This window comes from Equus quagga, chromosome 6 (assembly GCF_021613505.1).
Source record: "Equus quagga isolate Etosha38 chromosome 6, UCLA_HA_Equagga_1.0, whole genome shotgun sequence".
NCBI lineage: Eukaryota > Metazoa > Chordata > Mammalia > Perissodactyla > Equidae > Equus > Equus quagga.
In genome coordinates this window covers 79,614,903-79,877,661 of record NC_060272.1, presented here as the reverse complement: position 1 = coordinate 79,877,661, position 262,759 = coordinate 79,614,903, and the positions used below count along the sequence as shown (strand labels likewise).

Here is a 262,759-nt window from a genome sequence, read left to right as displayed (position 1 = left end):
CCCGGCGCAGGAGGCGGGGCCCGGGCGCAGGGCGGGGCCGGCGGGGGGCGCGCGCGCGGGCCGCGGGCTGAGGACCCGGGGAGGGACGGCGGGCCGCGTGGCCGCGGGGGCCTCAGCCGAAAGCGCTCCCGGCTGGTTGAGGGGACAGGGATGCCCTTCGCGGCTCGAGGCTCAAGGCGGGAGGCTAGTGGCAGGGGTTCCTCGGCTGCTTCGCGGGCCCCCGCGTTCTGAACTTGCTCCCCGGGGCTCCGTCGGCCCCTGACTAGTTGAGGCTCATTCTCAAGTAGGACGACACCCTGCCCCACTCAGGGTGCGGGCGAGGAGCGCGTATTGCTATAAGGCTCCTCCAGTGATCCCGATGTGCTTGTCTAATTAAGGACCCCTGTGTTTTGGAATAATTTGCTCTGTGTTTCAGGTGGAACCGCTCCGTTTCTCGAAGATGGAACCAGTAGATGCCTGTGATTAGGATGGAAGCCATGTCGAGGCCGTCAGTTTGATTTGAAACCCAAATTTAAGATTGAGTTGTGAGAAGGGCAGCAACAGCCCTCTCTCTCCCTGCCCCTCAAATGACTCCTGAGATTTCGAGAATTTACTTACAACTGAAGAATCTTGCTAAACAGTGCCCGTAGTCATAGTAGAATCTAGAAGCACCACTGTGAAGACGTCATAGCTCACAAGACATCACAAGGTCAAGAGCATGAAGTAGAAGTAATTCCAAACCACATTTCCTGTTGCTGCCGGGTCTGTTCTGGTTAGACTAAGATTTTCACAAGCTCCTGCTCACTACCGTCTGCATAAAGCAGACTTCCCCCTTTTCTAGTGTGATATAAAGGGAGTAGAAGTAGCTAATATTTAACCACTGCACACTAGTGCTAGAATAATAAAGGATGTGTGAAATACTTTGTTCTCCCAGATTTTATACCTTGAAAGTCATGTTAGTGGCAAAGTTGACAGTAGGTTCAAGGCATTAAAGTGGATCAAACCGTTTTTCAGAGAGGCTGCTTAGGAGGGTTAGGCTTCAAGATGCAATTTGGATTGACATGGAAGATCATAGCTTAAAGCCTTTTCCCCTCGTGCCATCTGTATATCAGAATATCCAGCTAAAGCTCAACGCAAATGCCATTGCCTCCAGAAGTCGCACTGATCCTGTCAGTTGGAAATGATTTCTTTGGTATGCCATTTTGTTTATGACACATGTGTTCATTTCCTACAGCTGCTGTAATGAAGTACCACAAAGAGAATGGCTCAACACAACAGAAATGTATTGTCTCACAGTTTTGGAAGCGGCAAGTCCTAAGTTGACAGGAGGGCCACTCCCTCTTAAGCCTGACGGGGAGAATCCTTGCCTCTTCCCAGCTCCTGGTGGTAGCCGGCAGTCCTCCGTGATCTGAGCTTGCAGCTGTGTCTCTCCAATCTCTGCCTCTATTGTCACGTGGCATTTTCCTTCCCTGTGTCTGTGTCTCTATGTCTGTTCTCATATTGGATTAAGGGCCCACCCTATTCCGGCGTGACCTCATCTTAACTAATTACATCTGTGACAATCGTATTGCCAAATAAGGTCACAGCCTGAAGTACTGGGGTTAGGGCTTCAATATATCTTTGGGGTAACACAATCCAACCCTTAACAACACACACAAATATTTTTGATAGTAATTGTAAATGTCACCTTACTTACTACCTTGTGAGATCCGTGAAGGTAGAAGGCATTTCTTACACATCCTGCTTGCTCCACAGTGCCTTGCTGGTAGGAAACATTCAGTAAGTTGAGTGGGCATTTGAAGGCTTCTATTGTGGTCTAACTATTCTTCCCAATTTTTGGAGTCACATGAGCTTTTGATTTCTAAGTGATTGTCACATGTTCTAAGAAGGTGTTGATTCTATATGGGATCTAGAAAGTATTTCTGATCTATTGCCTTGTCCAGAGATCATTCCAGAGAGGACACACATTTTCAGGGAGGTAGTAAGATTTGAGAATGTTTCTATCTTAAATGACGAGTCGTGAGTTACTGTTCCTTTGCCTGTAAGCAGCAGGAGCCAGCATCTTCGACTCCTTCCTTTCTTTTCCATGTTGACCTGGTGAATTCACTGCATCTCTGCTACCAATTGTGACAACAGAGAACCATTTAAAGACTTTAGGCAGGGTAGCGATGTGAGTGCAATTACGTTTTATAACCACCACTCTGGCTCTGGCCGGAAGAATGGGTTTGGAGGGAGGAAAGACTAGAGGCAGAGAGACCAATGGGGAGGCTGTCAGTCTACAGGCCAGTGGGCTGCCTGAACTAGAGTGCAGCGGTAGAGAAGGGGATAAAGAAGCTATTTAGGACTTCAGATCAACTTTGATCACTCACGCTGCTCCAAGAGCAATAGTAGATATAAATCAAAAAGTAGAAAACCAACAAGACAAACTCAGGCTCAAACCTCCCTCCCCAGCCTCTATCCTCCCCAGCCCCCAACAGAGGAAGCAGGATAAAATTGTGCTGATCAACCCCTAGTTTCCTGGCTTTTAACAGACTCTGGAGGACACACTGAAGCTCCCTGACCTAGAAGTGAACCAAGCTGCCACCTGGCCTGGTGACCGGATCTGTGGTGTCCCCATTGTTACCACCAGCCAGGAACTTCAAAATGCCTTTCAAATTCTAGTTCTTAACTGAGGGCTGGGGAAGAATAAGGGCCAGAGGCAGCCACAAAACCATTAGACAGAATTCATGGAAACCGTGTCCATATAGATAGGGAAAGAGTGAAGAAGAAAACACCTCAAAGTCACAAATTCAGAATTAAACCACAATTCCAAAACACACAAAGAAATATTATACTAAGAAAGAATTGCAAAAGAAGATCAACAATAAGAACTTGAATTCACTCAAAATTAATTTTATGAAGCAGTCTTACAAAGATTTTTAAAAACAGTATGTGGCATACCCAAAGAGGTAAATGAAGAGATAGCTTCCATCTAAATAGAACAGGAAATTTTGAAACAAACAAAATAATAAATAAAAATGGAAAAAGATCAGGTAGATTTGAAAAATAACCGTTTAAAAATCTTCAAAATAATAAAATTGTCGAATTAAAAATTCAATAGAAAAATACATTCTAATCTGGACACCAGAGAAGAGGGGCTTGGTAAGTTGAAAGATAGTGCTCAGTAATTCATGCAGAACACAGCACTAACAAAGAACTTTTTTTAAATATGAAAAACATGCGGAAGATATACTGGCAGGCTTCAATGACCATCTATTATTAGATTTCTAGAAGAAAATAATGAGAGGAATGTCAAAGAAAGTTTTGATGAGATGATATATGAGAATATTTCAGAATTGAAGACATAAGTACTTATGTTGAAAAGGCACTTGAGTATCAGCTAGGATAAATAAGACAAATCTATACCTAGACACAGAGTAGTGAAACTGTTGAACATTTAGGGTAAAGAGAAAGATTTTACAGGACTACAGAGATGAAAGTCAGATCACCAAAGAAACACAGACTGAGAGCTGACTTCTTGTCAGTGGTAACAGATGCCAGAACACAATGAAGTAATATTTTCAGTGCTGAGGGAAAATAATTAATATCCTTAAATTTTATAGCTGGAGAAATTATCACTTAAGAGTAGGAGGCAAAGTGAAAAGGCAACCAATGGGATGAGAGAACATATTTGCAAATCATATATCTGATAAGGGATTGATATTCAGCATATGTAAAGAACTACAACTCAACTACAACAAAAAGCCCCAAACAACTTCATTTAAAAGTGGGCAAAGGATTTGAATAGACATTTCCCCAAAAAGATATGCAATTGACCAATAAGCACATGAAAAGATGCTCAACATAACTAGTCATTAGGGACATGCAGATCAAAACCACAATGAGACGCCACATCACACCTATCAGGATAGCTATTATAAAACAACAGCAACAAAAGCAGAAAATAACAAGCGTTCAGCACGTGGAGAAATGTGGAATCCTTGTGTATTGCTGGTGGGAATATAAAATTGTATAGCTGTTACCGAAAAAGTATGGCAGTTCCTAAAGAAATATATAATTATATTGTTATAATTATCATACGATATGATCATATCATATCGTACCATATAATTATCATATGGTCCAGCAGTTCTACTTCCAGTCTACGCCCAAAAGAAATGAAAGCAGGGACTCATACAGATCTTTGTACACCCACATTGATAGCACTAGTATTCACAATTGTTGAAAGGTGGAAGCAACCCAAGTCTCTATCGTCAGACGAATGGATAAATAAAATGTGGTATATAGATACAACGGAATATTATTCAGCTTTAAGAAGGAAGGAAATTCTGACATACGTACAACATGGATGCATCTTAAAGATATTGTGCTAAGTGAAATAACCCAGTCGCTGTATGGGGTACCTAGAGTAGTCAAATTCATAGAAACAGAAAGTAGAATAGAATTTCCAGGGGCTGGAAAGAGGGGAAATGGGGAGTTAGTGTTTAATGGGTGCAGAGTTTCACTTGGAGACGATGAAAAAGTTCTGGAGAGGACGGTGGTGATGATGGCAGAACAATGTGAATGTAGAAATGATGAATTTTATGTTATGTATATTTTGCCACAATAAAAAAACTGATGGCAAAGCGAAGACGTTTTCAGACATGAAGACTACGGAAGTTTACCACCTACACTCTCCATGAAAGAACTATTGGGTGTCTGAGCACGTAGAATAGTGACCGAAACAAGGAAGGTGTTCAAAACAGAAAACAGTGGTGAACACAGATATTGGTAAAATGTATTTGTAAATTTAATTACAATTAATGTAAAAACTTTAACAACTTTCTTGTGTGTTTAAAAAAGAGTAAAAGGAAAGATCTGGTCAGCAATAACCGGGTGAAGGCATGGAGGGTGCACATAGTAAGCAGGTGTTAAGGTCCTTTTATTCGTGAGCTGGAGAGAAACATTGAATAACTTTAGACTTTGTTAGAAAAACTGATATTTAAGTATGTACATGAAAACAAGGGTGTTCACTGAAAGAATAGAAATGCAATCTCCAACTTTTAAGCTATCAGAGTAGCAGTTGAGAAAATAGAGAAAACTTCTTGAGTCCAACTGTAGATAGGAAAGGAGAAGAAAAAAGCAACAAAAAAGGGCTGGAAACAGAAAACACACAGGAGATGAGAAAGTTAAAACCAAATCATCAGTAATTACAGTAAATATAAACAGAATAAACACCACATTTTATTTTTCATATAAACGTACATGGGGAAAAATTGGAAGCAAAATGTTAGCAGCCATGATGGCTTTTGTATTTTCCAAAGTTCTACAAGAACATGTGATATTTTCATAATCATTTTTAAGAAGAGAACAATGCCTGGCATACAGGAACAGGTGGTAACAAACATCGTCATTGAAAACGCCAGTTCAGGCCTTCGTCTTGCTGCTGCTGCAGTGGGGAGGAATCTGACTGCAGTCTTTTGAATGTCACCCCATCAAAGGTTGGGGGTTAGACTGAAACACATGAAAAAACATAAACCTGTGTTTCTTACCTCTGCTGACAATAAAAATAGTCCTTAAGAACTTAAGAAGGGTGTGTCTTGCTTTAGGAACAAATGAGTTAGGGAAAGTTGCAAGTCTGTTCTTTCAGTGACCCACTCAGAGAAGAGAGAAGGGGCAGGAGTGGGTTGGGGCAGGTGAGGGAAACGAGAGTGGAGGGAGCCGCCTGGGGACGCAGAGGCCTCCCTGTGGCTGGAGGCCTGCTTCCCTCACTTCCTCATGCCGTCTCCGGGCGAGCCCTGCGCTTGCGTTAGCTCACCAGCCTCCTCCCTGCCCTCCCCACAGGACACTGGCAGGCCTCCAGGCCTTGCTACACATTCCTTCTTCCTTTATTCACTCGTTCAGTAGACACTTTCTGAAGACCTGCTTTGTGCCCCACACTGTTCTAAGTGTGGGGAGCAGAGACAAAACCCTGGCTCCTGTGCAGCTTTTGTTCTTTCTGGGTTCTGTTCGCCTCCATACCACGGTTAGAGCGGGCCTTTAGGAAACCAGATCTGCCTAACACACTTGAATGATTGGGCTTCAAAGGTCCTGCAGCCCTGCCGCCTTCCTACGCCCACCTCATCTCATCTCCTCAGCCCTTTCTTCCTGCCTTGCTCTGGGCCTGCCCCCCTCGCTCACCCATCCCCTCACCCCGCATGGCTTCCTTTCCTCTCCTTCAACCTCACCTCAGGCTTCCTGTGCTCCTAGCAATGTGCTCCATCTGTGCGCTCTGCCCTCTAAGGGTCCACCCCTTCCTCTCACCCTGGTATTCCCACCCCCCTTCACACTTGGCTCATTTCTGCCTTCCTAAATCCCCAGGTGTCCCGCCTGGCTGCTAAGGGATGGGGTCCAGATCTTGTAGGACCGACCTCTCCTCTCAGACCGTAACTTCGCTGAATGTAAAAGTAACATTCCCATTACTCATCACTGAAACCGCAGAAATGCCACATGCATTAGTAGAGAGAGCTTCCAGTTTATGGTGGCCTTTCCCCCCTTTTCTTCTTTAATCTTTTAAATGTGAAATAATTTTAAGTTTGCTGAAGAGACATTAAGATAGTACAGAGAGTTCCTATATAGCCTTCACCCAGCTTCCCCTAATGTTAACATCTCATAGAACCACTGTATATTTATCAAAACTAAGAAATTAACATTGCGCAACACTTTTAACTAGACTACAGGCTGATTTCCACCAGCTGTTCCACTAATGTCCTCCTGTTCCAGGATCTCACATTGCATTCAGTCGTTACATCTTCTTAGTCTGCTCCGATCTCTGACCATTTCTGTCTTTCCATGCTTTGCCTGGAAAAATACTTTAAAAAAAGCACCAGTCAGGTATTTTGTAGAATGTCCCTCAGTTTGGGTGAGTCTGATATTTTCCCATGACTAGACTGGGTTATGGATTTAGGGGATGAAGACCACAGAGGAGATGTGCGTCTCTCCTAACATTGTGTCGGGGTGGCTGTGATATCCACTTGCCTTTTTAGTGGTTATATTAGCCTTGATCACTTGATTAAGGCACTGTCTCCACTGTAAAGTCAGAATTTCCTCCTTTCCCTACACGATTCATTAGAAAACAGTCATTAAGTCCAGCCACGCTTAAAGGGAGAGGAATTAAATTCTGTCTTCTGGAGGGAGGAATGTCAAGGAATTCGTGGACATCAATTCAAACCATTACACTAATTAGTAAGTATCTGGGAGAGGTACTTTGAGGCTATGCAAATGTCCTGTTTTTCCCACTAATCTTAATATCCGTCAGTGTACCTTGGCTGCAGCAAGGTCTTTTGCTTTGCTGCCCAGTTGACTAATGATCTGTTTTGTGACTAATGAAATGCAGCTGAAAAGGGAGACCAGCGATCTAGCTGTCATGGTAGGCTGACGAATCCGTTCCTGACTTGATTCCTGCAGGAGTTTCTGGCTTGGTTAGATTTGTGTTTGCACATCTGGGAGTCTGTCCCCCAGAGAGCGTCCTGGCCACTTGTTCATTGATCAGTCCAGGCAAGTGTTACTGATGCATTCTGGCCGCAGGAAAAGGCTGAGCTTGGCTCCTGCCATTGGAAACATTGATTGACTCCTTACCAGAGAAGAACAGGTTTTTAGAAAACGTTACGTAGCTCCACTGTCGCCCTCGTTGTGATCTCTCTCTCTGGTTGCTTTGGACTTGGACTGGCAAGTTCTTGACCAACAAAGGCAGAGTGGACATGCCATTCCAGATGGGGGAGGGGCTGATGCCAAGATCTTTAGCGTGTGTGTATTGATGTGTTTGTGTGTGTGTGTTGGAGGGATTCAGCATGTGGAACTGCCCTGTGGCCATGCAGCCTGTGTGTGAAGTCCCTGTACAAGCACTCAGGGACCTCGTCTGTGTGTGATCATTTCATTAAAGACAGCCACTTTCCCTTGACTGGAAGCTTTTTGGAGGAGGGACCGGGTCTCTTTTGCTTAGCATTGTGAGCCCAGCACACTGCCAGGCACATAAAAGGCACTAGATCATACTAGTTGAATAAATGCATGACAAGTAACCTGGCATTAGGGATGTCCATGCTTTCCCTAGTTTTCTTGAATTCTCCACAACTTCGATCACAGAAGCAGTCTAGTCTACGGTGGCTATATTCTCTGGTATTATTAGAATAGTGTTATAGTTTATTTATGTTATGAGGTAAAAAACATTTGTGGACTAGCCTAGGGATTGAACTTTGATGCAGAACACTATTAAGGATAAATGGACTTTGGGCATAGATCAAAAAAGAGAGATTGTGGTGTCAGTGATATTTGGATTCAAAGCCTAGCTTCATCATTTATTAGCTTGTAATATTGTGGAATTTATCTAAGCTCCTTGAGACTCAGTTTCTTCTTCTGTATAACAGAGATAATAGCATCTCTCTCATGGCCTTTGTTGTGAGCATTAGATGAACTGGTGTATACAATGTGTGTGTATGTCAGTATATAGATAGCGTATGTATGTATGTGCTTGCATGTAGATGTGAACCTATATCTACATTTGTGTATATGTATGTATTCTAATAGTATATATGTGAGTGTGTCTCTCTCTCTCATCTGTCTTGTGTATCTGCAGTTTCTGGCATATGGCAGGCAGGGGCCACATTAAGTATTTCAACAGAGAACAGAATATGAGGAACTGGTTAGTCGGGTGTTAGACAACCACAAAAGCAAAGGGGACACTGAGGCAACGCAGAGGAATTAGCTGCAGGAAGAGCCACCGCTCCTAAGGCCAGGGGCACAAAGAGACGAGGTTGGGTGTGTTAGAATCTAGAAGCCTGAAGCAAAGGCGCTGTCCCGCTGAGGGCGAGGCGCCTGCCAGTTGGCGCTGGTTCTCCAGGAGGACACAATGGGCTGGTTCTGGGAGTGCCAAAACAACAGCAGCAACAAAAGCGGGAGACTGGTACCGACGGCTGCTGGGAGTGGGGGCGGCTGCGACTGTGGGCCGCTGCTCGGTCGGCAGGCAGACAGGAGCATGCCTTTCCGCTCCTCCGTGCCTGCAGAGGCAAACAGCAAAGGGCAAACGGGCATCGCAGGGCCCGTCCCAGCCTCGTAAAGCAGAGTATGTGAGGCAGGGAGGGCTGGAATGGAGAGACGACAGCTTAGTGACCAGCAACATCATGACTTAATTTGATTCGTACATCATTTTCACAGCTGCCTAGAATTCCATTGCACAATTTATTTATCCATTTGCATGGTGTTGGACATTCAACTTGGTTCCAAATTTGTATTATTTGAAATAATGCTGCAATGAACATTTCTTTAATTCTCTTTGGAGTGTAAAATTTTGTAGTTTGGGAGAGCTAAGATGACATTCTGTAAACCATAAAGGAGTTATTAATACTTTTTTCTGCCAATGTTGAATGTCTAAATATTATGTAAATCCAGGTGTTATAAATGTCATAAGCAAAATAGTTTCTCCTGTTTCATCCTCTTGGAAAGAAAACTCTCACAGAAGGAAGAATAACCCCTAGCAGAAGGCAATGAATGGAGCGGGTTTCAATAAAAGATGTGATACTGATGCTGCTGAAGAAATAACCTGTCTCATTTACAACGTGTTACATAGAGAGTCCAGAGATTAATTTCCTTCCTCACTGAATGTAACCCAACACAAATTGCGCATTAATGGTAAGTGTGGTAATGCACCATGTTCACTTCTCTAAGAGCTGGTACACATTTAGCTAGGGCATGTCAGCCCAAAGTCTCCCACGGTGCTTCTCGTTCAATAAGGAAGTCATTTTGGAAATATTCTGTAATTTTCTGTCTATTTACTTTTAAAGATCATATGTTTGGTGCTCAAGAAGATAAAACATTTTCAGGGCTGGCCCTGTGGCCAAGTGGTTCAGATCGTGCGCTCCGCTTCAGTGGCCCAGGGTTTCACTGGTTCGGATCCTGGGCATGGACATGGCACCATTCTTCCTGCCATGCTGAGGCGGTGTTCCACATAGCACAGCCAGAGGCGCTCACAGCTAGAATCCACAACTATGTACTGGATGGGGAGGTTTGGGGAGAAGAAGAAGAAAAAAAGCTAAAACATTTTGGAAAAGCAAGAGTGCCATCTTGTGGAACATTTGTATTTAGTTATTTTAAATGGACTGTAGTGCTTTTGCAGAATGATTTGCAGGATTCTTTCAATTTTTCTCAGTACGATTTTTCTCCCTGAATCTCATCTTTTTGTCTCATTTATTCTATGGCATTGGGGTGGTATTGGTGTCGATAATTGCCCAGCTTTTGAGGGCATGGAATGTCCATGAAATAAAACCTAACCCCTCATCAGTCCTACGTTGCCTTTGTCTATTTGTTTTCTCATTTGCATCAAACTGATCTTGCAGTTTGTATTGCACTTAGCCAGGGAGCATTGGGAAACTTTCTTTAAAAATCCACTTAACAGTAACAATTTAGAGGTAAATGTCTGCTGCTTAAGAGGGAAGGGGAGAGAATGTGTTGATAACTCTTCAAAAGTCAGGAATGACTCCTTTTCAGCACAGAAACTCCCTAATCGACTTGAGTTCGGGTCAGCTGTTTAACATGTGCATTTGTTGCTCTTGGTTCTGCTTTTCTTTGGTACAATGCTGGCGGACAGGCTGGCTGGAATCTGGAGAAATTTGCACGTATCATTCAGAGAAGGCTTCAGGGCACTACTACTTCAGGGTGGGCACTGCCTTTTCTTCTCTCTTCTTGTCTCCCTGCTTAATCACATGGGCAGAGGTGAGGGACGCTGGGAATACAGGACACCTAGGGGCTTAGAAAAGGAAAACCCAGGACTCAAATGGCTGGCAGTGAGGGCCTGGCTGGCTCCTCTCTACATACTCACATCTCCCTACTATTTCACCCCCTGGCTCAAGATAAAAGTCTAAAACATGTCCTAGTAAAAGGAGGAAAAATAAAATATACAAATCAAATTAAAATCTTTTACATATCTATTAATTTTTGTGCACTTTCAAACATATTGGTGAAAACAGGTTAAGTACATAAAATTTTTGGAGCAACTTGCTCAGTGGTATCCTTTTTTGATCAGGCAGCCAACTTCTTGAAAGCTCTCCTTTGTACCAAACCAGGTTCATTTTGCCCACTGCATGATATGCCGATCACCAAGATGACGAGTTTGCCACAGAGAGAGGGTTTATTCACGAGGCAGCCAAGCAAGGAGACAGGAGAACAAATCTCAAATCCGCCTCCCTGAATGGGGGTATGGAATATCTATGGGATAAGGGGGTGGGGAGGGAATAGATGATTGGAGGTGAGGAGAAGAGAGGTAACCAATGATCTGTGCAAGCAGAGTCAAGCTTCATGGCTCTTCATAGGACACATATTCACAAAATGGTGACGTTAGCCTGATCTGAGGGTGGAGTTTTTGGCCCCCTGACTTCAAGGGGTCAGCTGTTGGTCATCCATGCAGGCCAAGTTGATGAGTTGGTCTTAACCGGCCTGAACTAGACAAGGAGTCAACTCTCAGTTCCTGAAAAACTCAAGCACCCATTACCATGGTGACCAAGCGTCAGAAGTTATCTATAGGGTGGGCTTCAGTAATGTGTTATCTAACTACTTTTGCAAACAGACAACTGAGTACAGTTAAAGCAAGTTGGACCCTGGTTTGATCCTGAAACTTATTTTCTCTTTCATCCTGATTGTCTGGCCTTGAGTTATAGCTTGCTTTCATAACTAACCTGTTAACTCTTTCTGATTTATTTTTTCAGTGATTCAAAAATATTGTTTGAGCATCTACTATGTGCCGGGTGTTGTTTCAAGTACTAAGAACACAGTGGTGAATAAGAAAATTTGCCTGTTCTTATGGAACTGAAATTCTAATAAGATAGACAGCTAATAGCCAAATTAAAAAATATATACATCTATACTTTTAGGGATGATAAAGTTCAATGAAGACAAACAAACTAGAGTAAGAGGCTGGAGAGTGTTTGGCGATCACAAGGATGGGGCTTGATCTGTGGTGGTTTCTTTGATAAGGGTCACTTTGAGCAGCAAGCTGACTTACGTGGAAGAGTGAGTCCTATGGAAGACCCAGATTCAGAGCGTCATAGGCCAAGGGAATAGCAAAGGCAAATACCTGGAGGCACGAGTGAGCTTGGGGTTCCAGGAAAAATGAGATCGCATGGTGGCTGAGCAAGAAGCAGAAGGACAGGAGGTGAGGCTGGGAGAGTGTGGGACAGGGGCAGGAAGAGCCTTGAGACCATGCTAAGTGTTCGTATTTTAGTATTATGGGAAGCCTGTGAAAGTAACCCAGCTAGGTCGTTCACCATTTTAGTGGTTGCTCTAGAGTTTGCATTATACATTTACAACTAATCCACGTCCTTTTTCAAATAACACTATACACTACAGGGATAGTGTAGGTATGTTTTAACAGTGTATTCCCAATCCCTCCCTCCCATCCCTTATAGCTCAGCTGTCATTCATTGCATTTATCCATAAGCTATAATCACCCAATACATTGTTGCTGTTATTATTTTGAACAAACTGTTATCAGTTAGATCAATTAAGAATAAGAAAAAAGATTTTATCTTCATTTATTCCTTCTTTAACGCTCTCCCTTTGTTTATGTAGAGCTGAGTTTCTGACCTACACAATTTTCCTTCTTTCTGAAGAATTTCTTTTAACATTCTTGCAAAGCAGGTATACCAGCAACAAATTTTCTCAATTTCTGTTTGTCTGAGAAAGTCTGAGAATTTTTGTTTGCGTCACTTTTGAAGGATAATTTTGCTGGATACGGAATTCTAAGTTGGTGGGTTTTTTCCTTCATTTCTTTGAAATATTTCACTCCATTCTTTTGTTTGCATGGTTTCTGGAGAGTTCAAAGTAGGATCCTGAGACAAACTTTGGATATATTAATATATTCTATTAAATTATAAGATGAAATCATTTGTTTTAGGTGACGTTACATACCTCAGATGCCTTCTGTGGTTAGTGTTTTATGTTGGACCTCAGGTGCATAGAGTTGAGTTAATCACACACCTTATTTTGAGGAATACCATCATCACTGGTCTAAGCAATGTTTCTCTCACTTTATTTCATTATTGTTTGTTTCCCCCTTCATTCCTGTTCCCCATTGCCATTTCCTTCCCTCCTTCCCTCTGCCAATAGTGTTGTTTTGTATGTACGTATTTTTACTTTACATAAATTCTATTTGCTATTGATTTTACTTGCTTTTTGTTTTAAACTCAATATTATACTTCAAAGATCTAGCATGTTGTTCTAGTTTACAGTTCTAATTCCCACCTGGCCTTCTACAGCATGCATCCAGTACATCTTACTCATGCATTTCTTAGCGATGGGCACCTAGGATTCCTCTGTCTTCCTACTACTACAATCAATACTGGGATGAACATCTGTACATGGTCTCATGAGATTTGTGCTTATTTCTCTGGAGGGATCTATCCAAGAGTGAGATTTCTGAGTCATAGGGTGAACACGTACTTAATTTCTCTAAAGACTGCCAGAGTATTCTCTAACCCACAGCACATGACGCATCCCATTTCTCCATGTCCACATGAACATCTGGTATTATCAGATTTCTATTTTTTGCCAATCTGATAAGTCTAAGTTTGTATCTTGCTGTTTTAATTTGCATTTCTCTGGTTACTAGTGAGCAAATTTCTTTCTTAGCCACTCAGATCCATCTCCTGCTCAATACGTCATCTTCTCTTGGTGAATTACCAAAATCAGTATTAACTGCTTATTTTTCTATTGAGATCATTTGCTTTTTGTTGTTAGACACATTCTAGATGATACTGACTCTAGGAGATATTTTAGAAATATATAGGATTTTTTTTTTCTTTTGGATTTTCTAATATAGTAGTGCCTGAACATACACATATTGGTTAAATGTTATTTTATCATAAATTCTTTATTTATAAATAAGTTAGTGCTTCATGTTATTTTTAAAAGTATGTCTGTAGGAAGGTTATGTTACCTATGAATTTCATTTCAGGGTAGTAAAAAGGGCATTACAAAATGTTTTTTTCATTTTTTTTCTCCCCAAAGCCCCAGCACATAGTTGTATATCCTAGTTGCAGGTCATTCTAGTTCCTCTATGTGGGATGCTGCCACAGCATGGCTTGATGATCGGTGTGTAGGCCCGCACCTGGGATCCGAACCCATGAACGCTGGGTTGCTGAAGCAGAGTGCATGAACTTAACCACTTGGCCCCGGGGCCAGCCCCTACAAAATATTTTTTAAAAATGGAGGTGGTGGTAGGGAGGATATTGGCTCTCATTTGGTTGAGAAACACTGATCTAGATATTAATCCCATGTTGGCTTTTGACATTTCCAAATACTTTTTCACAACCTGTCACCCATTGGTTAACCTTGTGTATATGACACATTACATTTAAAAGAAAAAGCTTTATTGAGATATAATTCACATAACATACAGTTCACCTATGTAAAAGATACAATTCAGCATTTATTGGCATACTACTAATTTTTAAAAATTGTGTAAAATATATATAACATAAAAATTTCCATTTTAACCATTTTAAGTGTACAATTCAGTGGCATTAATTACATTCACGTTGTGCAACCACCACCATTATGTATTTCCCTAAGTTTTCATCACCCCAAATCAAAATTCTGTAACCATTAGCACTAACTCCCCATTATCCCTCCTCCCCAGCCCCTGATAACACCTAGTCTACTCTGTGTCTCTATGAAGTTGCCTATTCTAGGTACCTGCATAAGTGGAATCATACAATATTAGTCCTTTTGTGTCTGGCTTATTTTACTTAGCATAATATTTTCAATGTTCATCCATGTTGTAGCATGTGTCAGAGCATTTCTTTTTATGGCTGAATTATATTTCAGTGTGTGTGTGTGTATACATACACATTGTATATATATACACACACACATATACAGAAAGACACACACACCCCACATTTTGTTTTTCCATTCATCTGTTTATGGGCACTTGAGTGTCCTTCTGACTAAGTGAATAATGATGTGATGAAAACTGGAATGCAAGCATCTGTTTGAATTCCCAGGAGTGGAATTGCTGGATCATATGGTAATTCTATGTTTAGATTTTTGAAGAACCACTCAACTGTTTTCCATGAGTAGTTGCACCACTTTGAATTCCCACCAACAATGTGTGAGGGTTCTAGTTTCTCCACATCCTCACTCAAACTTGATATTTTCCTTTTTCTTTTTTTTGATAATAGCCTCTTAATAATGGGTGTGAACTGGTTTTGATTTGTGTTTCCCTAATGGCTACTCATGTTGAGCATGTATTCATGTGCTTAGTTGCCATTTGTTCATCTTTTTGGAGAAATACCCATTCAAGTCCTTTGCCTATTTTTTAATCTTTCTGTTGTTGTTGTTGAGTTGTAGGAGGTCTTCATATATTCTGGCTATTAACCCCTTATCAGATATATGATTTGTGAATATTTTCTCACATTCTGTGAGTTCTTTTCATTCTCTTGATAGTTTTCTTTGATACACAAACCTTTTTAATTTTGAAGACCGATTTATTTTTTCATTTGTTGCCTGTGCTTTTGGTGTCATGTCTAAGAAATTATGGCCAAATCCAATGTTATGAGCTTATTGCCTATGTTTTCTTCTTAGAGTTTTATAGTTTTAGCTCCTGCTTGGAGTTCATTGAGCTTCTTGGATGTGTATATTCAAGTCTTTCATCAGACTTGAGACGTTTTCAGTAATTATTTCTTCAAATATTTTTTCTTTCCCCTTTTTTTCTCTTTCTTCTTTTGTGATTTCTATAATGCATACCTTGGTACATTTGATAGTGTCCCACAGATCCTTCAGATGGTTCATTTTTCTTCATTCTTTTTTCTGTTCCTCAGACTGCACAATTTCAAGTGTATTCTCTTTAATTTACCAATTCTTTTTTCTGCCTGTTCAAGTCTGCTGCTGAATCCTTCTAGTGAGTTTTTCTGTTTGGTTACTTTTTGGAATTCCTATCTCTTTATTGATACTCTCATTTTGTTCAGACACCATTTTCCTGATTTCCATTAGTCTTTGTCCATGGTTGCTGTTAGCTCACTGAACACATTTAAGACAGCAATTTCAGTGTCTGGGCTTCTTCAGAGATGGTTTCTGTAAAATTCTTTGTTTCTTGTGAATGGATCATGCTTGCTTATTGCTTTGTAATTTTTTGTTGAGAACTGGACATTCTAAGTGTATGTTGTAGGAACTCTAGAAATCGAATTCTCTCACTCCTCAGTGATTGCTTTTGGCTCTCTGTGGGCTGGATCTACCCTTGTTTGGCTTTCCAAAATGATTTTTGCCAAGTGTGGATTTCTTGCTGTATGGTCACTGAAGCTTCTTTTCCATTTTCTCTGTGGTCAGACAGTGACATGACAAAGATTTCCTTAAATGTCTGGCTCCCAAGAAGATGGGAAAAAGGTCCTGTCTCTCTAAATCCCCTGTAGCTCGGAAGCTGTTTCAGCCTGTGGGCGTGGGTGTTGAAAAATGGCTGACTTCCCTACTGGCCCTTCAGTGATCAAAAGCAGTAATCAGCTATCAAAGCACATCACCTTGACCCCCTGGGAGGACAAGACTCTTTTTGCTAACCCTTGCTCCAGTAAGACACAGCAGGAACACAGGCTACTACCTCCCCAGCTGCCTGCCACTGGGCTGGGGGCTGGTAACTGCAACCTTGCAAAAGGCTCAAATTCATAAAATTTACCAGCCTTTTCATCGTGCTCTCACAGATACTAGACCTGTTCTACTAGACTCCAGAATTCCAAAATAGGTTCTTCAGACAGTTTCTGCCAGTTCCGTAGTTGTTTTGGTGGAGAGACAGGATTCCCGGAGCTTTGTACTCTGCCATCTTCCTTGAAATCACTCTACACTGTTTTGATTTTACAATTCAATCCTATGAGGGTAACCTTATTTCTAAGTTTTGGGAAGGCACTTCAATGTTCTTTCTATCTCCAGCACCTGTTCTGCTTTCCATCCATGTTAGAACCTCTGGCCAGACTCTCGACATTTGCCCTCTTATGTCCAAGGCAGAGGGCAAATCGGAGCTGTCTTGTAGCTCTCCTACAACAGCTCCTAAGGGAGTTCTCTCTTTCCTGCCCAGTCCTATTACAGAAAAGCTGAAACATCAGGAAAGGTCATGCACATATGGGGATATTACTCGTCTCATTTTCCTTTTCTTTCAGTCATTCATATGTCACACTTTTTGAGCAACCACTTGTGCCAGCTCTTTGATGAATGCTGGGGAGATATTGTTAAAAGAATTAAGAGTCCTTGTTCTTAATGAGCTCAGAGTTGAGTGTGAGAGGCAAATAAAAAAATTCCAGTACATTTTGATAAGTTTTGAAAGAGGGGTGGACAAAGAGATGCTGAAGGAGCTAAGAGAGGGAATGCCTAAATGAAGTTAGCCAGGGAACATCTATGGAAGCAGTAGTAAGTGCAAATACTTGAAGAGTGAGAACATGGCCAACTAGAGTGAAGGCAAGTAATTTTAGTATAAGCTGTGTGAGGGTAAGTATTAGATGAGGCTGGAGAGGTAGGTGGGAGGAAGATAATGGAGGAGTTGAATTTTACTTTGTAGGTGATTCGTGTCATAGGATTGTCAGTAGTGGAGTGATATGATTTATGTTTTACAAAAATTAATCTGCTGTGAAGAAGGATTTGAAATAAGAAGATAACAGTAATCTTTAATAGTTACTGGGGGTTTCCCTCCATGTGTTTTACATATTGTTTCATTTAATCCTCACAAAAATGCTATTACATTGGAACTATAATCCTCCACTTTTCAGATGAGGAATGGGCACAGAGAGGTCAAGTACTTTCCCCAACGTTAGAAAGCTAATGAGTGATGGAGCTGAGATTTGAATCCAGGTAGTCTACCACCAGTCTTGATGCTTCACCACGGTGCTTTTCCTGGGGCCCAGACCTAGAGTCTAACAGTTAGAATTCTGTTGAAGTTACCTATGTAATAACTCATCAAGGCCTGAACTATGGCAGAGGCAAGGGGGCTGGAAGGCGGACAACAAATCTGGGAGATTTTGAGGAAGCAGAATTGAGAAGACTTGATTCACTGTGGAGAAATATGGGAGAGACCCTGGGACAACTGCCTGGTTCCTGGTTTGTCTCTCTGTGGAGAGAGACTCACTGAAACAGATGAAGACGTGAAGAAAGGAGACTTGGAAGGGCAGGGGAGATGATTAGGTCAGTTTTGGGCATGCTGAGTTTGGCCAACCAAATGGAGACATCCAGAAAGTAACTAGGCTTGGGTTAAGGGGAGAGAACAGAAGCCAGAGGTGTGAATGAGATCCCTGAGGGAGTGGACAAGGAAGAAGAAAGGCGAAGCCAGGGCTCAGGATAACCCCCACTTCCCCTCACCCTTTATGGGATAGGCAGAGAAATACAAGTTAACCACCAAAATATTAGGAGACTGAATGATCGATTATTCAACAAAATGACATTAAAGAAACAAATAGTGGAAGATTAAGTTTAGAGAATTAGGATGTCCAGCTGCTTTCAAAGTGACCATCACTATACTCCTAAGAGGAGACACTGGCAAGTCTAGTGTGCTTATTGAAACAAATGTTTATCCACAGTCTTTTCAAATGGGATCAAGTCTTTTCCCAGCAATTATATAATAATGTCAAAAATGAATTATTCACTTTCAGGCATTTTTTTTTCAGTTGTAAAACATTTCCTTTTGGTTTTGAAAAAATGAAAATTGTATCCACATCCCCTGAACATCTTGTTTTAAGAAAGTCTACTCTTCTGTTCTCTAACATTGCTCCATTTAAAAAAAAATCTTAATTGTAATTATATACTTAAAATGTTTCCTGGTTAGTTTTCAGTCTTCACATTCAGACTGTGTCTCTCATGACAGTAGGGACCATTTGTTTTAATTCACCATTGTATGCTCAGCAACCTAGCAGGCTCTCGGCATACTTCTGACTGACTTTAAAAGCCTGCCTTCCTCGCCGTTCTTCCTGCTTCATCCTTTGTCTTTCTCCTTCTCTTTGTCTCTTTCTCCTCCCACTCTCCTACCTTCCCTTCTTTCCTTTTATTCAACAAATAGTTGTTGTATGCCTTCTATAAGCCAGGTACTCAGCTAGACCAGTATATACGAACATGACTAAGACAGTGGCACTGTTCCTGCTCTTGATTTAACAGTTTAGGAGACAAAATTGATGTGGACAGCAATTTGATATCTAAAATTTCACTAGGAGGACAAGAAAGGGAAAAGCATCCTGGTCAGGAGGAGCTGGTGTGTGTAAAGGCTTGGGGCGTAGGGAAATGTGAAAAGCACATGGTGTATGTGGGGAAAGAAGTGTTATGGGGCTGGAGTGCCATATTAATGGGATGCTTTGGAAAGTGAGGAGGGAAGAGTCAGTGCCAGGTGAGGGGCCTGGAATAGTTAAGGTGAGACTGTGAAGACACCAGAAACAATCCTAATTTTTGGATTTTTATACCTCTACTCTTTACCCATTAGGGCATCTGGGCAGACAGGTGAAGAGAGAGTCAGTATTTTTATGGCTAACAGAGGAAATGGTAGAGGGTGCACACCTATACTTTTCTGCATTGTCCATCTTTTCTCTTGGTTTTGTTTTACAATAAAGAGATAAAAAAAAGTTATTTCTAAAATAATGAATTAGAACAAATTTATGTTTTTAATCAGCAGCAAAATAAATGTTTTTTTATAATTGGACAAAAGCTTTTACCACTTGTTAACTCAAGCATTAAATTATAAGAGAGAGTCTTCCAATTTAGCAGATTAACCTATTTTGAGGCCTTATCCGTTAACAAATGTAAGAGAGAGGTTTCTCTTGCCCCATTAATCAATCAATCAATTAACTTTCAATATAACCTTATGGATTCTTTTATTCAATAGGTTATACATATACTCAGAGACATTGTGGGTTCGGATCCAGACCACTGCAATAAAGCAAGTCGGACAATTTTTTGTTTTTTTCCCAGTGCATATAAAAGTTATGTTTACACTATAGTCTATTAAGTGTGCAATAAAATTATGCCTAAGAAAAATGTACATACCTTAATTAAAAGAGACTTTATTGCTAAAAAATGCTAACCATCACCTGAGCCTTCAGCAGTCATAATCTTTTTGCCGGTAGAGGACCTTGTAAATAATGCACTATCTGGGAACGCAATACAGCAGAGTGTAATAAGACGGGGTATGCCTGTAAAACATGACTGCCATGAATTACTTCGATGCTCAAAGTGTACCAGATTCAGCCGGGGGAAGCCGCTTCAAGTACGTGCCTGTCCTTCTGACGTGTCCCCATTATTTTTTGAGTACTTCCTTACCTCTAGGCACAAGATGTTCCAGGCTCATCTCGTACTTTCCCTGCACAAGTCTTAGAATCAGCCATTTATCCAGGGAGCGCAACATGTTTTAAATATTCTAAATATTCTTCAGAGGCATGTTTTAAAAATAATTTTTATTTACCATGTTTAAAAAACTCCATTTCATAATACCATTTTATATCTAATGCCAATTAATTTCTAGTGCCATTTTAAACACTTACCCACAATCCAATATATGGGAATGAGACCCTGATCTTGTGACCAAGATTCTCCCAATTACACTAGTTTTAAGAATATAAACTAATGAGGCTGGCAAGAGATGAGAGTATTTACATTTAAAAAAATGTAGCTTTAAAAAACGTGTGTAAATAAAACACATCTCAGCAATTTTTGAACCTTTATAAATACTTTATTCTATTTCCAGATAGGATATTGAAATTTACATGTTATTTTTAAGATAATATATAGGTAGGTAACTGAAATAAAATATACAAGAAATTTATCAGATATAAGATAATGAGAAAACCAGAAATGTTTTAAACTTAATTTGTCCTATTAGGAACATCAGGACTCGTAGAATCAACCCAGGCCTTGTGTATCAATAATTTCTTTCTGTAAGTACTTGTTGACCCTTCCAGAGAGCATGCTGTGCTACTGTGTCTAAGAAATCAGTGAATAACTAGGTTTTCCATCTTAGCAAAGTACAAAGCATTACTTCAATCCTAGGTCTTCTGACAGAATCCAAAAGCAAATACAAGGCATCTTCATTATTACAAAGGAAATCAATGAAGACTCAAAAGGATAAACATCCAGTACTTAAAAAAATCCCAAATTCTCAATTTGGAGCAATATAATCCCCATATTATCTTTTTCTAAAAAAGACCTTTTCCAGCTTGTTTCCAGACTTCTTTTACTCCTTTAATGCTTTCTTTTTTCACACATTTCCAGTATTCTTGTATACTTAGTTGTTGTGGTACCTGTTAACCAAAAGTAAAAATTAACGGGTCATTCTCTTTGAGGTTAAACATGACTTCATGTGTACTTTGCTACTATTTACTTCCCACATTCCTCCCAGAAGTATCTGAGGTGGATTATGTCATAAAAGATGACTGCAACTGAACCGTAAAATAAGGGTAAAAGGTAAAAAGTGAGAGTGACGTCAGAATCTCCTCAGGGTAACCAAGGGATGGAGGCAGACTGTACATGAATGGATGTTCCTCCCTCAGAAGACACTGAAGACTTCGTGGAATCTGCTTTCATATGCTGCTCTCAAAATGTAATTATTTCATAATGTTTTTATTTTATAATATTTTCCTTTTTCTAGTGTACTTTATTTAGCTATGTGGAATAAAAATTATAAACCTAAAGCTTTGATTTAATCTTGGCTAAAATTAAAAAGAAAGAGACTATAGGTTACAATTTCTTTTTAAGAAAGAAAAGAAATAATTCACATAGTGCTTTGTGAATTAAGAGCGCTGTGTGGTAATTATTCCTCTCAACTAAATGAGAAAGTAAAGGGGAGAAAATATTTGGATCCTGGTGACCACAGGAGCACAGTATTGCTGGAAATCCACCTAATGGAAGCTAAAGTCTATTTTAGATTATACATACGTTCTTTGTCCTATCTTTGCTTTACAGCACTTCTCTTTAATGTTTTTTGAGAAATGACAAAGAGGCTCCTGGGTATATTAAATTGTTAACTGCAAAAGTTGGTTTAATATCCAGGAATATGATTATTAACTATGAGGTGTTAGATGGCTATAAAGCTTGTAAAACATGTTTACTAATGGAAATCATATTTGTTTATTTTTCATAAAATACGTTTGTAGCAGGAAAATGAATTTGCTTTTCTAAGTTGCAAATAAACAGCTTTGTTTTTCTGAGCCCACCATATCCTCTCGTCCTTCTCCCTTCTTCTGGCCTAACCACCTACTGATGTAGTTCTCTTTGGAGCCTTGTTTTCAACCTGAAGACTGTTTTCATGAGAGTGCTTCTAGCAGGTTCTAAACAAAATGTTGAGTTTGGTTTGTCCCACAGTTATAGACCAACATGTTAATTTGAGTGAATAATGATGATAGCTAATATTTAGTTCAAATGTCTCAGCCACTATGTTAAGTATTTTACACCTAATTCTCCTACTAATTCTTTCTGGTAGATTCTATTGGTTTCTTCATTGTGCAGATGAGGAATCTGAGGCTCAGAAAAATTAAGCGGCTTTGCAAGATTCGGCAGTTAATAAGTGATAGGGTGGAATTTGAATCTAGGTGTGTCTAACTACAGAGCCCAAAGTAAAATTCTAGGCTATGATATCTGAATAGTGGTTTCTGATTAGATTCAGATTTAAAAAGAAAAATGTTACATCTCATCTGTAGGAGATAGTTCAGTGTTAAATTAAGGCTTGCAATCTCTTTATAAAAAGATAACTTTTTTTCATGAGTTTTTGATGAAAACTACATTTAGGACTACACATTTGTTCAAATTCTAGGTTTAATGTCATTCATTTAATTACAATGTAAACATGCAGTTATTTAAAAACTCAAAATCTGTTACCCATAAGCCTCGATGCATCCTGTTTTTTAACACCCCAAGAAACTCTCCATGACTAAGACATTCATCACCATCCAAATCAAAGATCTTGAAGACAGTGTCCAAAATGTTGTTCGAGAGCTCCTGTCCTGTTGCTACTTTTACAGCTCTCTTAAACTCCGCTGAAAAGAAAGAAAACAAAACAACTGGACAACCATGCGAGAGAGTCTAAGTGGAATTAATCTAAATTTTCACTATTTGAGAAAAACAAATCTAAATACTCATTATCTGGGAAGCAAAAACATAATACTCACCAAGAATGTATTCAAATAATAAATTTGGCTGAGAAATGTAATGAAAGTAATCACAATATAAGTAGCCTATTTTAATCTAATCAGTGTTTTAACACAAATATTTAAATATTTTCTTCTTTTCTAGGGAAAAATAAGAAAGTAAAAGCAAATAAAGTAATTGTTAAACATAACAGTTGGTGTTGCACATCTAGAATAACAATTGAATTAATTAAAAGGCCAATGAATTGTTTTACTGATAATGGGCTCCTTGATTGGTATTATCTAGTTGAGGAATAGAGTGATATTGTTTACAGATGATAAATAATTCATATAACTTACCTAGTCTGACAGGGCGATGCGCTAAACTAAACATTTGCATGGCAATAGCAAAGTCTTCCAAATGGGTCGTAAAATGACAAAATGACTTGAACTCATCCAAAGTAATGCTCTAATAAAAGAACAAAAGTGAGTTTTTTTACAATCTTGTAAATACATTAAAATAATCTTATGAATCTAAGTGTGAGCCCTCTTTTCCATCATAAAGCTTATGAACATATATCTTTCTAAGTAAGTCTATTAAAAAGTTTGAGATGCAGAATAGAATTAGAGATTTTCAAGATTAGGAGAACTCTAAGAATTACCTGGCAGGGCCACTGGGTAGGACTGTGCAGACGGCACCCTGTGTGAATGGGGTCTCCCGGAGTTGTGCAGCGCAAGACTTGAGGTGGCCCTGTGTTAGAGACTGAATTGTGTCCTTAAAATTCCCATGTTGAGGCCCTAATCCTCAATGCAACTGTGTTTGGAGATAAGGCCTTGGGGAGGTAATTAAGGCTAAATGAGGCCATAAGGGCGGGGCCCTAATCCGACAGGACTGGTGTCTGGATAAGAAGAGGAAGACCCACCCAAGAGCTCTCTCATTCTGCTGTGAGCACAGAGAAAAGGCCACAAGGGTACACAGCAAGAAGACGGTGGTCTGCGAGCTGGGAGGAGACATCTCACCAGAAATCAGCCCTGTTGGCACCTTGATCTTGGACTTCTAACCTTCAGAATTGTGAGAAAATAAATTAAAAAAAAAATTTGTTGTCTATGCCACCCAGGCTGTTCTATTTTGTTACGGCATCTTGAGAAGACTAATACCTCCTGTCGAGTCCTTAGTTTTCTACTTTGTTTGGTCAGTGGACACAGCACAGAGGAAGAGTACTGGCTTGTGGAGTTGGTTGGACCTATGCTAAAACCCCAGTTCTGCCATTTACTGTGGGTGTGGTCTTGGCCCCTCTGAGCCTTAGGGATTGAGTAATGTGGTGAAGCTCTACTAAACGGAACAATCAGGATTTGATCCTTGGTCCATCTGACTTCAAAACCTATGCACTTAAAAACAAAACAAGCAGATCAAGAGTGGAGGTGACATCAGTGTCATGGTGGAGTGAGCTCGCCGGGGACTCTCTCCCCTCCAAAATACAACCAAAAGGAGCAACACATTCCAACAAAAAATGCTAATAGCACAGAAATCATCCGAGACCCACATCAGCCAAACGAGGGTGGAGAAGCTGGAGTCTGCCTCGGAGGAGCTGGAACAGGGTAAGAGAGAACTTCGTTCCCTCCCCTAGAGACTGGGATCACTGCCACGCGTGAGGGAAGGAGCAGGGGAGGGGCCGTGCATCCGCATGATCATCCAGGATTCCCACAGACTTGTGCAGTGGAAACTCTCTAACGGGGGAAAGCTTTCACATGGGGGAAGCCCAGCAAGCCAGGGCCCCAAAAAACCAGAGAGCCAGAGCTGATTGGAATCCAGGTCTGCGTGGGAGAGAAAGTGCCCCTCCTCCCACAAACTGCGGTGTGCGCCAGCATGGCAGCTGAAGGCGAAGGGCTCAGAAAGTGCTGTGCTCGACTCCCATCTAGTGGTGACAGGCTGTAACTGCAACCGAATAATATCACTGCATAAAAACCATTCCTTTACCATCCAGCAATTCATAAAAGCTCCAGACCAGAAGGAAAACAATAAAAACACAGAATTATGTCCTGAGGACTTGGAAATAGATAAACTAAGTGAGAATGAATTCAGAATAGCTATCATCAAAAAACTCAATGAGGTAAAGGGAAATATGGAGAAACAAGTCAACGAGTTCTGGAGTTACTTCACAAAAGAGATTGAAACTATAAAGAAGAATCAATCACAAATACTAGAGATGAAAAATACAATGGATCAGATAAAACAGAATACAGATCCCATGAATGCCCGTGTAGATACCATAGAGGAGCAAATTAGCATAACTGAAGATAGACAGGTTGAATGGCTCCAGACAGAGGAAGAAAGAGCACTAAGATTAAAAAAACTGAAGAAAATCTCCGAGAAATAGCTGACTCAATGATAAAAATGCAACTTAAGAATCATCGGTATTCCCAAGGGTGTGGAAAAGGAAAATGGAGCTGAAAGTGTGCTCAATGAACTCACAGCAGAGAACCTCCCAAATCTAGGGATTGAGAGAGAAATGTGTGTAGAAGAAGCTTTCAGATCTCTGAGATTTGTCAATGTAAAAAGACCTACTGCAAGGTGTATAGTAGTAAAAATGGCAAAAATGAAGGACAAAGAAAGAATACTCAGGGCAGCAAGGCACAAGAAAATAACCTATAAAGGAACACTTAGACTTTCAGCGGATTTCTCTACAGAAACCTCACAAGCTAGAAGAGATTGGAATGACATATTCAAAACTTTAAAGGATAAAAATCTTGAGCCAAGAATACGCTACCTGGCAAAAATATCCTTCTAAATCTTTTCCAGACAAACAAAAGCTAGGGGACGTTGAAGCCACAAGACCCCCCCCTACAAGAAATCCTCAAGAAGGCCCTCATACATGAAAAAAGAAAAAACGGGAGAAAGGGGTCACAAAACACAGAGTAGGGAGACAAATAGAATCATAATAGGATAGCAAATATTCAACTATGGTATTAGGATAAAGGGAAGGAAATCACCAAAAACAAAGACAATCTTATCACTCTAACCACAAACTCACAACACAAGTTGGAATAAGAGATGAAAATAAATAACTTAGGAGGGGAGGAGGAAAGGGACTGAATCAGTTTAGGCTAAGGACATAAGAGGCTACCAGAAAATGCACTATGTTATCCACGAGATTCTGAATACAAACTTCAGGGTAGCCACTAAACTAAAAAACAGAACAGAGACACAAAACATAAATAAGGAAAAAGCTAAGAAACCCAGCATAAGAAATTGCAGAAGTCAATGGGTAGGCTAAAACACACAGAACGAGAAACAAAGGAAATGCAGGAAAACCGGAAAACGAGCAACAGAATGAAAGCATTAAGCCCTCATGCATCAATACTCACCCTCAATGTAAACGGATTGAACTCTCCAATAAAAAGACACAGAGTGGCAGGAAGGATTAAAGAACAAGGTCCAACAATTTGTTGCTTCCAGGAAACACACCTCAGCTCCAAGGACAAACACAGGCTCAGAGTGAAGGGGTGGAAGACAACACTCCAAGCTAATAGCAAACAAAAGAAAGCAGGTGTCGCAATACTTAGACAAAATAGATTTCAAGATAAGGCAGGTAAAGAGAGACAAAGAGGGGCAATATATAACGATCAAAGGGACACTTCATCCAGAAGAAATAATGCTTATAAATATCTATGCACCCAACACAGGAGCACAAAGTTCATAAAGCAACTATTAACAAACCTAAAAGAAGATATCAAAAATAACACAATAACAGTAGGGGACCTCAACACCCCACTCACATCAACGGACAGATCATCCAGAAAGAAAATCAACAAAGAAACAGTGGAGCTAAACAAAAAGCTAAAACAATTGGACTTAATAGACATATATAGAACACTCCATCCAAAAACAGCAGAATACACATTCTTCTAAGGTGTGCATGGAACATTCTCAAGGATAGACCATATGTTGGGAAACAAGGCAAGTCTCCACAAATTTGAAAAAATTGAAATAATAACAAGCATCTTCTCTGATCATAATGCTATAAAGCTAGAAATTAATTACAAGAAAAAAGCTGAGAAAGGCACAAAGATGTGGAGACTAAACAATATGCTATTCAACAAGCAATGGATCATTGAAGAAATTAAGGAAGAAATCAAAAAATACGTGGAGACAAATGAAAAGGATAACATGCCATACCAACTCATATGGGATGCAGCAAAAGCTGTATTAAGAGGGAAATTCATCGCAATTCAGGCACATCTTAACAAAGAAGAAAAACCCCAAGTAAGCAATCTTAAACTACACCTAACTGAATTAGAGAAAGAAGAACAAACAAAGCCCAAAGTCAGCAGGAGAGAAATAATAAAAATCAGAGCAGAAATAGATGCTATTGAAACAAAAAAGGCAGTAGAAAGGATCAATGAAACAAAGAGCTGGTTCTTTGAGAAAATAAATAAAATTGACAAACCCCAAGCCAGACTTACAAAGAAAAAAGAGAGAAAGCTCAAATAAAGAAAAACAGAAATGAAAGAGGAGAAATAACAACAGACTCCACAGAAATACAACAGATTATAAGAGAATACTACGAAAAACTACATGCCAGCAAAATGGATAACCTAGAGGAAATGGATAAATGCTTGGACTCCTACGATCTCCCAAAGCTCACTCAAGAAGAAGCACACAATTTGAACAGACCAATCACAAGGAAAGAGATTGAAACAGCAATCAAAAGTATCCCAAAGTATAAAACCCCAGGACCAGATAGCTTTCCTGGGGAATTCTATCAAACTTTCAGAGAGGATTTAATACCTATCCTTTTCAAGCTATTCCAAAAAATTAGGGAGATGGAACACTTTGTAACACATTCTACAAAGCCAACATCATGCTTATACCAAACCTGACAAGGACAGCATGAAAAAAGAGAACTACAGGCCAACATAGCTGATGAACATAGATGCAAAAATTCTCAATAAAATTTTGGCAACCCAAATTCAGCAATTCATCAAAAGGATCATACATCATGACCAAGTGGGATTCAAACCAGGGACACATGGATGGCTCAATATCTGCAAATCAATCAACGTGATACACCACATCAACAAATTGAGGAATAAAAACCACATGATCATCTCAATAGATGCAGAGAAAGCATGTGACAAGATCCAACAGCCATTTATGATAAAAACTCTTAACAAAATGGGGATGGAAGGGAACTACCTCAACATAATAAAGGCCATATATGACAAACTCACAGCCAACATCATACTCAAAGGGCAAAAACTGAACGCCATCCCTTTGAGAACAGGAACAAGACAAGGATGCCCACTATCACCACTCTTATTCAACATAGTACTGGAGGTTTTGGCCAGAGCAATTAGGTAAGAGAAAGGAATAAAAGGAATCCAAATAGGGAGTGAAGAAGTGAAACTCTTGCTGTTTGCAGACGACATAATGTTATATATAGAAAAACCCAAAGAATCCATTGGAAAACTAATAGAAATAATTAACAACAACAGTAAAGTTGCAGGGTACAAAATCAACTTATAAAAATCAGTTGCTTTTCTATAATCTAATAATGAACTTACAGAAAGAGAACTCAAGAATACAATTCCATTTACAATTGCAACTAAAAGAATAAAGTACCAAGGAATAAATTTAACCAAGGAGGTGAAGGACTTACACAATGAAAACTATAAGACATTACTGAAAGAAATTGATAACGACATAAAGGGATGGAAAGAGATTCCATGCACATGATTAGAAGAATAACCATAGTTAAAATGTCCATACTACCCAAAGCAATCTACAGATTCAATGCAATCCCAATCAGAATCCTGATGACATTTGTCATGGAAATAGAACAAAGAATCCTAAAATTCATATGGGGCAACCAAAGACCCCGAATTGCTAAGGCAATCCCGAGAAAAAAGAACAAAGCTGGAGGTATCACAATCCCTGACTTCAAAATGTACTACAAAGCCATAGTGATCAAAACAGCATGGTACTGGTACAAAAACAGGCACACAGGTCAAGGGAACTGAACTGAAAGCCCAGAAATAAAACCACACATCTACGGACAGCCAATCTTCAACAAAGGAGCCAAGAACATACAATGCAGAAAAGACAGTTTCTTCAATAAATGGTGTTGGGAAAACGAGGCAGCCACAGGCAAAAGAATGAAGGTAGACCAGTATCTACCTTCATACACAAAAATAAACTCAAATGGATCAAAGACTTGAAGATAAGTCCTGAAACCATAAAAGTCTTGGAAGATAATATAGGTAGTACACCCTTTGACACTGAACTAAAAAGGATCTTTTAGAATACCATGTCTTCTCAGACAAGAGAAACAAAAGAAAAACTAAACAAGTGGGAGTTCATCAGACTAAAGAGCTTCTGCAAGGTAATAGAAACTAGGTTCAAAACAAAGAGACAACTCACCAATTGGCAGAAAATATTTGCAAATCATATATCTGACAAGGCGTTAATCTTCATAATATATAAGGAACTCACACAACTGAACAATAAAAAAACAAACAGCCTGATCAAAAAATGGGCAGAGGATATGAACAGACATTTTTCCAAAGAAGATATACAGATGGCCAACAGGCACATGAGAAGATGTTCAACATCACTAGTCATCAGGGAAATGAAAATCAAAACTACACTAAGATATCACCTTACGCCTGTTAAAATGGCTATAATCACTAAGACTAAAAATAACAAATGTTGGAGAGGATGTGGAGAAAAGGGAACATTCATCCACTGCTGGTGGGAATGCAAACTGGTGCAGCCACTATGGAAAACAATATGGAGATTTCTCAAAAAGCTAAAAATAGAATTACCTTATGACCCAGCTATACCACTAGTGGGTATCTACCCAAACAACTTGAAATCGACAATCCAAAGTAAGATATGCACCCCTATGTTCATTGCAGCACTATTCACAATAGCCAAGACTTGGACACAATCCAAGTGCCCGTCAACTGATGACTGAATAAAGAAGATGTGGTATATATATATATATATATATATATATATATAACGGAATACTACTCAGCCATAAAAAAGGACAAATTTATCCTATTTGCAACAACATGGAAGGACCTTAAGGAATCATGTTAAGCAAAATATGCCAGACTGAGAAAGACAAACACCAGATGATTTCACTCATTTGTGGAATATGAACAAACACACGGACAAAGAAAACAGCTCAGTGGTTACCAGGGGAAGGGGGTGGGGGTAGGCACAGGGGGTGAAGGAGAGCACTTATGTGGTGACAGTCAAGAAATAATGTATAACTGAAATCTCACATTGATGTAAACTATTATGAACTCAACAAGAAAAAAAAAACAGCAAAAAGTAAAAAAAAAAACCCTAGTTTTTCCACTGAAAAAGTAAACAAAGTGTGAAAATTCTTAATTTTAAAGTAAATTCTTCCCTGCCTGAAGTAGTTTCTCTTTGTAGGAACCTTCAGGATCATACCTCTTGAATGTGTGGTCTTATTCAAATTTCACTGCTTTCAGCTTTTGTGAATTTATGGAACTTTTATTTTTAAAATTTTAAGTTTTTGAAGAAGTAATACATACACATGGTAAAAAAAATTCTAACAGTACAATGAATAAAAAATGGAAAGTCTTTTCTCTTTTGACCTCCAGCTCCCTTACCCAGAGGTAAAGCACTGTTATCAATTCCTTGTGTACCCTTCCACAAATGTTCTACTGATATAAAAGCACACACACACATCTACTCACCCTTGTTTTACACAGAGGGAGTATCTTCTTCATACATTTTTACATCTTGCTTTTTTCTCTTAATGACAGATCTTATCAATACAAATAAGAGAATGGCCATTTCTCTAAATCATGATCTCAAAGCAGCTACCGGGTGGACCTTTTTTTCTTTTTGCTGAGGAAGATTTGCCCCGAGCTAACATCTGTTGCCAATCCTCTTTTTTTTTCTAATTTATTTTACTGAGGTTATAGAAATTTATAACATTGTGAAATTTCAGTTGTACATTATTATTTGTCAGTCACTATATAAATGAGCCCCTTTACCCCTTATGCTCACCCCCCAGCCCCCTTTCTCTCTGGTTTTACATATGAGTGAAATCACGTGGTGTTTGTCTTTCTCTGTCTGGCTTACTTCGCTTAACATAAAACCCTCAAGGTACATCCATGTTGTTGCAAATGGGACGATTTTATCTTTTTTTATTGCTGAGTAGTATTCCATTGTATATAGGTACACTACATCTTCCTTATCCAATCATCAGTTGATGGGCACTTGGATTACTTCCATGTCCTGGCTATTGTGAATATAATGCTGCAGTGAGCATAGGGGTGCATAAGTCTCTTTGAATTGTTGATTTCAAGTTCCTTGGATAAATACCCAGTAGTAGGATTGCTGGGTTATCTGGTATTCCTATTTTTAATTTTTTGAGAAATCTCTACACTGTTTTCCATAGTGGCTGCACCAGTTTGCATTCCCACCAGCAGTGGATGAGGGTTCCCTTTTCTCCACATCCTCTCCAACATTTGCTATTTTTTGTCTTGGTGATTACAGCCATTCTAACAGGTGTAAGGTGATATCTTAGTGTAGTTTTGATCTGCATTTCCCTGATGATTAGTGATGTTGAGAATCTTTTCATGTGCCTGTGGGGCATCTGTATACCTTCTTTGGAAAAATGTCTGTTCATATCCCCTGCCCATTTTTTGATTGGGTTGTTTCATTTTTTGTTGTTGAGTTGTTTGAGTTCTTTATATATTTTGGAGATTAATCCCTTGTCAGATACATGATTTGCAAATATTTTCTCCCAGTTGGTGGGTTGTCTTTTTGTTTTGCTCGTGGTTTACTTTGCCTTGCAGAAGCTCTTTAGTTTGATGAAGTCCCACTTGCTTATTTTTTCTTTTGTTTCCCTTGTCTGAGTAGACAGACATGGTATTTGAAAAGATTCTCTAACACCAATGTCAAAGAGTGTACTGCCTATATTTTCTTCTAGGAGTTTTATGGTTTCATATCTTACCTTCAAGTCTTTAATCCATTTTAAGTTAATTTTTGTGTATGGAGAAGGATAATGCTCTACCTTCATTCTTTTGCATATGGCTGTCCAGTTTTCCCAACACAATTTACTGAAGAGACTTTCTTTTCTGTCTTGTGTGTTCTTGGTGCCTTTGTCAAAGATCAGCTGTCCACAGATGTGTGGTTTTATTTCTGGGCTTTCAATTCTATTCTATTGATCTGTGTGTCTGTTTTTGTACCAATACTATGCTGTTTTGATTACTATACCTTGGTAGCATATTTTGAAGTCAGGGATTGTGACACCTCTAGTTTTGTTCTTTTTTCCCAGGATTGCTTTAGCTCTTTGGGGTCTTTTGTTGCCCCATATAAATTTCAGGATTTTTTGTTCTATTTCTGTGAAGAATGTCACTGGGATTCTGATTGGGATTCCACTGAATCTGTAGATTGCTTTAGGTAATATGACATTTTAACTATGTTTATTCTTCCCATCCATGTACATGGAATATCATTCCAATTCTTTATGTCATCATCGATTTTTTTTTCAATGTCTTACAGTTTTCATTGTATAGGTCTTTTACCTCCTTGTTTAAATTTATTTCTAGATATTTTATTCTTTTTGTTGTGACTGTAAATGGGACTGCATTCTTGAGTTCTCTGTTAGTTCATTATCGGAGTATTGAAATGCAACTGATTTTTGAAAGTTGCTTTTGTACCCTGAAAATTTGCTGTAGTTGTTGATTATTTCTAATAGTTTTCTGATGGGTCCTTTAGGGTTTTCTATATATAGAATCATGTTGTCTGCAAACAGTGCAAGTTTCACTGCTCCTTTGCCAATCTGGATAGCTTTTTTTTCTTTTTCTTGCCTAATTGCTCTGGCCCAAACCTCTAGTACTATGTTGAATAAGAGTGGTGAGAGTGGGCACCCTTGTCTTGTTCCTGTTCTCAGAGGGATGGCTTTCAGTTTTTCCCTGTTGAGTATGAAGTTGGCTGTGGGTCTGTCATATACCGCCTTTTTCATGTTGAGGTAATTTCCTTCTATACCCCTGTTATTGAGAGTTCTTATCATAAACGGATGCTGGATCTTGTCAAATGCTTTCTCTGTATTTAGGGAGATGATCATGTGATTTTTACTTTTCATTTTCTTTATGTGGTGTATCACTTTGATTGATTTGTGGATATTGAACCATCCCTGAGTCCCTGGTATAAAGCCCCCTTGATCATGGTGTACAATCCTTTTAATGTATTGCTGTATTTGGTATGCCAATACTTTGTTGAGGATTTTTGCATTTATGCTCATCAGCGATACTGGCTTGTAATTTTCCTTCTTTGTGTTGCCCTTTTCTGGCTTTGGGATCAGGGTGAGGTTGGTCTTGTAGAATGTGTTAGGAAGTGTTCCATGTTCTTCAATTTTTTGGAACAGTTTGAGAAGGATAGGTATTCAATCTTCTTTGAATGTTTGGTAGAATTCTCCAGGGAAACCATCTTGTCCTGGACTTTTATTTTTTGGGAGGTTTATGATTACCATTTCAATCTCTTTACTTGTGATTGGTCTATTCAGATTCTCTATTTCTTCTTGATTCAGTTTTGGGGGTTGTATGAGTTTAAGAATTTATCCCTTTCTTCTAGATTGTCCAATTTGTTGGTATGTAGTTTTTCATAGTATTCTCTTATAAGAGAATACTATGGTATTCTGTGGTATCCATTATAATTTCTCCTCTTTGATTTCTGACTATTTATTTGAGCCTTCTCTCGTTTTCTTAGTGAGTCTGGCTAAGGGTTTGTCAATTTTGCATATCTTCTCAAAGAACCAGCTCTTAGTTTCATTGATCATTTCTATTGTTTTCTTGGTTTCAATTTCATTTATTTCTGCTCTGATTTTTATTATTTCTCTCCTGCTGACTTTGGGCTTTGTTCGTTCTTCTTTTTCTAGTTCTGTTAGGTGTAGTTGCAGATTGCTTATTTGAAATTTTTCTTGTTTGTTAAGGTAGGCCTGCATTGCTATGAATACCTCTCTCAGTATTGCTTTTGCTGCATTCCATATGGGTTGGTATGGTCTATTTTCATTTGTCTCCAGATTTTTTTGATTTCTCCTTTAATTTTTTCATTGGTCCATTGCTTGTTCAATAGCATGTTGTTTAGTCTTCACATCTTTGTCATTTTCCCTGCTTTTTTCTTGTAGTTATTTTCTAACTTCATAGCATTATGGTCAGAAAAGATGCTTGATATGATTTAAATCTTCTTAAATTTATTGGGGCTTGCCTTGTTTCCCAATATACGGTATATTTTTGAGAACGTTTCATGTGCACTTTAGAAGAATGCGTATTCTGTTGTTTTTGGATGGAGTGTCCTACAGATAACTATTAAGTCCATCTGGTCTAGTTTTCCCCTTAAATCCACTATTTTCTTGTTGACTTTCTGTCTGGATGATCTATCCATTAATGGAAGTGGGGTGCTGAGGTCTCCTACTATTATTGTGTTGCTGTTAATTCCTCCTTTTAGATCTGTTAATAGTTGCTTTATGTACTTTGGTCCTCCTGTATTAGGTGCATATATAAATATGAGTGTTATGTCCTCTTGGGGGAATGCTTCTTTTGTCATTATACAATGCCCCTGTTTGTCCCTCTTTGCCTTGATTACCTTGAAGTCTACTTTGTCTGATATAAGGATGGCAACACCTGCTTTCTTTTTTTTGCCATTAGCTTTGAGTATTGTCTTCCATCCCTGCACTAAGCCTGTTTTTTGTTTTTTGAGGAAGATTAACCCTGAGCTAACTACTGCCAGTCCTCCTCTTTTTGCTGAGGAAGCCTGGCCCTGAGCTAACATCCATGCCCATCTTTCTCTACTTTATATGTGGGACGCCTACCACAGCATGGCATGCCAAGCGGTGCCATGTCTGCACCGGCGAACCCTGGGCTGCCAAGAAGCGGAACGTGCGAACTTAACCACTGAGCCTCTGGGCCGGCCCCTCAAGCCTGTGTCTGTATTCAGTGCTAAGATGTTCCCAGAGGCAGTATATTGTTGGGTCTTGTTTTTGAATCCATCCAGCCACTGCATGTCTTTTGATTGGAGAATTCAATCTATTTACATTTAGAGTGATTATTGATATATGAGGTCTAATATTGCCATTTTATCACATTTTCCAGTTGTTTTGTATTTCCCTTCTCGTCCTGTGTATTTCCGACTGCCAATTCAGTTTGGTGGTTCTCTATGATGCTTTTCTCAGTATTTATCATTTGTGTCTCTGTTTGGATTTTTTTTAGTGGTCACCGTGAGGTTTGTATAAAAGATGTCATAGATGAGATAGTCCATTTCCTGATAGCCTCTCATTTCCTTAGTCTTAGGAAGCTCCATTTTTGCCTTTTCCTGGGATAAGTTATGCTGGCACAACTTATTCCGTTTTCTGTTGTAAATCTGTGATTACAATAAAGTGACTATAGTTAGTTTTGATGTTTTCCTCCCCTTTATCCTTAATGTTATAATTAACTGCTTCCTGGCCTGTTCTGATAGAGAGCTGCAATTTTCTAATTTTGCCTGTTTATCTCCTTGTTTAAGGCTCTGTAAACCCTTTTTTTCAGGTATTAGGGCCTTGTTGATCACTTCTTGTAGGCAGAGTCCTGTGGAAATGAACTCCCTCAGCTTTTGTTTACCTGGGGAAGTTTTTATTTCTCCATCATAACTGAGCGATATTTTTGCTGGATAGAGTATTCTTGGCTGAAAGCTTTATCTTTCAGAATTTTGAATATATCATTCCATTCTCTCCTAGTTTGTAAGGTTTCTGCTGATAAATCTGCTGAAAGCCTGATAGGGATTCCTTTGTGGGTTATTTTCTTCTGCCTTGCTGGCCTTAATATTTTTTGTCATTGACTTTTTTCTTTTCTTTTCTTTTTTTTTTGAGGAAGATTGGTGCTGAGCTAACATCTGTGCCAATTTTCTTCTTTTTTTGTATGGGATGCCTACCACAGCATGGCTTGAGGAGCAGTGCTAGGTCCGTGCCCAGGATCCAAACCTGTGAACTCCAGGCCGCTGATGCAGGGCGTGTGAACTTAACCACTATGCTGCTGGACTGGCCCCATCATTGGCTTTTGATAGTTTTAATATTATACACCTTAGAGAAGATGTTTTTACACTGATGTAATTAGGAGTTCTATTCACTTCATGTACATTCAGTTCCTTCCCCAGGTTTGGGAAGTTCCCAGGTTTTCTTTCTTTGAATAAGCTCTCTGCTCCTTTCTCCCCCTCTTCTCCCTCTGGAATACCTAAAATCCTTACGTTGCATTTCCTAATGGCATTGGATATTCTCGGAGAATTTCTCCATTTCTTTTTAGTCTTAGTTCTCTCTCCTCCTCCACCGGAAGCATAAATTACCAATTTTGTCCTCCATAATATTGGCTGTGTTATTAAAGATTGCAGATTTTTCTTTATCTTGTTCATTGTGCTTTTTGTTTTTAAAAAAGAATCACACCTTTATTTTTTTTGGTGAGGAAGATAGTCGCAGAGTTAACATCCATGCCAATCCTCCTCCACTTCGTATGCGGGACACTGCAACAGCGTGGCCCAATGAGTGGTGCACAATTCCATGCCTGGGATGCAAACTCATGAACCCTAGCCAACACCAAAACGGATCAGGTGAACCCAGCCACCAGGCTAGCCCCTGATCTGTTGTGTTTTTCATCTCCAACATTTCTGATTTTTTAAAATATTTTCAAACTCTTTTGTGAAGAATTCTCTGTTCATTAATTTTATTCCTGATTTCACTGAATTGAGTTTTCCTGTCACTCGTCGAGTTTCTTTATGATAACTATTTTGAATTCTCTTTCATTTAGATTGTAAATTTCTGTGACTTCAGGATTGATTTATGGGTAGTTGTCTTCCTTCCGGTCTGGAGTGTTAATATACCTCTTCATGATATTTGATAGGATTGACTTGTGCTGTTGCAGTGGTAGTATCTGGTCACAGATTCTATTACTGCCACGGTGTGTGGGGGCTGGCCAGAAGCTGTGTATTCTGAGCCTGCTGTGATCTCTGGCAGCTGTGCCTGTCCTTTGGAAGCTGTACTGACTGGGGCCCATCTGCATTTGCCCACTGTCCGCTGCTGCTTTACACACGTAGGCGCAGGTGCTCTGGTGGGAAGGGGCAATTTCTTTCACATGCAATACCAAGGGCACTCTCACTCGGCACTCACTGTCTGCCCTCCTGGGCTTCTTGGCTTTCTGAGCAGACTGCTTAGCCTCCTCAGTGTGGAGTATTCCCACAGACTGGGAGGCAGCTCTGAGAGTGAAGGCATTCCTGTGGAGGGCTGCCCTTTCCCCGTCTCCTCTCAGAGTCACATGCTGGCTGCCATACATGGTCCTGTGGCCTAGATCGCTGCCATTTGGTAGGGAGAAGAGCTCTCCTTACCTTCTTCCACTGCCTTCTGTGTGGTCCAGCACCTCCACCTTAAGATGTATGGCTGCATGGATCTCCCAGATGTCTATTGTGTTGTGTGAAGTTCCTGTTGGTTTATGAATGTCCTTTTCCATTCTATCTTAGGGAGGAGAGACTAAGGGAAATGCTCATGCCACCATGATGCTGACATCACTCTATGTCAATCTTCTTTTGGCTTAAGCCAAAAAGAGCAAACTGAGCTAAGAGCTGTGGCAATCTTCCTTTATTTTGTATGTGGGTTGCTGACACAGCATGGCTGCCACCGAGTGATGCAGGTTTGCATCCAGGAACTGAACCCAGAGTGGAGCACGCCGAACTTAACCACAAGGCCCCAGGGCCAGCCCTTGGTGCAACCTTTTTTATTTTTGCTTTACTGATAGGTGAAAAATGCTATGTCATCAATGTTTGAATCTGTATATCTTTGATTGTGAATGCAATTTCACTTTTATGTTTATTAGTCATTTATGGATTTCTCTTGTATCCTTTTTATGTCCTTTGCCGATTTTTTTTTTTGAGGAAGACTGGACCTGAGCTAACATCTGTGTCAGTCTTTCACTATTTTTTTTAATGTGTGATGCCACCACAGTGTGGCTTGACAAGCGGTGCTAGGTCCGTGCCTGGGATCCAAACCCATGAACCCTGGCCGCTAAAGCAGAGCATGCAAACTAAACCACTACGCCACCGGGCCAGCCCCGTGCCCTGATTTTTAATGGGTTGTTAGCTGACTTACTGCTGGAAGACAGTTTCATGTTTCTGTACATCCTGCAAACAGAAGCACAAACTACCTTTTTGTTCCAGACTATCTTTCCAAGGATATTTGTAAACAGCCTTGAATATACACAATGTCTCTCTCGGGAGCACAGGACAGCTTTGCTTACTGCTTGTTATAAAAAATTCAGGTTCCCTAAGATGAGGCTCCTCAGCTGTGATTCCTCAGTTGTGGTCCAAATCCACTGTGTTGGCAGCATCCACCAGGACCCCTCAGCATTGTCCCCATGGGACTTGGGAGGCAAGGGGGAACTGACACAAACATGATGCTCATGCTGTTGCTATGGTATGCATAATAAAGTTCTTTATCTCTGACCCAGCATCCATGAAATGGTATAGGCTGACTTGCAAATAGACAAAATTTAAGACACTTTACAGTTATTAACACATTGATTTTTAAGATTCTATTAAATACTAAATAGGGTAAAATGTCAGATCCTTCACAGTTCTTAATTTTTTTAAGATCCCATCATAAATTGAAGAAATTGGTCTATTACATGTGATGCCAATATTTCCCATTTTGTTAATATTTTCTTTTGACTTTGATTATAATTTTGGGGGGATGAGGGGCAGGCAACAGAATTTATTTTTTAGGTGGTAATTTCATCAATTTTCCTTGAAAGCTTCTGGGTTTTGCTTAGAAAGATATGTATACCCACTTCTAAGATGATCGTTTCCAAGTTTTCTTCTATACTTATTCAGTTTAATTTTTCTTTCTAATTCTTTGATCCATCTGGAATTTATTTTACAGTAATGAGTGAGGTAGAGATTTACCTTCATTTTCTCCCTCAGGTGGCCAGTGAATTATCCTTATGCCATTTATTAATAATTCTTCTTTTACCCAACTAATCTGCAATATGAGTTTACATATACTAAATTTCCACCTGTATTTGGGTTTATTTTTGGACTTTATATTCTGTTCAACTGATATTTCTGTCAAACTCACTATCAGTAACAAACTGTTTTAATTACCAATGTTTGATGACACATTTTAATATCTTGGCATCTTTCTTTTTAAAGACTTTTTTTTACAGCAGTCTTAGGTTCACAGCAAAATTGAGGGGAAGGTATAGAGATTTCCCATATACCGTTTACCCTTTCAGCATTCTTTTTCTATAAACTTTTATGGCTTGTCTAGTTTCCTCTTGAGAATCCAATGACGTTTTTATTGAAACCCATTAATGTTCACCAATATCTGGTTCTCTTCTGATTCCTGCACATATGAAAGATTATACTTCTTTGCCTCCTTGCATGTAGATGGAGTCATGTGGTTAGTCTGGCCAGTAGCATTCCAGGCCAAAACATTTAATTGTTGGAATGTAACTCCTTTCTTTTCCTGCCACATCCTCTGAGGGTGGTGTTTTCTCCAGAAGGTGGAGCTCCAAGGTGACAGAACCGTGGAGAGACTGGATCCCTGAGCAACTATGTGGGCAGAGCCTCTCGCCAGCCCACAATGGAAATGTAGCATGATTGAGGAAAAAACTTTTCTTGGGTTTGCTATGGGATTTCAGGGTTAATTTGTAACTGCAGCAAACCCAGGCTGTTCTGACTAACATAACCATTACATTTATAGACTAATTTAAGGGAGAACTGCCATATTTATAACACTAAGCCTTCCTATTCAGTAATAGAGAATGTTGCTATAATTAGATAAATTTTCTTCAATATCCATCAAAACTTTAAAGTTTTTTAAATACATTTCCTGTTAAGCTTATTTCTAATTGTTATACGTATTTCTATTGCAATTATAAATGGAATCTTCATTATCTTTTATTATCTTTTTCCTCACTATAGAAATAGCTTTTAAAAAATTATATTAAAATACATGCCCATTCCAAAAAAATGTTTTGGAACAAAAAAGTAAAAACAATACATAAAGTAAAAATCATTTGAAATCTCACCAGAGTACATTAATCATTATTAATAGTTTGGCAATCATCATTTCATGCATCTCATGTGTATATATACACACACACACACACACACACGCCATTACATTTTCTAACTTGAAATTTGTACATAGGATAGCTACTTCTAATACATTAGCATTATAACAGGCACTTTATTGAATTTTTATTGTTTCTAATCGTTTTCCAATTTGATTTTCTTGAGTTCTCTAGGCTTATAATCACATCTATGCAAATGAAGAGAACTGTTGTCTCCTTTCAAATTTTTATATTCTTTTATCTTGTTAATTTGCACTGGCTAAGATATCGAGAACAACAGTAAATATAGTGGTGATAATGGACATTCTTGTCTTATTCCTGACTTTACAGGAAATGCAAAACTCATGTTTGCTATGCAGATTCTATCTTAGGCAAAGGTTCACTCATAAGAAAATAGTATGTGGATAAAATCAAATCTCAACTTGATTTTATACTTAAATAATAGAGAGTAGCATAGTCTTGGTTAATTTGAAAGTTACTTTGACTATATAAATATGTCTAATTATTTCATCTTTATCACAAGCATAATAAAAAGGCATACAAACCTCTCCTGCTGACAACTTCTCTCTCACATTTTTCCAATAAATATCTTTATTTTCAGTGTTAGTGAAAAAAAGTAGCCACTCTGCAAAGTCTTCTTTTCTCATGAAACTCAAACCTTTAGAGAATTGAAGGAATTCCATTTCTTGGATCTCCGCTTGTAAATTTTCCATAAATCTAAATGTTAAAATACAAAATTGATATGAGTAACTAGTGGCCTTCAGCCTTAATCCTGTAAATGGGATTGCAAAGCCCTTCCGCACTACCTACTGAGTGGCTGGCCTCTTGATGCAATGACTCAAACGAAGCATTAGTGCTGTGCAAAGGGCTGCGGGCAGCGGGAGGAGGTGGAGAAGCTGATTCAGTGCAGCACTTGCTTCAGGCTGTGACTCTCCATACTCAGTTTGTTTGTGCAAATTATACCTGGCAACCTACGTTCTGATAAACTTAAAGACTTAAACAATTATGTTAAATGTTGCTTTGATACATCCACAGCAATTTTTTCCCAATATAGTAAAATTATCAATAATCAGGGAAACTTAAAATTCAGTTGGGATACTGCTTTTAGAATGTTAATCATGATTAATGTTTCCTAATGTTTTTCAGATAGCAAAGTTGATCAATGTAATCAATGGCTTTGCATCAAAAGCTCAGATTTACTCAAAAATGCTTACGATATTTTGGACAATAACATGTCTATACGACACAACGTTCTTTTTTAATAAAAACAACATGACACTTTGATCAAACTCATTAACAGCTTCCTGAGAAAGGTACAAACAGGAGGGATATCAGATTAAAAAATGTTTTCTTTGAACAAGAATTTAGAAATGTTGCACTTGATTTATTTATAACCTAAATCATGTGAAAAGTACTACTGTCTCCATGAATTTTAATATGTTGTAGATCCCTTTATGGAGATCGGCACCTTTCCACATGTTAAAACATCTGTATTCTCTCTCATATCACAATTTAATGGAAATATACAAAGGGTGAAAAAGAGGTATATTCCAGCTCAATGGGAGAAAAACTATCACTGTTAAAAAACTACTTGCTTTAGATTAGATTATACATCCACCCCATAAACCTTAACAGCGTCAAGAAAGAGTCTGATTTTAGGCATCTATGTGGTAGCTAAGGGTCTTTTACCTACAAAATTTTTTGAATGCATTGTATACAAAGATTTACCAGTAATACGTGTCTTTCTACGTCAAAGTAGAATTTTATCTAAAATTTGAAGCATTCCAAGTTGGACTGATAGATCAACAAGATCTTCTACTAATATGCTTTATCTTTTGTTTTACTGCGTACTGTGATGACAATCAATTTATTCTTACTAGGATTGTTAAACGAATGCTTTACTTGTAAATAAGTGTACAGTGAATTAGGGAAGTACAAAATATGGTATAAAAACATTACTAACTTCTTCCTTTTTCTTTTTCTTCAGACTCTGAGGCTGAAATATTATGAACTTAATTGCTGTTAAACTAGACAGATGTTCCTCAACTTAGGATGGGGTTATGTCTTGATAAACCCATCGTAAATAGAAAATATCCTAAGTTCAAACTGCATTTAATACACCTAACCTACTGATCATCATCGCTTAGCCCCGCCTACCTAAATGTACTCAGAACACTTACATTAGACTACAGTTGGGCAAAATCATCTAACACAAAGCTGATTTTATAAGAAAGTGTTGAATATCTCATGTAATTTATTGAATACTGTACTGAAAGTGACAGAGTGGCTGTCTGGGTACAGAAGATTGTCAGCATTTTGGCAGTTTACCCTTGTGATCGCGGGGCTGACCGGGAGCTGCAGCTCGCTGCTGCTGCCCAGCATCAGGAGAGAGGATTGCACAGCACATCACCAGGCCAGGAAAAGACCAAAGTTCAAAATTCAAAGCACAGTTTCTACTCAACGTGTTATCACTTTAGCACCACTGTAAGTCGAAAAATTCTAAGTTGAACCATCGTAATTCAGGGAACCATCTGTACATTGTCTAGTTTAAGCTACTTTCGTCTTAACTAATTATACTAGCTTTGAAGAACATAAGTATATTTTATGACGACAATCTTCTCTAAGTCTAAAATTACAGATCGTGCTATGACATGAAAATTTGGAACAGGATATTGGACATAAATACATGAATTAAAGAATGTATAGTATATGTAAGGCCACCAAATGCATTCTGAACACATTATATAGTTTAAAAATTAGTGGATTAATTGGAAACAATGGGAAAAATCTGCTTTTCCTTATCTGGGGTTTTTAGGCCAAGGCATACTGAAGCTGCTCAGACCAGCTGTGCGAGTCCATTGTGCGTGTCTTCTCACCTCTACTTCATGCCCGGCAGCTTGAAGCTGGCTTAGGAGACTATTTACACTACTAATTGGCAAATGCTACAAATCAGGGGTGTTCTTCTTCAGAGTTGACTGTTAAATATATTTACCAGGACACCACTGCTTACAGACATCTTTGAATTTATAGAAACTCTTTGTGAATTTAGAACATTTTCAACAAGTAATTGGTATTTCACACTTTAAAAAAATTCCAGTCCTAAAAAGTACATCAGTAGCAATATCATTCTAACTTTTCCTGATGAGAAACTTGAGACTAATTTTATTCCCTTTCTAACCATTTCCCTAATATATCTTAAATTGCAGAATTATTTTCAGTTTTAAACATTTATTGGAATAAAAAATGAGCTCAAGGGGCCAGCCCAGTGGTGTGGTGGTTGGGTCCATGTGTTCCGCTTCAGCAGCCTGGGGTTTGCAGGTTCAGATCCTGGGTGTGGACCTGTGCACTCCTCACTGGGCCACACTGCAGCAGCGTCCCACATACAAACAGTAGAGGAAGATTGGCACAGATGTTAGTCCAGGACCAATCTTCCTCACCAAAAAAAAAGAAAGAAAGAAAAAAAGAGGTCAAATGTACCACATGGAAATAAACTCAGGGATTATTTCTGGTCACTGTTTTTAAGGGTAACCATTAGAGTTTAAAAGAAATGCAAAAGAAAAGGCCCCAAATAAAGTAGGAGAGAAGAGGAAAAAAAACCCAGGAAAGACATAATAAAACAAAGAGGTACTGATGCAGAGTGGGTAAATGCCATTAACAGCTGCCTCATGATCAACATTTTTTTTCCCTGAACTATATATATGCTGACAAAGAACTGAATTTTCACAATTAAATTACCTGTTGATTTCATATCAATGAATAAACACCAAAATTCCAGGAGACAGAACTTAAATTATAATTTACTTTTTATTTAGATGGTTAAGTGGTACTTCAGTTGGAAATCTTTAACTAGTTGTAAAAGTAAAAACAACCCCAAACAAACCACACATTTATCCACATGCTCCCCTATTAAGTGATGTTTCTCTTGACACGTGGCAGTATCTACCTACATGTCTGTCCCTCTGGTCACCTGATCCAGCACCACTTCCTTGAAAGCTCACTCAGGGCACCAAACCACCTGTCAGGGAACTGCGAGATTAACTCGCTCAGAAACATTGTGACTACTTAAACCTCGCAACACAAACCTGGGTCTGAATAACACCTCTTCAGTTTCCAAGGTATATGACCCTGGACCAGTGTCATAAAATCCCAGTTACAAAAAGGGAAGCCTATCTCATTCTGTAAGGACAGGTGAAGTAATACATGTAAAATACTGAGACAAATGCCAGGCACACAGTAAGCACTCAACACAGTAGCTTGATGGCACTGAGGATGGACATAACTATCTTTTCCTATTCATCCTTACTCAAGCCCAGACTCCATTCTCAGCTGCTTTGGCTGTTCTCTTGACCCCATCTTCAGCTCCCTTAGGCTGCTGAAGGCCTTCTTTAGGTGTAACTTGAAGAAAACCATACAATAACTGCACATAGAGGTACTAGCATAAATTCATGGTCTATGCCTTCAATCGTGTTCTCAACCGTTCCAGACACCCTTCTGCTGGCCTAGAAAACTCTCTTTTTATTTCACACAGTGGCTATTTCAACTCCTTCGCACTCTACAAATTTATCTCACTGGTTTTTTATTTGTCCTCAGAAGATGACCTTGCCCCAACTTCTCAGGGAAACTAGAAATCATTATTTAGGAAATTCTCTCATTTTCTTGCTATCACTCCAGAAATGTAACAGCATCCAGGAAAACGAAGTCCCTTTTCCTGTTGATGGCTAACTTATCTAGCTATACTCTGCATTCCATCTACATCCCCGTATTTCCTCCTTTGCAGGGACCCTGCTCCTGTGGTTATTCCCACTGACTTCTGTATTCAGTCTTTTCCTCTTTACATCATCGTTTAAACATGTGGGGAAAACTTTCTCACACTCCTCTCCTGCTATTGCCCCCTCTCTTCCTTTTGTAGTCAATCTTCTTGAAAGAGTTATCTGTATTTCTTTTTCTACTCATACCTCACTCACTCCTCAGCCCGCTGCACTCTGGCTTCTGCCTCCACTGACAGTGTGTAAGCTCTGTTCATCATTTTCTTGCCTCAGTTCGCTCTTACTTGTGTTCTCCAGCTCAGTGAATAGGTATCACAGCACTCAGTGGCTCCAGTCAAAAACCAGACGTTATCTTTGATTTCTCCCTCTCTCTTCATCCAATCAGTTACCAAATAATAATTTCCTTCTCCTAAACAATCCCGTGGACTCTGCCCCTCCTCTTTATTTTCGTGGCCACCACCTTGCTCTAATCACCATCATCTCTCCTTTATTAATACAACAGCCTCTAACAGATCTCCTTGCCTTTTGTTTGACTTCCTCAGCTAATCTGCTGAATCTGACAATCACCTTACTCTCCTGTTTAAAAAGCTCCGATGGCTCTCCACTGTTCTCATCAAGGTATCAAAAACCTTCATAATTCTGCCTATGTTTACCTTTCCACCTTTCTCTCTTGCCAGTCTCCCCTTTAAATTTCTGCTTAAGTCACAACGAACTTCTAGTTTTTGAATTTGCCACGTCTTCTCTTACCTTCATATATATTATTTTACCTATTTAGTAATTGTGGGTTCAGACAACGCTGGGTTGATAAGTCTTACCAATTTTGCAAATATGGATTCTTTTCCTAATTGGGAAATTAAGAAAATTAACTACCTGGACAGAGCAGGTAGTTAACGTATTGTCTATCTACATTACATCAATTAAACTATTCTAAGGAACGACAGTAAACTTAAAATAATTTTCAGAATTTTTTTCTAACTTAGACTAAATTCATTGTGTATTGGCAGCACCACAGGATGAAGCTATTTAGCACTGAATATTCATATTATCAGTCAGTCTGTAATCAAAATTTAGGGCAGAAAACAGATGGCAAGATGGTGTTTCTTCTCATGTCCTCTGATGGGGGAAATTTTTTGCTAGGGTTAAAGGTTAAATAAAAACATCAATATTTTGTAAAGTAAAATTCAACTTGGAGATTTGAACAAAATTATTGTTTTACTGGAGTGCAAAACAGATTTTTTAAATAATTATTTCTTAGTGCAAAGTCTATACTTACTAAGAAACATTTCTGTTCCAGATATGTCTTAGTTTTTTTGTGTAAATGAAGAATTTAAATTTACTTAAATTTCTATAATTAATAATGCATGAAAAATGGAATATTGACTGGTTAAATTTGATAGCAATATCTTTTGCTATATATATAGTTTTTGCTTTATAACTGTGGATTTCTTGATAAGTTTAATTACATTACTAGCATATTTCCAGAAGACTTATAAGGACTAGGGATCCTTCATTAAATTCATGTGAATTCTCAATATTTTGTCTTAAGTGACTACGAACTACTACTGAATTTTCAAATTAAAAAATTGGTAACAAAATTGAAAAGAGCTTGCCATCTCTGATGAAAAATAAAAGTGGGGTCTAGTTTTCTGTTCTAACTTAAAAAATTCTCCTATCTGAATTTTAAAGCAGTCCGTCCTTGGGGGAAAAAAGACAATGAGAATGCCACACTTTTATTTTGGTTTTGAAGTTTTTTTAGATGTTGAATTGAGGAGCCTTCTGGGAAAGAGATTGAGGATATTTCAAGCTATCTTAAGCGAGAGAGCTGGGGAAATGCAAACAGAGAAAAAAACCAGAGAAAGGTAACTCCCTAAGGAGAGAGATCTGGTAGCTGGAAAACAAGCTGCTCGAGCCTCTGAAAATAAGTTACTATGAGTTTGGCGCATATTCTGCATGTATACCACGCATGTGTTACGTTCTGTGTACTCTGATATAGAGTGTCTCATTTAATTCTCAAATCAAGCTCAGACTTTTCGGATGGGGGACCGAATATAATGTAAACGAAAGCAGAAAGAATAGAATAAAGATTGGGAAGAAAGATACTTGCATGAATTAGAGATTTCCTGTTTTCTTTTACTAGATTACTATAACTTATGATTTTATAGCTTACTTTTAGATTTACTCACAACACTGTAAAACAGGCAGGACAAACGTAAATTTTTAAAGACTAAAAGAAGGCACGCGATTTGCCTAAGACCATACTGCTAAAGGCATACACGTTGGAGATACTGCGAGTTTGGTTCCAGACCACCGCAATAAAGCAATTATCACAATAAAGTGAGTCTCACAAATATTTTGGTTTCCCAGTGCATATAGTTGACACTATACTGTTGTCTATTAAGTGTGTAACAGTATTATGTATAAAAAAACAATGCACATACCTTAATTAAAAAAATATTTTATTGCTAAAAGAAATGCTAACCATCATCTGAGCCTTCAGTGAGTCATAAACTTTTTGCTGTTGGAGAGTCTTGTCTCAATGCTGATGGCTGTTGACAAATTAGAGTGGTGGCCGCTGCAGGATGGGGTGGCTGTGGCAATTTCTTAAACTAAGACAACAAGAAAGTTCGTCACACTGACTGACTCTTCCTTTCACAGACGATTTCTTTGTAGCATGAGATGCTGTTTGATAGAATTTTACTCACAGTAGAACTTCTTTCAAAATTGGAGTCAACTCTCTCAAACTCTGCCACTGCTTTATCAACTAAGTTTATGTAATATTCTAAAAGCTTTGTTGTCATTTAAACAATCTTCACAGCACCTTCACAAGGAGTTGATTCCATTTCAAGAAACCACTTTCTTTGCTCCTTCCCAAGAAGCAACTCCTCATCTGTTAGAGTTTTATTATGAGATTGCAGCAATTCAGTCACATCTTCCAGCTCCCCTTCTAATTCTAGTTCTTTTGCTATTTCCATCACATCTGCAGTTACTTCCTCCACTGAAATCTTGAACCTCTCAAAGTCATCCACGAGGGCTGGAATCAACCTCTTCCAAACTCCTGTTAAGGTTGATATTTTGACCTCGTCCCATGAATCATAAATGTTCTTAATGGCACCTAGAATGGTGAATTCTTTCCAAAAGGTTTTCAATTTACTTTGCCCAGATCCACTGGAGGAATCACTATCTATGGCAGCTATAGCCTTATGAAACGTATTTCTTAAATAATAAGACTTAAAATCAAAATCATTCCTTGATCCATGGGCTATATAGAATGGATATTGTTTTCGCAGGCATGAAAACAACATTAATCTCGTTGTACATCTCCATCAGAGCTCTTGGGTGACCAGGTGCATTGTCAACGAACAGTAACATTTCGAAAGGAATCTTCTTTTTTACAAGCAGTAGGTGTAAACAGTGGGCTTAAGATATTCAGTAAACCATGTTGGAAACAGATGTGCTATCATTCAGGCTTTGCTGTTCCATTTATAGAGCACAGGCAGAGTAGATTTAGCATAATTCTTAAGGGCTCTGGGATTTGGGGAATGGTAAATGAGCACTGCCTTCAACTTAAAGTCACCAGCTGCATTAGCCCCTAACAAGAGAATCAGCCTGTCCTTTGAAGCCAGGCATTGACTTCTCCTCTCTAGCTATGAAAGTCCTACATGGCATCTTCTTCCGATACGAGGCTGTTTCGTCTACACTAAAACTCTGCTGTTTAGTGTAGCCGCCTTCATTAATGATCTTAGCTAGATCTTCTGGATAACTTGCTGCAGCTTCTATATCAGAACCTGCTGCTTCACCTTGCAGTGCTATGTTCTGGAGACCCTTCTTTCCTTAAACTTCATGAACCAAACTCTGCTAGCTTCAAACTTTTCTTCTGCAGCTTCCTTACCTCCCTCAGCCTTCAGAGAACAGAAGAGAGTTAGGGCCTTGCTCTGGATTAGGCTTTGGCTGAAGGGAATGTTGTGGCTGGTTTGCTCTATCCAGACCCCTTTCTCTGTATCAGCCATAAGGCTGTTTCACTTTCTTATTATTTATGTGTTCACTGGAGTAGCACTTTTCCCTTGCATTTACAACTTGGCTAGTTGGCGCAAGAAGCCTAGCTTTTGACCTATGTCAGCTTTTGACACGCCTTCCTCACTAAGCTTAATCATTTCTAGCTGTTGATTTAACGTGAGATGTGTGACTCTTCTTTTCTCTTGAACACTTAGAGGCCACTGTAGGGTTATTAATTGGCCTAATTTCAATATTGTCATGTCTCAGGGAATAGGGATGCCTGAAGAGAGGTCGAGAGATGGGGAAATGGCTAGTTGGTGGAGCGGTCAGAATGCATACAACATTTATCGATTTAAGTTTGTCATCATACATGGGTGTGGTTTGTGGTGTTTCCAAACAATTACAACAGTAACATCAAAGATTACTGATCACAGGTCACCATAACAAATACAATAAAGAAAAAGTTTGAAATATTGCGAGAATTACCAAAATGTGACACAGAGACACAAAGTGAGCAAATGCTGTTGAAAAAATGGCACCGATAGACTTGCTCGACACAAGACTGCCACAAATCTTTAATTTGTACAAAGAACAACGCAGTCATGTGTCGTTTAATGGCAGATACGTTCTGAGAGATGTGTCCTTAGGAAATTTTGTCATTCCAAGAACATCATAGAGTATACTTACACAAACCTAGATGGCATAGCCTACTACACACCTAGGCATGATGGTACTAATCTTATACCACCATTGTATATGTGGTTCGTCACTGACTGAAATGTCGTTACATGGCGTATGACTGTATCTGTGAAGCACAATAAAGCAAAGAGCAATAAAAGAAGGTATGCCTGTATTAAATAGCAGAACTAGGATTTAAACTTATTTGTACCCCAAGTCCAGTGCTCTTTCCCTTGTATATGGCTATCTCACTTCTAAACTTTTGGTACTTGTTAGTACTTCTAATTGCTTATTAAAGTGTAAAGTGGTTTTTTTTTTTTTTTTGGAGGATTAGCTCTGAGCTAACATCTACTGCCAATCCTCCTCTTTTTGCTGAGGAAGACTGGCCCTGAGCTAACATCCATGCCCATCTTCCTCTACTTTATATGTGGGACACCTACCACAGCATGGCTTGCCAAGTGGTGCCATGTCCGCACCTGGGATCCGAACCGGTGAACCCCAGGCTGCTAAAGCAGAACATGTGCACTTAACTGCTATGCCACTAGGCTGGTCCCAAGTGTAAAGCGGTTTTAAAGAAAAACAAGCTGAATTTTAGAAGCCGAAGTGAAGTATGTCCCCGTGCTTAAAATTGTGATTTTAGTTATTCTCTGCTGAAGGATGTTTTAGAGAACAATCTGTGAAATTTGACACTGGTCTTACTATGATTATTAAGGATATAATTCTCTGCATTACATAGTGTTCTTTCTATGAAGACTCATGGGAAAATTTCCTTCTGGCTGTACGATGGGGAATAAATGTCCTCCTCTTACGCAGAATCAGTGAGCTTTAACTTAGGGACACAGTGAATTGTGTACCTGGTCATGTATCCCTCTTCATACTGTCTGTCAGAAAGCTCAGAGTCAAATTTGTGGTTTATTCTTAGCAAATGTATAGAAATCTCATGGTTTGCATTTTGTGTGCTAGCTAATTCCTGGCTCCATTTTATGATTCTACTGTTGTTTTTCTTTTGTTCATCTTTGTTATCTACTTCTGATATTAGTGTTTATATTATAATTATGATGCCTATTCACAACTAGACACCTATTTGGAATAAGAAATTAGATATAAATCAACATAATTACTAACATTTATATAATCCCTAACTACATATAATTATAAATACATTGATATATCTTATATAAACTCATTTACAACCTTATTAAGTGGCTATCATCAAACTATTTCACAGATGAAGAAACAGAGACCTGAGATTCAGGTTAAAGTATTTGTTCATCAAATTACACTTAGTAAACTGTGTAGTTCAGCCTTTGAACCCAGGTCTGTCTAAATTATAAATATGTTTTTGTCAAAATATAATATTGTTTCTCTAAATGAGAATAACATTTACAAGCAAATGCCGTCATTAGCTAGCACAAAAGCTGTACCTTTGTGTTACCTTCCTTGCCTTTCCTTGAGGCTAATAAGCTGCATCTTATAAGAACACCTCTTTATCAGTGAAGCTGTAAGCAGGCAGCTGAGCTGAAGGACAGCAAAGGTGAACATCTCTTTTTATAAGCAAGGGTTACACATTACACGCCCATAAAAACAAACTAAAAGCTCCAGAGAACACACACTGAAACAGTTTTTGTGGCACTTCAATGGTTAATTTGGCCAGTATGTTGGTGAAAAGTTTTTAAAAACATTATATGCATAGAAGCTCTTTTCTCTTACTTTATGACATCCAAAATTTTATGACCATCAAATTCTAGCCCAGTATAACTGTAATTTTAACTTTAGGGGGACTCTGCTCTATCCAAGAGACAAGTTCTTGAAAAATTGCATGTAAAGCAGTTTTTGTTAATTGGATCTTTTTAATTGCACGATGGCATGACACATTTCTCAGGGTCTATTATTTACAGAAACTTAAAAAAAGTTTAAAATAAGAAGTCTAAGTGAAATTATTCCCTTTTAGGAAAATTAAAGTTAAAAGCAACTTCTAAAAATTAACTAATTTAGGGACTCTTAAAAGTGAAGGGGGTGGTGTATTAGTATCTGTATGGTTGCAGTTTGCACAAACACAATCAATATGATAACTGCTTGTCTTGTTTTAAACTATGATACTTTATTTTGAAACTTTAAGAAATGTTGAGAATGTATTTTTCAAGTATACAAGAAGAGGCATGTTTTAAATTTTGTCAGGAAAAGCTCTCGAGAGGTTAAATGACTCACTGGAGTTTAGCTACTGGGAAAATTGGGACTGGGATATAACTCAGAAACCTAGGGCTTCAGCTATTCTTCCTTCCTCAAATGCAATCAATCACTAAGCCCTACAATTTATATTATCTCCTCTGTCTGGAAAACTCTCCCACTTCAAAATCCTTATTGTCACTACACTAGTTCAGGGCTCTTACCATTTTTATCTGGAATATTACAATGGTCTCCTCTCTTATAAAATCTATCCTTTACTCTGCTGCCAGAACGACGGGCACATGTGATGAGGTACCCTTCAGGTATTGTTCTTCGGGGCCTCTTTCATTGCGTTAATTCAAGCTTGATCTTACGGCATACAGAATCATCTACAGTGAGTAAACTCTTCTCCAGCCTCTGTTCTCACCTCTTACCACACCACCTAATGCTTACTACTCTACCTAGACCCAACTGCAACCATATGTTTCCACGCCTCTATGTCTTTTCTCATGTTGTTCTCTTTCCCTCAAATGCCTCCCTGCTCAAACCATTTTTGCCTGGTGAATTCCTGCTCAGCTGTCAAGATTCGCCTTAGGTGCCATTTCCTCCAGAAAGCCTTCTCTGATCACTTACTTCCAACCTCCCAACCAGATACACTAAGCGATCTTCTGTGTTACCAAAACCCCTAAACATCTGTGATAGCACTGACTACAGTGCATTTAAATGTTTTCTCTGCATGTTTACTAGACAGTCCCCAGAAGAGACTAGCCCTAGTACCTGATGCAGGGTGTGGCACAGAGCAGGACACAAGATGGGCTCAACGAATCTTTATTTAATTGCATTGAGTTGAACAAGATGCATTCTCCTGCCTCCCAAATTAGTGTTTTTTTCCCCACCCTTCTGCACTGCTTTTGACATTTGTTTTAAGACTTTGGTTAGTGGAGAGGCACACTGTCTCATTTTGCGTGGAGGTATTCTTATTGGGGAGAAGGTAAACAGGACAATACATTTTAATGTTTACAATATTATGTAATGTAAGTATTATTCTCATTTTACAGGTAAATAAATGAGCTTAGGGAGGGCAAACAAGTTGCTTAAAATGAGCATTAGTGTCAAGTTTTATTGGAACATGGACATGCTTATTATGTGTTAACATATCAACATGCACTGTTCATGGCTGTCACCCTCTAACAGCAGAGTTGAGCAGCTGTGACAGAGATCATATTTACTATCTGGCCTTTTACAGAAAAAATTTGCCAAGCCTTGTGCTGGAGAATCAGAGGCCACATGGAGCATAGTTGAGTTGTCCCAGCTGAGGCCATCTTAGAAGAGCCAGCTGCTGGCAATCCACGAGCTGACCACAACTGCATGAGGGTGCCCAGTCAAGAAGAGCTGACCTGGGCCCTGATCTGGAGAACCACCCAACTGACCCAAAGACTCATGGAAATAATAAATAGTCATTGTTCTAAGTTAAGTTGGGTGGGTTTGTTTTACATCAAGAACTAACTGATACAAGGGGCATATTAGCTGCAAACATTAAGTTACTAAAAAGAATTCTTGTGTTCTAGAAAACAGATATTGTTTTTCATAATACATTAGATACATTTTTGAGAAGACTAACTTAGGTTTATATTTCATAGGTTTTGTTCTTAAAAAAACCCAAAACACTATATAGATCCATATATAGTATTTAGTTTTATGGTCTGTAGTTCTGAGAAACAAATATCCAGTTTTCTTCACTTCTTACCTTTAAAATTTCCCTAAATGAATAAAAATATTTGCATTTACCTTCGAAATTCTCTATAATGAAGTTTTCTTTCTCCTCTTTTTCCAAAGAAACGTATCTGAAGGGTTGTGTTAATTTCAGATTCTTTCACTCTTGGTTCCTATAAAAAAATGATACAATAATTTCAAGTAATTATAACCAAGAACAAACATGGATCCTGTAGCCTGGATCTCTCAGGACAATATCCACAAAAGATTCCTGTAACAACAACAACAAAAGTGGAAATAAGAGAGGTGGCCATTCTGTTATTTCGAATAACCATTCTATAATCATTTTTTGCTCACGCAGGAGAAAAACAATGAGGGCTAAGATACTCAAAATACTTAAGATAGGTTTAAGCAGTAAACAAAATCTTAAATCAGGCCAAAAAGAGAGCTTAGAAGAGAGAAATAAGTGTTATTTCAAAATGTGATCTCTAGGCATTTTCTAATGAAGGAGGACTGAAAGAATTAAAGCAGGAAAGTCTTCGAGCTTTTGCTGAATGTTAGAAATACTTGAAAAAAACTTGCTTTTCCTTATTATAAAATTAATTGGTGAGAATTCTATTAAAGGTAATGAGTGAAGCAGATTCTTCCTCCTTCAAATCCCCAATAAAATAAACAACAAAAATAACAAAAGAGAACTGTTAAAAAGATGATCAGCAGCAACTAAACAACATAAGGAGGTACAAAATTAAACCAAATATTTTGAAAAAGAGCAGTTGGAGAAAGAAACACTAGATTCATGTATTGGATGGTCCGGCACGTCTCCTAACCCTGCCTCTCAGAAACAGCAGCAGCAGGTGAGATTACAGTCTTGTGTCACTTAATGATGGGGATACATCCCGAGAAACGCATCATTAGGTGATTTTGTTGTTGTGCAAAGGTCAAAGAGTGCACTTCAACAAACCTAGACGGTTTAGCCTACTACACACCTAGACTATACAGTACGAATCTTACGGGACCACAGTTGTATATGCGGTCTGCCCTTGACTGAAATGTCATTATGTGGTGCATAACTGTATTACATTATTAGAACTTCATCAAACCTTCAATTTAGTTGTAAGTAGATTAGTGGGGTGAGAAGACAGCCCTGGGATAAACCAGGGAAAAACCTCAAGAGAAGCTGCTATATAGCTTGGTGGGATGGAAGCAGAGGGAGGGCTTCCAGGGCTTAGAATCTTTCAGGGTACTAGGTTAAATTGAGGGAATAATCTGAAGTCCATAGAGTCGGGTATACCTTAGAGAGGTGGAGAGGGCTGTGATCCAGGACATTTAATGGGATCACAGAAGAGTGAACAGAACTTAGCAAGGGCTACATTTAGGGGACTCTCTTTCCCCTTGCTCTGACTCCTTTAGTCTACAGAACAGGGGATCAAAATGCAATATGTGCAGCTCAGAAGGAAAAAGATAAATTGTTCCAGATAAGCTGGGAAGAGAATGAAGGAGAATTTCATTTATGCTCTATCAGAGCAAAGAGGAGGTCTGGACAAAGCATGAGCACGAGCAAAAGAAACGGCATGATAACTAAGCAAAGGCACTGTAGCAAGAAATAGAAAGAGAACAAATCAGGCAAAAGACCCAAAAAACCCAGTCTAGAAGAACACACAAACTCAAGGAACAAATACATATCCCCATGAGTCCTTTATTTATATTAACTTTTTTTCCTATTTTGAGATAATGCTAGATTTACATGCAACTATAAGAAATAATACAGAGGGGCTGGCCCCGTGGCCGAGTGGTTAAGTTCGCGTACTCCGCTGCAGGCGGCCCAGTGTTTCGTTGGTTCGAATCCTGGGCGCGGACATGGCACTGCTCATCAGACCACGCTGAGGCAGCGTCCCACATGCCACAACTAGAAGGACCCACAACGAAGAATATACAACTATGTACTGGGGGGCTTTGGGGAGAAAAAGGAAAAAAATAAAATCTTAAAAAAAAAAAAAGAATGAATACAGAAAGATCTCTTGTACCCTTTGTTTAGTTTCCTCCAAAGGTGAGATCTTGCAACACAAAAAACACTATTACAACTTAATACAGTCAACATGCAGAAGATTTCCTTCATCGCAAGTATCCTTCATGTTGCTCTCTTACAGCCACATGGATTTCCCTCCTGTCCCCACCCTCTCTTTACCCTCTGGCAACCATTAATCAACTCTCCTTTTCTATAGTTTGGTTTTAAAAAATGTGATAAAAATGAAATCATACAGTATGTAACCTTTTGGTAGTGTCATTTTTCATTCAGAATAATTCTCTGGATATTCAGTTGTTGCTGTATTAACAGTTGGCTCCTTTTAATTGCAGAGGAGTATTCCATGTATGGATTAACACCGTTTAACCATTCACCTGTTGAAGGATGTGTTGTCTGTTTCCAGTTCCTGGCTATTACAAATAAAGCTGCCAAAAACATTCGTGTACAGGTAATGTGTGTGAACAGAGTTTTTCATTTCTCTGGGATGGCTGTCCAAGACTGCAATGACTGTTTTATTATGGTATACAAGTGGCACTATCATTTTACATTCACACCAGCAATGGATGAGCGATCCAGTTTCTCTACATCCTTGCAATTTGGTTGTCGGCATTTTATTTTAATCATTTGAACAGGTGTGTTTTGACATCTCACTCTGGATTTAATTTGCATTGCCCTAATGATTAATGATGCTGAGTATCTTTTCATGTGCTTGTTGGCTACTTATATATCTTCTTTGGGAAAATGTTTATTCAAGTCCTTTGCCCAGTTTCCAATTCAGCTGTTTGTCTTTTTGCTGTTGAGTTGTAGTTCTTTATATGTCCTGCTACTAGACTCTTATAAGATGTATGATTTGTGAATCTTTTCCCATTCTGTAGTTTGTCTTTTCACTGTCTTGATAGTGTCCTTTGATGAGCAAAAGTTTTTAATTTTGAAGTCCAAAATATCCATGTTTTTCTCCATTGCTTCAGTTTTGGTGTCATATCTAAGAAATCACTGCCAAATTCAATGTCATGAAGCTTCTCCCCTTTGATGAAGCACTTCAAAGAGTTTTATAGGTTTAGCTCTTATATTTAAAGTCTTTGATTCATTTAATTTTGGTATATGGTGTGAGGCAGGAATCCAACTTCATTCTTTTGCATGTGGGTATCCAGTTGTCCCAGCACCACTTATTGAAGAGATTTAGGCAAATGCAATTATTATATATGTGTTTTGAAACAGTTTTTTTCTTTATAAAGTAGAGCACTTTTCATAACATATAGATCTGCCATAATTTTTAATGGCTATTGTACTGTATAGGCCATTTTGCGTGTGTGTATACAGACAAACATACAAACACATTTTTCCAGTGTAACAAGCAATATTACTTTCTTTCTTTTTTATTAACATGTATTTCTTTTTTCCCCCATTCTTGTATTTGTCACAGAAAAGAGTGAAAAGGCCTGAATATGCCCATGTCCCCTCAGAATAGGGAAATCCCACATAGGACATGTGAGCTGGCCAAGGCTGCCTGTTATACTAGAATGTACTTATTTCCTACTGTTAGATATTTAGGTTGATTCCAAATTCTTTTTACTATAAACACTGCTGTGAGAAACACTGTTACGCATTTATCTTTATGCACTTGTAATTAATAAATTCCAAGAAATGAAATTGTTGGGAAAAATGGCGTTTGCACTTAAATTTTGTTAGATATCTTTGCAATTTACATTAGCCCAATGGTGTAAAAATGCCTACTCCCTCATACCTTAGATAACACAAAGGATTATCAATTTTTTTATCTTTCCAAATCTAGTAGGAAAAACAACAATAAAAAAAATCACTATTATTTCAACTTGCATTTCTTTGATTATTCATTTATCAGTCATTTGTATGTCTTCTGATAACTGCCCCTTCATGTCCTTTGTCTATTTTTTCTATTGAGATGTTAGTTGTTAAAAAAAATAACTCTGGTCAAATTTACCACAATTTTTCCTTTATGGCTTTTGGAATAGAACTACCTTCTCAATAACGTAAAAACATTTATCCGTATTTATCCTTATACTACTTCCATGGTTTTATTTTTGACATTGAAATCTTTGATTCTTCTGGAATTTACTTTGACCTAAGAATTGAGACACACACCCAGCACTATTTAGTCAGTCAGTCCATCAGTCATCAACATGGATGTAGTGAATGCCCATTAGGTGCCAGATACTATATTAGGCTTTGGGGATTCATGGTTTTCTGCTCCTGTGGCATAATTGGGCATTATACAAGTTATTAAAAAGAGTAATCACAAGCATGAAAATCCTGGGAAGAAGTATGAGGAACTATGGGAGCATTTAACAGAGTGCCTGACTCACTTACCAGCTCTGCCAAGGCTTCCCTGAGAAAATGCCATTTGAACTGAGACTTGAAGTCTGAACAGAAAATAAGAAGTGTTCAGACTTCTTATTTTCCTCTGTTCAGAAGACACATGGAACATGTATAAAGGCCTGAAGGTGCAAGAGAGCACGGTGTGATACGGCTGGGGTATAGAAAGCAATAATAATAAGTGTAATAGCAAATATATACTGCTTATGTGTCAAGCATAGTTCTAAAAGATCAAAATGTATTAACTAATTTAATCCTCAAAATAACCTGAGGCCGATTACAATTATCCTCGTTTTGCAAATGAGGAAGCAGATGCAAAGAGACGTAAATTAATTTGCCCAGGGCCACACAGTTATTTAGTGATGACACAGCATTTGAACTTAGGTGGTCTTCTGAGTCTGAGTTCTTAACCACTATGCTATGGGGCAGAGAAAAGCGGTACAGCCGGAGCTTGGAAGACAGCCAGGACTGGATTCCTCAGGCCGAGGGGAGTCAGAGCATACCTGTGCTTTTGGGTCTCCTGGATCTCATGTGAAAAATGAATTAGAGCAAGACAAGAGTGGAGGCAGGGAGATCGATCAGTCAGGAGGCTACTGCAGTAACTCACGCAAGAAATGACGATGGCCTCATCAGGTAACGGGAGTGGAAATGGAGGGAAAAGGACAGATTTGAGAGACATTTAAGAGGTAGACCAGACAGGACTTACTAACTGGATGTGAAGTGTAAGGAGATGTCAGGAATGACTTCTAGGTTTCTGGATTACTGAAAAGTAATTTGATGAGCAGTTTTTTCCTACTGATTTAAAATGATACCTATATTATATACTGATGCCAGTATATATTTGGGTTTATATTTTGACTGTTCTATTTCTCATTATACCACTTGACCGTCCCTCTCATTACTTGCACTTTCCAGAATGTTCTTGGTTATTCTCTGATGTTTACTTTTCCAGATGAACTTCAGAATCATCTTGCCAAGTTTCTGTATACCTCCTGGCTACAATCACTTCCTCCCTGACCACTATCACCAAACAAAGACAAAACCAAGTACTCAGTTGTTGAGTTTTAACCGATATTGCACTGAATTCATAGATTAATTTAGTGGAAATTGGCCATTTTACAATGCCCACTATTCCTATCTAAGAATAAAGCCTGACTTTACATTTATTTCAAACTTCTCTTATGTTCTCTCTTATGTTCCTCATGTTTCTTCATGTAGAGGCTTCAAAATATTAATCTTTATTTTTGATGTCTTAAAAACTAGTTAATTATTAAATGCTCAGTGTCATTAATATAAGCCTCATCAAAATACACTCTAGTTCATGCTTTTGGTATATAGTATGGTATTTATTTTAAAAGGTAAAATTTTACACTATATGAAATATATTAAATATGTTGGTTTACCTAAAATATTTGCTTTTGGAACTTACTACCATGTTTATTAAAAGCCAGTGTAGACCTACTGACCAATTAAAATATGGTAACTGCCTTCTGACTTGCACATGATATAGTGAGGCTGACAAACTCTCTCCCCAAAAAGCAAACAGCTGGACAAAATGGTCAAAAAACAACCATTTCAGTGCTGTGGAATTTGACCAACGGTATACGACAAACCAAGCAGCGTTTTTCATGCTAACTACTAAACACTGAGCAGTGCTCTGTCTGTGGTCTTGCCTGTCCAGCTTCGTACAAGTTCTACAGAGAGAGACAGGCTGTCCAAAACCAGAGTCTCCCTGCTGCTGATGAACGGAGCTTACTTGATCTGGAGCATTAAATTGGCAATCTTGGTGGCTCCATTAACTGAGGGTGCAAGCCTGTTTGGAGCAAGCAAAGGACTGGTGGACGGTCAGGTATTTAAAAGGTGGTTTCAGGAGGTGAGGCAGCCATAAAGGACTTGCTGAGCTCTCCTCATATCCCAAGTTGTGGCTGCACACACAAGAGGGTTCACACCAGCTCCGGCTGCACACATATTGTTGGGCTCAAAGAACTGGCACAGGTGTGCGCAGTGGCAGAGTTGAAAAGAGCTGGCAGTGTGAACGTGCCTCCAGCCTCACACAGACCCATCAGAAGAGGGGGAAGCCTCATTAGCTCTTGGTGTGTTAGCATAATCTCTGGCCAAACACTAAACCATGCAGACACAGGGATGACCCCTAGGAAGCCAGGCTAAAAATAAAAATCTAGAAAAACAATTGAAGAGAAACAACTGCAGCCTCACACTGTGGGGGAGACAGGTTTCGGACATTTAGTCCAGGCAAGTTACTAAACAGACAAATGAACAAGAACCCCGGCCAGGGGAGAAAGACAGATCTCAGCACATTAGGTTAGATACATCCTTCTGGTGGTTGCTGGATGGCGTCGCCAGTATTTTACTCTATCATTTTGATTTTAGCTAATAGGGAGGAAAAGATGGTTTTAATGGAGCTAATGAATTCTACATTATTGATTCTTAAAAGACTTTACTTCGTAAATTTATAAATTAGTTGCTGTAAATGTGGATTTTAAATGTTTTATTAGGACTTCCATACAAGTACGGGCAGGTAGTTATGTCTGATTTTTTTTCTCGATTCCCATATAAATGCCCATGAAATATACTAAAACACAAAACTAAATGCATATTCATTACTAGATAGTATCTCATTACTAGATATATTCTCAATACTAGATGTAGTCTCATTACGGGCAGAATATGATTAGGATGCCTACCATTAACACTATTATTTAACATTTTTGGGGTAATTTTGTGCAATATATAAAGGAATAAACTAAGATTAATATTAGAGATACTATAAATTTACACTTAGGACAACCAAGAAAATCAACAGAAAAAAAATCAAAATAATAAGAAAATTAAGTAAGACAGACTGGTACAAAAACATTAAAAATAAAATAGACTTCCTGTCAAGAGCAATAATTTTTCCCTTGAGGGAAAAAGAGTCCATTTATAATAGTAAAAAAGTAAAGTACTGTAATGTTCCTAGGGAGGCACTTAAGAAACAAATTTCAGATGAATGAAAAAACAAAACGTAAAGAATGAAACCACAATTAAATCAGAGGATAACACAGGTTACTATTTATAACTGGTTTAGATGTGGGGAAAGCATTTTTAAAAATGAAACTAATTAGATAAATAAAATTAAAAGACATAAATATGACATTAAAAATAAAATATAACCAAAACATCATAAACAAATCTGAGAAATATTTCAACATTTTTAACAGACACTAGGTTAACTGTCTTACTCTTAAAAGCAAACATGAAAAAAAACCTAAAGAAATTCCCAAAGAACAGAAAAGGAAAATTTATAAAATAAAACACACAAATGGTTTATATAACTATCTTAAAAAAAGACTAACAGATATTCTTTCCCCTATCAAAGTGGCACAGATTAAAAAACAAAACAAAAAGAGATACCAAACCTGGAGAGACTGCCAAGAGATGGGCATGCTTACTCAATGCTGGTGGGACTGTAAATGGTTATAACCTTTCCAGAAGGCAGTTTGGCAATATGAATCAAAAGCCTTGAAAGTACTCATGCCTTTTGACCCAACAATGTCACTTTTAGAACTCTATCCTAAATGTACATGTTTAGCTATTTACTGCAGCATGACTTCTAATAGCAACTATATGGAAACAATCTTAATGACCAATTCAGGTCAACAGTTGAAAATGTTATATCCATGATTAGATATTTGTTCATTCATTAAAAAATAATTACCGAGCATGCAGAGTAAGCCTGGTGCTTTACCAGGCTTTGGAGATACAACCTGGATATTCAGAACTAACCTTACCAAATGGAGATCTGGCTTTTGCCTTAGGCTGCCAACAGGGGCTCTCTAACAGAAGAGTGTCTTTTTTCACCTGGGGGCCTTTGGCCATACCAGATAGTCAAACAATGAGATTTAGGGTGGGGGCTTTGGGTCACAGGCATCAGGTTGACCTCCAGAAGGGCTGGAGCCTGAAGTCAACCACATGGCCAGCCAACCTGGTTTACATGGCTGACCCCAATAAAATCTCTGGACACTCAGGCCCCCGTTGGCAGTACTCTGTGTGTATTGTCACACATCATTGCTGGGAAAGTTAGCACTGATCACAACTCCACTGGGAGAAGACAACTAGAACCTCTGTGGAACTTTCTGGAACTCTGTCTCGTGTCTCTTCCCTCGGCTGATTTTAATCTGTATCCTCTCACTGTAATAAATCATAACCATGAACCTAGCAACTTTCAGTAAGTTCTATGAGTCCTTCCAGCGAATCATCGAACCTGAGGGTGATCTTGAGGGACCCTTGAACTCGCAATTGGCATCAGAAGTAAGGATGGCCTTGTGGACTGTTCCCCAACTTCATATAACCCTGGAGAAGTATGATGCTTATATTCCAGAGGAAGACAGACAAACAATTATACTAATGTGTGAGAGATATTATGAAACTGGACATAGAGGGTTCTTATAAGAACACAAAGGATATGTATGAATAGGATATCCTATTCATCTAGGATAAGGGAATACCATTCAAGGACTTGGATATGGGAAAAAGAAGTCCAGTATAGGAATGCTCAAAGGAAATGAAATATACAAAGAATTGTGATTTTAATAATTTGCAAAATATGAAGCAGACACTCTAAAAAATGAAACGGTTTGGAAATTTAAGAAAATCTAATTGAAAGCATATTGTGGCATTACAATTGACTGAAAGATTATCAGTAGAAAATTTGTTGATATACATTACTGGCAGAAATGAAAACTGGTTCATTTTCTATAGAAGATATTTGCCAATATTTATCAACAACCTTGGAAATATTCATACCTTTTGACCCAGTAACTGAATTTCTGGGAAGTTATCCCTCAGATATATTCACATATATACAAAATGAGATAATTATAGAATTATTAATTGCAGCATTATTTGTACTATCAAAAGACTGGATATACGTTATCTATCTTTCAAAAGGGGAATGGTTACATAAACTGGTACATCCAGACAACAAACTACTATGAAGCCATTAAAAAGAATGAGATATTCAGATATATTAAGCAAAAGTGGGAGTGTGTGGAACAATGTATAGTGTGCTACTGCTTGTATAAAAATGCAAAGAAGAATATATAGATATATTTACTTATTTACACATACATACAGCCTTACATATGCATGACATCTCTCAAAGAATACACAGGAAACTGACAGCACTCATTGCTCAGGGAGCAGAACTGGGTGACTGGGAGGAAAATTCCGTCCTATATATATACTCTTGTGAACCATTTGAAGTCTGGACTATGTGAATGTAGCACATCTATTTAAAATATTTAGAAAAATTGTTACTTATAATTTCCCCAACTATTTAAGAATACTTATTTGAACAAACCAGAGAGAGAAGCTATTATAAATATCATGGATTTAGAAATATTTAGTTTGTTTGCACATACCTGGCATTCTGTTTCATTAGCTACTGTCATCTTTAAGTCATCTTGTTTACTTATGATCTTCTGCAGCTAAAAAGATTGCAAACATGAATTTAGATGTGTGTCTACTGAATTTTTCAAAACAACCTAAAAAACAGATGGTAAGTTTTTATTATAAAACATATACTAGTTATTTGTTAAATATTAACTTAAATCCTTTCTGCATTATAACTCCTAATGTTATTTTTTTCTTAGACCATGTAAGAATCAAAGTAGAAATAGATAAGTATTAACATTATTATTATTTCAATGTGCATCACTTTTTCTCCTAAGAAGGCTAGCTTACTTCACATATACACATTCTAAAAGCATCACTCTATAAAAACTTCATGATTGCCCTTATTCTTCAAGAGAATTTTTATTCATAATTTTTTGTATCACAGATAGTTTATGGCCACATTTTCAAGTATACAGCTCCTAAAAAGCTACTTATATATACGAATGTTTTCCCTTCATGCATTAAAATAATTTAAAGATCTACATTTCTATCAATTATAAAATTGTCAATAGCACCTTGAGACTGAGTTCATTAAAAAACCTACCTACCTTTCAGTCATGTGTACCAGTCCTCACATGGAAAGCAAATTTAAAAAGAAAGGTTTTTAAAAAAATTAAATGTAGACAAAATCTCAAACTATGGATTCAAATCAATTACAAGACAAACTTCCACTCATTTTTTTTTCTAGGCTATTTCTTTGTTAATAGTTTGAAAATTGCTGCAACTAAAGTCCAAATTAATTATCTCAAATTTAGCTGTTTCTATATGTTTGTTTTAGGCAAATGGTTTATCTCTAGTTCTCTAAATTCCTCAAACTTTTCAATACCCCCCTCATACTCATTTTAAGGAAAAAGGCTGAAAAGCTTTATATTTGTTTTATCCTTTATTTTTTAAGCTCACAAGCAAATAGTATAATGCCAAGTTCAACACTCAAACATTTCTCCCTTTGTTTACTGCACCTCCTTTTAAAATTTTTATTACGGAAAATTTCAAACATAGCAAAGTAAAGATGATTCTATAATAAAACATCATATACACATTATTCAGCTTCAACAATTATCAGTATTCTGCCATTCTTTGTTCACCTGTACTTTACCCACTCCTTGTTTCCTTCTCAATTATTATTTATGGCTCTTCAAGAAAAATTTACATACACTGAAGTGTACAAATCTTAGCCATACAATTTTGACATATGGATACACCTGAGTAACCCATAATCCTATCACAGAATAGAACATTTCCCTTTCTTAGAGTTTCTTTGTCTCTTCCTAGTCAATCCTTTCTCTCTGCATCCCCACAGAGGCAGAATCAGAATTCCGACTTTTTCCCACCTAAATGAGTTTCACTTAACTTGAAAATTCAAATAAATGATATCAAATCAAATATTCTTCTGTGTCTGCCTTCTTTCACTCAGCATCAAGATGGTTTTGAGGTTTATCCATGTTATTTACATATCAGTAAATTGTTCCTATTTATTGTTGAGTTGTAACCCAGTGTATGAAAATACCACCATTTATCCATTCACCTGTTGATAGAATGTTTGCACTGTCTCCAGTTTTTGGCTACTGTGAATCAAGCTGCCATAAACTTTCTCTTTTCCAGCTTTATTGAGGTATACTTAATATACAAAAAATCGCACAAAATAATGTATACATTTTGATGAGTTTGGACATATGCATACACCTGTGATACAGCACCACAATCAAGGTAAGAAACATAACCATCACCTCCAAAAGATTTATGTCTCCTCTCTCTGTTTTTCGTGGTAAGAATCCTTAGCATGAGACACACCCTCTGAACAAGTATTTAGGTGCACACCACCGTAGTTAATTACACACGCTATGTTGTACAGCACGTCTCTGCCATAAACTTCTTTGTACAGCTCTTTTTTTTGGTGGACATATGCTTTAGCATTTCTTCCAGATAAACACCTAGGAGGGAACAGTTAGGTCTCATAAACTATTTCACCATGGTGTTAACTTGCATTTCCCTGGTGGACATGTGGAGTACTTTTTCAAGTGCTAATTATCCATTTGTGCATTTTCTTTTGTGAAGTGTTTGTTGTAGTCTTTTGCCTAGTTTTAATTATTTACTTTTCTTTAAACTATTAAGTTGTAAGAGTTCTTTATATATTCTGGATACAAGTCCTCTGTCAGATATCTGTTTGGAAAATACTTTCTCCCATCCTAAAGTCTGCCTATTCATTTTTGTAACGGGTCTTTGAACGAACAAAAGTTTTTAATTTTGATAAAGATTACTAACTTGTCAGGTTTTTTTTTCCCCCTTTCATGGCTATTGCTTTTAGCGCCTTGAGAAACTCTGCCTATCCTAGATTCTGAAGATATTCTCTTATGTTTTTTCCTAGAAGATTAATGGTTTTAGTTTATATGTTTAGATCTATAATCCATCTCAAATACTTTTTTGTATATGGGGTGAGGCAGGGGTTATGGCTAATTTTCTCCCATAAATATATCCTATCCAGTTGTTCTATCATCATTTGTTGAAAACACTTTTCTTTTCCCATTAACTGATTTGGTGCGCCTTTACGGAAAATTAAGTGACCATGTAAGTGTGGATTCTTTATTATCTTCCACTGATCTACCTGTCCACCCTTAGGTCAATTAGCACAATGTTACCATTGCTGGAGCTGGGCAGTAAGTCTTGAAGTCAGGTAGTGTGAGTTATCCAGATTTGTTCTTGTTTCTCAAGATTGATTTGGGTTGTTTCAGGTTCTCTGCTTTTATATACACACTTTAAAACCAGCTTTTCAATTTCTATTGGAAAAAAAAAAACCCCTAGGGTCCGGCTCCGTGGCCGAGTGGTTAAGTTCACGCGCTCCGCTGCAGGCGGCCCAGTGTTTCGTTGGTTCGAATCCTGGGCGCGGACATGGCACTGCTCATCAAACCACGCTGAGGCAGCGTCCCATATGCCACAACTAGAAGGACCCATGATGAAGAATATACAACTATGTACTGGAGGGCTTTGGGGAGAAAAATGAAAAAAATAAAATCTTTAAAAAAAAAAAATAAAAAAAATAAAAACGTAGTGCCAAATTGACTATTTAAATTTATACTGATCTATATTTTCAACTTTAGGCTGAAAACGAAGAAAAGTATGTAGGGTCAATTTAACTTATTTTTGCTTTCAGGATCATGATAGTTTAAATTCCGGAACAAGAACACTATTCCCAAATCAAGAAGAATAAATTCTACTGAAGGCCTTTGTATTTATTTAATAATAACTCTAGCAGGCATATTTAGCATGACAAAATTATAACACTACTATATTAAGAGTACAGTCCTTCCTACCAGTACAAAAGCAATGTAAAACAAAAGGACCACCTAAGGAGAAATTTATACCAGTAAACAGACTTGTCATTCATCTATTGTTTGAAGAAACTGCACTAAAACCCTGGCACTTACCTCAAATAAGCAGATGTGCCATCTGTCAAGATAAAGATTAAGTGGATTAACTACTACTGGCTTTGATCATTGCTGGTATTGTTTATTACTATCTGACAGAAAACAGCTTCTACAGATAGTTGCTATTTTACTTGTTCCTGGGATGAAGACGTAAGCAAATACCCTTACCATCGCAGTTTCTAGATCTAGATATTAAAAAAAACACGAATATACTACCGAACACAAAAGTAACAACTGAGGCAATTTACGTTTTAGGACAATTTGACAAGCCTTATATTAATATATTTTATCATTACTTTTGCATTTGCTGTTCAAATCACTTTGTTATATTTATGTTTTGGATATTAAAATAATTCTTATTACTTTTCTAGCACTTATGGTAGGAAGAGCAATAAATAAAACACACTGGGGAAACGTTCAGATAAGCTAACAAAGAAACCCAACCAAAAAACTCCCTGCCCTTTAAATATGCTTTTCTGATCTGAAAAGGACTGTTTCGTTCTTTCAACAAAACCTCAAATGTAAGATGTTACACACTTAGGTTTCCTAATACAATGACCATAGAAGAGAAATAATGGCTCAAATAACTAATGTAAACATAGTTTTTTCTCCTCTCTGGTGTTATTTTAAATTGACGTACTGTATCATGCTCCATGCGTTATCAAGTTTAGTGTTTTATTTCTAAGATCTGCACAAAGAAGTTTTAATAGGCTTAGAAGGTTGACCTTTACAACCTTAAAGTTAAAAAAAAATTAGTGACATATCTTAACATATTGTTTTTCTTGTTTTCTTAATTTATGGGTTGATTATCCAAGGATTTTCCAAACATTTAAGGAAAGAACTGCAGTATTTAGAAAGTGTTCCGTAAATTCAGCATGTTAAACTATCATGTTTAAAAAAAAAGTATTTGAAAACCTTTTAAAGTAGGGATGGCAGCAGTTTCAGGAGTAGAGTCCATATAGATAGTAGGAGAGACTAGGCAGCAGGAGGCTCTAGGTTTCACTGTGAGAAAAGACCCAAAGAGGGAAGACGGAAAACAACATGCCCTCTACTGCCTTTTTTCATCTCACGTTCAGCGTCTCTTTTCTCTATAGGCTTTGTCATCTAGCCTTGAGTTACCATCAAACACTAATATAGTGCATCAAAACTTTGATCCTGCTAAGTATGTATGACAGTGATATTACCAGGGGCTCTATTATGACTACTTTATCAAATTACCTCCCACTTTACTATCTAGGGATGTATGTAGAGTGAGTAGAGTACTTCTAAGATTTGGCTCCCTATGCCTCGTGACTCCCAGTAATAAAAGCAGAAAGTTCATCCAGGTCTGAGGGAAGTATGGTATGTGCAAACTCTAACAGATTAATTAACCTAACAGAATTTCACCTTTAAATATCATAGCCTTTTCATAATTATTAACCTCTACTTGAATAATAATAACAATCTTAAATATATCCTTTTTTTATACCTGAAGTAGGTGGAGTGTAATGGTACCTTGTGACTCATGACACTGGTATTTCAGGTTGTGTGCAGACAAATGTATTTTCTTCCTTAAACTAATAACAAATTAATTTCCTTCTTAAATCATCAAACATCTCAGAAGAATATATATGTATATATATTTTTGAAATTTTTTATTGAGTTAATGATAGGTTACAATCTTGTGAAATTTCAGTTGTACATTATTGTCTGTCAGTCGTGTTGTAAGTGCAACCCTTCACCCTTGTGCCCACCTCCAGCCCTCCTTTCCCCTGGTACCCACTAATCTGTTCTCTTTGTCCACATGTTTAAATTCCTCATATGTCATTCTCTATTGGGCTTATTTCACTTACGAGAATTCTCTCAAGGTCCATTCATGTTGTTGCAAATGGGACGGTTTTGTTCTCTTTTACGGCTTAGTATTCCATTGTATATATATACCACATCCTTTTTATCCAATCATGTGTTGCTGGGCACTTAGGTTGCTTCCATGTCTTGGCTATTGTAAATAATGCTGCAATGAACATTGGGGTGCATGGGACTTCTGGAATTGCTGACCTCAAGCTCTGTGGATAGATACCCAGTAGTGGGATGGCTGGATCGTATGGTAGTTCTATTTTTAATTTTTTGAGGAATTTCCATACTGTTTTCCATAGTGGCTGCAAGTTTGCATTCCCACCAGCAGTGTATGAGGGTTCCTTTTTCTCTACAACCTCTCCAACATTTGTTACTATTGTTTTAGTTATTTTTATCATTCTAATGGGCGTAAGATGATATCTTAGTGTAGTTTTGATTTCCCTGATGATCAGTGATGATGAACATCTTTTCATGTGCCTATTGGCCATCCATATATCTTCTTTGGAGAAATGTCTGCTCATGTCTCCTGCCCATTTTTTGATCGGGTTGTTTAATTTTTTGTTGTTGAGTTGTGTGAGTTCTTTATATATTATGGATATTAAGCCATTGTTGGATGTATGACTTGCAAATATTTTTTCCCAGTTAGTGGGTTGTTTTTTTGTTTCAATCCTGTTTTCCCTTGCCTTGAAGAAGCACTTTAGTATGATGAAGTCCCATTTGTTTCTTCTTTCTATTGTTTCCCTTGTCTGAGAAGACATGGTGTCTGAAAAGATCCTTTTAATACTGAGGTCAAAGAGTGTACTGCCTACATTTTCTTCTAGAAGCCTTATGGTTTCAGGTCTCAGCTTTAGGTCTTTGATCCATTTTGAGTTTATTTTGGTGAATGGTGAAAAAGAATGGTCAATTTTCATTCTTTTACATGTGGCTGTCCAGTTTTCCCAGCACCATTTGTTGAAAAGGCTTTCTTTTCTCCATTGTATGCCCTCAGCTCCTTTGTCAAAGATTAGCTGTCTGTAGAGGTGTGGTTTTATTTCTGGGCTTTCAATTCTGTTCCATTGATCTGTGCACCTGTTTTTGTACCAGTACCATGCTGTTTTGATTACTGTAGCTTTGTAGTATGCTTTGAAGTCAGGGATTGTGATGCCTCCAGCTGTGTTCTTTTTTCTCAGGATTGCTTTAGCAATTTGGGGTCTTTTGTTGCACCATATGAATTTTAGGATTCCTTGTTCTATTTCTGTAAAGAATGTCATTGGGATTCTGATTGGGATGGCCTTGAATCTGTAGATTGCTTTAGGCAGAATAGACATTTTAACTATGGTTATTCTTTCAATCCATGTACATGGAATGTCTTTCCATCTCTTTATGTCGTCATCCATTTCTTTCAGAAAAGCCTTGTAATTTTCATTGTATAGGTCTTTCACTTCCTTAGTTAAATTCACCCCGAGGTATTTTATTCTTTTTGTTGTGATTGTGAATGATATTGTGTTCTTGAGTTCTTTTTCTGTTAGTTCGTTATTAGAGTACAGAAAAGCTACTGATTTATGTAAATTGATTTTATACCCTGCAACTTTGCTGTAGTTGTTGATTACTTCTAAAAGTTTTCCAATGGAGGCTTTGGAGTTTTCTATATATAAGATTACGTCATCTGCAAACAGCGAGAGTTACACTTCTTCCCTCCCTATTTGGATTCCTTTTATTCCTTTTTCTTGGATTGCTCTAGCCAGGACCTCCAGTAATATGTTAAATAAGAGTGGTGATACAGGGCATCCTTGTCTTGTTCCTGTTCTCAGGGTGATGGCGCTCAGTTTTTGCCCATTGAGTATGATGTTGGCTGTGGGTTTGTCATATATGGCCTTTATTATGTTGAGGTAGTTCCCTTCTATCCCCATTTTGTTAAGAGTTTTTATTATAAATAAATACTCTCTGAAAGCTTGGCAGAATTCCCCAGGAAAGCCATCTGGTCCTTGGGTTTTATTCTTTGGGATGCTTTTGATGGCTGTTTCAATCTCTTTCCTTGTGATTGGTCTGTTCAAATTGTCTGCTTCTTCTTGAGTGAGCTTTGGGAGATTGTAGGAGTCTAAGAATTTATCCATTTCCTCTAGGTTATCCATTTTATTGCCATATATGCCATATAGTTTTTCGTAGTATTCTCTTATAATCTGTTGTATTTCTGCGAAGTCTGTTGTTATTACTCCTCTTTCATTTCTGATTTTGTTTATTTGAGCCTTCTCTCTTTTTTTCTTTCTAAGTCTGGCTAGGGGATTGTCAAGTTTATTTATCTTCTCAAAGAACCAGCTCTTTGTTTTATTGATCCTTTCTACTGCCTTTTTCGTTTCAATAGCATTTATTTCTGCTCTGATTTTTATTATTTCTCTCCTTCTGCTGACTTTGGGCTTTGTTTGTTCTTCTTTCTCTAATTCAGTTAGGTGTAGTTTAAGATTGCTTATTTGGGATTTTTCTTGTTTGTTAAGATGTGCCTGAATTGCGATGAATTTTCCTCTTAATACAGCTTTTGCTGCATCTCATATGAGTTGGTATGGCATGTTATTCTTTTCATTTGTCTCCAGGTATTTTTTGATTTCTTCTTTAATTTCTTCAATGATCCACTGCTTGTTGAATAGCATATTGTTTAGTCTCCACATCCTTGTGCCCTTCTCAGGTTTTTTCTTGCAATTAATTTCTAGTTTTATAGCGTTACGATCGAAGAAGACGCTTGTTATTATTTCAATTTTTTTAACTTTGTAGAGGCTTGCTTTGTTTCCCAACATATGGTCTATCCTTGAGAATGTTCCATGTGCCCTTGAGAAGAATGCGTATTCTGTTTTTGGATGGAGTGTTCTATTTATGTCTATTAAGTCCAACTGTTTTAGCTTTTCATTTAGCTCCACTGTTTCTTTGTTGATTTTCTGTCTGGATGATCTGTCCATTGATGTGAGTGGGGTGTTGAGGTCCCCTACTACTATTGTGTTATTTTTGATATCTTCTTTTAGGTTTGTTAATAGTTGCTTCATGAACTTTGGTGCTCCTGTGTTGGGTGCATAGATATTTATAAGCGTTATTTCTTCTGGATGAAGTGTCCCTTCGATCATTATATATTGGCCCTCTATGTCTCTCTTTACCTGCCTTATCTTGAAGTCTGTTTTGTCTGATATAAGTATTGCGACACCTGCTTTCTTTTGTTTGCTATTAGCTTGGAGGATTGTCTTCCACCCCCCTTCACTCTGAGCCTGTGTTTGTCCTTGGAGCTGAGGTGTGTTTCCTGGAGGCAACAAATTGCTGGACCTTGTTCTTTAATCCATTTTGTCACTCTGTGTCTTTTTATTGGAGAGTTCAATCCGTTTACATTCAGGGTGAGTATTGATGCATGAGGGCTTAATGCTGTCATTCTGTTGCTCGTTTTCCGGTTTTCCTGTTTTTCCCTTGTTTCTCGTCCTGTGTATTTTAGCCTACCCATTGACTTCTGCAATTTCTTATGCTGGGTTTCTTAGGTTTTTCCTTATTTATGTTTTGTGTCTCTGTTCTGTGTTTTAGTTTAGTGGCTACCCTGAAGTTTGTATTTAGAATCTCGTGTATAACATAGTCCATTTTCTGGTGGTCTCTTACTTCCTTAGCCTAGAGTGTTTCAGTCCCTTTCCTCCTCCCCTCCTAAATTATTATTTTCATCTCTTATTGCAACTTGTGTTGTGAGTTTGTGGTCAGAGTGATAAGATTGTCTTTGCTTTGGTGATTTCCTCCCTTTATCCTAATGCTATGGTTGAATATTTGCTATCCTATTCAGATTCTATCTATTTGTCTCTCTACTCTGTGTTTTGTGACCCCTTACTCCCTTTTTTTTTTTTGCAGGCATGACAGCCTTCTTGAGGATTTCTTGTAGTGCAGGTCCTGTGGCTACAACGTCCCTTAGCTTTTGTTTGTCTGGAAAAGACTGAATTTCTCCCTCATATCTGAGGAAATTTTGGCTGGATAGAATATTCTTGGCTGAAGATTTTTATCCTTTAAAGTTTTGAATATGTCACTCCAATCTCTCCTAGCTTGTAAGGTTTCTGTAGAGAAATCTGCTGAAAGTCTGATGGGGGTTCCTTTGTAGGTTATTTTCTTCTGCCTTGCTGCCCTGAGTATTCTTTCTTTGTCATTCATTTTTGCCATTTTCACTACTATATGCCTCGCAATAGTTCTTTTTACATTGACAAATCTAGGAGATCTCAAAGCTTCCTCCACACACATTTCTCTCTCAATCCCTAGATTTGGGAAGTTCTCTGCTATTATTTCATTGAGCACACTGTCTGCTCCATTTTCCTTGTCCACACCCTCAGGAATTCCAATCATTCTTAAGTTGCATTTTCTCATTAAGTCAGCTATTTATCGGAGACTTTCTTCAGTTTTTTTAAATTCTTAGTTCTCTTTCGTCCTCTGTCTGGAGCCATTCAACCTGTCTATCTTTGATTATGCTAATTTTCTCCTCTATGCTGTCTACAAGGTCATTCAGAGAATCCATATTCTGTTTTATCTGATCCATTGTATTTTTCTGGTATTTCTAATTGATTCTTCTTTATAATTTCAATCTCTTTTGTGAAGTAACTCTAGAACTCATTGACTTGTTTCTCTATATTTCCCTTTACCTCATTGAATATTTTGATGATAGCTATTTAGAACTCATCTTCACTTAGTTTACCCATTTCCAAGCCCTCAGGACCTACTTCTGTATTTTTATTGTTTTCCTTTTGGATTGGAGCTTTTATAAATTGCTGGATGGTAGAGGAGCGGTTTTTGCTCCTGATGCTATTACTCAGCTGCAATTACAGCCTGTCGCCACTAGATGGGGGTTGAGAGCCTTGCGTTCTGAGCCCTCTGCCTTCAGGCGTGATGGCCCCGGGCAGCGTGGGTTGAAGGAGGAGGGGCACTTTCACTCACGCTGACCTGGATTGGATCAGCTCTGGCTTTCTGGTCTCCGGGGCCCTGGCTTGCTGGGGTTCCCCCATGAGAAAGCTTTCCCCCGTTAGAGGGTTTCCACTGCACTGTTGGTAGGAGTCTTGGGTGATACCCGGCTGCACGGCCCCTCCCCCGCTCCTTCCTTCACCTGCGGCAGCGATCCCAGTCTCTAGGAGAGGGAGCGAATTCTCTCATACCCTGTTCCAGCTCCTCTGAGGGCGGCTCCAGCCTCTCCGCCTTCCATCGTTTGGCTACTGTGGGTCTCTGATCATTTCTGTTATTAGGTTTTTTTTTTTGGTTGAAAAGCAGTTGCTCTTTTTGGTTGAAATTGGGAGGGGAGAAGAGTCCCGGGTGAACTGACGCTGCCATGTTGCTGACGTCACTTCTCAAGAATATAGTTTTTTAAGCTGCTGTGACAGGTTCTTCTTTTTAAAAATTTTATTGAGGTCGTAACAGTTTATAACACCATGAAATTTCAGTTGTACATTATTTGTCAGTCACCATATAAATGTGCCCCTTCAACTCTTGTGCCCACCCCCAACCCACTTCTCTGGTAACCACTAAACTGTTCTCTTTGTCCATGTGTTTGTTTATCTTCCACATATGAGTGAAACCATACAGTGTTTGTCTTTCTCTGTCTGGCTAATTTCACCTAACATAATACCCTCAAGGTCCATCCATGTTGTTGCAAATGGGACAATTTTGTCTTTTTTATGGCTGAGTAGTACTCCATTGTATATACCATATCTTCTTTATCCAATCATCAGTTGATGGGCACTTGGGTTGCTCCCACGGTTTGGCTATTGTGAATAATGCTGCTGTGAACATAGCAGTGCAAAAGTCTCACTGAATTGTTGATTTCAAGTTCTTTGGATAAATACCCAGTAGTGGGATAGCTGGGTAGTATGGTATTTCTATTTTTAATTTTTTGAGAAATCTCCATACTGTTTTCCATAGCGGCTGCATCAGATTGCATTCCCACCAGCAATGTACGAGGGTTGCCTTTTCTCTGCATCCTCTCCGACACTTGTTGATTTTGTCTTGGTGATTATAGCCATGCTAACATGTGTAAGGTGATATCTTAGTGTAGGTTTTCTTTTTTTTAATAAATTTTTATTTTATTTTATTTTGAGGAAGATTAGCCCTGAGCTAACATCTGCTGCCAATCCTCCTCTTTTTGCTGAGGAAGACTGGCCCTGAGCTAACATCCGTGCCTATGTTCCTCTACTTTATATGTGGGACACCTATCACAGCATAGCTTGACAAGCGGTCCCATGTCCACACCCTGGATCTGAACCGTCGAACCCTGGGCCGCCAAAGTGGAACGTGAGCACTTAACTCTTGTGCCACTGGGCCGGCCCCCCTCTCTCTTTTTTTTTTTGGTGAGGAAGATTGGCCCTGATCTAACGTCTGTTACCAATCTTTTCCTTTTTGCTTGAGGAGGACTGTCCCTGAGCTAACATCTGTGCCAATCTTCCTTCATTTTGTATGCAGGATGCTGCCACAGCATGGCTCGATGAGCAGTGTGTATGTAGGTCTGTATCTAGGATCTGAGCCTCTGAACCCTGGGCCACTGAAGCAGAGTGCGCAAACTTAACCACTGTGCCATCAAGCTGGCCCCTTTAGTGTAGTTTTGATTTGCATTTCCCTGATGATTAGTGATGTTGAATATCTTTTCATGTGCCTGTTGGCCATCTGTATACCTTCTTTGGAAAAATGTCTGTTCATATCCTCTGTCCATTTTTCAATTAGGTTGTTTGTTTTTCTGTTACTGAGTTATGTGAGTTCTTTATATATTTTGGAGAGTCACCCCTTGTCGGATATATGATTTGCAAATATTTCCTCCCAGTTGGTGGGTTGTCCTTTGTTTTGTTCCTGGTTTCCTTTGCCTTGCAGAAGCTTTTTAGCTGGATGAATTCCCATTTGTTTATTTTTTCTTTTGTTTGCCTTAGCTGAGTAGACATGGTATTCAAAAACATCCTTCTAAGACTGATGTCAAGGAGCGTATTGCCTATATTTTCTCTAGGAGTTTCATGGTTTCAGGTCTTATCTTCAAGTCTTTGATCCATTTTGAGTTAATTTTTGTGTATGGTGAAAGATAATGGTCTACTTTCATCCTTTTGCATGCGGCTGTCCAGTTTTCCCAACACCACTTATTGAAAAGACTTTCTTCTCTCCATTGTATGTTCTTGGCTCCTGTGTTGAAGATTAGCTGTCTGTAGACATGTGGTTTTATTTCTGGGCTTTCAGTTCTGTTCCATTGACCTGTGTGCCTGTTTTTGTGCCATACCATGCTGTTTTGATTACTCTAGCTTGGTAGCATATTTTGAAATCAGGGAGTGTGATACCTCCAGCTTTGTTCTCTTTTCTCAGGATTGCTTTGGCTATTTGGGGTCTTTTGTTGTTCCATATGAATTTTAGGATTCTTTGTTGCAATTCCGTGAAGAATGTCATTGGGATTCTGATGGGGATTGGGTTGAATCTGTAGTTTGCTTTATGTAATTTGGACATTTTAGCTGTTTCTTCTCCAGAATAATAATTTCTATCTACTGCCATCAATTGTGCATTTCCTATTCCCTCCTCTTCAGCCTTCTGCTTTGTTGCATCGGTCCCTATTGCCCTCTTGAAACTGCTTCTGTAATGGTTCCCAATGTCTAGATAATTTCAGGGGCTCTCTACTCAGTCACCATCCTATTTGACCACTTTTTAAAGAGTATGATATTAAATACTCCCTCATTGTTACCCTTCTTCACAAGATTCCATTACCCGACACTCTCTGGGCTTTCTTCTTACTTCTCCAGTACTCTGCTTACTCCTCTGCTCCTTCTCAATTTTCTTCTTTGGCTTCTCAACCTCAGCTTGATCTCTTAAATGAAACTGTTTACCAAGACTCTGGTCCTATTCCTTTTCACTCTCCATCCTCTCCCCTTGAGGTCATATACTCTCATGACTAATGATCACTTCTATCAGGATGCTTCCTAATCCAGACTACACTCTTCATCTCCAGACAGTTGCCTGCTACACTTGTTTATCCCTACAGGGATATTCTACCAATTTATCAAGCTCAACATTTCTAAACTGAGAGTTAAGATCTTTTTCAACTCAATCTTCCCTTGAATTCTCCTTCAAATGAGGCAGGTTAACACTGAGGAAAGAAGAGGCTCTAGAATTGGATGGACTTGGAATCAAATCATGGCTGCAATACTGTCTGCATATCAATATTCTCATCTTTAAAATGGGAACACTACTACTAGTTTTGTAGGGTGCTGTAAAGATTCAATAATATATGTTGGACATAAACAACCCTCAATAAGAAATAGTCACAGTCTTCTTTTCTTTTTGACCAATTAGTACTATCATCATTCCTAGTCAGGCTAGCTGGAAAAACGAATGACCACTGATTATTTCTTTCCATTCATTTCTCTATCGAATTGGAAGCCAGGTTCTAAAGAGCCTACTCCATAATATCTTGTGATTGTTTTCCTACTTTTCATTCACAGTTGTAAAACTGGACTATTGCAACAGACTAGGGAGCCTCCTCACCTCCAATCTCTCCTCTTTTAATTCATCTTTCATGCTGTGGCCAGAGATGAATTTTGGAACACTGAAGTGCAATTATCTCCATTAACCACTGCCTGCTGGTTTCTCCTGACAGCAGCGTACAGTTCATATCAGGGAATCCACTTCTTAGGTGTCTCTGTTCACATTTTGGGTATGACACACAACAGCAACAATGTTTTTACAGTGGTCTCGATTTTATAGTTTATTTTCTCAAGGGACCTCTGATAATGGCTATTTAATCACTGTTCATGGCAAACAGAACAATATTGTTACTTCTTCTTTCTTTAGATTGAATGGAATTAAATTCAAAGATAAATTTATGATGACTGTCTAGGATTTCCTTTCCTCCTTGCTTTTTGAGTATTTTTTACCCTGAGGTCCTGAGTAAGAGCTGCGATACCTAAAAATCCTTGGTTCTTTCCAGTTTGTCTATTCACAAGCACCTTCAACCTGGTGGAATTCTAGGCTGCCTTCAGAAACTAGCTGTTCTACAATGGTAATACTTTACCCTCACTGCTTCTTTGGGAATAAGCAGATTTGCTAATGTTGTTCACAGTGACTTTCTAATGAAAAATTTTTTTTTACAAACCTGTTTTTCTTATAAATAATGTATTTTGAATAGATCAAATATCCCTGAAGTAGTATAGTTTTCTCTATAGCTTTCTATTATATTTTAACTTCTACCACTTTAAGAAAATGAATTCTATAAGATTGCTACCTGTTTTTCTGAATAGTACAGTGAAATCTCATATACCTAGAGGTATACTTCAGGCAACTTCAATCCCTGGAATCTTCCAGCTTTCTTACTTAAACTGCAAACCCAGGAGTAACAAAAATCTTTTGCAGCATTTGAAACAATTGTCATAAGAGGCATGCAATAAAATATACATGAAATTTTCTTAGAATCTATAGTCTTGTATATTCTAAAGCAGTGTTGTTGAATGGAAATATAATAGAGCCACATAAGTAATTTTAAATTTTTTAATAGCCATATTAAAAATGTAAAAAATATATAGAACAATGCTTAACACATACTAACTCCTATCGTGCATCACTTAAAGATGGGGATACATTCTGAGAAATATGTCGTTAGGTGATTTAGTCATCATGTGAACATCATAGAGTGTACTTACACAAGCCTGGATGATACAGCCTACTACATACCTAGCCTATACGGTACTAATCTTATGGGACCCCATCATATATGCAGTCTGTCATTGACTGAAACATTGTTACATGGTACATGACTACATAGAAAAATTCTTGATGAATTAATGAGTACATTTAAATAACTACAGGAGGCCCTCTTATCCTCGGGGGATATGTTCCAAGACCCCTATTGGATGTCTGAAACCATGGATAGTACTGAACCCTATATATACTATGTTTTTTAATACATACATACCTATGATAAAGTTTAATTTATAAACTAGGCAGAGTGAGAGATTAACAATAACCATTAATAAAACAGAACTATAACAATATACTGTAATAAAAGTTACTGTAGACCTTAGCAATCTCAGCATATAATTTTTTTTCTTTCCTTATTAACTTGAAAACTTTCACCATTTCACTGTAAGGAAGCACTTTATGGCTTCTCTTTGGCATATCTGAATTGCCAACATCACTACTCTTACGCTTTGAGGTCATTATTAAGTAAAATAAGGGTTACTTGAACACAAGCACTGGAATACTGTGACAGTAGATCTGATCAATGAGACGGCTACTAAGTGATTGCTGGGCAGGGACTGTAAACAGTGTGGAACTCTGGAAAAGGGGTGATCCACGTTCTGGGTGGGATGGACTAGGAAGGCTCGAGATTTCATGTGGTGTATATTTGTCCAAACTCATCAAACTGTATACTTTAAACAAGTGCATTTTATTGTATATAAATCATAACTCAGTGAATCCCTTTGACAAGGTTCCATACCACAAGCTTTGCAAATTTAATTACTAAATATTTGGTTTTATATATAAGAAACTCTCTCAAAGACTAGAAGCAAAGGACATAGCAAAAAAGGTTCGAAATAGAGAATAAATTTATAAAACAGCAGGATCCCACAAAATTTAGATTTATACATATCTTTAGATATTTTTAACATCTTTAGAAATTATCTGGAAGAGAGTGTAGAATGTATAAATCTAAGCATATGGGAGAAACTAGGGTAAATGACACGAATATCTATGTGAGTGGGCAGTAAAGCAGCAGATGGAAATCTCAGCGTTTTAGCTTAAAGTATACAGATGGTCCCTGACTTATCATCTTTTGACTTTACAAATGTGGGAAAGTGATACACATTCAGTAGAACCTGTACTTTGAATTTTTATCTTTTCCCAGGCTAGTGATAGGCAGTATGATACTTTCTCGGGATGGTGAGCAGTGGCAGCTGCAGCTCCCAGTCAGCACCGTGATGATGAGAGTAAACAACTGCTACACTTAAAATCTTTTTTACTGGGCCCAGCCTCATGGCCGAGTGGTTAAAGTTCTGCACACTCCACTTAGGTGGCACAGGTTAAGCACAGGTTCACAGGTTTGGATCCTATGCGTGGACCTATTCTGCTCACCAGCCATTCTGTGGAGGTGTGCCACATACAAAAAACAGAGGAAGATTGGCACAGATGTTAGCTTAGGGCAATATTCCTCAGCAAAAAAAGAGAAAAAAACCTTTTTTACCCAGACAACTATTCTGTTTTTCACTTTTTGTACAGTATTGAATAAATTACATGAGATATTTAACACTTTCTTATAAATAAAGCTTGGCGTTAGTGATTTTGGCCAACTGTAGACCAATGTAAGTGTTCAGAGTACATTTACGTAAGCTAGGTTACGCCACGATGCTTGGTAGTTTAGGTGCATTACACACATTTTCAACTTATGATATTTTCAATTTACGATGGGTTTACTGGGATGTAATCTCATCCTAAGTCTAGGAAGATCTGTGGTAGAAAACATTTTAATCTGATGTGGCCAGTATCAGTAGTTGTTGAGTTAATTTAAAAAGTCTGTTAAAGTGGGGAATCATTTGAAAAAATAAAGATCCCTACATAAACATTTTAATTAACTTAAATAAACATCCATTTTAGAACCAAGCCCTTTTCTACGGAGTGGAGCCACTGATTGGAATTACTTGTTATTTTTCTTGCTTAAGTATAACTATAACTAACATCATTTTCAGTTTCCAGCTTCATTTTCTTTAAAATGCAGCAAAAATGTAGGGCCGGCCCCAAGGCTGAGTGGTTAACTTTGTGTGCACTGCTTTGGCAGCCCAGGATTTCCCTGGTTTGGATCCTGGGCGCAGACCTAGCACCACTCATCAAGCCATGCTGAGGTGGCGTCCCTCATAGCAGAACTAGAGGGACCTATGACTAGAATATACAGCTATGTACTGGGGGACTATGGGGAGAAGAAAAAGAAAAATAAGATTGGGAAGAGATGTTAGCTCAGGACCAATCTTTAAAAAAAAATAAAACAAAATTCAGCAAAAATGTAAAGAAACAGGTAAAGTTAATATCCCCAAATTATTTCTTCATTGTGTAGTCAATATAAAAACTGAGATATTTTACCTTGCTTTCTTTTTTCTTCAAAATTTAGTGTGTATTTTACACTTACAGGACATCTCAATTCAGATGTCACATTTCATTGGAAATACTTGATCCGTACTTAGATTTCATAAAATTTACAATTGAAAAAGTAGATTCATATAACCAAGTTGTTTCAAACATACTTAAAAATTTTCCAATAGCGAACATCAGTTTTAAAATGCAAACTTTAAATTAATTAAAAGTAAAAAACTCACGTTTCAGTCACAAGCCACATTTCAAGGGCTCAATAGCCACATATGGCTACTAGCTACTTTACTAGACAGTGCAAGTACAGACTATATTTTATATATAATTTTAATAAGCTTTGTTGTCTATTTCCCAGTACACTGGAGATTGGAAGAAAAAAAAAATAGATGACTAGAACTGACAAATATTTCTTCACTAAAGTACTCTAATAAGTTAAAAACATTTAACTCTAACTGGCACATATCCAACAGTTTACATGTACTGAAGTTATTTTTTAATATTATCATCAATTTTCTTGGAATGGAGTGAAATTTACTGGTTGGATGTCCTAGAGTTATCTCTTAGGAAATACCATTTAAACATATCTTTATAGCTTTTCAAATATTAGCCTTAGCAAATTTCTGGAAAATTTGCACCAATTTCTACCTACTGTGGTTTTTCATTTTTCCCCCCATTCTTTATGAAGGCTTAAGTTTTTATTTTTCTTATTCTTTTCTTTGGGCAGAGGGCTGTAAGAACAATTTTTAATATGAAGACCTATCATTTGCTGAAATCATACAAATAAAACCCTAAAAAATGCAGATGCTTAAGCTCGTTTCCCTTTTTGGAATCTTATGCTTTGTTCCTTAATGGTTTCCTCAAGGTTGTATTATAGAAAATTTAATTCTTTTGAATGTATAAATGATTGCATGACACTCCATACCTAAACAGTGGATATAATTGTGATTTTTATGGAAATGGAAAATTATCACACATTCAGGTGTTTTATGATAAACCAAGAACAACTACAATCTACTCACCTTAAAAAATTCCTTTTTCTCAACCATCTCATCCCCATCTGCATCCAGCATTTTAAAAGCAACATGAAACCCAGTATGGGGTTCTGCAATCAGGTGAAAAATGAATAATTTAAATATTGGTGAAATGCAAATTATCTGCAGATCTACAGATCTTGAAATGTGAAAAAGCCACCAGAAACTATGTTAAGTGTCTAAACAGAGAAAAATAAGATCTCATAATAACAATTTTCAAAGGTGTGCTCTTCTGCAATTAAGCATTCTGCCTTCAAAGCAAAATTAATTTGAGAACTTAATTTATTTCTTTAGCTCTACTAGGGGCTTTCCTATATTCTTATAGTACCTTGGCTATTTTCACATTGATTATTACTCTTTATTTCCTTTTCTCAGAGTAGGGTTTTTTTAAAAAAACTTTTTATTTTGAAATAATTTTAGACTTCCAGAAATGTTGTAAAGATACTATAGTGAGTTCTCATATACCCTTCACCCAGCTTCCTCTAACATCAATTTCTTCTATAACCACAGTATCTTTATCAAAATTAAGAAATTAACACTGGCATACCATTTTAAACTAAACTACAGACTTTATTTGGATTTCATATTTTTCCACTAATGCTGTTTTCTCTATTCTAGCATCAAACACAAGAAACTAGGTTGCAGTTAGTTGTTATGTCTCCTTAGTTTCCTCTAAGCTGTAAAGGCTTTTCAATCTTTCCTTGATTTTCATGACCTTGACAGTTTGAAGAGTAGTCGTCAGAAATTTTGTAGAATGTCAAAGGATTTTTCAATATTCCTAAGTGAAGGCTAAGTCTGACTCTTCTGTTCCACAAGCCTTCTACTAAGAAGACAAAGTTTGGGGAGCCATAGTGAGAAGGAGGTAAAAGAGACCTAGAGGGGTAATCTAATCCAACAGTATCATTTTGTAGATTTAGAAACTAAAGTACCAAGAATATTTTTAATGGTAAAGACACAAATACCAAAATTCCAAAACCCTGTTCGTTAAGAATAGGAAATTCCACATGACGGTTGCGAGAAATTGTGGGATACTTACTAGTGAGGATGGTAAGCAAGAAAAGATACTCAGTATATGAAATTAACCCTGAAACGATAAAATAAAAACATGAGAAAATAAGTTTTAGATGGTTTAGAAGTAATCACATATATACATATATATATACACATACACACATATACACACACACACATACACACACACACACACAGTATATGGAAACTTCACCTAATTAAAAACAGACACACTTTTACTTTAAATTACCTCTCCTTGGGATAGTCGAAAACTTTTATAGTAGAGAGTTCAGTACTAATACTTGAAAAAAAAGAAAGAAGATACTATTTTTCATCATGTTACTATTACTAGTAAGGAGGAGGAATGGATGGATGCTGGCTAGCAAATAAAAAGTATCCACTAAAGATTTTATTTGCATGACACTTTACGTAATTTCTACTCAAATTTTACTATTCATAAAATCTCAAGTAAATTTATAAATTCAGTAGAATAACACAGATTTGGATATACCAAAGGTCAAACTATATTATTTAAAATGAAATAATTAAATCTTTGTAGCAGTGATTTGATTTCCTTTCGGAAAACCATTCCCTTCTCATTCTCAAACATGCCGTTTGGGTATGACAACACATGTTCATCTTTGGAGGCAGACGCTGACTGGCCTAAGCCAATCATTGTACTCCTGCAGAATTGGTGCAGGGATGGGCAAGTAGCTGACCCAAGCTAATGAGCAGGTTGCATTAGTCTGGCTGCAGGGACTGCTTCAGGGGTGGGCCATGCCCTAAGCTGGGCCCCTCAGAGTGGCCTGTCTGCTGAGTGGTACTGCAGAATTTCTAAGAATGCTGGGTCATCCACTTTATCCGCCCTCCCCAACCCCCACGCCCTCCCTCCCCCCTGGCTTTGATGTGTGAATGTTTCACTTAGGAGTGTGAGGCCACAGAAACAGTGCCTGAACTTTCAGAGATCCAGTGTTTAGAGCCTGAGAATCGAGCCAATCTTTAATTGGCAGACCTGAAAGATAAACAGTGGTGATGTTTTAAGCCCTGGATTAAGCTAGGCTTGAAGCTAGTTCTAAGTCTGGTTGCTAAATAAACTTCCTTTCTGGCTCAAGTAGATAGCATCAGGCTTTATGTGCTTGCAACAAAAAGAATCATAAGAAATACAGAAACAATATCTTATAAATTATACCTTCCTGATAAGCTAAAGAAATTTTCCCTCTGGATCATAAGCTTGGTATAATAGCAAAACACACATTAAAAAAAACTTTGTCATGGAGAACTCCAATTACATACAAAAGTAGAGAGAATAATATGATAACTACATAGGTCAGCTTCAGTAATTGTCAACTCATGGTAGGTCTTGCTTTATCTGTACCTTTTCTCATCCCTTCCCCCCACCTCCACTGGATTATTTTGAAACAAATCCCACATATCATTTCATAGAAAAAACTCAGGCTGTATCTTTAAAAGGACTGTTCCCTCCCCCAAACATATTTACCACACCTAAAAAATTATCAGTAATTCCTTAATATCATCAAATTTAAATCAGTGTTACAAACATCCCCATTTCAGAAAAAATTTTAAGTGTGCTCAAATTCATAGAAGGTCCTTGCATTACACTTGGTTAATAGGTCTCAAGTCATTTTTTTATTGTGATAAAAGACATATAACATAAAATTTACCATTTTAGCCATTTTTAAATGTACAGTTCAGTGGCATTAAGAACATTCATATTGTTTTGCAACAATTATCAGAACATTTTCATCATCATAAACTGAAATCCCATACTCATTAAAACTAACTCCCCCTTCTCTTCTGCCCCATCCCCTTGTAACTCTATTCTACTTTCTGTCTCTACGACTTAGTCTACTCTAGGTTTCTCATATACGTGGAATCATACAATATTTGTCCTTTTGTGACTGTCTTACTTCACTTACCATAATGTCTTCAAGGTTCATCCATGTTGTAGAATGTATCAGAATTCCATTCCTTTTTAAGGATGAATAATATCCCTTTATATGTACATACCACATTTTCTTTATCCATTTCTCTGTTGATGGACATCTGGGTTGTTTCAACCTTTCGGCTATTGTGATTAATGCTGCAACACTGGTGTACAAATATCTGTTTGAGTCCCTGCTTTTAATTCCTTTGGGTACATAGCCAGCAATGGGATTGCTGGAGCATATGGTCATTCTATGTGTAATTTTTTGAGGAACCACCATACTGTTTTCCACAGTGGATGCACCATTTTATAGTCCCACCAAAAACACACAAGGGTTATATTTTCTCCATATGCTTGCCAATACTTATTTTTTTTTCCCTTGATAATAAGGGATGTGAAGCGGTATCTCATTGTGGTTTTGATTTGCATTTCCCTAATGATTTGTGATGCTGAGGATCTTTTCATGTTTGAATTAGCCATTTGTATATTTTCTTTGGAGAATGTCTATTCCAGTCCTTTGCCCATTTTTAAATTGGGCTGTTTGGTTTTTCTTGTTGTTGAGTTGTAGGATATATCCTGGATAGTAACTCCTAATAAATGATTTGCAAATATTTTCTCCCATCCTGTGTGTAGCCTTTTTACTCTCTTGATAGTGTACTTTGATTCACAAAAGTTTTCAATTTTCTCTTTTGTTTCTTGTATCTTAAATCTCTTTTAATTTATAGGTTCCCCCTTGTCTTTTTTTCCTTCCTTTTCAACTTAATTGTTGAAGAAGCATGATCATTTGTCCTGGGGAGTTTCTCATAGTCTAGGCAATTTTGCTGATTGCATCTTCTTCGTGTCATTTCACATGTTCCTCTAATTTCTCTATTTTCCACAAACTGGTACTTAGATCCAGAGCTCTGCTCAGATTCAAATTTGACTTTTGGCTAGAATTCTTAATAGATGGTGCTGTATACTTCCACCAGGAAGCCAAAATGTAAATGTTTACAGAAAACGCTAAATACCACTGATAATAGGAGTTACAGAACTTTAGAAAAATGTGAAATCATTTCCAGAGTTCAGATGATCAGAGATGTCATACAAGAAGTAATTCTAAAAATGGTCTTTGAATGATGGGTGAAAATTTTAATTAAGCTGGTGTGATATAAGTGAGAAAGCCATATAAGATAGATGAAGCCGAATAAGAAAATCAAAAAGTGATGGTCTGTCTGAACCAATGTTCATGTGGAAGAAGCAATGGGAAATAAAGCTACCAAGGTAGTGCAGAAATGAGGAAGAAAGGCTTGAAGCAGGTGATGGCAGTGGATACGTATTTACTGTTGAAGGAAGGAAGAGCACAACCTAACAGCTCCCAATCAAATAAAGCAGAGACTCAGGGACAAAAATAGTTCAGAGCAAGGCAAGTAAAGATCTTGCGTCTACGTAATTCATTGTTTTAGCTAACAGTAACTTTAGGTATATATTTTAAATGTTTTTAGTGACTTACATTTTTTTGCATAACCAACTTTCTTGTTGTCGTTTTTATTTTGGAGCAGGCGTACTTCTCTTTAATAAAAAAGCCTATAGTAAGTCTTCAGATATTTTTTCTTAAAAATATTCAGTGTTTATATAAAAGGAGAATAAATTAAATGTGTTTTGTCATATCTCGTACCTGAGAGAAGTGCTCTAACGTTAGTTGAAAGATCAAAGTATTTCATCTCTTGGCAGCCTCAAAAAGTGAATAGCTTTTTTCTAATTTTCAAAGGAATATGACAATGTGAAAAAATGGCCAAATTGCTAGACTGAACTGGGCTTGGTGCCAAAAGGAGACCTCACTTTTCTTTTCTCTAGACATAGGTACATATCCTTTACACAAGGGGAACTTTTTGAAAAAGAAATTCCAGAGTCTTTCTTTGAAATATTGACTTAAAAAGCTTGAATAAAAACAGAGTTGAGAGACAGTATAAAAACAGTACCCTACACTCTCAAGACAGACTATAAATAATATAGTTCTACAACAGCATTCTAGGTATCTGCCTTTTGAAAACGCTTTTAAAGAAAACTGACACCTCAGCACTTTATAGGAGAAAAGTTTAATACATATTTGTTACATTTAATTGTAAAATAAATGCTGTTAAATGGCAATGTTTCAAAATTGCATGTTAAACAGGGAAGTATTTTAAATAATTTATATTTAAAAATTTGTTAAAGAATTCTTAAAGACTACTAGAAGAGATGATTAAATTCTGTTAGTTACTCTGTTTCTCTAGAAATATTTAAAATTTGGAACCATTCTAAAATATGACTTGATAGTGAATGCAATTTTAAGAACCCTGTTCCCCAAAGACAAATTACCACATCATAAGAATATACTGGGTTGGCCCAGTGGCGCAGTGGTTAAGTTCATATGTTCTGCTTCGGCAGCCCAGGGTTCGCTGGTTTGGATCCCGGGTGAGGACATGGCACTGCTTGGCAAGCCATGCTGTGGCAGGCGTCCCATATATAAAAAGTAGAGGAAGATGGGCATGGATGTTAGCTCAGGGCCAGTCTTCCTCAGCAAAAAGAGGAGGATTGGCAGCAGATGTTAGCTCAGGGCTAATCTTCCTCAAAAAAAAAAAAAACAAGAAAAAATATACTTATATCCTACATCACATCTTATAATTTATATTCAGTACATCCTTGAGGATGGTATTATATTGAGAATTCTGCTCAGTTTTTAAAAAATGAATAATAATTATAATTTGTTTTTCTTTATAATAATGTACGGTGGGTGAATTATTTTATTTCAAGAATATAGTACCTTTTGCTAGTTGATACATTATAAATTTTGATAGTTCTTACTTCATTAATATAAACAAAGGAATATTTCTGAAAAAAGTTTTTGTTGAATTTTTCCTATAAAATATTCATATTAGTGTTTTTTAAGTTGAAAACTACACTTCAACTCATGTATTTCAGAGAAAAACTAAAAAATAACTGTTAAGTCCTTCCTCAAGATTTTTTCTTGTTCTGTTTCCCGCAAGTTCTCTAGAGATAGGGAGAAGAGAGGATGAATTCAATAAATATTTAGGAGGCAAAATTAGAAAGACTTTGTGTTTGACCGCATGTTAAGGATGGGTGGGGCAAAAGAAGAAAGGGTTCAAAGATATTTCCCAGGTTTCGATGAGCTGGGTGAGCGGTATTACTACCAAATGAGACCAAGAATAAAGGAGGAGTTGGTTTAGGGGTAAGATGGTGAGTTCAGTTTAGGATATGATGAATTCAAGGTAATTGAGAGATTCACAAGCAGATGTCAGGCAGCTGGTTTGTGTAGAGAAGCCTGAAGCTCAGGAGAGTAGCCTGGGCTGGAGACACTGGAAGAGAGTTGAGAGTGATTAGTATACACGGATGCTAAAACCAAAGAGGCTGAGGCAGAAGAGCAGGAAGTGAAGGACAGAATCCCAGGAAGCACCAACTTTTAATGGGCAGAGGGAGGAAGAGAAGCCAATGATGGAAAGAGAAGCACAGAGAATTGGGATGATGTGGTTTCAGAGACTCCAGGAGAACCTGTGGCACGTGGATTTGCTTAATAAAATAAGATCTTTTATTGACAGTTGATCTCAGGGCACTGTGCCAGATGTTTACATGTTTTCCCACTCTAAGCCTGGAAATAGATAGAAATATCTTTATTTTTATTTTTTTTATTATTTTTTTTTTATTAATGTTATGATGGATTACAAGCTTGTGAAATTTCAGTTGTACATTTTTGTTAGTCATGTTGTGGGTACACCACTTCCCCCTCCGTACCCTCCCCCCACCCCCCCTTTTCCCTGGTAACCACCGATCAGATCTCCTTCTCAATAAACTAATTTCCACCTATGAGTGGAGTCATATAGAGTTCGTCTTTCTCTGACTGACTTATTTCGCTTAACATAATGCCCTCGAGGTCCATCCACATTGTTGTGAATGGGCCAATTTCGTCTTTTTTTATGGCTGAGTAGTATTCCATTGTGTATATATACCACATCTTCTTTATCCAATCATCAGTTTCTGGGCATGTAGGCTGGTTCCACGTCTTGGCTATTGTAAATAATGCTGCGATGAACATAGGGGTGCAACGGACTCTTGAGATATCTGATATCAGGTTCTTAGGATAGATACCCAGTAATGGGATGGCTGGGTCATAGGGTATTTCTATTTTTAACTTTTTGAGAAATCTCCATACTGTTTTCCATAGTGGCTGTACCAGTTTGCATTCCCACCAACAGTGTATGAGGGTTCCTCTTTCTCCACAACCTCTCCAACATTTGTCGTTCTTGGTTTTGGATGTTTTTGCCAATCTAACGGGGGTAAGGTGATATCTTAGTGTAGTTTTGATTTGCATTTCCCTGATTAGAAATATCTTTATTAAAGCAGCTTATAAACTCCAAGATACACAGAAGTTGTGAGGTTCCATGTATTCAACCTGTGAAGCCTTTCCAACTTTAAGGACACTTTTCACCCAGCCTGCGGTAAAGTAGATATGTTGGAGGGACGGACAATGTGAAGAGTCAGGGCTGAGACCCAAATCAGAGTTGAATAAAAGCAAGCACAGGAAAGCCAGCATCTGGAGAAACGGTGAGACAGTCGGAGTTCCCACTCTGCCCTTGCATGGTTCTTCTAACTCTTCAGAATTACGCAACTCTGCTGTTCTGCCTCATTTCCCTGTCAGTTGCTTAATTTTCTTGTCACCAATAAGTCCTATCTTTAAGACCTGATTTCCCTACCAGTCCTTTATTAATGAAGGCTGCTCTTTTATACACTCCTGTGTGAAAGGTGGGAAGTTAATTCTCCTCCTGCAGCTGCCCAGTGTACATTTCTTATTCTTTTCTCTCCGACTGAAGTGCGTGCTCTATTATCTATCCTTGCAGTCATTTATTCTTTCTAGTTCCTCTTAAAGCCGCTCTGGCTAATCATCTTTCCTCTATTTCTCCTACTCATAGCCTCACGGACTTCACTTAAAGCAAAAAAAATCAAACTTTCTGCTGTTTCCATTTTCTATTTATTTTTTGAATAGTGAATCACACTAAGGGCCTTTCCCCCAATCATCCAGAAATACTGGCTTTTCATTCTCCAAGAAATCTTGGAAATGTATGATGCCCTTGTTCATTCTGAGATATAAATAGTCCTCCAGCTATGTAAAGAACAGGGAAAGAGAACTATCCAATGAGGAAAACACTTTAGTAGGTTGATAAATGTATCTCCTTGATAGTTAGAAAGGTGTATATATATAGATATAGAGACAGATATAGCAATAGAGATATATATGTATCAGTAGTCTCAATTTAAAGCAAAGAATAAAGAAAATCTACAGGCATCCCCCTCCTCCCCCTGCCCTGCTTCGTATGAAGAATTTAGACTGTAACTAAACACAGTTTGGGAAACTAGAATAACTTTCTAGCTTCTCTTCAAATCTCACAGTTGCTTTCAAGGCTTCCATTAATCTGTTTTATATAAGCTCAACCACTACTCACTATCTTCTTCATATCAAGAAAATGAATGTTTGCTTTCTGCTCTTTGACATCTCAACTCCCACATCATATGCTAGGCCTCAAAAACATCACCCTGGGCTGCCCTGTGGCCAAGTGGTTGGGTTCACCCACTCCGCTTTGGTGGCCCAGGGTTTTGCTGGTTCGGATCCTGGGCGCGGACATGGCACTGCTCATCAGGCCATGCTGAGGTGGCATCCCACATGCCACAACCAGAAGGACCCACAACTAAAACAATTACACAACTATGTACCAGGGGCTTTGGGTAGAAAAAAGAAAAATAAAATCTTTCAAAAAGAAAAAAAAAAAAAACCAGAATCAACCAAAAAAACCCATCAACCTTCACTTGGCAGGTAGTCTCCTACTTTCTTCAAAGTTTGTTAAATCTTGCTGTTAAACCTTATTATTTCGTATGAGATACAGAATTTCTTACGCTGTTTTAGGATTGACTAGTCAATCCCTTCCTTCAAACTCACCCCCATTAGAATAACCTCATGTTTGATTTTGCCAGTTTAGGTGATTCTGGTTGAATTTCATCAAAAGAGATAGAAAAGAAATAACTAGGATGGTAAGAAAATATAAGAAAGGATGGGGTCATAAAAGCCAAAAGAGGGGACTGTTTTGAGGTGAGAGTAGATAACAGTATCAAATACCGAGATCACACAAGCAGAGAATATAAAATATCGTCATTCGATCTGGTAACAAGGAGGCTTAAAACATCTATTAAATAACACAGTAAAGATGCACAGGTTCACAATCCTTCTTCCTTCATGGTAAATAAGCTGTGTAGATTCTCTACTGTATATTGTCTAATATACAGTTGCAAACCTCACAATTTAATTCCTTAATACTATTTTAGTTAAATAAAATACATAAATGGAAATTTAACAACAAATCAACATTACCTTTATCACCAAGGTCTCTAAAAAACGTAGATCCACAACCAGCTTTTTGGATTCCTGCCAGTACATCCTCGATGTCCTTTGAATAAACATATTAAAATATTTCAATTTAACTTATAAAAGCTGTTTTCTATCTTACAAAAAAAAAAGAAAGAAACCGCCTCACTCCGCCACATTGCTTACCTTTTTTGTCAGCTTCCTGACTGAAGTTTTACCTATAGAAAAGAAGAAACATTATTTAGTAGCCATATTGCTTGGTAAAATTCAATTTCCATTAAGAAAGAAAATCATTTAAAAGACAAAATAAACAACTAATTATTTATAAAAGAATAAATGTTTGGCAATTTTAGCTCACATCATTGAACCAAAGTTATGAGCCAGAGAATTCTAAGTCTAAACACAAAGACATTGTATTGTAGGTCTTTGTAAGACCTAGTTTCAACTTCACTCACCCCATTTCAGACATATGAAATCGTATAACCACCTTCCTTACTTTAGTTGTCTGCACCATAAATAAATTCTTGCCAAATGATTTCTTTCTTCATGATTATTAAAATCTGTCTCTTCTTGCATTCACTGATTAAAAACGTACACATTCATGTTTTAGAAAGTTACACTTTTAAACCCTGAAAAGTTCTCTTAAGCTTACAGCTCTCCAGTCAAATTTAAAAGGTTAGCTAACATGACTGCTTGTTCTAAGGTGATGTTACTTTTAATGATTTCCTATTGGATAACAGATTTAAAATTCTTTCCGGTTTTCAGCTATCTTCTTTACTTCTTACATAATTTCCCTCTGATCTATTCTAATTCTAAAGTAATCACATTGCTTATTTTGTTGAGACTTATTCTGAAGATAGCCTCAAGCCATTTTACACATCTAGAATAGTAAAAATGTTTTGTTTCTGACATAAGATATGCGCATCACGAGTTTCCCTTCTTGCTCTCAAAATTATCTTATCCATGAAGTTCCCTCAGTACCATTAAATGGTCTATGAAAATTTAGGTGACAGGTTAAAAAAAATGAATACTTTCAGAGGTGTCTTTTCCTTAGCTTGGGATACTTAATTTGGACTATAAATCTACTGGGGACAAATACTGTTATTTGGTAATAAACTGTTAAGATTTTATTTTTGCATTATTCATCAAATTTTAGTTGTGAATACGACTATATAATTTTTACAAACATCTATGACAATGTAAGCTTAGGTGTTACTATTTTGGGATGATTTTTATTCATTAATAAACTATTATGTGTCACCCAATGATAAAGAACTCTAGATTCTAATATTAGGTGCTATTATACCATGAGATCATCAAATAGACAAAAATTATCAATTTACAAATCTAAATGTCTGTGTGAATGTGTATAAAGAAATATGTAGTAATGTAATGCTGATAACCCCCAGAAAAGCATGTAATACATGTATTTTAGCTATCTGCATATTCTTATTAAAAAAATAAACTGATTATGATTCACATGCCTTATATTGCTTTTCTTAAAGTTACGTCACAAATTATTCATTACCATATGCACTTTTATTTTTAGAAAATTAAGGTTAGTCCCATTAGTTTTTTAAAGAGAGATTAATCCTTGCACACAACTGATAAAGTACTCTAGGAAGCAATAACTGACATTTTGAGGCGGCAATATGGATGGTTTCTAACACAAAAGATTATTTCTAAGGGGTCTTATATCTTTTTTATAGCTAGATTCTTCTTTGGTCTTTTAGAAATCTTTCTTAGGGAAAAAAAAAAAAAATCCTTTGGGGCCAGCCCAGTGGTGCAGTGGTTAAGTTCACATGTTCTGCTTCGGCAGCCCAGGGTTCGCTGGTTCAGATCCTGGGTGTGGACCTACAGATCGCTTATCAAGCCATGCTGTGGCAGGTCCCATATATAAAGTAGAGGAAGATGGGCATGGATATTATCTCAGGGCTAGTCCTCCTCAGCAAAAAGAGGAGGATTGGCGGCAGATGTTAGCTCAGGGCTAATCTTCCTCAAATAAATAAATAAATAAATAAAAATCCTTCTACTTGAAACCCAGTGAGGACAGAAGAGATGCCAAACAGCTAAGCCAATAAAATTCAGTACTATATGAATGAAATACAACAATAAAGTCAGAAACTAATTGAATAGTATTAACACCAGAGTACCAGGTAAGAACTAAATTGTAAACACTATTGAGGCAGATCCCATATCAGTCTTACTTTTATGTAGTTCAGTGCTTAGCACTTAAATATGTACAGAACAAATAACTGAATAAAAAATTAGAAAAGATTCCAGAATGCTTTCTTATTCAGATCCCTGCCTGTTAATCAATTATTATCCCCATTTTACAAATAAAACAAATAATGCCCAGCGATGGACAAGAGGAATCAGGTCACGATATGGCAGTGGAGAATTTCTTTTCTCATACAGATTTTTCAAAAACAGGTGTTAGACTCTTTGAGCCCCATTAAAGTAGTAATGGGGACCTGTGGACTACTTTCAACACTTGAGAAGACTTCATGGAACTGAACAGTTAAGGATGGTATGTTAGAGCAGCAGTTTTGTTACTTTCGATTATAACTCAAAATGATGACACTGGTTATTTCATGTTGATTACAAGTTTCGTTTGGTATTTGCATGTGTATTTGATCATTAAAAATGGAGAAAGCATGTACTTAATGAGCTTCTTTTGTAAAAATCATTTTCTTTTTTTTTTTTTAAAGATTGGCACCTGAGCTAACAACTGTTGCCAATCTTTTTTTTTTTTTTTTTTTTTTATTGCTTTTTCTCCCCAAATCCCCCCAGTACACAGTTGTATATTTTAGTTGTGGGTCCTTCTAGTTGTGGCATGTGGGACGCCGCCTCAGCATGGCCCGATGAACGGTGCCATGTCCGCACTCAGGATCCAAACCTGCAAAACCCTGGGCCGCGCAAACTTAACCACCTGGCTACAGGGCGGGCCCCAAGTAAAAATCATTTTCAAAACAGAATCAATCATTAGAAAATGATAAAGAAATTATCTTTGCTGATTAAAAACTTTGGGTGTCACTATCTTACATAAAATTCAATTTTTAGATTAAAAAGAAAAACATAAGGCAGAGCTACCTAGAACACCTATTCACTCTTCTTTCTCCTAAGTTGTTAAACTTTTCCCTAGTAAGAGAAGGGGTCGTGGTGTTTCAAACCCAGAACACTCTGGTAGGGTTTTTCCATAGGTGCTTGTCTCACCCAGGCGGGCCCACTTTTATACCACTGTTCAAGGGCTGTACCAGGAAAGGGACCAGAGTATCAAAATAAGAGTTCCATGGTCTGATCTGCTTGCTACATGAGGAGCTATGACCTTTGTCCTGACAGCAATAACAACACAAGGACATATTAAATATATCTAAGTATTTCTGGCCATGTTTTTCTATTTAAGAGTAAAACTCATCTGTTAAATAATCTAATTTCTCCTTCAGGTTTTCCCCTTTTTTTTGGGTCTATCTAGCTGTCTGTTTTGGGGGGGGGGTATGGGGAGGGTGGAGACGGGACGGGACTCCTGCTTTTCTTTCTTTGGTTATTTTTACTCTCACACACATAACTTCAGTCATTATTTTCATAGCTATTTCATATATTCACATACTCATATATGAAAATAACAGAATGGGGAAAAAAACTTCAACAGCAAAAAACATAGATCTAGAGTTGAGGCTGTAATGTTTTATTGTAGGAGTATGAAAGAAGGGAAAATACACTGTGGCTTTTCTTGGCAGAGGAAGGTACAGATCTTCAAGCACTATGATGGAATTTTGGCTCAGAAAGTAGAATGTTTTTAAAGGTCTCCACCTATTCTAGAGATTCCACTATGTGGTTTTCACAGTTTACAGAGGATTTCTGAAGTAAAAACCAGGAATAAGCACATCTTGTTACAGGCAAACAGCCATTTTATTACTTACAATAAGTAAAACTGCACTAATACAATATCAAGTGTTGTTACAGGTCAAATAAATCTTTGCCTCTAGCCAAAATAAAGTTAGCTGATATTCATAACTATAAAAACATTACTAATGATATCTAATTGTTTCATTTTGCTGGAGGTAAGTGGACTTTTGACACATAAAAATTAGACAACAGAGACATGTCCATCATATCTTCTGCATAAATATATCAAACAACTTGGTGTCAATATTAGAGTTAGTATAAAACAGAGCTGATTACTCCAATAGCTGCTTGAATTCAGTCACAGCTATTATGGAAACCATGGCAGAAGATGACACATTAGCAAAACAAATAAACTCCCTAATATCACTAATAAGAGAGTTATTCAGCAAAGCATATGGCTTGTTTATTTTTGCTGGAATATTTAAATAGTGAGAGCAAGAGATATCTCTGACTGGTATTTCTCCTGGAGGGAGACAAATGGCGATCCCCTGAAACGCCTAAAACTGGCATCCCTGTCAACATTGCTAAGTCAAGTCCTGAAATATATTTAAATAGTTTCTGAAGGGAAAAAAGAGAAATGTGACTCTTTTTTGTAACCTCAAGCTCCATGAAATAATAAGAACAATACTATACACAACAAATTATTTAATTACAGTTTAAAACTGATATAAAGGGGGAAATACAGCAGCTAAGAAACTAAATAATGGGGAGAGGAGAAGATAAGGGAAAGCTTCACCTAATAAGAGATACTTAAGTTAAGACCTGAAGGATTAGCATGAATTAGCTCAGAAAAGTGGGGTTAAAAGCATTCCAGGAATAGCATGTGAATCAGTTCTGAGATGGGAAGGGTTGGAACGCTCAAGGAACAGAGTAGGCTCTGTTAGTCTTTTCCATTGTGATGAGAAGGAAGGAAGGGCTGAGTGCCATGCAAGTAGTTTTGGTGGCAGGAAGCTGAGGTTATTACTATCTAATGATTTCCATTTTCTCTCTGAGTAGGTGATCAGGTAATTTGCTAGCGTGTGTAGGAGAAAGTGTAAGGCTAGGGGCTTGTACAAACTTAGCATGATGATCAGAGACTGCTGGTGTAAAGAAACAGGATTGGTTTTCCTATAGAGAAGCTGCATTCTGTGACCCTGATAACTCGTTAATTCCAGTAGTTTTATTATTTGTAGATGATTTGGAGTTTTCCACATAGATAATCACGCTTCTGAACAAAGACAGCTTTATCTCTTCCTTTTAAATTTGTAGGTCTCGTTTCTTTTTCTTGCCTTTTTGCACTGGCAAGGATTTCCAGTGCAATGTTGAATACAAGTGGTGAGAGTGAACATGCTTGCCTAGTTCTTGATCTTAGGGGCAAAGCATTCAATTTTTCACCATTAAGAACAATATTAGCAATTGGCTTTATGTCCATATGGCCTTTTAGGACCTAGCCTCAAAAGTGCCATACTGTCACTTTCACGCATACTTTATGAGTTGAGGCAGCCACAAAGGTTCAAAGGAAGAGGACACATCAGCCTCCATCTCTTGACGGAGAGTGGTAAAGTTCTGAAAGAGCTTTTTTTTATGGGACCAGAAATATTGCTGCAGTCATTTTTGGAAATACAATCTGCTATAGCATCGTGGGGGATCAGAACTGGTCACCCCAAAATGTGTCTCTTTGACTTGATTATTTTTAAGAACAAAAGACTCTGAAAGAAACTTTGAGCTTCCCTTTTAACTGCCTAAAAGAATTTAAGATAGAAGGCCTGTCCCAGGAATGAGCTATCACTGTGGATGATTCCTAGGTGTGGTAAACAGGAAGGCATCTAGCCAGGGTCATTTTATCAAAAGATCTCTTTTGAGGCTCCCATTGTCTAAGATGGCCCAGCAAACACTCGTTTATCAAACAATCGCTTTCCCATCTCCATGCAAACTGCCTTCCTCCCCTTTGAAGTCCCAAACCACTAACCCCAACATCCTCCTTTGTCTTTAGCTGAAGATGATATTTAAGCTGGCAGCTTTGGCCATTCTGGTGAGTGACTGAGTTTTTCTGGGCTTCTCCCATGTATACATGTTATTAAACTTTGTTTGATTTTCTCCTGTTATTCTGTCTCATGTCAATTTAATTCTTAGACTAGACAGAAAGACCTAGAGGGTAGGGGAATAGTTCTTCCTCCCGTACAGCATCTTAACTGATTTTTTGCCTCATATGGAATAGTCTCCCTTTTTTCTTCACTTAAGGAAATTCTATCCATTCTTCTCATACCCTTTGTAAAGTTCTGAGTACCCCAGCCCTCACTGATCTCTCTGCTAAAACTTTACCACACTTAAGATAGTCTATTACCCAGACCCTTAGACTGCGAATTCTATTAAATACAACATCTGTTTTATTCACCACTATAATCTGCAGGCGTAACATAGTGCTTGTTACATGAAATGTATCCAATAAAAATTTTAATAAACGTATGGATTATAACTTATCATTTCATTTAATAATTTGTATTGATTGATGTATTTATCTATTCAATAAATATTTGTGCCAAGCACTGTGCTTGGCAGGGACTACAGTGTCAAACAAGAGACCCTGATGCTGTTATTCATTAGCAGTGACTAGCTTATGAAGTAGGCTTGGGGTATATGTGTGTGGTGGGGGGAGGAGCAGAGCATCTACAACACATTTAGAGTTGTCGACCTGAAATGCCTCTGGTATTTTTGAGATATCCAAAAGGCAGGCAGACATATGGGTGTGGAGGTCAGCTGAGAGGTTGGTCCTGGAGATATGTACATGGAAATCAGTGTTCAGCAAACAGCTAAATCACTGAGGTAAATAAGATCACTGAGTAAGAAGGCAAAAAGGAGGAGAGAAGACTGCTTGAAGATGGAACCTTAAGAAATAACTTCTAAAGCAGGCATTAGTTTTGTCTCTACAACTGCCCTGAAGACTCTTTGAAAGCCTGTATCGTTTATTGCCTAAATCCTCCAAAATATTTATTAATATAGTCTGAAACACTTATTTAGCATTAAATATCAGACTGAGTTGCTTTATGTATCAGGGTTACACATGTCCACAACCCCCTATCAAAAACCAGATATTACCCCTTCCCCCATGGAAAACCAGATATTATAACAAAAAATTAGAGTTTGTTATCTTGCCACAGCCTCCATTTTATAAACACGCTATGGAACAAATCTGGGAACAGAATTCAAGGCTTCAGCTGTGAAAGGGGTAGGGCTGGAGGGATTATGCTTTTTGGTGCTGATGAATAAATCTTTTAGGCTAATGCTTCTTGATGTCACATTCCAAAACAGTACCAACTGGTGCTGATAAATGACCTTTTAAAAATGAACAGGAAACAGTTTTTCCAGTTTCTTGCTATAACAATCACAAAAATAAACCAGAAGTCATATGTATATGAATGCTATTAGAAAAAAGAATCTAAGTCTTTTTTTTCCTCATGATACTGGCAAGTTGAATCATTTTAGAATTAAGGGCTTTAATTTATCTTGTTTTACTTTTTATTTGTTGTATAGATCCCATAAAGTAGGCTTAAACTGGATGGGATTCCAAAGAATCTCAAATTTAAAATTATTTTATAGAGGCTATCAGAAAAGTAATAACTCACTTCGAGCTTTGTTTATGAGAAGAATGATATCTTAAAACTTTCATTCTATTATAGCTTTGTCTGTAACTCATTACTTCTTTTTAATGATTCCTTTTTATATCATTCAGAGAGGAAAGAGTACTCCAGTAAGGCAACAATGAGTAAGCTGATTGTAAGCAGAAGAATGTCTGAAGAACAGGAGAAAGAGAAAACACTTCCTGAATCCAAACCCCTGCAGGAGGAGCAGTCTATCTTAAGAATGAAACGCAGGGCCTGTGGACTTTCAACCTGCTCTTCTCACACAGCAAAATGCACTCCCCAGTTGGGGGAGGCTGGTGATGAGCCAGGTGACATATAAGTCAAGTTATTTGCCTCTTGCAGCCTGACAACTAAGGAAATCCTTATTGGGCTCCCTCTTAGGTGTGTGTTTTTATGTGTGTGTTTACAAGAAAGCCCAGAGAGTAGACAGTGTTTGTGTGTGTAGAGCAATTGGAACATCCGATGCTTCTGTGCAGCATCCAAATGCTGTGAGAACAGACTGTGCTCACGGTCCTGGTCGACCTAGGTGCAGATTTTCTGTTCCACGGGAGGAGTGGGAAGGAGACTTCCTGGCGAGGGCTTGGAGGCCTATGCAGCTAATTATCACCAACTTGTGATTTTAAAAGTTTTATTACATAAAAATGAGTTAGTCCCTACAAATCAGTTCACTTTTGTCTTAGAAATGCACTAAAGGAATATTTCGGTTCACATACCTACTTGGAGATACAACAAATTCTCTGATATTGGAAAAGCACAGAGTGTCATATTTTTATTATTTTAGTGTCATTCTCCATTTATTTATTTATTTAAACATTTTGTTTTTGTTTTCTGGAAGACTGGATATGAGCTAACATCTGTTGCCAATCTTCCTCTTTTTTTTCCCCTCCCCAAAGCCCCAGCACATAGTTGTATATCCTAGTTGTAGGTCATTCTAGTTCCTCTACATGGGACACTGCCACAGCATGGCTTGAGGAGTCGTGTGTAGGTCTGTGCCCAGGATCTGAACCGGCAAATCTCAGGCTGCCAAAGCAAAGCATGCAAACTTAACCACTTGGCCATGGGGCTGGCCCCATCATTTATTTTTTCTAAAGTATAATAATTTAAAAATTAATGTCTTCAATTGGGAACAAGAATGGTATTTTTCACATATGTATCTTTTACAGCTTTAATGTTATAAACTTCATATATCATAAAATCTATCCATTTAAACCATATAATTCAATGGGTTTTAGTATATTCATAGAGTTGTATAACCATCACCACAATTTAATTTCAGAACATTTTCATCACCCCTAAAAAGAATGAAAAATCCATTAGCAGTCTTACTCCCCCTCCTCAACTCCTGGGCAACTACTAACGTGCTTTCTGTCTCTATAGATCTGCCTATTCTGGACATTTCAGATAAATGAATCATACAATATGTGGCCTTTTGTGACTGGCTTCTTTCACTTAGCATAATGTTCTCAAGGTTCATAATGTTGCAGCATGCAACAGTACTTCATTTTTAAAAACAGATGAATAATATTCCATTGCATGGTTATACCACATTTGTTGGCCCATTCATCCACTGATAGACATGGTTGTTTTGGCTATTATGAATAATGTTGCTATGAACATTCAGGTGCAAGTTTTTGTGTGGACGTATGTTTTTACTTCTCTTGGTTGTATAGCTACAAGCGGAATTGCTGGGTTATATGGCAACTCTATGTTTAACATTTTGAGGAACTGCTGTACCATTTTCCAAAGCGGCTGTACCATTTTGCATTCCTATCAGCAATGTCTGAGGATTCCAATTTCACCATATCCTCATCAACACTGTTTACTGCTTGTCAAGAGTAGGTATTTAAACACGAGAAATTTCAAGCATAAACTTGAAACTAAAGAAATTCAGGACAACCTGAAATCACAACAGACTATGCCAGACAAGGCATTGCCTCTGTGCCCCAATAATGAACATGATAGCAAAGAACCTACTTCAAACACAACTAATAAACTGGTACTAAGCATAAGATAAAGAACCTTATTTAAAATGTAGGTTTTATTAGTGTGAAGATGTAATTAAGCCTGAACTTTATCACCTCTTTTGGAAGAAATCCAGAGCAACAATTATATAAAACTCTTAGTCACACAATGGCATTTAAAAAGCAATGATGCACGGGGCCGGCCTGGAGGCATAGCCGTTGGGTTCATGCGCTCAGCTTCAGCAGCCTGGGGTTCACTGGTTTGGATCCCAGGTGCAAACCTACATACTGCTCATCAAGCCATGCTATGGTGGCATCCCACATACAAAATAGAGGAAGACTGGCAACATATGTTAGCTCAGGGCCAATCTTCCTCACCAAAAAAAAAAAAAAAAAAAAAAGAGCAATGATGTAAATATTTCAGGAAAATCACCCCAAATTTTTCCACTGAAAAAGAAAGAAGCTGGTACAAAGACTTCGTTAGGGAAACAATCTTTTCAACAAATGGTTCTGGGAGGACTAGATATCCAAATGCAACAGAATGAATTTGAACCCTTACCTTCTATATATAAAAATTAACACAAAGTGGATCAAAGATCTAAATGTAAGAACTAAAACTATAAAGCTGTCAGAAGAAAGCAGGTGTAAATCTTCATGACGCTGGATTAGCCAATAGTTTCTTAGATATGACACCTATGGCACAAGTAACCATAGGAAAAAATAGATAAATTGGACTTCATCAATATTAAAAACTTTTGTGCATCAAAGGACACTATCAAAAAGGTGAAAAGACAACACATAGAATGGGAGAAAATATCTGATAACGGTCTAGTATTTAGAATTTATAAAGAACTCTTACAACTCAACAGTAAAAAGATAAGCCAATTAAAAAAGGGGCAAAGGATATGAAGAGACATTTTTTCAAAGATGACATTCAAGTGGACAACAAGCACACAAAGAGACGTTCAATATCATCATTAGGAAAATGCAAATCAAAACCACAAGATAACACTTTATACCCACTGCATGGCTATTAATAATAAAAAACAAAAAATGTTATGTTCACAAATTTGTACATGAATGTTCAGAGAAGTGGTATCGGGATAGTTGAAAGACAGAAACAACCATCAACTGATGAATGAGCAAACAAAATATGGTATATCCATACAATAGAATATATTCTACCATCCAAAAAAGTGAAGTACTAATACATGCTATAACATGATAAACCTTGAGAACATTACACTAAGTGAAAGAAGGCAGGCACAAAAGGACAAATATTGTATGATTCCACTTATATGAGGTGTCTAAAACGGGCAAATTCATAGAGACAGAAAGTACATTAGTGGTTGCCAGGACGTAGGAGGAGGGGAGACGGAAAATGATGCTAATGGTTACAGAATTTCTTCTAGGCATAATGAAAATGTTCTGAAATTAGATAGTGGTGATGACTGAAGAACCTTGTAAATATACTAAAAGCCACTGAATTGTACACTTTAAAATGATAAATTTTGTGGTGTGTGAATTATCTCTCAATTTTATACAAGTTTTCATTAGGAGCAATTTTGGTGAATTAAAACTAATACAATTAATAACACAGCTAAGACTTACTGAGCATGTGCTATGTGTTTAGCCACTGTTCTAAGCACTTTACATAAATCATCTCATCTAATCCTCAAAATAACCCTATGAGGCTGATACTATTTTTATCCCCACCTTATGGATGAAATAGATTTACAGAAGAGATTAACTGTTTTGAAACAGATTTACAGAAGAGATTACTTGTTCTGGATTATTCAGCTAGTAAAAGGAGGTAGTCTAAAGCCAAAGTTTATGCCTTTGTACAGAATCTAAATTTAAAAATTTCAGAGATGTTACAGGAGGAGAAATTCAAACAGAAGAAGGAAATTTATCCCATAGTTTTGAGTTAATAAGAGAGAGGTGTTCAAAAGAAATGTATGAAAGTGAATTAAAGCCTTAATTGACCCTGAACGTTGCGTGGCCCCTCTCTCATTCTAAAAAGCCAATGCAAAGTACACTTTCTTTTAATTAACAGTAGTAAGAAAGGAACTGAAAAAGATTTCTCCTTGAATGTAATGAAAAAAAAAAACCCCAGGACTTCTTTAAAAAAATCAAAGCTAAAATTTCCAGTTAAGGAGAAGCAGAAATTAGTACACCCTAAGAGGCAATCTGCTAGTACATCTATCAGGCAATTTAGCAATATACTTCAAAAGTCTTAAAATGTTTATATTTTATGATAACACTTCTAGAAAATTATCCTATAAAATAACCAGTTAATCAAAGATTCATGGAAAATATCATCATTATAGCATTATTCATAATAATTAAAGTTATAGAAAATGATCTAACAATTAAGTCATGGTATATTAATAAGAGTACTGTGTAGTCATAAAATAATATTTTAGAAAAATATTTATTGACAAGGAATAATCCTCATATACATTAAAGTTAAGTTACAAAACAGTATATATTATATAAAGCATGATGTCAAATTTGTAAAATAATGTGTGTTAATACTAGTTACTTCTGGATGACAGTGACAGAATTACGGTTGACTTTATTTTCTGCTCCATACTTTGTAATATTTCAGGTTCCAAAATGAACAAAGATTTTTGTAATAAAAAGTATTATTTCTGGGTCTGCCCTGTGGTGTAGTGGTTAAGTTCAGCGTGCTCCATTTCAGCAGCCCAGGTTCATGGGTTCAGACCCTGGGCACAGACCTACACCACTCATCAAGCCATGCGGAGGTGGTGACCCACATACAAAATAGAGGAAGACTGGCACAGATGTTAGCTCAGGGCCACCTTGCTCGCCAAAAAAAGGTATTATTTCTTAATTTAAAATTTGTAGCTGCTAATGTTTACCTGATGAGATCTTAATATGGATTTTGCAGATTAATGGCTTTAGACTTCTAATTTTAGTCTTTTAATTGGGAATGTTAATTATAACTAAAGCTGCAGGTTTCCGCACATTCACTAATTTAATCATCATGACAACATTATGAGGTAGACACTATTATTTTACAGATCTGCAAACAGACAGGAGAGGTTAGGTAGCTTCCCCAAGGTCACACAATAGGGCTAAAGTGGGGAAGACAGAATTGATTCCAGGTCTGTTTGACTCCAACATACCACTCTGCCTTGATCACAATGGTACAACACATTCCAAGGTACCTTACATATATTGTTTATTTATTATTTTTTAATTTTTTTTCCATTTGGCAGACATATGAAGCTTTATTATAGCACCAAACTGGAAACAAGCTGTTGTCCATTAACAGAGAAATGGATAAACAAAACATATTACATCCGTACAGGAAAACAGTACCCAGCGATAACAAATTACTCACATAAGCAACATTTATGAATCTCAAAATAATTACGCAACAGGAAGGAAATAAAAATTTTTTTAAAAAAAGCATTTAATGATTCCAATCATATAAAACTCTACAAAATACAAATTTTCCGTGAAAGAAAGTAAACCAATAGTTGCCATGAAGGCAGAGGGAGAGATTAAGGGCACAGGCGACTCTGAGAGGTACAGATATGTCCATTATCATGATTTGGATGGCCTCATGAGTGTACACTTACATCAAAGCAATCACATTGTATGGTTTAAATATGTGCAGCTTATAGCACATCAATTACACCTCAGTAAAGCTTTGTAAAAAACGGTTCAAATGTAAGTCTAGATCTCCTACTTTTTCTCATAACCAGAGGTTTAGAAACCCTGCATCAACTCAATCTCTCTCTTCATGCCTCGAGAAGGGCAGCCCTGCAACAGTGGCAGAAAAAAGTGGCAAGGATGATTTCTATCTGGGTCAGTAGGAAGAGCTGCTGGGTCACAAAAACCACATCCCTGGGCTACAGGATCTCCCTTCTGTCTACTCCCATTTTCTTGTCTATGCAGCAATATCCTTGAGATGACCAGTCCTGAGTGAGGCCAGAAGAAACAAAGCTTTGTTGCTCTGACAACAGCCTCAACAACAGAGAGGGCGTAGGCATATAGAGTGTACTACACATTCATCCTGCGTAGCCACAATCACGGGAACATCTTGTGGATGAACCTTTAGAAGAGGTGCATCCTCTCTCTCCTGTCTCCTTCAGTGCATATTAATCAATCACATCCAGTGTTTCTGGACAACTGGTTTCAGCCTGGCCCCTGTAGCCTTATAACCAGAGACATCAAAAAAACCAAACTTGAGACATGAAGACACACAATTCCTTTGCAGTACCTGGGGTACTGCTTCCCCAATAGTGCTTACATTATGTGACATCCCTGGGAACAGGGAACCAAGATCTACTTCTCATGGAAACACTAGAGGTTGTCATAATAACTATACCCTTCTCCACGTGACCTCTGGGCCCACAAAAATCCTGGCATCCATGACATAAATTAGGACCACAAAGACCTGCAGTCTTTCCTAGGCAGCCTTTGGCAGCAATGCAAGTTAGACCACAACTGGACTTTTTAAGCCATAAGCCGCTGGCATTACCCAGGCTGATCTTGGCCAAAACTGGGTCAGGATCATGCCCTAATTAGTCAATAGAGGAGAGAATCAGACCCCACAGAACATTAATAATGTTCTCCAGGGAATGGGAGAGAAAACAGACATTTGCCTTCCCTGAGCACACTGGGGTGAGTGATACACACTGTGTGGAACTTCAGGTGGTAGAGGGAAAATGGTTTCTACCACAGAAACTGGCAGGGAAGAACATGCAACAAGGCTCCTAAAAGCTTCCCACAAACCTGGAACTATGGGGAATCTCCCCACTGTGGATGCTCAGATGTATGAGGTTTCACTTCAGGCAGATGACTCCTCACAAAGACTCTCTAGTTCTGTTACACTGAACAAAGAAATACCACGTTCCCTGCAGGTCAAAGGCCTTTCTCCTGTGTGGACTTCCTGTGGCAAAACAAGGTTTAGACCTTTAGATGAAGGCTTTCCCAAGTTTGCAGCACAAAAGGAAGTGTCGCTGGGTTGTGAAGTTTCACACTGAATCACAACAGGCCATTGGCTAAAGATTTTCCCACAGCTGCTGCATTCATGAGGTTATCTGGTGTGAAGTTTTCTGTGTTGAATGATGTGGGAGCTTTGACTAGTTGATTTCCTACATTCCCCACACTCATAAAGCCTTTCTCCTGTGTGAACTCTCCAGTGCTGGATGAGGTTGGACTTTTGGCTAAAGGATTCTCACACTCATCACACTTATATGGTCTGGCTCCAGTGTGAATTCTCTGGTGTTGATTGAGAGTGGACCTGTGGCTAAAGGATTTCCCACAGCCACCACGCTCATAAGGCCTCTCTCCAGTGTGAATTCGCAGGTGCTGAACAAGTTTGCATTCGTAGCTGAAGGCTTATCCACATTCACTGCATTTATAAGGCCTTGCTCCACTGCGAATTTTCTGGTGTTGAATGAGGTTGGAGCTTTGGCTAAATGAATTCCCACACTTGCCACACTTATAAGGCCTGGCTCCAGTGTGCACTCTGGTGTTTAACGAGAGACAGCTGTAACTAAAGGATTTCCTACATTCACCACATTCATAGAGCTTCACACTAGTGTGAATTTGTAGGTGCTGAACAAGTCTGAAGTTGAGCTGAAGGCTTTTCCATATTCACTGCATTTATAAGGCCTTGCTCCAGCATGAATTCTGTAGTGTTGAATGAGGCTGCAGCTTTGGCTAAAGGATTTCCCACATTCACTGCACTGGTGAGACTTTGTTCCTATAACTCTCTGGCAATTACTAAAGATGGAGCTTTGCTTAAAGGGGTTGTCACAGTCGTAACTTTCTCCAGTGTGAACTTGCTGATGCTGAAAAAGTTTATATTTGGAGCTGGCTGATTTCCCATCTTCACTATACTTGTAATGACTTTTTTCACTATGAAAGGCCTTCCCACACTTGAAACTGCCATGTGGCTTTGCCTCTTTGAGAGTGGCCTGATGCTGGAGAAGACTCAACAGGGCCAGGAAGTCCTTCCCAACTTCCCCACAAGTACAGCGCTTCCCTGACACATGGATTTTACAGGTTGTCACAAATGAGGCCTTGTCCATGTCCCTTCCGAATGGCTTCTCATCAGTTTGCTTTTGGCGCTAGTGGAGGTTTGGACTGAACCACTGTTTTCCACCTGCCTCACAGGTGTATGATTTCTGCCCAAGACGTGATCCTTGGTACTCAGCCAGGTACAAAATCTCTCCCCCAACCAGGACACATTTCTCAAAGGGGTGAGTCTTCTGAATGGGTCGACCTTGCTTTGGAGTCTTGCCCAATGACGTTTGTTCCACAGAAACACACTGCACAGAAAAGGCCTCCTCATCCTCCATTCCTACCAACAACCAAGCGAGGTCACAAGGGCAAAGTTCTCCAGCATCACATCGTGGCAGAGGCATCTAGGAGTCTCATCAAGCAGACCCTACTCCTCCCAGAGGTAGACAACCATGTCTTCAAAGGACACACTGAGCCGGTTCCCTCTGCGCGGCCGCCACCACTGGCCTCGGGGCAGAGTGGGTGGAGGACCCGGGCGCCGCCTCGCAGGGACCTGGAGGCAGAGTCGCTGCAGCCGGAGCTTCAGGCCCACCTCTGCGCCGCCGGGATGACGACCCCCATAACCTCCTTGGGGCAGATCCAAAGCCCCAGACCCTCTGGGAGGGAAACAGACCTGAGAAGAACCAAAACAACTGACAAGAGGGGGACGCCGGAAGTCCCGCCCCGTTGTAATGGCACATACGGAAGCACCCCTCTCCTGAGCCTTCATTGGCTCAACGCTGACATGGCTCGGCGCAGGATCCTCTGGGCAATGTAGTCCTCACAGGTCCAAAGACCTCGAAGAAAAGCGCCACATTAGAACCTCCTGGAACAAGGGCAGAGCAGCACCGCAGGGGGCGCTGGGAAATGGTATCCTGGCTCCGGGGGCAGCGGAGGGGCGACGTTCCTTCTTAAAGGGGCCGTGTCCAGATTCCTGCGTGGTTGCCTGCAACAGGATCAGGATGGTGCATGTGACTCCGGAACAAAGTCTATTGCTGAGAATGTATTGGACTCACTGCTTGTATCTGAACTTTTCCTTCAGTAACTTTCTTCTTTGTAAGGAAAGTGTTCCACGTCAGCCGGCTCCATCAGCATGGCCGCCACCATCCGGGCCTGCGCACAGAGGGAGGCCGGGAGCGGGCCTGCGGTTCTCATACTGACCCTGGAACGGATCATCTCCGGCGGCGGCACCGCGGCCGAGCCTCAGACTCACCTTTGTACAACGGGGACAACGACTCCTCTGAGTCCTTCTCGGTCTTGTCACCCAGGCCCCGACCCAGTGGTTAGAACTTCTCTCCGGATGATGAACACAGCCAAGCAGCCAAAATGACCGTCCAGAAGAACCATATATTGTTTAAACATTTCTCAAACTTGTTTGATCAAGACAATCACCTGGGCGGTGCTTGTTACAAAAACAGAAATACAGCCATGCGTCGCTTAATGATGGGAATACGTTCTGAGAAATGCGTTGTGAGATTTCGTTGTGCGAACATCATATCGTGTACTTACACAAGCCTAGACAGTAGTGCCTACCACACACCCAGGCTGCATAGTACTAATCTTATGGGACCACCATTGTCTGTGGTCTGTCGTTGACTAAAACGTCCTTATGTGGCACATGGCTGTATGAGAGAGAGAGGGGGTGGTGGTGATTGTTTCCATGGCCCTATCCCAGACTTTCTGAATCAAAACGATCAAGGAGAGGCAGGGCCAAGACCTGAGATTTTTAACAAGCGCCCTAGGTGAATTTACTATCAAGCAAGTTTGGGAAATTCTGTGTTAGCTCATTTGATTAGAAAGAATGAAATGATACCCAATTTTACACAGCAGGAAACAATCTCAGAGAGATTAGGAGACTAGCCCCAAATCAAATAGCTATAATAGTGGCAAAGATGAGAACTATATATTTTAACTGCAACAATTTTAGAATTTAAAATTCATTTGTGGAATAAAAGACCAAGATAAATCCACAAAGACAGGCTCACCAAGCAACCCTGGCACATGCACCGTAACAAATTCTATGGTCATCCTAATTATAAGCCTTGTCAGAGTTTTCAGAGTAAACCGTTAATGCCAATGGGCTAATTCGAATTTGGCTTATTTATTTACTTGCAGCAAAATCTGTGCTGTAAGTATAAGCAAGGGCATGTGCTATACAGAGCTAAGGAACAGTCAAGACCAGCATGCGGCAAAATTGCTGCAGTATCTTTCTATTGGCCTATTCCTCTCTTCCCAGACGCTCCCGACATCTAGTCTATGACCCATTATTGCTTACACTTGGCTATTATTAACAGAGAGTTAAGCTGTGACCTCATTCTTGAGGGGATTTATATTATAAAAGGGCTCCTGAATGTGAGGAAAAAAGACTTTCAAGGAATTAAGCTAAAATCAGAGTCCAACAAGAAGTGGAACAGATATTTTTAGAGAGTAGGGGTAGCAATGTCTTAGTTTTCCCTCAAATAATACTGCCAATAATGATTATGAAGTGTAGCTGCACAAACGGGAGCTACAAATATCTGTTTTCTCTATTTTAGGAAAGAGTTCTTAAGGTAAAAATTCACTATCATCTCAGCCCAGACACTTTTGACTTTCCAAAACTACATAAATCATTAACTTTTGGTTTTCAGTTTTAAACCACTGAAACTTAAAGCTGAGATACAACTAAAAATACTTATTGTGAGGGTCCCCCAATTATGAGAATAATGATATTTATTGTAAAATCTATAAATATAGAAAAGTAAAAAAATTAAAATCACTCATAACTGGAGAATTCAGATATGACAACTGCCAATATTTTTGCATTTTCCCTAATAAGAGTAACAATAATATAAAGTAGCTAAAATTTCAGAGCTTCCCATGAGGCAGGTACCTCCGTGCTTGACTTGTATTATATTACTGAATCTTTACAACACTTTGAGGTAGGTACTATTAGCATTTCCATTTTACTATGAGGAAATCTAGGCTCGAAGAGCTTAAATAACTGTCTGTCCCCGCTCCCCCCCCCCCCCCCCCCCCCCCCAATTGGTGGGGCCAGTATTCAAACACAGTTTATGTCGTACTCTAGGACCTGTACTATATAATAATACCCATTGTTCCTTTCCCCCCTCTTTCATATATGCCAACTCCAACCATCCTTTGATGCCACTGGGCCCCACAATCTATTTAATACCACCATCTTTTCATTATTCCTTGCCTGCTTATGTTGTAACTTCCCACCTGGCTCAGCTTTCATGGACAATGATTATAATCATTTCCTTGCACACACACCAATTCCCTTTCCTCTATTTCACTTTGCCATATGCTCTTGGCTAACTCCAGCCCTGGTTAGATCCAACTCTGCCTACTCCATGCCAGCACTTGTGCAGCTGAACATGGTGGTGAAAAATAACCACAATCATGTTGATCACTCATTCTAAATTCATAAGTAATAACCTCAAGTGGGATTTTAATAAGGCTACTGGCAATCATATCATACTTCTCCATCCTCAACCCTCTTACTGTTTTAGAAGACTATTTCTGCAGACCTCAAATACCTTCCCCCTTTTCACTCTCAGCTGATTACCTGGCTTCTTAATTCACTGAGGAAAATAGATAACTTCTACAAGCTCCCACCAGGTAGTGTGCCTTTTCTTGTGCTACTGTGGAGGAACTCTCTGTGCTCCTATGTAAAGCTAAGCTTCCTGTGTTCTTAGACTCTTGTACTTTGTCCTAGAAATTTTTCCCTCTCCTTGCTGCACTGTCAAGTTTTCCTCTCTCATCTGCCAACACATGTACTAGTGTTTCTCCCATCTTAATAAAAATCCTCTCTTGATCTCACTTCCACTTCCATCTACTGCTTCATCTCTCTCCTTCCCTTTATGGCAAACTCCTCAGTGTATATTTTTGTTTCTTCCATTTTCTCTTTTCCCATTTTCAGTGAAACCTATTCTAGCTAGGCTTTCACTTTCACACCACTCCACCAAAACTGTTCTTATAAAGGTCACCGATAACCCTCAGGTTGCCAAATCCAACAGTCAATTCCTAGTCCTCATCTTACTTGATGCCTCATCAGCATTCTTCATGGTCAATTCTTCCCTCCTCTTAAAACACTTCTTCTACTTGTATTTCACAACATGCTACTTTCCTTCTATCCTTTTTAGCTGCTCCTACTCACTTTCTTTTACTGGTTTCCTTCATCTCTCCAACTTCGAAATGCTGGAATACCTCAGGCTCATCCCTTTGACTTCTTATCCAAACTCACTTTCGCAATCTCATAAAATCTCTTAGCTTTAAACAGCACTAATCTACTTAAGACACTTAAATTTACATTTCCAGTTCAATTCTCTTCCCTACTTGTTTGTGTATCTAACTGCTCACTCAGTATCTCCTTTGGGAATCTAAGAGAAACTCTTATTCATAAATACCTACTATGTGCCAAGTACTTCTTATTCTGGGCATTTGGTTTATGTCACTGAGCACAAGAGACAAAAATCCCTGTTGTCACAGAACAAGTATTCTAGGGGGAGAGGACAAAAAATAAACAATAAACTTCAAAAATAAGTAAATTACATATAGGATATTGGAGTGTGACAAGTGCTATAGAAAAAAACTGAACAAGGTAAGAGGAATTGAAAAGGCAGCTAAATGGAATGAGACGGGGGCATGTGTGGTGTGAAGATTGCATTTCTTCATTGAGAAGGTGACATTTAAGCAAAAACGGAAGGGATTAGCCAAGGATACGTCTGGACATTGTTTTTCAGACAAAGTGAACATCCAGGGCAAAGGCTCTAGAGTGGGAGAATGTCTGTTGTATCTGAGGGAAAGCAAGGAGGCCAGTGTGGCTGGAATGGAGTGAGCTAAGAAGAGAGTAACACGTGTTTAGGTTAGAGAGGTGATAGTGGTGGGCAGATAATTTTATACTTTATAAAACACTTGAATGTTAAATTTCTTTAAATCAGCTTCAAGTATCTATCTAATTTGGATTTATGAAAAACAGAGTGGCAGTAGATAGCATCTTTATGAAAAGAGCCTTTGGAGAGAGGGTTAGAAATTTATGTTGTGGCTCTTGAGGAGTTGGACAGTCCCCTCCCTGCAATTTGTGCTGACTTTGTAGCAGTCTTTCCTATATTTTCTTGGCAATGTCTACAAATGAGATGGAAAAAAAACCCCACAATCTTGGTGTATCTTTCACCCACTTCGGTGCATCTTGCCTTGGTTTGGTCAGCTAAATAAAAATGTAGCTCTGTATGACTAAATGAATTGAAATAGAGTGTCCTTAACAAAATTTACTAAGCTAGAAAGACACCGTATATCCCTCTATATATGCTATTATAATAGCATTTGTTCTAAGGTAAAGTTGCACACATTATATAACAATAAAGCAATACATTTAAGCATGTTGGCCATTAAGGCAAAAAGGAAAATTATGCTTGACCAAAAAATTTTTGTTTTCTAATGTAATACAGTTTTCTAAAAATATAAAGACATATTATGGTACTTCTAAACACATGTTCAGCAAACTTTTAATTCTGAAGATGCCAAAATTAACTGACTAAAATTACAACGTAGAAGGAACACAACAAACATCATATTCTACTAAAACAAGCAGCATGCTAAAATTATGATAGGAAAAATTCATAAGAAATTTAACTTCTTTTAATAATGTTTCTCCAAGTAAAATTTAAGTGTTTTTCTCATGACAATGATATAGTGTTGTTTTCTTATATATATAGTTTTATCATGGAAGAGCTCATTTTTAAGTTGTGATGTGTGACTGAAGCAAAGTACTATCCATAGGCTAGAAGGAGGCACAAGTCAGAGCAAGAAGGGCTCTGAATATTAAACTAAAAGTTAGGGGACCCACCAAATAATTTTAAGGAGAGTAAAAGGATCAAACTGTTGGTATGAAAAAAAAAAAAGAGGTCTAGACTGAAAAGAGAGGAGGCTACTGCAATAATCCAGGGGAGAAATGCTGAGAGCCCAAACTAAGGCAAAGGAAATAAGACCAGAGAATGGTAAATGGAAGAGAAATTAAGGAGGCAGAATAAGCAGTCTTGGTGATGGATTGGATAAAAAGATGAGAGAGCTGGAGATGTCTGAAAACTCCCAACAGACTGAGTGACTTAGGAAAGTGAGGAGGGTTGTGTCATCATAGAGAAAGAGAACACAGGAAAAGAAAAGATTGGATGGGAAAGATGATGAATGCAGTTTAGACATGCTGAGTTTCAGATGCCTGTGGGGATAATACAAAAGTGTTAAGTGTCGAGTAGATAGCAAGATATGTACTTCTAGTGGCCAGCAGAGAATTTGAGGCTAAAGAGAAAAATATCTAAAGTAACACAACCACTTAAGCAGTTGAAATCATAAGTGCCAATACAATCATTCAGGGATTATGTATAAGGCAAGAAGAGCTGAAAAGGGCACTGACATCTAAGGGTCAATAGGAAGAAGAGAAACCACAAAAGAAACTGAGAAGGAATGAATACAGTAGTTAGAACAATACCAGGAAATTTGTGTCACAGAAACCCAGGGAGAAAAGTGTTTCATGGAGGGAGTAGTTCACAGTGGTAAATGCTCCTAAAAGGTGAATTAAGTAGGCAGAAAAAGCAGCCATTGGTCTTGGCAATTTGGAAGTCACTGATAATAATAAAAAGAGAATATTCAGTAGAGAGGTGAGAGAGGAAGCAAGACTGATGCACCAAAGAATAAGTGGGATGTAAAGGAAGGAGTATGAATGGCTGAAATCCGGCTGGTAAGAGAACAGCTAGAGAGAAGTGAGATTATGCTAGGGACTTTTCAAGATGGTAAAGACAGGAGACTATTTCGAAGTTTCAAAGAATGAGACAGTAAAGATAAAAAGAATGATGGAACTAGAGGAGGTGGTAGGGAGATTAGTCTTAGTAGGGTGAGGAGCACCACTGGGAGAAAGTTAATTAGGGATTTGTAAAATGCTTTGGAGAATCTAGGTGAAGTTGAAGAACATAAATTAAGCGGCTCCAATCATGTGATTTTCTCCAACAGTTCATAGCAGGCTGGGTTTAATAAGAAGGACAAAGGAGAAAGATAATCGAAAGCAAAATGATAAACCACACAGGACGAGGAAGGAAGAAGATCCAGAAGGAGCTAAGAGTTTCAGAATAATGGAATAATGGGAATTAGAAGCTTTTATGAGGTCAAGAACAGGTGTGTAGGGTATTAGAAAGTCGGGGGATAATTAATAAGTTGTTGCCAGAGAGTGAGATTCTGTAATTTGAGATTTCAGAACTGGTGCAATTCCAGGTAATGGACGTGGGATGTAAACAGGTAAGAATGGTCGCTGGAACTGAGGAGAACTAAAGAACGGTAAGGCTAAAGAAATTTAGTAGAGAATACCACCATAACTTGGAATTCAGTAGAAAACAACATAAACAAGGGAAAATGGTGTTTTAGCTAGATAACCTAATTCTCAATGGAGCATGTTTTTATTGTTTTTAGAGTATGCAATGGGTTAAGAATGACACTGATCTTCCCCAAACCTAGCATAGAATGAAGAACGAGCAGCCAGCATCCAGTTGAAAGAGGCATGGGGAGATGGTTTAAATAAGCTCCATCAATTACTATTAATAAAGTGCAATATTTGCAAAAAATCCAGAAAAATTAATACCAGGTAATAATGAATTTAGGATCTAATAAATCTCCAATTGTTTTCTTTCTTTCTGTTTATACATGAAGATCATGGGTCATTGGGTTGGCTCTGTTTTTCCTTGTTTTGCTGTTCACCGTGATCCGTAGGAATGCAATCAAGATTCTTCTTCTTCTTATCCATGATGAAAAATGAAGATGAAGTATATCATGTGCATAAAGGATGCATTATTTGGTCTGCAATATTAGTGAATTCTTGATTTAGCTAAATGCTTTCTGATACAGTTTAATTGCATTCCAATGAATAATAAAAGTGGAAGCATTATAAGAACCTAAATTGGTTAAATCAAGGGTCGCATAAGAACAACAATAATGAAACAAAGAAAAAAAGCCACATAAACTCTTAACTTGATTAGAAAAATAGCACAGACCTATGGCTAAAATAAGGTAAGGCAAAAGTTAGATTCAACTGAAAGAACACAAAAGGGAAATTCTTTAATGACATTAAGCATAAGAGTAAATAGTTGATCTTATAGGAGGAAGAGAATACAAATGTTTAATGAAAGAAAGTCAAAGGAGAGAACCACTGAGATAGGTGAAGAGAAACCGACATTAATACACATTATTTACAAGTATATGACATGGTAATACTTTGAAGATGCTGATCAAGTTTTTACAACCCCTACTTGAAATCCTAATCTGAAAAAAATGAGCATAAATTATAGGACACAGCATAGACATTTCTGATAACCAAGAGGTGTTTGGCTAAAAAGTACTTCTAAAGAATTATTTCATTATCCTTTGTTTTTTTTCATACTATCATCATCTGTTTTGTACCTTTTAGAACAAAAACCTTTAGAAAAAACAATCTATACCTGCCATTTTCATTTCCTCTTACTTTTCTCTTTAACTGCGACTGCTCTCTCAAACCTGATTTACCAAAGTTCCTAATGACTCATGTTCTCCAACAGCCTCTTCCCAGTTGTCTCCTACTAGACCATTCTAGAACACCCACACTACTGACCAAACATTTCCTGACTTCCATGATACTGCATTCTCATCCTTGGTCAATGGTCTTATTTAAAAAAATCTCTGTAACTAGCTATTCTTGCTTCACTTATCTTTTAAATGTACATTTAAGAAGTGTTTTTAACTTTTTCTTGTTTATACAAATACTGCAGATGAATTAGAAAATTAAAAGAACAAAAAGAAACTATAAAAACTGCTAATTCCAAAAGCCAAGCGTAAATTATTAGTAATTTGGCAAAGATCCGTGCAGACTGTATTTTATTATAGTTATATGTAAATAAGAAAAAAATGGGCTGTATTCTTTATATACTTTTTAAAAACCTGCCTAAATGACAGAATTGAAGGGAAAAAAGTTCTACAATAATAGTTAGAGTTCAATACTCCTCTTTCAACAATGGATAGAACAACTACAGAGAAGGTCAATAAGAAACTGGAACACCTGAACAACACTATAAACTAATTAGACCTAACAGACACACAGAACTCTTCACCTAAGAATATCAGCATATACATTCTTCTCAAGTGCACATGGAATGTTCTAGGACAACCACAGAATAATTCAAAAAACAAGTCAATAAATTTAAAGATTGAAATCGCACAAAGTGTTTTTTTCTAACAGTGGAATGAAACTAGAAATAGAAAAAACTGGAAAATTCACAAATATGTGGAAATTAAACATACTCTTAAATAGGTCAAAGAAGCAATCACAAGGGAAATTAGAAAACACTTCGAGAAGAATGGAAATGAAATCACAACATACTAAAACTTATGGGACACAGGAAAAGCACTGCTAACAGGGAAATTTATTGCTGTAAAAATGTACATTAAAAAAGAGGAAACATCTCAAATCAAGAGTCTAATTGTACACATTAAGGTGCCAGAAAAAGAAAAGTAAACTAAACTGAAAGCTGGCATACGAGAGGAAATAATACAGATTAGAGTGGAGACAAAATGGAGAATAGAATAACAACAGAGGGGCTGGCTCCGTGGCCGAGTGGTTAAGTTTGTGCACTCCGCTGCGGGGGCCCAGGGTTCGGATCCTGGGCACGGACATGGCACCACTCGTCAGGCCACGTTGAGGCGGCATCCCACATCCCACAACTAGAAGGACCTGCAACTAGGATATACAACTGTGTGCAGGGGGGGTTTGGGGAGATAAAGCAGAAAAAAAAAAAAAAAGAAAAAAAAAGATTGGCATCAGTTGTTAGCTCAGGTGCCAATCCTTAAAAAAAAAAAAAAGATTGGCAACAGTTGTTAGCCCAGGTGCCAATCTTAAAAAAAAAAAAGAATAACAATAGAGAAAATCAATGAAACCAGAAGTTGGTTCTTTGGAAAGATCAACAAAATTGATAAAACTTCAGCTAGTTTGACTGTAAAAAAAAAAAAAAAAAAAAAGAGAAGCCTTAAGTTAAATTACTAAAATCAGAAATGAAACGGTGACATTACCACTGATTTTACAGAAATAAAAAGGATTCTAAGAGAATACAATGGACAACTGTATGCCAACAAATTGGATAACCTAGATTAAATGGACAACTAGAAACAAACAAATTAACAAAATGAACTCAAGAAGAAGTAGAAAACTTGAATAAGCCCAAACAAGTATGGAGATTGAATCAGTAGTCAAAAAGCTGTCCAACAAAGAAAAGTCCAGGACCAGATGGCCTCATTGGTGAATTCTACCAAACATTTAAAGAAGAATTAACACTGGTCCTCCTCAAACTCTTCCAAAAATTGAAGAGAAGGGAATATGTCTGAACTTATCCTAAGAGATCAGCATTACCCTGATAACAAAGCCAGAAAAAGACATTACAAGAAAACCATAGGCCAAAATTCCTTACCAATAACAGTGTAAAAATTCTCAACAAAATACTAGCAATCAGAATTCACCAGCACACTAAAAGGATTACACACCATGACAAAATGGGATTTATCTTTGGAATGCAAGAGTGGTTCAAGATGTGAAAATAAATCAATGCAATATACCACATTAAGAGAAAGAGAAAAAACCCCTACATGATCATCTCAATGGATAAGAAGCATCTGATAAAATCCAACACCCTTTCATGACAAAAAATTCAATAAACTAGGAATAGAAGGGACCTTCCTTAATATTATAAAGGGTAAAAATGTAAAATGAGAGCTAACATTATACTCAATGATGAAGACTGAAAACTTTAACAGTAAGATGAGGAACATGAAAAAGATGCCTACTTTTGCCATTTCAATTCAACATGTGATGAAAAGTTCTAGCCAGAGCAATTAGGCAAGAAAAAGAAATAAAAAGCACCCAGATAGAAAAGAAATAAGTACAATTATTTCTATTTGTAGAAGATATGATTTTATGTGTAGAAAGTCTTAAGAAATTCACAAAAAACTGTTAAAGCTAATAAATGAATTTATCAAAGTTTCAGAATACAAAATCAACACACAAAAATCAGTTGTATTTCTATACAACAGCAATGAATCATCCCAAAAGGAAATTAAGAAAACCATTCCACTTGCAATAGCATCAATAAGAAAAAAATACTTAGGAATAAATTTAACCAAGAAGGTGTAAAATTTGTACACTGAAAACTACAAAACATTGCTGAAAGAAATTAAAGAAGATTTAAATAAATGGAAAGACATCTTGTATTAATGGATTGGAACACAGTATCATTAAGATGACAATACTACCAAAAGCAATCTATGAATTCAATGCAATCCCTATTACAATTCTGATGGTGATTTCTGTAGAAATAGAAAAACCTATTCCAAAATTCATATGGAATTCAAGAGTCCCCAAATAGCCAAAAGAATCTTGAAAAAGAAGAACTAAGTAGGAGGACGCATACTTTCTGATTTCAAAACTAAATAGCAAGCTACAGTAATCAAGACTATGTGGCACTGGCAAAGGACATGCATACAGATCAAGAGAATAGAAGAGAGAGTCCTATAAACCTACACATTTATACTCAAATGAATTTCGAAAAGGATGCCAAGACAATTCAATGGGGAAAGAATAGTCTTTTCAACAATGGCAATGGGACAATTGGAGAGCCACATGCAAAAGGATGAAGTTGCAACCTTTTACCTTACACCATTTACAACAATTAACTCAAAATGGATCAAAGACCTAAACTTAATAGCTAAAGCCATAAAACTCTTAGAAGAAAACAGGGGCAAATTTTCCTGACTTTGGATTTGAAAATGGTTTCTCATCTATGACACCAAAAACACAGGCAACAACAAAAAAACCCCAGATAAATTTGACTTCATCAAAATCAAAAACTTTTGTGCAAAGGACACTATGAAGAGAGTGAAAAGACAATACCCTAGAATGAGAGAAAACTGTAATTTGCCCATTTCAGCTAAGTTATCTAATTTATTGGCATACAATTGTTCATTGTATTCCTTTATAATCCTTTTGAGTTCTTTAAGGTTGGTAGTAATGCTTCCTTTCACTTCTTTTTCTAATAATTTGAGTTTTCTCTCATTTTTTTTCTTGGTCAATTTAACTAAAGCTTTTTCAATTTTTGACATCTCTTTTCTTTCTTTCTTTATTGAGGTAATATTGGTTTATAAGAGTATATAAATTTCAGATGTACATCATTGTATTCCAATTTTTGTGTAGACAACATCTTGTTCACCAAGCAAAGACTAATTACCATCTATCACCATAAACATATGCCCTATAACCCCTTTTGTCCTCCTCCCTACCCTCTTCCCGTCTGGTAATCACCAATCTAATCTCAGTATCCATGTGTGTGTTTGTTGTAGTTGTTTTTTTTATCTTTTACTTATGAGTGAAACCATATGGTACCTGACTTTCTCCATCTGACTTATTTTGCTTAGCATAATACCCTCAAGGTCTACCAATGTTGTTGTAGTAGCAACATTTCCTCTTTTTTTCTGGCGGAGTAGTATTCCATTGTATATATATACACTGTCGTCTTTATCCATTAATCCACTGATGGACACTTAGGTTGTTTCCAAGTCTTGGCCATTGTGAAAAATGCTGCAATGAACATGGGGTCCACACACCTTTACACATTTTTTTTGTGTGTTCTTTAGATAAATACCCAGAAGTGGAATAGGTGGATCATATGGTAGCTCTATTCTTAAATTTTTGAGGAGTCTCCATACTGTTTCCATAGTGGCTGCATCAGTTTACATTTCCACAAGCACTGTATGAGAGTTCCCTTTTCCCCACATCCTCTCCAACATCTACTATTTCTTGTCTTGTTAACAGAAGCCATTCTGACAGGTGTGAGGTGATATATCATTGTAGTTTTCATTTGCATTTCCCTAATAATTAGTGATGTTGCACATCTTTTCATGTGCCTATTTGCCATCTGTATATCTTCTTTGAAAAAATGTCTCTTCAGATGTCATGCCCACTTTTTAATTGGGTTGTTTGCTTCTTTGTTGTTGAGACGTATGAGTTCTTTATATATTTTGGGTATTAACCCCTTATCACATATGTAGTTTACAAATATCTTCTCCCAATTGTTAGGCTGTCTTTTCATTTTGTTGATGGTTTCCTTTGCTGTGTGGAAGCTTTTTAGCTCAGTGTAGTCCCATTTGTTTATTTTTTCTTTTGTTTCCCTTGCCTGGTGAGACATGATATTTGAAAAGATGTTGCCAAGACCGATGTTGAAGAGCATACCCTCTATGCTTTTTTCTAGAAGTTTTATAGTTTCAGGCCTTACATTCAAGTCTTTAATCCATTTTGCATTAATTTTTGTGTACAGTGTAAGATAACAGTCTACTTTCATCCTTTTGCACATGGCTGTCCAGCTTTCCCAACACCATTTATTGAACAGACTTTCCTTTCTCCATTGTATGTTCTTGGCTCCCTTGTCGAACATTAGCTGTCCATAGGTGTGTGAGTTTATTTCTGGTCTCTTGATTCTGTGCCATTGATCTGTGTGTCTATTTTTGTGCCAGTACCATGCTGTTTTGACTACTATAGCTTTGTAGTATATTTTGAAATCAGGGAGTGTGATACCTCCAGCTTTGTTCTTTTTGATTAGGATTGCTTTCGCTACTCGGAGTCTTTGGTTGTTCCATATAAATGTTAGGATTCAATGTTCTATTTTTGTGAAAAATGTAGTTGGGACTTTGATAGGGACTGCACTGAATCTGTAGATTGCTTTAGGAAGTATGGACATTTTAACTATGCTAATTCTTCCAATCCAGGAGCATAGAATATCATTCCATTTCTTTGTGTCTTCTTCAATTTCTTTCAACAACATTTTAATAGTTTTCGGTATCCAGGTTTTACACCACTTCGGTTAAATTTATTCCTAGGTATTTTATTCTTTTTGTTCCAATTGTAAATGGGACTGTATTCTTAATTTCTCTTTCTGCTATTTCGTTGTTAGTGTACAGAAACACAACTGATTTTTGTATGTTGATTTTGTATCCTGTATCTTTATTCATTTATTAGTTCTAATTATTTTTTGGTGGAGTTTTTAGGGTTTTCTAAATATAAAATTGTGTCATCTGCAAATGATGACAGTTTTACTTCTTCCTTTCCAATTTGAATAGCTTTTATTTCTTTTTCTTGCCTAACTGCTCTGGCTAGGACTTCCAGTACTATGCTGAATAAGACTGGTGAAGTGGGCATCCTTGTCCTAATCCTGTTATCAGAGGGATAGCTTTTAGTTTTCCACCATTGAATATGATGCTAGTTGGTGGTGTGTCACAAATGGCCTTTATTATGTTGAGGTACTTTCCTTCTATACCCATTTTCTTCAGAATTTTTACCATAAATGGATGCTGCATCTTGTCAATGGTTTCACTGCATCTATTGAGATGATCACGTGATTTGTATTCTTCATTTTGTTAATGTGGAGTATCACATTGATTGATTTGTGGATGTTGAACCATCCCTGCATCCCTGGAATAAATCCCACTTGATCATGGTGTATGATCTCTTTAATGTTTTGTTCGATTTGCCAGTATTTTGTTGAAGATTTCTGCATCTATGCTCATCAGTGATATCGGCCTATGATTTTCTTTTTTTGTGTTGCCCTTGTCTGGTTTCGGTATGAGGGTAATATTGGCCTCATGGAATGAGTTAGGAAGCTTCCCTGCCTCCCAAATTTTTTGGAAGACCTTGAGAAGGACAGGTATTAAGTCTTCTTTAATTTTCGGTAGAATTCACCAGGGAAGCCATCTGGTCTGGGACTTCCATTTTTTGGAAGGTTTCTGATTACTGTTTTGATCTCCATACTGGAGATTGTTGATTTGGTTTTGGAAAGTTCATGATTCTAAGAATTTATCCATTTCTTCTAGATTATCCAATTTGTTGCCATACAGCTTTTTGTAGTATTCTCTTATAATCCTTTGTATTTTTGAGGTGTCCATTGTAATTTCTCTTTCATTTCTGATTTTATTTGAGCTTTCTCCCTTTTTTCTTAGTAAGTGTAGCTAAAGGTTTGTCAATTTTGTCTGTCTTTTCAAAGAACCAGCTCTTAGTTTGACTTTTTCTCGTTTTTTTAGTCTCTATTTCTTTTGTTTCTGCTCTGATTTTTATTATTTCCTTCCTTCTACTGATTTTGGGCTTGGTCTGTTCTTCTTCTTTTTTTAGTGGTTTCCGTAAAGTTTGCAATATACATTTACAAGTAATCTAAGTTCACTTTCAAATGACACCATCCCGCTTCATGGGCAGTGCAAGTAACTTAAGAGTATTCCCAATTCCTCCAACCTGTTCCTTTTAACATTGCTATCATGCATTATTTCACTTATCTATAAGCTATGATCATCCAGTATGTTATTGCTATTATTATTTTTATTATTTTGAATAAACTGTTATGTTAGATCTGTTAAGAATTAAGAAAAATAAGTGATTTTATCTTCATTTATTCCATTTCCAACTTTTACTTTCTTCATGTAGATGTGAGTTTTTGATCTGTATCATTTTCCTTCTCTCAGAAGAACTTAACATTTTTTGGAAAGCAGGTGTACTGATGGCAAATTCCCTTAGTTTTTGTTTGTCTGAGAAATTCTTTATTCCTCCTTCACTTTTAAAGGATAATTTCACTGGATACAGAATTATAGGTTGGTGAATTTTTTCTCAAAATTTTAAATATTTTACCCTTCTCTCCTCAAGATTGCATGGTTTCTAAAGAGAAGTATAATGTAATTCTTATCCTTGTTTCTCTATAGGTAAGGTTTTTTTAATGTTGTTTTGTTAAATTGAGATATAATTGACATACAACGTTATTATAGGTAAGATTTTTTTTCCTCCTCTGGCTTCGTTCAAGATTGTCTTTGATTTTCTGCAGTTTAAATATGATATATCTAGGTGTAGATTTTTTGGTATTTATTCTGCTTGGAATTCTCTGAGCTTTCTGAATCAGTGGTTTGGTGTTGCTAATTTTGGGAAATTCTGAGCCATTGGTACTGTAAATACTTCTTCTGTTCTTTCTTCTCCTTCTCATAGTGGCATTATGTCCCTGGTACTCTTTTTGAATTGCCCCACAGTTTTGGAGATTGTGGTTTTTTCCAGTCTCTTTTCTTTTTAGTTTGGGAAGTTTCTATTAACATATCTTCAATCTCACTGCTATTTCCTTGGCCCAGGACATTACTCTGATGAGTCTATCAAAGGCATTCTTCATTTCTGTTATACTGTTTTTTATTTATAGCATTTCCTTTTGACTCTAAGAGTCTCCCTATCTCTGCCTACATTACTCATCTGTTATTATACGTTGTGCACAATTTCTGTTAGAGCCCTTAGTATATAAATCAGTTACTTTAAATTTTCGGTCTGATAAGTGCAAAATCTTTGCTGTATTTGAACTGGTTCTGATGCTTGCTTTGTCTCTTAACTGTGCTTTTTGCCTTTTAGTATGCCATTTGATTTTTTTTGCTGAGAGCCAGATATGATGTACTGAGTAAATGCTACTGAGGTAGACAGGTCTTTAGTGTGAGGTCCTATGTTCATCTGGCTAGCATCAAGCTACATTTACTGCATGCTGTAGTTGTAGGTGTCAGAGGCTAAAATTCCTCTGGCGTCCTTGTTTTTGTCTTCCGTTTTGTTTTCATTTCCCTAGAAACTTCTTACATAAGGTCTGAAAGCTGCAGTTCTTTCAGCTATATTCCCCTGTTATACAGGAGCCCTACTGATGTGTGGTGAGCTGTGGGTAGAGGGGAAGTATTCTATAATCTTATGATTAGGTCTCAGCCTGTTAGTGAGCCTGTCTCCCTGGGTTGTGATCTTCACAAGTACTTTTAGTTTTTTGGGTTTTCTTGTTTTTCCCTCTTAAGTGAGACCGAAAGGCTAGAGGTGGCTGAAGTTGGGTATTTCCATTCCTCCAGGTTGGTTAGACTGTGGTAAAACACCAATGGGTTAGACTTTGGTAAAACAGTTTCCTTTCTCAGCAAGCCTTTGTTAAGGAGAACAGAATGCTCTAGAAGTATTTCAAAATGGTTGCTTTTCTCCTGCCCCTGAGGGAAGGAGAGAATTTTTCTGATCTTCACTGTGAGAACTTGGTGGGGCTCCTCCAGGTAAAATTCATAAAAGTATATGGGCCCCTCACGGCTGGGTCTTCACAAGTTTTTCTCTCTCAAGTCAGTTTGTGTTCAGATTCTAAGAATTAGCCAATTATTCTTTAAATATTTCTACCAGATGTTGGCTCCAGTGGTGGTATCTGGGCACCAGTGGCGATTTCTGGACAGTTTCCGCTCCAAGGAGGCTCTACTTCTCCGCATCTGCCTGTCTCCAGTACAGCCTGTGTGCCCTGTGGTCTCAATTCACTGATGGAGCTAAGAAAAGCTGCTGACTTTTAGTTCTTCAGCTTTTTTCTTGCCACGAGGATGGGAGTAACAATGTCCAAGTTCTTTACATGTTGAAGAGGCTAAACCACTTTAAAAAAAAATCTTTTAGTATTTCCCCATGATCTACTTAGACAAATTTTCGAGGAGTGAACTTATTGCATTCAAAGTGAGTAAATATTTTTAAGGTTTTTGATGCATTCTGCCAAGCTTTCCTCCAAAGAAGCTGTACCAAAACAATTTAAATATATTTTACCACCTTATTTTCTTGCTTGTAAACCTTCATTGCTTCCTCATCATTCAAGATGAAGTCCACCCATTGCCACCAAATGTCTCTAGTGGTTGCATAGGGTCACTGAAATCCTCTGTACAATCTGGCCCTTATTTGTTTTTCAATTTGATCTCTCACTATTCCCCAATGCAATCCTTTGGTTCTAGTGATTGGTGAACTTACTGTCCCTAGAACACGCCATTATCATTCATTTTGTTCTTGTTCAAGTCGTCCCTTAATATTAATAATGCCTTCCCAAGACTTCTCAGTCTTTTTCAACTCAATCTACACTTCTTACTGCTCATCTTGCCCTAGCCCATTTCACCCATTTCATATACATTCATGCACTGCATAATGACGTTTCCATAAACAACAGCCTGTGTATATGATGGTGGTCCCATAAGATTAGTACCATAAAGAGTAGGTGTGTAGTACACTATACTATGTAGGTTTAAGTACAATCTATGATGTTCACACACTGATGAAATTGCCTAACACATTTCTCAGAATACATCCCTGTCGTTAAGCAATGCATGACAATACAGCTATTGATAAGACAGTACTTCCAGCACACTTTGAAAGGTATCAGGAAGCCAAGAAGTTTTCATAGAACACTTCTGCAAAATAGGGCACAGAGGATAGGACTGTATCTAGTTTATTCAAAGTAAAAAGGGACTAGTTTGGGTAATAAAACTAAGAATTTCTGATATCACTTGGAATAACTAAGAGTTGACAGTTTACGAAATAAAATTATGTAAGCACAGCTTTTGGATTTTTGCTTCTCATTCTATTTTTTCAGGGCTTTTTAATCAATGGCATCATGACTACATTATATGGCCCTCCTAACTGATCCAATTTAGTTTCTTTTTTTTGACCCAATTTAAAACATCATAACACTGAAAACTAACACCCTGGATAAATTATTCTATTAATAACATATTTAGTGACATTTAAAAATTTACCTGTTTTTCTTTAGAAAACCCCATATACATAACAACTATTTCTCAGATAAATACATATAAAAGTTTTAACTACACTCATGTCACAAGGACTGAAAAGTCTAAATAATAAGTAAATGCAAGGTACAAAGAATGATGATAATTAAAATGAAGAAAAGTTGTTACCAATTCTCAAAAATAGGTTTTTCAGCCCTAATGTTTGATTTTTTTTAAACTTAGAAAACAAAAAACTCACGTTCCATTTGCTCAAACATTACTGAAAAGAGGAAGTCCCGTGGTGTCATATAATATTCTCCTTCATATTCCAGTGAAGAAAACTGCATGAAGCGCTGTTTACGAAGAGACAATTTCCCCATCATCTCACCATAGTCAACATTTTTCTAAAAGGAAAAGAAATTGCAATTTAAGATTTTTTCAGTACGATTTCCCAAGTTAGCTACTTCAAGAATAATGTTTAAAGAGTAATTTTAGCATTTAGGTCTAACAATCTTCAAACTTTTAAATCATTCATTTAACAAATATTTACTGAGTGCCTAATATGCACTGTTTTAGGCACTGAATAAGACTAACTTGAGGGAACTTACATTCCAGAATGGGAGAAGGACAATTAAGGAATAAAAGTATAAAAGTAAGACAGTGAGAAGTGCCACAAAGAAATATAAAGTAGGAGAAGAAAGTGATAAAGAGTAATATTTTAGACAGGATAATCGAGGAAAGCCTTTCTAAGGAGGTGACATTTAAAGAGATTAAATGAAGTGCAGCTAGTGAGCCATGGGGCTCTCTGGAGGAAGAACACTCTAAGCAAGAGGTAAAGTGAGAACAAAGACTACGAGATGGGAATAAGCTTGGTGTGTTCAAGGAACAGCATGGCAGAAGATCAGATCAGAGAGAGAGGTAGGCAACAAACAGAGCACGTAAAGTTGTGTTTTCATAAAGACAGCATACATCATATCTGCAAAATAGTTCTGCTTTCAGAAATACATTCACACTGTGAGTGAAGAACACGAACAAGAATAGGTAAAATACTGTTAGTGTAAGAGTTCGTATCTCAGACAGTGGGACCTAGATCTTGATTCAAATGCTGATAGAGATAATATCGAAATCTTTATTGTTAGACTTCCGTTGAGCACTTACTATGTGCTAGGCACTGTATTAATTAAATACTTTACATGGATTACTTAGTTAATCCTCACAATAACTGAAAAATAGACACCACCGTAGATATGGAAACTGTAAAGTAAATGGCAGAGCCAGGATAAAAAACCAGGGGTGTCTGACTCAAAGTATTTCAATATTTAACTACCACACTATTCTCCTACCCATGGCTGGGCACTGTGTCCTAGGTAGAGTGGAAGATGACATGCCACTTGACACAGATACCAAGGTCAATATAGTAATCTTGACACAGAATGTGAGTATTATCTGTGAAATTCAACAGCACACTCTCACCCTGGTTTGCTTTCCTTAAGGCACTGCTCTAACTTGGACCACAACATCGTTCCTGGACACACCACCCCCTTTTCACACTTACTACTGACCCTATTATTTACCCTGACACACAAATGATGTTCACTGACTAGAACTGAAATGGGGAAAAGTACAAATTCCAGTTGTTTAAACCTCTCCAAAGTCATCAGCAGCTCCTTTTTGGCTGATCTCAGTTCTCTGACTAGTGTTAATTCTCCCTCCTTAATTGGACAGTTGGTTTCCCTGAGCAGTTAGTTTTCGACCACTTTTGTGTTCTGCACAGAGCCTATTAGAATACTGGACACACATACACAGAATGCTCAGTAATACTGCAGTGATCTGTACTCCTATCTTCTCTAGAACTTGTCTATTCACGTCTTTCTTTTTCTTCTTCCTTAAATTATCACTATAAAAACAACTCAAGGGGCATGTTTTAATTACATGAGTCCATACGCTTATCCTAGTAATCAGAAAAATAAATTTTATTAATATTTTCTGAAAATTTTATACATGAGGCAGACATATATGTGTGTGTGTGAATGTATCAATATCTATAGGCAGTAACAGATATATTATCAGTTTATTTAACATACTATCTGTAGAAAAATAGTGGTAAACAAGACAAACATTAATTCCTACCAGAATGTGCTGAGGGCTTTGGCAGGGAATTTATAGAAAGTAACTGGATGGGATAGGGAAGGGAGGATAAGAGTCTTCTCAGTAAACGTCACAGCATGAGTCCCAGATATAAGACAGAATACAGTTTATTAGAAGAAATGAAAGAAGCAGAACATGGCCATATTCATTATTAGCTTAGAGAATAGTTATATTTATCATACTAATGTAAATATATAGTCTATTAAGAGATTAACGGGGACCAGCACTGTGGCTTAGTGGTTAAGTTCAGCACACTTCTCCTCAGCCATGCTGTGATGGCAACCCACACACAAAATAGAGGAAGACTGGCACAGAACACAGGGTTAATTTTCCTCAAGCCAAAAAAAAAAAAAAAGAGGAAGATTGGCAAGGGATTTTAACTCAGGGCAAATCTTCCTCAGCAAAAAAAAAAAAAAAAAAAGATTAACGAAGTAAATAATCTATAAAGAAATACAGTATATTTCCAAATCCTTGGCTCTTTTACACTTCCTAAGATCTAAGTTGCTCATGATTGGTTAAAAACGCCTTTTACCGGGTGCAGCCTGGTGCCACAGCAGTTACGTTTGCATGTCCTGCTTTGGTGGCCCAGGGTTCACCAGTTCAGATCCTGGGTGTGGACCCATGCACCGCTTGTGAAGCCATGCTGTGGCAGGCATCACATATATAAAGTAGAGGAAGATGGGCATGGATGTTAGCTCAGGGCCAGTCTCCCTTAGCAAAAAGAGAAGGACTGGCAGCAGATGTTAGCTCAGGGCTAATCTTCCTCAAAAAAAAAAAAAAAAGAAAGAAAGAAAGAAAAAAATGTTTCTACCAACAACTTAATCCTTTTTGTATAAATAAATACATTCTTCTTTCCAAACTTGGTCCTAACTTACATGGAAAACGACCAAGAAGTAAAAACACAAACCTCCCACTCTCTTACAGCAAGAAATGAAACTATTTTCAAAGAATTCTATTTTTTCTTCTAGGAGATTTAGACCTTAAAAATTTCCCTCTCTCATGGTTACTGTTTTCTATATGCCTGTATGTGCACTTGCATAAGCATACATTTCTGAAGAGTCTTGAGAAGAATCAATTATTCTGGGATGTGCCATTTTAAATAATGATTGATTGGGTTGCCATCCCTTCCAGTTTTACAATTTTGTTTAAATAGTCTCCTCAGTAAAGGAGAAACGGTAGAAGTGGTGAAACTAAAGCTCCCTTTTATGGGTTGATTTCTTCTGAGCTTGAAGCTGGCACATAAATTGTAGACCATAAATTTAGAAAGTCATTCACAAACAAATGACCTCCAAACGTGTCATACCATCATGACTCTCTTTACCAGTAGATGGTGTGGTATAAGACCGTTTTAACAATCCTTCTACCAGCATCCTCACAATTCAACCTGGTATTGTGGCCTTTCATTCCTATTCCACTATCCTCAAATCTTTCAACTCCCATCATCAGCACTAATAATGTCTTTCCTTTTTCTACTCCTTTCTACTACCTCTCACACTGCTTGCCGAGTACACAGCTATCATTTGGAAGTCATCACCACTGTAGACTCTAATCCTACCATTTCCCCTATGGAAGACACAGTGGAAGCCCCCAAGTCACAATCTCTTAGTACTAGAGTCTCTCCCTTCATCCTAACCATACACACCCCCATCCCCAACAAGTAAATATTTAACTGAGCACCTACTAATTTGAGGACACTCTAGGAAGAGACAGAAGACATGAATCAAGGGGCAATAGTACAGTCATAAATAACAAAAATAGTAACGTTACTTACACATGTAGTATATGCAAGGCAAGGTGCTAACATCTTTACATACACGGTCTCACTCAATGTTCACAATACCTCTAATAGTGGACATCATTTTTATCATCCTTATTTTACAAAAGAAGAAACCAAGGCTTGTCAAGTTTAACCAGATTGCCTAGATTAACACAGCAAGTAAATTATTAGCAGAGGTAGGATGACAACAATCCCAGTCTCAACCACTATCCTATACTAGCTCCACTAAGAATTATATAAATTAGGAACATAGAGAAAAGAGTGAGGGTAATGACAGTTGATGAAGTTTTCATAAAAAGAGTGGGATTTAAGCTAGGCTCTAGAGAATAACAAAGAGAACTGGAATTAGGGCTAAGTGTTGCCTATTTCCTAAGTCATATGCATTATTTCCCTTATTCAATCAAATTTAAAGTAAGTAGGATATTCTGAATATGTTTCTTTGCTACAACAAAATATACACTGAAGAAAAAAAAGTATTGTTCTGAAATTGCCAGAATCTTTCTTTTTTAAGATTGGCACCTGCGCTAACATCTGTTGCGAATCTTTTTTTTCCTCTTCTTCTTCTCCCCAAAGCCCTCTGGTACATAGCTGTCTGTTCTAGTTGTGAGTGCCTCTGGTTATGCCATATTGGACACCACCTCAACATAACCTGATGAGCAGCGCCATGTCCACACCCAGGATCCAAACCAGCAAAAACCTGGGCCAGCCAAGTGGAGCGCGCGAACTTAACTACTTCGCCAGGGGGCCGGCCCCCCAGAACCTTTCTAATTCCAAGTTGACGAGCCAACAAATCAGTTTTATTCAGATCACCTTTATCATACAATAGTTGAAGTTTTAAAAGTACATTTTAAAGGACCACTTGTATAATCAATGTGAACTATATATTTATGCTTGCTTCATAAAATTTGGAAGATTAATTTGCTGTTTTTAATCTTTTATTTATCTGTACGGTTTATTCTTGCCTTACTTCATTTGTACAACCATTATGATCAAATCTCAGACTTACTAGATGCATTTAATTGTCAAGAATTAACAATTCTCCCTCCCCCACTCTTTCTTTCATCTGTGTGCTTTTCCTGCTCACGTGTGCATGCCCTCTTCTTTTCACGTGTTCCTTTCCCTTCCTTCCTTCCCTCACATGCCAGGTGGCTTTTTCTGTTGTTACTTCTGTTTTTATACTCCTTGAACTAACCATATTGTTGTGAGTACTCCTTTCTCTTATCTCTACTGTCTCTTTCTCACTTTGGCATATATGTGGCACATCTGTGGTAGGCTGGGCTTGGTAAACTGAGCTAAGGCAAAGACAATGGCTTGTAGACTTCGGTAAGTGCAGTTAGAATATCAGTTTGGATGGAGAGGAGGAGGAGGAACAACAAAGGTCAAAATATTAAAGTTTTGTCTGAGAGTAACCACACAAGGGCAAACGCCTAGCTTAGTCCTGTCACATATCAGGCAGTGAAAAATTTCACTAATTCATTCTCAAACATTTAAGAACTTGCTATGTGTCATTGTTCTGCGGGTAAATAAATGGATACTATGAGGTCTCCATCTTCAAGGAGCTTACAAAAGGGAGTGCTGAATAGCAAAGAAATAATTAAGAGCACTGGCTCTGAGGTCAGCCTGGGATTCAGATTCCAGTTCTGTCATTTACTACATATGCGATCTTGGACCAGTTACCTCTCTGCACCTCAGCTGACTCACAAAAAATAACAAAACTGGAATCAAATTACCTCGATTTAAATCCCAGCTCTGTCACTTAACCAGGTTACATTATCTTTCTCCTTCAGTTAACTAATCTGTAACTACTTCAAAGGGTCTTTAAAAAAAAGAGCATTCAATGAAATGATACACATAAAGCCCTTACTATAATGCCCAGCACAGACTAAGTGCTATAGAAGGTTAGTTATTACGAACATCATAATTTCAGCAAATGCTCTAACAGAAACATACAAAAAAATTCTATGAGAAGGCAGTGAGGATCAGTTAACTGCCTTGTTAATTGGAAGATTTAAGAAAGACATTACAGGGCAGGAGATATTTGAACTGAATCCCAAAGGCTGAGCAGGAGTTTGCCAAAACAAGGAACAACAGTAGAGCAAGCTGTACAACAGTCAGTTCTGAGATTTGGACAGCTAGATCCACGATATAGAGGGTCTTTGGAGTATACAACAAAAATGGACAGAAGAGGAGAAAAGCAGACATACTACACTAGAAAGACAATTGTGGATACAGACATTTTCTTTTGTTAATTTATACAAGAGCCACCATATATGTAAGACATTGGAACCTAATAAGGCCAATTCTATAGGATACCTTGTACCATGATTCAGCACTTACTCTTAATCTACTACCAATCCAATAAATTTGGTTATTTAGTTTCAAAATCCCAGCATATAAAAAACATTAAATTATAAATGCTGGAGTCAAGTACTAACAGCAGAAGGAAGATCTAATAGCCTGACAGTGAGATAGGAGAGAAAAATAATACACAACAGACCTGGCTGCAATAGTCTAGACCAATCAATGCTATCCCGACCAATTACTAGCCTCTAGGTCTATTTATAATGATGATCTTCAGTCACTAAGGAGATGCTAACTATGTAGGGAATATTCTGTTAAAAATCTAGGAAATCATATAACGTCGTTTAACTGTTTTAAATGTAAATCTTGCATAAAAAAAGATGTTTCATTGCTTACAAGGATAATTTCAGTTGTCTGGAAGATTCACTTACATGGCACAACTCACACTCCAATGATGCTGTATAAATTCAGCATTACTGTCTGATTTACTATATATCCAAAGCACTTTGCAGAATGTATGTTATAAAAAAATACCAGGGCTATGTTTATATAAACTGAAAATGATTAGAACTGTGAATAAAAACAGAATGTCTTTCAGAAAAATACTAGTAGACATAGTTTGGGTTTGTCATAAATACTATTACATGTAAAATAAAATTAGACCACAGGATACAAATCTTTTTGTCTTTTCAATATTGTTAACATACACTTTTAAAAGAACTCACCACTAGTGTACTCTTAGTCATAATGAGGTATCCATTATAAGAAAAGCATCTATACAAATAACAATTCAGTACACTGACACACAGGTTTGCACATTTCAGGACGTCAAGAGAAACGTGACTGTTATCTCCTAAATCAATTCCTTTCAAAGATAAAAAGTATCATAAGGCAAATCATAATTTTAAGTCATTTGTTTAGGATATCAATTCCAGTATAAATGTTGCTATCCATGTCTGAAATCCTTCTAAGTATCAAGGGCTGTTTCAAGGCTATGGGGAGGATATCCGCACTGGAGGAAGTTGGAATCTCCAGATATTAGAGAATCTGTTGCATAAACCAAGTTTTCTTTTTTCCTTTGGATTTTTGGTTTTTACTCTCAATCTATATACAATAATCCATTTGAAAATAAAATCTTGGAAGGTCTTTTCTCCACGCTAGTTTCTGTCAAAAAAAAAAAAAGGTATAATATACCATCCTGAGAGTTAACTCAATAAAATCAAAGGGTCATTAAAAAAAAAAAACCCTAGCAATTGATGAGGAAGGAGTAAGTAAAAGTTCTTAAAACCTCCCTCCCACAACATGCGAAAAAAACAAAACTAAAACCAGAAAGAAGTAAGCACAACCATCTGATGCCAGCTTCCAACCTCCCACTTTACACTTGTTCCTGGAAGGATCTGCTGCATACTGATAATTTGGACCAAACTATAAGACAACACTACGATTGAAATCTAGTTTCTTCTTCCAGACAGAGGAGTGCTGTGTAATGGAACGAGAGGATAAAATTCTGAAATACCTCCTTGATTAGGGCCACCATGTACAGGTGTGTATACTGCACAACTCTAAGGAACACCATCGACATTGTAATCATCATACAATTGTCCAGCAGATGGCTATAAACTGCACTGAGGAAGGGGTATCTTTTTCTAATCTGCATGAAGGTACCATATGTGTGCAAGGGTAATGCTGTCACTGATACCTTCCAATTCATGGGGATTGTGCAGGCCAGAGAAAAATACAGAATGTCACACTGGAAACTCCTATTGCTCACTGCATTCACTAAAGGCTCAACACTTGCCATATTCTCCTCCCGTGTCCTGTCCAAGTTGGGACTAGCACCAGCAAGTTATGGCTTGGTTGGGCAGAGGAATACTGCACTGATGAGCACACTAACTTAAAACCTATGAACTAGGTATGAGGGCATTTCTCTAAAGAGGCAGGCACCACAAAATGGGGGAACAAAGTGAAAATCAAAGGCCAGCCCATGGGATGGGATAAACCCCAACTTCGCAGAACAGGGAAACTTTCAGAGTAGATCTAGGACACAGACCTGTTCCCAACTACAGTAGTCCACAGCCCAGCTCTTTCTCAAATCCCTCAGGCAGCTGAATGATTGAACAGTTGATATAAACTACTAACACCTTGTTCTTTAGCTAATATTCTAATGCAAAGATAAAAAGAATGCTTAGATCAAGATAGAAATAAGTCAAGGATATATATTCACATTATTTTTGGCAAATAACATGTTTGGCTAGAATGTCTGTTTAACACCTAACGTTGTGCCCAGGCAAATTCTGTGGGAAAAATGAAGGCAAGAGCAATAGGAAACAATTAACAATGAAAATCACGTTCTCAAAGAAAATAGAAAAAAATGATAGAAAACAAAAGAGGCAACAGATATATCATCAGAGAGCATAGATAAGATGTAAGATGACAGAAATATTCGAAAAGAAAGCTGGTTTAGCTAAATAAAAGAAACAGAGGAGAAAAACACCATTATAAAACAAACTTTAAGAAGCAGCAAAGATGAGAATCAACATTGCAGAAAATATATGGACTATCTGAGAGGGCAAAAAGTCTCATAGAAGGCAGAAGAAAAGCACAAAGAAAAGCAATTAAGGAAAAGAATATCCACATGCAGGACAGACACCAAAGATTCAACATGTGTATAACTACTGTGCTTCAGGAAGAGAAAGAGCAAATCAAACATCCATTTCAAAAATACGGTGGAAAAAAAACTTTACTGAAATGAACCAAGACTTGAACGTGCTACTCTATTTGCCACTGCCCTATGCGTATGTACTCTAGGTCTGAATAATCCTAGAAAACCTCAGGGGAGACTGGTCAATTTTAGTCTCTTTCAGAAAATCTAAATAAGGTGGACATTAGAAAATCTAAATGAGGTTAGAACCGTGATGCCCTTATTGCTGGATTTAACCTCTTAAAGGCTGTTCTCTAAGGAGTTAATACAAAAAAAATGACACAGTAAATGAGTAGATGTGATTTATTTCTAAGATTATTCTTAAAAGACACGCATCACCCTTATATACTATTTGGGGAAATGAAAGCAGTATAAGGGAGATAACACATTCAAGGTATTCAGCTTGAAATGCTGGAGAGGATTTTTCTGCCCCTCCTCACCCCAAATAGTTGATTGCAGTTCAAGAGAACTATTCCAGTAGGAATGGACTAAACAATATTATTCTTAACCCTGACCTGAATAATGAGATTTCATAAGATACTTTTACAAAATCTACTCTGTTGGCCAATGTATACAATTACACATAAATAACCAATGCACTGGCATGAGGCAAGCAGCTGCCTGAGGAACTGACTCCTCTGGAGGAAAAGAGTATGGAATGCAGTGGTAGAGATCAAAGAGCTGCTTAGGGCCTGTTGGTTATGTTACTCTAAACCTACTCGGAGACTGAATTGAGACTCTTGGTAGGCGGAAAGTGATGGGAGTGGGGATAAATTCCTCCTATTACCACAACAATTTGCTTCTTAAACCTGCATCTAAAGCTAAATATATGGAAAGGAAGGGCAGAAGAAATACTGGGATTTGGGGCGATACTGAACATGTGAGAGTCATCCACATGGTTCTGGTTATATATAAAATGCTCCATGGATTTCAAGGATTACTTGTAATGCAGTAAAAAATGTGACAAAGGAATTAAGAGCAATGAGTGATGTGAACTGGATAAAAGAGATCTTTGAAAGCTGATGACTTCTGTTAAAACATTTCACTAGTTTATTGCCTTTAAAGCAACAGGTGCTTCACCATTCTGTCTCTACTTTTTATCCATGAAGTGACAAACTGTAAAAAGTTCTGTGTTCTTTGTTGAACATTCTTTGGTCTCTACGTTTCTCAGGAAGAAAGTGGGAAAAGAAAGGACCTTCCTTACAATGCTTTCAATATGTCCAATATATACACATTGCATTAGACAAAATTTACTAAAACCTTATTCATTTGGGGCCTTTATTTTGGAATTTGTAATAGTCTGGATAAAATGTAATTGCTTTGATGTCTTTGAACTTTCTGTGGTATAACTGAAAGACATCTTTTCTCCTTAAACAAAACTTTACAATTGGAAATTTTCAGTCATTAGAACTTTTCTACTTTGTTGTTAATCAGGGAGATTTTATTGTACGTTGAAACAGACTACTGCCAGACCAAATGAACAATATTCACTGCATAAGCCATGCTTCATGATAAATTCTACAAAATAACAGAATATTAGCCAAGGAGACAAAAGTCATTTCTGGGAAACCTGGAAGCTCTGGAAACTACTCTCTCTGGCTTCTGATTACTGTTTCATCTAGTGATGGCCTAGTCTAGACTTGTTTCCAGGGACTGGAAGGAGGCTAGTGTGGCTTTTCTAACATGAGCATGGTAAAAAGAAATGGCATATGCTTATACATGTTAATTTTTAAAAAATCATAGAATTCTGTCTGGGGAAGAGTAGCTACTGTCAAGAGATGCTGATGAGTAAAGAAATACACATCCTCTCTTCCAGTAACTGCTTTTTCTTTCCTGATCAGATCACTGAGCAGAATACTCATTTTCCCTTCCATCATAATTACCTTTCAGGAAGGACATGATAACTACATAAATTTTTGTTTATGCTCTAAACAAAAAATTTAAATTAGGTTTCAAGTGACTGAGGAAAAAACAAAAAGACTAGAGCCTTAACTTAAAAATCTCAATACCCTCCTAAAGTTTCATCAATGTCATTCATTGCAACCATATTTAAGTAATGTTTTTCTTAACAAATGATTAAGTTACTTTAGCTTATTTCCCTACACAGGAGAAGGTAAATACTACTTTGTGAACTCTTTCTACAATTATTCAACATCAACTTTTTTAATAAACATTATGTGCCTCCTACCACCAAGCACTGCACAGAGATAAAATGACAAATGAAGAGGCACTCCCCTCTCTAGTGGGGAGGCATAACAGAAGGTGGCTAAGCACTAGAAAGAAGTATGAAAAGAGCAACTAGCAAACATGTACGTCTCACAATGATAAATTTCAAACTGATAATTATTTTTCCAATGTTATCTATCAACCATAACATTTTGACTTCTTACTTTGCAAAATGAGATACACATCAGACTAACAATGTTTCAAGATTATGTAACTAAATTTAAATAGAAAACTAGTAACTGGTCTGTTATCAGTAAATTTATCTGGATTATGACCTCTCTTCTTCGGGCAGCTGAGAAACACAGCAAAGCAGTAATAAGGAACCTTCTGTGATGGAAGCTGTGAGCTAATTTCTGGAACCTTACACACTCTTGCAGAAAGGTCTCCTAGCAACTGAGAACTTCAAGTAAGCCTGGGGAAAGGGCTGCTATCAGAGGGCTGAGTCATAAACAGAGGCCACCACTGGGGATAACACATTTAGGATATTGTATCCCACAACATATGACACAGAGTGGAGCAAAGAAGGGATGGATTAAAGGATTCCTCTCTCCTTCCTCCCATCCCTTCTTGGGGAACAGCTGCAGTCTGTAGCTGCACAAGTATTTTGCAGTTCCGGACTGCAGAAGGCAAGTGATTTATTCATAAATATTTTGCACTGCTTTCCTCCCATGCTCCCACATTCTGTGTGATCTACTCGGACTTCCATATCCCCAATCCCCAGCAAGATTTTCCCTCTATATGCTTCCTCAGTTTACAGGAAACTCGTGGTGAGGATGGCTCTTTAAAGCTTGTGGCTGAATACTGATGGTAGTTTGCCTTTCTACCACCAAGTCCCTTAAGCCCCACACCCTAATCCAACACAACATTTGGTCTAGGACTGGAATTATTATTAAAAAATGGCAACATATTGCTTGCATACAAACAAATTTTATCCAAAACAAAAATAAAAGAATTTTTTAAAAAACCTTCAGAAAGTCTAATGAAGGGGCAGATTTGCAATTTCTCATTAAAAATGAAAATTATATTACTATTTAAAAATTCTACTGATACTATTATTTTTTATGAATTAGTCTTTGTACAAAACAGATATTATACTAACTTAAAGTATCAACCTTAGTTCTGTTCATTGCTAAAGTGATTTTCCTAAACCTGACCTGGTCTGCTGGTGTATCCTTAGCCTTCCTCTGAGGAGCTTCAAAAAACCTTTACTAGATACCTTTCCAGAGACGGATTACATACTCACGATGCTTCAGAAAGCAAAGTATGTCATATAGTTAGTTGGGTTTTGCCCCTTTGTTCATTTGGCTAACTTACTTGTTAAGAATTAATTCCAGCAGTTACCTCCTCCAGGGGTCCTTCCCAGAGTACCCATTTGGGGTTAAGTATCCTCTTGGTATGAGCTACAGAACCCTGAGTAAACTTTTATGAAAGCCCCAACGACTCTGTACTGGAACTGTCTGTGCCCCACTACAATGAATTCCTCAAGAACAGAAAGTATCTTTTTTCTCTGTAACCCCAGAGCCTATTACATGGTTATTATGGTTAAATGGTTAAAAAAAAGTGTGCCAGGAATAAATGGATCTTTATGAATGGGAATCAAGTCCAAATTTAAAGTGTGATCTTAAAAAACTAATTTATAAATAGATTTCAGTTGGGGCTGGCCCGGTGATGCAGCCGTTAAGTTTGCACGTTCCACTCTGGCGGCCTGGGTTCACAGGTTCAGATTACGGTGCAGACCTATGCATCACTTATCAAGCCATGTGTGGCAGGCGTCCCACATGAAAAATGGAGGAAGATGGGCATGGCTGTTAGCTCAGGGCCAATCTTCCTCAGCAAAAAGAGGAGGATTGGCGGCAGTTGTTAGCTCAGGGCTAATCTTCCTCAAAAAAAAGAAGAAAATTCTGTCCTTGAATCAATATGCAAAAGTTTGTTTTTTGGTGCTTATATATTTTAAATGCTAGTAATAGTTTATTAAAATATTTTTAGATAGCTAGGTATGTACTCCGCCATGTGCAACTGCACTAAAGAAGTATGTACACAAATAGAAATAAAGGCCTTCTGTTTCCTTTTGTTATAACCACAAACTACTGCACACTGTTAATTACTTTAGATTTAAAAAATGCCTTCATAACAAAAGAGGTAAAGCCATTAATAGGTGGTGGCAGTGTTAACTGTACCAAAGGATACTGTCTTATTTTTTTGCTTATTGTAGAGATCATGGAATCTCAGAGGCAGAATGCTCTGAAACTGGACTACACCAGCTGCTTCACACTCTCTTTCTACAAATCTGAATAAACAATCTAAGGGGTTTCATGCTTAACCCATGTTTGGCTTAGGGTTTAAGGGATTTCTTCAGCGTTAGCTTGGAGTTCACTGACATAACTTAATACAATGTCTAAGATAAAATTTTGCTATTAAAATGTATTTGTAGAACATGAGCAGGGATGAGCCAGACATTTTACCAAGCATTGGCAAAATAGGTAAAGTTTACCAGCAAAGGTACTAAGATGCATGCCATTTGTGTTTCTCGATTTTATATATTAAATCACCAGTAAATAAATACATAGATTAGGCAATACAAAGACACAATACAAAAAGAAAAGTAATACACACATATGACTATATATTTTGGCAAATTATTTTTCAGGCAAAGTTCTGCTCTGTATTTGTGAAGTACAAACGTGGAACAAATCACTTAAGATCTGGCAAAGATTTGCCAAAATCTCCCTTTCTGTTTTTACCTTATTCTTTGGACATATTTCATGATAAGACAGCCATGCCCTCATCTAGTAATTTCTGAGGATACTTTAACAGTGAAGATTTTAAAAGATTCCATAATAGAATTTGCTATACAATGACTGAAAAAATCAAACATTGTTTTTTGTTTGGGTTTTTTTTTCACTTTAAGGTAGCCCCAAGCATAACTAAAGTAAACAAGTGCTAAATAAATAAGTGAAGAAGAATTTGCCACTCTACTACTTCGACGGCCCCTTCTACTAGTACTCACAGTCACTTCTCTCCCTCAACTCCTCCACCAACCTTCTGTGTCTTTTACAAGAGTTGGTGCCAAATGAGGAAACATGAGTTGCTACATCTTAACCTTTGAGCACAGGAAAGTAGTAGTATAAAACACCAGTGAATCATATACTAAGTTAGTAGAACTGTTAGCATTTGTTCAGGCAACAGTGAGGTCTGCACCAAATATGAAGTTCTTCGGGGTATATGTTAAAGAGAAATCTTTATCTTGACCCCTGAGAAGCTTAGTATCTTATGAGAAACAAAACCAGTGAAAACTTGCAGTTTATGACAAGTTGTTACAAACATACCTTAAGGGTGGGCATGGACAGATCTAGCACCTGGGTAAACCTGCCCTTTTAAAATTTATTTGGTGATTAACTCCTGTACTCTTTATAATCAAGAGAATAACCTTAGTTAAATCTTAGGAAGAGATCGGGGGAAAAAAAGAGGAACAGCTATTTGTAGGCTAGAATAGACAGAGTCCGAAGTTCTGAAACAATTCAGGCAACCCAACCTTCGAACTTGAATTGCTAGTGAAGTCCCAACGAGTAATGATGAATATTCAAAGACTTGGACGGACTGTGTCACTTTGTTTAGTGTAAAATTAGTTTCTAAATATTTATGGCTATTGTTTGGATACTCTTTTAACTTACAAATTTTTTAAACTTTATGTATGTAATATATATTATTACCAGTATTAATAATATTCCTGTGAATTTATAGCTAGACTCCTTATAGGTCGACTCCTGAGAACGTGAATAGCCCAACTCACTTTCAGGATATAGAGTAAAGAGAACAACCTTGAAGAAGCTCCCTTGGACAATGGATGTTTATGATTTACGGAGAGGGATATGATACTAGACAAAGGCTTCTGTTCCGTTTATAACGCTGTAAACAGGATAAGCCAGTGCCAGAGGGCTAACAGAATGTACATTGGGCTAGAAAAGAGAATGTGGAGAGTCACAACAGAAGTGAAGAATGGGTGAAAGGGAAGATTAAATACCATAAAGTAAAGGTAAATATCACAAATTATCTGATCGGAGGGGAATATCATCCAAAGGCTAGGAGTAATGCAGTGACATGATCAAAGCAGGGAACTGGAAGATAGTTTTAGATATAACATTTGAAACATTTCATAATGTGAAGAAAGATGATTATTAAGAAGCTCGAAGGGACAAGGGATGTAACCTAAAAATTTAAAGCAGAGGCCCTTAACCTCACACTACGTGGTCATACTTCCTGGTGTACGTAACTCCCTGAAATTATATGTGAAAAGGTGTGTATGCACTTTTTGAGAGAGAGTATATAACTTTTATCACATTCTCAAACAGATTCACAACCTATTCAAAGATTAAGAAAATGACAAAGATGAATCAGTAAACATGAGTGATAACAGGGTAAAATACGAGTAAAATAAAATGCTCCAATTTTAAATATTGCTCATATTAGAACAGTGTATATAGTTAATTAACTTTAAATAACTGAGATGAATATCTGACTTAATCCATTTTCAACATATGGCTGTAGAGGTCTCTTAAAAAAAAAGGCTTCCCCGACAGGACTAAGTATAAAATGAGAAATCTATTAATTCCAGGTCCTTTAAAAATGTCTTACATTTTCCGCTAGCTAAAGCAGATTAATTAAAATAAAGAATATACAGGGGCCAGCCTGGTGGCGCAGTGGTTAAGTGCACATGTACCACTTGGGGGGCCTGGGGTTCACCGGTTCAGATCCTGGGTGTGGACATGGCACTGCTTGGCATGCCATGCTGTGGTAGGTGTCCCACATATAAAGTGGAGGAAGATGGGCATGGATGTTAGCTCAGGGCCAGTCTTCCTCAGTGAAAAGAGGAGGATTGGCAGCAGTTAGCTCAAGGCTAACCTTCCTTAAATAAAATAAAATAAAAAAATAAAGAATATACAATTGCTGGCAGCCAGAATAAAGCAAAGTACTAAATGACATCACCGCTGTACAAAATTTTCAAATAAAAGCTTGGTCCTAATAAAATCTTATATGTATATCTGCACAATTCTTTCTTTAAAAATTGAGGTATAATTGACATGAAATATGATAATACACAATTCTGATTTTTGTATCACTGTATCTTTTCACTGATGTGGTGCCAAAGCCACTAGGCTTGCCTTCTCCAAACCAGGCACTATTCCATAGAAGGAAGCAGTCACCACACTACGCATAATAAATACTTACAGCTTTTAGCAGAGAAATAAAGAGAAATATGGATGAGAAGAGATTGGAGAGCAAGGATATAGGGGGAAGAGAAAGTCTCCAAAAGGGCTCACTTTCACTATAAAGACCCTATTTGGAACCACCATAATTATTTAACTTCAGAACTATTAACTTTATTTCTATAATATCAAAGAACAGTGCTTTAATACATTAATGTTGTCTTGTAAGGTTTTAAGTTAAATGAAAACCTTCCCACTCAAGATATAACACCCAAAACTTTAACAGTGACTAGTCTTTTCAAGCCATGGTAGAGGGAAGATGGTTTTTACATGCTTTTTTTCCTAAATTTTCTAAAATATACAAATATTTCAGGAAGAAAAAACACTAACATAAATAATTTTTAAGAATCAAGAAACAGCCAACAGCTCCAACTCCCTTTCTAATATATTTCAAGGATTTCAATATCCATAATAAAACAGTATTTCTTTAGTGTTTCAAGAAGCAATCTTTTCATGACTGTAATTTAAGGTGAATATGATGATTGCCTAATGGCCAAGTATACTAGTGGAACACAAAGTCCTAATTTAAAAACAAAACAGTAGCAGTGTTAACTAAATAAGTCAATCACAAATAAAATAAGATAAAAGTTTTTAAAAGAGAAAAGTGTGTCTCTGGCTCAAACTACTGATTGTCCTCTTTCTATTGCAATGGTTTTCTGGTTAAATCCCAGTGTTTCCTTATAAGCCATCTTTTCTGGCTTGCCATTAAAGTATCTTAAACATGGTATGTCTGACACTAAGAACTACTAGGAGAGAAGTCTTTCATATTATACTTCCACGTGTGCAGGACTGATAATTAGATGGGCTTTTAGGAGGCTCAGCTGTTCATTGTTTGTCCTTTGCAGTATGCAGTCACAGCGATGGGGAATGCACTGAAGCAACCCATTCAAAGCAGTACTCTACCATAAGAGTAAGCTGCTGACCTGGACTTTGGTCCTGGAGCAATTCCAAGCATTCCAGAACTCCCCAGGACTGTGGGTTTGAAAACCCACATATTAGGGATCTGCTTCTGATTTGAGCTGGTTCTTAACTGGGCAATTATGACCAAATTAAACTGAAAAAAACTTTGTCTTTAAAACACTTGATAGTGTGATTTAATCTCTTGGTATTTACACTGCACACACACACAAACATAGAAATCAACCCATCTATAATTTCTTACTATGTATAATCTTCTAATTGTGTATACTAGCAAATGAGAAGAATGATTTGAGATTCCCAAACAGCAGATTACTAAGTCAATCATATTTTGCTCTGGAATATCTAGAACAATTTGTGGAAAAACACTGTGCTTTCCTATTTGAGGTTCATTTTGCCTAATTTTAAAAATGGTTTGCAGGGCACATAACAGCTAAACGATGAGAGACTGAGGAAGGAGATGCCTGGAACTGTAATATGTAACAGGAAACACTTAAGGTATAAAGTTTCTAGTACATAACAGATAAATTATACAATATACATGTGGATAAACAAGACTTCATAAGGCCATATTTCTTAATTAACAGTAATCACAACTTTTATTCTACATACCACACATTCAGGGAACTTTCATACATGTCAATGAAAATTTTCTACACAGACCAGGCTGTACTTAAATATATGATTCACTTAAATATATGAGTCATTAAATATTATTTCTATAATAAATATTGAAATTATTTATACTTTAACAATCTTATTTATGGTTAGGTTATTAAGAGAATATATTCTCCACTGGTTTACTTTATCAAATTTTTACCACTTTTTAAACTATAACTTTTAAATTCATATACTACTACTATTGATGGCTTAGGATATTTTTGTGCACTGCTGTAATTCATAAAACTCCAAAATTCAAAGTAACAAAAGCATTAATTTGTATACATTATCTACTAGAACACATGTTTTATAGAATAAGAGCAAACAGTAATTTTTTACTCAGGTTCAGCTAAACAAATATAGTTGCAAAAGGAAAGATTAAAAATACACTTCTGCTTTTATATTACAATTTGTTTTTCTTTCTTTCTTGGCCCCCCCAGAAAAGCACCTCCACAGATTTACAGTAGGATATATAAGTACTGTCCTTCTATTATACAAGGAAGGAAAGTAGACAACCTCTCATTCACACAGGACAAATAGCTATGCCAAAAGCAAAAATTACATCTAATTACAGGGTATAACTCTGTCATCTTTCTTTTCATAATCTAGCCATTTATACACTTTGATTTTTGACTTCCATTTGAGTTTATTAACATCAAAGCTTTGTCATCACTTATCTGTTTCTAGAGACATTTTCACCTGAGGCAATGAAGTATAAAAACGTCTTTACATTCTTGCTTTACTGTTGCAAGAAAGCTTTAGCTTTCATTGGGGTTACAATGTTTCATGGTTATTAAACTTCTGTATGTTGCTGTAAAGTTTACCACCGTTGGCATAACAATTTTACAAGCACTATCATTAAATGCAACGCACTGAAAATACACTCCAATCCAAGTACATTCCAGTAAGTTCTAGCTTTACCCATTGCCAATGTCTTATCAATGTCTTCCCCAGCCGTTCACAAAAATAATCACCACAATACTATGAACGACTTGAAATAAAAGCAAGCAACGTTAATTTAATTTTATAAATTGTTTAGGGCTCTCATAACAAATGAAAATAGCTTCATTGTATTAATTACATTATTGGGGTTTTAAAAATATTTATTGACATGCAATAAAAAAAGAGAGTCCTACATCTAATGAAACTTGCAAATTCACTTCCCAGGTTAATATATTTGTTTGACTGTTTAAACATGATGATACACATTCCTTGCTTTTATTTATTTAAAATCTGCGACCATTTGTTTCAGTCAGGTTGTACTCACAAAATATAAGTTCAAACTTGAATTTAAATATCAAAGAAAATCTTTAACGTTCTCTTAGATTTTTAATAATTTTTAAATTCAATGCCATGATGCAATATATTACTCATGTTAAACTCACAATACTGTCAAAAATCGTAATACTGTTAAAAAAGAGACAATAGATCCAAAATGCAGTCACTTGTACTAAACCTTACACAGCAAACTAAGACTTCATACCTAACTTAACAGCAGTTTCAGCCTCTCCCAGGAGTGAAATTTTAAACCAATATCAGTCTGGAATTTCCGATCAATACTAGCGAAGTCATCTGCATGACAGACACCTATTCTTCCCCCAAAGAAATGGAACCTTGTCTGAAATAATCCGTCTTTTGTTCCCTTGTCCCACTCTCTTCTGCCTATAAAAGCCGTCCATTTTGTGTGGCTTCTTGGAGCTCCTTTCTACTTGCTAGATGGGATGTTGCCCAGATTCATGAATTGTCAAAGTCAATTAGATCTTCAAATTTACTCAGTTGAATTTTTTTTTAACAATACCAAGGTTTCTTAAAAATAATCTGTTAGATAATACTTTGAGCAACACTGGAAAAATCCACCAAAAGAAAGTCATTAGAAGTTTGTGGCAATGAGTCCTATATTCATCATAAGCTCTCATTCTTCATGATCTCTAACATGGCCTACGTTTCTCTGATTTTACCTCCTAATTTTCCAGAGCCGTTCAAATCAGATTCTTTTGGCTTTTTCTTTTTTTTTTTTAATAGGAGGAAAGTGTGGAATTGCATCTATAGCCAGAAATAACCATACCCTCTACTTTCATGCCTGTTACAATGGAAGAAGAATCTTTGTTACTATCAAAGACAGTGCATGGAATACAATATTCTGCCATGTTTTCCTTGACAAAAGCCTCAAAATCCAAATTCCAGGTAGGTTATAAAAATAAATAAAACATAAGATTCAAGACTTTTAAGTCAGCCTGGATATTTATTTAGAGAGACCTCTAAAACTTACTTATTAACCCTCAAACGAAGTAGTTTATCTACCATGATTTGAGAACAATGACAAAATAGCATCTTCTTCTGACCACTCTTAGCCTGTTCTACCTTTCTTGATCCTGCCCTGAGCACTGGGAAATAAGTTTCTGATCTGAGCGAAACCTTCTCTTTTCATGTTTCTTTGAGAGGTACTTCCACGCCCATGATTTCTCTTTTTCTAAAGACTAAGGTTTTGTCAAGCAATATATGTATCTCAATTTAAGTGATGAAAATGTAGCCAAACTCTCACATTCTCAGGCAATGACAACTAGGTCATGAATGTCACCTGGCCAAAAGGGGTTTTAAGACACCACTGACTCTAAGATGTATCCTGATTTCAGATATGCTAAAATGTTAGAAAAAGAAAAAGTCTCCTAGAATGAATGAAATGTAAGTACAAGAGTGCTGTGATACTCTAATTCCACTTTAATGTTAAGAATTTCTTAAGTTATTTGATATTTTAACAAATTATCTTTAAATATTTGGCAAATGCTATGAATCAGAACATAAAATATAGTTTCTGAGCTTAAAGGCTAATAATGCTGTTAATGAGGCTATATATTAGATACACTCATAAGAAAATGCAAATGCTAATTAATGGCACAAACCAAAATTGAAAAGTTAAACAAAGGAGATATTAAAGTAGGCTTCATGGAGATCATCTCCACGGATATAATTAGGATGGTCAGAGGAGGGAATTCCTACTTACTAGCAGGAATTGATAAAACAGAAACTGAAAATTACATGGATGTCAAAAATTTAAAATTATAGGCATGAAAAACTAGCTCTGAGAAGAAAGCATCAGAAAGTTTGTAAGACCTAGTGCTGTTTTGTAATCCAAGTTTTTAATAGATTAATATTGCTGCAGTCTGCCTTAAACAACACTCAATCATAATCTAAGGCAGGGTACGATTAAAAGGCAAAATATTAGTTTAGAAATACGAATCAAGAAGGTCACTATATGGGATCTAAATACAAAATCACACCTACACACACGTTATCTCTAAGAGATGTTCTCATATAAGGCATTTTATCATGCCAAGATATTTACATGGATCTATCTTAAAAGTGCTTTTTCTCTAAGTTCTTTTTACTTAAATAAAAGCAAATAAAAACATCAAGAGACATGAAAACATATTTATAAAACGCTAATAATGATTAGATGAGAAATGATTAAAATTAGACCTGATGACGAAATCACAACCACAATTACACAAGAAAGTAACTTTACTCAGAAAATAATACATTATCTTAATTTACATAATAACTTTCCTCTCAGAAGATCAAGGTGATTCTCCCACACATTGAGTTACATTTTCATAAACCATGAAAGCCTAAGTTTCCTAAAGTATAGTTTTAAAATATGTGCTTTCTGGGGCCAGCCTGGTAGCGTAGCAGTTAAGTTCGCATGTTCTGCTTTGGCAGCCCAAGGTTCACCGGTTCGGATCCTGGGCACAGACATATGCACCACTTATCAAGCCATGCTGTGGCAGGTGTCCCACATATAAAAGTAGAGGAGGACGGGCATGGATGTTAGCTCAGGGCCAGTCTTCCTCAGCAAAAAGAGGAGGACTGGTGGCAGGTGTTAGCTCAGGGGCAATCTTCCTCACTAATAAAAAAAAAATAAAACTACCAAGTGATCCAGCAATCCTACTCCTGGGTATACATCTAAAGGAAATGAGATCAGTATCTTGAAAAGTTACCCCATGTTCATAGCAGTATTATTTAGCCAAGATGTAGAAACAACCTGTGTCCATCGATGGATGAATGGACAAAAAAGATGTGATACATATGCCCACACTCATGTGATGGAACATTATTCACCCCTGGAAAAGGAAATCTTGACATTTCCAATAACACGGATGATCCTGGAGAACATTATGCTAAGTGAAATAAGTCAGATACAGAAAGACAAATACTACATGATCTCAATTATATGTGACATTTAAAATAGTCAAACTCATGGAAGAACAGAGTAGAATGATGGTTGCCAGGGGTTGGGGGAAATGGGGAGATGTTGGTCAAAGGATATAAAGTTTCAGTTATGCAGGAAGAATAAGTCCTGGAGATCTAATGTAGAGCATGGTGACTATAATAATACTGTATGTACTGTATAATTGAAATTTGTTAAGAGGGTAGATCTTAAGTATCCACCCCACACACGCACACACACACATTTGGTAACTATGCGAGGTGACGGATATGTTAATTAGCTTGATTATGGTGATCATTTCACAATGTATACATATAACATCAAGTTGTACACTTTAAATATACACAATTTTTATTTGTCAATTATATTTCAATAAAGCTGGAGGATAAATAAAGTAAAAAATCCTTCCAGGAATGCTGCTAAAAATCTGGGAATGGGAGAAACTTACATTCTCCTTTCTTCCTCCCCTGGCATCACTTTCATCAAGTGCTACCTCTACTTAAACCACAGGAACCTTGTGTAACTCTGTCCAAGCATCTGTGAATATCCTAGACTTTACTAAAGCCTGGATAGGAGATGGGGGAGATCAAAAGGTAAAACAGAATTCAGCCTTTCCAATCCTGTCCATCCCTCTCCCTTCCGTTTCTATGCCCAGAGGTCCCTAGATGCTCCAATTCTTCTGCTTCTATTATGCAAAGCAGCCTTCCCTCATCTTTAAAGCATGAGCCAGTCACATTCAGGTTCTTAGGGGGCTTACTCTCTACCAGAAACACTTACGTAAACCAAAACCATTCTCTCCCTAGGAGGAATTTTGGCCAGTTTTTTTTTTTTTTTTTTAAAGATTGCATCTGAGCTAACATCTGTTGCCAATCTTTTTTTTTCTTCTTCTTCTTCTCCCCAAAGTCCCCCCAGTACATAGCTGGATATTCTAGTTGCAGGTCCTTCTAACTGTCCTTGGCCAGTTTTAAGATGCAGATTGTTATATTTGTATCTTCGGTGAGTGCAATCAATATTATACAAAGTGTTTATCAAGCATTTAGTTACATTACCAAAATATAGTGTTTATTAATATAGTCGATTTTTGCCATATGTCAGGATTATTTTCCAAATTTAAAAATAATTGGCTTGCAGTTTACAAGTTGAAGCATCTAAATAATTGGGAAAAAAATGCAACTTATTTTATTTAAATTCTAAAATTAATTTGGGTATTTTAATGTGATTGCTTCAGGACAAAAGCTTGCTGTATAAAGACAAATATAAATCTTAATAGCCACAACTAGAAGGACCCACAAGGAAGAATATACAACTATGTACCAGGGGGCTTTGGGGAGAAAAAGGAAAAAAAATAAAATCTAAAAAATATATATATATAAATGTTAATAATACGAATTAAAAACTAAATCTCATACACAGTAACAGGTGACATGGACCCATCATTAAACTTTTGAGATAAAGGTATACCTATTATTATTACATTATAGGTTTCATCAATATTCACCCATTCAATAAGTATTTACCACACCTCCTATGCATGAGACTCTTGTCTAGGCTCTTGGGACACAGCAGAAAAGAGTAAGGTTTCTTAATTACTTATGTTTTCTACTGGGAATATGCTATGACATGTCTCTGTGACTCTAAGTGTGTAACTGAGTATACACTGGACGTTTAGTAACTTAGCTGATTCTCAACATTTCTAGATATTGCTTGTCGATTATTTCTATAAATGCCAAACCAAAGTTAGACAAGGTCACTTTGTTATAAAGTGCAGTTCATTCACTCGCTCTTTGGATACTAAACATTTATTGTGTGACTGTGATTGTTTTAGGCACTTAAGAATACAGAGATGAAAAAGACAAGTGGCCATTCTGGCAGGGAAAGACAAAAAAAAACAAGCAGACAAAAAATAATTTCAGAGAGTGATAAGGTCTAGGAAAGAAAAAAAATTATTAAATGTTAACAGAGGAAAGAATTCCAAAGATTTATGAATACAAACATAAACAAACATCAAAGTGAATCTAAAGTCTATGAATCTACATAATAAAGAATTCAGATTTATTCAGAATAAAGAACATTTATACATCATTATGGACTAGGTTATGCAAAATAATTTTACTTAAAAATTTTTTTTAAATGTAGTGGACAAATTTTTCATTAAAAAACAAATGAAAAAAATCTTATTATGAAGTCAGGGAAACATACAACATCCAATGTCATATATAATTTGGAAATTGATATATAAGGCCAAAAAGTACAAAAATTTAGAGAATTAAATATTCATACAATTAGCAAATGAGTAAGAACAAATAAAATATTATCAATGTTGCCAATTGTGAACTATATTGTTTTTGATGTTTATGTTTCTTTTTTTTTCTTTCCAGTTTTAGGTCTTATTACAATCATTTGTAACACCAATGGTTCAGAAAAGCTTTTAGTTTGATCTTACATGCTGTTGAGTTACTTAGTGATATGAAGATTTGTTTGTTTTCATCAGTTTTGGTTTACTAATATATTATTTCTAGCTTATAATAACAAAACACAATAATAGCTATAAAACTTTTATTAGTGAAATTCCTGCAGGAAGAAAATAATTTTGCTATTGCAACTCTAAAACTCTCTCACTCCTAACTGCTTTCCCCAATGAAATAATTTTTTAAATTTGTAAGATATCAAGGCTGATTAAGAACGCAGCTATCCCTATAAAGCAGAATGAATGAAATAATAGAATAATTTTGTTTATCTTCTCCTTTCTATCACTTCTTATCTGATTTTACTATGCCTCAACCAAATATAATAATGTTGTAAAGGGAATAACAGTAAAATCTTAGAATAGTTTTCAAACATTCTAAAGTGTTTCAGAAGAAGCCGTTTACATAAAACTAACTGATATGCTGACATGCTCTAAAGCAAGTTCCCTAAGGCTGTCTGTAGGAGGCAATACTGTGATCCAGTTGTAATCACTAAACAGCTTTTGAAACAATACAATTACATTTTACATAAGACTTCTGCAACTCAATCTTTGCAAATTTATCTTCTAAATGTCTTTCCAATTCACCCACTAATTAGCCATCATCAACTCTCTCCTGAATACTGCAACAGCTCCCTAACTCCAAGTTTCCATCATTCCCTTCACTAAAGTCTCAATACTCTTTCCAAGGGTCAAAGCCAAATTTGTGATATAGTAATATACGTAATCCTTTATGCATTAAATAACATGATATGGTGGCGGTTTAGTAAATACTCTACTTTCAAAGAAGTGATACTTTGAGACATCTGTAACAACTGTAATATAATAGGGAAAAACGAGATTTCTTTTCTATTGATGACAAAGTCAGTTGCTGTTACTACTACTACTGTAGCTTGTTGCCTACATTCATAATTGAAAAAATGTTAAATTGTAGGTCAGTGAAAACAAAAATATAACCTTTTACCTAAGTTCATAGACTCCCCGAATTCTATGTCTGGGTTTTTTGGGGTCTATGAGGGTTAAGAACCCCTACAATGGGGGCCAGCCCAGTGGCATAGTGGTTAAGTTCACGTGCTCTTCAGGCCAGGAGTTTGCAGGTTTGGATCCTAGGTTGTAGGAGCTCACCTACACACCACTCAGCAAGCCATGCTGTGGCAGCATCCCACATACAAAATAGAGGAAGACTGGCACAGATGTTAGCTCATCTAACATAAAAAGACAAAAAGAAAGAACCCCTACAATGGCTCCCTGCAGTCCTCAAGATAAAAATTTGTTCATGCGCTTAAGGGGTGCTTCATGATCTGATTCCCTGACACCACTCAGCCCTGGTTTGAGCCTTATCTTTTGTAGCTCACATTCTACTGAGTCAAACTCTTAGCTTCACACCTTTGCAATGCTATTGCCTTTGCCTGCAATATTCTTCCCATTCTGTTTGCTCAGCAAACTCCTAAGCATCCTACAGGTATCAGTTTACCTATCATTGCTTCAGGAAACCAAGGTTGTGTTAGGTGCTCTTTCAGCCTGCTCCTGTAGCACCCAGCACTTACTACCCCATCACAGCATTTACTTCACTGTATTAAAATTGCCCTCCTTAATTAAACTGTAACCACTTGAACTGTGTCTCAAATCCCTACTCCTTGCATACTGCCTTGCACAGAGCAGGCACTTTGATAACTGTGGAAGGCGGAAAGGAAAGAAACAAGGGAAAGTCCAATTTATTTGCTGTTTCATGATCATGAACTCTACCCTTAATCCTGATTGACCCTCACAAATGCAAGCGTTGATCACAATGGGAACCAGAAAGTGTAGGGTTCAAGTGATATAAATTCACAATTTTTACTGGGAAAATCACTTAGTGTGATGAAATGACAAAACCTAAAAATGTGGATTTTATTCTAGGCAGAATGAGGCGCTAACGGTTTCTGAAGAAGGGTACATTATGTGGTTCAAGTGATACTCTTGGGAAGATCAACCTAAGGATCCTAAATGGGAATTAAGAGGTTGAGAAGAGAGGCAGAGAAACCAACGATGAATAATAAATTGAATTGCTTGACACAAGATTAACGAACAAAAATGCTACGAAACATTAGAAGATACATCCTTCCACTTGTGACTATAAATGGTATGAGGATGGGGGAGAGTGACTGCACGTATTATCTATGCAGCATCTTAATTTAACACAACAAAAAACACCATTTGTCAATACTGAATTTTAATCCACAAGGCCTGCCTTCCTCCCTTTTGTTGTATCTTGACTGCTCCTTACGTTTTTCATTAGAAAGGTATAATGTAAATCTAACCGAAAAAGAATAAGATACTCCTTTTAATTTTCAAAAAAACTTCACACAAAAAACTTAAATGTCCATAAAGTATTTTAAAAGTAGTACTCTTTTCTCAAATTTGCAAATATTTTATGTGGCAATTTTCTACTGAACTAGGGAACTTGACCTTCACTTTTAAACACATGTAGGTTTTGGAAGAAACATCTTGTGCTTAGTACTTACAGCCCCCTGAAGCATTAAAGTTTATGATCACGTACTAACGTTCCTTACAATTGATTATAGTATCTAGAAATTATCAACCGGTTAATTTTTATGACTGACATTTTTATGATTAAAAAACAAGCCACCTGTTCGGACACCTTCCCCAGGCTCGGGAAACGCCCTAGCTGCGGGGCCCACCCCGCGCGTGGCGGGGAACTGCACGCACAGCGGGCGCAGCTCGGGGCGCCGCGCGCGGCGGGGAGCGAGGGAGCAGGTCAGCGCCGGAGAAACGAGCCGGGAGCGAGCGCGGCGCGCAGACACGCCCCCGCCCGACGCCCCCGCCGCGTCGCCGGCGGTCCCAGGGGAGGCTGACTGGCGCTGGCCTCCAGCGTCCCCGCGGGTGCGGGGGCGCGGCGAGCGAGGGGCAGCTGTCGGGGGTCTTGAGCGCGCGCCCTCCCCTGGCTCTGAAGGACCGCCGGCTCCCGACCCCTCCCCACACCGGGCGTCTGCGAGGGAAGGAGACTCGCTGGGGCTAGCGGAAAGGGCCGTCCCCTACCTGTGCGAAGACGGTGAGGCTGCCCTCGGGGGCCGCGACAGTAGCGCGGCCGTGGTACCATGCCACTCCTGCTCCTGCCAGGGCCACGCCGGCCACTGCCGCCGCCACGGGCCCGGGACTGGGCAAGGCCCGCCGGCCGGCGGCGACTCCGCGCCGCAGTCTTCCGCCCCAGGCCGCCAGCCGAGAGCCTCTAGCCGCAGCTGCCGCCATCTTTGCGGAAGCGCCCCATCGCCGCGCCCCGCACCGCCGCCGCTTCCCACGACCCGAGCGCTCCCGCGCGGCCGCGGATCTCGCGAGCCCAGGGCGGCTTTCGCCCCGCCTCCCGAGCCTGCGTCCTGTATCCGAAAGCCGGGCGAAGTTCGCAGCGGCGGGAGGGGGCTCGGTTTAGGGCATGGGTTCTGCTGCAGGACGAACGGGCTAACTGGGAAACGGTGCGAACGCTACCGGAACAGGGCCCCCGGTTGAAGACAGCGTGGACCCCCTATTGTGTAGGAAGGCTCCACCTTTTCCGTAGGGGCCGTGTGTCACCCAGTGGGTCACCGGTGGGCGACCTAAGCACCTCTGATAATTGTGGTAACGTGTGTAGTTTGCCTGTCCGATGGGCAGGATCTTAAGAGTGGAATCTCATCCCTAAAGTGGTTGAGGTGTGGAACTGAAAAAGTCTGCATATTCCTGAAAATTAGATTTGCTCTAAATTCCACAAGCGTACCTATATTAAAAATTTCTTAAAGCTGTTTGTATCATGTTAGTCGGAAATCTACATAAGCTGCAGATACTTTCTCACAGGCCCTTTAAAAGGATAGCAGTTAATTCGCCCAGCCTCTGGTAAAAAACCCTTGTTAAAAAATGTGTTCCCCTATTTGTCTCACTTTAACAGCTAGGCAAACTTTTTTTAAATTTATTTTTTAATTGTGTTAAAATATACATAATTACCATTTTTAACCATTTTTAAGTGTACGTTTCACTGGCATTAAGTCTGTTAACATAGTGCAACCATCACCACTGTCCATCTCTAGAATTTTATCTTGCAAAACTGGCAACAGCAAAAAAATAATGTCTTCCTCATCTATCTTGTTCATGCTTCGTAGTCTCATATTCTTGACTGCTCTCTCACTTTTGTTGAATTATATTCTATCCCAGCCTTCTAATTTTGATGAAGTATTTTCTTGTGAACACCCAGATAGAGCCGCTCTATTTCAGGTGTCGACGAAAATAATCCATAACCAATCTATAAATGAAAATTTGGGAGAGTTTATTCTGAGCTAAAATCTGAGGACCATGGCCCGGGGCCTTTCTTCCCCGAAGAGAGAAGAAAGGGCACCAAAGAAGTGAGGTGTACAGAGTGGTTATATACCTCAAAACAGGATGTTTCACATATGATTGAAATGTCCCTCCCACAATAGCCACAAGATTGCCCTGTCAGCACAGTGCTTGATGGACACAGTAGGTAGTGGGTCTGCTATCTCAGCGGGCAGGTGTAGCAGGAGGCAAGTCTATTGTCTCGAGCTGGGTGGTCACAGGTGAGCCCAGCAATCAGTTCCTAGCCTAAGGAAAATGCTTAATCCTTAAGGAAATGCCAACGTTGGGGGGGGGGGGGGAAGGGAAGTTGCACCTTTATCTCAAGTGCCTTTGTTCTTGCCATAGGGAATATCTAAAGCAGATATACAATGCATGCTCAACGGCCATGGTCAGGCCCTTTTGGAAAGACCAGGTCAGGGCGAATTAGGTTTACACCAAATGGCTTCCTCATATACTCCAGCATATCCTATTACTTGCCATTTTTATTTGTCACAGGCAATCGCTATTTGCTGAATGTTGAATTTAAACTCTGTTCTGATAACGTGTTTGATAGTGTCTATTATCCCATCTCATCCCATTGGAACCAAGTCCAATGCAGCAGCCGCCTACCCCGTGTCCCTATCATCAGGGACCCAGGTGTTTTCCCTAGTGTGGGCTTGGAACAGTACCTCAGTCCTGGTTGTTCCATTGGTCGTAAGAAATTATTTAGCTAAGGCAGATGACTTGGCTTTATTTTGTAGCTTCTGATCCTCCATTTTTTGATCTTTCCTTTTCAGAGTAAATTTACTTAGCAAACTTTGTTTGGTCTGCAATGTCCCTAGTCATTAGAAGCTTTACTTGGGCCTGCAGTAACTTAGAGCCAAAGTCAAAGGTGCCAAGAGGCCTGATCGTATAATCACTGCCATCTTCAAGTTTGTAAAACAAACAAAAAAAACAAAAACAAAAACAAGTGCTACACTAAATCCAATTTGACCACTTAATTCCTTGGATCGTTTTGTCATGATCCGCCCTTAGTTGTTGCTCTCTTTTTCGTAGCCAGCTTGTCTAAATTAATCCTCAGTCAGAGCTTCCTCACTTTTCCCCCAGCTGCTGGAACCACTTTCCTGTGCCTTCCCAGGCAGGAGGTAAGTGGATGAGACTCACTGTGCCCGGATTTGTGAGCCAGACCACAGAGTTTGAATCCTGCTCTACCAGGATCATCACTGTGATTTGGGGCAAATTACTTAATCTCTCTGAGTCTGAATTTTCTCAGCTGTAAACAACTCTGTGGTTTGGGGTTGGTGGACTAAACGAGACATTCTGTAGGAAGTGACTAGCCAAATGCCTGGCATGTGGCAGACTCACGGCAGATGTCAGTTTACCTTCTTTAAGATTTTGCTTACTCCTGCCTTCTGATCACAAATGAGCTTGACTGAATGTCCATGATTCCAGATCACTAGCCTGTCTAACCTGAGATTTTCCTGCTCTTGTGTATCTAGCTTGAAGTCATAGACCTCTGGTCTGTTTTTCACATCTGTTAACTCTGGTAGCTCTTGGCGTATGTCCTGCTTTTCTGGATTATTGACATCTAACTTGTTTCTGTCCCCTGGTGATTGCAGGATTTCTAGGATATGTTCCGTCATCTTGGATGTCTTGCCTTGTGGCTTATTCTTTTTCTTTTCTTTCTTTTTTTTTTTTTTTTTGGTGAAGAAGATTTGCCCTGAGCTAACATCTGTTGCCAATCCTTCTCTTTTTTTGTTTTCTCTTTTTTTCTTCTCTCTTTTGCTAACATCTGTGCCGATCTCCCTCTATTTTGTATGTGGAATGGCTCCATAGCACGCCTGATGAGTGGAGTAGGTCTGTGCCCAGGATCCGAACCCACGAACCCTGGGCCAAGCAGAGTGCTTGGAACTTTAACCACTGGGCCATGGGGCCAGCCCCCATTGTAGCTTATTCCTGATTTCCAGAAACCGTGGTTAAAATGGTAGTGTTATATATATTCATACTGCATAATTCACACAGTTTCTCTACCCATTTAGTGAAACCTCACATCTATTACTTATTCATGGCCCCAAGACCCAAATAAGTGCATGTTACTATTAGAGCATTTGGCATATTTAAAAATGTATTTTTCCCTCACTTTGATACCCTCATGGCTGAGCATATCTTATTTTTCTATTTCTTCATCACCTAGCACAGTGCTCAGCACGTACTAGACATTCAATGAATGAAGAAATGAATAAATAGATGGCACAAATAAAACTCTGGAGTATCAATTTCCATTCTTCGGTCACCAAACATACAGAAATATATTATTACTTCAGTGTAATTTATTTTCCAAGGCAAAAACCTCATTGTAAATTATTTTCTTTTGCTGAAAATCTTTGAAACTACTTGGAAAACTGTGCTTTGTAATCAGTTTTATTGTGTTATGTGCCCGGGTCTCTAAACTCATTAAGATTTAATGTATTCAAACTTTTCTTTTCCAGAGGAAACAAATTCTTTTAATAGAACCAATCTCTAGCCGACTAACCGTTCTAAGAATGAACTCTTCCCTAGCGGCTGCTGACATTTGTCTAAGCACCCTGACTATATTGGTCTTTTTAGGCTCCAGCTTTGTTCATTTCTTCATCACCAGCTGTAGAGAAAGTCCTTGGCTGGGCTTTATTTATAAGCCAATCTCCAAATAAGGAACTGCTTCTCAAGCTATAAGATCTATGCTGTTTGAAATGGTAACTGGAGAAAAACAGAAACAGTGATCGTTTCATTCTTAATTCTTACTTCACTTAATCATTCTTAGTCCACTTACTAATCATTCTTAGTTCACTTACTCTGTGCTCTTTTTCTCTAGGAAGGTCAAAAGTTATATGGAAGAAAAACTGTTCTGAAGGGGCTTTACTTTCACTGCAGGGACCAAGCCTGCATTTCAAAACAATGCAAGATGGCATTTAACAGTCGTCCCTTACAGAGGAGGAAGAGGGTGGTGGGCTAGAGAGATCAGAAAGGCAGCTAGGGAAGAGCGGAGACTTGATCTGGAACTTAGAAAGTGAGAGCGGTTTGGACAGGTAGAATCCGCCAAGACTGGAGGAACAACAGGGTTGAGAGGACAGGAGAGAACTAGACACGGTGTGTGTTTACATGGCTTGGAGCGGAAGGCCTGGTTTAGGGCTGACCTTGAGTGGCTTGAGGGCCATAAGGGGGTCATGCAATAATTTCCACCGCTAATGGAACACTTATCAGCTCTCTTGACCCTCTACACGTTTGTCTTTGGAATATTCATGCCTCCTTTCTGGCATCCCCACCCATCTTGTGCCTGATCTCCTCCTCTGCATCTCAGACACTCTACCCAGTGGTTGTCTTCTGCCTGTCAAGATTTTATCCTGGCCATCCTTGCCCACTATCCCATGGGCTTCTCCAAATTATCTTCCTTCCTACTTACAACTAAAACTTTGTTTTTCTCTGGGTTGCTGGTCTTGAAAAAGGAGATTGACTACCTTTTCTTATTGAAGACATTCTATTGTATGTCCGTTTTAAAAGACTAAGTTTTAACTCAAATGCATCTTTACTCTTAGTATATGTGGGGAAGATAAAAATTGCTATCCTGATTCTGAAAGATTATTTACTGTTATATTACAGAATAATATATATTAAGATTGATTATCTTAGGTGGAGGAGAAAAAAATATGGAGGCTCTCAAAAGATAAATTAAAGAGGTTGGACTCAATCCTATAGTAATGGAGTAAACAACATATGAATGGACGTTATTAAAGAACCATTGCTTGGAATAGACAGAGATTAAACTATATTTATGGTGGATAATTGTGTAGCGGAGGGTATGAATCACTCTCAGAGGCCCTCGATGAGTCAAAAGAATTGCTAATTATGTCTTTTCCGTGCAGTTTGGGGCCTTGGGTAAAAATATCTGGGTATCTTGATTGATACCAGCATGTGTAGAAATAGGTCAAGATTCAATCTTACTGACAGTGAAAAAGCAGTGCCAAGAGTTGCATTTTTAATGTCTTTCAGATCCTTCTCTGCTTCTCATTCTCTTCCCGTCATTCCCGTTTGCACTCTCATTACTGCGTGCTTTGATGATTGCAGTCGTCTCTTAACACATACTGTTGATTCTAGTCTTTTTCTCCTCTGAAGCATCCCATAGATCTATGTCAGATCAATCTTCCTAAAACATTTCTTTCACCATACTTCCATTAGCAGTGTGATTTAACCTTCCTAAACCTCTGTCTCCTTGTCAGAGAATGAGGAGATTGGTTTCAGTTTATTTTTCCAGTTCTAAAATTCTTATTCTATGCCACTCCAAAGCGGGTTTTTTTCATTCAGCAAACTGTATTGAGTGTGAAATACGTGCCAACCATAGTGCTACACCTTTGAGATGGAAGGGCACATAAGACATGGCTCCCCTCATGGTGCCCTGTTACGGGCAGGGGTCTCCACACCTTGGACTGTGGCCCCTATGCTTAAAGTTTTTATGTATGTTTATTTATTTATTTCTTAAATATATGTATTTACAACTAAACATTAAAAAACATGTAATAAAAATTTTGATGATGAGATAAACATGAAATAGTATTTACAAAATAAAATTTTAATTTTATTATTAAAGGTGCAATGAATGTTTTGCTCTCAAAGTGTTAATATTTTAGTGAGATCAATGTGATTAAATTGCCTTTGTTAATTTGGGCAGTCTTGGTTTAAGTTTTATGAGATAGAAATACAAAAGTTTGGCATGGTGTTCAGTTAACTTAGACATTAGTTTTTAATGACTGTCAAAGCTCAAAAAGATATCTCACAAAAATATATTAATTCAAATGGAAGGAGTGAGTGTATTATTAACTGAAGTAATGAAATCATCATATTTGTGTCTTTTTAAGCTTTTTGTTATGAAAAACTTAAAGTATATACAAAATTAGAGAGAATAAAATGATGAAACTTGTGTACATCTAACCTGACTTCAACAGTTACCAACTCATGAGCAATCTTGTTTCATCTGTAGCCCCCCCCAGCCCCCAACTAGATTATGTCGAAGTAATTCTCAAGCTCATATAATTTTATTCTACGTGTTTCATTATTTTTAAAAAGATGAGGACTCATAAGAAAACCCACACCAATTTTTTGGATTTGTATTTCTTAATAATGTTTGTAATCCAACGAACACACAAAACTTCACTGAGGGAAAAAAGTTGCAAAGATTGCATAAAATGCTAGGAAGTTAGGGAGACACCAAGGTAATGGGAAGAAGAAGAGTAACAAGTCTTACTGTCCAAGTGTTGTGGAGCATTTCTATGTCACGGGGAGAGCTGTCTGTGTTGCAAAGAAGTGCACTTACAAATGGGTGATAGCACAATGTTTGAAGTTGCAAACAAGATTTTCTCTGAAAACACATTTATGGAAGAGATTGTATATGTCCAGGAAATTTGATTATTTTCACGTCAGTCATAATGCCTCCACAATTATGTATATCCAACCAAGAAATAAAATTAACACTTTTCTTTCCTTTGTCCTTTTTCAACTGTAAACCATACATCTCAAGCAAATCAAAGATGATGGCCAGAGAAGAGTTAAGAAAGATGGTACATCCAGATGAGCAAGGGGAAGAAGGGGACAAGAACTAAAAAAATCTGATGAAATGCTCCTTGATCCCAAGATTTCAGCAGAAATGTTGAAGTCTGTGATACGTCCTCATGTGCATCAAGACATCCAGAGTATCATAGCCTATCTTTGTGCAAAAGACTAAGGCACTAAGTTAGTGCAAAAGCTTCACTATTTTTACTATTAAAAAAAACAAAATAAAAAATTTTAATTTCATTATGCTTTCCTTTCCCCCAGGAGTAGATCTGTTGGCTATCCGTCTTTAGGCTGCCACGCCATGTGAACGTGTGGCAGCAGCATTACTGGCCTGAGGTGATTCGTCCAGTGGAGGCCAGCGGGGCTGGAGGCTGGTCACCTAGCAGCAGAATCTCAGTGCCCTTCAGAGGCGTCTTTCTCCAACTGACTGGATTGCCCTGAGGTTGTTTTGTGCTTCAAGGACTCAGAAAAATACGCCAAGATGGTCACCATTCAAAGGCTGTCCCAGAGACAATGATGATCATAAGGTGTCGAGAGATGTTGGAGATCTGGCAAGGAGGGTGGGAGCTGAGTGTGACAGACCACTCTCTGATAACTCACACAGGGGACAGATCTGCACCTTGAACACAAGCAGACTGGTGGCTGGGGATGTCGGCGATGTGCTGCCTGCCTGGCTTGCAGGTAGGTGATGCAGCTGCCTTGAGGGCTTCAGTCCGGCTCACTGTGCCTTCCTGACCGTGATGACAGTGACTTCTTCCAGTTGTGAGACCTTCAGCTGCAACTTCTGGGTGTTGGGGGTTGGGAGTGAGGCTTCAGGAAGTGGCAAAGACCAAAGGCCAGGACATTGTTGTTAGAGCTGTGCAGAAGCTGTGTGGCTTTAAGAGCTGGCAGTTCCTGCCATACCATGGGGGACTTCTTCAGAAGTTGAGCCAATACTCTCAAATCTATGAATCCAGGTGCAGAGCAACATCTTGTTTGGGAGTGGACTTTGGTATGGGGTGTTGGTATGTGGAAGAGCCAGTCCAGGTGGAGTGATGGGGCTGTTTCTGGGCTGCCTAGGGGGAAGGGGTGACCATGGAAGGTCTGTCTTCAAGGAGACAGCCACAGGGCAGGGTGGCAGGTCTGCCTGTACCACATAGGCCCGCTGAACTTGGACACCAGGGGCAAGTGCCCTATTTGTCGTTACACTTTGGAGGTCCCTTTGGCCTCCTGGGGAGCTTGAGACATTTTGTAGGGCTGGGCCTGCTGAGTGGGCTGGGAAGGCTGCTCCTCTTCAGTAGGAGGGCCTGAGCAGGAGCCCTGTCCAGAACCAGGAGGGCAAGTGAACTGAAGCACCAGGAAACTGAGAGGGTGAGCGCTGAGCCTGAGCATGGAAGCTTCAGAGGCCACCACGCCTGTTGCCAGTTGTCGGGGTAATAGTGAGGACAGGAGCTTCCTACCAGGGGCAGGTGCTGCTGCAGCAACTTCTTCCCTGAGCATGGCAGGCCTGCTGGCCAGTGGCGTTTTCGGGCCATTGGCTGCTCTCTGCTGCTCACACTCAGCTGTCCCGCGTAGATGAGCTGTGATTCCACGTCCCGGGCATGGGGTGTGGTGAAGACAGTAGGCAGCTTGCATGACTGCACTTCTGACTGCACAGCCTGAAATGCCACCGTGATATTTGTATTACAGTTTCATCTAGCAGCTGGGCGAATTCTTTGTTGGAGCTTGGCTCCTGAAATCTCCAACTTCCTTGATGTCGTTCACCTGTTCTTTCAAACTAATTGGGTTTGAAACTCATCAAAAATGTTCATTTCAAAGATTTTCAGATGAGTTAGAATATTTGGTGCTCAGGTTTTGTAAGTGTGCAGATATAAGAGTTTTTCTAGGTCACACTTACATCATTTTGGGCTAACAAACCACACAGTCATGCAAATATTGGTTTTCGAAATGTACTCTCCAAGCACAAGTTTCTTTCAAAAAGCAATTACTTTCTTAGTCGTTGTTAAAAACATCACTTTTGCCTTTAAGAGATAGATTAATATGTTTTTTATATTTATATTTAAATAATATATATTTTTTATATTACTAATACGACTTGTCGTAGAAGTGGGCAACAAATATATAGAACATGTTGTTTTGTAAAAGAAAGATGTGCAACCCAGCCTTCCATGGGACAGTTGCTTCAGTGACTTTGCTACGAGGTGACTAGCAAACTATTGTGCGGTCCAAAGAGTTTTGTGGCCACATTCTATCTCATTTTAGAGTATTGGAAAGATTCTACAATATATTAAACATCTTATTCTTGTGAGATTAAGCATTGGTGTTTTCTCAATCTCAGCACTATTGACACGTTGGGCCAGACAATTCTTTGTTGTGGGGCTGTCCTGCACAGTGAAGAATGTTTAGCAGCGTCCCTGGCTGCTCCCCGCCAGCACGCCCTCCCCACCCCAATCACTTGTGAAAAGCAAGAATGTCTCCAGACATTGCCAAGTACCCTCCAGGGGGCAAAATCTCCCGCAGTTGAGAACCACTGCTCTAGGATGCCAGCTCCAGGAGGTGGGGAATTTTGCCTGTTTTGTGCACCCTTATGTCCGTGGTGCCTAGAACAATGCCCAGCACGTAGCAGGCTTTCAATAACTACTTATTAAATAAATGATTGAATGAATAGAAACTTAGTTGTTTTTATTATGATAGGAAAAACAGAGATTTTCTCAAAGGGTTTTTGGGCTTTTGTCTTTGTGGTTAAGTAAGAAATCTCCAAAGGACCTCATGAACACTTATCTTTAAGTTTAGTAAAATATTGTCAAGTACTGAATGGAATATTGCTGAAAACATTTATTTGTAGAGGCTTATCTTCATGTTCTGGACGCTTAGTTTTGAATTCTTATCATGGCTCCATACCATTAATAACTAATATCTCAAGGCACAATATACATTGAGGTTTAGGTTCATCATTAAGGACAGTGGATATAAATCCATTTTTCAGATAACCTTCTTGATAATTTTGGTTTTTTTACTGAGTTTGTCCGATTAGATAGTTGTTCTCCTCTCATAAGAAAGTTGGAGAGAAGAGCCTTACTATTTTTTCTTGTCACTGGTATTTCAGTATTATCTTCTATTTGCAGTGCTTTTGCAGGAGTCTTTTAAAGCCAGTTATCCATTATCATCAGGCTTATTTTCATTAGTGCTAGATACTAGTACCGGTAAATCCACCTTCTTGGATGCATGGAAACTGCAGCACTTGACAGTGTACTGAAAGATGATGATAAACTGACGACGTCTAGCACAGCTCCTTCAGGTCGTCGAACTCTTACGCTTTTGTTAAGATACTTCACATATTGTGATATGAGGCCATCTTACATAGGAAATAGGTATTTTTGCTTTTGTTGGATTAAAATAAAACAACACATAGAAGTTTTAATATTTTGTTCCTATGTCGTCTGTGGTTTGTACTCTCACCTTGAGAAGCACAGATCTGGTGCATTTTGGATCAAATCCAATCTCCCAGCTGAGCATTCTCAGTTGTGGCAAAAATAATGTTATAAATCCACCAAATCCCATTTTATTTTCTTCTTCTGGGGCACACAGGAAGTTGCATTTCCCTGCTTCCCTTGCAGTGAGGTACAGTCATGTCATCACATCTGGCCAACAGTATGTAAGGAGCATTGAGAGTTGACTTGCATCCATGCTGAGCCAAGGTAGTTAAGAGCCAGTGTACCTTCCTGCATGCTTGGCACGGGTCATCTTCTGCAGTGATCTTGGAAGGCATGAATTCCAGAGGGGATAGCTAAGAGAGAATTCCCTGCTGAAGCAGACCTACAGAAGAGAAACACACAATCAACGTTTGACTTTGACTTTTTTGTGTTAAGCAACCTAGACATTGTGTTGAGTATTACAGTAGCTAACATGAATTACCCTGCCTGATACACAAGTTATCTGCTAATATTCCCTATCTAAGTTCTCCAGTCTAGCTCTCAGATACTTACTGTCTTTCATCGACATCATTCTGAAGAATGTTGTACAGCAAGATGAAACTCACTGTTATATTAAAAGACTGTTGTTGAAGTTGTAGCCTACTGAGTCATTTTGTATCCTCTGATGAGGCCCCAGAGGGGAAATGTCTCTTAGTTCTAGTAATAATAAAAAACCCCTCACCTGTGTACCTGGTCTGCTCTTTTCTCAAGGACACTCAGCGTCTGGTAACTGATAATTTTTTTTTTGGTGCCAACTTTGCAGCTTGTGTCTAGTAACTGTATAATATACATTATTCTGATATACATTATTCATGTTTGTTGATATACATTATTCTGATTTCCTACCTTTATTTTTCTGTGTCTTTGTACTTTCTTGCTAAAAAATAAAAATAAATCCATTTTAATGTTTCTTTAAATGCCTCAAATAAAGAAGTTGATATGCATTAAAAACATGTAGACTTTTACTGTTACCTGTTTTCTCATATTTTTAAGTTAGAATATAAACTCCTTGAGAGTTTGTAACATGGCTTCCAGATTTTTGGTATCTCTCCCAATAACATTTAATAAATATTTATTAGTTGATTGATTAATAAAGAAGTTAGTATATGCGTTGATTTAAAAGTGTTAAATTTAAAATGAAATTAGATGAGACAAATGGAACAGAAGTTAGGAAGACATTATAACAGTAAACAATTAGAGACCAGACACAAACTGTAGGTGTATTTATGTGGTGTACATGTCTTTTGTTATATATATGCTTTTATATATTTCAGTTCAAATGATCTCAGTGTGTATTGCAACCTTTTTGTAGGCAATATTTCATTTCACATTCAACTGTAGATATGAAATAACTCATTATTTAGGCGTAAATATAGCGTAAATATAGTGTTTACAAATTTCATTAAAAATCTTTTAATGAAGTACAAGGAGAAAAGTAGGGATACAGCACACAGGGCATTTTGGATTAATATAAGAATTGTTTAAAGATATTTTTCCCTAGTGCAAATATCAAAATTATCTTGGCTGCAGAGAAATAGATACTGAAACACTGCATTGTGAGTTTTTCAAAGATGATGGAAGTGATGAATTACACATCACTGTGAGCGAAGATAGGGCGCTGGTAGTAGCGGTATCTGCCAACATCAGATGGGAAGGCTGCTGCGCCGGACTAAAGTAGAGGCCCATAGCACAGACAGAAGGTGCTGTGGACTATTTCCATACTTCCCCAGATGTCTGTGATGTTCCCCTGGGACAGGCTTTGAAAAACCACTATGGCTCTGGGTCCTTATTGACTGGTAACTCCTCAAAGAGCTGTCTGCAGCTTTGGAAAGATATGCTATGTTTGAAAGCATGGTTTTTATGGGTGAACTGCCAGAAAACAAATATATAGGACTGTGATTATGGCTGTGTATGTGTGTGTGTGTGTGTGTGTGTGTGTGTGTGTGTGTAACATTTGCTTATTTGTGACCAAATGTTTGACTTTGTATAAAGTATCTTTTTGTATATGATAATATGAGGTGTCCAGAGGGTACAAAATTCAGACATAAGTAAAGTATTACTTACCCATATATAATATGGTATATAAAGTATTAAATGGTATAGTATAGATCTGAAGCATTCTTGGAAAAACAGAGGTGTCCCTTTGTGAAAATTCCGCAGTCTTCTCTCTCTGTGAGACCTCCTCAAATCCTAAATCCTTCCTCTGCCATGTGTGAGGCTCTTCAAAATACTCTCCTCAGAGATCAAAATTCTAAATTTCAGATTGGGTTAAATACATTTTATAATTCATCCTGCAGCTGTTGGAGCTCTAATGGAGTAAAATGAGAATTGCTTTTTAGGGCATATTTCTTAACAGAGCAGTTTTGAAAATGAAACCAAATCTTCATGCTCCACTTGACATTGGAATTTGAAGTTATTTTTACAGGCTCCACTGCAGTTTCACTATGTGAAACATTAAAAACATATTAGAATATAATAAGTTAATAATTAAAACAATTTTCTCCCAACATCTTGTTCAGTAAATAAAAAACAGGAATACAAATTATATCTTGCTATCACCTTCATGCTTTTTCATATTTATGCTTGGACCCAATAACACATTTTCTTGTGTAAAATGTTTCCTCCCTTTTAATTATAGCCAGATTTGCTGCCTCGGCAGGTAGAGCTTTTATTAACTTGAAAGTATGTTTGGTTTAAGTAGAGAATGTGGGAGCAAACCCTTGAAGGAAAATCACGTTTTCTCTGAAATGCAGTGTGGTATCTAAATATAGCCTCGACGAAGTCCCTAGAACATTGAGGTACTGGAAAATTTTCAGGTCTCCCTACCCTCCTGGGGCCAGTTCTGCTTTGTATTTTACAAAGTAATGACTGTATGAAACCACTGAAGCTTAACAGAAAAAAAAGCTTCAAATTCATAGTAAAGCCCACCAAAGAAACAAGCCGAACAAAAGCAAGAGCAAAGGATGGGACTGCGTCCATCTTCTTTTTTGTCTCTGACTTGAAAGGCCTTTGACCCTGGCACTAGTGTGAAGTGGATCACTTTTGTTTGGTCCTGCTCTCCTTCCTTCTTCCATTACACTCCCTGCAAGCAGCCCGTGCCCCATTCCCGGACGGCCCTGCCCAGCTAACTGCCAGCCAATGCCTGGTAAAGCACATGAGAAAGGCTCCTTTCAGAAAAGGGGGAATTGCCGTCCCTCATCTCAGCCCACTATGAGGAATCGGGCTCAAACTACAGCTTAAGGATGGAAGGATTTGGGTTCCTTTACAGTGAAGACTGTTAAATATCAGTTCCATAGTAATTCCGGAAGTCTTTTAAAATGAGAGAATTTCTCATATGTCTGAGACACTTAAATCTTAAGGCTAATCTGGGAGGCGAAAGAGCAAATTCTGGGTAATCTTATCATGGTTACATGTTAGGGTTTTTTATATACAACAAATTATTTGAGGGCTGATCATTACTCTTTTGTGAAATTCTGAAGAGCTGGTGAATCCCAGATTTGGAGCAACTAGTAGAAAACTCTCATTTTATATACTTAAACAAATAGTAATGAAAAATAAAAACAAAAACCCTGACAAAATTAATGGCTTGCCCAAAGTTATATCTCAAGATAACGGTGGAGTCAAGAATAGAAACTCCATGTTTTCTAGTCTCAGTTGAGCACCCTTTCCACAATATACTACTTCTCAAATTTAAAGTACAATTAATGAGTTAACTGATGAGCTTTTTACAAACAATTTAAATATCCCATAAATTGTAATATCAGCTGAAGACCAGCCTATTATCATCTTTCTAACCAGCACGAATATTTACTGGAATCAGTGTGGACAATTCCGAATAGTTTAGATCAGTGCTTTTCCATACAGTAATGTGCAAAGGACCCGGACGTCTTGTGAAAATGCAAGTCAAGTTCTACAGGAATGAGATGAAGCTTGCGTTTCTAAAGAGCTCCCAAGAAACCCTGATGCTGCTTGAGTACAGGGCTGAGACTGGGAATGGCAGACCCTTAGTGCCCTAGGAAAGGCATGATTTCTGTTTTTAGAGAGTTTACATTTGAAGCAGTAGATGAAACAAAGAAGCAAAAGTAAGACAACAGATAAATATATCTTGAATTCATCTGATTTTTTTTCTTTAAGATTGCCACCTGAGCTAACAACTGTTGCCAATCTTTTTTTTCCTGCTTTTCTCTCCCCAAATCCCCCCAGTACATAGTTGTATATTTTAGCCGTGGGTCCTTCTAGGTGTGGCATGTGGGACGCCTGCCTCATCGCGGCCTGATGAGCGGTGCCATGTCCACGCCCAGGATCCGCACCAGCAAAACCCTGGGCCACCAAAGTGGAGCATGTGAACTTAACCACTCGGCCACGGGGCCAGCCCCTCGTCTGATTTTTTTAATATGTATATTATTTTTCTCTGGATGTTAGATTTTTCCCAATTAGATGAAAGCCCCTCCTGCTCAGTTCCTTTTTTACCTTTTTATAGAGTGTCTAGGAAACCTCTCTGTATATAGTGGCTGTTAAGAAATGCCAACTGACTGTCATTATCATAGGCCACTGGAAATATCAGATGAAAATTCCAGGTGGAACCGGATCAGTCAGTCTTGTGATAAAATTCCTTTCAGTAATGGATTATCTGAATGGTTGGATGGTGGGCTTCTTTGCAACTTCACTAATTCCCCAAATACTCGCCACTTCACCGGCAGAGTAGGGGCAGACAGTCTCTTCAGTGCTTGGGAAGATTCTGCAGATTTCAAGGCCAATGGACAGAGTGTATGTAGATGGATGGCTATTGACTGTTTCCTGGTTAGACCAGAGTTTGAAGGTGAGGAAGCAGGAGGTGGAAGCAATGAAAAAGACTGGGGTTTCCTCAAAAATAGTCTAGAGCTGTGCTGTCCCATACACTAGGCACTAGCCACTTGTGGCTATTTAAATTAAATAAATGAGAAATTTAAATTCAGTTCTGTAGTTGCACTGGTTACATTTCAACTGCCTGGTAACTACACGTGGTCAGGGCTTACTGCCTTGGATAGCAGTGCAGATATGGAACATTTTCGTCATGACAGAAAGTTCTTTTGCTCACAGGGGCAAAAAAGGAATGAGAACTTGATTTGAGTGGTGGCTGGGAGTTACTGAAGAAATGTTTAACTAGATAGTGAATGCCCGAAAGCATTTCAACTGAAGGAGATGGGTGATGGAGTGGGCAGGTTTAGCTTGGGGGTTGCAGGGAGGTATAAAATTAATTGCTCACATCATAACCGATTCTTTGGATTCATTAGATTTTTTACGAACTGTGGGCACTTACTACATTACCTCACAGAGCCATCCCAGAGCCCATCCACTTAGGAAAACATTTCACTGACCTGAGCATTTAGTGCCTTCTGCAGTGCTGTAGTATATTGCTTTACATGTATTTTATGTTATGCAAGCTACTCTCGATTTTGTGGCTACCTGGGTGGTAGACACATGTTCTTGAGTTACTCAACTCAACTTGTGAAAGCTATTTACTCTGATGCGCGGACATCAGGATCAGAGGTTCTGCTTGGGTGTCTTATGACATTTTCTGATAATTTGTTTTCATTCACACACTCATTCAACAAGTATTTATTAAACACCTACTAGGTGCCAGGCATTTGTTGACTCTTCTACTTTCTTCTCTTCTTCAGTGACAGCTTCTTTCTTCTGGTTAAGATTTTAAACACTAATAAAATGAAATTGCCCAGCCAGGACTAATATTACGAAATATTTTCTAAGTAGAGAAAACCACACTGTTTAGCAATCTGGGCCAAATGAACTAACTTCTGTTTCAGGAAAAGAGAACTTTCATAGTTTTCTTTTCTGGTCTAAGATCCCCTCTGATTACTCAACATCCTTAGTCCCTGTATCCGTTTCCTAGGGCTGCTGTTACAAACAAACACAAATTGAGTGGCTTAAAACAACAGTAATGTATTCTCTCGCATTTCTGGAGGTGGAAATCTGAAATCAAGGTGGCAGCAGGGCCATGCTCCCTCTGAAGGCTCTAGGGAGGAATTCTTCCTTGCCTCGTCCCACCTTCTGATGGTGGCTGTCAATCCTTGGCATTCCTTGGCTTGCAGCTGCACCATTCTGATCTCTGCCTCCATCATCACATGGCTGTCCTCTGTCTGTGTGTCAGTGACTCTGTGTTCAACTCTCCTTCTCCTTTCCCTTATAAAGATACCAGTCAGTGGATTAGGGTGGACTTTAGTCCACTATGACCTTATCTTAACTTGATTATATTTGCAAAGAATCTATTTACAAATAAGGTCACATTCACGTATGGGGGTTGTGACTTGAACATCTTTTTGGAGGACACAGTCAACCCATGACAGTCCCTCTAAATATGCACATACCTACATATACATACAGGTCATTGATTTTAGCCCCAGTAAAAGTAGCAGGGAAGCAGGACTATAGGGAGAGGCTGAGGTTCAGCAAGAGAAGAAATAGCATTACTCTGACCTTATTCCTTACGGCTTCTCCAAGGAACAGATGGGATGAGCCGTGAGTAAGATCAAAGACAACTCAGGACCAGAGGGCAGAGTGATGAGCACACTGGACACCAAACGGATTATAAATCACTTCAAGTCCTTTTAAGTTGCTTCTTATGCCTTTTATTCTCTCCTACCACTCTTCCCTCTACTTGCCTCTGTTCTCTCTACCCCCACCCTTCCATTTTCCATTCAGTCTCTCTGTCATCCCCTTTCTTTGAGCCCAAAAGCAAAAGGAAATATATTATGTGATCAAAGAACTTTCAAAGGATGCTTGCGTATTTCCCATTTGGTTATAAGTGCTTTATGAAATTTTACTGTTTACAAACAAAACAACCAAAATCCTAGGGTAGGGTTTGTAAATTTCTTTATGCTTGATGTCAACCAAGTTTTGGTTGAAACAGTTTTCTCAAATCCTCCGTTCTGTCATTAATTTCCATAGCACATGGTAGCAATATACAACATCTTATTAATCAGTATATAGACATAAAAACAAACTAAGAAAACAGGAGAGAAACCTTCTCTTAACATTTCCTAGAGAGCTGACTCATGTTATAGGTTAATCTACTCTGATTTTCATGAGACTTTTGTTCATTCATTTCTATTACAAATATTCATAAAATACCCACTATGAACAAAGGATTTTGCTAGAATTTGTGGACCATACAGAAATAAATAGAACATAGTCCCTGTTTTCAAAAAGTTTCTAGTTTGGCAGGAGAAAGACTAATATATAAACATGTCTGGAAGAAGGTAAAATGGGATAAATGCTGCAATACAGGGTCAAAGTGTTTGGGGAAAGAGGTATTGATTATGACTGGGAGTGTTCTTGGAAGAGGTAACGGCGTTTACACTGGGAATTCCAGAATGGAGAGTATGTCAGCTAGTAGATATTCCTTGAAGAACATTATTATCAGAATACTTGAACAAAGGTGTTGAGGAAGGACAGAGTAGAGGATGATCTGGGAGAATACCAACAACTGTAGAGTGTGGTTAAAGGGAAGTGAAGTGAAAAATAAGGCTGAAAGAAGTTTAAAGATCTGGGTGAACATGATGTGGTCTACACACAAATCAAAATATAATGATGTACACCAGAAACTTATGTAATGTTATAAACCATTGTTACCTCAATAAAATAAATAAATATCCAAAAGTTAAGGATTTGCCTTTGAATTCTAGATTAAAGTGTTTGAACTTCATTTATCCTTAATGGACGATCATCAACATTTCTCATTGGATGACTAAGATCAGTTAGGAAGCTGTTGGAATGGTCCAGGAGTCAAGGAGCAAAGATCTGAGCTAGGAAAGGAGTAGAGCATATGGAGAATAGGAGAATTTGAGGCACAAAAGAGAAGTAGAATCAAAAGAACCCGGCAGCTGATAGGATGTTGAAAATGAGGGAAAACACGGAGCAAGTGGAATCTTGGCAATGCCATCAAGAAGGCCGTAGCAGCTGAGGAGAAGGTTTCTGCAGGGAGAAGGAGTGTGGTGAAGAGGGGAGTAAAAATTCTACTTTGGTCCCATGATATTTTGCAATGCTGTCATAGGGAAGTCCAGCAGGTAGTGAATTGCATGTTTGGAGTTTTGAAGTGTAGTCAGAGCCAGTGTTCATGAGGTCAGGGGTGAATATTGTTAACTAGAGAATGGATTTTAGAGAAAAAGGGGTTGACTAGCCTTTTCTATGCTATAGAAATACTCTCTTATCCACTCAAAGTAGATTTATCATACTGCAGAAACAGAAACAAAAGCATTAGCATTTATTAAACATAACTGTATCTAAAGAGAAAAACATATACAAAAGAGAAAAACACTAATGAGATAAGAAAAGACTTAAGGATTTTAGGGAAAGAAGTGTCTGTCCCACTCAGGGCCTAATTTAAAGAATTATTTGTTGATTGAAGGAAGTCTTGTTATTAAGGGATTTTATATTTTATAATGGGTATTTATCCTCTTAATATTTGGATAGGACAGTCAGAATAGAGAGCCAATGAACTGGAAAATAATTTTGCCTGCTATGCTTGAGTCCTTCTAATCAATCAGGAGGCATTTCTAGTTTTATTTAATTTGAAGATGAATTTTCCTACAGTAGTTAAGTGCCCAAGAAAGGAACAGTCTTCCTCAGCAGGTCTTAAACTTCCCACTCAGAAAGTGTTCAGAAAAAATGTGATTGGCCATGTGTTGAGGATATTTCAAAAGGCATTTTTACTTTAGGAGGGAAATTGGCCTCAGCCACGTCCTAAGACTGTAAGAGCTCTTGATGCTCCTTGCAGGATTAGGAGTTAAAGACTGTGTTAGGCACTGCTCTGTTAGAGGCCGGTTATTGCCCCCTGGTGCCAAGGACATTCCTGTTGTTGATTCTCTTAGAACCTAAACTTGAAAGGATCACAGGAGATTGTAAATAACCTTAGTGCCTTTCATCTTTCCCCGCAATTCTTACTTTCTTTTACTGCATGTTCCATTTCTGGGTATGGAGAATAAGAATGGGAGCATGTTTTAATGGATGTTTTGTTTTGTTTGAATTTCAAAGGCAGCCACAAAGAGAAGCTTTATTTTTAAATTACATCTTTCAAATTTTATTTCAAGCCAACCCTTGGAGTTTAAATGGAAAAATTATCAAATTATGTTTATATTATTATAGCTGAAGACTTGGTGTCAATACAAAATACCTTAAATTTTTTAATTGACTGTAACACTGACAATTTTCTCTCTATATATTAGTATACTTCATTATTTAACTTATTTGTTTTCTCATTTGAATTTTAATCTCTTTTCTGTGCTTGGACTATGTGCTTATACTTACTATTATTATGAAATTAGTCCAATAAGTATGGCAAAAACGAAGATAATCTTTGTAAGTCTTAAATAAAAACAAAGAGAAAATATAAAGACAATATCGTCCACTTCAGTAGTGATTTTGTAATAGAGTAAAAATAGGATTGTGGTTCTATCATTTGGTAGTCTTAAAGCCAATATTAATCCGATTTCTAGTCTCATTAGCAAGGGTCATATTCACCTACATTTTTTCAACAACAGGTGGCACTAACACACAAGCATCTCAGCTGTACTCAACCCAACAGAAATGTAAACAGGTGGGAGGGAAATATCAGATATTCAAAATGCCTGAAGAACAGGAATTCCATTCTGATAAAAACAGATATATTGAGGAGACACGTGAGATAAGAGTAGCTCTTGAGCAGGAAGATGCTTCAAAACATGACCATAAATGCCTCAAAATATGAGATAGTCTGATCTCTTCTTGAGGAGAACAACAATAAAAACCACTCTCTTGGAGAGTGTCTAACCTGAAAATCTATCTAATTTCTCAAATTAAATTCTAAAGAATGGAGGAAACCAAAGATTGCATTTGCGTATCCCGCTACAACACGGGCAGAGGTAGGAGACATAGAAGAGCGTAGGGAAGAGAAAGAGAGAAGTTCAGACATAGGATGACAGGGATTCGAAACTTCCAACAAAAGGTGCTGTGTACTTTCTGCCTATTTCTTTCTAAAAGGTATAAAAATTGTGATGATCTCATAGATGTTTAAGAAACTGTCCTCTCGGGAGAAAAACAACCCCATGAAGATGAAGAATTGACTATAAATATCATGAGATGTTTGTAGTCATTTCATAGTTCTCCATTTGCAAAGCTAGCACACATGCAACTTTACTTACATTAAATTCCACTGAAGAAGCATTGCAATGTGGGTGTTTACGCCAACCACAGTCAAACAAAGGCTTCTCTCTAAATAAGCGAAATTTAATTTTAGACAGCTACATAAAAATCTAATTGCTGTTAAGGTTTTTCTTTAAACAAAAATCTTTATTAAAACAAGAGCACAACAATTAATGGATTCATTTAACACCTCTGGGTTTCCTTTTCCTTAGTGGTAAAATGTAAGGGCTAGATTATTTTCAGTATTCCTCTATTGTTCTATGACATTACATGTAAGAATGATATACAGTTTAGAGCAAGATTTAAAGAAATATAAACACCCAAAGTACAACTAAGTATTTATTATTAATGCTTTAAAGTTAATCCTTTAAATTTTTTCCTTCCAGTTATAAGTTGACAAATTTATACTGAATCTTTCCTAACGTCAAACATCTAAAGGCATATAGCATAGTTCAGGTGTTCCTGGATTTTTATAGTCTTTGGAGTAAAAATATATTTCTTTGAATATATTCACATTATTTGAATATCTTCGGCTAATAAAATATTTCTTTCTATTATCTACTTTTCTTGCTTGACTACTGAAGCTTTGAGTATGTTTAAAATTCTAATTTGTATCAGGTATTTAAGATTAGCAACTCTTTAATAATTTAATAACTTTTGTAACCTACCTTTGACACTCATCAATGACACAAACTACTTTGGAAGATGAAACATTAAAAAGAACTTAAAAATAACTCTTGCCACTCATATAACCCATGGTGGTTTTAAGGACTAGGTCAAGTTCTACTTCTTTTGTAAATCTTTCCTTATAATACTATTTACCCAGCTTGACTATGTGTGATAATTTTCATCTTCATTCCTGTATATATCTCTCCAAGTAGGTACTTGAAGTCAAATTATTTTCGTGTATGTTTTTCTCTTTTCTCTCTCTTTTTTCCCCTTTGAATTTCTATTAGTCTGATATCATGCATCCTAGATTGATTCTGATCCTGTCTAGAATTCTGTTGGGAGTAATTTAGTACCCTTTTGGTCTTCAAGAAAGTTGTGGCTTTCTTCCTTGCAGACTTTGCTACCATTACTCCAATTCTTTTCTTCCAGAACTTTGTTGTAATTTCTTACCTGCTGAGGGACCTCTCCTGATCTTTTCATTATTACTTGGGTTACATTTTAGCAGTGTCTTAGAAGGGAGAGAAGATAAATGTGTAGGTGTAATCTGTTTTCTATAACTAGAATAAAAGTTATGGTTATTTTGGTTAAAATTTAAAGACATTAAGTTAGATCAATGGTTCTTAAAGTTTGGTCCTTGGACCAGCAGCATCAGTACCCCCTGGGAATTTGTTAGAAGTGCAAAACCCTGGGCCCATCTTGGACCTACTGAATTAGAAACTTTAGGGATGATTCTGAACAACTCATGTTTTAACAAGCCCTCCACGTGATTGTGTTGCAAAGGCAAAATTTGAGAGCCACTCACTGATTTAGATAATTGGACACTTCTTAGGGCATCATTTCTTTCTTCTTTGCTTTTATATTGAGTTAATTTCAGTTCTCTTTTTGTTTATCTTCTTGTTGTTGCCTTGTCTTGTATTTAGAGAACGTGACTTGTGTGATATTTCTGTAAAAGGTAGAGACTCACTTTACATTGCTTTTTGGAAACATTCTGTTTGTGCTTGAGAAGACTGTACCTTTCCCTTACTGGATCCATTCTAGACATGTGCAATAAGTCACACTTGTTTGCTGGGTTGTCCAAATTCTTCCATATCTATAGTTGCTACTGTTTTTTGTTTCCCTGACTTGTCTTGTTTCCTGTTGGAGAAAGATATGTTGAACTCTCTTCCCTCCGCATACACATCTTATGATGGCAATTTATCACTTTCTTCCTGCAGCTCTAGCAATATTTGCCTTTTTCTTTTGAGGCGTATAAGTTTTGGAATTGCAGTAATTTGTTGGTGCCCTGAACCTTTTTATCATTGTGTAGTGATATGTCCTTAACAATGCGTGCGGTTGCAGAATCTTTTGTCTATAATTACTGGAGCTACTCCAGCTATCTTTTGCTTACTAGTTTCCTGCAATTCTTTTTCCATATGTAAAAGTAAATTAAAATTTATTTAAAAAATTTCCTTGTCCATATATTTTGTTTTTTTGTGAGCAGTGTATGGTTGGGGTTTGCCTGTCTTTTATCCAAGTTTAGGCCACTAACTCTTTTTTTGGTAGGGAAGATTCGCCCTGAGCTAACATCTGTGTCAATGTTCCTCTATTTTGTATGCAGGATGGCTCCACAGCATGGCTCATGAGTGGAGTAGGTCCGCATCCTGGATCCAAAAGCACGAACTGAGGCCAGCAAAGCGGGGTGTGCAGAACCTTAACCACTTGGCCACGGGGCTAGCCCCCACTAACTTCTATTGTGACTATAGATGTATTTCAATTTGTTTCAATAATCTCACTTAGTGCTTTCAATTGGTCTAGATTTTCCTGTTTTTTTTCCTTCTCTTTTGCCTTATAAATACTGATTTTTTTAAAAGATTGTATTTTTTTTCCTTTTTCTCCCCAAAGCCCCCCAGTACATAGTTGTATATTCTTCCTTCTGGGTCCTTCTAGTTGTGGCATGTGGGACGCCGCCTCAGCGTGGCCCCATGAGCAGTGCCATGTCCGCACCCAGGACTCGAACCAATGAAACACTGAGACGCCTGCAGTGGAGCGCACGAACTTAACCACTCGGCCACAGGGCCAGCCCCAAAATACTGATTTTTTAAAACAGAATTGTTCATTTAATTCACTTTCTCTCTGTCTACTGGTCAGAAATTATATGTTCTATTTTCGTATTTGAAATCTTACTCTGCATAGTTACTTTATCAACATTTAAAGTTAATATCTTAGTCCCTTTTTGAATAATCCAGGCCCTTAGAACACTTTAGCTCTGATCACTTTTTCTCAGTTTGCATGTTATTTCCATCCAACATTTTATCCTAGCCTTATCTTTACAAATCAGATATTATAATTGATTCAAAGAACAAATATTTACTTACATTTTTATGCATTTTAAACAAGTTATTTGCCCACCATTCCTTCCTGAAACTCAGTCCCTCCTTCTGAGATCATTTTCCTGTTTCCTGAATACGTTTTAGAAATTCCTCTAGTGTAGTCCGTTACTGGCAAACTTTCAGTTTTTAATTTATCAGAACATTTCAGTTTGTACTTTTCCTTGAAGTATAATTTTTCTTGGTACACAATTCTAGATTGGTATTTATTTATTCCTAGCATTTTGAAAATATTCTATTGCCTTCCTGCTTCCATTATTGCTTCTGAGATGTCTGCTTGGAATCCAGTTGTGGGTTCTTGGTGATTTATTTTTTTGCTCCCTAAGATATTCTCTTTATCTGTGGTGAACAATAGTTTACAGAATGTGTCTAGCTGTGGGTTTTTTTTTTCATTTATTTGTTTATTTTCGGATGTACATCATAATATATTTCGAATTCTGTGAAGATTACATCATGTTCACCACCTGAAAACTAATTATAGTCCATCCCCTCACATGTGAGCCTAATCACCCCTTTTGCCCTCCCCCCTCCCCCCTTCCCCTATGGTGGCCACCAATCCAATCTCCAATGCTATGTTTGTTTGTCGTTGTTTTTATCTTCTACTTATGAGTGAGATCATATGGTATTTGACTTTCTCCCTCTGACTTATTTCACTCAGCATAATACCCTCAAGGTCCATCCATGTTGTCACAAATGGCCAGATGTCATCATTTCTTATGCCTGAGTAGTAGTCCATCGTGTATAAATACCACATCTTCTTTATCCCTTCGTCCCTTGATGGACTCCTAGGTTGCTTCCATGTCTTGGCTACTGTGTGTAATGCTGCAATGAACATAGGGGTGCAAGTATCTTTATGCCTTTGTGTTTTCAAGTTCTTTGGATAAATACCCAGTGGGATAGCTGGATCATATGGTAGATCTATCCTTAATTTTCTGAGGATACTCCATACTGCTTTCCATATTGGCTGCACCAGTTTGCACTGCCACCAGCAGTGAACAAGGGTTCCCTTCTCTCCACACCCTCTCCAACATTTGTTGTTTCCTGTCTTGTTAATGATAGCCATTCTGACTGCAGTGAGGTGATACCTCATTGTAGTTTTGATGTGCATTTCCCTGATAGCTAATGATGTTGAGCATCTTTTCATATGCCTGTTGGCCATCCATATATCTTCTTTGGAGAAATCTCTGTTCAGATCTTTTGCCCATTTTCTAATTGGGTTGTTGGTTTTTTTGTTGTTGAGCTGTATTAGCTCTTTGTATATTTTGGATATTAATCCCTTATCTGTTATATGGTTTGCAAATATCTTCTCCCAATTGTTAGGTTGTCTTTTCGTTTTGTTGATGGTTTCCTTTGCTGTGCAGAAGATTTTTAGTTTGATGCAGTCCCATTTGTTCATTTTTTCTTTTGTTTCCCTTGCCTGGTCATACATGGGACTTGAAAATATGCTCCTCAGACCAATGTCATAGAGCATACTGCCTATGTTTTCTTCTAGAAGTCTCATAGTTTTGGGTCTTACATTCAAGTCTTTAATCCATTTTGAGTTGATTTTTGTGCACGGTGTAAGGGAATGGTTTACTTTCATTCTGTTGCATGTGGCTGTCCAGTTTTACCAACACCATTTATTAAAGAGACTCTCCTTTCTCCATCATATGCTCTTGGCTCCCTTGTTGAATATTAGCTGTCCATAAATGTGTGGGTTTATTTCTGGGCTCTCGATTCTGTTCCATTGATCTGTGTGTCTGTTTTTGTGCCAGTACCATGCTGTTTTGGTTACTACGGCTTTGTAGTATATTTTGAAATCAGGGAGTGTGATACCTCCAGCTTTGTTCTTTTTTTCTCAAGAATCCTTTGGCTATTTGGGGTCTTTTGTTGTTCCATATAAATTTTAGGATTCTTTGTTCTATTTCGGTGAAAAATGTTGTTGGAACTTTGATAGGGATTGCATTGAATCTATAGATTGCTTTAGGAAGTATGGACATTTTAATGATGTTAATTCTTCCAATCCAAGAGCACGGAATATCTTTCCATTTCTTTGTGTCTTCTTCTATCTCTTTCAACAACATTTTATAGTTTTTGGTGTACAGATCTTTCACCTCTTTGGTTAAGTTTATTCCTAGGCATTTTATTCTTTTTGTTGCAACTGTAAGTGGGATTGTATTCTTAATTTCTCTTTCTGCTGCTTCGTTCTTAGTATATAGAAATGCAACCTATTTTTGTACGTTGATTTTGTACCCTGCGACTTGACTGTATCCCTTTATTGTTTCTAAAAGTTTTTTAGTGGATTCTTTAGGGTTTTCTAGATATAAAATCATGTCATCTGCAAAGAGTGACAGTTTCACTTCTTCTTTTCCAGTGTGGATCCCTTTAATTTCTTTTTCTTGCCTGATTGCTCTGGCTAGGACTTCCAATACTATGTTAAATAAGAGTGGTGACAGTGGGCATCCTTGTCTGGTTCCTGTTCTTACAGGGACAGCTTTCAGTTTTTCTCCATTGAGAATGATATTTGCTGTGGGTTTGTCATATATGGCCTTTATCATGTTGAGGTATTTTCCTTCTATACCCATTTTATTTAGAGTTTTTATCATAAATGGATGCTGTATCTCGTCAAACACTTTCTCTGCATCTATTGAGATGATCATGTGATTCTTTTTCTTCATTTTGTTAATGTGGTGTATCACGTTGATAGATATGTGGATGTTGAACCATCCCTGCATCCCTGGAATGAAACCCACTTGATCATGGTGTATGATCTTTTTAATGTATTGCTGTATTCGATTTGCTAGTATTTTGTTGAGGATTTTTGCATCGATGTTCATCAGTGATATTGGCCTGTAATTTTCTTTTTTTGTGTTGTCCTTGTTTGGTTTCAGTATCAGGACAATGTTGGCTTTGTAGAGTGAGTTAGGAAGTCTCCCCTCATCTTCAATTTTTTGGAAGAGTTTGAGAAGGATAGGTATTAAGTCTTCTTTGTATGTTTGATAGAATTTACCAGGGAAGCCATCTGGTCCTGGAGTTTTATTTTTTGAGAGGTCTTTGATTGCTGTTTCGATCTCCTTACTGGTGATTGGTCTATTCAAATTTTCTACTTCTTCTTGGTCCAGTTTTGGAAGGTTGTATGTTTCTAAGAATTTATCCATTTCCTCTAGATTATCCAATTTGTTGGCGTATAGCTTTTCATAGTATTCTCTTATCTTTTGTATTTCTGAGGTGTCTGTTGCAATCTCTCCTCTTTCATTTCTGATTTTATTTATTTGAGCCTTCTCTCTTTTTTCTTGGTGAGTCTAGCTAAGGGTTTGTCAACTTTGTTTATTTTCTCAAAGAACCAGCTCTTGGTTTCATTAATTTTCTCTATTGTTTTTTTAGTCTTTATTTCATTTATTTCTGCTCTGATTTTTATTATTTCCTTCCTCCTGCTGATTTTGGGCTTTGTTGTTCTTTTTCCAGTACCTTTAGATGCACCTTTAGATTTTTCTTCTTTGTTGGGGTAGGCCTGAATTGCTATGAACTTCCCTCTTAGAACCACTTTTGCTGTATCCCACAGACTTTGGCATGTAGTATTCTCATTTTCATTTGTCTCCAGGAAATTTTGATTTCTCCTTTGATTTCTTCATTGACCCAATTGTTGTTCAGTAGCATTTTGTTTAATCTCCACATTTTTGTGGCTTTTCTGGTTTTCTTCCTGTAGTTGATTTCTATTTTCATACCTTTGTGGTCAGAAAAGATGCATGGTATTATTTTGATCTTCTTAAATTTATTGAGACTTGTTTTGTGGCCTAATATGTGATCCATCCTAGAGAATGTTCCATGGGCATTTGAAAAGAATGTGTATTCTGTGGTTTTTGGATGGAATGTTCTGTATATATCTACTAAGTCCATCTGGTCTAATGTGTCATTTAAGGCCAGTGTTTCCTTATTGATCTTCTGTTTGGAGGATCTATCCATTGGTGTAAGTGGAGTGTTAAAGTCCCCTACTATTATTGTGTTACTGTCTATTTCTCTTTTATGACTGTTAATAGTTGCTTTACATATTTAGGTGCTCTTATGTTGGGTGCATAGATATTTACAAGTATTATAGTCTCTTGTTGGATTGTTCCCTTTATCATTATGTAGTGCCCGTCTTTGTCTCTTGTTACAGTTTTTGTTTTTTAAAGTCTATTTTGTCTGATATAAATATTGCTACCCCTGCTTTCTTTTCTTTGCCATTTGCATGGAATATCTTCTTCCATCCTTTCACTTTCAGTTTGTGAGTGCCTTTAGGTCTGAAGTGTGTCTCTTGCATGCAGCATATACATGGGTCTTGTTTTTTTTTTATCCAATCAGCCACCCTATGCCTTTTGATTGGAGCATTTAGTCTATTGACATTTAAAGTAGCTATTGATAAATACGTAATAATTGCCATTTTGTCACTTTTTTTTCTGGGTGTTTTAGTAGTTCTTCTCTGTTCCTTTCTTTTTCTCTTGCTCTCTTCCCTTGTGGTTTGATGGCTATCTTTAGTAATACGTTTGATTTCTTTTGTCTTACTTTTTTTCTTGCTTGTTATAGGTTTCTGATTTGTGATTACCATGAGGATCCTATTTAATATACTATGCATATAACAGTCTATATTGAGTTAATAGACTCTTTAGCTTGACCTCTTTCTAAAAGCTCTACTTTTTCACTCCCCTCCTCCCACATTATAAGTTTTTCAAATCATATATAGTCTCTTGTTTAGTGTGTGTCTATCCGTTACCCTCTTATCATTGAAATAGGTGATTTTAGTACATTTGTCTTATAACCTTCATGTTAACTTCACAGGTAGTTGATCTGCAGCCTTTACTATATTTTTACCTTACAAGTGATTTTATGGCCTGGTTTTTTGTTGCTGTTGTTTTGTTTTTTTGATAATTTTTTTTATCTCTATTTTTGGTCATTGCTTTCCTACTTAAATAAGTCCCTTCAGCATTTCTTGCAGAACTGGTTTCTTGGTGATAAACTCCTTTAATTTTTGCTTCCTGGGAAGCACTTTATCTCTCCTTCCATTCTGAATGACAATCTTGATGGATAGAATGTTCTTGGCTGTAGGTTTTTTCCTTTGAGCACTTTAAATATGTCATGCCATTCTCTTCTCACCTGTAGGGTCTTGGCTGAGAAGTCTGCTGACAGCCTGATGGGCTTCCCTTTATACGTCACTTGTGGCCTTTCTGTTGCTGCTTTTAGGATTCTCTCTTTGTCTTTAATTTTGGACATTTTAATTATAATATGTCTTGGTGTGGGCCTCTTTGGGCTTATCTTGTTTGGAGCTCTCTGTGCTTCCTGAACTTGGATGTCTGTTTCCCTCCTCAGGTTAGGAAAGGTTTCGTCTATTATTTCTTCAAAAAATTTTTCTACCTCTTTGTCTCTCTCTTCTCCTTCTGGGACACCTATAATCTGAATGTTAACACACTTGATATTGTCCCAGAGTTCCCTTAGACTGTTCTCATTCTGTCTAATTCTTTTTTCTCTTTTCTATTCTGCTTGGGTGGTTTCCTCTAGTCTTTCATCTAGCTCGCTGATCCGTTCTTCTGCTTCCTCTACTCTGCTATTGAGTCCCTCTAGTGAATTTCTCATTTCGAGTATTGTATTCTTCATTTCTGATTACTTTTTTTTAATATATATCTTACAGTTCTTTGCTGATGCGCTCACTGTGTTCATCCAGCCTTCTCCCCATATCTGTCAGCATCCTCATGATATTTTGTTTGAACTCTTTGTCTAGTAGGTCACTAGTTTCTGTTTCATTTAGTCCTTTTTCTGGGGTTTTGTCCTGTTCCCTTGCTTGGAAAGTATGCCTTTGTCTCCTCATTATGCCTCTTTCTCTGTGCTTATTTCTATGTATTAGGTGAGTCAGCTATGTCTCCTGATCTTGGAGAAGTGGCCTTATGTGTGAGATGCTTTATGAGGCCCAGCAGTGTGCTTCCCTCTCATCACCAGTCCAGAGGAACCAGGAGTGACCCCTTTGTGAGCTACTTGTGTCCTTCTGCTGTGGCAGGGTTGCTCCCACTGCAGGTACCCAGGGAGTCTAGTCTTCCCTTCCCTGGCCAGCTGTTTGTAAATCTGGTTTGGGGGGGGCCTCAGCACTATTGGCTACAAAGACTATCAGCACACTCCTGTTGCAATTTTCCTCTTAATTGGGTTGGTAGCCAGTGTAGCTGGTTGCTAGGCTCAGGTGCATACAGTTGTGATAGGCCTCAGGCCTACAAGGCTGTTGTCAGTTCTCTTAGGAGTGCAGCTGAGTGGGGCTGGTCCTAGGCACAGGGGCACTCAGTTGTTTCAGGCTTTGGAAGGTGGGGCTGATCCTTTTAATGGCTATTTGTGAAGCACAGGTCTTCTGCCACTGATAAGCCTCACCCCCCACAGGACCACATACACCGTCAACACAGTCGTGGTCTGTGCACACTTCTCAACCCCCTGGAGCATACCCCAATGCTGCACTGCAGGGGTCCCCACTTCTCCACCAATGCCCCCCACAGTTCACCTGGTCCTCACACAGGCCCTGCCCCATAGAGGCAGACACCCTTGCCTGCCTGTAGAGGATCAAGGCACCCAGTCAATGCAGGCTGAAAAGTAGTCTGAGGGCTTGCTGTTAGGTGGGGCTGGTCCCTAGGGCGGTTGCCTGCCCTGGCTGAACTGGATTAAATCTGTGCTCCAGTGGACATGGCAGACCCCTGGGCTAACAGGCCAAGGGATGGACCTCAATGGCACCCACCGGGGTCTGTGTCAGCCTGCCTGGACCAGTCTCAGTCTCCAGAGAGGTCCCTCCCCTCACCAAGATGCCCCTAGAGCCCACCAGGTGAGTCTCGTTTCACCAAAGGACTGTCAGCCTTCTCTCTGGTGATTTTAGGTTGCTTCAATGAGTGAGTTTGTGCGTGGGCCATTTAAGACCTGGGTCTTTTCGGCTTTTGGCCGATAGCTTTTCTGGGGGTGTCCTGCTGCAGTTAATAGCCAGCAAAGCCAGACAGTAGGACCCTCGTCTCAGTTGGGCTGAGTCTGAAGGATGCTTATAGCAGTATAGGCCCCACTCCGGACCTCACTCCTCCAGCGAGGGCTGCGTAACTTAGGGTGTCTCCCACCTGGCCAGCTGAGAAGCTCTGCTGCTCCCAAAGGTGGCTTTTTTCCTCTCTAGCAGGAATTACCGCCTTTTCTGCCTTTGTCAGGACTGTCCCTCATTGTGGGGGTTCTTTTCATCCAGTTTTCAGTTTTCAATCCAGGGTAATTTTTCCAAAAATTGTTGTAACTTGGTTGTGTTTGTGGAAGGAGGTGAGTTCAATGTCTGCTCACAGCGCCATCTTGACGAGATCCTAGCTGTGGATTTAAAAAAAATTTTCCTGTTCAATACATGTATTGCTTCCAATATCTGTGAATTCATGTCTTCCTTTAGTTCTGGAAAATTCTCAGTCATTATCTTTTCAGCTACTGTCTCTTCTCCATTCTGACACCTTTCTCTTTCTATTAGACTTTTATTTTCCACTCTCTCATATCTATTAATGCTTCTTTCAAATTTTTCACTTTCCTGTCCTTCTATGCTGCATTCTGAATAATTTTTTTTCAGATTAATCTTCCAGTTCATTGATTTTCTCTTCAGCTGTATTTTCTTCTGTTTAATCCATTGAGTTTTAAAATTTTCAGGAATTATTATTTATTTATTAAAAATGTTTTATTCTGGCAAATACACAACATAAAATTTACCATCCTAACCATTTTTAAGTACACTGTTCAATAGTATTAAACACATTCATAGTGTTGTGCCACCATCACTACCATACATCCCCATAACTCTTTTAACTTTGCAAATTGAAACTATTTCCATTAAGCAATAACTCCTAATTTCCTCTCCCCCTAACCACTGTCAATCACCATTTTACTGTCTGTCTTCATGATTTTGACCACTCTAAGTACCTCATGTAAGTGTATTCATACAGTGTTTTTCTTTTTGTGACTGGCTTATTTCACTTGGTGTAATGTCCTCAAGGTTTATCCATGTTATAGCATATTGCAGAATTTTTTTCCTCTTAAGGCTGAATAATATTCCATTGTATGTACATACTACATTTTGTTTATCCATTTATCCATCAATGGACATGTGGGTTGCCTCCACATTTTGGCTATTGTGAGTAATGTTGCTATGAACGTGGGCATACAAATATCTCTTTGAGACCCTGCTTTCAATTATTTTGGGTACACACCCAGAATTGGAATTGCTGGATCACATGGGAATTCTATTTTTAATTTTTGAGCAACTGCCATACTATTTTCCACAGCAACTGTACCATTTTACATTCCCAGCAACAATGCACAAGGGTTCCAATTTCTCCACATCCTCACCGACACTTACTGTTTTCTGGGTTTTTTTTTTTTTTAATAGTAACTATCCTAATGGATGTGAGGTGGTATCTCATCATAGTTTTGATTTGCATTTCACTAATGGTTAGTGACGTTGAGCATCTTTTCATGTGCTTATTGGCCTTTCGTATATCTTCTTTGGATAAATGTCTATTTAAGTCCTTTGCCCATTTTTGAATTGAATTGTTTGGTTTTTGTTGTTGTTGAGTTTTGGGAGTTCTGTATATATTCTAGATATTAATTCCTTATCAGATATGTGATTGGCAAATATTTTCTCCCATTCTGTAGGTTGTGTTTTTACTCTGTTCAGAGCGTCTTTGATGCACAAAAAGTTCAAAATTTTCATCAAGTCCAATTTGTCTATTTTTAATTTTATTATCTGTGTCTTTGGTGTCACATTCAAGAAATCATTGCCAAATCCAATGTCACAAAGCTTTTGTCCTATGCTTTTTTCTAAGAGTTTTATTATTTTGGGTCTGTCATATAGATATTTAACCCATGTTGAATTAATTTTTGTATATGATGTTAGGTAGGGTCCAACTTCATCTTTTGCAGTGGATACCAGCTTTCTCCAGTACCATTTGTTGAAGAGACAGCCCTTTCCCCCATGAACAGTCTTAGCACCCTTGTAAAAATCATTTGATGCTATATGCGATGGTTTATTTCTGGGCTCTCTACTCTGTACCATTGGCTTATATGTCTGTCTTTATGTCAGTACCACATTGTTTTGATTACTGTAGCTTTGTAGTAAGTTTTGAAATAGTGTGAATCTTCCAGTTCTTTCTCTTTTCTTTCAAGATTGTTTTGAAACAATTTTGGGGTCCTTTGAGATTCCACATGAATTTCAGCTTGGGCTTTTCTATTTCTGCAAAAAAGTCACTGAGATTCTGGTAGGGATGGCGTTGAATCTACAGATCTTTTTGGGTAGTATTGACCTTCTAATAACTTTAAGTCTTCCAATCCTTGAACGAGGAATGTGTTTCCATTTATCTATGTCTTCTTTACTTTCTTTCAGCAATGTTTTGTAGTTTTCCTTGCATAAGTCTTTTACGTCCTTGGTTAAGTCAGTTCCTAAATGTTTTCTTCTTTTTGATGCTATTGTAAATGGACTTGGTTTTTGTAATTTCCCTTTCAGATGGTTCATTGCTCATGTATAGAATGCAACTGATTTTTGTGTGTTGACTTTGTATCCTGTTACTTTGCTGAATTAATTCATTAGTTCTAGCAGGGCTTTTTTTTTGGTGGAATCTTTAGGGATCTCTACATATAAGATGATATCATCTGCAAACAGACGCAATTTTACTTTTTCCTTTCCAATTTGGATGCCTTTTATTTCTTTTCCTTGACTAATTGCTGTGGCTAGAACTTTCAGCATTTTGTTGAATAGGAGCAGTGAAAATGGGCATCCTTGCCTTGTTCTTAATCTTAGAGAAAAAACTTTCCAACTTTTGCTATTGAGTATGATGTTTACCATGGGTTTTTCCAACATGGCTTTAATTATATTGAGGTAGTTTCCTTCTATTCCTAGTTTGTCCAATTTTTTTTTTTTTATCATGAAAGGGTGTTGAATTTTGTCAAATGCTTTTCCTGCATCAATTGAGATGATGATGTGGATTTTTCTCCCTTCATTCTGTTGATGTGGTATATTACATTGACCAGTTTTTGTATGTTGGACCATCCTTGCAATCCTTGATTAAATCCCACTTGGTCATGATGTATACTTCCTTTAATATGCTGTTGAATTTGGTTTGTTAGTATTTTGTGAAGGATTTTTGCATCAATGTTTGTAGAAGACATTGGTCTATAGTTTTCTTTTCTTGCTGTGTCTTTATCTGGCTTTGGTAACAGGGTAGTGCTGGCCTCTTAGAATGAGTTAGGAAGTGTTCTCTCCTCTTCAGTATCTTGGAAGAGTTTGAGAAGGATTGGTGTTAGTTCTTTAAATGGTTGGTAGAATTTACTAGTGAAGCTCTCAGGTCTAGGGCTTTCTTTGTTGGGAGATTTCTGATTACTAATTCAATGTCCTTATAGTTACAAGTATATCCAGATTTTCTATTTCTTTGTGATTTAGTCTTGGTAGGTTTTGTGATCTAGGAATTTGCCCATTTCATCTAGGTTATCCAATTTGTTGGTGTACGACTGCTCATAATGCTCTTTTAGAATCCTTTATATTTCTGTAGAATTGATAGTAATGTTCCCACATTCATTTCTGATTTTAGTAACTTGAGTCTTCTCTTTTTTCTTTCTAAGTCCATCTAGCTAAAAGGTTGACAATTTTGTTGATTCTTTTTTTAAGAACCAACTTTAGTTTCCTTGATTTTCTCTACTGTTTTTTTATTCTCTATTTCATTTATCACTGCTATAATCTTTATTTCCTTCCTTCTGCTAACTTCAGGTTGTTTGTTCTTCTTTTTCTTGTTTCGTAAGTCATAAAGTTAGGTTGTTGATTGAGATCTTTCTTTTTTTTAGCTAAGTGTTTATAGCCATAAATTTCCCCCTTAGCACTGCTTTCATTGTGCCCCATAAGTTTTGGTATGTAGTGTTTTCATTTTCATTCATTTCTAAGTATTTCTAATTTCCCTTGTAATTTCTTCTTTGATTCATTCATTGTTTAAAAGTGTGTTGCTAAATTTCCATGATTTTGTGACTTTTCCAGTTTTCCTTTTGTTATTGATTTCTAACTTCATCCTGTTGTTGTCAGAGAAGATACTTTGTATGATATCTATCTTTTTAAATCTATTGAGATTTAATTTGTGGCCTAACATATGGTTTAACCTGGAAAATATCCTATGTGCACTTGAGAAGAATGTGTAAGTTGTTATTGTAGGGTAGAGTGTTCTGTATATGTCCGTTAGATCTAGTTGGTTTTTTACATTGTTTAAGTCCTCTGTTTCAGTATTTATCTTCTGTCTGGTTATTCTATTTATTATTGTGAGTTGGGTATTGAAGTCTTGAACTACTATTGTAGAAGTGTCTATTTTGACCTTCAGTTCTATCAGCTTTTGCTTCATATAATTTGATGATCTGTCATTAGGTGTGTAAGTGTTTATAATTAATGTATTTTCTTTCTGCATTGAATCTTTTATTAACATATAATGTCCTTATTGCTTGTAACCTTTTTTGATTTTAAGTGTATTTTGTCTGGTATTAGTATAGCAACCTCTGCTCTCTTTTGGTTACTGTTTCCATGCAATATCTTTTTCCGTTCTTTCACTTTTAACCTGTTTGTGTCTTTGGATCTCAAGTGAGTCTCTTGTAGCCAGTGTACAGTTGGATCATGTGTTTTTTATCCATTCTGCCAATCTCTGTCTTTTGATTGGAGAGTTTAATCCATTTACATTTAAAGTAATTACTGATAAGGAAGGACTTACATCTGTCATTGTGCTATTTGTTTTCTATATGCCTTATAGCTTTCTTGTCCCTCATTCCCTGCATTGCTGTCTTCTTCTGTGTTTAGTTGATACTTTGTAGTGAAATGTTTAAATTCCTTTCATGTATAATCTGTAGCTATTTTCTTTGTGGTTACCATGGGGATTACATTTAATATCCTAAAGTTATAACATTCTAATTTGAATTTATACCAGCTTAATTTCAATAACGTACAAAAACTCTGCTCCTTTATAGCTCTGTCCCTATCCCTTTTGGTTGTTGATGTCCCAAAATTACATCTTGATACATTGTGTGCCCCAGAACATAAACTAATAATTCTTTTAAATATATTAGTGTCTTAAATGATCAACTGTTAGTTATTATTCATAAATACTTTATTTTTGATAATTTCTTATCACTTGCTAATTTTTGTGATTCCATTTAAACATTATATACATAAGTATTTTATAGTCTACGGGTGGTAATTTAAATATCTGAAGTCCCTGAGTGTCCAATTTTGTCATTTGTTGTTTCTGTTGACTCATTCATGGTGATCTATCTTTTTTTTTTTTTTTTGCTTTTGGTTTTGTGATTTGTGATTGGGAGCTCACATTTGGATGATATTAATATGTAGAAAACCGGGGAACCTAAATTGAGTAGGTTTATTTCTTCTGGAAGCCAGGGGTTTTGTTGGGCCCTTTCTAGAGTCTCTGGCTAAATTCTCATGTCTTTATTTCAACTCCTCTCCTTTAATGATGGCTAGGTTGATATTAATATTTACCACCAGGACAGTGCAGCCCTTAGTCTATGTTTATAGCTCACCATTTATTTTTCCTCCTTGGAAGTTAACATTATGAATTGGTTAGAATACGCTAGGCTCTATTGTATTAACAAATAATTCCAAAAATCTCAGTGGTTTAAAACAGCACAAGTTGATTGGTCACTCATATAGGCCTGCTGCAGGTCAGAGCACCGACATCTCCAGGGCATCTGTCCTCCATGCTGAGACTAAGCAGCCTGGGCTGCTTTGTTCTTACGGTTCCACTGTCTTAATGTGAGGCCTCTGCTTTCATGATGTAACAAGAAGAGGGAGAACAGAGAATTATATGTGAAATCTTTACTCTATCTGGATACGCTTGTCATCCAGCTTCCATTTATTTGGGGAGTTACATGACTCCCTCAGCTGCAGGAGACCTGGGAAATGCAGTCTTCTATATGCCCGAGAAGGAAGAGAGAACTAGTTATTAGTGAGCCCTAGTAATGGCTAATGTATCTTAACTACTGAAAGCCCAGCTATGCAGCAAAAATGGTATTTTATGCTGAATTTATTTGTTGCCCAGTGAGAGGAGTTTTCAGACTATCTGGACTGTGCTTCTGCTGGATTGGAAGGTCCCAGGTCATTCTTATGTGCACTAAGATTTGAGAGCCTCTAGATGTCACAAATCCTACTTTGAGTTTTTGAAAACTCAGTTGACTAATTTTGATGAGATGTATAGAATAATGTGATATTGTTTACTTTTACTTACTTAAGAGCAGTTACTTGTATTCTTTAAATGTAATGAAATAGAATATAGTGGATATGAGTTTGGATAGAAGCAGCACAGATATGAAGGAAGATGTTTGAAAAAATATAGATCAGACAGGATTGAAAAAGGTAAATAATTTTTGGAAAAATTTATAATGCATACATGCTGATCCTTCGAAGCAATTGAGCATTTTCAGATTCCTCTCTGATAAGTATTGATAATGGTACTCACATGACATGATCAATTCTATAAAATTTAGGATGTGTAACATTAGAGGAATTAGTTCTTTCTAATTCTTATCAGAATTACTAATTTTGTTAACCTCTTTTATTGATTTTCTTTTTAACATGGTGTTATAATATGAAAGTTTATGGGTATTTTCACCTCTAGGCTCTGAAATAAGCTGAATTAAGAAGCATAATAGGGGCTGGCCCCGTGGCTGAGTGGTTAAGTTCGCGTGCTCCGCTTCGGCAGCACGGGGTTTGCTGGTTGGGATCCTGGGCGCGGACATGGCACCGCTCATCAGGTCATGCTGAGGCAGCATCCCACATAGCAGAACCAGAAGGACCTACAACTAGAATACACAACTATGTGCTGGGGGGCTTTGGGGAGAAGAAGAAAAAAAAGACTGGGAAAAATAAAAGAAAAAGAAATATAATAAAGCATGTCAAGATTAACAATGTTAATTGATATATTTTACTCCAAACTCTAGTAAGATTTATTAGGATCTCTGCATCTAAACCTAATGTAAATTACAGAGCTTTGAATAATTGCAGTGTGTGCAGCTGGAAGAAGCAACTTAAATAGGAAAGAAATCTCTTACGTCACAACACTGTTAAGGAAACAAATATAGAATTACTAGTGTTTAAATCTATTTTCGGTATTTTAAAATTATATGTTGCATGAAAATGCTAAACTCTAAGAAGCTTATTGAGTCTCCAGCTTCTTTGTCTGAGCAGCTGCCAAAGGCTAATGATTATAATTTGTATTATTATTGTTAATAATAATAATTAATAGTGAAGTCTGTCTTAAAATGTAATGCTTTAAAAAATAATATTGAAGATGACAAAGTGTATATAATTTTTACCTCAATAAAGTTTAAGATTGTAAAACTACATCATAATTATTGTTTCCTATACAACACATTACATTTTAACTGGGATTATTTCCTGTAGTTAAGATATTTAAAGAAAATACTTATGAAAAATACATCAAACACTTTGGGAAAAGAGGTGTTATCTGAATAGGGGAAAAGGTGTTATTATTCTAATATTTGTACTAACAACAAGGGAAAAAGACTCATTTGTCCATTACATGCAGTAATATGAATGTTTGAATTCTCTAGAAGTTAATTTTAGTTTTGAATGGCTATTTAATTGACCTCAAAATTTTAAAATACTCTTTTTTCATGATAAATTTTGGTATGGGATTCTGCAAATTTCTTATATACTGACTAACAAAAAGAAAAAGCTTTTTCTTGGAACATAATGTAACAATGGCCAACATAGGTGATGTCACATGCCTGGCACCTGACGTAATGCTCAACACATATGAGCTCACTGAATCTTCCCAGCAGCCCTTGAGGAGGACAGTCACCACCCTTGAGTGTGGAGGGGATGGAGGCTCAGAGAGGCCAGGTGAGCTGTCTGGGAAGAGTCCGATTCCAACCTTGCTTCTTAACTCTGGTGCTGTACTTTCTCTCAGAGAGGAAGTCATCGACTAGACTGCCAACATATTGCTCTTTTTAAACCTAATCCACCCCCCAACTAGCTAGTTTTCAGTAAGATAATAGTTGACTTGTGTACACACAGTAAAAACAAGACAATATATTGGAGAAATAAAACTAGAGTTAATAAAAGTAAAAGGCAAAATTTGAAATTTCTTTTACAATTAAAAGAATGATATAATTTTAGATTTGGAAGAAACATTTGAAATCATTTATTAACACTCTAATTTTACAAAGGAAATAAAAGGAACCTAGAGACTTGAAGCGTTTGTGCTGAATCTAGCAATATAACTAGGTCTACAGACTCCTAGTTAAGTATTTTCTTCTAGATAAAGATTTTACTTCTTTTAAACACCATCTTGTCAGTAGGCTGTAATAGTTTAGCATTCTAAATACAGACTAGTGGAAACAGCCTGCCGGGCGAGGTGGTTGTTGATGAAAAGCTTGTTCGCTTCTTACCAAATCACCATGAAGCTGCATTTCCCTACCTTCAACTCTTTCTTTTTTTTTCACCTGCTCTTATTGATTCTTAGATAATGCACATCCAGTTTCTCTAACCGGAAAGTGACTAGAAGATGAGCCTACTGCTTTGGATCGACAATAAAAGATAGTGATATAAAGATAAATGCTCCACATGGACATAAAAATATCTTTAGAAAACGTTTTACCTGTGAATATCCTATTGGAAGGCAGAGGGAGATCAGTTTCAAAGCTTGTGGTCACCAGCCTGATGGCATGGGTAGCAAGATTTTGGGGGCCAGTCTACACCTCAGACCTCTATGTCAATCTTGTCAGCAGTGGCATTGCTTCTCTGGGCTGTAGTGTAAGCAGGTTCTGAAACTGACCAGCGTCCTGTCTTCAGCACCCCGTTGGACACTGTTCTGTTACAGCCCATAATAGCTACCTTTCTCTAGTGCTGGTCTAACTCACCTGTGACAGCAGCAGCAGTCCTGGGACTTGAAGATGTCTACAGTAATGGTAGCAATGACAGCAACGTGCCATGGGAAGAGGCCCAACTCAGATCACGGAAGCAGCTCAGACAGCACTAGTGTGTGGACTCATCATTTCCAGTGGTTGCAGAATTGTGGGATAGCAGAAAGACCAATAGCTTTGACAGCAGAGGACCCGGGTGAAGAGAGGGAAACTAGTGCGTATGAGGTGCCTACTCAGTGCCAGTGTTGCGCTAGCGACTGGATGAGGTAATAATCTCATTCAGTTATTCAATCTAGGTGTATAATCTCCATTTTCTAGAGTGGAAAATTCCATTTCTGAGAGGTCAGGTAACTGGACCGAGGTTGCCCAGCTTATATGGGCAGATCTAGGATTTAACTGTGTTCATGGGGCCACTGTTGTGCTGAACCTCCAGGCTGCATTTCCCAAGCTCTGGTGTCAGGTGGCTTCCACATTGGTTGGGCTAAAAGAAGGCTAGAAGCTTGGCAGGGAGGGAGAAGCCAGGGTATTTCTCTCTTCCCCTCTCTGCCATGGTTCTGCCAGGTCCGCCATGGGTCCAGCTTCCATCGAGTGACCTTGGGGCCAACAGCTCACCTTTCCCCTTCAGTTCAGGGTGTTGTTGCTAATCCCGAGATTGCTTCACTCAGCTCTTCTATCGCCTCTAGAACACCTCAGTTCCAGTTTTAGTTGACTATGAAGTTGATGTCTATACATATTTTTTTAAATAATCTGATTTAAATTCAAGAGCTGCCGCTTTTACCTGACTTCTTTTCTCTAAAACTGAGTTACAACTTTTGCCTTCCCTTTCTCCTAGGAGTGTTTGAGGCTCGAATGAGACAGTGTGGGGGAAGACTATAGTAAACAGATGTGTTATTATTATATGTTTCTGTCACTGAAACTGATAACCTACACAGCCACAGGACCCGGGACTTTGAAAAGCCTTTCTGTATATAAAGTCTTGTGCGTGAGGGAGTAAGGTTTACCTTACTGCTGCCTGGGTCCCACCCACAGAGATTCTGATTTCAGTGGCCCCGGGGACGGTCTGGGCAACTCAAGTTTTCAAAAGTCTCCCGGTGGTGCTGATGTGCAATTGGGGTGAGAATCAGACATTGCTTTCTATCAGCAGTTCTTAAAGTGTGGTCCTCCGACCAATAGCAACAGCATCCCCTGGTAACTTGTTAGAGATGCACTTTCTCAGGCCCCAAGGAGAGACTCTCGAGTGGGGCCCGCCGTCTGCATTGAACAAACCCTCCAGGTGAGTCTGACGCCCCCTCATGTTTGGGTGTAGTAGTGATGGATGAATGGGCCGTCCTTCCGCCTCAGAGGTTTTGCTGCCCATGGCCTTTTCCCTCCTTTCCCCTCTGCTCTCCTGTGGCTAGCAAAGGGGAGCCTCTTGCAATCCTAACCACAATTCTTTGTACTTTCTGTTACCATGTGCATCTACTCCTTATATAGCTCTCTCGGCTGCTGCTTCTACCAAGGCAAATTGAGATGGGATTTATTCATGCAACACCTAGCTATGAGGCACCCACTATATGCCAGTAACTGTGCAAAGCCCTGGCAGTGCTGTAGTCAAAAGGGGAGAGGGTCTCTGCCGCCACAGCAGCACCGTCTAAGGAGAGACCACCAAGCAGCTGAGCAATTAAAACCTGTCGTCATAATTGCCACAAAAGAGCTCTTACCCTAGCTTGTTTTCCAAACACAAGAATAGCACTATTATTTCTCTGACGCCAATGATCATATTCATATGATCTATATTCATATCAGGTTTTCTTTTTTGTGTAATGGAGACAAAACTAATGTACCATGTTAGATAAAGGGAAGAACCAGTTTCATTAGAAGTATACTAATAAGGCTAGGGAGGCTTCAGTATGTCCTGAAGGGGCGGGACCTGAAGGAGACCAGCAGAAGTCTCCAGAAGCTGGCCACCTGGGTCTCCTCTGAAATTCAGCAGACGAGGCACCTGGTCTCTGACCCTCATGAGTTCACCAGCAGGTGGGTATGCTAAGAATTTGGGAGTCAGGCTTCTGAGTGCACAGCAAATGAAACTCTGATGCCCCTGCCTGGGAGGACAAGGCGTTCACTTGAGCAATAATTAGGAAGCTGAACGTCTTTAAAAATACATGTAAGATTTCCGACCTAGTCTGATTTGTAGAACGCGAGCAATTTTGATGTGGTAGTGTTAGCTCTCTCCACAAGAGGGCGCCTATATTCTTTGTTTTTATTTTTCACCTGGAAGCAACAATCCATATTTTCATACTGTCACGGAATAAACAGAAGAGTGACATGTTTTGCTGTTTGCAGAGCTGATTTCATGCGATTTTGACAGTTCTGTTACATTCAAACAGTGACAATGTTTTCCAGTGGGACTTCGGGATGTTAGATCGGGACATCACAGAAGCGTGGGCTGTTTGTCCTAACAGAATCCTTCTACGATATGGGCTCTGTGCTGTTTGGATTATCTGTAAAAACATCTCCTTCATTAGTGCTATGAACAGGATCTGTCAGTAAAATAAAAGTCTCCAAAATATGCTTCTGCATATTTGAAAGAATATTTGCATAACACAGAAAGCAAGTGGTTGATTCATCTAAAATGGTGAAACAATTGAATGGCACGTCTTCTTATTATTCAGGCAGTTCCAGCACTAGGGAGACATTATAATATAGTGAGTTCAGACTCCGGTAACGTGATACCTCTTCTGATCGCCCCCAAGAATAAGAAAGGGTCTGTCTGTTCCAGAGGGGCAGGAGGACACAGGAGGCAAACACAAACTCATTATTTGGGAAAAGAGGTGGGTGGAGAAAGCTGAAAATCAAAAATCTACGGCTTTTGAACTTAGTATGAAATTGCAACTTGGATAATGAACTAAGCAGATAAGAGAGTGAGGAAATGGAACTTAAATTTTAATGATACTAGTCAAAGGTGTGCAAAAAGCAGTCCCTGTGGCCAGGCCTCTGCTGCGCCTGGTGGTCTAACTGGCTGGCCCATGGGTGAAGATGCCATTTTTGGGCAGATTTATACAGTTTTCTGCTTTCCCTGGAAATAATTCCCTCCCTCCCTCTTCGCTTCCCTGCTCATACCTTTTTGCTCCTAAATCAATGTGACAGCGAGAGAGGGGGTCTCTAGGCTGTATATTCTATACAGTTTTCTGCAAAGGTGAGAGATACCGAAACTTCTGAGACTAATGATCTTGCTCACCTTGCCCTGAGATTTTCTTTCCTTATAAGATGAAGAGGAGCTGGGAAAAAACCCTTTCTATGCTGCCTTACTAAGTTCAGCATTTTCTGTAAAAGCCTTCAGCGTAGATAAACCCCTCGGCCTTTAATCGCACGTGACCCGGCGCTCGCACGGCTGACTGCGCCGCCACCGCCGGGGAGAGGGCGCGGGGGCCGGGTTTCTCTCCGAGGCTGCAATCAGCAGAGATCCTGAATGGGAGCCGTGGTCGGGTCGCTCTCAGAGTTTCCAGTGTGCTCCCCGTTCTGTCATTATCTCGGGGTAATTGGAGTTGAGAGGGGAGGACCTCTAATGAGCCGCTTCTCTCCCCTAATGGCCCGGCCTGGGCATCAGCGCGGCCCCCGCTGTTCCGCATGAGCGAGCCGGCCGCCGCCCAGCCAGTCCCTCCAGGAAGTTTCGGGCAACGGCCTAATGGTAGCCTCGCTAATGGCAACAATTACAGAATGGCCTTTTCAGTCGAGCCGTGTGCATCAGTTAGAGACTAATCTCATTGAGCAACAACAGGCCCGGGACAATGTCCTTCGGGGACCAGTGCTTCAGCGTTGTTGGCCAGAAGTGGTTTTCACGTCTGGGGAGAAAGCCAAAACAGACACGACGCGACCCTGCCCTCCCCCCGCCCCGCCCCTGCCCTCCCCCTGCCCTCCCCCTGCCCTCCCCCTGCCCCCAGGCGCAATGGGGCTGGTGGGGGCAGCAGCGCCCCGCGCTCAGGACCCAGCTCCTGCCAGGGCGGCCCCTTAGGTGTTTGCGGCGCTCCGTTGAACAAACAGAGCATAAGAGGGCAACAGAGCCATTCGCTCTGCCTTCAGATTGATCGGTACCATTTCGAGAGGAAAAATGCAGGGGCGAAGGACAGAAGAGGTTCTCGGAGGAGAATCCTGGGGGTAGTGGGCTCCCTGAGCTGTGAGTAAGCGCTCTCCAGTGCTGTTGACATCACTGAGCTGGTTTACCATCACAGGTTGAACACTACGAGGGCGACAAAACGTGGGCTTCCAGGCCTGGTCGTGAGAGCCACCGTCTTTTAAGGTCACATGGCGTGGCTTCACTTAATCTGTTAGAATGGCCAGCTTTCCCAGTCCGGGCAGCACTGACGACCCTAGAGGACCTGGGCGGGGGCAGTGGGGAGGAGGTGCTCTGCTCAGGTCCCTCCAGTGCGGGGGTCAGCTCCCGAGAGTGAAGGTCTCAAACTCTGCAGTGTGGGCGCCTCACTGCCACCCGAGTCCCCGCTCTGAAAAGACTTACTTCAGTTTGTCGTGGGCACTCTTTCTCTAGATGCTTTGGTTAATTTACTTTTAATTTACTGAATTTAATACATTGATAAATTTGGCATAATATGGACACATACAGTACATTTTCTCTGTAGAAAGACGTGTGTTGAATGAGTTGCAAAATATTTTTAAATGTAAAAACCATGTAAGAAAAAAAATTTAAGACAACAAAATGTTTACTGGGTGGATTCAAAGGTAAGCTGGGTCTTTTTCATCATCATAATTTTTCTATAGCATAATTGATTGATTCAAATCTGGACGTTTTTGTCTGGAAAAAAAATGAGACGTTTTGAATTTGTTTTAGCTTTATTGAGATGTTTTTTTCTTTTGATGAGGAAGATTTGCCCTGAGCTAACGTCTGTTGCCAATCTTCCTTTTTTTGCTTAAGGAAGATTGTTGCTGAGCTAATGTCTGTGCCAGTCTTCCTCTGTTTTGTGTGTGGGTTCACCGCCACAGCCTGGCTGCCAACAAGCGGTGTGTAAGTCTGCGCCAGGAACTGGGCCTGCAAACCCCGGGCTGCCGAAGTGGAGTGTGCAAACTTAACCACTCCACCACCAGCCGGCACCTATTTTAGCTTTTTTGAATTCATTTGTGTATGATAGGTGTTGATTTATCATCCTAGAAAAGTGAGGATGAGAGAAAATAACAAATACCTTTAGTGTGCTAAGTCTTAGAGTTCTTGCTGTCATTTTTAGGGTTAAGTGTTGGTTTCAGCCATAGCATGCAGACACACAAATTGCTCATAAAATATAATTTCACTAGAAGATAATCCCTTATTCAGTTGAAATGAGGAGCCAGTGCTGAATTCAGCTCACAAGTGACCAATTTAATTTACATTATTTGTGCTTGAAAATAATTGCAGGTGCAAAGAGGGAGGGGCTCGTGTGAGCACCTGGCCTTGGGTGTGCTGGGCTCATAATGCCGGGTCAAGTCGGGTCCTGTAATATTCCTGCTCTGCTTTGCCTGGAGTCATTTCAGTGACTGGTGGCTTTAAAGAGGAGGAGGCACCAAGGAAAACAGCAGGCTTCACTTAATGTAAAAGAATAGCTTCATATGGACTGATTTCATTCTTTTTGTTGTAGAATTTAGAGAAAGCAAGCAGTTCGCAAAGCACCTATTTCTGGTTTGAAATACAAATTATGGTTTCCCACTTGTTAAACATTTGCTATGTTTTTACGACACTTTACCTAAATGTTGATAAAGTGCGCATAAAGCGGTGATTGTGTGTGTGGGGTGGGTTCCAAAACTCCCCGGGAACTAATTTTTTGTTGCTATTGTTATTTTCCAAATAGAATGGAAGTTTGATTTCCCGCAGTGATTTCTCAATTAGAAGTAGATTTAGGATACAGTGACTTTTATGTGTCATCTTTGGGTTAAAAAGTAAATTCGTCACTTTGAAAGTGCAAACAAATGAGCTTTTCCTTTGGAGAAATAGAAAAAAACTCCAACGGACTTGGTAAACATCTTTGTCCCACACTGACAGTCAGTAGAATGGAACCTGTTCCATCATTAAGTGGCACCAATGTGAGGTGCTGGGGTTACGTACCAGCCTTAGTCCACAGAAAACCTACAGCATGTGAGCAGCATGGTGACCACTGGCAGCTGTCAGGCCGTGAGAACAACATGCCAATTACTGGAGAAAACAAACAGCAGTGTCCACACACCCGTCAGGAGATACAAATAACAGAGTGCACACATTTTTAAATTTAACGCATTTTTTCTGCTCCATAAATGTACAATAATAATAATCATCACATTTTTATTAGACACTGTGCATTTATGAGCAAGCTTGGTGGTCTCTTTGGGCCTCTGCCAAGGTCTAATGGAGCCTTCCGAGTTGTTCAGATTCTTTTTTAGGGTTTTCTGTCCTTTCTGCATCATCTAAGGAACGACCGCAAACCCACCAGGAGTACAGGGAAAGCGAAGGAGGGAGCTTTCATTTTACCTGAGTCAATCTACCCCCGCTTTTCCAAGCCAAAGACATTCTTCTAGAAATAACTGGGCTCTATAACAGAAGTTGAACAGAAGATAACCACTCACAAAGGAAAAGAAAAATGTTAGAATTAGCCTTTTGTTCAAAAATTGGTTTCAGATCCAAATATCAACATTCGTTGACCCATTATGCCAGATAGTATGTTTACTTATCAATAGCAGCAAAGCTGAGGCTTTGCACAAAAACATCACTTGCTTTTTAGAAACCAGGAATGAAATATGGTTGAAGGCAAAGTTAATGCTGTAACATCAAGGCTAAAGCATAAGAAATGCCTTGAGTGAATGAGGAAAATTTTGGAAAGTAGCCACAAGTATTACTTTATAGAACTTGAAAACTTCTCCCCTTGTATTCAAGCAGGTGGCTGTAAAATGTGCTCAAACATCCTGACGACAAGCACTGTTGGGATCAGGAGAGGAGAATTTAATTTTTTGGCATATAACCTACTTATCATACATAATCAGAGCTGGAACATAGAAAGGTGAGACAGGGACATTCATTCAGTGGGTCAACAAATCTTTACTGAGCACCTAATATGGACCAGCCCCACTTCTTGAGACTCTGATCTACTGGTGAACAGGACAAAGAGCCCTGACTCTGCAGACCTTACACTTGGGTGGCGTTGGGGAGCATATCCTCCTGAATGGAAAGTGCAGAGAAAATCCAAAAATATAGTGTAAGGTTGGAAGGTAGGAAAATGAAAATGAAATAAGGAAATCAGTGTTATTCAGCGTGGGAAGATACAGTTGAAATGTCTCATTGATGGTATTCAAATATATGAAGAATTGTGATCTTGGAGAGGACAGTGACCATCTCCATTGAGGATAACACAGAGGGAGCCAAGCCAACTGTGAGGACACACACCTTCCTCCCACAATGCATGTGTGTATGACATATATGTATGTTTATTTATTTTCAAGATGTACAGTCAGCATATCTTCCAGAGGAGAGATGTTTGAGATGTTCTCAGAGTGATTTCATCTTTTGAGAGTTAGGTAGGTACTAAGAGCACAGGTAGATTAGTTGTGGGGCATAGCTAGCGAGGTTTTAGCAAAGGGTGAAGACCAAGGCCTGGTCAGGCCATCACACCTTCCTCTCTTCCCCTGTGCTCTGTTTCTTTTACAGATTGCCAGCATGATGTTGAGTGCCTGGAGGGCAGGGACGGTATCTTACATAGCATTGAAGTCCCAGCATCTACAGGACCATGCACTTAGCGGAAGCTCAGTCCACGTTCATTGGCCAGATTTGAGGAGCATGAACAGGGCAGGAAAGCCTTGGCAGGGAGAGCTGCGCTACCAAGAACCATCTGAGCGGGCAGTCACCTTGGGCGGGTCTCTGCACAGCTCCAGGGCACAGCATTCACCTTCTCGGAACACCACTTCCCGCAGCTGTGCAAGGAGAAGTACCAACCTCAGGATGAACTGTGTCTAGTTTAAAGGCTGTTCCTTGTGGCGTTGTCTATAAGAGTGAAAAACTGTTGACAATCCAAACATCCATCAATAGGAAGAAATTGTTGAATTATGGTACATCGATACTATGGAAAATGAAGTGGCCATTATAATGCACGTTCTGACACAGGAGGATGTCCTTGGGATAGCATTGATTTTTAAAAAGCAAGCTGCCTATCAATATGTGTAATTTGTTCCCATTTAAAGTAACAACCCTATATGGAGGTACTTAGAAAAAGGTCTGGAAGGATACACGTCAAGTACTGGTGAGTGCCTATAAGAAGATGGGAGAGACTTTCTTATTTTTACTTCATATAGTTCTGAATTGTTTGGCTATTTTACAGCAAGCTTGTATTGCTTTTGCAATAACATATATATTATGTATATACACATGGAAGAGTCCCTCTCCCGCATGAGAATTATTCTCTTTTGGTAGTCAAGAGTAAATGTATAAATAAATATACATATTAAACATTACTTATTAATTTAATATCTATTGATTGAATGATCCTTAGCTAGCTAAAGCAGAACAATTCACATGAGGGAGAAAGACCATCCCTCACTAGTAAGAAAAGCCCATTTTCTGTGACCAAAAGCCCTGTCGTTTGGTCGGGCCTGTGTTTCTTTCGGTGACGAGTAAGGGGCAGTGTTCCCAAAGGCCCGGTCTGGAACTGTGTCCGGGATAGGAGACTTCAGTTCAGAAGGCCTTCTTTCTGCTCAGCACGCAAGTCCTTCCTCTTGATGACTTAGCTATCCTCTGGCGTTGGCGTCCCGGCCATGAGGACTCTAACAGGCAGTTTTCTCAGCGCTCACAACTTGGTGATGAGACTGGCTGTATGGGCCAGGGAGCCTATTACAGTCAGTATGAAGACCACCGACCATACCCTCAAACTGGACCTCCACCTGGGAGCGCTACAAAAATGCACCCACGTGGGCTCCACCTGGACCGTTTTACTCAGCATCTTTGAGGGTGAAACCTGGCTCCCAGCTGATTCCAGTGCTCAGCCAAGCTGGAGAAGTGCTGACTAAAACTAGATAAGGGAATGAGAACCGTCAGTGAAAATCTCTACAGGCGAAACAAGCCAAAGGCTACAGGGTACTGCAGAGTTCCTCCAAGTGTGGATTCCCTGATCACGAGCCAGAGTCACTTGGGGTCTGCATTAAAAACATGGATGTTTTGGTTCCACCTAGGAAATATTGAATTGGAATCTCTATGGGTTGATCTCAGAAATGTGCATTTTAAATAAGAATTCCAAGTGATTTCCAGGTCAAGTTCTGGGACCCGTTGTGCATAGATCTCGTTTAGCAGCAGAATCTTCATTGGGCAGCCCGTTACAGGAAGCTGTTGACTGTGGGGAAGTGAATCTTTTGATAAGTTATTGTATCATGTTTAAGAAAAATTAATTCATCAACCTTCCCAATAGAGGTAATGTATTTCGGTAACTGGTTTTGTGAAGCTGAACACAAATGTTCTGATTACGTTCATTACTGTAGCTATAGCAATGGCGTAGCTTCAGAACTTCTGTCTATGTCATACCTTTTATTTAAGGATCTTACCGTGTTTCATAGGCATTCTTATCATGATTTTGACACAGTTTGTAAATGTTACTGTCCTCGCTTTTTAGTCCAAGAGTAACAAATTCATAATTAAAAGTCACATCCTGGAAGTATCTAGTATTTCCCTAGACTTTGTTGCTGTTCACATATACCAAATGGTACCAGAAGAATATGTTTGTCGTTAATATCAGAGCTCTGAACTCTAATGGGGTGGCATTCAAGTGTTTGAGTATCGTTAACAGAAAGACGTATTATAAATTTATACCTGAATTCAAAAGGCTGGTCCCAGACATTGATCAAGTTAAAATCAATAATCTGTTTACTTTTTTGTGATTAACTTCAGAAATGAATTTAGTAAGACTTTCTCTGATCCAAAACTTTATTTTAGAGGTGGAAAAAAGTAGTTGTGAAAGCACTGTTTCTGAAATTGTAGGCCCGTTTTTTAAAAAAATCATAATTTGCTTGTTCAATACCCTTTTTTGCCTTTTGCTTTGGGCATATCTAAATAAACCAAGTCAAAAGTTTCAGTACAATTTAGATCAGCATTCTCACTAGAAGGGGAATTCTAGCAGCAAGTCTGAGATGGGTCCCAAGCAACTATATTTTGTTGTCATTCCACACATAACCCTGAGCACAGCCAGGACGGAGACCAGCAATACTCTGCAAAGTACAAGTCAGTCTCCTATGGAGAGTCTTGACTTTAACAAAAATAGTGAAATATTGTTTTGCCAACACAGGTTTGTACTTTTTCCGTTCGTTTTAGTGGTCAGCATCAAATCCTAGTCTGATATTTAAATGCTTATTATTTTAAAGTGTTTGAAATCAAGGCTCCGTCAATAATTCAAGATAAATCGAAACCACCCCCTTGTTTTTCTTCATCACCCTTAGAGGGGCTGTGGATGAGAGGATCACAAAGTTTCCTTCCACTTATGTGATTCCATTTTATGGCTCTGATATGTGGGGACCTGAGTGCACTAAATGGGTTTAAATTTCGAGGCCTGGATGAGTTATAACTCAAGGTACTGTAAGAATTCATGTGTAGAATGGCAGAGCCTGGTCAATGGTATTTAAGAAAATTTTCATGACACTGAACAATCTTCTACCACACTAAAAAAATAATGGTTTATGATCTATCAGTGTGTGGCTGAATTGGTCTATTTAACTGATTACTTATTATTGAACATTTAAGTGGTTTCTAATTTTTCTTTTTTTTTCCTGGCGTCTTTTTTTTTTTTTCCCCTCAATGAACGTGATGGTTATTTTATGGTCAGATGTTTGGTCAAACATTATTCTGGGTGTTTCTGTGAGGGTATTTTTGGATGAGGTTAACATTTATATCAGCAGGCTGAATAAAATTGATTGCCTTCCATAATGTGGGTGGGCCTCATCCAATCAGTTGAGGTCTGAATAGAGCAAAAGGCTAACCCTCTCCTGTGTAAGAGAGAATTCTCCAGTCCGATGGCCTCTGAACTAGAGCATTGGTTCTTCCTGGTTCCACAGCAGCTTCTGGCCTTTGGACTTAAGCTGGGGCATTGGCTTCGCAGATTTTGGACTTGCCAGCCTCTGTGATCACATGAGCCAGTTCCTTATAATCAGTCTCTTTATACGTATATATATATATATGTATCTTTATATATATAATATAATAAAATAATATCATATATAATAAATCTCTCTATGTATATATACACACACATACATATGTATATATAATATTGATTCTGTTTCTCTGGAGAACCCTGACTAATACAATGGGCAATGAAAAACACACGATTTTCAGCCTTTCTTTTTTTCCTCAATGACAAGTATAGTAAATTGTTAGTAAAAATTATGTGTTGTGTTAGTTGTAAATTAGAGTCATTGGGCATGAGGACGCTACAGTTACAATCTAGAAAATTTTCTCTTATTCCACTTTTGAGATGAAATAGATCTTGAAAGGAGCAAATGATATTTAACGTAAGTCCAGTTAAAGAATAAGTGAAAACTGATTCAAATCACTTGAAATATATTATTTTAAAAAATTAATAACATAAATTGTGTTTCATGACTAAGCAGTGCGGTAGACATGTGATGATTTTTAAAGTTTTAATAGTTTAACTGCAATTGAGAACAATAACTTTCACTATCTCAGAACATTAGTATTTTCAGTTATTTTAAAAATGGATATATTTTCTTCATCTTGCCCTTCCAAGCTCACTCAGAACTCTGATACCATTTTAAAGGGCGATTTCAGCAAAGTCTGGAAACTAAAGGTTAAGAAAATTTAACAAGCTTATTTTCCTCAAGTTTTGAGAAACTTGATTGGAATTTGTGGCAGAACTCATGCTAGTGTGGTCTTGACCGGGGTTTCCTGACCTTGGCACTACTGACATTTTGGGTTGAATAATTCTTGTTGTGGGGTCCTGTCTGGTACATTGCAGGATGTTCAGCGGCACTCCTGGCCTTTCCCCTGTAGATGCCAGTAGCCTCCCGCCCCCCACCCGCCTTGTGGCAACCAAAAACGTCTGCAGACATTGCCTAAAGTCCCCAGGAGGGCACCATCGCCCCGGTGAGATCCACTGGTGTAGATACATATGGCAGGAGAAAGGCCAGTTATGTCAAATACATTTTATAGCCTAAAATAAATTTAAATAAGATATTTCCTAGTGAAAGTAAAGTGTAATAAAGGACAACAGTCACCAAACATTTGGAGCCTACAGTGTGGGAGTCAGAGCTCATCACCACCTTTTGCCTCCTCACATTTGACACTGTGGTTAACAGGAAGTGGATTTTGCTTTTCATTGATATACATTGGTTTTCATCAGGATTAGAGCAACAGCCTATCTGGAACAAGAATCCTGCCCTAATTTAAGGCCTTATCCAGAGAGAGAGCTTCTAACCCTAGTGATAGGACTTTGTGTCTGATTTAATGATGGTTCAGCCAAGAGGAAAGCTCCCAATCCACCGAGCATTGGGTCAGGCTGACCTTGGGAAGGAAGACAGAGGTTTAGCAAGGGCATTATTTCCTGAGAGCGCTGTTTTGGTGGGGTCTGAAATACTAGTGGCTTTAAATAAATTAGGAGGTTGGAGGAAAAAAAGAAGAGAAGCTTTGTGATTGTCAGGGCTGGTTTGATGGGACCAATAGGGGAGGCTAGTCCCCACGTGTTCAGTCACTCATCTCCGTGTGGCCTGAGCTGTTCTGCAGATGTGGTTCACATCTAAAATCAGTTGGCTTTAAATCGAGGAGATTATCCTAGATAATCTGTGTTAGCCTGATCCAATCCGTTGAAAGGGTTAAAAGCAGAACTGAGGTTTCCCTGAGGTAGAGGAAATTTCGCCCGCCCATCGCAGCTTCAGCGCCCACCCTGGAGTTTATAGCCCGCAGACCTGCCCTAGTCAGTCCCCACCATTCTCTGCAATAAATCTCCCCCTCCTCTCCCTCTCTCCTCCTCTGTTGCCCTGTAAGCCTTCATGAACAAACTGACTTACAATAGGAGAACCACCACCATTGTTATTATCAAGGGACATAATGAGGACAGGACCCTATCTCATTTATTTTGTTTCCTTCTGGAGTCTGGCACACGGCTCTCAATACATGATGAATTGAATGATTCATTATTAGCAATCAGGCACACAGCTCTGGAGTACATTAAGCGATATTTTGAATGTCTCTGCTAAGAGGTAGGTTATTTTTATGAAAAAAGACATCATTTAGCTTTCAAAATTCAAAAAACATATTTTGTCATGATATAAGTAACATTAAGCACACTATTGAAACTCTGGGAAATGGAGGGCAGGAACACTAAGTTCATGGTCACAACAGCTATGCTGGCATTTTGGGGTGTTTCTTTCAGGCTTTCCTCTGAAACCCTACCCCAGGCAAATGTTGTTTTTGTATAGTGGTAATCATGTTGTATTTAATTCTTTTTTTGCTTTTCTCTTTGCTATTGCTTCGACTTCATAAACATCATTTTCTCTTTATTTTTTCCTTGTTGAAAATAGCTTTACTGTTTAAGTAAAATTAATTTATGCTCATTAATAAGACGTACCTTTATTGAGCCCTTTTTAGGTACGAGGCATTTTACATGGTCTATCTCTTTATTCCTCCAAGCACGTGGCCAGCATCACCATCATCCTCATTGTACGGATGAGGACATGGGACTCAGAACCATTAAGGAGCATGTCCAGTCCGCCAGATGGCAGAGCTTCTGAAGAATGTGCTCTTTCTACTTTGCTATACTGTCTTGTTTTGCTTGTTTTACATTCTCTTTTCTTTTACGGCTAAAGGGATATATGAGTTGTGGGAGAGCATTCCTTTTCATCCTGTTCTGTGGAAAAGAATACGTGCAAACACTCAATATCTGGCTCCATATTTTATCATATAGTGTAGGTGTTTTTCTAAAGCTCAGCAAAGTGTGCCTTTTTTCTTTTAGGTGCACGACTATTGATGCTTTCCTTTAATTTGTGTTTTCAAATTTAGTTCATGCTCCAATAATTTTAACTGAGGAAAAAGCCATAGTTTTTAGGTTTTCGGTTAGTCACTGGCAAGTATCCTATTCGAAATCCACATAATCAGATACATAGTTGAAACAGAAATAAGTAAGTAAAATTCAACTATCATTAAAGAAATATTCAAAGATTAAGAACGGGCAGTGTTGGGTCTTTTGGATCTCCTCGTAGTTTTTCATGTGAGAAGTAATTCAAAATCCAGCGTTCTTTCCATATTTGTGCATACTTAGAAATACAAGAAATTCTGATTGTCCTTTCATTGTGTGTTCCACACATTGAAGTAAACAATGCCACACTAAAGTAAACAACCCCAAATATAGCTGATCAATTAAAATATGTACATGATCAAATTCTAGCACTGTGGAGAAGGAATCATCACCATTGTTGGCATTTTAAAACATGATTTCTCTTCCTTTGCCCTCAGGTGGCTCCTGTGTATTGCAAGTAAGAATGCCTCACCAACATTACCTGTCTAGAGAGATGGAGAATGCTGAGTGTGGTCATATTTTTCTACTTTTCTTTGAGCCCATGCTTTTTAATTATTCTTGAGTGAATGCTTATTCACAACTTGATATTAACCGTGTGTCCTCTGGGTCTGGCCAGTTCATGAATAAGACTCACTCTCCTCTCCTCTCCAATATATGTATTAAATTGCATTAATACTAGGGGAGAAGTTTTGGCCAAAGGGACTTTCTGGATCCCCTTCAGAGGATACTGCATAAGTATTGCTGACCACCATGCTCAAGACCAGCTCATCTGAATAGCAACTACTCTGCCACAGTAAAAGGAGATTTATTGAATTGCAAAAGCTATCTAGAAGATACTTAAAGATGTTGCACATTCCACTTCTTTGAAAGGCCAGCTTGGTAAAGCTGTCTAGAGAGGTAGTAAGGATAAACACATCCTCCCAGTTCTATAATGTTGAGAAGCCAGCATAGTTATCTAGAGGTGAGTTTACATACCAGCATAATTTATAGAATTAATGTGCCAGGAGGTTCATATAGTGTACAATTTTACTGCTATATATATATCCTGAGAAAAATTTGGAATGTTACTTTGATTTTGCGTTTTCTCCAGTCAGTAACCCAGTGGAAAATGCTGTCTGAGGTGATTGTTTCATAAATGTTGTAAACCCATCTTTATGAAGATCTAAGGAGATGGTTCACCAATAACATTAAGCCCCAAGTTGAGCCTGTCCGCGTTCATGCCGTCTTGTAAATGAAGCCTAGCAAGTACAAGTTGGTTGTTGAAGGCTGTGTTGTTTAGACTGAAATAATCTCCCATTTGTTTTTATGTCCTTCAATTAGAGAAAGAGCAGACACGCCAGGTCTCAGAAGAACTCGGAAAAGCCCTCCTGGCCTTTCAGAGGAGCAGTTTTGTCCAGGTGGTATGACCTCGGAGATGCCCTGCTGAGTCAGGTACCCTCGTTTACCCATGGCACAGACCTGGTAAGAGGTTTAATTGAGATAGCGAATGCATGAGATCTTTGAAAACTATAAAACACCATGAAATATAAGGTAAAACCCTTGACATAATTTTTCTCATTTTCAAAAATAAAATATGAAACTACTACTTTTTGATAGTATGTAGTTGCTTGAGGCACGCTAGTAGTCTTATTGCAGCAACCAGGAAAAACTGGGTAAATTACAAAAATCATATTTTTAGGGGCCGGCCCCATGGCCGAGTGGTTAAGTTTGTGCACTTTGCTTCTACAGCCCAGGGTTTCGCCAGTTCAGATCCTGGGCGCAGACATGGCACCACTCATTGGGCCATGCTGGGGCAGCATCTCACATGCCACAGCTAGGAGGATCCACAACTAAAATATACAACTATGGACTGGGAGGATTTGGGGAGAAAAAAAAAAAAGAAGATTGGCAACAGTTGTTAGCTCAGGTGCCAATCTTTTTTTTTTTTTTTAAAGATTTTATTATTTCCTTTTTCTCCCCAAAGCCCCCTGGTACATAGTTGTATATTCTTCGTTGTGGGTCCTTCTAGCTGTGGCATGTGGGACACCGCCTCAGCGTGGTCTGATGAGCAGTGCCATGTCCGCGCCCAGGATTCGAACCAATGAAACACTGGGCTGCCTGCAGCGGAGCGTGCGAACTCAACCACTCAGCCACGGGGCCAGCCCCTCAGGTGCCAATCTTTAAAAAAAAAAAAAGAAAATATATTTTTAAAGGCATCAGAGAGTTGTGGAAGAAACGAGTACTAGATGAACTAAAATTACAGACAGGGACAAATTGTTGCAAGGTGAGCTGATGATTGACAGCTGTTTTTGGCCCTAGGCACATTTGTTGATTCTGGACACAGGTTGAGGATCATACTTGCCTCAGGCAGAGGGTCCTTGTGAAAGAAGGAGAAATCAGCAAAGCTTTAACCAATACGGGGCTATTGACAAGTTGGAAACTCAAGGGGTTTCAAACTCAGCCGGTTTTCTCCACAAGATATTTGCTGAGTTCTTGGGATTCATGGGATGCTGGAGAGGGAGGCTGAAAGTTTCTAAAAGGCAAATGAAACCTCTCACAGGCTTGTGTTCTTAAGACCCAAGAAGCCTCTGGGTGATAGGGCCTGCTGTAACCACATGGCTGTTTCCCCTGCTTAAGACCTTTACCAGCTTTTGAAGCTTTGAGGGGCCAGGAGGCTGGAGAGCTGGTTTGAAAACCTCTGAAAGGTAGAGGTAGAGCTCCTGTAATCTTTCAGGGTTGAGGCCCCATCAGCCTCTCCATCAGAAGCATGAGAGGGCTACACCCAAGGAACGGGGGTGAACCAGAGGCCTACAGAGTCTTACTAAAACTGCAGACCAGCCCCAACTTCATTCAGTCCCGAATGGGATGCAGGTGATCAGTGCCTCACCCAGGCTGTCTAAAAGAAGAAAAGGGACATACTCTCTAGTGGATTATAGTATCGTCAGAAGCCTCTACTTTTTTATATACACTGTCTGGCATATAATCAACAATATCTAGACATGCAAAGAAAAAACAAGAAAATATGAATGATAATAAAGAGACAAAAAACAGCAGAAGCAGACCACTCCAACAGATAAAACTGTTGGATTTAATAAGAGCCTTAAAATAATGTTCAGGAATATATAGAGAGATGGAAACAACATATGGAAATATGGAAAATTTCACCAGAGAATGAGAATCTATTAAAAAAGTTAAATGGGCATTCTAGAACTGAAAAAACCATTATCTGAAATTAAGAGCTTAGTGAGTATTAGCAGCAGAATGGTTATAGTAGAAATTAGGACTAGTGAACTGGAAGAGAGATTAACAGAAAATACCCAGACTGAAACTTTGTAAAGAGAAAAACTAATAGAAAACAAAATAAAACAAAAATGTCTAACATACACATAACTGTAGTCCTAGAAAAAGAGGAAAGAGAGAACAGTAGAAGTAATATTCAAAAACATGGTGAGAATTTTCCAACACTGGAGAACATCATTCACAGATTTAAGAAGCTTGGTAAACTTGTAGCAGAATCAGCAGGAAAAAATTATATCTAGGGACAACAAATTAAAACTGCTGAAAAGTCATAGACAAAAAAAATCCCAAAATCTTAAAAGCATCCTGAGATACAAGACAATCACCTGCAAAGTAACAAGACATAGATGTGACTTCTCAACTGAAATTACAGAAGCCATAAGACAATAAAAGAAAACCATAACTTTGGTGAATAAAATGACTGTCAACCAGGATTCTATACCCAGTGAAAGTATCTTAAAAGATGATGGTAAAGTGAAAATATTTTCTGACAAACACTGAGGGAATTTGTGGCCAGTAGTCTTCACTAAAAGAAAACCACGGACAGTTCTTTAGGCAGAAGGAAAACGTTTCCAGATGACAACTGGGAAATGCAAGGGGCAATGCAGGAAAGCACAACTATAAATGAATAGAGGCTGTACAAAAATAAAAGATGAGGGTAGGCATTCTGTCCTATACATGTACGTGTCCCAAACAAACTCTAGCACCATGCCTTGTACAAAATATGTACTCAAAAACATCTTTTGTATGTTTTCTGGATATTTTCTCCTATTGTAAAGAAATTCTGGTCTAACTGGAAAAGGAATTCTTTAATAAAAGTGCGAAGTTTTTGCTGGCACATAAATAATAGGAGTTAGATGTCCTTACTTTCTTTTTTAATAATTTTCTCTTTACCTTTCTTATTTTTCTTCTTCATTCATTCTTCACCACATGTGATATATGGCTTCTAGAAATTTGTCACACCTCTAATATTATTTTATTCTTCTTAATATAACTTATGCTTTCATAGTTTTTCTATTCTTCCTACATCTTATGTTTTTAGGTACTTATTACAAAAGTGGTAACTTGATAATTATCCATCGAATCACTAAAAAGCATAGAACTGTAAGAAATGAAGCAGATAGATGTTCCATTAACGTGGCATTCTTGTTAATGATAACAAAGAGCAGAACTGAAAGAAATGGAGAAGAGGATACAGACAGGTAACTCAGTGGGAGTCTGAGTACAAATCAGCTTAAGTTGGGGAGAAGTAGGAGCAGAGAAACCTGGGTAAAAATCTGGTCTTGGGAAAGAATAATGAGTAACAGAAAGTATTGGGAAAGATAAAGGCTTATTCTAATGAGAGTCAATAAAATTCCAGACAGAGGATTTTCATGGTATTTTAAAACACTGATTGGCATTTGTTACGTTTGAAAAGTGAAGTAACTGCTTTGTATAGTCTGTGGATTCTTTGGGGGGAATCATTATCAATCACAGTGGTTGTTTATCACACTTAGAATAGCACCCAGCTCTCGGCAAGGTCTACAGTGCTCTATAAGGAACTGGCCCTTGGCCATCTCTCCTACTTCGTTTCACATGACTATCCTTTCCCTAATTCTGCTACTGCCATCGGCTTCTGTTCCTCACTCATTTCAAGCTCCTTCTTTCTTCATGGTCTTTGTGCTTGCTGATCCCTCACCTGGAATTCTCTTTACTCAGATCTTAGCAAGGCCAGGTCCTTCTTGTCATCTTCTTAGAAAGTGTCATCTTCTTAGAAAGCAGAACTTCCAGTCACATCCACAGAACTCTGTTTTATTTTCTTATAGCACTTACTACTCTCTAGAATTATCTTGTTTACTTGTTTATTGTCTGCTTCTCTTCACAGAATGTCAGCTCCATGACAGCAAAGGCCTTGTCTATCGTGTTATCGCAAACATATGGGCCAGTAATAATTATTGTGACAAACAATAGTGACAGTGGGTGATAGGAGATGGCCATTTTAGATAGAGTGATGAAGAAAAATCTCTTTAAGAAGGTGGTAATTCCATACAGACTTGATGAAGCAAGGGTACAAGCCATGGGATATTTGAGAGGAAAATGTTCAAGCAGAAGGTGAGCCACAAGATGGGAATGTACTTGGCATATTTGAAAAACAACAAGGAGGCCAGTTGTAAGAAGTAGAGTGAACACATGGGACAGTGGGAGATGGAATCAGAGTGGTAGCCAGGGCTCATATAGTGAATATTGCTGTAGGTAATTAGGTATAAGGGTAACCGGAGAGTGACATGATCTGACTTATTGATGTGGCATGTGGGTAAAACGCTTAAGAGGAGACCAGTGAGGAAGTCATTGCAGTAATCCAGGGCAGAGGTGTTGGTGGCTAGAACCAAGGTGGCATCAGTCAGCACGGCAAAAAGTGGCTGGCTTTGGATATGTTTTGAAAGAACTGTTAGGATTTGGATGAAGAATGACTCCTTCCTTTTTTTCTTTCTTGGTCTGAACAGTTGAGTGAATGCCCGTGCCCTTTACTGAGACGGAATACCTAGGGGCCCAGACTGCTGAGGGAGTGGTCTGTGGACGAGAGCTCAGTTTTGGTGGCGTTAGGTTTTGGAGGTCTCCTAGGCAATCAGGCGTAGGAGTCAGAGAAGCAGCTGGATAACTATCATTATTTAGGGGAGAGAGAAGGGCTAGAGATGTAATCTGGGACGTCTCAGTTAATGGGCTTTATTTAAGGATTTGGGAGTAGGTGAAAGGAAGGGAAGTGGAAACAAAGAGGCAAGGTTGGAGGAGGTCACATCCGGAAGTGGGGCAGCTTGGCTGGCCGTGAGGATGAACTCCACGTGGGAGGTGGGCATTTGAACCAGCAATGCGATGTAATGTTGGGACAATGACAAGTGAAGAGGGTCCCAGGGCTGTGTCAGCCATGTTTTATGATAGGAGAAACAGGGAGAGGCCGGAAGGTAAAATGGAAGGAAAAAAAGCTGAACGTGGTTAAGGAAAGATAAGAACCATAGTGAGAGAGATGGCAAAGAGGGCATCTTGCAGGGCTTCCCTGGAGGCCTGATGTGTTTGACTTTATCACGTTTTCAGAGATGTGTCAATTCATGCACTTGGGGTTGTGTGCAGGAAAGTGGTCCCTGATTACAACGTTTTCTGCAGTTGCTCTCAAGATCTTTGTATCAGTCACTGTATTTCCATTCCTTTCAAAGAGGAATATGTAATTTTTATTTTTTAATTTTTTTGGTGGGGAAGATTAGCCCTGAACTAACGTCTGTTGCCGATCTTCCTCTTCTTTTTCCTTGAAGAAGATTGTTGCTGAGCTAACATCCGTGCCAATCTTGCTCTATTTTGTATGTGGGACGCTTCCACAGCATGGCTTGATGAGCAGTGCATAGGTCCGCACCCAGGATCTGAACCCGAAAACCTCTGGCCACTGAAGCAGAGCGTGTGAACTTAACCACTATACCAGCCAGCCGGCTCCTGTAATTATTTTTTAAAAATTAAACTGTGTTTATGTTTTTGTAAATAAGTCCTACATTCATGTGACTCAAAAAGGTAAGAGAGTGTTTATAGTGAAATTCTCCCTCCTACCCCAGGTCCCCCAGCTGTACAGTTTCTTTTCTTGAAGGCAGCCAAAGCTAGTGCCTTTGTTTCTTGTTTATACTCCAGACATATTACTTACATGCGTAAATAGAAAAGTTTCCCCTTTATGACACAAATGATGGAGTAACATATACACTGTTCTGGATCCTATTTTTCCCTCAACAATATCCTTTGGGGCTTAGTCCACAGAAGGACTAAGGAAAAAGGAAAAGGAAATTGTTTTTTCCTTTAACAAGTTGCTTAAGATTCTATTTAATGGATTTATTATAATTCATGTAACCAGTCATTCTTGATGGACACATGGGCTCTTCCCATCTTTGCTACTACAAAGAGCACCACAATGAGGAATCTTCTGCACACATGATTTTGCATGTGTGTGCAGAGACACTTAAGAGAAATTTCCAGAAGAGAGATCGCTGAGTCAAAGGATCTGTGTATTTGTAATTTTAGTAACTATTACCAAAGTGCCCTTCATAAAGGCTATGTCAATTTCCTCTCCAGAGTAATGTGAGAGTATCTGGGTTCCCCAAACTCTAACACAGTGTTTCATATTATTTTTTAATATTTGTAAAATTTATAGGTAAAAAATGGTATATCAGCCCAGTTTTATTTTGCATTTCTTTTATTATGAATGAATTAAGCATATTTACTAATGTTTAAGAACCATTTGTATTTCCTTTTCTGTGAACTATTTTATTCTATTGTTAGTATTTTTCTTTTTTCTTTCAACACTAATTATTTCACTCCCCTCTTTTCTTGCTTGCTTGGTTTCTGAAGAGAAGTCCAATGTAATTCTTACCCTTGTTCCTCTATAGGTACGATTCTTTTTTTCTTCTTTGGCCTTTTTCAAGATTTTCTCTTTGTCTTTAATTGTCTACCCTGTAGACATGGAATATGATATATTGAATATGATATGCAGTGTAGATTTTTTGGTATTTAACCTACTTAGTATTCTCTAAGCTTCCCAGATCTGTGGCTTAGAATCTGTCATCAATTTTGGAAAATGCTCAACTGTTATCACTTCAGATATTTCTTCTGCTTTTTTTCTCTCTTTTGTCTCCTTCTGTTAATCCCATCATGTGTATGTTATACCTTTTGTAATTATCTCATAGTTCTTGGATATTCTATTCCATTTTTTCATTCTTTTTTTTAATCTTTGATTTCAGTTTGAGAAGTTTCTATTGACATATGTTTAGGCTCACTGGTTCTTCCCTCAGCTGTGTCCAGTCTACTGACGAGCCCATCAAAGGCGTTCTTCATTCCTGTTACAGTGTTTTTGATTTCTAGCATTTCCTTTTGATTCTTTCCTTTAATCTTCATCTCTCTGCTTACATTACCCATCTGTTCTTGCACCTTGTCCACTTTTCCATTAGAGCCCTTAGCATATTAATCATGGTTATTTCAAATTCCTGGTGTGATGATTCCGACATCTCTACCATATCTAAGCCTGGTTCTGATGCCTACTTTGTCCCTTCATACTGTGTATTTTCTTTTCTTTCTTTCTTTCTTTTTCTTTTCTTTTCTTTTTTTTTTACCTTTTAGCATGGCTTGTAATTTTTTGTTGAAAGCTGGGTGTGATGTATCAGGTAAAAATTACTGAGGTAGATAGGCCTTTAGTGTGAAGTTTTGTATTTAGCTGGCTAGGAGTTAGGCTATTAATTAGTTTGCAGTAGCCGTGGTGTCAGGGGCTAAAATTTCTTCTGGTGTCCTCGTTTTTGTCTTCCCTGTTGTCTTTGGGTTTCCCTAGAGACTCCTTAAATAGGGTCAGAGGCTTGCAGTTCATTTAGCTCTAATCCCTATTATCGCCCAGGAACCCTGTGGATGTGGTGGTAAGGCTGGAGGCAGAGGCAGTGCTCTAGTCTGATGACCAGTCTCAGGCTTTTAGTAAGCCTGAGTGGGGTATTTCCCTTCCCCCACATTGAAGACTAGAGGGGGCTGAAGTTGGATTTTTCCCTTCTGCCAGGTTGGTTAGGTGCTGGTAAGATACTTTCCCTTGAGGGCAGGCTTTGTTAACAAGAACAGAGAGCTCTGGGCATATTTCAAAAGGGTCACTTTCCCTTGCTCCTGAAGGAAGCAGGAGGGGATTCTTCTCAGATCTTCTCAGTGACAACCGGGTAGGGTTCCTGGAGGTAAATCAGGAAAGTGTAGGGGCCCTTCTAAGACTGGGCCTCTTTTGAACTTTTAACTCTCACGCTTGTTCACACTAAGCCTCCAGCAACTCATCAGTTACAATTTAAAGTGTTCCTACTGATCCTGGTTCCAACTGTGGGCTTCTGCTCTCATAAGCTGTGAGTCTCTGTATCTGTCTGTCTGTCTCTCTAGTTTTCAGGACAGCACTTTGTCCTGTGACTTCAATTCTTTGAAGAATCTAAGAAGAGTTGTTGACTTTTTCAGTTTGTTAAACTTTTTTCTTGTTGTGTGGACGGGAATGATGACTTCCAAGCTCTTTACATGTCAAACTGGAAACCAGAAGTTGTAGTTTTCTTATTGATTTGTAGGAGCTCTTTATATATTAGGGAAATTAGTCTTTATCTTGATATGAAATGCACTTTTTTTTCTATTTTGTCATTTATCTTTTGAATTTCCTCTCCATGCACTTAAACAAATGTTTTTGTGTGGTTGAATTTATCATTTATCTTTTAGGTGTTTGGTTTCTGTGAGACAATTAGTAAGGCCTTCACAATTCAGATTATAAAGGAATTCTTCCATTGTTTCTTTTAGTACTTATGATTTTATTTTTCATATTTAAATATTTGCTCCATTTAGGTTTTATCCTCATGTAAATTGTGAAGAATAGATACTACTTATTTTTTCCAGTTTGTCTATTCAGTTGTTTCAAAACCGTTTACTCAATAGTTCATTTTTTTCCCATTGATTGATTGTCATGCATTAAATTAAAATATGTATTTGGGTCTATTTCTGTAATTCCTATTCTGTGTTATTGCTTTATCTTTTTATTCATATGCTAATATGAATAATTCATATGATACTCCTCTGTTTTAATTAGTATAGCTTTAAAACATTTAAAAATATTGTACGGCTAGTTACTTCCTTATTTTTCTTGTCAATTTCAAACATTTTTTGTCAATTTAATTTTCTATATTAACTTTAGCATCAGTGTTTCTAATAAAAAGACGTTGGTATTTTTGTCGTGATCAAGTTAAGTTTTTAGATTAATTTAGGAGCGACTGCATATTTATGAAATTGAGTTTTTCTAAGAACATTGTATGCCTTTCCATTTGTTCAAGTATTTTTTGCATCTCTAGAGAGCTTTAAACATATTTCATCATAAAGATCTTGCACATTTTTGTTAATTTTTTTTTTGAGGAAGATTAGCCCTGAGCTAACATCCGAGCCCATCTTCCTCTACTTTATATGTGGGATGCCTGTCACAGAGTGGCTTGACAAGCGGTGCATAGGTCTGCACCTGGGATCCGAACAGGCGAAACTCTGGGCCGTCAAAGCAGAATGTGCAAACTTAACCACTGTGCCACCTGGCCGGCCCTACGTTTTTGTTAATTTTATTCCTAGGAATCTTATCTTTCTTTTCTCTTTTTCTGTATTATAACTGGGGTCTTCATTCCTTCATTACGTCTTTTAACTGGTTGTTTATATATGTATATAAGCTATTTATTTCTATATATTTATTTTATGGAAACATGCTATTTATAAAAATTTAGAAGTATATGTCTATTTTAAGAGAGAGCAGTGTTGCACAATGGGGGTCTGAGGTCTGTGAACTTGGCTCCACCATTTATTAACACTGTGGCAATAGGCACGTCACTTAATCTTTATAAGCCAGTTTCCTCAATGTATAAAAGGGAATAATAATAGTATCTATCTTATAAGGTAATTTTGAGGATTAAACAGATAAAGCATAAAAGCACTTAGTAGAGTGTCTGGAACACAGTAAGCAGTTAATTAATGTTGGCTACCTCTGTCTGTCTTCTGACCATTGAAGCTTAAATCTGGTCCATGGAGGTCAGAGTGGGAACAGACTTCAGGCTTCCCAACCACTGCCCTCCACCCCGCACACCTCACAGTTCCCAAACAAAAGCCCTGGACTGAAGGGTTGTAGAGTGGGGTCGGGGGAATGCAAGAAATGGAGATGGAAGGTTAGAGGCCCAGTTACACCTTATTGTTGTAGGAGAGGAATGAAAAAATTCTGTGGTGATGTTCGCTTGGGGGTTCCAAGGACGTGGAAGGAGGAGACACATGTTAACGAGCAAAGTAGTGGAGGCGAACAGAGCACATTTTTCAAACGGTCACCTTAAGTTTGTAGGGACTTGGGACCTTGCAGGCCATTTTTACAGGCACGTAGCACATGCCCATCTTCAGCACAGCTCCCTGGGGTCCGTGAGGGACGGATGGAAATCACAGGGAGCAGGTGGGGTTGGGAGAGCTGGGTGCAGATGTGCGGACCCCTCTCCTAGTGCTCATTGCTCTTCATCTCTCTCTTTACTTCCCTTGTCATTTATTCCTCCCCGGGTCTAAGTACTAAATTGTCAGCAGAAAAGAGAGCTGATAAACTGGAAGAGGGGAAAACAAGGGGCATTAAAATATTTTAAGAGCTATCCTAAGAGAGCACTGGGGTTGAGATCAATAATAATATTTGCTGAATACCCTCTGGGCAGAAATCCACGGGGAACCGTCAGAGGAAGAGCATAATAACAGCTACCAAGTCTTAAGTGTCTGTTGCTTGCTGCCTGCTTTATGTGCATTTTTCTCTTTATTCCTAACAACAGTCTTCCAAGGCAGGTGTTATTATGCCAATTAGACCAAGTGTCTCTAGAAAGCAAGGCCTCAGTCCTCTTGGAGCTCCACGTCTAGGTACTAATTGAAGACGACTTGTAAAACATAAGTACAGGCCTGCACACAGAGCTCACGACCATGGTAGACCTGAGAGGGCATCGTGAAGAAGTCAGCCATGGCCAGTGGGGTGGGCTCCAAAGAAATGTAATGTGACCAGTGAAAGGAAGGACATTGTTTTCTTTACTGTAACAGGAAAACACGACCAAACAGAAGCAGGGGGAGAAAGCTGCTGGGCAAGTTAAAGAGACAAGGAAATAGCAAAGCTTCCTGCAGCTAGAGCTAGGGATGCAGATGAAATGTGAACTAAGCCAAAGGCAGTGGGAAAGAGAAGCCACAGGAGGATGCTTCTGACTGGGAAAGTCTTTAATCAGCTACTCAGCCCTCCCTCCCATTGCTGCATCGCTTTTTAAAGTGACGGTCGTGAGGCTGCAGGATTCAAAAGAGGAAATGGTCTTTTCTCATTGGCTGACAGTCTAAATTCAGACCGAAAGAATGTGGTTGGAGACAGCTGGTGGAAATTGTCCCAGTCCTGTCTTCAGGGGAAATGTCCACGTGCTTCTCGTCTCTCTCCTTGTCGTCTCCCTTTCTCCATCTCTCTCTGTGCCTGTCTCTTGTTTCGTCTTCCCGTCTCTCTTTCTTCATCAGGTTTTATGAAAAAAGTAACCAAGCCGGCGCATTGTACCCAAGTGGTCCAGGAACGCCCCTGCTGAACCCAGCGCTGCTGACACCCTCCGTGATTAATGCGAGCTTCTCGGGTGGTTTACGAGAAGTGACACTTCCTCCCCAGCTTCTTGAATCTACCAGTGAGCAGTTAACATTAAAGCCCACCGTCGAGGTGACGGCTGTAAATACCGCGGGGCAGGGCTCCGGGGCTTCACAAGCACGTAAGCAAGACGCACGGAGTCAGCCCCCGACACCCAATGACCTGGGACTGCGGCAAATGGGTGTGGGAATGGAAAGCAGGGAGGCTCACCTCGCCCCTCTCCTTCCTCCTTGCCGGGCTCGGAGCTCGCCTTCCACCCCGGGGGGCAGGGTGAGGTCGCTCCAGGTCGCCGGCACCTCCGGCGCCCAAGAAATCTGCAAATTCATTGCTCCCTCTCATCTTCCGGCGAAACCCTCCCTTCCTGAGTAGGGCCAGCCCAGCCCTTCACCTCCAGCCTTCAGCCGACTACTAAGGTGGATCCGACTTCTCCCCCATAGAAAGGCTCTGATCTCCTTTCCCACCGCAGGGGTCCAGTCTTTGCTTTCGACTTGGCTTCTCCCTCGCATGTCCCGCAGTCTGGAGCTATGCTCAAGTCTCGGCAACTTTCACCATCTTGACCCAAGAGTCGGGCCATTTCTAAGACAATGTGAACAAAGACGAGCGGAGGGGAGCGGGGCCCGCGGGCGGGCTGCAGAGCGAGTGTGTGTGTGTGTGTGTGTGTGTATGTGTGTGGGGGACGCTGAGCTCAGCGCCCGCCCCCGCGGGGGACCGGGGCACAGGCCGGCTGCCCCTCGCGCTGAGCGCGCCGCCGCCGGGCTCTCGGGCGGGCCTGGCCCGGCAGGGCCCCTCGCGGCCCCGGGCGGCGGATTTCTTTGTCCCGGCCTCCGGCTGGGCGCGAAGGCCGCCGGCTGCGAGCAGAAACCCGAGCCTGAGCTCTGGAGGTCAGGCTTCCACGTGCGGCCCGTGGGCAGAGCGGGAAGCAGCGGCCGCGGTCCCCTGGCGCCCCCCACGCGCCTCGCGCCCGGCTCTCCCGGCTCAGCCGCGGGCTTCGGCCTGGACGGGGGCACTGGAACTCGCCTTTCGCTCCTCCGAACAGAAACTGGGCCGGGGCTGGCACTGCTCGCCCTAAATCGCATAGTTTGGGGGAAAGAGGGCGCCCACTGGAGCGCTCTCCTCCACCCGACTCTCCGGAGACGCGCGCGCGCGTCGAACTCGGGGACCCAGGCGCTTCTCTGGCGCCCCTGCCGACTACACCGCGGCCGCCCCGACCCCGGCGCCGGGCGGGCCCTGAACACAGCGCCGACCCCAAGATGCCCAGCAGAAAGCCCCGAGCAAAACCGAAACGGTGGCCACATCTGCCTCTCTCGCTCTCTCTCTGTGTGTGTATGTGTGTGTGAGAGAGAGAGCGAGCGAGAGGGGGAGAGAGAGACAGGGAGGCTGGCTTCACATCCACCCGTCTTACCTGCAATACAGCTTGCACTTGTGTTTCGCAGAAGAATGAACGAGAAACTGCCATGTCCGTTCAAGCTCAGTAAATCAAACCCCCTTCCCTCCAGCTCTCTCAACTAAGTTTTATTTCCTAGCGCAATGCAACATGACAGAGTCCATGTGAAAACTAGTTTCCCAGTTTCAGTCTGAACCTCCATCAGTGTATCGAGCAAGGTTTTAGGTTACCAGCTTCAATTCCTCAGGGGAACCTGGCGTGTCAGGAGACTCAGGCTTTCCGCCTCCTGCTTCTCCCGGTACATCTTTCTTTGTAAAGCAGGGCTCCTGCGTCGTCCCCAGGAGGTCCCGCGCTCTGGCACGCCGCGCGGGGCCTGCCGCAGAGCGGCGCGGCCGGTCGGGCGGGCGCTAGGACCGCGGGGCGGCCGGGCGGCCGCGGCGCTACCTTAAACCCAGCCCAATGCCGCTGCCTGCGCCACTCTGCGCGCCGGCGGGGGCTGCGCAGGAGGAGCGCTCGCGGCCACGGCGCTCGGCGGCCGCGCGGCGACACCTGTTCGCGGCAGCCAGGGCGGCACGCGAGCTCCGGACGCCGCTCTCCTCGCTCGCCGCCCGATCTAAGCCAATGGACATCTGCCGGGCCTCTGGAGAATTCTGGATACTAGCTTTGGACGCCTAAAGTTTTTTTCTTCTTTTTGTTTTTAAATTAATATTATTATTATTTTTGGAGGGGGGACCGGGAGGGGAGATTGGTCGCCGCCGCCAACGTGAGATTTTTTTTTTTTTTTCCCCTTGAAGGATTCATGCTGATGTCTGCAGAGTCGGTTAGAGTAAAAACAGCGCATGCCTTCCTGGAGTCAGGATCCGTAAATTCTGACGTAGCCCGTGCATCTTAAAAATCCCTATAATAACGCCTAGGCATTTAAGTTGCTATGGTCATTCTGATCTCAAACCAAATGGAGGAGCTACGAATTTTTTTTCCTTACTACGGTCGGATGCGATGAAGACCTTCCTGCCTGTTAAGAGCTGGGGATCTATCTATTGAGATACATAGATATGTTTATCAATATGTCAGTGTGTGAGTATAAAGTGGTGGTTTCTTAGACTATCGGTGGTTTGACCTTGAACCTGTGCCAGTGAAACAGCAGATTACTTTTATTTATGCATTTAATGGATTGAAGAAAAGAACCTTTTTTTCTCTCTCTGCCTCTGCAGTAAGGGAGGGGAGTTGGATATACCTCGCCTAATATCTCCTGGGTTGACACCATCATTATTGTTTATTCCTGTGCTCCGAAAGCCGAGTCTTCTGATGGCTCCCTTAGGTGAAGTTGGGAACTATTTCGGTGTACAGGATGCGGTACCGTTTGGGAATGTGCCCGTGTTGCCGGTGGACAGCCCGGTTTTGTTAAGTGACCACCTGGGTCAGTCCGAAGCAGGGGGGCTTCCCAGGGGACCCGCGGTCACGGACTTGGATCATTTAAAGGGGATTCTCAGGCGGCGGCAGCTATACTGCAGGACTGGATTTCACTTAGAAATCTTCCCCAACGGTACTATCCAGGGAACCAGGAAAGACCACAGCCGATTCGGTAGGTATACCATTAACCCTTTAGTGTCCGTGCGATGACATGTTCGGATTCTAACTACCAAGAAGGCGGTGGCCGGGCGGGGGTGCGGGAGGCGATCTCTCCCTCTATCTCTCTCTGTCTTGCCAGCTCAAAAAAAAAAAAAAAAAAAAAGGAAAAAAAGAAAAAAAAAGCCTCCGGAATTGCAGATCTGCCGTTGGCACTGATGCAAGTCTACACTGAAAGGCCTTTTTTTTTTTTTTTTTTTAAAGGAGGGCATAATTTATAAATATAACGCAAGTTCCTAGTTCTTATGCATCAGATACTCGGGAAAGATCTGGTTTAGGAAGTTTCTTTTGAATGGACTGTTTCCACGAGTTTAAAGCTTTAATCGTTAACTACTGAGCACTTAAAAATGCATTTTCCTGATGGCAGTGATTATCGTCTTGTGCCTAACTGAAGTTTTTGCCCCTTCCCTCTTTCCTCTAGTAAGTTTACTGCTTGAATTGTAAATTCAGCGTATCGTTTTTTCCTGCCGTGAGGGTTTAAAAGCCCGGTGGGCGAAGGTCGCTGGTTTGTTCGGTTGGGAGGAGGACTGAAAAAAGTCAGGTTTGAGTCTCTGTCAGCAGCAGGGGCAGAGACGCTGGGGGGAAAATGACTTGGGAAGGGGCAGAAGGCTTCCCAGGAGTTTGTCCTTGCAGCTATGAAGTTATCACCTATGCTCTGTAATCTCCATAGTGTACAGCCCTGTGTGGGTTTCCTGGGTGGCTGTCTTGGGTGAGTGTGTGCACGCGTGCAAAAGCTGCGAGCTAATTTTAAAGGGCATTCCGAGGATTTCATTTCCCGAGGAGGGTATTTGTGACTCAGCATTGAGCGTTGCAGACCCGAGGGCTGGCGACTGTCCATTTTAATGCCCGCTACCCTGAGCCCAACGGCACTAAGTCCGCGAGCACCGTCCCGATGGGGAGACTCGGGTTTCTTCCTTACTTGCAAAAAAAAAAAAAAAAAAAAAAAAATTGCCAGTTTGGGCGACCAGACTGTTGGAAGGAGTTAACTTCTGAGTGAACCCACCTGACAACACTTAAACTGGGTCGTAAAAAACAAAGTCCTGTGGTGATTTTTCTTCCTCATGCTTTAATGCCAGATGTTGACCACAATCTAAACTATCTGTTTAGATTCGTGGGGCCGTAGATGATGCCAGAAGGTGAGGGAGATTCAGGCCTGAGATGGGGATGGTCCCCGATACACGAGGCCTTGCACCTACCAGTGTAAATATTTCTGGCTGTCTCCCTTCTCTGCTAAAAAAAAAAGGAAATAGCTGCTGCTCTTTGCTTTGCAATTATTCAGTTGAAACATAACTCCCCCTCGAGGAGTCATCGCAGCTCTGGTTGTGCAAAGCGAAGAAGAAACTTTGCTGGAAGTGCTGCCTCTCTGGCTGCTTTCAGGCTGCTACGGTGCCTGGCGTTCAGGTCCAGAACCGCCGGCGGCGGGGCCGAGCCATCCTCCCGCGCTCGCCGCCGGCAGGTGCCCGCTCGGCTGCCCGGGCCCCGCGGCGCGCTCGGCGGCCGCCCGGCCGGCTCCGCGCGGTCCTAAACGCGCTCGGTTTCCGGCTCCCTTTCCACCCGGCACGGATGCGCCCTTGGTGCTGCGGAGACTACTTGTGTCCCGAGGCGACGGGCAGGGGCTGACACTTTCTGGCCGTGTTTAGGGAATCAGATTTTTCTTGCCTAGTTTAGTCCCTTCTCTTTCTCTTTGTGTGCGAATGTGGGTCCAGCGGGGCTGAGAGCCGCCGCCCGGGGCAGTGCGGTCGTTTGCGGTGTGGGAACCGCTGGAGGCGCGCGCCGCAGCGGGAGAGTTCGTGGCAGGGACTGAGGACGGCTGGAGGTCGGACCGCTGACTTCCCCCGTCCCACCTCGGGCCCTTCTTCCCCTTTCTGAAGCAAGAGTCGGGTCTTGGAGAGTCGCTGGGCTCAGCGGTGCCCGGGAGGTGGGTCGGGGGCCCCCGGCCGGGCAACGCCTGAGCCGCAGGGGAAGGGGTGGGGGACAAAGGGCCGCGGCGGTGGGCGGAGGGGGCGGCGTGTGCTATTGTTAACCGCTTTCCCGGAGCGAAGCTCGCGGCCCGCGGGCCCGCTTTCCTGCGCCCCGGCTTCGGCCCGGCCTCTCGGCCCGGGGGAGCCCGGCAGGGGCGCAGCGCCGCAGGGCCAGGGCCAGGGCCAGGGCCAGCTTCATTGTGTGAATTAGCCGAGCCCTGTCTTCGAGAGAGCACCTCAGAATCCCCGGTGTATCACTAGTGGACCCCGGCGTAGAGAGATATGGGATGTTCCAGTTGGGGCTCCTCCACGCCCGCCCCCATGGGCTTTTTTTTTTCTTTTTTGATGCAGTCACCTTTAGGATAGGACGTTTGCTACACGCAGTCGAGTCATTAGAAATCCCGTAACTCTGCCACCAAGTAGAGCGAGGATGCAAGGATGGGATGGTGGGGACCATCAGGATTGGGAGAACCCGAGAGGCGCGTTCTGGGATCAGCGGACAAGGACTGCTGGTACAGCGGCTGAATAGAGACCATAAGACAAAAAAACCCTATAGACTTCGTCACCCCCCTCCCCCCAATCCTGGAGCTTGGAGAAAGGTGTCGCCAAGGAAGTGACATCTCTACTCCTTAGACTCGCCTGGCACTGTTGGCTGGGTTTGTGGGCAATGTTGGGTGGGAGGAGAGGGGAGCGGAAGCCCCGGTCCAGGTTGGGAGTAGGGGGCGCCGAGCCTCGAGCTCCAGGGTCGGCCAGGAGCCGGCCGCGGGGGAAGGGCGCGCCTGCGGCTCCGCTGTGTCACTCACCCTCGTTTGGATGGAGCTGAGTGGGTGGCTGTGCGCAGTGGGGGTGGGGAAGGAGGGTGAGGCAGGAGGGTTATTTAAGTCTTTCATCCGGTTGCAGTGAGAAGCGGCCCCCGGGGTGACAGCAGTGCCGCGGTCTCCCGCTGCTACCGCTGCGGCAGGTCCCAATATTAGCAACCCCTGCAGCGCGATGCGTGTGCCGGGAGCCTCCTACCCTCGCTTTCCCTGCCCCGCCCGGCAGGAGGCCTGAGCGGCGGCGCTAGGACCCGGCGGCGCGCGGGGAGGGCCGAGGGCGGGGCGGGCGCGGGGCCGGGTCTGCGGCGGCGCGTCCCACCTGGGGCCCCGCCCCGCGCCAGCCCGCTGCCGGCGGCCGCCCCTTCTGCCCCGGCCGCCCCTCCTGCCCCGGCCCACCTCCCGGGGCTTCGCCTTCAGCCGCTGTTTCCCTTCCGATTCTTTAGAAAACAGTAGCTTCGGGGGGGAGGGGTGCGTTTCCACCTTGATTAAAACTGAAGGTACCTTTTCTACCTGAAATGAAACGGCGGAAGGAAACGTGCTGGAAAAATGATGTTTGCTAGCCCCATGTAACCGCAGGTGACTGCGGCTGCTGGCGAGCTTGGCGGTGACCCAGCAGCGGCAGTGCAGGGGACGTGGGGGCAGGGGAATCTTACTGTTGTCCCAGCAGGAGATGCGGCGGTGACAACTTAGGTGGGACCTTGAGGGAGCCCTTTGTTTTCCTTTGAGGGTGGTGGTGTGGAGATGGGGTTGAGCATGGAGAAAAGGAGCTAGGGGTTGTGTTACTTGGTAATGGGCCGGAGGAACGAGATGCTTCGTTTTCGTATATGTATTTTTCTCTTTAAAGCACTTGCTAGACAGGGCAAAGTGAGCAGAACCTCAACTGAGGAAATGGCAATGTAGAATAATAAAGAAGTGAGCATTGAGCCCTGTCTGCTCTTTCACTTGGCACAGGGAAGCCTGAGCGGGTTGACCCCTGGACTTCTTGGAAAGAGGGTCCCTTCTCCTGCTGTGCCCTTTAGCTTGGAGTGGTGGCTCTGAAAGGCGGGGGTCCTCAGGACCCCAGATGACCACCCAAACTGGGGCTGCTGGTTCAAAGGGGTCAGGGGTCAGGTGGAAGTTGTACTAGAGGGGAGAAACATGATAGTATTTCTTTTTAAAGGTTAAAAAAATCTTATATCGAGGGTTTTGCAATTTAAAAAATTCTGTTCTGTGTATCTGGCTGTTCACTATCTCACTACGGCAAAGACTACCTATTTAAGGAGCTGTTTTCAGGATTGGTTCAGGTTCTTGAAAAATTGGTGGCGTTATAAAATTCCCATTCAGTCAGTCGTTTCCTAAGTGAACTCTGAGATTTGCTCGAGTTGCTACAGTCTGGGCCTGACTTGGCCGCAGGCTCTGTGATGATTGATTTGGCAGCCCTGGTGTGGGATTTTCGGGGTGACCAGGGGTGTTAGTCTATTTTCGAAAGCCTCCTGTCGTGCCTCTCTCCACCGTCTGCACACATTCTTGTCCTCTGAAGAATGCAGCTCTGTTGAGTGTTGGGGGCTTTTAGGCTAGAGGGTAGTTTAACGTGGGCCAGAGTGGAGCAGCTTCTGCCCAGCCTCCCATTTCCCATGACTGGCCTTGTGGCCTTGGAGGTGAGGCCCAATTCAGAGGGGTTCTTGGGAGCTGGGCCAGCTTTGGGTTTGGCTCATTTGACAGAGTTTTGGGGCTGACCACTAATACCTGGTAAGTCTGGAACAGGGAGGAAGGTCTGGTGTGGTCATTTTCTTGAAGTAGTCCTGGGAACTGACCTTGCCTCTTGCGGACCAGGGACAACATCGGAGCCCGTTGGACCCCATCGGACCGCCTTGCAGCTCAGTGAGCACACCCTCATTTGGAACTGCTGGCTCCATGAGAGGGAACAGCCAAATGCCACTCGTCAGTGACCTGTGTTTCCCATGTCACTTCATCACTCGTTACTGTGGCCCTCTGAGTTGAAGATGTCTAAGTTGTGTCTGCATAAGAGGAAAAACAGGCCACTATGATACACATGTGAAGGCGACAGTTTTAATTTTAGGCGCAGTCTCACCATTCCTTCCCACCCTCCCTTCTTTACTCCCTCCCTCCTTCCTTTCTTCTTGCTTCTCTTCCTTGCTCTTTCTTTCCCGTCCTCTCCTATTGACCATTAAACATTTAAATATGTCTGCACAGAAGTATTCTTCTGGGCTAGTATTGGTCCAGCGCCCCTCTGTGCTGCCCTACTCATGTAAACAGACATGTGGGGAGTGGGCCGCACTCAAATGAGTACAGTGGGAAGCACTTGGCTTGGTGGCAGCTCAGGCCCAGAGAGAGGTTAGTTGACCTGTTGGGGTTATAGAGTTCGTTGTGGACACGGTGGTACCAGGAATGATAAGGATTCCAATGTGGACGGGGTGGGATCTTGTTGCCAGGTTGCCAGGTCTTTCTGACCTTACAGCACTGGCGCTCTGTATCTGGGGGAATGGCTGTGACTCAGACGTTCTGGTGTTCTGCTTGCCCTCAGATCACTGAGGTGGCCCCGGAAAAAGCTGGGCTGTTTTTTTGAGGTCTCTACTTTGCAAGGACCTGCAGAGAGATGGATGGTGGTCTGAGGTGATGAAATCTTTTCCACTGGGCTCACTATAGAGGTAGTTCCTTCGCATGTGGAGAGTCCCCTCGGAGACTTGTCTCAGGTATTCTTTCTTTCAAGAAACTTCCCCTGACTCCCGTCCCCAAGCCTGAGTGAGCAGCCCATCGGTGGGCTGACCATACTCTCAACATTTCCCTCTCACCGCATTCACCACATTGTTATTACATTTATCTGTTTATATGTCCTTCCTCCCGCTAAATGGTAAGCTCTTTGAGGGTATAGGGTCTAGGCTATATCTTATTCATCTTTATATACTCAACAAATGGCATGGTGCTTGGCTTTATAATAGTCATTTAATAAGTTTGTTGATTGAATAAGTCAATGCCTATGAATTACTTCTATCTTGTTGATGCCAGAAAAAGAAACAAGATGGATACCTTAATACTTTCATTTCCAGAATATATAATAATAATGTCAGAACTTAAGTCCTTTAATAGAAAAAGCTATGTGTTCTGTGTACACGAACCATTTGGGTAAACAGTCTGCATACCCACCGTCCTGTGTTCTGCGTGACAAGAAAGGCCAATCCCAGTAGCTGACGTGTTCACTTCTTCTGCTTCTTCCAGTCCTGCCCACTGGGTCTGTGTGGATTCCAATTGAGTAGCACCTTCTAGGCGCTGGTGAGGGAATAACTATATGAAAATGGTACAGAAATCACGGGTACATGAAAAAAAGGTCAACCCAGCAATAAGATGTACCTAATTGATAAGGGTGTCGGCTCTGGAGTCTGATTACTTGGGGCAAATTCTTTAACATCCTTACACTTTGATTTCCCCTTTTGTAGACTGGAGATTAAAATGCTTAGGGTTGTTCTGAGGATTGAATGAGAGAAGGCCTCTCATTTGGCACAGATGAAATGCTCACGTATTCTAGCTATTATGATTGTTGTTGTTGTTATTATTTTTGATGTTCTGCAGACCAGGCATTCAGAGATCACATATTCCCTGTTTTCTGTTGGGCTTGATGGGCAACGTTGGCTAATATTCATTATTAGTTCTCAGAGCTATCTCATGTTTTGAGAGAACAGAAAGGTCATCAAACAGCCTCCAAGAAGATGCAAGTATCTTTTAGTTTTATGATTAAAGCTTTCCCCACTGTCTTGGTATATTAAATTAGTCAGACCTCAAAGGGGCAGAATATTTCCGTTCATTTTACAATGAAAATTGGACATTATGAATTCCTTACACTAATTTCAGGATAACTATGACCTATATTGTGGTATGTTTTCAGGTAGCTAAGAAGAGATTCACGTGTATGTGACTCCTAATAGTAGTGAAATGCCACAATTTTAATCATAAGAGTTAGAAATAGCACAATGAGGGGGTAGCCCGGTGGCACAGTGGTTAAGTTCACATGTTTTGCTTTGGAACTGGCCCGGGGTTCGCTGGTTTGGATCCTGGGTGCAGACATGGCACTGCTTGGCAAGCCATGCTGTGGTAGGTGTCCCACATATAAAGTAGAGGAAGATGGGCACGGATGTGAGCTCAGGGTCAGTCTTCCTCAGCAAAAAGAGGAGGATTGGCAGCAGATGTTAGCTCAGGGCTAATCTTCCTCAAAAAAAAAAAAAAAAAAAAAGAAATAGCACAATGAAATAAAATGATTGCATCAATAAGGCAGTGCATCTCATGTGAAATGAATGTCATGCAAGTGTTGCCTTATTTATCTTTCCATTTGCTTTGTGACTAGGGAAGGCTAGTAATAAACTAGCTTATTTTAAATGTATCTTCCATTATTGAGTCACGGATTAGCAGATCCAAAACGTAATTTGTAATTTCTCTTTATATTTTTTTCATACACTATTTCACATTCTGTTAAAATAAGTAGTTTTGCAGGTCCAGATAGATATTCTGTAAACTGTAAGTATGAGATATTTGTTGTGTTTTGTGCTTATAGGAGAATTAGGAATACTCCTTTGTAAGGAATCTCTCTTTTTCACGTCGCCTTGGAACCGTTTGCTTTCTTCGATTTATGTAGTTCATGTCTTCTTTTGATTGCAGCACAGTCTATTTTGTGAGAGTTGCAAAATTAATTGTTTAAAAATCCACGTAAGTGCTTTTTCATTAGTCACATGGGACTGCCTATAGCACAGTGTTATCCGTAGTTTTTTCTAAACTCTTAAGGGTAAGTACATTTTTCAATATTTGAAGATATTTTTAAAACAAGAACTCAATATTTGGTATGCGTTAATGCAAGGTCTACACAAAGTGTAGCATTTTATAACAAAATTGAGAAAATGGCTAAGCACAGTAATATTAGCATTGTCCCGAATACACTGTGGGATAATCATGTTAAAACAACAACATAGTGAGAGAAATTGAAGCTGCTGTTGTGGGGCCATAAAATTCGGGATTTATGCCCAGCTTAGGTGTTGTTATTCTTGGTGAGTAAGAAAGGGGAAAGAAGGAAATAAAAGAAGATCATTACATTGATTTGATTTCAAACTATAGTATTCCTGGCCTATTTTAAATCAAGAGCATTTTTGGAACCAGCATTTTTTCCCCCAGAATATTATGTCATCTTAATTGCTTAGCTATCTCTTTGAGGCTTAGATAAGTACAGCAAAAATCAATACTTTGTTTCAGCAGAAATATCTGGGATATGTAGGCTGGTTTAGTTTTCCAGATGAGGCTCAATAAAGTGATGCAATAGAGAGCGGGATAATTTTCTGTATAAACCAATAAAGTCTTTGGTTAGCACCTTATACTCTCGTTTTGAGGGAATTAAGGCCATTCTCTGAATAGCATTTTTTCCCCTATTTATGCCCATGCACAAATACTTAATTTCACATTTATAAAGTGGAAATAAGTGTTTTTTCCCATAAACTATACTCTTTTAGGTTAATTAGGATATGTACATTGGTTTATCTATCACTTCTTAGCATATCTATGTAAATACTAGCAATTTTATTTTTAAAATGTACTTGTTATGTGTCGTGTTGATAAGTATTTTTGCATAATTATTATAAGATAGAATTTAGTTGAAAAATCGGTTCTTTTAGGCCGTGGTTTTAAGAGAAGACACTTGCTTAGTGAGTGTGAGATTGTGCAAGTTGGGAGCTGGGCTCAGTGTCCTCTCAAAATGCCTGGGGATGCTGAGACTCTAAAGAGGTGCTCTGTGCTCTGACTTGTCTCCCGCCTTCTGCCGTTTGTCTCATAGGCATTCTGGAATTTATCAGTATAGCAGTGGGCCTGGTCAGCATTCGAGGCGTGGACAGCGGACTCTACCTCGGGATGAATGAGAAGGGGGAGCTATATGGATCAGTAAGTACCGTGAGAGACGTTGCCCATCTTTATGTCTCACATTGGATTCGAACTGCATTTTCTCTAGATTATAAATAGCTAGAAGTGAAACTGAGTCTGTTTGCAAGGAGAGTGTAAGTTTTTCCTTTTTGAGGAAAACCATTTTGTTTTTATTAATAGATATCAGCCCTGGATCTTCACCAGACCAAAGTTTCTAAGACAATGCTTTATTTGTATACCAAACCATTTTCATTATCAAGTAAATAAAAAATTCACAAGTGTGAAAAATCCCATCTTCTTGTATTGAATGGGAGTGATTTTCGAAATGAATTGAAATTATCTTCTCCCAAGTTTTGCCAAGCATTGTAATTAAAACTAGAAATAGACCATGCAGTGAGTTTGAACCCTTTTTCTGAGCTGCATACAATTTTCATTATGTGGAGAGAGAAGAGAGATGGAAATTGTCAGATATTCTTGTATGTGAATAAGAATATAAAAATATTATAATTATTTGCAAGTATCATGGGTTTCTTTTTTCCTGTCTCACTTCCCGTCTCCACTGGGTTGTGTGTCCCTTGGGGGAGGCAGTGAAGAAAAATTTGCTGTAGCTTCCCAGCTGCCAGGCACTGCTGTTGGTGCTCGGGACGGCAGTGAATGAGGCGAAGGCCCTGCTCTGGCTTGAGAAGAGGGGACTGACTTTACATCTTTGTATCTCTTTACGTCTGCTAGCGTGGTTTCTAAACCATGGTGTGTGGTACACAGTAGGAACACTTTTGCTAAACGTATGAGTATGAAAAATAGATTATTAGTTACTCTACACTAAGTTGAATTTTTAGTAAAAAACTTGTAGTGAAATCAGTCTTAGTTTTTCATTGCCATTGTTGGTAGTCAAATGAGAATTTAATCCACGTTATCTGGAATATGAGAACTTTGATTAGACTCTACAAAAAGTTGGACGTTAAAGGAAGCTCAGAATGGAAAAAGTTCTGGAGTCCTGTCGACAGAAATGAAAGGTATTTTCATATAGAATCAGGAGAAATTGTTTCTAGTTATACTCCTTTCCTATCCATATACTAGTAAATACATATGTGTGTGCACACCCACACATGTGCAATGGTTGGAAGTAGTATCACACTTTTACTCAAAAACTCCAAATGACAATAAATTATGGCCTGTGTAATTTGAATATAGCACATACCACTTTTAATGACACACGGATGATTTTTCTGCCTTGGTTAAATTTGAATCTGGATGGGTTGATTTTGTTAGCTATTTAATTCTTTTTTTAAAAAGTGCTTCCTTGAGAGAAATTATTTTAAAATATGTTTTTAAACATAAGACTGAGTTTAGCCTTTTAAACATACTTCTTGGTTTAGGTAAAGTTATTTACTTTCTAAATTATCTTTGTCAACACTTTTAAGTGCAAAGATACAAGATGTAAGGAAGCTTTAAAATTTTTAAAGTATAAAGTGATGTTCTTTTGTCACTCCAATTTTTTTTTCACTTTCAGGTGTATAATGTGGATTTAATTAAGTCGGTCACAGTTGAACTCAATAAAATGCTTTTTGTGTGTAGGACACAATCTGACCTTTAGTGGGAGAGACTATAGTTTATCACAATGGTCTCTAAACTTTTTTTTATCACGTACCATCACACCAAAAATTTTTGTTTTGAGTGTGGATCTCAGTAATACCTATTAAATTATTTTAAAATTGTATATATAGAATATAGTTCATACATGTTATTTTATTTTATAGAACATGTATTAAGGTACAAATTTTTAAAGGATGTGATGAATGAGTAAATACAAGCAGAGGCCATGGTGCTTGTGCCCCTCAGTGGACCACCGTGCACGACCCTCCGGAGCGCCTTCCTGGTACAGAGATGACCGGTCTTTCAGATGAAATCGCGGCCTGACAGCCCCCTGTGGTTTATTGGTTGACAGGAGAGCAGATGGAATTTGGTGTTCAGCAAAGTGGCCTCTGCGTTTGTTGTCCCGGCTGAGCCTGGTCTCTCCGTCTGGGTTCTTTCAGGGGCTTCCTTCCTTATCTCTGCTCGCATCTTGCTGCCCTCCTTCTGTGTACCCCCACGTGCAGCACAGGCTGGGAGCAGGGTGAGGGCTTGAGGAGGTCCCTGAATGTACACCCAGTGAAGACCAGCAACAGGACCGCCTGAAATGGCAGCCGGGGGCAGAAAGTTGGAGAACCCCGTCCTGTTACATTTTCTGTGAATCCCAACTGCCTGTGTAGGGCTTTCGAGCACGCAGAGTGTAGCTAGGAGTGTGCTTGCCGCCTCCACTGCCAGGGCCACGCACTGGCGCAGCTGGCTGGCAGTCCCCGTCCCGGAGTCCCAGCGAGGCAAGGGGGAAAAGGCGAGAAAAGGCAAAAATGACTCTTCCTTCTATGCTTGAGAGCTGCATGCCTTCTCGTGTGTATCCTCAGGCTTGGAAACCACTTGGAGGAAAGTCTGGCCAGGATCACTTCTCTATATTGCGATTTCCTTTGTGGAAGAGTATCTTAAGCGGCTTCTTTGCATCCAACTTCTCCCATCCCCAACCCATTCTCCACACTAACGGGAGAATTACCTTTCAAACCCGGACGCGAGCGTCGCTGCTCCGCTCCGACCCTTTCCGACCCGTGGCTCTGAAGGCTGCTGCCTGCATTCCTTGTGCTGCGTAGCAGGCCGGGATTTCACCGACCGCTTGGCCGAGTCTGCTTTGCCAGGGCATCTCTTGACTTCAGTCAGGCTGCTCACTGTTCTCCACACAAGCCGGGCCGTCTGATTTGTGCAAGTGGTCAAGTTAGTCCCTCTCCCAGGCGTGCCTTTCTCTTCCCTTCTCTACCTGATGAAGCAGTGTTCTTTCTTGAAGATTCAATGAAATCATTGCCTCTTCTGCAAAACCTGTACCGTACCCCTAACTCGAACCCTAGTTACTCTGGTTATCATTTCTTCTGGTTTACTCTGGGCCCCGGTAATACTTAGTTTATATTTCTATTATCAGGCAAGTAAGAGTACAATTTATCATGTAGTTAATTGTATTTCTGTGTTCTCCAATGTATCAAAAGGACATGGGCCACATATTTCTTTTTTTTTTTGAGGGAGGTTATCCCTGAGCTAACATGCCCCATCAATCCTCCTCTTTTTGCTGAGGAAGATTGGCCCTGAGCTGACATCTCTGCCCGTCTTCCTCTACTTTGTATATGGGACACCTGCCACAGCATGGCTTGATGAGCGGTGCTAAGTCCGCAGTCGGGATCCAACCTACGAACCCCTGGGCCACCAAAGCAGAGTGCGTGAACTTAACTGCTACGCCATGGGCGGCTCCAACACATATTTCCTTTTAGTGTTGCCTAACACATAGCAATGGCTCTTACATATAGCAGGTGCTCAATAAACGCTTGTTGGATTGAAATGAATTAAACATTGTGATTTATTTTTATGCTCCATTAAACATATAGATGTGGACCTCACTGTATGTCCACTTGTATGGTCAGTGTGTACTTAGGACTCTGCTGGAAGGAAGAATCCCTCTCTTCCATTCCCATGCTGAAATGGACTGTGATGTGTCATCCCTGCTGTGTCCAGCCCAAGGGGGATATGGCCGAGGCTGGAGAAAAAGATAGTGTTGTGCGAGAACATGACAACAGGAGTCAGGAGACTTGAACTGTCATTCTGTCTCTGCCTCTGGCGAGGTGCCGGGCCCTCATTCTCCTCATCTGCAACATGGAGAGCTTGGCTTGGGTGTCTGGACTGTCTCCTCCTACTCTGGATCTCAAGCATTTATGGTTTGGATTTTTCAGGCTTCACTCTTGAGTCTCGTCTGCCTAACCCGTGATGTTCTCTGTGCACACAGGATGTTTATGCAGCCAGGTCTTTCTGGTCTTACGCGTAGAGCTGGGAAGGAAGCTCCCTGGGCAGCCAGCCTCCTTTCCCTTTGGCCTGTGCCTAATGCAGGTGACGGGAGAATGAGGGTGAAGCCTGGGCTCCTCCAGGGCCAGGAATCACATCTTCCATTGGGTTTGTGGGTATAACACCTGGTGTGGCACTTGGAATGAGGAGTGACCAAAATGCTGCACTCTCTTTGTGATTAGACTGAGAGAAGGAAAGAAAAGAAACAGGCAATGATTCTGTTATCAAATGCACTAGAAATTGTAACTTAAAGAATTTTGATCTGTATGAAGTTGTGTAAAGCTCAGTAAAATAAACTGGAGATGTTTTCTTTCTAAGCATTGGGGAAACCTTGAAAAGACTGATCTCATTAGGAAAGAAGGTAAATAGGAGATTTGGGGAAGTAGCAGTCACTTTTATAAAGTAAATGAGTGTATAAATATAGCAAAAATTACTTTAAATGTGTTTTCATATTTTGGGATTATTTTTCTCTTTTCATCTATGTAGTGCTTATGTTTCCAAGATTACCTTGGAATAGATCTAAAAGGTCAGAGGTCAGTGCAGTAATATTTCTTCAGAAAAATAGGTAGGATTTTGATATCCTATTAGAATGTAGAAATAGGAAAAACTATATTGCTAATGTGCATCATGTTGTGATTTAAGGAAAACCTGAATAATTCCAGCTATGGGGTGGAGTTGGATTTTTGTATTCATGTGTTCATCCATCCATGCATTCATTCATTGGTTTGCTCATTCACTCACAAACATTTATACCTACTATGTGCGTAACACTGTGCTAAGTGCATAACAGTGCAACAAATATCTCAAAATCTCGTAGGAGAAATATGCTTATAAATAATTCAGTGCAACATGAAATGTGCTATTTTAGGGGAATGCAGACCTGTCTTGGGGGCTTAGGAGAGTGTTTCAGTAATTGCTTGGGGAAATTGGGTTGTGACATTTAAAATGAGTCTTGAAGGATGAATAGGCGTCTCAGAAAAGGAAGGACAGACAAAGTAGGGCATATAAGCCTTCACATGTAAAGATTAGAATGTCCTGGGTGAAATTTAGAGAGGATGTTAGGTCACACTCACGCACAAGTGCATACTTGGCAAGAGGATTGAAGTATTAGAATATTAGTTTACTTTTGTCACTTTTGTCCTTACCAAAGAGACAGGAAGTAAGGCTCCTATGGTTACTTTTAGGCTCTTAATCTAAATTATCTGAGTGCTATCAAGATACTTTAAAACATCAAGAATAATTGACTATAATAAACATCTCACTAAAAAAGAGTGCTATGAAAAAATTAATTTCCTTCAAGAAGCTTGCATTTAATGAAAGATATTTGACCTTTTCATTAAAAAAAGGTAGCACAATCACTAAAATTGTAATGATGTGGGAGTGTGGAGCGTGGAATCTGCAAACGTGATGCAAAAGGATAGCACGGATTTCTGGTTTGTATCACGTCTATAGCACTTACCTTGTTCTGTCCAGGATTTTAATTCCTGTTGGTCTTTCCCACTAGATTCAGTTTTTAGGAGTCAGAGTCTCTGTCTTTAGAATCTTTCTGTTTCTTAAAGGCCCAGCAGTGCGTGGTATGTGCAGTAGGCATACAGTAAGTGTTTGGTGACCCAGCTATTCAGCCTGTCCCAAAGCACATACACGCAGAGCCTGGCTGTATTTGAGCGTCATGCATTGATAGCTCTGCCCAGCAAGTAGTTGCCAGCTTATAGTGTCCTGTGTTCCCACTGGAGTTATCTCATTTAACTGTTAACACCGAGAGTGAGAGAGGCTCTGTGATTTGATCAAAGGCCCAGAACTCTTAGACTGCAGAGTAGGGACTCAAGCCTAGTTCTTGCAACTGTCGGACCAGCGCTTCGGAATCCCCCGTCATCCTGACAGAGATGCTTGTAAAACAGGTGTTTACTAGTGGATTTGGTGGTTAAGTTTCCAGAGATACGACTGGGTCTTGGTTTATGTGAATCCCTATAATCAATGACTGAGGTCTGATGGGTTTTGACTGTGTTTGCAATGCACATAAACTTTTCTTTTTAAAGAATGGCATCTGAGCTACCAACTGTGGCCAGTCTTTCTTTCTTTCTTTTTTTTTTCTGCTTTTTCTCCCCAAATCCCCCCCAGTACATAGTTGTATATTTTAGTTGTGGGTCCTTCTAGTTGTGGCATGTGGGACGCTGCCTCAGCATGGCCTGATGAGCGGTGCCGCGTCTGAGCCCAGGATCCGAACCGGCGAAACCCTGGGCCGCCGAAGCGGAGCACACGAACTTAACCGCTTGGCCATGGGGCCGGCCCCGCACATAAACTTTTTAAAAAATCAAAAGGGGCAGTTGTCTCCAATGGGTGGAGACACGTGAGCCAAAGAAGTTTATTGTGTGGTGTTTCCAGTGTGGAGAGTGGAGGTGGGAGGGACCCTCTAGATCAGCCTGTCCCAGAATGAAGGAATGTATTAACCACTTTACATTGTTTTTGTTTTTGAGGAAAATTAGCTCTGAGCTAACATCTGTCACCAATCCTCATCTTTTTGCTGAGGAAGACTGGCCCTGAGTGAACATCCATGCCCATCTTCCTCTACTTTCTATGTGGGACGCCTATCACAGCATGGCGTGCCAAGCAGTGCCATGTTCATACCTGGGATCTGAACCGGCTAACCCAGGCCACCGAAGTGGAATGTGTGAACTTAACCGCTGCGCCACTGGGCCAGCCCATGTATCAACCTCTTTAAGAGGAAAAAATAAAGTATCTTGGATCCTTAGAACCCCATATTGACTTAAATTGTTTTATTATGTTATTTGAATATGTACAAACATAAACTCCTTATACCTCTTTGGCAACTGCAATTCAAAACATATGAATATTAAAATTCACACTAAATTATAAACCAATAAAATCCAAATTGGCATGATGGATTTAATGGACTGGATGATGTCTGAGGCTCACTTCAGACACGGCTTCAGTGTCATTGTGGCCCGGCAGCTGTGGCCCAGCTTTGAGCTCAGCACACCCATTCCTCAGAGCACCTGGAGGCCTCGGGAGGGCAGTTCCCCCACCGTCGTCCTAGTCGAGTTACTGGGAAACCGGATGATATCCTCTGGTCATCACTGATGTTCTGTCTTTTTCTTTTCCGATTAGCCCTACGGTGAAAGTAGCACTACTTAGCGCGGAGAGTAATTTTAAACACAAATACATTTGTAGGTGGCAGCATGTGGTTATAGGTCATCTGGAGAGTCCAGAATAGCCTTCAAACAATTCATTTACTTTTTCATGAAATGAAAAGACTAAGTGAGAACGTTCTTGTAGAAAACTTGTAGCCACCCAGATTAGGTGCTTTGTCTTCCAGGGATCTGCAGATGCCACTTTTGAAAGCATCCTGGTACGTGTGAGGTCCTAGCAAGGAGGGTCAGCGGTGTGCTGGGAGGCAGCTGGACCTTGGCAGTTTATTGGAGACCTTCTTGTCTCCGTTAGGCGCTCTGCAGTGCTGACTGAGCAACTGTTGACCACGCAGAGTAAATTTGTGTGTTTACGGAACAGGGTACCATCCCAAATGGCAAGGAACCACTAGACTTTGCAATTTGTCATTATGGTGTGTCAGTTCAGATTGCTTTATGGTAGATGTTCAGGCATGTCCTGTGCATGGCGTCTCCAATGAATGTAATTCATGTAAGGAAATGAAAAGGGTCATTTGCTTGGTAATCTACTTGCTAGCAGGCTTGCTCTGGAAATGGGTGGTTTTAAACCTTATGCATTTAAACCAGATGCATTGCCTTATGTTGCATACGTACATTGGCAATTTTCAAAGGGCCAAATAATAATTCTTTGATGATAACGAGGGCAGCTCCTCAGAGGAGCATTTTCTGCTGTACTCTTTGATTTACTTCATACAATGTCCTTGTTTGAGAGATGAGGAGAGGAGAGTTTAGTGGCTTAGTGACTTACTCAAGGTCACATAGATAGTAAGCGACAAATTACGGTTTGAATGTAGATGAATTAGTAAACCTTGTCCGATAAATAATGCATAAGAGTGACCATCCATTTTTGTGAATAAAAAATATTTTTTTACCAGAGTAAAACACATATTAGAGCAGGATTTTAGTTTTTCCTTCATAGATAGGATTTTTGGAAAAAGTTTTTCTTTCTGGTAGCCTAGTTTTTATTTAGTGGTTCATTTCTTTCCTTAGCATCTGTACTGCTGGCCATTAGTTAGTGGAAAATCATCTTGAAAAAAAGTGTCTATTTACTGAATTTCAGTTAAGTTTATGTTGTTTAGCAGGGTAGCTGCATTTGCTGGTTGTCTGAGGCATGTTGAAGACCTCCCAGGCACAGCGGCCAACGCCGTGGAGCACAGGGCTGGAATTTTACAGGGTTTGGAAATGATTTCGCTTTAATTATTAATAGCTCAGTCTTATTAATAGCTCCTCTGCGATAAGAGGTGGGAGGAGGATGGTTCTGGGTACCAGGTCACGTGCTCAGGAATGGGCTTTCTTCACGCTCGGAATCTTGGAGCAGAATCTTCTCATGACAGACGCTGCTTTGTACACGATCCTGGCTCTTCTCTCTTCCGACCTTCGGTTTGCGTGTGTTCCCTGCTCCGCAGGGCTGCCTTGTCTGAAGTCCCCTGCCTCAGTCCCTGCCAGGGAAGTCTGATGAGGAAAGCTTGAGAGCCTGGTTTTGGGAAGCCCTGGGTCAGGCACTTATGAAAGCTGTTTCTTGGGGTGGAACCTGGACAGGCACCTAGTTCTTCACTGTCCCTCATGGAATTCCAGTTCATGACAGGGACGCTCTGTGAAGGTGGCACTTGGTTACTTTGGTTTCCCATGGAACTGCCATACTTGAAACAGGGTCTTGCATGCAGTTGGCACTGAATAAATGGAATGTGTGAATGTGTTGGCAGTAGGATCCCAAATCACCTATTTCTTTTATCTGTATTCCAGGCAGACCCTAGTTTATAAGCACCTAATTTATGAATAGCTATTTGAGGTGTAGACCAGAGTGGGTTCCTGATCATTTTGAGTTTAAACCTTATGGCTCCCTTTTTATAAAAATTGTTATGGAACCCTGCATGGTACTAACTGTACTTGTGTCTTTTGATTGAAAAAATACATTATGACAAAAACTTCTGTGAATTCATTAACACTTTAAAATGAATTTGTTACAGAGCAGTTCATATATTTGTTTGCGAAGAGCCGCATGTCTGTGCGATGGATATTTTATTTAGATCATTTACTGACACTGATGACCCCTGGTTCCTAGCCCTTCGTCTCACTGCGCACATGAAATCCAGTCAACTTGTCAATTGGGGGCTGTGAAGACAACCAGTAGAAGTGGCCTTAGGACAGGAGGGGCACAGGCTTGCTGCGTCCTCCGCCCCTCACCCACCCTCTGGGCCATTTCCTCACCCCGTCCTTCATCTGCCCTCTCCAGCGCCTTCCCTTCTTTCAGAGGAGATTGTCAGTCACACAGAGCCCTGAACGGTTATTTCTCAGACCATTTTTGGTGGCAGAGCTTCCTGCCTCTCCTGTCAGCCTCTCCGAGCTCCTTGCACTCCTGCTGGTGGACAGCCTGGTTCAGAAGGAGGAAGCGCTCCAGCCTGTTCCTCACTCACTCTCCCACTCCGCTGCTCTAATGCTCACTCAATCACCCCCTCTTCCATTCACACCCACTCTTGCTTGCTTGCTTTCACAAAGTCCACAAACATTATTTATCTTGCCTGCTACTAATACGTGCCAGGTACTTTAGTAGGTGCTGGAAATACAGTCGATCCTCATTATTTGCAGACTGTTTATTTGCAAACTTGTTTACCTCCTAAAATTTGCTCGTAACTCTAAAATCATTACTCACTGCACTTTGTGGTCATTTGCAGACATGCGCAGAGAGGCAAAGCATGAGTCCCCTGACGGGCGTCTTCTCAACTGAGGTGCCACAATGTGATGCTCTGCCTTTTTATTTCAGCTCAGGCTGTGAACAGCTGTCCTTTTAGAGATATATTTAGTGCCACGTTTTTCACATTTTTGTGTTGTTGGCGATTTTGCCATTTAAAATGCCCCCAAAGCGTTGTGCTGAAGTGCTGTCTGGTGTTCCTAAGTACGAGAAGGCTGTGCTGTGTCTTTTGGAGAAAATACATGTGTTGGATAAGCTTTGCTCAAGCGTGAGTTGTAGTGCTGTTGGCTGTGAGTTCATTGTTAATGAATCAACGATATTAACTTACACAGAAACTCACGTAAAACAAGGTTGTGTCTTGGTTATTATGACCAGGGCTCCCAGGAACCGAACCCCGTGCTTCCCTGAGGAGCAGTGGTTCAGTGTTCGCTAATTCAGTGTTCACGGTGACTTTACAGAGCATAACTCCTGTGAATAAGGAGAACTGATGGTACGTGCAAATGCAAATGGCACTTCCTCTTGTGGGTGATCTTAGAACTGGTTCAAGAAGAACTCGAGACTTTGTTGGGGGAGTCATATATGCAAACCAAGAATTACAATCTGGTATGATAAATATTATAATAGAATTATGTGCAAAAAGGGCTTGGAGAGCTTGGAGTGGGGAGCTTAATTCTAGGGGTAGGAGAGGATGTCAGGATTATTCACAGAGGAGATGGAGAAAAACAGGCAGGTGTTCTCAGGAGAGAAAAAAACTTGGGTGAAGGCAACTTTGCTGCAGGGTTTGGAAACATGGTGGCTGCTAGGTGTTTCCTGATTCTGCCATCTTTTCTTCCACCTCCCCTGTTAGGGTTCTGTCTCTGCTTCTGTTTTTCCCAGCTGCTGCCAGAGGCTGCATTGCTGACCTTTGGAGGGTGCTCCCCTGCATTCACAGCCATTCCCAGGACGGTGCTGCTCTCTTGCTGTGTCCTGGCCTGGCAGGTGCCCTTGAGCCTCATGGAGAAAGCTGGCCTCGCTGGAGCAAAGTGGGAGGCACTGCTCAGGGAGCAGCTCCAGCAGCTGCCTGACCACCGCGTCCCTCCTGCCTCCCCCATGCCAGGGACTGACTGGGACTTGTGCAAAGATATCCTTTGGCAGTCTGTTGACTTGGTGCACCTCAGCAGCATCCTGACAGGCAGCTGAGAAAAATGCCTGCATTCCTGACACCCCTGCTGCAGAGGGCTCCTCTTGAGGATTAAAAGGTTATGGCATTAAGTGGGAGAGACATGCGCAGAGCTGTCTTCCTTCATCCTCTCTGTAAATGCCTAAAGTCCTGACATAAGTTGATCCCCTCCTTTCTTAATCTTTGTTGTGTTGTAATTCTTCATTGAAATCTCCATCGACGTTTGCTTTTCCTTTGTCATGAAGTGCCCAGAGCTCAATGCAGTATTCCGAGAACAGACTTGCCAAGGTCATGCCAAAGACATCCCTCTCGCTAAGGCGCATAATGTGATTGCTTTGCCCTAGTGGGGACTGATTTTTGCCTATTTAGCTGCCACTTTGTACTGTACGTTCTCGCATACCTGCTGTCCACTCTCAGCTCTAGATTTCTTTCTGTTCTCCTGGGCCCTTCCTTCCTTCCACCCATCCATCCATCTGTTTTCCATATGAATTGCTGTGTTTCTGATAGTTTTCTCTTGGTTGGGTTAACTTGCCTTGTATTTTTTTTCTTTCTCTCTCTCTCTTTCAAGTTGATTTTCAGTTTTCCATGTTTTGATGAAATATTCAAGCCTGTACTTGCATTCTGAACAGTTTGAACTAGGAGATAAAGCATGGAGTAGTGGAAACACGGGGCCCAGAACCTACCCAGCTCTGTCGTTCACTAGCTGTGTGACCTTGGGCAACCTCCTCAAACAGGCTGAGCTGTAACTATGAAACAGGCTAATGGTGGCCACTTCATAGCAGTGCTGTGAGGATTAGAGAAGGTGATGCCTGTGAAGCGCCAGCATGGTGCTGGGCTCAAGTGGCTGCTCAGTCCAGGCTTGTTGCCTTAGCATCTTCATGGGTGAGCGTGGCAGTGATGGAAGTCCTGTCCTGGTCAGCCTCGATCCTCCTGACTGGATGGAGATGCACGGAAATTGTGTTTCTTCCAAGTTTGAATTCTGAGATAAAGATTTATGACACTCTATAAAAATAAGTAAACATTTTCCTTCAAATCAAAATATGGCGTCCCTCGAATTATACTTTAAAGAGTTAACCATAAAGTCTTACTTATTAATTTTATATACTTGATTCTCATTTGTAGCTCATTATTATTTTATCTACTTAATTAAATAATTTTTCTATTTTGGGATTTAATTTACTTTATGATTATTATTATTTTAATGTTCACATATTAGTGAATTCACTAGGCTGTCACAGCACCCAAAATGTCTATCATCACAATGGGGTTTTCAAGGTTAAAGCACTGTTTTAAAAGGCCTGTGTCAGCATATGAGTTTGATGCTTTGGAGGAACAGATGACTAGTCAGTGGTGCCAGCGTTGATCAGGGCTGGCAGAGGGCTGTCGCGCCTGAGCAGAGGGGCCCAAGTGTTGCAGAGAGGAAGGGACGGCGACACCAGTCACTTTCTAAGAGAGAAGAGTCAATTATGAATCGCAAGGTGGGGGTTGGGAGGAAGAGTTGGGTTCCAGGGAAATCTGGGCTGGCGCGAGTACAGTTGGAGCTCGGAGTTGGGGACCCAAGGAGTCAGGAGGATGCCAGAGACAAGCTTCATCCACCTTGAGTTTTTACTTGGGATTTCTCTGTGGGTGTTGGAGGGGGTGGAGGTGCAGAGGAAACATGAGCATCGGCTGGGGGTATTTGAGAAATTCAAGAATCCTGGTATTATTTCTCTTTAGTGTTGCATTTTATCTGCCTTGTTGCACACATCCAGCTTTCCACTCAGGTTTGAGCGCTCTGTGACATCGCTCATTTTTTGTTTTCTTACAAGATTTGGTTTTTCTTCCAAGTAAGTTCTCTTAGGGCAGCTTCTGATGCAGGGTTTGTTGGTCAGGCAAACATTCATTAATGAGCTATGTTTACTGAGGCCAACATTGGGAGGAGGATGGTGGCAGGCCCCAAGATGCAAGGAAGTAGTAGGCAAGATGCCCTGCAGGAGGGGATCATCCTAATGGTTTCCCTGGGAGGAGGGGGGAGGGCCCCTCTTGCCAAAGTGATGTCTCTTCCCTGTCCTCCTTTCCTCCTTGAAATAGCTACCTCATTCCCTTGGCTTTCAGTCTGTGTTTCTGATCTGTGCTCCCACCCCCTCTGCAGTGGGCAACTGATGCAGCACATTTTATTTGGTTTCTTTCCCTATTTTCCAACTCCACAGCAGTTTCTTTTCCTTTCCTGTTCACTTCTTCCTTACAGAGTTATTGTGGATAGCTCTGCTTTCCACATTTTGATGTTCCAAGACTGAATTGCTAGAATCTTAGACACAAAGAGACCTTAGGAATCTCTTAGTCCAATTCTCTCATTTTACAGATGGGGAAGTTGAGGCCCAGGATTGTTAGTCAACCCCTCTCCAGTTACCAGATTTGGTATGTTGTTTGTGGAGGGTTGGCATTTCTTTATCTAAGGAAATTCTGTGAATCTTTTAGTTCTTCAAAAATTGTCTTTGGGCTTATGCTGTCATTATATTTGTTAACCTTTCAGTTTCTCTAGTTTTATCTCTACAAACCAAGTCCTGAATTTGGTCTGCTTAGTCTACCATAGAAAATCTTTGGTACGTTTTCCTCGTTCAGTCCCTCCCTACAGTACACCCAAGGATCCTCATGAGACGGAGTAGCTGGGTTCAGTAGTCTCTGGGCGGTATCCTTTTTGGATCCCTTATTTCCTTAATTTCCCTCTCAGCCTTTTAGCTCTCCAATTTTCCTCCATCGTCAGTCAATCTGATTCTTCAAGGGCATACTACTCTCAGTTTTTACATAGAGTAATATTTAATTTGAAGTTTTTTCAGCTTTTGCATATCTTTGATGTGCATTTTGAGTGGTCATTGAATGGCATGCTACTCTTATCATGTGATAAGAAATGTTGTGTGTGATTTCTTTTTAACTCAGTGTTCTAAGATCTTAAAAGAAATTTCATGAATTTTCCCTGTAGGGTTCTTTGTGGAAGAATTAAGTGCGTGTTGCTTACACATTGACACAAGCACAGATATTTTTTAAAGTGAATATTGAACTTCTCAAATTTGTATTCTGTCCTACCTTGAGTAAGATTTTCTTTCCCCTGTGGGACTATGTCTCTGGAAATGTATTGCAAATTTGTGAGCTAATATATTTTGCTGAGCAAATGTCCATTTCTACAGGCAGCTTCTAAGGAAGGCCTCTAAATTGTCTAGCCAGTCCCGTGGTACACTTGGCAGGCTCTGTCCTTGGCAGCATCCTTGGTGCCATATGGCTGGTGAGAGCACAGCCTAGAAGATGTCTGTGGGTGCCCCTAGGTTCAGACTGGGCCCCCGGCCTTTGAGTCCCCGAATACCTAAGAAGCAGCTTCTGGGAAGAAGGTGTTTCTGCTTTTTTTTTTTTTTTTTGGTCGAGGGGAATGGAGAGAATGTAGGAATTCTTAATTTTCTATATATTTTGATGAGACAAAATGAAAAATTGCCTGCCTGTTTGCTTCCTTTTTATGCATTGACCAGACACAGCTGATTCAGTTATTCCCACAATTCCAGCAGCAATTGTGATGGCCAGGATCATGGACTTAAAAGCAAGCCCATCTGGAATAGTGGGTATTTTAAAGAGGTTTTGAAAAACGGGGCTTAAGGTGAGGCACATTGAGGACATAAGAGGGTTGGATCTGAATTGGAGCTTCTAATGAAATAAATAGTGCCCTCCTGCCAGTTCTGTCTATGTTGGTTGCTTCCTGTCTGTTTGGGGACTTCTCCCAGGAGAGAAGAGTTAAAGGACCTGCTTCTTGTTAAAGGTCCTTTAGTCATTATATTTAATCACCCTGATCCTTGCAACAACTCCCATTAAGACTTTACTGCTATGTTATTAATGAGGGAGAGGACATCTGTACAAGTCATTGTGGTTGAGGCAGGCTTAAATACCGTGACTGTAGGAAACGGTAGGCAGGAGGACGAGTGGCTCCCTCCCATCCTCACCTTATGAAACGCTCAGGGACACTACAGTCAGGTCAGTTTCTCTAGAGTCTAAGTTTAATAATGGTTTAAGCAACCCAGTGAGTTGAAAAAAGGCAATCATTTCGACAGTGTGGTTAAAGCTACTATGTATATATATAAATAAAAATATGGAAATCATATTTGAAAATAGCAGCATGATATGTCTATAGTTTTCAATGAGTAAGTTTTATTGAGTAAGAAATTTTGAAAAATTCTGATTTCACTTTTCAAATAGGTATAGATACGAATTGGGCATCATAATGCCCATGTGGATTATACATTTTCTAATTGTCTAATATTTTAGATTCGTGTCTATTGTAGTGCCCGCTATCCTCAGTTTCGCTTTCTGCGGTTTCAGTTCCCCGTGGCCAACCGTGGTACAAAAATACTAAATGGATGCGAGAGAGAGCGCACATTCACATAACTTTTGTTACAGTATATTGTTAGAATTCTATTTTCTTGTTCGCTATTGTTGTTAACCTCTTACTCTGCCTAATTTATAAATTAAACTTTATCATAGGTATGTGTGTAAGGAGAAACACAGTCTATTTGGGGTTCAGCACTGTCCACGGTTTCAGTTGTCTACATCTTGGAACTTATCCTCTGTGGATGACGGGTGTATGAGTTGATGTCTTACAACATTCCTAAACATTCTCTGGGGTCTACTATAATTTTCACATTATTATCTCATACTTTGGTTTTAATAGGTTTGCTAAAAGTTTTGATTTCAGTTTTTCCCACTGCTCAGAATTTGATGATATAAAATAAAAAGAGGTTTCCATAGTTGCTAACATTCAACAGATTTTGTTCCAAAGCATAGGCTTTAGTAGACTTTTGAATTAAATCCACATTCTCCACCCAAACCTAGTGATATAATCCAACAGTTCAAAGATAGGTACGCTATAAACAGCTGCAGTTAAATAATCTAAAAAAAAATTAAAACATGGAAATACAATAAAACAAGAATTGATCACTTTATAGTGGAATACTCTATAAACTATCCGCATTGGAAACATGTGGTGAGTTTTAAAACATCTGACTTCTATAATTCTAACGTGTATAGTTTATTTGAAGGCAGAAACTTTTTTTCTCCTCTCTCTATATATAAGAATACAGATTAATATATTTTTTTTCTGTCTCAATTTGTATTCATTTACTTATTTGTAATTTAGAAAAATCACTTTGGAGTACAAATACTTAACATAAATATATTCACCTCAACTAAATATTTTGCCACTAAATACTGAAGTGTTATCATAAGGAGATTAATTCTGTAAATCTTGCTACTTTATCTATCTTAGCCTAAAACAAAAATCACACATTAACATAATCCCAAATAATAAGAAGAAATTATTTAAAAGCATGTACATGATATAGAAAAGTAATAGTCTTTACCTTTTAATTGTCATTTTAATTTTTAAGATGTGCAAGCTTCCCTGAGTGGTGTTACATCAATTGTGTAATCATTACGGGAGCTGAAATGTGCCAGTGGTTTTGCAATGTAATGTCTGCACAATCTCATTTAACTTGTTAACTGAAGTTGTACGATACGCCCAAGTATGAGACCATTGAACTCTTAACCATCACAAAAAATGCCCATGCAGATTATACTGTTTTCAATGGAATAATTTGTTTTCTGGGTTGCCTAGAATGTTCTATTATGTGTGTATAAATGATGCTCTACAAAATAGCCTGCTGGGGGAAATAGAGCTGTGTTTCCTGAGCAGTGAAAAGGCTAGGACAATTTCTTAGCTTATTCAACTGTTTCTTTAAAGGTTTTTTTTCGTGTACTAAACCCTCCAACACGTGTAAAATGAAAATCTTTCATAAATACTGAAAATAAATGTTAGATTGTGATATCCCTACCCCTGTAGAATTTTGTTCATCCCCTGTTTTCATTTCATCTCCACCCTTTCCTCCTGCAAAATGAACAGTGTTTTTTAAGAATTACATTTTGAGGTAAAGAAGAAAGGAAGCACATGTGACTCTTGGAATAAGAGTTGCTGCCCTTAATTCCTGACATAGTCTGAGGACCCTCGCCCTTCCCTGCGTGGCCCTCCCAATGCCTGGCCCCTTGGAAACAGCGTCAGGAGTTCCCCTCCATGACAGGGTCTGGAGGAGCCACACTGCTTAGGCAAAAGTAAAAAAATGGAAGAGGCGCATCTTGAGAATATGGCATCTCCAGTGGACCTCCTGGAAACTTCTTGCTCTAGTGGCTTCATTACTGTGATAGCAGGATCCTGTGGCATAGACGAGGGGCAAATCAGTTCACGTCTGGGCCTCACTGTCCACATATTTAATCAGGAAGGGTGCACTAGCTGTTTTCTAAGGTTTGTTCCAGTTCTAAGAGGTCCTGATGTTGACATAATGTCAGCAACCACATTGTTTATTGAGGGCTTCCTCAGTGCCGAGCACTGTCCTCTGATGGCGCATTTGTAGTAGCCCTGTCTCAAGATGCTTGTTGCCACCCTGCTTTAGAGACGAGGCTGCTGAGATGTGGAGAGGCTAGGCAAGTGATTGTAAACGTCCCAGGGCTAGTGAGGGCCGAAGCTGGGTTTGCAGAGGCCTTTGACTCCAAAGCCAGGCTCTTTACCATTGTGCGAACCAGCTGCCTTCTGCCAAGGTGACCCTTTGTGTATTTCTAATCCCAGAAGGGCTCTTGTGCTATAGGCATGATGTGTCTACAAGCAAATATCAACTAGTCATCACTCATGGTTCCGAAAGGAGGAGGAAGTGTTCAGTTTTTTAGGTAAAGTGTCTGTCAGGGGCTGAGACTGCCCACTGAGAAAAAGAAAGCTTAATTTGAATAGTTTTTCATGTCCTTTGTAGAGTTAAAGGCTCAGTATACAATTCCATAATTTGGTTCATTTTATGAAGTAAAAAAACAAACGGAGCAGCTGGCCCAATGGTTAAGTGGTTAAGTTCATGTACTCCGCTTCGGTGGCCCGGGGTTCGTGGGTTTGGATCCTGGGGGTTGACCTAGCACTGCTCATCAAGCCATGCTGAGGTGGTGTCCCACATAGCAGAGCTAGAAGCACTTAGAACTGGGATATACAACTATGTACTGGGGCTTTGGGGAGAAAAAAAAAGAAGTTTGGCAACAGATGTTAGGACCAATCTCCCTCACCAAAGAAAGAAAAAAAAAGAGGAAGCGATACCAGAGCGCTCTTAAAAACAAATGAACAGAATTTGTTTAGAAAATTTTCTTAATCGCAGCAAACCCAAACCAGACAGTTGTAGCCAGGACTAATCTTGTCTGTGAGGAGGATATTTATTATGCAGATGGAAGTAAAGACTAAAATAGCTGTTAATGCCTTTAGCACTCTGTTTTTATTTCGTCAGTTTTAATTGAGCTGAACGAGAAATTGCATTCAGCCTCATCTCCTGGCGCAGCGTAGGGCTGTGTTTCCTGAGAAGCACGAGACTTTGGGCTCGTTGGTTTGGGGGTGCCTCTCCACTGCGCCCCTCCTCCTGCAGGCCGGGTCTGCCGTACCCGGAGGGGAGTGGGCCAGGTGAGCAGAGCTACGGAGAACTGGTTGCTCCCTGCAGTTCCTTTGTCCCTGTGAGCCCAGCGCCGCCGTCCCTCCTCTTCCCATCATTGCTGTCCTTGCCAGATGCATTGCTTTTTCTTTCTGCTTCCCCCTTTTTCGATCCTCTCAGCAAAGCCTTGTCCAAGGAGATAATACTTTGTTACAGACTGCCCAGTGCTGTCTGAGCCCCTGGAAGAGCTCCCAGCAGGAAGTGCAGGCCCTGTGCGCTTTCAGGCGCGTTTTAAGCCTTTGGTTCCTTAGATCAGGGACATAGAGAAGCTGCCTTGCTGTGGACTGTTGGGGTTGTCGGTGTTTCCCTTGCCCTCCTGACTTGTTCCACAGAACCGGGGATGATGGGCACTAAACTGTGTTCTTAAGCGTGTGCGTGTAAAAGGGTGTCTATGTTTGGGGGACGTGTAGTTTGCTGTCTGTCCTCTGGGTCTGAATGACAGAAACGGAAGAACTCCAATGCCCTTGTCTGTTTTGCTGTTTTGACCCTGTGTGCGGACATGTGTTTGTTTGTTTTCTTATTTATGTAGCATGCCAGGTGTGCAAGAACAAATGGAATATTTCTAAAAGTCATTTTAGTGTTTCTTTTTTAAAAGTACCCTCTAGGAAGACGGTGTTTTTAGAAGCTTGAGTTTAGTCGTGCGAGGAGGCCCTCCAGTGCTGCTTGTTTCTGCAGGGCGCAGCTCAGAAGCGCACCTTCGTGCTTGGAGTGCGCTCATGGTTGTGGCATGTGACCTGCTCCTTCCTGCCCAGGAGACGCGCAGCCGCAGGAGCCCTAGGCTGTGGGGCTAAATGGGACCCAGGCTTTCCTAAAGCTGAGGTGGAAAGAGAAATGTAATATGTTTATGAAAATGTGGAATCTTTTTGCTTTAGGAATGCGGAAAAAGTGCACCTTTTTCTTGGCGGCCGTGTGCCTGAGAATGCAGCTTTTTAAGTTGGGGGGGGGATCTGCTTCTATCTAAGTTCAAGGAAACAGGCGAGCTTGAATACTGCTTTTTACTTCTTGGTACTCAGGAAGACTCACTCAGTCACGATAGAAAGGATTATATCTCAAAATGTGGGCCGAGGATTATCTGCATCAGAATTCCCCCAAGGGCCTGTTAAAAATGCATATTTCCAGACTTTCTGGATCAGAACTTTAAAGGGTTGGGGGTTGGAAATCTGCATTCTGAAGAGGCCTCTCCAGCGATTCTGCACACTGAAGTTGAAAACCACTCTTGCAGAGTCGGGCGGAAGTCCGCTGCTCCCAAGGGCAGGAAATATCTGACATCGCTGGTGCTGTTGCTCATGTTGGTCCACATAGCAAGTACTTTATACAAAGTCTGTTCAAGATGAATCAGTTATTTGAGCCGTGGGCCTGAGCAAAGGCTCCCCCTCTCAAGATGGCCACCACCCAAATCGCTGTAGTAAAAACGAGAACAACCCACCACGGGAGTTGTCCTTTGCCTGTTTGACTCATTCAGAGAACTGGCATGTGGAAAAGTTCAACTAGAAAACATTTAGAATCTCTTGTGTTTTAGTCATTATGAATAAAAAATTAGAATGTAGTTAAGTTTATAAACAGCTATTGCAAAATGTGTTAAAATGGGTTAAAATCAGTATTTTCTCTTCAGAGTTATATTGTGTAGCCATTGAATATTGCTTTAAATACAGAGACCTAATTTTGCAAAATATTTCTTTGCTTTTTTTTTTTAACAGGAAAAACTAACCCAAGAGTGTGTATTCAGAGAACAGTTTGAAGAAAACTGGTATAACACGTACTCTTCGAATCTATATAAACATGTGGACACTGGAAGGCGATACTATGTTGCGTTAAATAAAGATGGGACCCCAAGAGAAGGAACGAGGACTAAACGGCACCAGAAATTCACACATTTTTTACCTAGACCAGTGGACCCCGACAAAGTACCCGAACTATATAAGGATATTCTAAGCCAAAGTTGACAAAGACAATTTCTTCACTTGAGCCCTTAAAAAAGTAACCACTATAAAGGTTTCATGCGGTGGGTTCTTATTGATTAGCTGTGTCATCACGTCAGCTCCACTGTTGCCAAACTTTGTCGCATGCATAATGTACAACGGAGGCTTGGATGGGAACATGCTGATTTGTTCTGTACTTAAAGGCTCGTCCTCCTGGAGGACTGCCTGTGCCCACTTGCTTGATTTATTGTGAGAGGAGGAGAGGGAGACTGAGAGTGGGGGTGCGTGTGGGAGTGGATGGGAAGCAGGGGAGATTGAAGAGAGAAGCAAAAGCAGAGAGGACGACGGCCTGATGCATGCTGGGAAATAGACACGCTTTTCCATTTTTGATCAGTTCTACTTCATCCTATATCAGCACAGCTGCCATACTTCGACTCATCAGGATTTTGGCTGGTGGCCTGCACAAGGGTACGCTGCATTTTCAAAGGCATGGAGGGTGCAGTCTTACTTAAAAGACTTTTTCAGTTAATTCTCACTGGTGTCATCCCAGTGAATTGAAAGCAAAGACCTCTTAGTAAAAAAAAAAAAAGTTAAATTTATTTATAGAAATTCCAAAGGCAACATTTTATTTATTTTATATATTTATTTATTATATAGAGTTTATTTTTAATGAAATATGTACAGGCCAGATAGGCATTTTGGAAGCTTTAGGCTCTGTAAGCATTAAATGGCAAAGTCCGCTACAAACCTGTGGTAAATTCATGCAAGTAAATATAATGGTGCATGGATACGAGAAATTCTAATGACCCTAATGTACTAAAGGCGACAATCTCTTTTGTGCCCGTATTATTGTAAACTTATGCACATCATTCATGACACTGAGTATTCACTCTTCAGACTGCTTGTTTCATAGCTTCTCCCAGAGGATTAAAGATAAACTGGGTCTTAAACTTTTATTCTGTGTCTGTAATATTTCCTCTCTCATAAATGACTTCCTCCGTCATTGTTAACTTCACGGTTGGAAAAGATAAGGGTTGGTATATATCCTATTTGTTGAAATCTATTGCAGAATATACCAAAGCTAAACAATAAGTGTGCTTCTCTTTTGCTCGGTCTCCAGAACAACGGGACTAACAACAACCGTACTGATTTAGAATTCTCAAAAAGGAAAAAAATAACTTACATAGCACAGATTTTTTTTTTAAGGGACAAGAATCAGATTAACAGGATCATTCTTGTAAACTTTTTATTTGTGTACTTGGCTATCAAATATGAAATTATACAAGTATGATAGGGGTCATTGTTACGTCTTTCACAGAAAATCCTTTTGGTGTGAACTGCCCTTCAAGAGGAACTTGCAAAATGAAATGAATAAATCTTCATCAGTAATGACAATGAGAGGGAAAGTATTATACTTGTTGACTGTGTTTTGTTTTTTTAAAGTGGTCTTCACAAGCATTCAAGTTTTTTAGAGAGGAAGTTCCTGTATAGCATATCTTTTACAAGGCTTTTATAACATTTTATGCTGAAAAGCATAAGAATACATATTTCTTCAGGAGCAATAATTTTGAAACTTGCCCTTGGGCAAGGGAGACTATTTCTTACTATATATTAAGGAGAAAAGAGCCAAATTCTTAAAGCAATATTTAAGGAAAAGGAATTTATAACAAATTCTCATACCACAGAGAACACTTTCTAGCCAGTTATGTTGGGAAATTGAAAGTGACAGTTAAAAAAATGTGTTGGGATTTATGCAACTAATGTTAAAATTTAATATTCCAACTATGTTTTGCTCTGATGCACATTCTCTATGAAAAATAAAGTCTGTCACTGGTGACTTCGAGGTGTTCTGAAGCAGAAGCACATGACTTCCTGCCGTGAGCACACGGGCCCGTCTGTGGTCCAGGTTGGAGTACGCAGCAGGGCCCTCCTGCTGAAGTGCGTAAGGAGAAACTAAGTCTAACCTTTGGAATTAAGAAGACATATTTTGAGGGGAGGGGACAGACGCAATGTAAAGTAGTGATTTATGATAAAGGTCAGAATGTCCTCTTCGTTTATTTTCTTGTTTTTTTTTTTTTTTTTAACTTTCACAACAGAAACTGCATTTAATTCCAAGGTGTAGTATTCTTATTTATTATTTAAGCCTTTGCTGCTGCTGAAATGTGCACATATTCAGGCTTTAGTTTTTCCAAAAGGCATTTAATATTTTTGGCTGAAAAACATTAAACATCTGACCACAGGGAAGAATCAAGTTTCTTGGATATCATAGGCACAATATTTAGCACTGAAGAAATTGACTCTAGGAGATAGCCAAAAGTAATCTTAAAGTAGCATGAGACGCTAGATAATCAGCCTAAAACAAAGAAAAGAATTTGTGAAAAAGACTAAAATATCCATGCATTCCTAGAAAATGCTACTTTAATGTCTACTTTTGGAGTTATTTTGTTTTGGTAACTTTTTTTCAAGAAAAATTGTTATATGCTTTTGGCAATGATACAATAAACTGTAATGGTCTGTAAATAAATATTGACTTATGCAATTTATGTAAATAAGTGTTCTGGGAGAGTAGATGGCTCAGGGTTTTGGCATGGGCGTTGTCCTTTTGGGCAGTAGAGCCAGTCATCCCCAGCTCATGGGTTTGCATCCGGTTCTTGTCATAAGAGACCCAAAACCCGTTGGATGGGGCGGCCCCGAGCCACTGTGGAATGGGTGGTTCCAGTTTTTGCAAACAGTTGCTCAGACAACCAAACCACTATTTATTGGTGCCAACACTTGCACCTTGGTCAAAGACTTATGGGCATGGACTGAACCACCCTCCCATCTGTCAGTGAATGTCCCCAGGCACTGTCGAAGGACATGCCAGGTCAGCGTTGGGGAACCTGTTCCTGCCAGGTCCTGTTTTGTAGATAAACAAATGGTTTCAGTTTATGGTGTTTTCATTCTATTTCATCTCATTAACACTACAACATTGTGTTATTTACTTGATAATCTGTAATTGTATGTAAATACATACAGGATTATGTAATTTGTGTAAATACATAATTACAGACTTTTGAAAACTGGTATTTTTTACTTGATGTCCGTTTTGGAGCTGCTTCAGATTATGTGCCTACATGAACCAATGGAATTTTACAAACATGCTCTCCTTGCTCTTACAGCTGTTGTATGTGTGTTGAGGGGATGGAGGGATGTGGGGGATGGACGGGGAGGAGCAAACACATCCAGATGGCTTTTCTTTTCTGAAAGCATTAGAAGAAGCAGCGAGTAATCTTCTGGGATAAAGATTTATTAACTTGCAGCAAGCAGAACGCACTGTGTGTGCACATTTACGTGGATGGTGAATGACAAAGGCATATTGTTTGAGGTCAAATTCTGTTTGCTGCATCATTTGACCTTGAAATGTGCCAAAGTTAGATCCACTATTTGTGGTCACTTGCACGAAAGAGCAATGAAATAGTGGGGGTAGGAGAATAGGCCGGATGGATTCAAAAGCTGTCCTAGCCACTGAGTTCCTTTCAAGTGTGTGTGTGTGTGTGTTATATGCTAAAATTACCCACGTGTGTCCACAGACGTTTCACATTTTAAAATGGATATTTTATTGTTAAAAGTGGAATGGTGAGGAATTATAAGAATAAACTGTGCCTACTTCCTTCAGAGTATAGCCCCAGATTCCGGGATTCAGGTTTGTAGAATGAACCCCGGCCACAACAGGTTTGGTTACAAACGTGTGAGCAGTGGCTTCGAGTGTGATTTCTACCTTTTACTTGCCATGTGCCTCTGTGGCTGCATTCTCTTAGGTCTTTAGAAAAGTTTTTTTCCAGTTTTATTGAGATATAATTGACATACATCACATTATGTTTAAGGTGTACAGCATAATGATTTTACTTACATATGTGGTGAAATGATTACAACAATGACTTTAGTTAACTTCTGTCATCTAGAAGAATTTCTGATGTAGCTTTTTCTTCACCAGGAAGGAACATGTGGAAATAAGAAATAGCCACTTCTATGATTTTCTTTGGAAAGAAAGTGAAAACGAGTATTCTTGGTGTGTATTCTTCCTCTTGCAAGGATAGTCATCAGGTTGATAGACTTCTGGCTCTAAGGTTGGACGATTATTGTGATGGCCACCAGGGAGGCAAGCAAAACACCAAAGAGAGCCCTGTTTGCTACTGTGGTTAATGGTAAAAGAGAAAATTCTTACTTAGATTTCTCGTTATTCTCCAACTATATTCCAGCTTATATCTTGGAAAACATTTTTAAAATTTAATTTTAATTTAAAAATTTGTAGGCACATTGACATCTCAGTAGTCCTTGGCAAGCCGTGCTTGAGCCTGGCTCTGGCCTTTTTCCCCTATGGCCTTCAGAAGATCCTTCTAATTGTGTTCGTGGCTTTAGGTATGATTCCCATTGTTATTAGTGGACTTAGCCAGGAATATTTGATACTGGGAACTTCTTAGAGTTTTAACTCCTTAGAGTTAAAAGAAAAACTGTAACGTGGATGTTCAGAGCTGAACAGCGGGCTCTGTCCTCCTCACACGGGAAGGGCAAGCATTCTTGACAGTGTTCATGGCTCAGCTTGGAGAAACTTATTTTTAAAAATACTCAAGCAGGCTTTTTCCTAACCATTTTGTGGGATGTTGCACAACATTCTGTAAGCTCCACCTGGCTGTTGCCTCGAGCTTCTAGTGTCTGCATATGTCCTGGGTTGGGAAATGACAGCTTTGGGAGATTTCTGTTTCTGACTAATAAAAAGAGGGCTTTTCCTAGTTTGTGAAGATGTTAGAATTATAACTGCTTTTTCAGAAGGAAGTGATACTCTCAACATCTCTTTACCCTCTGGTTCACCAAATTCTTCCTTCTTCCCCAACCCGTCCCTCCCTCCATTTCTCTCTTCCTATTTTTCTTTCCCTCCCTCTCTCCCTCCTTCCTTTGTTTTATTGTGTGGAGCTGGCATCAGCAATAAAGAGACAGGCACAGTCACTGAGGGCATACACAGAATTGAAACAAACGGGCATACTGGTGTATTGTGCTGAACACTGTGATAAGGAGGGTACAGGGGCTGGGGGACGTAAGGTGTGCCCGAGGTCATGATGTCTAAGGTGAGAGGCAAAAGATGAGTAGGAGGTACAGAGGAGAGAGCTATAATCTCTGGCATTCTAAATGTGTCAAGAAAGTGCTTTGCATTTGGGGAATTTGGGCTCACTGTATCTTTTACCGATGCTTCCTGGATGACTGATTGAGCCTGATGGCCAGCATTAGTCTTGGAGGGGTTCCTACCCCTTGTGGAGTGGCATTGGTTCATGGAGATGATCAGAACCAGTCTTTGAGTCACAGCAGCTCTGTTGCCCTGTACTTACTGACGCCATGCTCAGAATGCTCTTTTGTTATTCTTGGTTTCTATCCAGAGGAAGGTAACTCTGTTAGTTTTTGTTAATATTACTCACTTTAATTTTTCCCTTCACATTTACTTTGTGTCATGGGCAGAATCCACAACATCATAGCAACTGAAGTACAGAATAATGAAAAAGGAGAAAATATAATCTATAAAATGTCCATTTCATTCTTTCAACAAATGTATAGTCCAACACTGACATGGAACAGTGCTGAGGATAAAGTAGGGAAAAAAACAATGTTCTGATCTTATTACCTAAATACCAGGCTGGGTTTTATGTCAATGAATGTATAAACACACGGTACCCATGTGAGATACTGTAGGACTGGGACGCCAACATTATAAGGCAAGTAGAACAATGTTGGCGATTTTCCATGAACTTCACCTGTCTTCAACTATGTATTCAATTTACATTAATATATAAGAACTCAGTTGGATGCAGCCCCATTCAAAATCCTATCGTTTTAAGTAGGACAGCATTTTTAAAATGTCCTCAAATTTGCTGATATAGATTCTTTCAATAGATGAGCTCCTTCTTGGCAGTAAATGAGTTTCTTTTGAAATAAACAGAATAGAGGCTGCCCTATTTTTCCCTCCTTGGGAAAATCCAAAGGAAAAGGCAATGCGGGGCTGGCCCCGTGGCTGAGTGGTTAAGTTCGCGCGCTCCGCTGCAGGCGGCCCAGTGTTTCGTTGGTTCGAATCCTGGGCGCGGACATGGCGCTACTCATCAAGCCACGCTGAGGCAGCGTCCCACATGCCACAACTAGAAGGACCGACAACGAAGAATATACAACTATGTACCGGGGGGCTTTGGGGAGAAAAAGGAAAAAAATAAAATCTTTAAAAAAAAAAAAAAAAAGGCAATGCAATTCCAAAAACTTATCAATTGTAGATTTGTGATGTCTTTTAAAGGTACCAGAACTCAGTGAAGCCAAAAGAATTAATGAAGCTTTGGAAAATACCTCATCTCCCATAGAATCCACCTCGTTGAAATATAAATGGGCACATAACCATAGCTTTCATAGCAGAGAGATGAAGCTATACATCTTGATTAGAGGGATAAAACTTTTCATTTTGTTTTTCTCCACCAGAATTACAAATCTGTAGTCAATCAGCTTCTGGCCTCCTTGTGGCTTGCTTTGGTTTCCTCTTCCAGTTATAGGGGTACCATGATTTCCCACTCTTCTGGGTCTCCTCCCCCTACCCCACATTTAAAGAGTAGATTTGTTTAGGCACCTGTTACAGAATAAGTAGAACTGACAGAATGTGATGGATGGTCTTTCGAATTTACTCAGAAGAGTTCTTAAATTTGGCTTAGGAAATGAGGGCTAATTGAATTAGGGCAATATTTGAAGCAGGGCATATTGGCAAGAAAAGAAACTCTCCATCCTTCAGGAGATCCATCACGACTGTCCTTGTCTAGATACAATCTAAGGGTAGAACCACCCATGATGCTGCCAATCACCCAGCATCTGAAGTGACATCTAGAAATAGAGTCGGGTTCTGAATGGCTCTTTGGTGAATGAGGGCAAAATTAGAAATCAAGCTACTTCTTTTGATGATCTGCTTTAAAGAAGCAACTGTAAATTTTGTGGTAACTCTAATGTGCCTATATATTTGATTCTTCTTTCTTCCTCCTGGCGTATTTCCTGGCGTATGCAAGAAGTGTGAATTCTACTATTGTCGTCTCAGAGCTTTCACTTGGTTCCAGATGCAAAATACTTATTTCTTTTAAAATACAGATCATTAAGTAGAAGATATGTATTGTATTAACAATGCCTCTTGTTGAAGTACATGGATTAGCTTGCCTGAAAATATAGTCTAGTCACATCTATCCCATATCCATGAGTCATGGCCCCATTCTGTGTTCCACGTGGTCCTAAACGTGTTCTCAGATACATCAGTACTTTGATATGGCCAAAATACTTCTCAAATGAGTTTTTCTATGCCCTAATTAGCTGGGTGCTACAGAGACTTGGGTCACATGCTTTTTCAAATAGCAGAAGTAAAGATTATAGCAAACGTAAAAATAAAAACAATAAATATTATTGTAGTTTGGATAAATAAAAGTTATTTTTTGTAGTCATGGGTCATATTTGACACTTTAAAAAAACAAACAAATAAACCTTTAAAAATCGGTCAACTATTGAGTTTTATTCTTAGATAAACCCATGATTTTTCAACATGTCTATATAATACCCAGTAGGTGATTTAGAACCTGACCAAAATTCAAGTGAAGGGAGCTTTTCATTGAAACTCACTGATTTATTCAGCAAGCAATTATTGATATGTACCAGATTATGAAAGTAGAAATAAAATTGTTAGATTTTTAAAATATACAATATAAATATATATTGATCCACTTGACTTATGCCTACCTCTTGTAGAAGTGTCATGAACTAATTGTTATCAGCTTTTCTTCTTGTCTCCCTTACATAAAATATCATTTCTTCCTGGAGAAGAGGACTGGGATGTGGTTTAATCATAGCACCATCTCTTTAAAGCAGGTACTTTAAATAATGGACTTATGTCATTTGGAAATTTTCTTTTGGTTACCATTCAACTGAGTGCTTAAAATTGTTCCTAAAGGAATTTCTTCCTGGTTTGACTTTGAATTGAAAAATGTCTCTGAAAAATAAAACATGCATAAAGTCAATATGATATAATTTAGCATATCTTTGGGGCATGTTTTATAACGATTAGTCTATATTTTTAGTTCAGAACAGCAGTTAAATTTCAAAATTCCTCTGTGACTGTTTTTATCTCAGAAACATGTGATGGCTTGTCATGAGGCTATCTTATTTGGGAACTACACCCAATGGTTCTGAGCACACTCAAGGAACTATATTAAGGAGCATGTGACAAATGTATGAACAATTTATAAATACATTTGATTAGTTACTGCTCCTTAGAAAGGGGCTGTGTACTGATTAGTACGTGAGTATAAGGAAACAACTTGAGGATAAGGAAAGAATCACCCTGAAGGGTGAGTTGTAGCAGTACTTGGAGCTTGCAAAGGGCCGGTAATAGTGCTTCTTCCTACCACCCAAACTGGAAAACTGCAAGATTCGTAGAGCATTGGGTAGAGTACCCAGAAGGGTTTGCCTCAGTTGTGGAGAATAATTAGCCTTAGACTAAACACTGTTCCAATCCTACCTAACATATTTTAAAAGAAACACTAAAAAGGATCAAATTATTCAAGTAAATGTAACTTCATTTGCAGAACAAAGCTCAACAATATTTATGGGAGTAAAAAATATCTAGCATCCAGTGAGATAAACTACACCATGTTTGGCATCTAATGAAAAATTGCCAGACGTGCCAAGACGCAGGAAAATACAACCCATACTGAGGAGAAAAATCATTCAATTCAACTGGACCCAGAACTGACAAAGATGTTAGCATGAGCAGAAAAATACATTGAAACAGGTACTATAACTATATTCCATATTTTTTAAAAGTTTGAGAAACAGAAGATATAAGAAAATATTCAAATTTGACTTATAGAGATGAAAAGTACAATGTGTGAGGTGAAAAATACATTGGATGGGATTAATGGCAGTTTAGATACTGAAAAAGAAAAAATGCACACAATCTAAAATGAAAGACAGAAAAGGAATAAAAAAAATTAAACAGAGCACAAGTGAACTGTGGGAAAACATCAAGCAATTTAATATATGTGTAACTGGAGTCCTCAAAAGAGAGGAGAGAGAAGGAGACAAAAATATTTGAATAGATAATCACCAGAAAGTTTCTAAATCTGATAAAAACTATAAATACACAGATCCAAGATGCTCAAGGAACCTAAAGCATACGAAACATGAAGCAAACAAACAAACCCAAACTACACCAAAGCACATCATAACTAAATTGCTGACTGCCAGTGATAAGAGAAAGTCTTAAAAGCAGCCAGTTAAAAAACACATATTATGTGCAGGCATACCTCGCTTTATTGCACTTTGCAGATATTGCATTTTTCACAAGACCCTCCTCCAGCCAAAGATTATGACTTGCTGAAGGCTCACATGATGGTTAGCATTTTTTAGCAATGAAGTATTTTTTAAGTAAGGCATGCAGATTGTTTTCTTAGACATAGTGCTATTGCACACTTAATAGACTACAGTATAATGTAAACATAACTTTTACATGCATTGGGAAACTAAAAAATTCGTGTGACTCACTTTATTGCCATATTTGTTTTATTGAGGTATCTGGAACTGAACCTGTAATATATGCCTGGATAGAGGAACAAAGTTAAGAATGATAGCAGATTTCTTGTCAGAAACAATGTAAGCAAGAAGACAGTGGAGTAACATCCTTAAAGTGCTGAAAGAACAAATCCATCAAACTAGAATTATATACCCAACAACAATATCTTTCAAAAACAAAGGTGAATTGAAGAATTTTTCTGAATTCATCAGCTGACCCATACTATATGAAATTTTAAAAGTGCAAATATTAATTTTTTTTGAGGAAGATTAGCTCTGAGCTAACATCTGCTGCCAATCCTCCTCTTTTTGCTGAGGAAGACAGGTCCTGAGCTAACATCTGTGCCCATCTTCCTCTACTTTATATGTGGGATGCCGCCACAGCATGGCTTGACAAGTGGTGCATAGGTCCGTGCCTGGGATCTGAACTGGAGAACCCCAGGCCGCCAAAGTGGAATGCCTGAATCTTACCACTTTGCCACCCAGCTGGCACCAAAATATTAATTTTTAATGTTAAAAATTTTTAAATCTTAAAATCCTTCAGGCAGAAGAAAAAAGATAACACAGGGAAATATAGTTCTATCAAAAGGAATGAAGAGCACCAGAAGTGATAACTACATGAATAAATATATAATTTCTTATTTAAATTCTTTAAAAGATGATTGACTAAACAAAAATGATAACAACGTACTGTGGGATTTATCACATATGTACAAGTAAAATGTATGACAACAATAGAGCAAACCTGGAAGGGGAGAAATGGAAGTATATTATTGTAAAGTTCTTATACTATACATGGAGTGGTATAATATCACAATAAATTAAAGATGTGTGGTATAAACTTTAAATCAATCACTAAAATAAAGTGTTATAACAAGATGATAGATTTAAACCTATCTATATTAATAATCACGTTAAAAGTAAATGGTCTAAACACCCCAAAGCAGAGATAGTTGGCCTGGATTAAAGAAAAGCAAGATCCAGCTGTATCCGACCTACCAGAAAGACGTTTAAAATAAAGACACAGGTTAAAAGTAAAAGGATGGAAAAATATATACCATGCTAACATTCTACAAAAGAAAGCAAGAATGGCTATATTAATATCAGACAAACTTGATTTCACAGCAAAGGGTCTTACCAGGGCGACAGAAGTTAATTTCATAATGATAAAGGGGTAAATTCATCAAAAGGACATAAAAATCCAAAATGTTTGTTTACCTAATAAATAGAGAATCAATATGTACGAAATAAAATGTGATAAAACTGCAAGGAGAAATAGCCAAATTCACAATAAACATTTAAGATTTCAATAACCTTCTTTCAATAAATGATAGAACAAGTAGACAGGAAATCATTACATATATATCATATTTCAACAACACTACCAACCAATTTGACCTAATTGACATTTGTAGAGCACTCCACTCAACAATAGCAGAATACATACTCTTTTCAAGTGCACGAGGAACATTTACCAAGATGTTCTAAGTCATAAGACTAATCTCAATAAATTTAAAAGGGTTCAAGTCACACAAATCCTATTCTCTGACCACAACAGAATCCAACCAGCAGAAGCTGCTCTGGGTAATCCCCAAATACTGAAAACTAAGTAACAACTTCTAAGTAACCCATGATTCAAAGAAGAAATCATAAGTTAAATTATAAAGTAATTTGAACTCAAAAGTTGAAATACAACATATCAAAAACTGTGGAACACTGCTAAATTAATACTTGGGGAAATTTATAGCACTAAATTTCCTGTATTAGAAAAGAAGAAAGCTCTCAAATCTTAAGAAACTAGAAAAAGAGGAGAAAATTAAACCTAAAGTAAGCAGAAGAAAGGAAGTACAAAGATCAGAGCAGAAATTAATGAAATAGAAAACATAAAAACAGTAAAAAAAATCAATAAGACCAAAAACTGTTTCTTTGACAAGATCAATAAAATCAATAAACCTTTAGCCAAATGGATCAGGAAAAAAAGAAAGAAGACACAAATTGTAGATATCAAAAGGAAGAGGTGAGATCACTACAAATTCCACAGACGTTAAACTAAAATAAGGGAATATTAGAAACAATTGGTGATAATATTTAATGTTGGATGAATTAATTTAGATTAAATGGACAAATTCCTGGAAAAACATAAAGTACCAGATACCAAAGCTGACTCATGAAGGAATAGCTAACATGAGCAGCTCTATGTTTATAAATATTAGTTCTATTAGTATTTTTGTATTTAACATTTAATATTAATATAACTATAACTATAGATATTAATGTTAATTACAAAATTAATAATTGAATTTGTAATTAAAAGCCATCCCACAAATAAAACTCCAGGCTCAGAGGCATCACTAGTAAATTCTAAA

The 262,759-nt window shown here is 39.1% G+C and overlaps 2 protein-coding genes across 3 annotated transcripts; one reads left to right on the top strand and one right to left on the bottom strand.

Annotated features, from left to right (window-relative positions):
• Positions 1-20,643: 20,643 nt before the first annotated feature.
• On the bottom strand, positions 20,644-153,141 carry MICU2 (mitochondrial calcium uptake 2). Its single transcript, XM_046664499.1, has 12 exons — positions 152,887-153,141; positions 125,423-125,567; positions 91,215-91,246; positions 91,035-91,110; positions 82,721-82,768; positions 81,673-81,755; positions 63,302-63,367; positions 53,582-53,679; positions 40,736-40,907; positions 23,415-23,523; positions 22,807-22,964; positions 20,644-21,233 (listed from the first exon to the last, which is right to left on the bottom strand). The coding sequence occupies exons 1-12, from the start codon at positions 153,094-153,096 to the stop codon at positions 21,129-21,131; spliced, it is 1,302 nt and encodes a 433-aa protein (XP_046520455.1). The 5' UTR covers positions 153,097-153,141; the 3' UTR covers positions 20,644-21,128.
• A 67,482-nt stretch (positions 153,142-220,623) lies between these two features.
• FGF9 (fibroblast growth factor 9) lies at positions 220,624-251,744 on the top strand. 2 transcript variants are annotated; one of them, XM_046663712.1, is made up of 4 exons: positions 220,624-221,195; positions 221,333-221,703; positions 230,330-230,433; positions 250,569-251,744. In XM_046663712.1, exons 2-4 carry the CDS (start codon positions 221,427-221,429, stop codon positions 250,812-250,814), a joined length of 627 nt encoding a protein of 208 aa, XP_046519668.1. In that variant the 5' UTR covers positions 220,624-221,195; positions 221,333-221,426; the 3' UTR covers positions 250,815-251,744. The 2 variants fall into 2 exon arrangements, with proteins under 2 accessions (XP_046519668.1, XP_046519667.1); XM_046663711.1 differs by having other exon boundaries at positions 220,624-221,703.
• The last annotated feature ends 11,015 nt before the right edge of the window (positions 251,745-262,759 follow it).

Excerpts from the sequence above, each read along its gene's own strand:
- MICU2 (XM_046664499.1), bottom strand. The coding sequence starts at position 153,096 with ATGGCGGCAGCTGCGGCTAGAGGCTCTCGGCTGGCGGCCTGGGGCGGA. Across the intron at positions 63,368-81,672 it reads AGAAAAAGGAATTTTTTAAG|CTGCAGAAGATCATAAGTAA; the intron begins GTGAGTAGATTG and ends CAATCTTTTTAG. Across the intron at positions 23,524-40,735 it reads AGAAGTTGTCAGCAGGAGAG|AGCATTACTTTGGATGAGTT; the intron begins GTTTGTATGCCT and ends TTCTTTTATTAG.
- FGF9 (XM_046663712.1), top strand. The coding sequence starts at position 221,427 with ATGGCTCCCTTAGGTGAAGTTGGGAACTATTTCGGTGTACAGGATGCG. Across the intron at positions 221,704-230,329 it reads GAAAGACCACAGCCGATTCG|GCATTCTGGAATTTATCAGT; the intron begins GTAGGTATACCA and ends TTTGTCTCATAG. Across the intron at positions 230,434-250,568 it reads AGGGGGAGCTATATGGATCA|GAAAAACTAACCCAAGAGTG; the intron begins GTAAGTACCGTG and ends TTTTTTTAACAG.